The sequence below is a fragment of the Harpegnathos saltator genome, unplaced genomic scaffold (assembly GCF_003227715.2).
Source record: "Harpegnathos saltator strain DR-91 unplaced genomic scaffold, Hsal_v8.6 scaffold250, whole genome shotgun sequence".
Lineage (NCBI taxonomy): Eukaryota > Metazoa > Arthropoda > Insecta > Hymenoptera > Formicidae > Harpegnathos > Harpegnathos saltator.
The window spans coordinates 449,645-693,437 of NW_020230040.1; the positions used below are offsets into that span (position 1 = coordinate 449,645).

The 243,793-nt window shown below is 49.9% G+C and overlaps 6 protein-coding genes and 1 long non-coding RNA gene across 31 annotated transcripts; 3 read left to right on the plus strand and 4 right to left on the minus strand.

Moving 5' to 3' along the window:
* Window positions 1–1,595: 1,595 nt before the first annotated feature.
* On the minus strand, window positions 1,596–12,853 carry DopEcR (G-protein coupled receptor DopEcR). Of its 4 annotated transcripts, none has more exons than XM_011155096.3 (5): window positions 12,587–12,853; window positions 7,532–7,945; window positions 6,896–7,115; window positions 6,322–6,751; window positions 1,596–4,800 (listed from the first exon to the last, which is right to left on the minus strand). In XM_011155096.3, exons 2-5 carry the CDS (start codon window positions 7,641–7,643, stop codon window positions 4,621–4,623), a joined length of 942 nt encoding a protein of 313 aa, XP_011153398.1. In that variant the 5' UTR covers window positions 7,644–7,945; window positions 12,587–12,853; the 3' UTR covers window positions 1,596–4,620. The 4 variants fall into 4 exon arrangements, with proteins under 4 accessions (XP_011153398.1, XP_019700834.1, XP_025154803.1 ...); XM_019845275.2 differs by lacking the exon at window positions 12,587–12,853 and adding an exon at window positions 12,426–12,580; XM_025299018.1 differs by lacking the exon at window positions 12,587–12,853 and adding an exon at window positions 12,417–12,580.
* Window positions 12,854–15,702: 2,849 nt separating this feature from the next.
* Window positions 15,703–16,455, minus strand: LOC105191611 (uncharacterized). Its single transcript, XM_011155131.3, has one exon. It carries the CDS (start codon window positions 16,448–16,450, stop codon window positions 16,025–16,027), a length of 426 nt encoding a protein of 141 aa, XP_011153433.1. The 5' UTR covers window positions 16,451–16,455; the 3' UTR covers window positions 15,703–16,024.
* A 6,582-nt stretch (window positions 16,456–23,037) lies between these two features.
* slow (epidermal growth factor-like protein slowdown) lies at window positions 23,038–40,178 on the plus strand. The gene is made up of 9 exons (XM_011155095.3): window positions 23,038–23,904; window positions 36,892–36,954; window positions 37,203–37,294; window positions 37,407–37,502; window positions 38,638–38,763; window positions 38,839–38,934; window positions 39,031–39,104; window positions 39,177–39,284; window positions 39,356–40,178. Exons 1-9 carry the CDS (start codon window positions 23,423–23,425, stop codon window positions 39,518–39,520), a joined length of 1,302 nt encoding a protein of 433 aa, XP_011153397.1. The 5' UTR covers window positions 23,038–23,422; the 3' UTR covers window positions 39,521–40,178.
* A 75-nt stretch (window positions 40,179–40,253) lies between these two features.
* On the minus strand, window positions 40,254–41,209 carry LOC105191581 (protein LLP homolog). The gene is made up of 2 exons (XM_011155094.3): window positions 40,909–41,209; window positions 40,254–40,786 (listed from the first exon to the last, which is right to left on the minus strand). Exons 1-2 carry the CDS (start codon window positions 41,066–41,068, stop codon window positions 40,512–40,514), a joined length of 435 nt encoding a protein of 144 aa, XP_011153396.1. The 5' UTR covers window positions 41,069–41,209; the 3' UTR covers window positions 40,254–40,511.
* Window positions 41,210–41,825: 616 nt separating this feature from the next.
* Window positions 41,826–88,345, plus strand: LOC105191579 (uncharacterized). 4 transcript variants are annotated; one of them, XM_019845265.2, is made up of 10 exons: window positions 41,826–42,432; window positions 44,084–44,197; window positions 75,515–75,775; window positions 78,482–78,553; window positions 83,694–83,874; window positions 86,187–86,321; window positions 86,504–86,655; window positions 87,153–87,522; window positions 87,742–87,931; window positions 88,040–88,345. In XM_019845265.2, exons 1-10 carry the CDS (start codon window positions 42,398–42,400, stop codon window positions 88,198–88,200), a joined length of 1,671 nt encoding a protein of 556 aa, XP_019700824.1. In that variant the 5' UTR covers window positions 41,826–42,397; the 3' UTR covers window positions 88,201–88,345. The 4 variants fall into 4 exon arrangements, with proteins under 4 accessions (XP_019700824.1, XP_011153392.1, XP_025154828.1 ...); XM_011155090.3 differs by lacking the exon at window positions 78,482–78,553 and having other exon boundaries at window positions 41,830–42,432; XM_025299043.1 differs by lacking the exons at window positions 41,826–42,432; window positions 44,084–44,197 and adding an exon at window positions 46,071–46,218.
* A 5,756-nt stretch (window positions 88,346–94,101) lies between these two features.
* On the minus strand, window positions 94,102–229,462 carry SLO2 (slowpoke 2). Of its 19 annotated transcripts, XM_025299026.1 has the most exons (25): window positions 198,937–199,030; window positions 189,556–189,805; window positions 145,414–145,493; window positions 143,360–143,459; window positions 141,709–141,907; window positions 133,261–133,335; window positions 130,399–130,482; window positions 130,213–130,307; window positions 122,528–122,711; window positions 118,115–118,279; window positions 117,031–117,251; window positions 116,481–116,678; window positions 115,865–116,091; window positions 114,340–114,897; window positions 112,659–112,820; window positions 112,033–112,186; window positions 107,116–107,127; window positions 105,427–105,532; window positions 105,168–105,295; window positions 104,724–104,975; window positions 103,903–104,074; window positions 101,274–101,507; window positions 100,766–100,897; window positions 99,911–100,027; window positions 94,102–97,489 (listed from the first exon to the last, which is right to left on the minus strand). In XM_025299026.1, the coding sequence occupies exons 2-25, from the start codon at window positions 189,801–189,803 to the stop codon at window positions 96,593–96,595; spliced, it is 4,800 nt and encodes a 1,599-aa protein (XP_025154811.1). In that variant the 5' UTR covers window positions 189,804–189,805; window positions 198,937–199,030; the 3' UTR covers window positions 94,102–96,592. The 19 variants fall into 19 exon arrangements, with proteins under 19 accessions (XP_025154811.1, XP_025154814.1, XP_025154825.1 ...); XM_025299029.1 differs by lacking the exons at window positions 189,556–189,805; window positions 198,937–199,030 and adding an exon at window positions 225,454–229,462 and having other exon boundaries at window positions 133,261–133,317; XM_025299040.1 differs by lacking the exons at window positions 189,556–189,805; window positions 198,937–199,030 and adding an exon at window positions 225,454–229,461 and having other exon boundaries at window positions 114,577–114,897.
* Window positions 139,980–141,463, plus strand: LOC105191577 (uncharacterized). Its single transcript, XR_850462.3, has 3 exons — window positions 139,980–140,246; window positions 140,326–140,560; window positions 140,640–141,463. It is a non-coding gene; the product is annotated as an uncharacterized LOC105191577 (long non-coding RNA).
* Window positions 229,463–243,793: the final 14,331 nt, after the last annotated feature.

Genomic DNA, 243,793 nt, shown 5'->3' on the forward strand with positions numbered 1-243,793 from the left:
GTCCTGGCAGATCGGTTTGCCGCCCGAGTGCGAAAGGCCTCTCTCTCTCTCTCTCTCTCTCTCTCTCTCCTCCCCGGCCACCACACCACCTCTCGAATCCACCGCATCGTTGACTACATTGACTACGCGTTTCAAATCAATGACGTTTAAATTAGCCTCTGTGGCACGACACGGTTACCACACCGAGTATACAAGCGCGTGATTTCGCTGCCAGACGATCGCCGATCGCGACGCAGGCACGATCGTACGAGCGTGCAAACACGGATCGGGGCGATCCATCTTGCGAACAATCTGTTAAAACATGTAATAACAGCACGCCCATGGTGAGGTACGTTACAAAACTAGTACAAAACTAGCAGCTAGGTACAAAAATGTAATTAATAATGTCGTTAATAATGGAGGCCGCCCGGGAAACTGCCAGGGACCAACTCCGTTCGCCTGTTATCTCCCTCCTTCGCGCTTCCTTCTCATCTAATCTCCTCGTCGTCGTCATCGTCGTCGTCTCTCTTCGCGTTCTCTCTTGTCGTCTCGTCGACAAATTTTCGGTTTTCTCCACTACTCGTCCCTACGGACGAACGGTTCGACTCATTCGTTTTGGCCCTGTGTGTATCTTGCTTCCTCGCGCACGATCATTCCTTACTTATCCCTCTTAAGCGACTTTCACGTGTTTAGAATGTCGTAATTGCTGAAGAATTTAATACTGCTCGATTTTGGCGAGTTCGCGAGTGCGGAGTGGCGCGAGATTCGTCTCTTGCCGCGTATACGACAGACGTGAGACAGTCAAGCACGCGAGAAGAGGAACGCGAGCTGATAAGTACGATTTAATTTAATTATCAATTTCAATCGCAGATACTCTCCACTCCCTAAAGTCGTAACGTGGAATTATCGTGAGCTCTGGCTCCGAACAGAAGTCGTTGTTTGAAGAATCTTCACGAAGCGCAGCGTTTTGTCTTATGTGAAAGCGAATCTTTCATCTGTAACTTACAAATTATCTTCTTTCGAGCAGTCTGCCCGTTCAACAAAGAACACTTCTCGCGATTGTGGTTTGTCAGCGCAGAAACTCTGACGTCGTTGTCGCGAAAGACTCGTGAGAAGCACGAAAATCTAGCGTCGAGAAACCCGTGAAAATCCTTCGTCGTGACCTCAGGGTTAATTGCGAGTCGCAAAATAGAGAGGAGCCGAATACACGCTTCGTTAATACATCTCAACTACTGAGAAAGAGAAAGAAAGAAAGAAAGAAAGAAAGAAAGAAAGAAAGGAGAGTGGGGAGCAAGGGGAGAAAAGGGGAAACTCCTCGCGCGGTGTCCTCGCGCATAACTAGATCTCGAACCACTGCGCACCGACGACAATTAAATTACAGGGGTAAAGCTTACGATACTCGGATCTGGACGAGAGAACCGGATCACGATCAGCGATTCTATACGTACGAAGAGATATATTCGCAATAAAATCTGTGTGTGTTAACGCGTCGTAGCCGAGCCCGGCCAAAAAAGGTTCGTCGCAGTTCGAGAACACGCGTGTGATTCGCGTGAATGCGGCGTCCTTCTCTCTTGCAGGGAGACCGGATGCGTGTGCGTCAATAACACAAGTTATGCTTACTTTGATTTGTTTTTATTTTCATTATTCCCAGCGCAATAAGTAATGCCGTTGCGCGAAGCCGCGCGTGCCTTCGCCGTCGAGCTGACTCGAGGAACGATGGTGCGTCTTGTGGTCAACGCGATTACTGGTCGCCGTTACTCATTGTACTGACAATAACAACACGTGTAACAATTTCCGGTGATGTACGAAAAGAAGAACGTACGACGAAGTCGTAATGGCCTTTCTCTCGTCGGATCTCTCGCGAGATCCTCGAACATTCCCCCGAAATGTTCTCACTCAAATTGCGATCGAACCTGCGTTACGTTGCTTTTTTTAGCCGGGTTTGCGATTTACATAGCTAACGCTCGAACTAGGAGACAGTCGATAGTTTCTTTTTTTCTTTTGCTCTTGTTTGATTCCGTTGTGATAGGCAAGACATCGTAATACAGCGTCGTGATGGAGCGTCATCCGCGGGAGGAGCGGCTGCGCGCCCCTGCGGCCCCGCGTTGAAAAAATGCCGCGAATTAAACAGCGTCCAAGCGCTCCCATCGGGACAGTTTTCCTTAGAGTTGAAAAGTGTTACACCCTCGATTGAAACGTGTTACAGTGTCTAGAGTAAAAAATAGAAGCTGAGAGATTTTTCTTTTTTTTTTTTTCATGCTAGACATCGATTTCTCGCGTTACTGATTCTCGTTTCTGCGGAGTTAATAAGTCCGTCGTTGAAAAAAACACCGGGACGCGCCCACACATCCACGCGAGCACTACTCAGGAGCGTATAATAATAACGAGCAAACATTGGCAAACATCGCACTCTTCCCTTTTCATCTTGCCGGCGTTACGCGGCGGTCCAGCCAGCTTGACGCTTGACTCCAGCGTTCTAACTGTTGTTCGTAACAGGCTCCGCGAATCCTGATCACGTCCGCTAGTCGCCCGAACCCTTCGACACAGACGAGGAAGCTGTATTGCGCTCTGAAAACCACTATTCCGCTATTCCAAAAGTTTACCCAATTAATACCAATCGAGTTAATATTACATTAAACGTACACGCGCGTATGCCGCGTGTCGTCGCAATCTTCATTGCAGCAAGCTGCAATTTGACAAATCGCAAGAAGATCGGGATTTTTCACGTCAAAAGAGGCGAATTAGCAAGTCTGCGCCCTGCAACTGCATTTGTTGATTGCGCAACCGTCGTGAATCTAATTTCGGTCGAAGGGTCCGTTTTTCTTCGCGTATACAGACATCGCGCATTCTTCAAGATTATTTCGCCAAGCCACTTTACACCCATACCTCCGACACATATATTCTCTCTCTCTCTCTCTCTCTCTCTCTCTCTCTCTCGTCATCTTGCATCTTCCTCAAGTATTTCGACTCCGGTTCCAGCTGCGGCAAAATTTCCCGCCGCTCGAATACTATCCCAGTACGTAGCTCTCGTTCGAAATTGCGCCTCGAGTCGTCATAGTTCACGTAGACGTGCGAAAATTGGACGCAATAGTTTACGCTTTCATGCAAAAAAGTCGCAACTAGCCGATTTTTGTTTGTAGCGCTTTGTACAAGATTAGTAATAAAGCTTTTACAGCGGGCGCCGAGTCAGGATCGGCCCGCAAAACTCGCGTGATCTGGATTAAGAATTAGATTAAACGACGACATTTTGATTTGATCGTTGGGGGGAGGGGGAGAGGGGGGAGGTGGGAGGAGGAAGGATAGTTGATCCTATCGACCCAGCACGTCGAGGAAGCTAACGAGAGCCCAGCTAGATCTCGAAAAGAGGACACATACGCGCACACACGCGCCTTCTCTTTCCGGTCGAGCTGGCGAGTACCAGCCTTGAGTGAGAAAGAGAAGACGCGCGCAAGAAAGGGAGAGCCGGCCGCGTCACGGGTGTGAGAGAGGAAGAGCGTTAAAAAAAGGGCGTAAACACTGGCACGCTCTCGGCACTCGATTCTTGCATCTGTCCGAGGGCGTTCTACGGGCACGACGACACTTCGACGACGCAGACCTCGTCGCCGACGACGCGTCACATTCGTAGAGGCATCTCCGTTAATTGACTAGATTTCTCTCCCTGCACTGTAATTCCGGCGTAATGTCGTTTCATTCAATGGATATATATATATATATATATATCGGTTTGACGATTTTGTATCTGCGGCCCGCTCGCGCGACAATCGTTAGTAACTCTCGTTTGTTCCTACCTTCTCTTTCGTTTTGCTTTGCTTTTTGTTTTTTCTTCTTTCTTTTTTTTTCGCATAATACGCTACGACACTTATTGAGCGTGGTTCTTACGACGTAGACTAGGCGACGATTAGTTTCTCAAATACCGCGGAGCGACACACATCGTTTCTTCGTTTTGTCTCACGTGCGACGACGCAGAAATTCGTCCCGGCTTAAACGAGACTCTAATTAACGGACTCTAGCGTGTTTGAGCGAAGCGAGAATAAATTTTTTTTCTTTTTTTTTTGTTCTTTAAGAGAAATGGACGCGCATCGGCGGAGTCGCCGAGTTCCGCCAGCAACGCGTCTCGCAAAATTCTCGGGGAGCAGCTTGCCGCGCGTCTCCGTCCGCGCGTGTTCACTTCGCGCTGCGCGGCGCGTCGCGTCGCGCGATGCTGATATGTCTTCGTCACGGCGACCAGAGGCAACGAGAGGCCGACTGCTCAGACAGACTGCTTCGAACAATTCTCGTAGTCGTAGCAAGTGGACAAAATATTCGCGAGTTTGGAGCTTCGCCGGGAGAGAAACGCGCGAAATGCAAGACGACATCGCAGCGGTAGATCTCCTCGATCTCGTCGTCCGACGTATCTCTGCGTCTTTCCCCTCGAGTTCCTTCCATCTTCGAATCAGCGGATCGGAGGCCGACGTCGCGCTCGTGTGACCGCGAGCGCGAGGTCACGGAGGAAGGAGTCGCGCTGCGGGCTGCGCCGAGACGCGAGAACGATCCTTAAATAGAAGAGACAAAAGCGACGCTCTAAGGTAGGCGCCGCGGTAAAAGTAGTAGAACGTAAGGTGGAGAAGCGCTGCTGCTCGTATAGACGTAGTCGATGTTGCGTTAGTCGTCGTCGTCGAGGCCGAGGAGTTCCGGCGGAAGCCGCCTGTGCCGACAGAACAGGGTGAGGCAGAGCACTCGCGCGGCCAGCCGGAACTGGGGACTCAGAGTGCTGAGGACGACCGCCTTCCAGAAGCTATTCGCAACCCCCAGCCACACCACGGAGAAGTGTAGAAATCGGACCTGGGGGTGACACAAAAAAGCCGGGTTCCGGCTATAAGATCTCGACCGTCAGAGGATCGATCCTCCCCTGCAACCGCGCGCGCGCGCGCGCGCGCGGTCGGAGAGGTCCAAGTTATCGCGCGATATTTAGCGGCATCGCCGGCGCCGGCGAGATCAAGAAGGCACGCGAGAATTGAATTTTCAGCGACGGCGGAACAAAGTTCGTCTTGAATAAATCAGAGATCGTACGTTCTCTCTCGCGCACGCGTGGCGATGCGGCAGACGCCAGGGGGGGGGGGAGGGAGGGAGGATAAGAAATCTCAGCCCGGAGGGGGGAGGGGGCAGTTCCTCAGGCTGCACGTGCTGTACGCGTTCCCGCGTAAGCGAACTTCTTATACTTATATGCCGCATGTCGAGCATTCTCTATTAACCTGCTCCGCTTCGCAAACGAGTCGACCTACATTTTTAATCGCGTCATTTTCAATGCTTCCTTTCGCGAAGTTCCGAGCTATTTTTAGACCCGTGCCGTGCCGCTGTCATTGCAGTCGTCCTGACGCCGGCGCGTCTTCAGAAAATTGTCACTTTTTACGACACGCCGCGGCCGTCAGGGAGTAACGTTAACGTCATCGGTGTTATTCGCGTGTAAACAGTTAAACTGGCATTTGAGGCGCAATGTGTGTGTGTATGTGTGTGAGCGAACAGAATCGCGCACTAATGCCCGGTTTCTTCGCATCTCCCAATAGCTATCTTCCAGATAAAGATATCCGTCAGATAACTAAACATTTGTTCTCTTCACTGAAACCTCTGGTTACATATCTAACAGATAGTTATTCTTCACTACTACTAACTTTCGACATAAAATTTACTATAAATTACCGTATTCTACGAGCGACATATTCTTCTCCGGGCCAGTTCTACGACCAACTGGCCAACATATTCTTCTCAAGTGATGTTATATTTTGCGATAATAAATATTTTCGAGCCTATCTTCGGTTAACTTCGGTTTCGCAAAAGTGTCGAAACTATCCGATTCAATGGCAGAAGGCAGAAAGAGAAACAGATTTGACAAAAACTGAAATTGATTTGGTAATCGAGATTATTTGGGTATCGAGATTAAAATATAAATATATTATCGAAAATAAAAGAATGCAATGCAACAACATGAAAAGATAAAAACGAAGCTGGGGACAAAATTTGCAACGCTGCTTCGAGAAACTTTCCTCGTCTTCTTTCCACAAATTCATCATCACCATCAGATTCAAAAATATTAATATCCACGAGCAACGAATCCATTGTTATGTTTGTGTTTCCATAAAAACAGCAACGATTACGTATTCTTGTAACTTTTATGTTATGTCAGGGCACCGAAATCAACATCTGCCAGATATCCGCTGCTTCCGCTACGGAATAAATTTATCTGCCGGATACAAACTTTACACAGGTGAAGAAAACCGATTCTGGAAGATATCTCATGGATAAAAGTTACCGATTTATCTACAGCTTATCTAGAGATGAAGAAATTGGGCAGAAGGAGAAGCTCACCTCGGGAGGTCCGTTAAGGAGCCCGTATATCCTTACCCCGGCGTACGGCGCCCATGACACCCAGAAGGTCAGCACGAGGACAAAGGACATGATATGACTCGGGTTGCTGAGATTTTCCGACAGCGCGGTGGCATACTCCTTGTCGTGAATCAGTACGCCGGACCTTAATCGCCTCATCATGGAGAAGATGTAGGAGTACGTGTAGACGATGGTGATGACCGACGGTCCCAGCACGAGGATGGACAGCGTGATGGTGTACGCGGCCATGTTGCCCCAGTCGAGCATGCAGATGAAGGCCTCGCGATCGAAGATCGGCTTGTTGAAGCCGAGCAAGGGTGGGCAGCACATCATCGCCACGCTGATCCACGTGAAGACCATCCAACATTGGCATCGAGTTTTCGTCTGTACCGTCTCGTACCTCAGCGGTTTCCTGCAACGGAGGATCGCACCGGGCGACTCGTCACAAACGTATTCCTGTGGCTGCGATCGATCGATCGATCAACGTGCCCTGCGTTCATTTCTCTTTCTCTCACTCTCTCTCTCTCTCTCTCTCTCTCTCTCTCTAATAGCCCACCTGATAGCCAGATATCGATCCACGGAGATCCACATAAAGGTGTACACCGATACCGCCCAGAGCGTCACCTCCAGGTAACCGACCAGTCGACACACGATGTCTCCGTAGACCCATCTTCGCACCAATGCCGGATACACCGAGAGCGGTACCACCAACAGACCACAGAGAAGATCTGCAGAGGCGAGCGATAGCAAGTAGTAGTTTATCACCTCGGAGGGACCTGCGCAAACGAAACTTTCTTAGAGCGATGACTCTAGAGCCTTACCACGCATGATTCCGCCGACGGATGTGACGTTCAATTAATCGACTAAAGACTAAAGGGTTGTTCCGCTCGTAATCAAGTTACACACGGTTTTCATCATCGAAGAGAAAGAGAGAGAGAGAGAGAGGGAGGGAGAGAGAGAGAGAGAGAGAGAGAGAGAGAGAGAGAGAGAGAGAGAGAGAGAGGGAGAGAGAGAGAGAGGAAGGGAGTTTCGTTATAAACATGCTGTGCGCAAAGGAGGCGAATAAAAGGGACGGATGCACTCGAGCGGCAAGAGCACGCTCGGCTCGGTCGCGCGCCTAACACGGCTAAAGTCAACATTATAAACATAAAGTTAAAAACGCGCACCCAAAGAGAAAGGTCAGGAAGCTTACCGCGGAAGTTGAGGTAGGTGGCGATGATGAGGAGATTCGAGAGGATGATGGCGACGCCGACCACGAAGATAAGGCCCGCCTGCATGAGAGCCTCCAACGAGGGCTCCTCCATGCCGCCACCCTTTCGAGCTGCATCCCCTCACCCGCCCTTAGATGCTTTTACCCTTCACCTTCTTCGCGATCTTCTCGCTGCCAAGTACCGGGCCCTCCGCCAAGTTTTGCACCGGCCCCACTCCTGGTGGCGTCTCTGCGCGTCTCTCTGCCTTCTTCTCTTCGTTACGTGTCTCCTTCCTGAGGTCACTCCGCGCCCCCCGGAGAGGGATGTTACTTAGGGAGGGTCCTTAGGCTAATGAGTCCTCGATATCGAGGTCGTGTCTTCGAGGATCTTGGTATACGATCGATGTAATCGTGTCACTGCAAACGCCAGAGAATCAACGCTCGCGGTTTCTTATTAGCTCTCAGTGTTTCCCCCGTTCTCTTCGATATGAATGCATGAATACATGAATGAGAATGAACGCGGGTGACAATCGGCAGGGTTTGATTCTAATACCGAAACAAAACGAACAGCCGCTTATCGGGAATAATGAAAATTTCATCGAACGAAGAAGAGAGAAAGAGAGAGAGAGAGAGAGAGAGAGAGAAAGGGACGACCGCTGTGGGTCATCCTCGACTTTGGGGTCAGTGTGTCAGCGTAGCTCGCCCATGAGAGGGGCGACGCGGGGAAAATTGAATCCCGAGGGGTAGATGGGTCGGATAACACAGCGTGTAGCGACGGTATTGGACAAGTCTCTGGATCGTTCGTGTCGATAATACCACCTCACTCCACCGTCGTCGTCGTCGTCGTCGTCGTCGTCGTCGTCGTCGTCGTGTCGCACCGTCGTACTTTTTCTCCTTTTTTATTTTACCGCGAAAGCCACGTAGCTCTTCCCTTGTGGGAGCGTACCCGCGAACGACTCGCGCGACGCTTTCCCTAAGTATCGACCGCCATTCATAATTTAGCTGGGGTCGATCCCTGAATGGAGGGGCGTAGCATCGCGTAGCATCGTGTGCCGTCCGTCGCATTTCCCGAATTAAAGCGGAGCGGCCGCATTTTACGCGGCGCGGGCCCGATGACACGTCGACACGTGACACCGTCGACCACGCGAAACCGAGGGTGAAAAACGGGCGTGAATGTGAAGACAGAGTCTTGGAATCCTTGACATTGCACATAACTCACACACACACACACACACACATACACATCCGGCCGAGTGCATCGCACTTTTTGCACGCGATTATCCGCGACGGGCGCTTCTCTCGATGCGCGACGATTGCGCGTGATGGTAATTAATCATGAGACTCGGAGTGCGCACACACGAACACTCGGCGCCACACTTTGCACTCGCATGACGTGAAATGTTGCGCGTCGAGTTCGAGTAAAGAGACGAAGATAATTCTTCCGCTCGCTCCAGCGAGCATGACAGAAACGTGTAGATTACGCAATCGTCTCGCGCTCTCGCGCGCTCGCGACGATCTTCCGATGAGAGAGTTTTGCGGGCCAAGATTCAAGTTCCTCTCTCACAAAGGGAACGGCCTCGAAGATGCGATCCGCCAAGTTCGCGGAGATAAACCCGTTCGACGGGGATCGGAATCTTCGGCCGGACGCTTCCACGGGCATTCAGATCGCGTTTTCCATCGGACTGGCCTTTCAGCGAGTCCGCAACAATTCAAAAGCAGCTGCAGCGCTCTGACCGATGCGTGGGCGTTTGCCCGCATGAAAGCGACGTAATCGACTCGAAGATCGATACGTGTCGCAATTATCGTCCATAATGTCTGCTTAATTATAAGCAAAGCGTCGTAAGCGTCGACATGCGACACTCGAGACTTTGTTACATGAAAAGCAGCTTAATGAAGCCCCGTGTGTATTATACGGCTTAAGCAATTACGTTGCTACGCTCGCTGCTCTCTCGCCTCGCCGCCCACCGGTCGGTCGCTTCCACGGCGCGTGACTTTGCTACCGATTTTTCCTATTTTAGAGAACGTAGAAAGAGAGAGAGAGAGGGGAAGAGAGAGAGAGAGAGAGAGAGAGAGAGAGAGAGGGAGGGAGGGAGGGAGGGAGGGAGGAAGAGAAAGGGAGAGAAAAGAGAACGCATAGCACAGATGTCGATCGGCGAGATTACCGGAACACGAAATAACGGCAGGTAGCTTGTTTCTCCACCGCGGCGCGGTAACATTGATCGAAGAAAATGCGTCTGGCTTTACGAGAAAAATATTTTACTTTCCGAAGGAAAGAGCGACGGAGGAGAGACGATTTTATGTTCTCCCTTCGCGTCGTGCGCGCCGAGTGTCGGTATGATCGATTTTGAAACCTGAATAGAAATAAAAGAAATCGTAAGAACTCGTGATTTTCTCTTGAGTGGACACGGAGATACCGTTTGTGTGATAATTAACTCGAGTCAATCTCGTTGATGACTCGCCGACCTGAGTGACAATAGCCCGAAAAATTGTTGGATATCTCTCCCGCTATTCGCCGGTTAACTCGGGATTGATGTCTCCTCGGTAAAAATGTCGAGGTACCAAACAGTTCTCGATTATCGGAAAATACCTTAACGCTGATGAAAAGTTCGCCATCGGAAATGAGGGATTTCTCGCAAACTGAGTTTGACGAGAAGCGAGCGAGCTACGGAGCGTTATTTGTCAGTCAATTTCACGCGAACTTTATGTCAGCGGACGCACATTTTCGACTTCAAATTCAGTCACGGGGATGAGTAATTTTGCAAGCACAGACAGTCGCTGGATGAATATAACAGGCAGGAGAACAGCAGGATTTTCCTCGTTGAAGTAAGCTAAAATCAACTGTCCAGAATCAACTCCGACTTAATCGGAGAGTCTACAGGCGAAAATATATTCGGAGAATATATTCGGGAACATTCGATGCGCGGAAGAGCCGTTGCATATATTTGCTGCTGCGTGGCGTGACTTGAGAAACAAACTTATGCAAGATTCGTCTGTTTGTATGTAGGGAACCGTTGGAGAAATGTCAAACGACGTTTCGGACGATGTTCCGGCGTATCATGAGCATTATTTCACAGGATAATATCTCGTGTACGAGCGCGAGCAACTCCTATCGTGATATCACGCGGACACGAGCGAGCGAGTGATTTCGCGATGTAAATATAAAGCAAGCGACGCCCGCGGGGCGAGAATTCTCATGTCGTCTAATTTGCACGACAACATATCATTCTGTCAATTTGACTCTCACAGATGTACACACTGATCCGCAACGAGTCGGGTAGACGCGGATCACATTTTCGACTTTTCCGTCGCCCAAGACCGAGACACCGACGATCTAACTCGATTAAGCATGTCAGACTTAATCTTTAGAGTTTAATTCTTTAATCTAATTCACAGCTCCTAATATGTTGGCCGCACGCGCGCGACTACACTAGCGGGAATGAGAGAGTTGATCCGACGACGCGACCTCGCGGGTTCGAACCGTCGCTATTTTTATCCATTCTCATATCCGACGGCAATCAACGGCGCGGTCTCATTGCGGCTAACAAAAAAGAAAGCACGGAACGACGCTTTTCCTAGCGGGGCTCTTCAATTATCGCCGGAGCGAGAGCGTTCTCTCTCCTATCGAGATGTGCGACGACGACGACGACAACGACGACGACGACGACGACGACGACGACGACGACGACGACGACGAGGATGGCGACGACGACGATAACGACGACGACGACCGAAGCCGTGCCCGACTCAGCGACGGATGGCCGCTCTCTTTTGTTTAGTTAACCGAATATTTGCCCAGTCATGCGCATGTGTCGCGATAAGGGATGCGCCACGCGAGTGAGAGAAAGAGAGAGAGAGAGAGAGAGAGAGAGAGATGGACGCGCGCGCGAGTCAATGCACATCGCAAATTTCCCGAGCCGATACGTCCGCGTGGCTCCGTTCGGCTCGCGACGTGAAATTTCAACGGGGTTCGCCGTGTGTGCACTCATTAGCGGCTCTTTGTGGAGATTTTGTGCCAAGTCAAAAGGGCTAAAAAGTACGAAAAAGCGAATCCATCCGCGAACAAATGCTTTTCGATCGATATGGTTTGGAAGATCGCATCATCCCCGACCCGCTGCGTCACCGGGTTTGATAAATAGTCGGGGAAAGTCGTCGTTTTAGATCTGATTGGACAATGTTGATTAACCGACGTTCGTCACCGACGACACGATTAACGGACACGATTAACGACACGAGTAACAGATACCGATCGACCGAGCCTGAAATGGAGCATGAACCGATGGGAGAGACAGCGATCGGACACGAGGGATTCATTCTCCACGGGGTTGCCAAAACATCGAGCTGCCGCACGGCGCGATGTCACACGGGAGTGGGCAGAGAGGGCGGTCGGCGTGGCGTTACACATGAATACGCAATTTTATCATGGGTTCGTTAGAATCGTCAGTGAAGAATACATCGAGACACTTATACCCGCGGCGAGACGCGATGTTTGGAGGGTAGAACGGAAGAGGGGGGGTACAGCGCGAGCTGAAGCCAGCGGAGGAGGGTTGCAATGCCGTCGACAACGTCAACAACGAGACTGCGCTGGCTGCACGCGCGCCTGGACGGTCGGGTATCTTCGCGAGAGCAAGCGGATCCGCGTCCAGGATCGCGCAAGACTACCCTCCGCGATAGTGGCACTCGAAGGACCACTATCACTCGTCACGAGGAAACCCGAAGCGGACCGCACCGAGCGCCTTGCTTCCCGCTCCGTCTTCCCGCTCTTTCGCCTCTCGCTGCCCTCCGAGACGCTCTCACCTGCGTCGCGTCGCGTCGCGTCGCGTCGCGTCGCGTCGCGCGATCAGAGAAACGAAGCAGCAGAAACACAGATGTTGAACCGAGAAGGACGCACACGGACTACCTAGCGCGGCGGTGAAACATCCTGCGTGCGACTGAACGGCCGAACGACGTCGCGCGTCGCGGTCCATCCCGCAGCATCCGCAGCCTTCCGAAACATTCCGCGGCACCGCGTCCGCGGCTCACTGCCATCTTTGGCCACGTTGAAACGACAGCAGCACGTACCTCCTCGGTCGCATCCTGATCGCGTGTACACCAGCAGCTCAGCCGGTGCGCCTCTCACAGCCTCCTGCGACGCTCTTTCCCTCTCTCTCTCTCTCTTTCTCTCTCTCTCTCTCTCTCTCTCTCTCCTTCTTTCTTCGTGCACCCTCTCGCGCGCCACTTTTCCCTCCGCGTGAGATCCGGCTGAGTCAGCAGCGACGAGCGAGAGACGCTGATAAAACGCGTCGCGCTCGTCGTCCTCTTTCTCGTCGTCGTCGCAGTCGTCCGTATGGCGACGTCGTCGTTCCTCAGCGTCCCTGTTTCTCCCGCCGCCGCCACCGCCACCGTAGTCGCCGCCGCCGCCGCCGCCGCCACCGCCACCACCTCCGCCGCCGCCGCCGCTGCTGCTGCGAGGGAGACGCACTCGAGATGCACTCGCAGAAGCACACCGCTATGCACACACGCGCATACTTGCACTCTCGTTCGGTCCCGACCGGGACTTCTACCACTACTGGCGGCGAGAAGTCCGCTTTTCTCCCTCGGCCCGGGCTCGTCGAGGCGTCGATACGACACCGACGACGCTTGCGCGCCGCCCCCGATCCACCCTTTCCCATCCGGGCATTTTCGCGGCGCATTCGAGGCTGCGACCCTGCCGTCGCGAGCGACTGCCGCCGAGCACCCCGAGACTGCGCGCGTCGACCAGCAGCGTCGTCGTCACGGCTCGCGCAACGGCCCTCGCATTCCCTTCCCGCCGCGGCGAGGGAAGCTCGCTCTAGCTCGTCGGACTTGGCCACTGTCGGCCGCGTGAACGGCTAATAACGGCAGGGAATGATGAGAGCCTGTTGATAACGAGGCTTGAGAAATCACGTGGAAACGGCATCCCCGAGGTCGTCCTCGGTCGCCCGAGTAACTCGTGATGTTTTCTTATCGATCGTCGCGCTCCGTTCGATCAGTCCAGCCCTTCGGCGTTTTCGTTCTCCGCCGTTTCACCGTCGTGCTTCGCGGCTGCTCCTCGTGTCGGCGTTTCTCCTGCCCCCCCTTTGTTCCCCCCACGCTCGCTCCACGCCACGAGATCGTTCGCCGCGTGTAATTTCAGTAGCGCGTGTATATCTTCCTCGCGTCGGCCGAAACGCTGTTAATCTTCGCGTTAGTCGCTTCCTCATCGGAGCCGAGTTAGCTGGGGGGTTCCTCCGTCGCGTCGGCTGGCCGTAATCGCGCGTCAATCGAGTCGCCTCCCGCTAATTTATTCGCGCCTCCTTTGATTAAAGCCGGGGAATCGACTCGGCGCGCGAGCGTTCATGTACGATGTGTTAATTACACCAGACGGAAATTCAAATTAGGCCTTTAGACAGCTCATCAGGATTTTATTCGGTGTCTCGCGGCGGTAATTTAGAGCGCGCGCGCGCGAGAGAGAGAGAGAGAGAGAGAGAGAGAGAGAGAGAGACAGGGAAGTCGGGAACTGTCGCATATTAATGCTGCCGTCTTGGCGATAATTTTAGCTCAATCATTTCCCTCGCCGCCGAGACGGCGAGGTTCCAATTTGAATTGTTAATTCGCCCGACCGTAAACTATTTTTTGCGGAGCGCACTCGAGAGCTACGCTCGCGCGCGCGCGCGCGCGCGCGTGTGTGTGTGTGTGTGTATGTGTGTGTGTGTACGTCTATATGTGCTCGAGTTCTCGCGATTAAATCCCGAATGTGTAATGAGGATTTTCCTCTCTCGCGACCGTCACACGGACGGATTCTCGGATCTCGAACGGTCGCGTCCGTCTCTCTCTTGCTCTTTTCGCTCCTCTCGCGTCTGAGCTCCGGATTCTCCGAGATCGGCGAGAGCGTCGCGGCGCAATTCTAAAGCGAGCGGCACGCGCGCGTCGTGTCGCGCGTCCCGTCCCCTGAAATCCTGCGCGGATAACGCAGCGAGCGCGATCCTGATGTCACTGACGTGGCCGGGGTGCTGAATGATTAAATTTAGCACAGTTACCCACTATTCTGCTCTCGACGGCGCACATGTTCCATACGCTCGCTCATTCTGAAACCGCGGGCATTGTGCCGTCAAATTGGCACATCTCTGATACGAAAGTTCTGCGGCATTTCATTGTTACTTGGGCTGTGCCAACAAGCGCTTTCCCGCGATACACCGTTCGCGCGCGACAGCTTAGGGAAAGACGTTTTTAGACGTTCCGTCATTCCAATTGCGCGCGGGGAAGTCTCCCCTTCGTGGAAAAATCCAGATTCGAGGACGCGAGCCGAGCCGGAGATTGTTTCTCTTCTCGTCTCTTTTGTTTTCTTATTGATACACGAGCTGTGCGCGGTGCGCGAAAGTTTTCGCGAGGAGAGAGAGAGAGAGAGAGAGAGAGGGTGGGGGAGAGAGACGGATATGAACGAACGAAATGGCCGGAACGTTGATTCGCGAAGATTCTTTCAAATTTTCGGTCGCTCGCACTTTCGAAATATAGCTCGGACGCGGCTTCAGTCGAGGATGCATTAATTCTAATACAAAAATGCGCGGGCGAAAGACAGCGCGCTTCCGCAACAAGTTGCGGGAATATTCTGTATGAACGCACTAGACTTCCTAAACGCAGCTATTGATTTGTGGCTGGCCGGGAGGGAGATGAACGCAAAGCGAAAAGTCCGAAACGCTGGATGCCCTCTCCGGGGAGATCTTTAGCAAGCGCTTGAAAGTGCGCCGAGAACGAATGTGATTTGCGGTCTTTCTTACGGGAATACTCGTCGAACCTTCTTCGAGCGGGGAGAGATCGCTCTCGGGCGAGCGGAGATTGTAATATAATTGGCAGAAAATGTGCTTCTCGGGGAAGCGTAAGGTCGCTATCGACCGCGTCGGCTGCCAATTTTTTTGTTTAAACTTCCCTCGTAACGTTGCGCGCTAATTGGTTTTCGGAACACCAACGAAAACATCTCCGTTCCTCCGTGTATTTATTGACTCGTAAAAATATTCGACGGCCCGCACGTGTGGTGGTCGTAACGAGTTTTTATTAAATTTCTCTAACCGCGGCCACTTGTTCAATTAAGACATCATTATTGGATTTTACCGAGTATACGGCTGTGTTGAAAATCAGCGCGCAATGATTACGAATTCCGGTTGGATTTCCACCAGACCGTTCGGCCCTCGGGAGACGCGGGGAACCGTCACAAGTGCTTCTCTTTCTCGGGCTCAAGCTGAGATTTAAAAGAATTGGAACTCGAAGAGAGCAGCGCGCGCGCGGACGGAAATTTTACACCAAACGACAACACAAGAAAAAGACAGATTGTGCGTCACAGAGGAAGAGAGGTAGAAATGCAACGTGTATATTTACATTGTTTCAAGGGGCATGGAATTACGTCGACGACCACGACGATCACGTGGCACGCTCACTCACACACACACACACACACACACACACGTATACACATACAAGCACAGGGACAAGGACGGTGGTTGAGAGCTCGATAATCCTAATGCAGCGTCAATGGCTTTCTTGAATACCGCTTCCATTCCGGATGGCGACCTTGTTCGCATATTTCCCGTAGACCCTGCCGCTCCTGGTGACCCTGTAGTGAATCTGAGGTCCCGCTTGGATCATGGACACGGCGCTGGCCACGTGCGGGCCGTCACCGGTGCCCAGTCGCTTGACACGTCGTATATTGGCGGTCTTGTGCTTGTGCAGGTGCGCGGGGTTGTGCCGCTTGCGCTGCTTCAGAATCATCGTGGATGGTATCTTCCGATTGACCGGCGGATCGCTGGCTCGCCTCCTCAGCAATCTCAGCGGCGAGACCGCGAGGACCGCCCGGGCGATGCGACTTCGGCAACGCCACAGCACCACGGCCGTCGTCACCCAGGCTAACCACGGACTGGCTTTGAGATTCGACGTCCGCTCCCAGACGAAGAGCATCTGTGAGCGAGTAAGTGGACGCTTTGAAATGTTGTTACAAAGTTGCGCTTGCTCTACGAGAGAGAGAGAGAGAGAGAGAGAGAGAGAGAGAGAGAGGGAGAGAGAGAGTCGGCCGTCTCGTAGAGATAGCTTGAGAGCGAGGTTGATCGCGCGACAAGCAAACGGAGTCGGAGTCGGTGATTTTTCGTCGCGCCGAGAAGTCAAGAAGTCGACGACGGTGAGTAAGACTCCAGTGAGAGAGCGGAAGGTGACGGAGGTGGCGCGTCTGGCCGACGTGCGACGTCGTATCGTTTGAAATCGATGTCGGGCTTGGTCACTTGAAACGATAACGAAGCGACGGCGCGGTAAAGATCCCCGCCGTCGCGGGGGGATACGTCGGCAGGAAGCGGCGTGGGAGGAGAAGTTGTGCCGAGGATCGTTCGTGCGAGAACAAATCCTTGATAATGTAACGTCGCGCTGCTCCGAGTCGACAGGTGATACGTTCGGCCTCTCGCTGGCCCCGGTTTCAAGATCGCGCGAGAGACTATCGCGCGCAGCCGGGCGATCGATTTCATGGCCGTCGTAGCGTTTCAAGGCTGTGCACCTCGAGATCCACGTGTGGATCCCAGGTAATTCGCTTAGAGCCCGTACGTCTCGAACACGTTCGCGCGTGTCGGCCACGGCGACTTTTATGGCCGCGCGCGCGCGCGCGCGCGCGACATTTTCGTCGTCCTTGTCGTAGTCGTCGTAGTCGTCGTCGTAACCTTCGCCATCTCTTCTTCCCATCGGAGTGACCTATTTGGCAGGGACCTCGGGGCTGAATTTCGCATTGGCCGCACGTTTTTATCGTCAAGATTGACCTTATGGATTCACTTGCTGGCGCTTTGCCTGAAAGTGGGATATCGGTAGAAAGTGGAATATCCGTAACATAGAATGGCCGTGAACGCCTGGTGGAAAGAAAGATGCTGGATGGAATCTAGGATTGCAAGGCAAATCGATGCGAGAGGCAGAGCTCGGTACTTGGAGTGATTCCTGATCAACGAAAAAATTCGCCGTTCGCGAGTCACATCGTCGGGGCTATAATTTTGCTCTCCTTGTGTCACAGAGCACGCAATAATTTCCGTACAATGAACGTAAGTGAACGAAATCATGTAGTCATGGTACCCGTAATCGCGACACACGAGACACAGAGGCTCGTTTCACCGAAAGATAGAGAAAGGAAACATTAAGCTGATAATGCACAAATCAATATGAATCAATAATTCAACGTACAACCGCCTTGTCGACAGGGGCTAGCGGCGACTCAAGTATAATAGGTGCAAGACTAAGGATTCAGCTCTTGTCGATAAAGACATGATATACGAGTCGCCAGCAGGATGAGCGCACAGTCGCTTGACGATAGAACTAACAGCGCTCTGGAACGTTTCGTGTTACATTTCTGAGGAAGAGCACACAGAGCGGGATAAAGGAGAGGGAGAGGGAGGGGGAGAGAGAGAGAGAGAGAGAGAGAGAGACAGACAGATGGATAGGGTATTATTATATAGAAGACGGATAACCTTCCGTGTTGAGACAGACAAGGGCGACATCGCGAAAATTCACGATGCTCAACGGGCCATCTCATTCGGCGCATCGACGGACGGTAGAAAAGTGCGACACACTGGAGAGATATATTCCAGATATTCCGTATATTACGATGTGCAAGGCGACCGGGATAACGCGAGTTTCCGCGTGTCAGACGGAGAATAGCGTATTCCGGTTGTGCGAATGCACGACGACGTCGCACGCCGATCGCACGGCCGTCGTTGAAACACGCGGAGGTGGTTTTTTATGCGGAAGGGACGGGGAAACGCTTAGTGAACCGGAAGAACGCGTGCATCGAGATTCGCGTTTACGTCGTATACGAGTGGCGGTCGACCGTGTGGTTGTCCGCTCCTCGATGACGCCGAGCGTAATGAGCTGTACTCGACTTCGTTAGAACCGCGAGTTCCTTGTATTTGATTCGCGTACTTTTGAAGCGAAATTCAAGGCGTCGATCTTCCTCCCTCTCTCTCTCTCTCTCTCTCTGTCTCTGTCTCTGTCTCTGTCTCTGTCTCTCTTTTTCTCGGAAAAGCCAGAAGTCCGAGCAAACTTTTCGCAATGGCACAGGAGCGAGGCGTCGTCGTCGCCGGTTCTCAGGTCGGCTGCGGGTGCTCGAGCGGCGACGGGGCTAACCCAACCGAGAAAATGCCACTGACGTCGCTGACGTTGACGGCTCTCGGCGATGGCGACTTCTCTCCGCGATGATCTCTCATATCCTTCGGGCTGCGACTCGGCCGGGTCGTGTCTCTGTGTGGTCGCGACGGGATCGCGGCTGGATATTTCGCTCGCGTGGGGGAGAAAGATTCGAGATTCGAAAGTACGTGTAAAGAGGCTACAAAAAATTGTAAAATAACATACGAAGCGGTGCGGGAGAGCGCGAGAATTTAGACAAAGGATGACGTCGCCCCTAGGATGATCGTCTGACGTTGGCCGCTGGCGAGCGCGGCGATTAGTCGACCGTGACACGCTGCGGGTCTATAGAGGAACTTCGTTGGAATAGTTGAGTAGTGAGCGGCTTTACACACCGCGACGACGACGACGACGACGACGACGACGACGACGACGACGGCGGTAACGATGACGAGATACGTCTTCTCCGCTCGCTTCAGCAGCGGAGAATCGATTCGGCAGCGTGTCGTTTAAACGCGCGTGGCGCGCTCGTATTTTTACTTTCTGAATCATAGCCCGTCGCTGCTACGTGCCGAGGAAAACATCTCCTTCGTCGGGACAGGAGGAGGAGAGTGCCTCCCACCTAGTTCAGCCTTGCCACCCTTTCGCCGTCTCTACCGCTCTCCCGTGACGTCACGGGATCGTGTCAGTAGGTCAGAGCCTGGATACGTGACCTGAGTGCGGTGCATGTGTCCGTGCTTGCGTCATGCATCGGGTGTACGAGAATTAGAGAGCATCAGGGGTTGCGCACGGTTGGACACAACACACACACACACACACGTTGCATCGTGCGATATCGTGTGTACAGAGGAAGCGATCGATGTCGCTTTGGAAAAGTGGACAATGGCGGAACGATACTGATAGTATTTTATTCGTACACCCCGTCCGCGTGTACGCACGCGGAGCGTGCGTGGCGCGTGAGGAACGCGAAGCGCGCGCGAGATTGCGTTAATCGTCGCAACAGAGATGCCTCCTCTCTCGGTCTCCTTCGCGCTCGACACACGAGGTGTGTGCACGTTGCATCGCAGATTTGCTCGATAAAATGAGCGACGAGTCAGCGATACCGCGGCGGTCGAGAGCCGAGCGTCTCGTTCGCGCGCGCGCGCGCGCGCGCGAAAGAGCGAGACAGTTTCGTCGTCCCCCCCTCCCTCCCCTCCCTCCCCCCGAGGCCCGACGGAGCAATCTTCGATGAACTTCTCCCGAGGTTTGCTCCGGCTGACGGAAATCGCGTCTCGTTATTTACGACGTCATCTATCATTGATATTCGTGCCGCGCGCGAGACACGGAGATTACGATTCGCGAGATTGTTCCTCCATGAAATTTACATTCGCAGATCGCGCGATGCGGCCGGGCGTAATTAATGCAAATTAATTACGGGACAGCCGCGCGCGTGCCGGTGAGAGGGGAGCATGGAAAATAAATCCCGTCGACTGATCGGAATAATAAGCGTCCGCGGCGCACAATCCCGTGTGGACAATTCGGTCATTTATTTCGGCAACGAGCGGTCTCTCCGCGGGCTCCTCCCCCGCTGAATCCGCGCCTCGAAGCGCGTCGAGCCGCGTTTAGCGAAACGCCAGTTGCGAATTATTTTCGTCCGATTAGTTCTCGATTATGCGAGTTTTTAGGTGTTTTCTCTCTCGGCGAAAGGTCAAAGTTTATGGAGTCGTTACGACCTCAGCGACTTACCGCGGTCATTAATTTCTTCCGCAACATTACTTCCCTCCACTCAGTGGAATTCTCCGCACTTTGTGAGAGAGACACGCGCGCGCGCATGATTCTTTTCATCATACGCTCTCCTTACGGGCGCACCGTCTGCGAATCCGTCCGCGACGTTTCCGCGAACTGGAGGACGTTTCGCTCGAACACAAGCGGATTACAATGTATCGAGCGCTCCGCGAAGTCTTCAGCGCTCGTCTAATACACACGTGGCCGCGCGCGCGGACGACGCGGCCGTAACTCGGGGCACAGCCTAAAGCTAAATATGGGGATAACTAATCGTTAGGCAACGTCGTGATTGCTTACGCTGGCTCCGATGAGCCGGCAATTGATTGTGAGGACGAACCGGTCGGACTAGCGACAAATTATCGGCAGGATAAAGTGCGCGAGCGGTAATTAATGAGACGACATCTCCGCGCGATCGTCTCGATAACGAGACTTATCGCGCGCGCGCGCGCGCGCGGCGCAGGAAAAGAAGGACGAGGGCGCGGGCGAGGAGGGAGAGGAAAAAAAAGGACGAGAGAGAGAAAGAGAGAGAGAGAGAGAGCCGCGAGCTCGATTAACATTCCTACGCGGTGTCGACAGCATTAATCATAAGCGTTTCGTTCGACCGCACACCGGCACCGTCCGCATGAAACATTACTCCGGCTTCGTCGTGTCCTTCGCCTTTAAAGCAGCAGCGTATTTTTCCGTCTTCTAAGTAACAGCGGAAAAATTTCATGTCTCTCGCAGACGCTTCTATCTCGGCGCTTCGCGCGTCAACGAAATTGCGCGCGCGCTCGCGCGCGTACGAGAGAAAGAGAGATGGAAGGAGCGACGGCTCTTCGATCTTCGCTCTTCGTCACGTGTCGTCGGCATCGTCGGGCAGGTCGCGGGCGGACGGGATTGAAAGGAAGAAAAGAGAAGGGTGGGTAGATCGCGTTCTCTCGTGGGAATGGGACGTCGCGGTATGTTATCCCGTGCACATTGATTTATCTGCCGGCCCGGTCGCGGAGATGCGCTTCTGTGTTTTGCGCCCTGTGCCATCTAATGGGCAATAACGCGACGATGATCCGCGCAATTATTCCGCTCCTCTCTCCGTCCGTACGCCCTCGCCGTCCAACGCGCGGCGCGCAAAAGGCGAGCAAAAAGGCAAGCGGAGGCCTCGCCTCCGCAGCCGCTGCACCACTGACCTTGGTCTCTCGAGTAACGTCGTGGCCGAAGTGATTCAGGAATTGCGCTGAGACTTCCAGCGCACGTAACTCTCCACGGCACCGACGTTGCAAAATCGACCGACGGCTCTCGGTCTCACGTGCAATTCCCTCGGCGAGCGCTGCCGGCTCGATTCAGCGGAGCTGAATGTTTCAGCGTAACCTTATAAATATAAAAGTCCGCGTCCCGCGACGACTGGAGACGACGACGACGACGACGACGACGACGACGACGACGCGCGGAGGATAGGAAGTCGTCGTTGTCGAGAGAAGTCGGTGCTCCGCCGCGCTGTCTCATCCTCCGTGCTTGTTTCTTGCCCTTTGTTTCCGCATCGCTTTATGATCGCCGACGTTTATTAATTTCTCCTTGCTAAATAATAAGCACGAGGCTTTAGCGCGCGCGCGAATGGCACGCTGGCGGATTATGCGTGCGGCGGAGTCGATCGTTATGTCAGCGGCGTTGCGGTTCCTGCTTATGACAGCGATTATCGCAAGCGCTGCGTTTAATTAACCGGCGGCAAACCGCCGGGTGTGTGCCGCCGTCGCGGCTGTGTCATTAGGTATTTTTAACAATGATCCGGTGTATTTTCGCGCTCGTGCACGTCTACTTTACGACGATAAATGCCTCTGTCCGGTTCATTAGTCTCGGACTCGCCGGTATCGACGTCGTCTACTCTCTCGACTGGTCCCCCCCCCCCGTCTACGCGCTGTATTTATCCACTGTGAAACTGTCACCGTCAATTTTCTACCAAAAGCGAGGCTCTTATAAATACACCCGCGGAACTCCGACTACGTCTCTCCCTCCCCCTCCCTCTCTCTCTCTCTCTCTCTCTCTCTCTTTCCTCGTTTTCAAGGGATGCATTCTGCCATTGAAAGAGCCGCATTCACCCGCCCACGGCGCTCCACGGCTCCCTCCCTCCGCCGCTCCGTTAATCACCTGGAACTTTGTTCCGGTAACGCTGGAATTCGCGAGTGCACGGCGAATATGACTCACACACACACGACCCACATCCGTTTTTCGCGCCGTGACACCTTTGCAGCCGGCGGGGCAGGAGAGCTTTGTCCGGAATAGCGTTATCGCTCTCGTAAAGATAGTAGACCGCTACTATCTAGAGAGGAATTCCTTCTCTCCTCCCCCTCGCCCCGGTGCACGGTGCGAGAGCGCTGCGGAAGGATACGTAGGTGGTTACCGGAGGACCTGGTGGGGTATCAGGAGACCAGGCGGCGGCTGTAGCGCGAGAACGGCCAGGAGAAAGGGAGAAAGAGAGTCCAAGCGGATCACGGGCCAACGCGAGCGAACGCGAGCCGCGAGAGTAAATGCTGCGACGCGAGGGAGAAGAGGGAGAAGTGCGCGGTGTAAAGGAACACGCAGGCAGAAAGAACGAGACGGAGAAAGGGAGGAAGAGAGAAGAGGAAGACAGAGAGAGAGAGAGAGAGAGAGAGAGAGAGAGAGAGAGAGAGAGAGAGAGAGAGCGACTCATGGTGGGGTTGTTGGTACCAGCAGCAACAGCAGCTGAAGCACGTGGGACCAGCTTGGTGTGCCTCGCGTTCGGTAGTGCTCTCAGTAGTGCTCTCAGCTGCCCGTGGAGGATCTCGCATCTCCGGATGTCCGTCGTGTCCTACGTGGACTCAGCGCGTCCGTCGCGGCCGTCGAGAATGTGACCGGCTTCGTTCGTCGTCGCCGAGGACATTGCGCGAGGATCTGTCTGCCGAGTTGAGAGAAGCGTCTCAGCTCCGACTCAGAGGAGCCGGAGAGAAAAAAAAAGAAGAGAGAGAGAGAGAGAGAGAGAGAGAGGAAAAGAGAAAGAGAAAGAGAGAGAAAGGGACTGAGAGCCAAGCGATGGCCCTGAAGATACTGCTGGCGTGCTGGCTCATCGCGACCACAGCGAGCCCGGCTCTATCGTCGCCGGAGGATCATCATCGAGTACCGTCGCGCGGCGACCACAGGGTTGTGTGGCCGGCTTGGTACCGCGATAGACTGCTGCATGCCAAGCACGAGCGCGTCTCGGAGGACGGGCGCGTCGTGCCGGAGACGAGCACCGCGAGAAGCCCGTGGACGTCGAGACCGCAGGTGAGCACTGCGGCCAGGTCGCAGTCACCGCAGCAGCCGCAGAGCACTCGGCGTCATCACGTGGAGCAACGGACGCTGGAGCAGAATCTCAGCAGCGTCGGTGCCGTGGTGATGACGGAGCACGGCGGCACGAGGGCGATCGCGTACGCGGGTTATCACGGTAATCACCGGCATCAAGCGAGGGAGGCCGTCACGCAGAGTTATCAGCTGATCCCAACTACAGCGCCGACGTACACGAGACATCATCCGGGGTGAGTGGCGAGCTATCGCTGAAGCTTACCGCGAGCCCGGAGATTACCCGATTTCGGCCCGGCCGAAGATGTCGAATGGAACGATCGAGCGCACACGGATCTCTCTCGCAGGGACGATTAATCGATCGAGCGAGCGATCGATCGCGCTGAGATGACAAGCGAGTATAATGGCACGATCGGTCGGGAAAGTCTCTCTCGCGATAAGGAGCGAGTAATTGAGAAAGAGAGAGAGAGAGGCGCGCATGCTGCCGGACGCGATTACTCGCGGCAAGTCGCGCGAGGCACGTAAATGGAAGCGAATGAATCGACGCGTAAATATACGGGGGCTGCGCTAACGTGTCGCTGGATTACTATATTTACGGGCGATGAGCGACAGGCCGCGTCCGCGTTCGAAGATGTACGATCCCAGGGCGATAGTAGCGCGCGAATATAACGCGAGGCGCGAACACGTCCGGCCGTTCAAAGGCGAGCCGCGCGAGCGCGAGCCTTTCTCAATTAATCGACCGATTAATTATCTCGCGCGTAGCCGCGCGCCTCTCCGTCGCGTACAATTATCGGGATTGTCCGGCGCGCGCGCGCGCGCGCGCGCACGCGCGACGCAGCACCTTCGGTATCGCAGGTCCTCTGGCCTCACGCATACGCGGATTCAAAGCGGCCTGCATAATTGCGCTCTCTGCTACCGCAAGGTACCAATTAACTTGATTGGGCGCATGAGCGCATGTGAGAGACTCGGCTCCGAAATTCCGAGCGCGAATCTACGCACCGAGAACGCTCTTTCGCTCTCTCTCTCTCTCTCTCTCTCTCTCTCTCTCTCTCGCTCTCTCGCTCTCTCTCTCTCTCGCTCTTCTCGCCGAGATGCGTAGGCTACGTTTGCGCCTTGTGAGAGAAAGGGAGAGACAACAGCGGAAAAGTGGCGGCGGCGAGAAGTAAGTTGATCGCGCGGAGAATCCGCCGCGGCGGAGTTTCGAATTCTGCATACTCTCTCTCGCAATCCGACTGCAATCGAGCCACGAACTGTTATCGAGCCGCAGCGAGTCGGCGCGCAGCGAAAGATAGATGCTGCGAGTTTCCTCGCTGCGAGCTCCGCATCGGACCGCTTCTCTCCCCCGTTCTCACCTCGCATTCTCACCTCGCAGCTGGCCATTAAGAGGAAATCAGCATACCGCCGCGCGACTTTTATCACCTCCTGACAGCCGCGAGATCATTCCGCTGGCCGGCGTGATCCGATGATTGCCCGTCGGAAAGCCTCGCGGCCGTTCACGCAACGCACGGCGAAGCGCGCCCACGGCGCTGCGCTGCGCTGCGCGCTGTAAACACCGGCCGAGTACGGCGCGGTATCATTCGCACCGTGAGAGAGACTCCGACTCTTCTCTCTCTCTCTCTCTCTCTCTCTCTCTCTCTCACTCGTCGCGCGATCATTTCAATATTCATGTCGCGCTTCGAATTACCCCGCTCCCCCCGCTTCCCGCCGCGACAGCGCGTGATCGAAGCGGTTCGTGAAGCACGGAGGAGACACGCGTCAGTCTCTCTTGTCGGTATGATTATCGCGGACTCGTACGCGCGCGTGAGATCTCTCGTTACTTATTACTCACTATTTGGTCTGCGAGCGCAATAATTCGGTGCTCGTCCGCCTGAGCAGTCGCACGATCGGGTTACCCAGATGCGTGCCTCGGGCTAAAAAATCTTGTAAACCTGTCCGACGGTGCAGCGATGTGCGTGTGTGCGGCTCTCCCTCTCTCTCTCTCTCTCTCTCTCTCTCTCTCTCTCTCTCCCTCTCGCTCGTTCTCTCCTTCGCGCCGTATCATCACGCACACGCGGCGGTCGCCAACTCGCGCGCGCCTGCACCTCGCGCGTCGAGAATCTCTCGACTCGCGATGCGGCGATGCCGGTCGGATCGTATCATCGATTTCAGCCCATTGACGCGGCGATCATAACACTTAAAACGCGATTTGTCGACTTAAAGCCGCCCGGGCTGAGTCCGGAGGTGACGGGCGAAATGGTGTCGGCGTAACTTGGCGCGCTGATATTAACGCTAACGGCTCCTCCGTCGACGACGACGACGACGACGACGACGACGACGACGACGACGATGTAAAAGCGAAAGAAAGAAAAATTAGCCCGCAGTCGAAGCCAGCGCGCTTCGAGTTCGCAAATCGACGGCGGGAAGATTCGCGGCTGCGAGATGCGTCATCGCGGGAGAGGGACGTTTCTTGCGTTATCGATCTCCGCCGGCTGGGTCTCGCGCGATAACTCACAATTTAAAATCATTCGACGCGCTTACGAGAGTCGCGCCCGAGCATTAATTTATACACCCACCGCGTTTCCCCTCTTAATTAACCGCTATTGTTCCGCGCATTGTCTGAGCGGCAAGGCAGAGCGGCGGCGAGCGCGGCGTGCGTTCTCCTCGCGCACCGCCGCGGCGCGGCTGTGCGTTTTGTCTTGATTATTTATGTTGCTTCGTTTACGACACCGCATTCGAGTGATCGATGAGCAGCCGGCTGGAAGAGACGCGAATAATGAATATTCAAGCCGTTCCGAGTAGCCCAGATAACCATCCTGCGGTGTCACTTTCAGGCTCACGTTTCGCGGCCCAAGGAACGTTGCGTCGCTTATCGGCGCGGGGCTACAAACATCGATGGCTGATCGATGAACGACGAGGTCATCAAGGGACAGGTGTCATTCGTCGATATAATGCGTTCGCGGGAACTATAAACGCGCCTGCGCGTTCCATCATATCTCCGTGGGGGAACGTTAACGGTCATTCCGCGACGCCATGTGCCACGCCATGAGCTATCTCGTCTCGGTGCGTTCGGTTAGGCCAAATAAATAAACGTCAGGCGAGCTCGATACACACACACACACACACACACACACTCGCGTGCGCCCGCACCCATCACTTGCGACGTTTCCTCGCGCGCTCGCTACCCCGACACATCCTGCACCGCGCTCGGTTTATTCAGCCGGCTTATTTCGGACAGCACGAATCTACCGTGTATTATTCAATGTTTGAAGAGTCCTCCTGCGCCAGCGGGCCGCCTCTCGTGAAAAATGTGCTCACGTGAGCGAGGAGTCGAGTGCGCTCAAGAGCTCGTTAGACGGACGCGGGCTTGAATTTTCATCGCGCCGCGCCGCGCCGCGCTGCGCCGCCGGGAGGCGGACGGAAATAGGAGCGATTAATTAGTAAATATCCGAAACGCATTTGAACGGGCCAGGCAGACGCAGCGGTCGCTCGTTCTCTTTGAAACGCGATCGCGCCCCATTATTTCACCGGCGCGGCGGTGGAGAAGCGCGGCAACGCGCGAGCGGTCCTTCCTCCCCCCGCGCTCTCTCTCTCTCTCTCTCGACGCTCGTCGACGGAGTTCCTCCGGATCAGCGGAACGGAAAGGGAGCGAAGAAACGCGCGCGCGCGCGCGCGCGATGCACAGTGAAATTCCATGGCCGCAAATAGAGCACTTCTTTCGCACGTTCGCGTCTTACTCTGGCCTGTCTCGAGTCGCGGCCGAGCGGGGGTATCCCCGCGGGCTAAACGCATCGGGTTCGGCCGTTCAACTCTCCGAGGAGCCTCCGCGTGATGCGTATCGCGCGAGTCACGCGCCGAATTTCGAGCCGGTTCCCGCGGGACATTCGCGCCGGCGAAGGAGGCTTCGAACGGCGAAGGAGGATCGCGAGCCGATGAGGTGGCCTCGTGAAGCCTGTGATCCGCCTCCGGGCCTCCCCGGGAGCTCGCGAGATTCGATTCATCATGCCCACGATGAGCACGATGGGACAGTTCGCGAACTCTCTCATTAATTGGCTGTGGGAAATTTCCCAGTGCGAGACTCACCCCGAGGGGGGTCGCTTCGCGAGCTTCAGCTCGTTGCCGAAAGTTGCCCGGAACGGAAAACTCGCGGCAGCTCCTGCGAGGATGCGCGCGGGAGCGATATCGAGCTAGCACACCCGAGCGATGCATCGTGCATACGTGCGTGCGCTCCGACCCATGACCTTATAATGCCCTACACTTAGCGCGCTGAGCCGCGCGAAGGCCGCGGGAATCGATCGTCTACCGGATCGGCGGAAGACGTACAATTTCGGTGGACGTGCAGGCACTCGACATTGAATCGTATCGCTCCATCGGCTCGCCCGGCCGCCTGACAGTCCCCATCGCTTCGGGGAGCACCGCTGGACCCGCCAGGTAACGAAGCAGAAGAGCTGACGTCGAGACGCAGCGCGAAGGACAGCGAGAGCTGAAGGGAGACAGAGAGAGAGAGAGAGAGAGGGGGGAGGGGGAGAGAGAGGGAGAGAGCGATGAGATAATAAAAACGCGGAGGGATTATTCCGCCGTAACCGCGCGGGCATTTTCAGCGACGGATTTGACGGACGTTAAGACGGAATTCACGCTCGCTTCGGATAAATCGAGGGGAAACGTAGCGAATAGCGGCGATGGCGCAGCGAGCGCCATTAGATCGCGCCGCGGAGATACCGAGGGATGAACGATCGGAGTGGATGCGATGCTCGCGGCTCGATCTTGCCACGTTCGATGATAGCGGCCTCATGTAAATCCATTAGCGCGGACTTTTATCCGCAGGCCGCGCGGACGCGAGGGGTGAAGAGGTCAAAGCGAGAGAGGAAAGTGGGCGGATAAGGTGCGCGGGACGCAGGTACACGCGCGCGGACCGCTGTCGGGGTATATCTTGTGGTTAGCGGTCTTGACTTTTTTTCTCCGTTTCCTTCGAATATTCGATATACATATATGTATACGGTGGTCGAAAGTAGCGAGAAGGACGAAGGAGAGGAGCGAGAGGAGCGGCGGATCGGGTTCGCGTTCGCGATCGATTCGATCGGAGTCTCGCATTGCGGATTCGTTTCTTGCGAGAAAGTGCTCTCGCACGCGCGTGCACTTGTAGAGAGAGAGAGAGAGAGAGAGAGAGAGAGAGAGAGAAAGAGAATGAGAGAGAGAGAGAGAGAGAAAGAGAATGAGAGAGAGAGAGAGAGGAAGAGAGAGAGAGGGAGGGAGAGAGAGAGAGAGAAAGAGACACGCTTGCTACAATTAATGAATTATGGTCCACGGGTTTATGGACGTGCGCGCGACGGAAGGCGGACACGGCGCCCGGGAACGTAAGCTGTATCCAGCAAAGAAAACGAGCGAGCCGGGCGATTCCGCATATGGACATGCAAGAAAGTCGGGCTTGCCTTTTTTCCGTCGGCACGTAGCGTGCGAGAGAAGCGAGCAACGGCTCACATCGAGATAGGCGATCAACGAGAGGCGGCAATGAATTTACATGCCCTTCTTTTGAGAGACGCAGTGTCGCCGATCGCCGATATTTGCAATCGCGATTGTGAAGGCTTTTGCCAATTGTGAGAATTTGGGAAATCAGAGGGAGAGAGAGAGAGAGAGAGAGAGAGAGAGAGAGAGAGAGAGAGAGGCGTATCGTACGAGCGAAGACTGAGAGAAAGAGTAATTTTAGAGAAAGACGGATTTTACCAAGCAATTTTACCGCGATTAATTCGCGAGAAAGCAACGGCGGTAATATCGCCGTGGCGTCTCCTATCCCACGTTCGTTTTCGAGCTTCAAGCGACGAGACGAGCTGCAATGCGCGCGCGCGCGCGCGCGCGGCGAAGAACGCGCTGGAAAACGAAACGCAAGGAGGTAGTAATGAGAGACGCCGCGCATTTTATTGGCACCGCGTAGGCGCGTAATTACTTCACCTGAGCGGTAACCCGGCTAACCCGTCATCAAGCAATTTTGTAATTTGGAAGTTTTACGCCGCCTGCCCGCGGCTCCCGTTGCATCGTCCCGCGCATTCCGCTGAGGGCATGGCTTTCGACGCGCAAGATGCAATCTCTAAATGAACGAGCGCCGGCGATCCCGCCGCTTTCGCAAATATTGGGCCGCGTGCTTTTTGGACAGAGACCGCCCGAGACCGGCAATTTCTTTGTTTGTGGAAGCACCGTGGGCTAGGAGATCGCATGAGCCCACGAGGCGTCATCGGAATTCCTCCAGAGGGCCAAATCCGGGACGACGTCGACGACGACGACGCGTGTACTTTCCCGTGGTCGCTTCTCCTTCTTCCTCTTACACGTGTGTATTTCGTAATACTTGCTCTACGTGACGCGTACAACTCTCGTGTGAACTCCCGTGAGTTACGGGATTGCGATAGCGATAGCGCGCGTTTGCCGCGCGCGTTGCATCGCTCGCACGCTCGCGAGCAAGTTGCGTAAACCTCGCGCGCGCGCGCGCATCGAGCCTCGAGACGAGGCGAGACGAGGCGATCGTAATACGTGGCGAGCGACGAAGAAAGCAGGCGATAGGCGATCCTAAAAAGAGAGGCTCGTGTAAGCAATTCTTCAAAGAGTAGGTCTGAAATTAGCGGGCATGAATCACTGCGCTAGTCGTTCCTCCACGGCGAGATCTGAGAATCGACGACCGACGAACTCTCTCGTTAACGTATACACACATCGCGCAATTTGCAGCGCCGGATTGTTTGGACGTCGTCTGTCCGCACTCGATGAATATAGCCGGAATATGACCACGCGTGGCCGTTAACGATATGAAAGTGTCGACGCTCTGGGAGTTTCGCGACGGGGGGGGGGGGGATCGAGGAGGCCCCAGAGAGAGGTCCGAGAAATATTCCAAGATGCGTCGTTCCCTCCTGGCGCTCGAGGGAGAATCCTTCGCTCGAGGACGAGGACTCCGCGAAGAATAATTTGCGAAATATTCACAGGGAGAAAATTTCTCCGCCTCTCTCTCTCTCTCTCTCTGTCTCTCTACTAGAATACACAGCACCGTCCACGCTCGTTCGCCCACCTGACATTCCTAAATAAACGTCACGGGGAGAGATACAGATCGCATCGAGAAAAATATTCTCAGCGCGGCGCGCGGAGCTCCGATCCGGAGCCCCAAAAAAAAAATAACCCCGTTACTCCTCGCGATAAGCAGTACGTGGATGCGCAGCTGCGCGAGCGCGAACTTCCCGCCGAGAGGTGTTATCGCGACTCGTAATTGAAACACGCAATATGTAGGTGCGTTATGGCGTTCAGGCCTCGAATCTTGAAATAGGATACATCGTAATTTTCGAGTAGCTCTCGCGCGATCTCACTCGCGCCGATGCGTCCGGCATCTCGCCGTTGTGTGCGTCACGTTCGCGCGTTCTCGTGAAGTCCCCCCCTCGAAACCATGTTCGTAAGTCACCGGCTATCTGCCGTATCACGGGGAACACGGCAAGAGTATCGGTATGTGTACAAATGTGTACGAAAGATCGGAGGTAGAAATTAAACGGTACCGGCTTGGCGCGCAGCGACTATTTCTCCCTTCTGATTTCCATAGCTTTGCTCCGAAACACTCAACCACCGTGACAATTTTTCCCGTCGAGCTGCTTCAGCAGCGTTTCCAAGCACACACACACACAGAGAGAGAAAGAGAGAGAGAGAGAGAGAGAGAGAGAGAGAGAGAGAGAGAGAATGGAGTGTCACGAGTGTTCAGGACTGCGCTTGATCAATTCAGCTCCACTTGTGGGACGACGGCCGATGGTCGTGGTGATCGCCGGAAAACCTTAAAAACAAATTGCCGGCCGGGCACGAGTGGCACTCGAGCTCTTCGGTTTCTTTGTTCCGTCGCTCGTCGAGATTCCACGTGTTTTGCACGCGACCGCTTGTCAAACAAACGATCGTTATACCGCGGGCGATTACAATCGATAGCCTTGTCCGATCTCTTCATTGGTTCGACCAAATCGACGTACCGATCCGATTGCGCGAAATTTCGCCCGTCAGGCCGTCGCACAGTGGGGGGTTGGATGATATTCTTTGGTTGAAAATTCTCTAGAGATCTGAATTTCCAAGCGATCATCGACACCAACGGGTCAGGTTGATCCTGAATAAATTCCGAGGAGATCTGTCTCGCCAAAATTTGAAAAGAAATTTTCTTCTCGAATTACTAGCCCGAAAAGAGAGGAGAAATTATCGTTAAACGCGAGAAACTTCGACACTTATTTCTATCTAATAGCGGTGCACATTGGGTCGCGCTGATGTCGACGGCGATATTATTTTCTATCTCCGTATGATGGCTTATGAGCTGAGGTTTATAAGCTCATGGGGTCATGGACCATCAGGTTAGGGTTCAATGTTCTCCATGTTTTTACTTATTGGGTCCATATGGCTTGATTCTTTCTTAATGTGGCCTGAAATGATGAGCTTTGAAATTCTGAGCTTCTTCTAAAAGGTGATTATAAGTTCTGGGATCTCGCATTTAGTGTCCATAGACTCGAACCCATTGAGGTCGAACCCAAGACACTGCAAACGACACTTTAAACGATAAACTTTTAAGACAAAACCCATGAACCGATAATTTTGTCAAAATTTCGGCTGGACAGATTCCTTTGGAATTAATTCAGGATCAACCTCATCCGTTGGTGTCCGATGATCGGATGATTGGGAATTCGGGTCTCTAGGGAATTTTCAAGCAAAAAATGTCATCTGGCCCCACTGCGCGTCGCCCGGCGACCGCCGATTTATGTTGTTCGCGCTCACGTGCGACTCAATGTTAATATGACGCCGGTGTCGGGTGTGCGAAAGAATCCAGTCGCGATCGCCAACTCGATCTTCACGGACGCCTGTGTGTAATTTGGGAACGGGATCGTCGCACTTTGATCTCGTTAAAAACGCTCGGCTCACATCGCGAGATGCGCATACCATGCGTTTTCCGTCTGCCGCGGATGAGAGAAAGAACGGCGCGCCAACATTTACGCGATCGGGCAATAAAACGCCGGTGTTTATTGGCGAGAACCAGACTCGTATCGCGTATTTCCGCGGCAATCTGTATCCGCTCGTTCTCTTGACTCTCGGCAGGTCGGATTTATTATCGATCTCGCGGAAACAGCGTTCCCAGCGTGAAATCGTGTTCTCTCGCTCGCGGAGAAGCTGGCTGTCGTTGTGCATTAAACAGCGATCGATATCGACTCGTACGTATAATTTCGACACCGAGCGACGAATGTCACCGTCGAGAAAAATCGTCGTGCGCGCGCACGACAGGCGATAGAAAATTGACAAGTTTCACGCATCGTTTCGCGTGCGCGCCAACGAAATAGGACACTGCTTGCTCGGCTCGACAGGGAAATGTTTCTGCAACTTGCTCTCCCGCTGACGCATAGACACAAAATGTAAGCGCAACAATGTCGAGAGGAAGGCATGCGGCTCGTTAAGCATGCAGGGACGGCCGTGATGAAGGAAACCGTTGTCGTCGTTGTCGTTGTCCTCGCGGTCTTCGTGGTCGTGCTCGTTCCGCCGCCGGTTCGCGTCGGTGGAAATATCTACGCGAGCAACAGATGGACGTAAGAATGTAACAAACGGCCGCGATAATACGACGTCGCGTCAGGGGCTCTGCGCGCCGCCCGGCTAGGAATGGAAATCATCCGCTGAGATCGCCGCTGAGATTTCGGAAGCTCCTGAGAGAGTCGTAGACATGCGAGAGAGCATTCGATGCGGTAATTCATCCGGGATTTATCGCCCCGACAGGGACAGAACCGTGTAAACCGCGCATCACGCGACGGCGCCTTCGCCTCGCCTTCGTGCATCCGCTGGACGTTGCTGATTTTATTACGTCTCCTTGCGCACATTCCACTTTTTTTTCCCGCTCCAGCCTGTCATCCTCGACTGCTCGCAACGCGCGCGCGCGCGCGCGCCACACGTTCGAGACATTCGACGTGGCTCGTAACTGGCAGCGAGACCCGATAGCGACGGTGAGTTTTATTCTGCACGTGTGTATCGCGCGGATTCGGTACGCATTTATCTATGTGTAATTAATCAAGAGATTTTTCCCGGACGAGTTAATTCCCCATCCGCTAGCGCGCTCGCGGGCTCGCGCGATGTCGTCGGTGTTGTTCTCATTTGCATTTCCGTTATTAGCGCAGATACGCTACGTCTATAACGTTCAGCAATCACTTTCGACCTACAAAGTCTTAAATCGCCCCGCAACGTAACGAGCCCGGCTGTCCGCGGCCGAGCGCTAATTCCTCGCCGGTCGGGATAACGTTTTAAATCGATAGAGACATTGCAGTCACTCCGTACGGTGCAGTCGCCAATCACTCCGGCGGGTCTACTGACCCTTTAACCCACGCGGCATAAAACTGGTCCGGCGACTAGCCGGCCGCGAATGAATGCCGCGGCTCTCTCGCGAGATGAGGAGTTTCGCGTGCGGAAAGCCGCAGGCAGAGGTTTTGTCCCGGGGCCGTCGTAAATCATCGGCGCGCCGTGTAAATATCCGCGCCTCTCGCGACGATTTCGTTTCTACGTTTGTCAAAACGCGCCCGTCCAGCCCGTCGCGAGCGGGAGAAAGCGAGAGAGAGAGAGAGAGAGAGAGAGAGAGAGAGAGAGACAGGAAGGGACCCATCGACGACGGGTGTTGGAACGAAGTTTGAGCGACACAGCCGAACCAGTATTCCCACGCGAATGTCTCCCCGAACCTCCATCGCGCGCGCGCGCGACGCGTTTCACGGGATTTTTCGCGAGCCAAGAACACGGCTCGCACGCGGCCGCGATTTACGCGCCTGCCTGGGAGAAAGCTCGAGGAAATCACTGTGAATCAGCTCGCGGTGCCATATAGTTATCAGAGGCGCGGACGCGCTGCGAATCGTGTCCCGAGCAGAAATCTGGCAAATATGGCAATTTTCTTTTATGCCTGACATGGCATGACTAGGTAAGAAGCCGTAAGAAGGCATTTCGAGCCTTGGTCCCCTTATCCGGTCGGAATGTGGCAATTGTTTTGCAATATCTTTCGGTTTCAGATACCCTGATACCAGCGCTGACGTTATTATCTGGATGCCTGATTTGGTCCTGATGGACATTTCATCAGGTTTCCTCGATTTCAGGCAATTTTATCAGGGCATTATGCAGCAGTGCGTTTCAGCTTTCACTCCTTCTTACGTGTCGGATCCGATAAAGTTATCCGGGCCTTATTTGAAATGCGGAAACCGGACTGGGTTTTCATACGGCCGTGGGACGATGATACTAACTGATAAATGACGAGCAAGAAATTGTTAGGGCCATCCTCGTGAAGCACAAGGCCCCGATAAGGCTGGAAGTAGAATAAGCCCTAAAATGGGATGCTCTTTTATTGCCATATCAGGCTCCAGGATGGATCTTTCAGGGATACGAATGAGATTTTACGAAATCAGGCTTTGATAAGGAAAACTGATGAGGGCCTCAGAAGGATTTATTAGGGGTATCTTAGATTTAATTTAAATAAGGTTTTGATAGGGAAAGATGAGAAGGGTCTCTTAGAAGGATCTCTTAAGGTTACTTTAGGTATACAAAATCGAGACTTGTTTTAGAAAATTAATAAGATCTGAAGCGTGTAATGAAATTGTCATAGTTTAGCATTGTTTTAATAGATTTTAATAGGCTCTCTATCTGGTACTTTTAGAGATCTTTTAATTATACCGCAATTAAAAATAAATCCCATTAGTTTTATCAGTTGCCATATTTATTAGTCTCTTCCAAGGATTTTTCTTCGTATTGCCTTCGTTTTGAAATGCAGCAATCTTTAATAAAAACAGTAGCAGGATTTTTGTGTGTCAAAGAAGAATGCTATATTTCATTGTAAAGTATGCTATATTTTTAAAATAAAAAAATTCTCGTTGTATATACTAACAAGGTTACGAAGAAATAAAGAAATTACAGTTCTAAATTTCTTGAAATGAAAAGAACGAATATTTTTATTCAAACAATAAAAATAAAACAATAAAAATATTCCCTTATAAGGCTTATATCAACATTGCCTTATAAGGCTCTCATAATATTGCTTTATAAGGGGATCCGTTAAACCATTCGTTATGCCCTTGTCTTTCTATCCCTACTAGGGCCCGATTAATTTTCCTACTCGGGAAATGACGAGAGAGACGCTCTCCCCTCGGCGCAGCGCGGCGCTCGCGATTGTGCCGAGGGTTTTGCCGCACGCGGAATCTCAATGAGCCGAATGCGCGGTTTGATTGCATTGAGCGGTCGCGGTTACATCGCGGTTACAGGCGGAACGGCCAATGAAACGGGAATGTATTCCGAGAGCGAGAGAGATGCGCGCTCGGCGACTCGAATTCTCGGACGATTGCGGAATCGACGCGGGCCTGAGAATGCTCGCGTCGCGGGCGAAGCGCAGATGCTTCGCGTTGCTTTGTCGCACTCTTTCGGACTCTATCGGTCGCAATCAGGAATGCAAACTTTCATAGCGACTCTCGTCGTGTAAGCTTAATTCCGAAGCCGGCTCACGCGGCCATGGTATAAGCTGTGATATCGTCGCCAACGCAAATACTTATTTCGACCACCGCCTGTTCGATATCGACCTTCGTATTTCACGGTTTAACCGGCCTTCTGCGCACTTTACGATTCAAATGACTGCGCTTTAGCGATCAGTTCGGCCGGAACGATGGGATATAACGCAGGGGCGCATCGTCGACGATGACTATCGGAACAACCGCCGATTTAATTTCCCCGCCGCGTAAGCTGCGATAACGAAATGCAAAGCTGAAATCGAAAGAGAGAGAGAGAGAGAGAGAGAGAGAGGGGGAGTGAGTGAGAAACGAGAGAGAGAGAGAGAGAGAGAGAGAGAGAGAGAGAGAGAGAGAGAGAGAGAGAGAGAGAGAGAGAGAGAGGGAGCGAGTGAGAAACGAGAGAGAGAGAGAGAGAGAGAGAGAGAGAGAGAGCCCGAAGAGAGGATTAGTCGGGGGTTTCGCGGAGGTTTCTTACCGCGATAATGCCTCCGCAATGACGTCTTTTATGCGGCTGATTTACATTCGGATACGGCGATAATTGATTAGAGAGAGATACCACGCATAATACGATACTACTACACGCCGTTTAATCTTGATCTTCTTTCGTGAAGTAGTACTACACGCAAGACGAGCGCGCAGATTTCTCCCACACAGAGCCTGATTCTGTGCTCCAGAGACTGTGCACCGGACAATTGATTTGCGCGGAATAAGCTGTCTTCCCGGCTGGATTGTAAATTAACGTTTGCTTTCCAGGAGGCGAGTGTGCACCAGGCAAGCGCCAGCGACTTCTCATCATCATCGAGGAAGACAAATTAGGTACGTCTCGCGTATCGCGAGCGCGAGAACCTTCGTCGAGATTAATAGATAGTTGAGTCCGTTCTGTCTCGAGATAAATCATCCGGGGATGATTACATGTGTGTGTTTGTAGATTTATGAATACTCAAGAGCAGGCTCTTTCCGTGCAACATACACACACACACACACACACCACCATGCACTCATACACTCGGCCGATATATTCCGTACATTTTATCAATTTCGTAGAAAAGATACGTATTCCTCAGATTAATCCTCGGCTACACCGAGCTGACCCCAGGCTTCTTCTGCTGCCCGGGATGGTCGCAAATCACCCATCTGAGTTTCGGTTGTAACAAACGTGAGTAAAGCAAACGACAGCTTCTCGAATTAATCTGGCAAAATTATTCGGCCGTTACTCGCCATTGTGACGCGCACGAGTCGATTAATCCGCACGTGCAATTGTTCTTCAGCCACGTGTCTGGTGCCGTGCCTGAACGGCGGAATTTGCACGTCGCCCGGCAAGTGCACGTGTCCCAAGGGATACGTTGGCAACCAGTGCCAAACAGGTAATTTTCATTTCCATTAGAAATCAGTATTTGAACGTGTCCGAATGACACGCGCGCTGATATTAGTATCGATACTGACGAGAGAAAATTATTAGCGTCGCGCTTCATTATGTTCTTGTTCCGCGACACAATTATCAGATTAATCGATTAATTTAATAACGACCCAGTTAACGCATTTAGTTATTGTTATGTAACTTGAAAGTGACAAATTATATGACGAATACGTTGTAACATTTATATTACAGTTTTGTAACTTTACTGTCCTTTTGAACATAACCGCTCAGTCATGTTCAGTTCGGTTACTGCTGTATAACTTGGATATGTAAAAAAGTTATACAACAAATGTTACATAATTTTACAATATATACACCTTTACAATATTGATGAAAAGAATATAAAGTCATATATTTAACATATATATATATTACGTTACTTGTATCTTTACGTTAAAAGGGTGAAATTTTTATGTAACAGCGACATAAAAATTACTCTCACGCTATATAACAAGTGATGAAGAAAAACATAGATGTTGTGTTATCGACTACATTATAACGTCGAGTGGGGAAGTTTAAGCGATTTTCAATGAATCTAGAAATACGCGGTGTGCTAATCGAGGGCAACGAAAGATCGATCGAAACATCGTGTGCTTTTTTCTCTTTTTTTTTTTTCATTTCGAGCGAGCGTGGGATTTTTCATTAAAGTCGCGAGACCATGTAATACTCATCGCGTATGCGCGCACGAAGAGCAGCGATTTTAACGTCCACGGCGGAATCGCTCGTAAATCTATCGGGAACGCGCGCGGTCTGATTGCAGCCCGCTGATGCAGGACATGCAGGACACCGCAATACGGATTGCGCTGCAGTTAGCCCGACGTTCGCGTAATGCTATCGAGAAGCGTATCGCGCCGCATCGATTTAATTACGTTTGACGATACCAGGCACGAGAAGGCACTCGTGGCCGAGGAATCGATCGGATGTTCTTCTTCGCGCTTTAACGCGCGACGAAGAACGTGTCCCGTTGCTTAGAATCCTTCAAAAATCCTTCATCGACAAACAATGCAATTATCCTCGAATGCAATTATCCTCGGCTGAAGTGAGCTAAAAATTAACGATTTGTTCCTTCATCTCTCTCGCAGACGTGGACGAATGCGCGACGGAAAAACCGTGCGGTCAACTTTGCACGAATCTACCTGGCAGCTATCGATGTCACTGCAGGGTTGGCTTTCAACTTCAGCAGGACGGCCAGTCGTGTCGAAGGAATGGTGAGTTTGCAAAACTCACCGGATGGTTTATTTCTTTCTTTTTATTTTTCTTCCTTCTTGTTCTCTACTTCACAGACACGACAGACGAGAACGCGTTTGAGGCGCGCGACTTGGAGAGTGATTTTCACGACAACGAGTCGACAACGAGAGGCCCGACGACTTCTTCTCATGGTACGTACGAGGAGAAACATATTTTGTGGGATCTATTTGAAAATGAAATTTCAACTGTTTGAGATGTAGTTCGCGTGCACTGTTGTTAAATCGCAGATACAGAAAACGAAGTGGGCGACGATGTTCAAGACTACGAGATCATCTTGAAAAGACTGACAAAATTGGAAAAGGTAGGTGTGTGGGTTGCGGCTTGTCAATTTGTTGTCTGATCCTGTGAGGGAAAACATGTCTTACTTCCGCAGCAAGTGGCCAGGAGTAGGAAGAGAGACACGGAGACTTCGGAGATGAACACCAAAGTCACACTAGCCGTCGAGAGCGTCAACGAGATGAGGAGAACCGTCGAGAACGTGGTACTTGGACAAAACATTGAGTAAAACGTGCACTCGTATCGTTCGTGGATTACGATCGCGATTTGTTTCAGCAACTGATGCAACAGGAGGTGTACGACATGAGAAGCAAGATGAAGCAGTACGAGGCGGAAATGAGGAAGATACAGCACCTGATGAACCGCGTCGCGGAACTCGAGAGTCGGCTGAGAATACGCTGCAGATCGACGATGCCAATTAGCGGGCCGTTAAATTTTTAGTACCACGCGTCTAGTAACTACGGTCGATCTTTGATACTGATAGCGGGTAGGGATAATATTACCCGCTACCTTGCTCTGTACCGTGGTAGTAGATCGTCGGTGTGTTACTACTACTACTACTACTACTACTACTACTACTCTTCCATCTAGTATTAATAGTAGATAACGATAGTATTATTTTTACGTTATTATTTTACGAGTGTTACGCGTGAATAACGACAGTCTTGAAGTCCGCGTCTTAAACTCGGGATAATCAACGTCGCACTTAGAGATGTGCAAATAAAAAGATGTGTACATTCGTGGAACGTGGAACATTCGTCCGGGTATTTTCGACCTACGGATGATCTTAATCTCACGGTGCTGACGTAATTCTAGCCATAAGATTCACGAGGAGGTATCCTCTCGTGAAACAACAACATCACTGCCATCACTTAGCGTTTGTTATATTTCAGGCTCGTAATATTGCGGTAGTTTAATATAATTGTCGAGTGCTAGGAGGACTCGGCACGAGAATACAAATTATAAGTGCGATTATGTCGCAAAACAAGAGGCACGCGATCGTGCCTCTTGGCACTCAAACAGTTACAGTTAATACTATACGTGACTATTTGTACTCAGCTTTGTAATAAAAAGATACGGAATCTGCATTTCTCAATCATGTCCTCGTAAGATTTGTTTAGGTTCCATAGAAGGTAATACATGGCACAACATTAGAATAAACACACAACAAAGATCATCGTTACTTATCTATTAAAACAGAATAGCTTTCGTTATATTTAACAGTGTTGATAAGTAAAATATAAGCTAATTCTACAATTTGTGGAAAAGATTTTATGATCTTAGATCTGCTCTTTTCGGCTTGACCTGAGTGCCGTTCTTGAATGTTTTGGGATATCCTGAACATTGCGGAATGTCCTGTTTGTTTCTCTTTCCTTTGGCACCAGGTTGCACATCTGTTTTATCTTAAAGATTGTCATCTAGTTTAGTTTATCTAGTCCTTTTCCGCTTTCCTGTCCTTTATCGCTCTCTTTTGACGTCTAGTGATTCTTTTGTTTACTTTCGTGTTAGCCTTTTGTGTTTTTGCCCTGCCTTTTTTGTGCTTGTTTATCTTCCTGAGGTTCATCCATACGGGATAATTGCCGTACTGATCGCGCAATGTCTTCTTATTATACACTCTGACATTTTCTACTTCCATGTAATTCCCATCAGTGGTTGTAGCGCTCTGCTTAACCTCGATATCTTTTCTTACTTGCTTTGCATCCACAACTATTGGTTTCCGGAAATGAAGCAATATAGTGCATTATTTTGTTATATTACAATATATATGATGTGTAATATTTATAAAAACAAATTTTGCGTCTTTGCGATACGACAGTGCGAAATCTTACCTGTGGCAATCTCCTCGAGGTTAGCCATTTCCACATCTTTAGGGGCTTTGTCGTCGATGCCGAGAGTTTTTTTCAATCTATCCAATTCCTTCGCCGCGTAACGTTCTCTCTTCACTGCTCGGCATTTCCTTTTCCATTTGCTTCGCAACGATTTTGCCATTTTTTCAAAACGTACGTCCTATGCACGTGCAACCACCAAAGATTATTAGGTTAAAAAGGTTAGGTTAGGTTAGGTTAGGCTTGAAACAGCTCTGTTTCAACTCGCATAACGGTCGGTCGGTCAGCCTGACTGCTGGCTCCATCTCTGCGTGAGGTACCTGAATCAGAACCTCGTTTGAATTAGTCGCTACGCTTCAGCGTTTCCGAAAGTCACGAAAAGAGAAACTCGCGGGAACGAGGCAAAAACAAGGTGAGAAACTTAATTTTGAGCTATCAGTAAAGAAATATTCCGCTTCAATCTCCTTCGCGCGACTTCGTGAATATCCTCCGCTCGGATTTCTCGCGTATATGTATTCATATAATATATATTTTTTTATTACGCCACCGTGGGAGAGACGTGCTTCCGATTCTGCCGATGTATAACCTCCATTTTAACGCGTCGCGAAATATTTCACGAAATTGCCCGACTGTACGTTCGACTGGAACGAGGATTGTTTCTTCCACTTAAAAGGTCAATTGGCCCATGCTTAGCGCAAAAAGAGACCTTCGCGTTTCATTTCATTGAACGCTGAGTAAGCTGCAACGCGAATATCCGCACGAGCGTCTGCGTGCGATACAAAGTTCAATACGACGTGAAACTTCGACGGCGTTCCGTTATCGTTATCGCGGCGCATTAGAAATCGGCAGATCGGCGATACTCGTTTCGTCGATAAGAGGAATACATATTTACGGCCGCGTGGGGAACGACGCGAGTGTTTCCAGCAGGCAGGCAGGCAGGCAGGCAGGCTGGCTGATAAATTCGCGCTCGAGGATCGTAAAACGAAGTAGCCGTCTATTTCTCGATTAACGCTTTCCAAGCTGCCGCAAAGGCAGTGCCGGTTATTTAAACGGCGTGCTCTACATTTCACTTCCTTCGTAACATATTTAAAGTGCACCTAGTTTGCCACGCATGCATAATTCCGCATCCTTACCCTTAATTCCCTCGCTTCGACCGCTCGATACCGATGACCGCTAAGCATGCGCGCGTGTGTGCGTGTGTATGTGTGTTTATGTGTACATTCGACGGAAACGTGTGTGTATGTCTAATATCTCTCACTTAAATGAGAAATAGTACGAAGCCTGCCTGATCCGAGACGTCTCATCGGTTCGTGTGAGTACTATGCAAACATAGAAGAAGTAAACGTGGAAGAAGAGTACTATGCCACGAAGAAATGTAGAAGAAGCTCTATCAAAGTGCTAATGGTCGGTAGTGACAGTGTGGTGCTCCTAGTGCGTGGGGAGGGTCAACTTACGTTTCACGCATTGCCAGTGATGCCGTTTGTGCTGACGAATGTCAACGATGTCGTCTCCCGGAGATAACGAGGTGTAAGTAAGGCTCTCTCACGCGGCGACTCGCGCGAAATCCTACTAACTGTCTGACGTCTCGTGTGTGATTCCACAAATCGAATGCACAACGCATCCGTGACTAGCATTTTTGCACATCGAAGCGGTGACCTCGGGGCTTGATCGCGATGTAATTTTCATCGTGCAAGTTGAGATCGCGTTGACTCGCCGTTGTCTCGCGATTTATTCGCACGCAGTGTGAGGCATATTTCTCAAACGAGAGGAAGGAAAACAACATATTTCTGTCTCCATCCTCGCAATCGGAATATATTTTTCATTCGTTTGTCTGCGAACTCGACCGCCGCTCGATCTCCAAGGCGAGCGGAATTTTCGTCGAGTCGAGCCGCAATGACAATCAGTGGATCTCATTGCTCACAACAGGTACGGTGTTGTGCTTCGGTTAGACGCGCGTACTCGGCGTTGTCTCGAAATAGCCGGCCAACGGAGAACATCAATACATCGCAGTGATTATCGCTGTTAGACACACGACCGACGCGGTCACTTATAGGCTTAGTGCGCCGTCGAGACGGACTCGATAAACTATAAGGCACTTCGGTTAATTGCGGAAGACGGGAGTGGTTCGTATCTGTGCCGGAGAGAAACCGCGGGGTTGCGTTTTATCGGCTGGTCTGGCGATCACTGATCGGCGATATTGCGCCGTATTGCAGTCCTATCGTTGCCCTTAATCGACGCTGCTCGCGTACGAGAGACATCTCACACATTCTCGCTCGTGTATTTTTACGTGAAAGAAAAGAAAAGAAAGACAAGAAAATAAAAGCAAAGAAAAACCGGCCGATTCGCGAAGAAAGAGTCGACGGTGAACTACACTTTTCTTTCCGTTAACTCTATTCGCGTTTAAATTAACTCTAACTAAACAGCGTGCTGGAAGTAGGTCGTTGTATCGCTGCGGCCTTGTCCATAAGCTGTTCCGCGCGGTTCCGTTTAAAAAGTATACACATTGACGCACAACGTAGCGCTTTTCGCAATTCGCAGTTTGTCCGCTCGATGTACGATAATTCATATTAATTCCGTACACTCGTAAATTTGCATTTCGTGCTGCGAGAGAGAGAGAGAGAGAGAGAGAGAGAGAGAGAGGGGGGGAGAGAGAGAGAGAGAGAGACGCGACCGGATACTTTGCGCGAATAATCGTCGCGAATGGAAAATGCCACGTCCATTTGATAGCCCTCTCACGAGTTCGTTCTCGCTGAGGACCAACGCGAACGCCAATTAAACTCATTCGAGCACTGGATGCGTGTGTTATGTAAGAGCTAAAGTTAGCGAAGGGTGGACGCGCGCGCGCGCGCGCGGCTATGGCGTTTCTTGTGAATTGTTCCACGGTCTGATGAGCGTTGGCGTTATTTCATTAAAGGAACAAGCGGCACCGCAAGAACCTCCGGAATGAGCGAATGAATAGGCACCGAGAGTCATTAGAAACGGATTTTTGTGTTCGACTCCACTTCTCGCTCGTGCCTTAAATCGCACCGCGAGCGCCCGCGCTCGGTCTCGGTTTGCCCACGGAATAATGTATAATTGTTCGTCGGTTGAGTGTAACGATCATTATACTCAATTTTGTTGTCGCCGGCTAAATGGCAATTTCCTCGACGTCGTCGCTGATGGCACCTAATCTTCCTAGTTTCAGAAGCGATGCGAGGATATTGCACTCACCATCAGTCTCTTTCATCAGCCGGTCATGCGACAGCTTGTCTAGCATTTCCGAGGAACTCGACGAGGATCCAACGGCGATCGAGTGAGTACTTGATGACTAATTTATCGCCCGAGGGACAATAATTTTCTTCTGCCGCGCGTGATTCGCGCAAACCGCGACAGTCCCGCTCTCGCGCTCTCGTAAAAATCGCGAGGACGCGTGCGATAATCGCGATAAGATACCGTCGTGGCCCCATCACCTTGTGAAGAGGATTTATCTCGGAGATATCACGGCGAGATTACGCGGAGCCGAAACCGATATGTGTCACGCGATGAGCCCTTCGTTTCGAATTGCTCGCAATTCAAACGTCGTTATCGGCTCTGTTTCGCCATTTCGCTCCTCTCGAGAGGAAAAGCCATCCTCCAACTCGGACGATTTCAGACGGGCGTAGATCGCACGCGCCGATTTCGCGTAGTTTTTACATCCGAACGAAAGGCGAAAGGCTCCGTTAAAAATTTCGTGCGCTGACTAGAGAGCGAAATGAGTGTTTTCTTGGCGTGGCTCGCGCTGCACGCCGACCGAGCGGTGTACTTCCGAAAGCAAAATTACGAGCGGCAGAAATGGAAAGCCGTCGGGTTGCTTCTCCAACATCGAAAGGACTCGCGCGCCGTACCATTTACATGCACGTCTGCAACGAACGACTTTCACTGATAACGAGAACGCGCTGCCGGAAGTGCCCGCGCTTCCGAACTTTTAGGCGTGCGGGAACGAATCCTCCGCATGTCAGTACCTTCGCATCGGTATCGTCTGACGGACTCCTCGCGTCCGGCTCGCGCCCGACTTTCAGCCCGAGATCTCGGTAATTTCGACGACGACGAGCCAACGCGTGAGCGGAGTCGCGAGCGCAAGTGTGACGGTATCATCGATCATAATCCATCGGCCGCTGGGAGAGTCGTTTGAAACGCGAGTTTTCTATATCGAGTGGCGAGCTCGGAAATTGTCTCCTCGTAATCTCCTCGCGAGGAGTCAGGCGTATCGGAGAGATTCAATCGCGTGAGCTCAATCGTACCGTTCTCGCGCCTCGATCTCCCGTTATCTAAACCGATCGATTAGCGGCTCGCGAATACGCATAATGCGCACGTCGCTGTGCGCGATATAAAGTGCAACGAGCTGTTATGCCCCGGCTGACCCGGTTGGGGTGTCATCGGTGTCATCGTCAGCCGACAACTAGGCCACACGCTGATCTACGCGCAGCCTCGAAGCGGTGCTCTCGAGAGCTCCGTCGGTTCTGTCATTGTCGTCCTCTGCCTAAAATTGCCCCCCTCCCTCCCCTCCCCCCCTCCGGCTCCGCGGCGCCGTGAACAGTTACTTGAACTCACTCTCGTTCCGGAATAGTCACGTAGCCGCGGCGTAGCCACGGGACACATTCTCTCGGCTCGCGATTGTTTTATTTCCCACGTTGAGTCGAGTCGAGTCGAGTCGAGTCGAGTCGAGTCCGGAGGTCCGGGTAATTATTCGGAATGGGACCTCCGTTGTGTCTCGTCCTTAATCCTGAAGCGAGGAAGCGGGCCTCGTCGAGTTGTACGACGCGTTGTTAGGACGCATAATGCGAGACGCAGGCGCGGCGGTACGCGGGGAACTTTCAATTGCGAAGTTCGCGTGCAACGCGCGTTGTTTCGTTACATTGAAAAGCCCCGGTGAATATTTTTTCCCGAGCCTCCAATAACCGAGGATATCCTGAGCGTTTGCGTTACCTCGCCGTGTATTTATAAGTGTAATTTTCCTGTTTCGTAATCGCCTACGTGAGTAATCGTCGCGCGCGCGCGTGCGCGCGATAAGAAATTGCCGCGCGTTGTAAAAAACTGCCGCGCGCGTCGTAAACGCGCGCTAATAAAAAGATCGTGCGAAATATTCGCTGACTGCGCGAGAAGCGAGAAACGCGCTGAGCATTGGGAGAAACCGGCAGAAGCCGCGCGTTGCGAAATATCGGCGCTCTCGCGGATTCGCCCCGGCGTGGGAATGCGTGGTAAAGGAGGGAACCAGGAGGGAATCGACGACCTGTCGTCCTCGCGATTGCCTCGTGGCAATCGCGAGGAACAATTGTGGAAAAACGCAGCAGACGCGTGAGTAGCCATTTTTCTTCACTTCAAACGCGAGAAGATACGATCTCAATGAGTTGACAAAATGAGGAATGATACGAGGCTACAATACAAATAATAATACAAACATGAAGAGACGAAGATATCGCGGATCTCTCGCGGTTTTTCCATTTGAGATATTATCTTGAGGAGGCATGTGTATGTGTATATGCGTGTGTGTGTGTGTGTGTGTGTGTACGCGGCCATTCGTAGACTAAACAATCGTTTGTGGTACAAACATTACGCCGTCCGATATCCTTGCGCTTTTTTCCCCGGACAGCCGTACGTGTGAACAACTCGAGCGGCAGGAAACCGGTTCCTGGCTTCGTTAGATTCCGGAGGAAAGCAAGAGCGCCGAAAGATTTTCCCGTAATTCCTCTCTCGAAACCGGCTGCGTTTTTACGGAGAGTGAAACCGAGTCGCGAGCGGAGACGCGGGCTCGCCCGTCCCGTCGATTTCACCCTCGCGAGAACTCGTCCTCGATTGGAAAATGCAAATGTTTACGTTGATTATTATTTGAATGTATACGTACAATCGGCTACTCCGCACGAGCACATCTCACTCGAATAGAGTCGCATCGGCGGTGAATAATTCAATGAGCAGTGCTACGAGCTACGCGCGAGCCATATCTCGTCGTCGCGTCGATATCGACGCGATATCTATCGAGCGTCTTCCGGTCGCCGTCCACGGCGAGCCGTCATCCACGGTATTGACACCGATTCCCCCGCTATCGCGGGTTAACCGGGTCATTGTCTTCACCGCCGTGAATATCAATGGCCGCGCGCGTTCGCGTTCGCGGCCGCGCGTGGTTTATCCGCCTACGTGAAACTTAGTTGTGCCGGTCGTGCAACAATGCCGGTTCATAAATCGCGGCGCAGCGAAACGCGGCGCGGGGAAACGGAATTGAGACTTCTTCTTCTTCTTCTTCTTCTTCTCACCTGCACGAAGCGGCGCGGCGCGGGAGCGACCGGTCGACGAGTCGATTTCCGCGCCGTATACCTGCGGAGGATTTTCTCTCTTTGGGGTCAGGTTTCCAAGGTCACGTGAAAGCGGACCCGTCTCGCGGACGTTCACGTGACCGCGCGTCGATCGCGATCGGAGCGATATGGAGCGGTCGACGCGGGAAAATCGTATCTCGTTACAATTATCATTTCGAAAGCCAGCGAGACCGCGACGTATTTTATACGGATCGGACAGTCGCGGACAGTGTTCGGCGCGTGACACACTTCGCAGACGGAGATATGTATATGCATATCTCTCTCTCTCTCTCTTTCTTTTTGTTTAGCTATTTTCTGCATTTGATCACGCGGTGTCAACGCAAATTACGACGACCGGTCCGGCTGGCGTAATCTCCAATGATCTCACTCCTTTCCCGCGTCGGGTAGCGGGACGCGAGACGACCGTGAAATTAAGTACGCGCGCCGGGGAAAACCACAAAGTAGTCGACGTATTTAACGACATCGTGCCGCGAGCTTGCTAATTACATTTCACCCAGGCATGGAATCGCCTCGAGGATTATTGCTACTTAACGTAGCGAACATCCGTAACCTTGCACAGCCGGCCTGCCGGCGGCGAAGGGATTCGATGTGGAAAGCGGAAGTTCCTGGCTAACCCTAACGGACGTAAAAATCCCGTTGAAAATCTGGTATCTCTGCCGGCGGCGTCGCGTTCGCGAGATGAGAAGTCGCACGCGAGAAACTTCGAGCTGCCGAACGGGAGTGGGAAATCGCCAACCGAACTCGTCGATCGAACGTTTCCGCGGAATCGCGGCGCGCCTGGAGTCGCCGCGGGATTCAGGTGGCGGCTTCCGATCGTGATCCGATCGCGATCGGGATCGCGTACGCGGTAAAACACGAAACGCGACCCGGGTATCCCGATAAGTATCTTCCGTCCTCGTGGCCGCCTCGATCGCGCGTAATTAGAGAACGGATCCTCGACGCGGTCCTACGGCGCAAGACAACGCATCAGCGGATCGCGAAGATCGCCTCGCTGACGAAGATAAATCTCGCATGACGATATCGAGAGAGGCCGTCGAGACGTGCCTCGGTGGACGAAGAATCGCGAGGTATGGAAACGCGAACGTGAGTCGGATAATTCACACGACGCCTCGGCGGTGTAGTTTTCTGCGCGCGCGAGCGAGCGAGAGAGAAAGAGGGCGAGATAAAGAGACGCTCATCTCAGCTCGTCCGCGATCGCGACTCGTAATTCTCGCGGGAAATTCGCGCGGCATTTGAAGAAATCCTCGTTACACGTTTGTACGAGATGTCCTCCTCTGTACGCTGTTAATCTCTCGAGGCCAGCTGCCGGGACTTTCTCTCCCGGTCTCACTGTCAAGGATCTCTCTCGTGAACGAGATAAAGGAGAGGAAAGGAAAAATGTCCGTACTCTTTCTCTCTCTCTCTCTCTCTCTCTCTCTCTCTCTCTCTCTCTATCTGTCTATTTGACCCTCTCTCCGTTTGTTCTTGTTGGCGCTTCACGTGGCCACAGAATAGAGCGGATCTCTCCTCTCGCTGACCGACCGGCGGAATCGAGTATCGACGCCGGCGGATTTATGAAGCAACCGTGAGATAATATTTTAAAAGTTACCGCGCCGCGACCGGGCGCGCGCTACGCGCTGACTTAACCGGCGCCGTCGGCGCGCGCGCGCGCGCTCCGCTTTCCGCTTGTCTGCTTATTAAGTTCGCGAGATCTGGTCGGAAACGAGAGAGCCCGTCTTAGAGTCTGCGCTCCCTTGTGGGAGAATGAAATCCCCGGGAGTGTTTTAATTAATACGCCGGCGTAAATCTTCCTCGCCGTATGCGCTGGATATTCAGCCAAGTATGCGGCAGCCTCGAGCAGGCGGCGCACATCGACGGTCGTTAAGTGAATCCCGTGTAATCTTGTGAGCGTCAGGAGGAGGCCGTCCGCGTAATTCCGACATTTTCGTGCGGCGAAAATTTCGTGCAGCGCTCCGCCCGCGACGCGCGACGGCTCCAATTTGGCGGGCAACAAAGCGACGCTAATGCCGATCTTTCGAGAGGTCTCCTCTCTGTAATTTGTCCGTTTAATTCGCTTTTAATTCGTCCGACCCATTCACGTCCGTAAAATTCGCTTTTTTTAACGCCTTCTCTCATTACCGCACTCGCGTCGAGCTCATGCTTACTGCCGTTTGAAGGCAGGAGAAATTTGTCGGTCCGATTCTAAGCATGCTCCGTATGGCGTCTCTCAGAAAAACGCCATTGAAGTATCGTAAACACTGGTGCCTTGGGTAACGTCGGCGAAATCTTTCTCTCTCGACAGACAGACAGACAGACAGACAGACAGACAGACAGAGAGAGAGAGAGAGAGAGAGAGAGACCTTCGTCCGCGCTCATTCCCGTTTTCTGGGCTGGAAAGTTACACCATCGGCATCGCAGATCTCCTCGATGTCGCAATGGATCTTACAGACGGGATTAGAATTCGTTCCGCGGTAACACGAGCCGTTTTATCTCGATGACCGATTGTTACCGGAGGTGTTCGCAAAGTCGTAGGACAATCATTCTGTATTCCAATCCAGCGTCGCGACGTTTCGTAACAAGTCGGTGGAAAAAGAAGAGGAGAAAAAAATGAAACCCGATTGTAATGATACCGCGAGAGAGCCGATCGGGAAGAACGGCCGGCGCGGCGCGGGCGGTTTGCGTCGCGCCGCTATATTCGTTTCCCGAGAGTTTTATCGTGGACACGTGGCGAGCGCGCTGACTGTGCTTTCCCAGTTCAAAGTTTTCCCATTGTTTTATACAAATGTCAGGTATAACAAAATTACTGCAGCTTGGGAATTAGAAAGGCGTATTTAGCGTTCGCTATCCGCTCGGAATATCGCGACTACTCCGACTCGAGATCTTGTCGAACGTTGGAGATACAATCGACCGACTCACGTTTTTCCCGTCAACTCCGACGGATTCGCGATAGAAGCTTCCCGTGGTCTTCGCCGTATCGCTTCGTACAGGTGATATAGTCGTATATATAGCTCGTACAGATCATAAATAATTGAAAGCTTAGCCGCCGCGGCCGGCCAAGCAACAAAAGCGGCAGGTTACATTCGCATGCTGATCGGCCTGACTCGTAAGGTCTCGCCATTCATGCAAAATTCATGTTGAAGTATTCAGCGTTCTCCAAAGATACATTTATTCCGAAAGCCGAAGCGGTTTCGAAGAAAAAACAAGATAAGGAAAATTCAGAGAAACTCGGACGGTCGGGCGATAAAACTTGAAAAAATACTGCACTCCAAGAGGAGTTTGAGGAATTATGGTTCGTCTTGTTGTTAGAACCCAGCTGTTAGGAACGCAAGTATTAGAGAGAGTGAGAGAGAGAGAGAGAGAGAGAGAGAGAGAGAGAGAGAGAGAGAGAGAGAGAGAGAAGACACCGCATTTTTTCTCTCTTTTCCATCTTGCGTTCTTGGGAATTTCTCAATTTCCCGTGGATTCACTGTGAAAGGTCGAGCAACCGCGGAGGATTGGGAAAGCGGAGAGGACAAGAGCGATGAAAGTAACTCGGAACCTTGGCACTCGAACGTGACACGCATGTTACGTTAAAGACTCTATAAAGAACCGGAAGCCTCTTTCCTTGCACTGGCGTAACGCAATTATCACTGGGACCGCAGGATCCCAGTGATAATTGCGTTGAATGAAAAACCCAAATTCGCGGGTACCCAGCATGACTAGCGATCGATCTCGGTAGACCCCTGACGAATCCGACCCTGACGAATCATGGCAGATGGCCAGAGAAAATGGGGAAAATTGACGATTTGTTGGGGAAGAAGAACCTTCGTCGAACGAGAGTAGCCACTTGTCCATTTGTCCATTCTTCTTCCCGTCGGTGACACGCGCGCCCATGGGATACGGGGAGGGAGATGGGAGCGGGAGGAGGGGGGGGGGGCGAGCGCTGCTCTCGGGGACGCGGCAGCTGCGGCTAATCCCATGGATTACAATTACCGGCCGCCCACGTGTTCGCCGGGTCGCGTTCAATTAACCTCCGATGCGTGCGAGCGATGCACGCTCTTCCGATTGTTATTTGGTCCGCCGTGCGTGACGGCCGCGGAGACTGGGCTTTGCTTTCGTCACTCGCGACGACGGCGATGTACACGCGTATACGTAAGAGGGAAGACCGCGATTACTGCTGATTGTCGTAACCGGCGATCAATCTTCGTCTCGTCGCATGCCAAATTTATGTAATTAACAGTCGTCAGGCTTGCTTTGTCGCAGCTGGCTGTTGGAGGTTGCAGCGCGCGGTCTACGCGAGGTCTCACGTTCGCGTTCGCGATTGAGCAATCGATTTCGATCGATGCCGGCTCGGCAGATCTTGCAGTTTGATCCGAGGGATCCGTGGCGTTCGCGTCGTTGTATTAATTATTCAATCACTCGATCTCGCAAACGTGTTGGTTTTGGCCTTTTTCCCTTCTGCTATCTTACGGGCGATCTTCGGGATCAATCATCATTGGTTGCTGGCGTTTCGCGCGTCCGTCGAAAAGAATACTCTTTTGTTGCACAGATGCGCCGTGCCGTGATAAAAGGCGAAAGGCGGCTCTCACCCGGTTAACCTTATTGCAAGCGAAAAAGCCGAGCTATCCGACTGACCACACCTTCTACGTTGCAACGAATTGATGAAGAGATGAGAGACTCGCGCGCGCGCGCGCGCGCGATATGTTCGTCCTTTCGCGGAACAATGCAAACGCGAAAGCCCGCTCACCTTTCCAGGATCCGCGATGGAAACCTTTCGTTGTCTTCGCCGTATCGCGTCGTACAAGCGAACATAAATAATTGAGAGCCGCCAGCTAAACAAGCTCGATAGGTCATACGTTTGCACGTTAACCGGCCTGTCCCGGCTCTCCATTCGCGCGAAATTTACACTGCAATTTCGCAACTTCCAAAGATACGTTCATTTCAAGAGTCAAATCGACTTTGGAGAAAGTGACAACAAAGTTCACAAACACTCGAAACGTGTCGTCGCGGAGTAACATCTCGAAAAATCTTGTGTTCCAAGAGGATTTTCGGCAAAGCCACTTCACGCAACATTATGGTTAATCCATTGTGCTTAAATGTTAAAGCGTAACTCGAGTTAGGTAGAAAAGACCGCGCTTATTTTTTCTATATTCTCTTTACTTTGTATTCTTCGAAATTCTTCGCTTCCTTTGAGTTTACGATGAACGTACGATGGACGACCGCGAACAATTGCTAAGCCGGGAAATGAAAAGAGAGAAAAGATAAGATGACTCGGGAGTCCTTGACTTCGACATGCGTGATCTTGTTACCTTAAAAGAATGATAGAAAACGAAAGTCTCTTTCCTTCTTGAATGACATAACGCCGCATTATTACCGAGGTTTTGGGAGCATACAGTCGCAAACTTCACAGGTACTCAGTCAACAACAAGGGGCCACACAAGGGGGAGATCAGAGCTAAGTAAGTAACCCTCGTCCTTTCGGGAAAGCCCACTGCACGCGAGCATCCCTACAGGCCCTTCCCCTGACGAATCAAAATTCGAAACCTCCCTGCTTGACCAATAAAGTTTCTAAATTCAAAATTCAGGTTGTCGGGAAGGGCTTGGTAGAGTAGTAGGTTACTCTAAAGCACACCACGAGAGACTGCCCTTCCCAATGCCCGAGGCGGTTCTTGTGGGATCCGTGGAATCAGTTGAACGGTGAACATTTTCAGCAAGTAAGCCGTGTAAGGTATCTCAGTCAGCCTTCTCTGGATATCCGGAGTATTCGGCTTTCACGTGGCTCTCGCGTAGTTTCGTACTCAGGTTATCATTATTTCGAGTGAGCGAGCAAGCGCGCAAGCGCCCACGGAATATGAGTCTTCCAAAGTAATGAGCAAAACAGACCAAGCCAAGCCAAGAAGTAAGTCAGCCTTTACTTTATCTCAGCTATTTTTTATGACGCGATCGACTTTTCTTCGTCCCTCCGCACGGTTCCGGTTTAGAGAGGAAGAGAGAGAGTGTTCCGGAGTTGCCGCAAAATTATTGTTATTATTCTCACGTACTTTCTTCAATGACGCTGCACGATTCGTACAGACTGAAACAGACGGATCTATCGCGACACGGACCGAATAAATCCGAGATCAATGGGCTCATGCACCGTTAACCCTGCGGCCTCCGCTCGATCGGGGCTCCGATCTACCTATCGTGCTAAGACACTGGCTTCACGCCTGAATGATCGCGCGGATCGATAGTGCCTCTTCTTTGCCTATCGCTTCCTTCAGAAATCTCCCGGCTCTTCGAGCGAATGGGAATTACGACTTCGACTGACGATCCAACGCCGCGCGAAACGTCCGAAGTTCGTAGCTCGCGAAGGCCGCGCGCGAGGACTCGAATCGCGAGCGACGTTATTTTCGTCCAGACCGCGAGTCGAATTCGAGTAGCTGGACCGCGAGAAAATATGTGGCGTTTCCCGAGGTGATGGATCTCTAGGATCGAGCGATCGATCGAGGCATGAGGCGAGGCGTCGCGTCGCGTTGAGTTGAAGAAGACACGAGCGCGCGCCGGCGATCTCGAGTGCGGCCCTTTAGGTGGTGGAAACCCCGACGGATCGCCGGCGGAAGCGACGATTTTAAGTGCGGACTGAAAGACATATTTCGGGACGCGTTCTATATTTACACGAGCGTGTGCGCACCTATGCGCACGAGAGAGGGCCGAGCGATTTACGCGTCTGCGACTCTCCCGGCATTCCAGCCGACTTTCTTTGTGGTTCCCCGGGGGGGAGCGGGAGAGCGCGTGTACGCGGCCGCCGCCGCCGCCGCCGCCGCCGCCGCCGCTCTGGAATCCCGCTTACGGTATGCGCGAAACCTCGAGTCGAGCGCGACTTCATCTTTGACCACCGACCGGCCGACAATGTCCGTGGATTTATGTGGCGCCTAAATTACGCCGTTGTCGTCCGGCATGAATTTTCCGGCGCGACGTTGATCGCGATGTTATCTCAGACGCGTGTCGGTCGCCGAAATCGAGGCGCATTTATTCGCGCGATTCGCGAGCGAAGGAAAAGCGACGAGCCCCGACGAGCGAGACGAGACGATCGAAGATCGTGGGGTGTCGTTTCCGCGAACGTCAACCGCGTTCAATCGCCGCAACGGCGCGGAAAGTGAAAAGCGCGCACGGCGAGCCTCTCTCTCTCTCTCTCTCTCGGAGCGGCCAAAGTCAATAAGAACGTACTTCGCTCATGCGTATCGGTCACATGGGGACCGATCGATAGACGCGCTGCGAAGAGCGAGCGCGGCGTGAGATTTGCTACATCACGAAGACGAAGACCACGACGAATTATATCGTCGACGACGATTCGATTCCTGGTGCGCGCGCGCGCGCGCGAAGGGCGCGGTTCGGGAGAACGCGCGCGACTTGGAGCACATCCGCGCGTAACACGACAGAGACACGGCAGCGCGGTTCTAACTTTGAATACACGTGTTCAAATCCAATTGGTCTTGCAAGCGCGGAGAGAAACGACCGGCGGAGGTAGACCCGCGGCCATAATTCAAGGAAGCATCCGCCTCGACGATCTGCGGCACAACATTCCGCATAGTCCCGGGCTGCCGTGTGGTGCTGTTTTCAGCCTAGCACCATTACGCGTAATTTATAATGATCACACACAGCGGGCGCGCGGCTCGCTTCGCGGCCAATCGAGGGAACTTATCGCCGTCGCATTTCAACGGACCTGACGTGTGAATGTCCCGAGTCTCAACATAGTCTTCACAGCGCGCGCTCTCGCACCCTCTCGCTTTTGCCCGTCTCTCGCGAGAGACGCCCCGGAAGACGCGCTTACCGCGCTTACCTCCTTCAGCTTCACTCGATTTCGCACGTCGGCGATGGCTAACGTCGTAATACCGGCCGCGAAGCTGACGTGTTCCCGCAACGATGTAACCGCGAAGCGAATGGAATTCCGTGTCGCGAGACGACACCGCGCGCGCGGCTCGTACTCGAGTGGACTTTGCCGCTTTTGCGTTTCCCCGCGCGTTTCTCGTCGCGTTCCCGTCTGCTTTTTTTTTTCTTCTTCCTTCCCGAGCGAGAACGTCCACAGGGTGACTCGCTCTCTCGCGAGGAGTCGAGGAGAAGCGACGACCGCGCTGTGCGAGTGTTATCTTTCGGTGCAATTTGTATGTGCCATCGCCCAACCTTCCCCGGCGGCTCGCGCATATCGCGAATTCTCGGGCGCGGCGCGTCCCGTCCCCTCCGGCTGGAATAGCTCTCTCGACGATGCGCTAGTTAGGGAGGGAGGGAGGGAGAGAGAGAGAGAGAGAGAGAGAGAGAGAGAGAGAGAGAGAGAGAGAGAGAGAGAGACCCCCTCGGGTCAGAAATTCATCGCGACATTCCGCGTAATCTCGCGTCGGTCGCGTTTGTTTTCGGCGACACGCGCGCGCGTCCGAGTGCCGCGCGCGATTTAGAATACTCCGCGCGCGAAATCGCCGCGGCGTTACGCGCGGCGTCTGCCTTCCTTTTGCGTTTCCGCTCCCGCGCCCGCGGTATTGTCAGGATTGTTATACTCCACCATGCGCATCGCAGCGGAAACATTCGCTCTTCCGCGGATTTTAGCGCGGCCGCGCGCGCGCGCGCGATGTCACGGCAAAAGCGCTCGGCGTGTAAATTTATGCGGGTTATAACTCACGCGCGTCCGACCGCGACTTCTCACCCGCTCGAGGACGAAGAGTCCTCGAGCCCGCGGTATCGCGAACGAGATTTAAGGACCCGGATGTCGCGTCGAGAGAATGCGGCATGGAGGGGGGAGATGCCGGGCAAAAGTGCTCTCGCATCGTTTAATCCCTCGGCCGTCGGATGGAGACGGCGAAAAATGTCGCTGAAGGACCCGGCGAAGAGTACTCTCTTCACGCGGGATCGGACAGGCGCAACGAGGAGCATCGGAGTCCTTCGGCGAGAAGTGACGAGATCACGAGGCAACCCCGGCCGCGATCGATCCTCTCTCGCCGCGCTCCGTGCCGCGAGTTATGTGGCGGACAGCCAGATTCCAGACTTCTGCTGGTCATGGCGCGTGGTTATAAACGCGGCATTCATTTAGCGCGGTCTCTCTCGCCACCTAATCACAATGAGCGGCTCGCGTATCTCGTCATCGCCGGCCTCGCCGTCGCGCGTCTCGCGTTAAATAACGCCCCCGCCGCGTCTTGACGGCGCGCGACCGCGCGCGCGGCGTGATTGTTATTGCGCGCGCGCGGACGCGTTAATTGTCCCTCATCGATGTGACTCGGAGCGTCGTCGCTGGTAATTAGCGGCCGTTAGAGCGTCGCCGCGCGCGGCCACGCGGGGGTGCAGATCTCGGGACGGAAATCGATCGAGATGGCGGGATCGGTCTCTGGCGCGATACCGTCCTTAAGGGGCCTTAAGGGGACTGGAGAGTCAGATTGCTGAAAAATTGTGTTCGTTTTTGATAATATTTTGTGACGGACTGACGGAATAAATGTGCAAGGATGAAAATTTTAGGCATATTTATATGACAACGTATGAAGAGTAGAAAAATTTTGTTTATTAACAAATACTCGTATAAATGTACGATATATATGGTTGAAATATACTCTCCTTTTTGTTTGGAAGTTGTCGTTTTTGCAGTAATACCTCGGCTCTCGGTGGTCCGATCAGAGCGAATTTTAGTCAGGAATCTTGAGGAGGCTTATCATTATCCGGTGAACCGTTACAAAAAGAAGATCGAACAAAATTAACAAAATGACGGCTATTATTAGGAGAAAATCCAAATTTTTCAGTCTTCTTACGATAAAAAAATTAATATCTCGAAATGAAATATTTTGATGTAATTGTCCATGGTTCATCTGAGAGCCAGATGAACAAATATTATTGCTTTAAAATTTCAAATCGATACGAAGCTCAATTTCGGAGAAATCATTGCGAAAAGTTGAACAATAAAATTTCGAGAGAGACAGCGTTTAAAATTTAAGTGGACGTATATTTACATGAGTATTTGTTAGTAAACAAAATTTCTCTACTCTTCATATGTTATAAATATAAAATTTATCTAAAATTTTCATTCTTGCACATTTGTTCAGTTCGTCACGAAATATTATGAAAAGTAAGCACGATTTTTCAGTAATCTGACCCTCCAGTCTCCTTAATGCGGCCAATGCGGTCCGTAATTGGCCGGCCGTCGACGAGCTGCGGATTCGACGCGGTAACGTCGCGTCTGCCTGCGTCTCGGCGCACGCGTCGACAATGAGTGAAGGATAAACGTGCGAATTGCGCGGATAATCCTGTCGATTCCTTCAGTCACCTCGACGTTGCTAGCCTCTCTCGTTAAGACTGTCCGTAATTGTAATTATTTCAGACTTTCGCAACCTCTTCCCCTCGTTCCTTTTACTTTCATACTTCACTCAAATTTGATTCAAGCAAAGGGGTGGTTTCTCTCGTCTGCGGTAAAAGGACATGAAAAAGTGTCCGTCAAATGTTTTACAGCTTCTTTTCCTCTTTCGCTGTTTCTTCGTAGTCAGGTACGAATGTGCCGATCGCTAGACTTATTCGAACTGTGTGGCAGAGAGAGAGAGAGAGAGAGAGAGAGAGAGAGAGAGAGAGAGGGAGAAAGGGGGAGAGGAGGGAGATATTCTGTTGCATTTCTCCGAGTGTACTTTTGATGGAATTTCCCGTTCTGGGAGAGAATACTCTGCGCATTTGTTAGTCGATCAAGGAGCGAGGGAGAATTTAATTATGACTTCGTTGATTAACACACGGAAACGGTATCCAGCGGCGAACGTCGGCGACGAGAGGTGACATTTACGAGCGTCTAATTCGGCGCCACCTGCGCTTCATAGTAGTGCCGCTCGCGAGCGAGCCTGCGCGCGCTCCCGAGCACTTATGAAACCTGCGCGGCACGCGGCTCGGCGGCCAGTCCGATTCCTCGTCGCAGTGCGATACGGTCGATAGGAGTAAAACGTGGTGTAACCGCGGGTAGTTGCAGCGTATTGCAGCAACGCGACTGGCAGCGCGACGGCGACGGCGGCGGCGACGCGCCGGCACGCGAGAATCACCCCCCGGCGCCACGAGAGAGCCACTTTACGCGCCTCACTCGGCCCGACCTCGGCACCGTCTCTCGTTCACCATTCCGCTCGTGGATGCCGGAGAGGTCGCGACCACCACGTGAACGAGAAGCCGTCGTGAACGTGAACGTCGGCAGTATCGTCGGAGTGTTCGTCGGGGTTAAACCCGGCGTGAAACCCCGCCGAAGCGGTCGAAGCGTGTGTTGGTGCGCGGCGTCGTGTTCACACACACACACACACACACACACATATAGGTTACGTTCTCGCATGTCGCGTAAACGCATGCGATGACATTGATCGTTCCACACACCCACACACACACACACACACACACACACACACACACGCGCGCGCAAAGACGTAACGTAAACAGCTGTTTGCGGGCAAGTTTGTTCCTGCAATAATTCAATCGCTCGTCGCCAAGCGCTTCTTTTCTCAACGGATCGTCGTTTTGCCGTCGACTTTGGGTGTACTGCGGTCTCGCGAGCGGTCTCTAAGAATTGCTTATCCGTGAATCTCCGGAACAAAAGCTCTCGCAAAAGCGGTCCGCAAAGAATCCTTAACGAATCCGTGGAGATCGTCGGAGAAATCGGAAACGACTCGCGATTCGCGACGGTCACGTGAATTCTTTTTGCTACCGCGAGTCGACAGTCGCGAGAGAGGGTTCGCTGTGCGCATCGATCTCTTCGGGATTCCCCGACGTGGAACCGCGCGAGGCGAGACGACGCCGCGACACGATACGTCGCGTCGCGTCGCGACACGACCGAGTTCACCGAGCTCCTCCTCTACGGCAAGGAGAAGAAGGTGAAAGAGCCATCGAAAAAGCACGAGGAAGAAGGGGGAAGTACACAAACAAGCACGCTTCGATGAACCTCGCTCGACCATAAATGCCCGTGCAAACAGAAACGATCACGTCACCATCGCCGTGACATTGGATTCTGTCGTGCGAACTGTTCGCGTATCAAGCCTACGTCGGGCCGAGATAGCGAATTTAGCGAATTCGCGTCACGAGTTCCCGAATCGTGACGCGAGGAACCGGCGGCCTTGAGGAGAGACACCTGCCCCTCCCTTTCACCCACCCTCGCTCTCAGTTCGCGATCGTCGAACCTGCTCGTCGAGACGCACTCTTGTCAGTCGCGTTCACATCCGTTCCGGGACAATGTCGGCTACCCTGAGGCTCCCAAATTCGAGTTTCGTCAGGTGTCGCTTGGACACCTTCGAGTCGGCGTGAGGGGACCACGAAGGCGCGACCGACGAGGAAGTGGCAGAGAACTATCGATCGACCTGTATCTTGAAGAGGATGCACTCTTCGGTCGAGTAAGAGCAAAGTTCACGTCCTGATCACGTGCCACGAGGAGAACGCGTCGCGGACGGGCGCGGTGGAGCGAGGGACGAGGCGAGCAGGGGCAGCCGGACCAGGAGGAAGGGAGGAAGGAAGGCGACCTCCAGCGAACGACGTCGCACGTTGTCATGGAAAATCGATTCGCCACCACCGACCATCACCCCGCCGCAACGACCACCCGCCGCAGTGCAATGACCTCCAAACCGGGAAGATCCTGCAGCGTGAGGTAAGCGGCTTCGCGGTAGGGACCGCGAGGGTCGCGGGGCGGCAGGGAGGGTGGAAGAAGTGAGAGGAGAGGAGGCGGAGGTGGAGGGTGAGAAGGCGACGGAGTGAAGAAAGAGGCTGGTCCCCTTCGAAGAAAATAGCCGAGGCTTTACAGGGTGTCCCGACGTCTACGACTTCCAACACGTTTTTCTCTATTTCACTTCCGGCCGCGGCTTTCCGAGCCGCGGTTTTGAAACTACAAGCGCTGCATCTCTCTCTCTCTCTCTCTCTCTCTCTCTCGCTCTTGCTCCTCTTCCCGCGGCGAAAGTGAAACGCGACTACGCGCGTGCTACGAGGTCTCGTTAGGACAAGTGCAATTTGTCGTATGGACATTTCGTTATATCGCAGTATTTCAGGACCGCGGCGAGAATGCGCGCGCGTCGCCGCGTATTTATAGCGTGTGCTCTGTCCCTCCCTCCCCCCCACCCTCTCTCTCTCTCTCTCTCTCTCTCCGCTTAATCGTCAGCGGTTCATTCTGTTACATTTCTTAAGGAACTTTGATGCGAGGCGCTTTTGACGTCTTCCTCTTTTTCTCGTCGAAAACGGGGCGGCGAAATTGCGTTGGTCGCGTTTCTCAATGCCCGGCGGCCGTTTTCCGTCAAGTGACGCGAGCGAAATAATTGAAGATGAAAGGGCTCTCTTGTGACGCTCACGTTCGCGCGCGTCACGTGCGCGTCGCGCGTCCCCAAGGTCGGCTTTCAAACCGAACGTTCCCAAGCTTTAAAAGCGAGGTCACGTCGACACCGCGACGACGCGCACGCAGCCGCGATTCCGCAAAAATGCACCGTGCGCCATGCCGAGCGCGATATCTATAATTCGTGCGTGCGTGCGTGCGTAAACACGGCCGTCGCGCGGCGGGGACGTTAGCGTCGCCGCGCGGCGTTGATTCTGCATTTAGAGCGGGAATAAAGGAGACCGTATTCTCATCCCGCGCACTCTGTCTCGCCGCTAAATGCAGCTGTTTGATTTCTCTGCTTTGTGCGCATCCCCCGAGCGTACGGCGCGGCGCGGCGCGGCGCCGTCTGCCTGGATTAAATTCGAAACTGCACATTCAGCGCATTCAGCGTTGAATGCGCGATCGCGGCGGCGAGAACAGCGGCGACCTTTTTCGAAAGCCCGTCGCGCGTGCGTGCTGAAGCGCGCCATTCGGTTGTAAATTCTATCTGCCCGGTATCGAGAATCGTTCTCGGTATCGTATCAACGTGACACGCGAGCCGTACGGTTACTAAACGTCAAGTATGCACTGTGTGTGTGTGTGTGTGTGTGTGTGTGTGTGTGTGCAAAGCAAGGTGTACGTGCTCGTAGAGGCGAGGCGCGCTCTCTGATCTCGCTTGGTCGCAGCGTTCCAGAAGAGTCCGCCCGCGGACGAGTTGCGAGTTGCGAGTTGCGACTGACGGGCGTAGTTATTATTTCGAACTCAGAGACTCCTTTGTGCAGGAGCCCGCGCGTCAGCCTTTGGATTCTCTTGGGAATTGAGATTGCGGTCCTTCCCCAGAGATCTCTCTCTCTCTCTCTCTCTCTCTCTCTCTCTCTCTCTCTCTCTTTCTCTCTCTCTCTCTCCCCTTCTTTCTCTCTCTCTCTCTCCCCCCCTCTCTCTCTCTCTCTCTCTCTCTCTCTCTCTCTCTCTCTCTCTCTCTCTTTGTTTCTATCCGGACGTGAACGAAAAAGGGCGCCTCGCGCATCGGCAAATTGTACGCAACGTGTACGAAAGGTTGCATTAAAACAGTCTGCGATCACTCGCGCGTGAGAAAGAGATAAAACGTTCGCCCTCCGCTTCGGCAGATCAAATAATTACAGCGTCGGAGCGTTGGCAGCGCGAGAGAGCAATCGAGGTAGCACACAGCGTGGCCCGCGGAAAAATAATTCTAATTAGACAGTATGATTAATACGTCCGATTACACGGTTTTGATGAAAGGCTCGAAGAAAGGAGGGAGAAAAACGATTACCGATCGAAGAAGTTAACGGGTTAGCGGACCGTCGGTGATTCTCCCTGATGATTGATTAATTTTTCTCTCCTGACCGCGATGTGACTCTGCGGTTTCCCGCTTCCCGCGTTCTTGCATGACCTCGACGATTGAGGGAATATCGCGAATATCGCCGTTGGAACGCCGCGTTACGCATAAACGAACCGGAAAGTGACGATTGATAGGCCAGCACGCCGACCGGTGATCGCGTACGAGCCGAAGACTGCACGGCGCCGTAAGAAAGACCGTTCCTCATTAGTAGAGCGTTGCGCGATTTTTAGGGTCGACTGACTTACCACGACGACGTCTTGATTTACTCTCGATTTACCTGCGCGATCGTGTCCGTCGCGGATCGAAGCGTGTTGAGTCGCTTACTTTCGAGACCTTCGGGCCGATCCGGCTGGATCTCATTGTAACATTGTAATGGTAACGACGGGTTTCCGTCGTTTGTTCGTCGCGTACGCGATGTGCGACCATGTGGTTTTTTTCCTTTTCCTTCCTTCAACGAGGTGAATCTTATGTAAGCGAGCGAATGGATCGAGCTCGAAGACGCGAGGCGTGCAGAAGCGAGCACGAAAGCGAAAAGAGGCGTTGGATTTGACAATGAGCGAAATGTCGAGGTGTATCTCGTACATTTCGCACTGAAGACGGGAAGAGGTGAAACGCCATTCTCGAAGGCTCTCGCATTCTGCAAAAATATCCTGAACGAAATATTCGGCTCGTCTGACTGAATTGCTGCTGTCTGACGAGACAAAAATTGCAGAAGCACAAAGACATTCCTCTAGGAGATTTTTACTCACCAGGAAAGGTAGGGAAGCCGGGAATTAAAAACAAATTTTGAAACTTTGTGTGGAAGTGAAGTAGTTCATCCGTAATGCAAAACTGTTTTTTATTCGTGCGGAATTTGAAGGGGGTGAAATCACCCTTCGGAAAAGAAACCATTTTCACTTATTATACTAGCGTATATACCTCTCAAAATACGAGGCGTATGCAAACATGGCTTGTATGAAAGTTGTAGTGTATTTCATTACTATTTGCAACTGTGTATCCAGATTTTGCAAAAATGGCGGAGGGCGGAGGGGATTTCAAAAATTTTCCAATTTACTTCCACACCATAACTTTCGTAACTTTTTGAACTTCCGAGTTTCCTATGTTTCCTTGTCGGTTGACTCTCGGTTAGGTCTCAATGAAATTTCGAAGCAGTCGGACATGGTTCGACCGAGAGATACCGCTTTCGAGTCACCGATTTTCCGTCCGATCCTCTGTCCAGCCACGAGAACTGCGCCGCGACCTTCTCCTGTGCGTAGTTTTCGTTTGCGCACGGAGGAAACAAGTCCGTTAGTGCAGCTGGATGGTACCGCTACCTGCGGGCCAGACGAAAACTCGGCTGCAGGGATAGAAAGACTTCCGCTCGCTGCAGTCAACCGTCCTCGGTTATCTCTTAATTGAGTTTTAACGCAGCTGAGCGCGCAGACGAATGTTTACGCCAGCTCCGCGGGCTGGACAGAGATATCACTTCTCGCCGCCGAGTTTTCGTTCGCACAAAGTGACGACTGTTTTCCCCATGCGCGCGTATTTTCGTGCAGTTCGCGAGGAAATACATCGTACGGGTCTGATTGAGAGCAGCAGCGAGATCGATCGGCGAACGGTACGCTTTTATCGAGCGTCGCGAAGATTGTTTTCATTATTATCGCGCATTACCGCGCGTTACGATTCGCCGCCAATCGGCCGCGGAGAAAGGCGCGGCGTGGCAAAAACCGCAGCTAGAGTTTCCAATCCCGGGATCCCGGCCAAATTTTTGGTCCCGAAAATATAATACTTGGGATTCAACATCACAAATCCCGGGATTTCGGGATTTCAAAATTTAAGCGCTTAGTGTCTATATAATACTTACGTTTTACAAAAGTTTTACTTTAATAATTATTATTATTTATTACTGATTATTTCAGAGCATTTGCTAGAGAAATGTGTATTTATATTTTAAATTTAATTCCATGTATTACATTTGTTTTAAATATTGAGAGAGTTTTCTATTTTAAATTTCGCGGATAAACCGGCGCAGCATAAAATTTATGTCTTGTTATTTTTAAAGTCGCTTTTCCGTGAAATGTGAAAGAGAAGAAATAATTATTTTTACTTTTACTACGAAAACTTTAATTTTCAATTATAACGATTTTTATGCAATCATTAATGTAAGTTGCTTTCATCTTTACTGAAATTTCATTTTTGTTTGTCATAATGTTCATAAAAGCCTATATATGAACGTTCTATAAATAAAATAATTCTATTATTTGTAAATATTCCTTGTTTCTTTATTTACATATATATAATCCCGGGACTAGTTCCGGGATCCTGGGATGGAGTCTAAAAAGTCCCGAAATCCCGGGATCCTAAATTGTATCCGGGATTGGAAACTCTACCCGCAGCTTGACCGTCTCGTATATTCCGCGCCTTTGTGTCTTTGACTCTGCGCTGCTCTTACGCCTTGCTCCTCATTATCGTTCGCGACTCACCGCCGGCACGCTGCTCCGCTTGTTATCCGCGCAATCGAGAGTTGATCTTTTGATTGGAGATTTCCCGATAAGAATGGTCGAGTTAATAGACGCGCATGACGCAGCTTTCGACCAGAATCTGCGCCCGGAAAATCGTCCGGAGCCTCGTTGTTCTCGTGCAAATTGACGTGCGGGCTGGTCGATATGCAATTCCCGAAAAAGTCCCGCGACGGCAGGACCTTGCGTTGGATCCTCCTCCGCGGGGATTTTGCTCTTCCGATCGCGTTATTCTCAGAAGTAGCGGCTGCGGAAGAGCGTTATAATCCCCGCATGGCGTGCGCGCTCGAAAAGAGCACGAGTTATCAGTGTAATAGCCTGTGCCACGCCCTTCCGCCGTTATCGCGATAAGTCTGACTCACAGGATGGATGAGAAGAAAGAAGCAATCGCCAAAGTAAACCGAGTTGTCGGTGAACCCCATCTGTGCCGGCCGCAGGAGAGTCGCGAGAAGCCGCGATGGCGCCTCGCCATCGGAAGAAATGTATCCCGAGGTTTCATCGATTGGGAAATTATTCATTCCTCGTCTCGACATTTCGCGTCTCGCGGCACTGTCGCGATGAAATCACGCGGGAAAGTGTTAATCTCGCTTGTGAATTCCGCGGTCGAGCGATTCGTAAGGACGTACGGGATACCGCGGAATGCAATTTGCACAAAGGTCAGCGCGATCGCGCCGGGCAGGAGACGAGAAAAATAATTAAGCGGATAATAATAATTAAATGAAAACCCAGCGTCTCGAGACATTACGAGCGAGTTGTCGCGAAAAAATGGGTGCCGGCTTTCGCCGGCGATTAGAGGGAACATTTGCCGCTTACGAGCAATCAGCGCTCGCGGTCGCGAGGCAGAGAGACGCGGCTCGAGTGTGAAATGAGCGAACGAATCGGCGACGCAAGAATCGGAGAGAGACAGAGAGAGAGAGAGAGAGAGAGAGAGGGAGAGAAGGAGGGAGGGAAGGAGGGGGAGAGAGAGAGAGAGAGAGATTTACAGGGCTCTTATCTTATCCAAACGTTGATCAGGTGTGTATTCGCGCTCGCGACGTGTCAAGGTGACAAAAGGTTATAATTGTCACCGAGTCTTCGGCGCAATCGACGTCGCGTTGCGTAAATTACACGTCCATCCGCGCGACGAGGTCGCTCGCGATAAATTATACCTCCGGCATTTGTCCGGGTTTTTCATTTCTCCGCGCAAAAGAGACGAACGTCGCGCGAGTCCGTGACGCGTCGCAGGCTCGCGACGTTTTTCACGCTCCCCGGATGTCTCTCAAAATTTGCCGGATGCATCCTCGCCCCCTCCACCCCCCCGACGCCGGTGAAACGCGACGCGCGAGCGGCTGTGCGTGAGCGCGCAATTTTGGCGCACCGGAGGAGTTCGCGGAACGAATCTTCGACCGTTCACCGGAATATATTAGCCGACAATGGCCGTTGCGCAAACTGCCGACTAATTATCGGCCATTATGTCGGGCGCTGATGGCGCGTTCCTGATTGCGTCAGTAGTCGGTATTTGCACGCTCGAGAGTCAGAGTCAGCCGAGTCGGATCAAAGAGAAATTTCATTCGTCGGGACACGGCGGGTCGCGTGAGCTCGCGTGAAATTCGAGGTTCGAGGTCGCGCGCAGAAAATGCCCGCCGTCGCTGATAAAACACTCGCGTTCTCGCGGACTCGCGCTAAGTGTTTCGCTAATGTTACACGACGAAGAGGCGGCGTCGCGAGCTCACTCTCGTGAAAATAAGACAGCGACTCCCATTCCGCCGGGATTATTGCGTAACCCGCCGAGTCTCCGTCGGTCGGACGAACGCGCCGCTTTCGTTACGTGACGACACCGTCGATGTCGCGCGGATTTTTCGCGCCGGTCACACCTTCCGTAGTCGCCGGCGACCTCGCGGATCGAATTACCGCGCGCGGCGGTCGTAATGATCGCCGCGGCGGAAGCTGACCGCGATGATCTTGATCGTGTCGTCCTCGTGCGTGCGATGCATGCGCGTATCGCGGCGTGACGGAGTGTGTTCCGCTGCGGAGGAGACACTTTCTTATCCACACGGGAATATTCATTCGCCTTCGGATAGTCCGCGCCGCGCTCGTTGGCGCATCGTTTCCGCGTCTCCGCGTTCTGCGTTTAGTCGATCGCGCTGTGATCGTTGGCTTTTATTACGCAGACTTTACTTGAACTTGATTGCGATTTCGCGGAGCTTCGTTCACGCGAGCTTCGAGCCGCGCGGCAAGCCCGACGAACCACGCTGGGAGTTACGCGGCGCCCCATTAGAAACTTTTGGATGCCGAATCTCGATGCAACGATCTCGCGCGGCGCGCGCGGCAATTAGGGGAGAGATTCCCGGAGCGATTCCGCGAAGCGACGTGGCGGCGGCACTCCTGTTCGCCGCCTTTTGCGCTCCGCGGATTTGGTTACGCCGATAACACGCGCCGCGTGCAGACCGGTTTTTCCTTTTGCGAAGTGTCTTTCGCGCGGCGCGATTTTACGTAATCGCGCTTGATTACCCGCCGCGGGCACCAATGAGGCGGTTATTATACAATTTCGTTCGTGTTCCGCGTTTCGACTGACAACCGACGACGACGACGACGACGACGACGGCGACATTGTGATGCAGATCGCAGTGTGCCGTGTACGGCTCGCGAGTAGCATGATCTATCGGCCTTGGCCGACCGATACCTCGTTCTCGTGCGAAACGTCGCGGATAAATTATGCGACGCTCGCTCTTTATCGGACCCTCTTTATCGAACGCACCAGCGGCGAGGATTACGTCACGCTCGCTCGCTCGCTCGCGAATTCGCAACTCGAACGAAAAGCGAGCCGTCGCGAACTACTCGATTGCGACTCGACGGCGACGGGACGGAAGAAGAGGCGACTCGGGCCGCGGAATTTGCTCGTACGACGGAACGAAAGACGGAGGAACCGAAACTCTCGAGGTGGCTTCTTCTCAACTGCGTCAGCTCGTATCACTCTGATTCCCCGGACCGCCGCGACCCGACTCTCTTCGCCGTCCTAGATGCATCCCATTCGCTGAAAACGTCTGCGAACGTACGCGCGGGCACGCGATGTACGCGCGCGCGCGCCTATTTGTTTTCGTGAAATCGGAAAAGCGCGGCAGCATCTCTCGTTGCCGTTCTCGCGCTAATTGTGCAGGACTGACATTAACCCACATAAAAATGAAGCGGTTGCCGGCGCCGCGCCGCGCCGCATATCTGGCTTTCTAACGGGGGATCGCGGGCGTCGGACAGAATTTCGCGGACGTCTTCTTTCTCGCCGACGACGCGAGACTCGCGTCCGAAGAGACGGCGGCGTCGATTCTCGCGAAGCTCGCCGGAAAATTAACCGCGTCCTTGGCGGCGTAACAGGCGATTCGATCGAAGGTCGCGATGATGTAACCGGAGATAAGTCCGCCCGGCGATCGCATCATTGCGACTTCATCGACGGCGTCGTGATCGAGATTGACGCGACGGTTTCTTCTCCGTCGTTGTTCTTCGCCGACCACCTCGTCGAGCAAGAAGAAAAAAGAGGAGAAGAAGGAGAAGGAGAAGTGACCGTTTCTTCGAGTGCGAAAGTAGCGTGCGAACCAGGAGAGTCTCTCTCTCTCTCTCTCTCTCTCTCTCTTCTCGAGCGGAAACGCGACTCGTCCCTGCGCGTTTCATAAGGCTTCCTGTTGTCCTCTCGCTAATTGGTCGGTCCGATAATCACGCACGTTCGAGCGTTCCGCCTGTTATGCGAACGCGGCCGCGTGCCGGCGCGTGCCGTTGCTGTAAATTAACTTCGCCGATAAATCGTCCCGATAACGACAGTTGCAGCGGAGAATGCGATTGCTATAATTTTCGTGCGTGAAAGTCGCGCGGCGGCTTGAAAGAAAGAAGGAAAAGAGGGAAAAACGGTATCGTCGCAAGCAGGATCGCGGGTCGTTGGAGGGAAAAGCACGACGCGTCGCTTGCGCGTGAAATGCGCGCGCGCGCGCACGACGCTTTCGTGTCGGATTTCCATCACGCAGCTCAACCTGCAACATTTTTCCAGTCCGCGCGCGTAACGTCACACACGAGAGACGCTCCGTGGCGGGAATCGACCACGAACGCAACTGCGGAAAACTCGATTATGTTGCACGGATTTCAGAGATTGGGCAACGATCAGTGGCGTAAATAAAATTTTGGAGGCCCGTGTCGCCGGATGGCCGAAGGCCCGCCATGCCTCGGGTTTTTCGCGGTATTACAAGTGAAAAAAAAATTAGGTAAATCGTATTTATTTTGCCATTTTGTTTGTGTACAATAAATAATAAATAAAATTTAACTATTCAATAAAATAATTAATAATAATAATAAAAACTTTTTTATTTCCTTTTGAAATATGTAAAAATGTACAAGTACATATATGCAAAGAAAGAACATTTTATACACACAAATAATGTGTATAAATTTATATTTATAATATTTAGAAAAAAGAAAAAAAATTGGTCTTGGTCCTTGAAGGCCCCCCCCCCTCCCCCCGTATTCTTGGAGGCCCCGAGGCCCGTGTATTCCAACACCCTAACACCCTCTATTTACGCCACTGGTAACGATAGCCTCGCGCGAATACGCGTGAATCCGCGTGTGTATGCAAGCGCGATTTCAGCCAACGAGTCCGAAACCGCGGATTTCGCTGCCGCTCCTCAGCGCGCACGCACACACGTACACTCCTCGACCGAGAGATCAATGCGCTTCCACTCTCGAGCGCCGAGCGCGAGAGACGATACCGTGCTGTTCCAGAGCAGTGATTCCGGTCAGCCGGAATAGCGGTACACGCACGGCCGTACGTCTTCGTTCTCGAATTATTATGTTGCTACTTTCCGCGAGGTGCACAGTAGCACGCTTTGTCGCGAAAGCGGAAGAAACTTGCGCGCGCGCGCGCGCGCGCAGGTGCAATTTTTCTCTCTTCGTCTTATCGCGATATTATTCTCCGCGCGATATCCGTGATATCGTCGATCAGCGTGAGAGGTCAATTCACTCGTCTCGGACGCATCGTCCGAACGATGGAGCTCGGCTCGCCGCTCCGAAAACGGTACCGAGCCGTCCGAGCCTCGACGGAGCGCTCGCCGCTCGAAAGCGGCTTCGCGCTCGAGCTGCTCTCGCGATTGCGTTCAAGCGTTAGCAGCGTAAGGATCGCCTCCCGGCCGCGCGGCGGGCGCTGTCTCAGCGGATTTTCGTCACGGAGTGTAGCCGAACGGTTTGCGGCTCGTGGCTCGCTCGCTCGCGGTTCGCGCCGAGGGAGACCCGCGAGAGAGTCTCGTGCGCGCTTATGAACGCGGCTCCGCCGGAACGAGCGGCCAGTGCAGCGCGGCGCAGCGACGCGGTGCAGCACGCGGTGCAGCTGCAGCTGTGTCGGATAGTTGGTCGAGGCATGTGCGCCGAGTAACGGCTAATTGGCCACCTTTCCTCTCCGGGAGAGGAGTCGTCTCTCTCTCTCTCTCTCCCCCTCTCTCTCTCTCTCTCTCTCTCTCTCTCTCTCTCTCTCTCTCTGTCTCTTTATCTCTCCCCCTCATTCTCTCGCTCTCGCTCTCTTTCCCTCTATTGTGGCGGACTCGTGCCAGTTTTGTTCGTTCTGTCGTGCGGTTTATACCGAGCGCGGCTGGAGCCTCCGACGCTACGGCAGGATTATGGTGTCTTGGTGCCGGGGATTTTCTTGAAAACGCCGCTGTCTCTCTCCGCTGGCCGAGCCGTTCGAAGTCTCCGTAAGTCTCTGTAAGTCTCTGTCATCGTCGTGATCATCTTGCTCGTTATCGCGCTCATTGTTTCTCGACGGACACATGGGAGATATGGTACGGTTACCGGTGCTCGTTGAAGCCGACGTTCTCGGGTACTCGTGTTCGCGGCCAAAGTCGACGTAGCGGTGAAGTGCCCGTTGGAGATGTTCGGCGGAGTGCGCGACCTGCGTCGCGCACTGATCGTCGCGGCCGCGGGGGAATCGCGAGAGGTAAAATCTCCGCGTCTCCGTTGACGCGCTTAGTTATGAAGTCGCGCGCGCGCGCGCGCGCCAAGAGCGTGCCTCCGCTCCGAATTGACCGCGCGAGTGATCGTCGTGAAAGTGTATCGAACAAGAAGCCTAATTGTGCGCGCCGGGCTTTTATTAGCGTAATGCGCCGGCCCGTTATTCGTCGGAAGTCATCGACTTTCTTCGCGGGAAAAAGTTCGACCGCGATCTACAGCCTCGAATGACGCGTTCGGCAAGTTGGCCTCGGGATATGTCTCGTCGGCGCTGCCGCTGTTTTTCGCGTTTCTCGTGAAAAGGATTCGTCTCGCGGGAACTCGTCCTCGGAAGAGGTCTCTCTCTCTCTCTCTCTCTCTCTCTCTCTCTCTCTCTTCGTCTCCGAAAGGATGAATTCCATTTTCCGCTCAGTCGCTGCCTTCGTTCGAGACGAAATTTCATTCGCGCGCGACGGAGCGTACCTTCAGCAAGTATCAATAGCTAAGCAACCGACGCCGATATCAAATACGCAGCGATAAAGATCGCAAGTTTATACGCTCCTGCGGGGTGCACGCGGGATGCGAATTCCACCGTGACGTCATATAATAATAACGCAAAGTGCGCGCGACGTGTTCGCGCGGCGCAGGCCGCGGTTTCGTCGTACTTTCGTCCGCCGCGCTATATTTCCCAGTTTCCCCATTCTGTTCCGTGAACCCTCGTTAAAATAACTGCAAATAACTCCCTTTATAGAAGCATTTCCCCGCCTCGTCGATTTTTCGCCGCAGTCGCGCTCGGGCTCGCGACGCCCGTCGAGACGTTACGAGCGACTCCGCCTGGGAGCGAATTACGCTTCCGATGGCGCGGGAAGTAACGTCGCGCCGCGGATGCAGCTGTGTTTTATCGTTTCAAATGTCGACCCGACAGAGCGGCAGAGTCCGGCTGTTCTCTCGAAATTCGCGTACAAACGCGCACCTTCGTACACACATACCTACAGGGTGGTGTAACATCATCACATATAGGTCAGTATGACGGGTTGCCTGTCCCTATTCAGACGATAATGCAGAGCTTGCCGAAAAAGTCACTCGTTGACATTGTTGATAATGATACTTGCGGTGTTCACAATTATGACGAGTGCAACTGACTTTGCACCGTGATCGTTATGATAGTTTATCCGACCGTTTATAAAAGCACTCATTGGATTAAAAGAGATGTTTAAAAAAGTGAAACTGAGAAATGAATATTACGGATTTGAGCAGAGCGAAGTAAGAATAACAGTTAAGGAGATAAATACACACAATATATTTTTTCTTGTTTCACTTCTAATTTCTTAATTTCTTTCTTGCGCTGAAAGGCTCGATAGGGGTTGCAGATTAGAAAGAGCGGTATAGAAATATTTAGAAGTGTATCTTATGTACTATATTCCATCCATGTTTGTACAGAAGATCGCTTCCGATCGATGACAACTATCAAGCCCTATTTTCTGATAAAAGAGGCGTTGAGATACGAGACTATGATGTGCCGAAAATATGTCTCTTGGTAGTTATCGTCGATTAAGTTGCAATCAATATTTATACTGCGTTTCCGGTTGATTCATACTTCTGCAGAAGCGATCTTGAGGCTCGACTCCTGTTCGTAAATGGTCGATAAACTGTCATCAACGATCACGGTGCAAAGTTAGTTGCACTCGTCATAACCGGGAGCACTGCAAACATCATTATTAACAAAATCAACGAGTGACTTTCTCGGCAACCTCTGCATTATCGTTCGAATAGGGACAAGCAACTGCCCCATCATATCGAGCTGTATGTTGATGTTACACCCTGCACATCTTCAAAAGAATAAGGGCCGGTTGTCCCAACTTCTTGGTAAGTTAACTGACGACTAAATCATGCATCTATCTTTGTCTCTAATTGTAAGTGGGAGGAAGAACAAAGACAAACATATGATTTAACTATTAGTTAACTTACCGAGAAGATGGAGCAACCGGCCCTAAGAGTAAGAAATCGGTAGACATCCGTTGGCCGAGCGTGTCGCGAACGCACATTCCTGGTTATTTCCTGAAGAGGCTCGCGCATAGGTATGCTGGTTTTAAGTCGATTTAATCGAAGATCGATTAGTCGGAGCCTAAAAGATCTATTTCAAATCGATCTTCTGGAAGTGAATCGATTCAAGGATCGATCTGTAAATTCTGAAAATCGCCGACACGATTTTTTCAGTCTCTACTAGTGATATAGTTTTTTTTTTTTTTTAATTCTTTTTAGTTGTAATATTTGAACTCACTTAATGGCTGTACGATGCACATTACGTTGCCTTTGGGCCGATGTCTCATGGGCGAAAATTTTCAGCGGAACGGAACGCGCGAACCAATCACAGCCACTCCATGTAATAGCATATATTATATGTACATATGTATATGCATGTAATATGCATATAGTAATGCATATAGCAAACGTGATTTCTTATTTAATAACGTTTAAAAATCCTTGATTGATGTTCAATCAAACTAATTAAATTCTTAGCATAAAGATTTAAAGATCTTGTTCTATCTTGTTATGGCCACACACAACACAACCAAAAGAGTAACGTCTGTTTAATTTCTTTAATTCATATTAAACTTTATATGAATTTATATGAATTACTTCAATTCATATTAAACTTTATATGAATTTATATGGATTACTTTAATTCATATTAAACTTTATATGAATTTATACGAATTACACGAGGTCTACTTTGAGTGTAGAAATTCGACAGATAGTATACTTTAATGAGTGGTGGTTCACTTTACATGCATACCGATTCAAATCGATTCTTCACAAACCGATCTTTTAAAGATCGACTTTTTTCTTCGTGATTCAAATCGATTTCTAACCCTTTAACTGCTGAGATATTAAATGACCAGAGTATGACCCTCTTTGCTGAGTTATTTTTACAATTATAAAACATTTTACAATTTGCTGATGATCCAGATTTTCACAAATTCACATTTTTAAATTAAAAAAAAAAAGTACCACACGCATTGAAAGTCCAAATCGAGTGAACTCGATCGCAGCAAGGCCGCCATTTCTTTCCACACTCGAGTTATCTCGACCGTTAGCAGTTAAAGGGTTAAATCGATGTGTTTGAAAAAAATTTCGGCGTCCCAACTCGCGCATTCAATGTTACGCGCAGTCAGTCGGCTCGCAGACCGCGTGTTCCCAGGCGGAAGGGGAGGGGGCTGCGCTTTGTCATTAACATAACGGTTCGATTACCCCGCCGCGAGGCAAGCTCATTCGCGATGTTGCACAAGGTTAAGAGCGGGTTAACGAGGGGACGCTTTAGACGTAAATGAGGGAGATCTGCCTTTAGCCAGCGCCGTGGCGCGCTGGTCTGCCTGTGGCGTGCGCGTTGTGCCGCTTAATCGCCCGGCTAATTCCGAGTTTCGCACGCGAGCGAGGATTTACGTCGAAAGGGAATTACGATCCAGTTATGCCGTGCCAGTTACGCCCGGCGAGGCTCGGACGTGCCGTGTTACACGCGCTGCTCCGAAATCTGCTCGTCCGGCATTTTCGCAAAAGCCGTCCGGCCGCCGAACGATACACGCTGTGACGACAGCGTGTCGCCGGTCGGCGAAAAAGCCTTCTGCTCTTCCGCAAAGTGTCCGTCGCGCGCGCGCGCGCGACGAGACGCGCCGTTTACACGCGTAAGAAAGCCCAGAAGCGTCCGTGGCTAATAATTAAAGTAACACCGGTGACCGGTGTTAATCGCACGTATCGGGAACCGGTTCGTAAAGAGCGCGCGCGCGCGCTTCATGACGACTGATCGCGAAGAGGAAACGGGACAGTGTGAAGGATAGATTTATCGGTCCCTCTGCTTTAGCGAGATGATGCACGTCTTCTTTTTTTTCTTCTTCTTCTTCTTCTTCTTCTTCTTCTTCTTCTCCTCCCTGTTTGTCTGGCTTCTCTGCGGATGATGAAAACCAGCTCTGAGCCCATCTTTTGGACAGTCGTCCTCTGGGTCGTCCGTTTTTACAAATTAGAGCTGGTTCATTTTCTTCCATTCGACTCACGTGCTCGTTCCATTGCTTCTTTCTCGTCTTGGACCATTTAACTGCATCCTGCTTAACTTTGCATTTCTTCCTTATATTCTGGCTGGTTTGTCTATCTCTTAGTGATATTCCCGCTATCGACCTTAACCCTTTTTTCACTACTGAATTAACTTCCCTTGAAAAAATTACTAAACTATTTAGTAGTCCTACGTTTTTTGGCTCGCTGATTACGAATCTAAAGTCAGATTCGCAAAATTCAAAATGGCGGACTCAGTATGGCGATCATGATGTGCAAAATTAATAAAAATTCCAATTATTGTTGATGGTGTATGGGTTTTTCAGGTCGCTGATTATCTGAATCTGAAGTCAGATTTGCAAAATTCAAAATGACGGATTCAATATGACGACCATAATGTACGAGAAATTGATAAAAGTTCCGATTATTATTGATGATATATGGGTTTTTCGAATCGCTGATTACGAATCTTTTGAGTAAAATAATATTGATAGTATGGATAAGTTGGAGATACAGAATGAAAAAACTGGGAAAATAGAGCTAAAAAGTGCAAAAAAATCAAATTTCGCCCATTTCTGTAGAAATATTTGTTTATAAAAAAAAAAAAAAAATCTAATCTGCAAACAAATACTGAAGAAAATATATGTTTTTGTACAACATCAGAAAAATATTTGGCGAAAATTTTAGACCTCTACATTCAATACTCTCCGAGGAATCGATTTTTCCCTATGAAAAGCATTTTTTTTATTTCACCACACCCAGATAGTTGAATGACACGTTTGTCCTATGATTGTCCTCCCCCCCCCTTAATTCTAATTTGTTTCTTATCAGGTCTATTAGCTATCACCATACTTTTGTTTTGTTGGTTGATATTTCCATATTGTAGGACTAATCGCAGTGATATTGAATTGATGTAGCTGCCATGTGTGCTCCGAAGAGCGTCAGGCGACGTTGCGTGCGCGACGCGGTCGACGGTGATTGAACCTCGCCGATTGAAGAAGAAGGAGCAGCAGCGTGTAGCAGCTTGGTCATGTAGGGGAGATTGAAGTTGCGGAAGTCCCAAGAGAGTCCAAGAGACGTCGATCGCGCTAATGCGCGATTAACGTTCAGTGCAGCGAGCCGCAGAATACTTTCCAGCCGTGTCTCGCGCAGACTTAATCGCGCCCGTTAATCGACCGTATTAACTTGTGCCGCAGGTCTCCGCGAGTCGGCGGTCCTCTCTCGCAGTCGTTAGCTATGATCCCGCCGACCATGCACGGCCACGAGTTCAATCAGCCGCTGTCGAGGGTGGTGATGGTCCGTAAGACGGACCAGAGGACCTTCAGCAAAGGAAGGCGAGGCGGCGAGCCTCTTCTGGAGACTGTCACCAGGGAAACTGTCGAGCTGTTCAACGGCGGCCGAGCCGAGAGGAAGTACACCTCCGAGACGAGGGACATCGTTACACCGAAATCCAACAGGTAAGCTGAAGCTCGTGATCTGATCGGTATTCATAGCGGGTGTCAAGAATGCCGCTCGAATATACGATGCGCGATTCTCTCGCCGACTCGAGCGCGCCGGATTTCAATGACGCAACGAACAATGTTGAGATGAACGCGTAACCGGTGAGATTAAGATGTGTTTCGTGACGATCAGAGTCTGAAATTACAGCAGTCGGCGTAGTCGACAAGTAGTGATTTCGACGATAATGAATAGCCGCTTCTCGGCCGCAATTATCCCGATCGCTGTTTTATACCTGCTGCTATACCCGCTCGTCTCTCTCTGATAAGAAGTACATTCGTGCGGCGAAGTGAATTAGCGCGATCGCGCTGTCAAGCAGCGTGTCGGAGCGCGAGCCTTGATCTATATTTCAGTCGACAAAGACGATTCTCGGACTTACGATAGCGTACGATACCGCTGGTGGAGAAACGAAACGTAAGATCCTGCGAATTGAAGCGCGATGATTTTCGCGAATTGCGAGCAGCAAATCGTAAATCGCAGTGTGTCTCGCGCTGGATGCGCGCGATCGGTCATTCTCACGTCGCGCTGTGGGATATTTGAAAAGCTGGCCAAAAGTCAATTCTCTTAAAATTATTCCTGCTCTACATGAGTGACTATCCTAGACGGTTGAATATCTGCGGAATAATGGGCCGCTGTGCTTTTGTTCATCCGCGATAACACGAAGTGGCTTGGTTAGCCGGAGTTTGGTTATTCGTCATTCGTATTGCACGCGTTAATTCTCAGCGCTTTATAACGTACGATCTTCGATCAGAATCTTAAGGTTCTTAGCAGTGGTAGCGCGAAATTTTTCGTTACGGATTGTTTCGAGGAAGGTATGAAGAAACGTGTTAGACTATATTTATTACAATTGAATTGTTATTCACGTAGATGTACGATTTTGAAGATAACATTCAATAATGTATCTTTTTGCGTTCTCGATGTCAAACTCGAAGAATTTAGTTATACTTGAGGGTGTATCCCTGTTACGTTTCTTGGATGAAATGAAAGAGTAATCTCTCCGGATAAAATATCAGAAAGAATTAGCCGTGGTAAACCGCGGATGATAGATTTAGCAATTACTTTTGTTTCCTCAAACATAAATTGAGTTTTGTCCAAAGTTATTTAGATAGGAAGTTTCCTTTTGTTTCCTTTTGCAATATGAACATAATCAACAGATTTTTACTAAATCCTGACCCGTTACTAACAAATACGAGACCCGTACCAAGAGAGAAATCTAAACCATTTTTAAAGGAAACATTGGATATGTTTCTTCTCACTGATCGCACGCCAAGAAGAGGAGATATTTCGATAGATAAAAATGATGTTGATTCTGGGGATGGAATACACTCATTGGATGAAGAAATTTGGAGTTGAGTCTAGTTGAGTACTTATCGATGCGCAATATTATGTTTTCTTAATTATTAAAATATTCTTACATACATATTTGCGCTTTATTTCATGAAAAACTTATACGAAGTTTATAATGATCATACGTATATATACAGTCCGTAAAGTAAGAGCGTGTACAGGTTAATGTGTAGAAAAATTTATTTTTAATGATTTTTAAGCACATGGATTTGTTGTACTCCATGAGAAGAAAAACGCTATACCATTAATAATGAGTCCAGTCACCACCGGCATTGATAATTGCCTGGCATCTCCGAGGCTACTTTCCACTACAGTCTGTAAAGTAAGAGTGTGGTTAATGTGTAGAAAAATTTATTTTTAATGATTTTTAAGTACACGGATTTGTTGTACTCCATGAGAAGAAAAACGCTATACCATTAATAATGAGTCCAGTCACCACCGGCATTGATAATTGCCTGGCATCTCTCAGGCATACTTTCCACTAAGTCGACTGCGTATTCGTTCGGTAAAGACCTCCGAATGAGACGAATTTGTCGTGTCAGCTGCTTCAAAGTGCACACTCTTTTTCCTCGAAGCTTGTGTTTGAGATATGCCTCACATATAAAAAACTAACGGCTAAAAAAAAACTAGGACGATATTTGAAGCCAACTGCCATTTATGCCGTACACGCTCTTACTTTACAGACTGTAATTCGTAGCAAGTTTTCCACGGAAATTCGTCAAAAAATAATTTTGGCCAACTTTTTCGTACAAACGTCTCACTGCGCGCGCGCGCGCGGATTCCACCAGGAGCGTAGTTCCGCCTCGGCGCAGAGGCGCAGAGGAGGCTCCGGAAAACCACCGAGATGGATGATGAATGCACGTGTTGCGGTGTTTAGAACAAATTGATATCGCAACCGTAGCGTACTGTTATGTGCCCCTCTACCTCAGCGAAGTGCTCCTTCGGCGCACGTGGTCGGAGGTGCGTTTCCTCCTTGCACGATTCCGTGTACCGGAAACTTGTTACACAGTTCGAGAAGTAGACAAAACTTTATCCGCCGTACGAGTCAGCTGTCTCGTGTTTCACTCCCTTTCTCTCGACCGGTACGCGCAGGCACACACGCGGTGCTTGCTTCTTTTTCAATAGAACGTCAAACATTTCCCTTTTCTTCTTTCTTCGGTCGTCCCGTCGCGTCTTATCGCCATTATTGCCCGCACTGAAGTCTCCGTTTCGAAGCACGCGCTCTCCGGGTATTATCTCGCTTTCGCGACATATAGCGGACTTTCTGACAGGAGAACGCAATTAAAATTGTTCTTTTGTGTGAATCGTTGCTCTTGTAGTATGCCGTCGCTCAACGTGCACGGAACGAAAAAGAAGGTGGTCGGTTTTGTCGATCAGGTGTCGCCGGACAGGTATACAATCGCCTATGTGACGCTGACTAGTCTCGCAACCTAGTCCGAATTCCGATTCCAGTGAAGGAAAGTAAGCATACGACGGAAAGAAAAAAAAGAAACACGAAAGAGAGAGAGAGAGAGAGAGAGAAAGACAAGCTTGTCGACAGACTTATCGCCGCCGACGGCACTGATAATACAATACTTTAGCCGGTGTTGTCTCTTAGATGCTTTCCGAAACTTCACTAGGATCGGTAAGTGGTCCTAGTTTCATTTAGTGTGTATACGTGGGACGTTAAAAAAGTTCCGGGAAAGTAGTTATTATTCGTAAACAGAATGCTACATTTATAATAAACTTGCCGAGACTTGTTTTGTCGGGTATTCCCGACAGCGATACTTACGCGTGTCAGTTTAAAATTACCGTTGCATCTGCGAATATGGATTCGATTAAATTTGAAATTTGCGCACTGAGAAAAATGATTTTATAATCATAGCGAAAATTATCTATTCTACAAGAAATTGGCTGAAATGGCTAAACGACTAGCAAGCACTACGATATTGCATATGTTTTGTGTCTAACCAGTATAAATGACAGAGGCAGACTGTTCATGACTGACTATTTGTCAAATTTAGCAAGAAGATCTCCTTGTGGCACCTAGTCAAATTATTATTATTATTATTATTATTATTATTTTCATTCAACACAGTGATTCATATTTAGCTACGGGACCTAGATTTTCCCACAGAAATTGCTGAGTGTTGTTGTAAATTCTGTGTACCACAGACAATTTTCTAGCAGATACAAAAATGAGCGAAAAATCTTAGCTCTAACGTTTAGAATTCTAGCTGGACCGACGAAACATTTTCTCGAATGCGCACTAACTGATTAAACTCTTGGTTAAATTGGGTTGGAAGAAACCTGATATTATCAGGTCTGTCACAGATGTTCGCAGAGACAGTGCATCAAAGAAAAGCGTTCTTTATGACTGGATTAATCGTTTTAATGAGGGTCGAGAGAACGCCAAAGGCGAGTGGGAGGCCGGCTTCTGAAGAAAATATCCGTGCTGTGGAAACTGTAGCGAGAAGTGATAACCGAATAACAAGATGCAAAAGACAGCTCAGACTTTAACATAGATCCGTGGGATCAGGAAACCTGAGAGATCAAGCGCTCAATTCAACCTGCCTGTCTTTTTATCGAAATTCTCCCGGAACTTTTTCAACGTCCTACGTGCAGTCGCAAAAACAGCACGTGATGGCACGTAGAAAGCCGAGTGACAGCTGAAAGTTGGCGCGCTTACGTCGAGGCGAATTGCCGAGGGGATTCCATAAGAAGTAAATTGCCGGCTTTCACGTAACAGGGCGATAATGTCCGCTCGCGCCGGAAATGAGGTTCGTGCCGTCGCCGGGATGAATTGAAATTACGGGATTCCGAGAGGCTGCAAAGATACGCGCGCGCGCGCGTTTCCTCCGCGATTACCGTGATCGGCGGCGCGCCGCGCTCCTTTCTCATCCGCGCACGCGCCGCGCGTCTCGCGTCTCGATTTTCCGAGGCGCGCGCGATTTTATCTGCGCGATCTCACGCGTACGTTACGTTCAACACACTTGGTCTTACGCAAGCCGCTTTTACGCGCCGGCGGGATCGGTTAACCGGCAGATTAATCGCCGCGAGGTCCGTTTTGTCGGGATTAAATTCTTATCGGCAGCGAGCAGCACGTCGTCCGCTCGACGTCGAGCGATGTATGCGATTCCGCCCACGCGGGCGCCGCCGCCGCCGAGAAAAACTCTCCCGGTACGACTCGTCTGAATGCGCGCAAGGGCCAAGGCAGAAAAAAAAAACGAAAAAATAAAGCAAGATGCAAGGAGGCAATATGAAATAAGGTACAGCGTGTCCCAAGAAAGTTCGGCCGCGTATCGTTTCGCTTTGGAGCTGCTCGAGGATGTGGTCGAAGATGTCCTCGACGTGTAACGCATCTCAGCACACATACCCTCCTTCATCGTAGTCAGGCCTTATATTTCAGGCCTCCTTTAGATCTATCTTTAGACGCTGCACGGATTATTTTATTGGCTACAGGCCATCTGAAGATACAGTCTTCTATCTGTTCTTAATTTCAGACATCAAAATCTATTCATTATGAATTGATATGTCACAGGTAGCGTGCAACTTTGTATCTTATTTTTATATTCATTTAATTTTTCTCCTTCCTCTCGTCGGTTTGCTTGACTTCGGTTACGACTTTGCTCGACGTTGATCGCGAAGAATCATATAAAGTCCGCGAAATTCGAGCACGTCGCTCAATCAGGCGAGAACGCCTCGTTGAGTTCCCGTTTCGTCGAGATTTGGGACGCCTTGTATCGTTATCGTCGCAGTCGCCCTTACGGCAGGCATATCGGAGACTCCGCTCGGCTCGGCGCGACATAACAAAGAAAACGACAGCCTTTCTCCCACAACACGGCACGGCACGACCGTGGCCGTGGACACGTCACGAAGGCTCGTAGGAAGGAGGAAGTACGCGGCGCGTCGTGCTCGTGAAGGTAGATGCGACGGCGCGTACGTGGACGCGCGCAGGACGAAGTCGCGTGACCTTTAACGGGGCCCGCTGAGACCCTTGAAAAGCCGTCCTCAGCCGTCCCTCGACTCACTCTGATGTCATCACGTCTTTGGGCTGAATACTAAGCTCGCGCGGGTCCGCTCGTTGTTTCGTCTCCGAACAGACTGGCTTTCTTCTCATCCCGTGCGCGCAGATATTCCGATTCGTACGAGCGCAGGGGGCTGCAAAAATTCCGCGGGTTCTCTCAAGCCCTAAGCACAATGCCAGGTCGACTATTACAAAAATAATCTATTGTGATTGGTCTATTTTTATTCTTATTGCCTGTTGCCTGGCATTGTGTTTAGGGCTTAAAGGAACGTGTCTCGTCCGAAACACGTTAATAAACGGGCACTCGCGACTCGCCAAAACGGCCTGCGGAATATTCGCGGAACCCCCTGCCCCCGCTCCGCCCCGAGCGCGTCTGCTTTAAAAACGCGCGGTGATGAATAAACGTGTTGGCGGGCGATCCGATGGTACACGAGCTTCTGAAAACGTATCCGTCTTTGGGTCAACATTCATATTCGCGTGGGGAAATTATCGCGGCGCGCGAGTCGTTTGCCGCCGGACAGCGGTATTTGCATCTTGATGCCAAGTTAACAGCGCGGCCCGGCGAGAGATTGCTATTCATTAGTCAACACGTGCAATCTTATGCGCTCGGAACTTTGCGCGCGGATTTGCATTATGAGCGTATAATGATCGGATATCTGCGGCATGAATTGTTTACACGAACAAGCCGGTATTCAGCCCGTCGTGAAACACACCCTAGGAATAGATTGGGGACACACCGTTGCGATTACATTACAGTGCTATTAGATGCTCTCACGTTCGATCGCTTCGATCTATTGCGCATGCCATAATGATCGCCCGGACGGTCCTCGACGATCGCGATCGTCGCGCACGTTGCAATTTCGTATTGGCTTTCCAGCTTACTCACGTCTCATCGAGATGCACGGAATATCAGGGCACCATTTAGAGAACGTCATGTTGACGCTGAGACGGAAAGAATCGGTTAAGTAGAGCTTGGTCTCAGGGAACTAAACGACTCGGGGCTAAGTGGGATCAATGCGACTGGTGATGCGATTTGATTTTCGATCGCTTAATTGTGCTTAATTCGGTCGGTTTTATATTATTTCGATCTTTCACTCCGAAAAAGTTCTAATTTCAGAACAAGCGGAATCATTTAAATTTTAGAGGATTTTATTCTTATATATGGCCTCGAGAGGATTCCTCTGGGATTAAGAGGAAAATATTATAAACACATTAATCTGAAAGTTAGAGGGATTATATGTTACATGTATAATGCAAATCTTATTGATTTTAATATAAATTTCCTCTTGTACACGGATTATTGAATCTTTTTTTAAGAGGATTATTATTTATTCTCACTGTACTTTATTCTTATCGGTTATATTAGTCAATTTGAAAAAATTATAATGTATAGCGAAAAGTAACATATATATATATATATATAGATGTACTTCTGGCTTGCTCAACAGTTCTGCAATAAGTAGGCACGAATAAAATAAGATCAAATTTCCAATCAATTTTGTTATGGACTTTATGGTTACAATATTTATAGCTACTAGCTAGGACTTTATAGCTACTTTATAGCTACAAAGATGTCCATCATAACCAATTGTGCGAAACATAGTTAAAAGAAAGAATATTCAATTTCTTGCAACAGATTATAAACTGTATTTGATCAAATATGGGTAAATTATCTTCGTTGTATGTTGCAGCAATACATATATCTTTTTTAGAAAAAGTTCCAAATATTCTGACCCATGAACACACGGTTATTTTTCCGTTTATGTCTGGAGGTAGAGCATGACTGAACAAAAGAAGCGGATATTCAAATCAACATTTTCCTGTTTATACAAAAGAAAAATTAATTCATATAAAAAGAAGCCCTCTTGAAGTTTGAAGAGGAGAACCGTTGGAATAATATCTAATAAATTTTAGATGAATGGCCCACTTTAATCGTTTTATCGAAAGAAGAATCCTTTTTCTGTAAAAGGCTTCGCTTGGAATATGAGACTATGGGAAAAATCATTTTACAAATAGAATACCTCTTTTCGGGTTTTACCAGTACAAACGAGAAAGAGAGAGAGAGAGAGATTGCGATAATACGTCGAGATTTTGCTGGAGAAATCCAGCGATGTTGGTTCGCTGAGACTCAGTTCATTTGACTCGATTCGAGTTGTTTCGACCGGTCATTTTTCCCAATGCGTACATACATCCACATGTGTCATTTCACCATCCGCGTGCGATACCGCCTTAACGAGAATTCCTCCTTGACTAATGCCGGGCCAGCTTTACCGCGGGTCAATTTTACAACAGTTTTCCTCGCGACTTTCGCGCAGAGCCGGCCGAATCTCGCGAGGAACTCTCGTCAAGACAAAAAGTTCACTTCACCGCCGATTACGTTGTTACGTGATCGCTTCTGTGTGCAGAAAAGTTTCAGCAAGCACGAGCCGCTTGTGTTCACCGCGCCTGGTGGTCGCTGTGCTGAGTCCGCGACTGAAAGGAGCGCTGTATTTCTCCGTATACCGTGATAATTGATCTACTTTCAGGTCGAGGACAGAATCGGTAAGATCGAAGTCCCCGTTGACAGCGTCACCGGCCTCGCCAGGCCCGCTGTCGAATTCTCTGCACGGCAGTTTTCACGGCAGCTTAGGCAGCGATGGCATGTCCTGCAGCAGCGCCAGGTCCTCTTCAGCGTCTCCCGACTCCGCGAGGTATTCATCGTCACAGGTAAGAATATCCACGAGCCTCTCTTCTTCCCCGAGCCGGTCGTCTCTCCTATCGGCCGGCCGATCTCCTCGTTACCCCGAGGTAGCCTTCCGGTTTCAACCTACTTGGCAAATTAGCCGAGCTCGGTGGGAAAGCGCAGTTTTTTCACGGGCAGTCTCGGTGCGCAGCGTGCACACGAGCGTGCACGCTGCGAGAGGATCCTCCTTGAGAGTGGAGGGAGGGGAGGGCCAGTGGGAGGGCTCCTCTCCTTGCCGGAGAGGATGCGTCGCGCGCGAGTTGCGACCGCGCGCGATGACTCAGGATCAGCGCTCCTTTTCTCCGGGAGTCGCGCGAGTCTGACCGCGGATGACCGGTGGATCTCTCATTGCGCCATAATCTTGGGCCGGCTGGCGCGATGACTAATCTCAAGCTAGAAGAAGCCCGGGCCGTGCGCTCTCGCGTGCTCGTGGAATCGATTTTTCCGCTCCATTTTCCGCGGTGCGCGTGTTGTCTCGTTCTCATTCGCTCAAGCCGCTCTTCGTGAGCGCGAGCGCGAGGTTTTTCGCGCGCGCGCGCAGGTTAACGGCCTTGTCCGTAAAACGGCCGATTTGTACGTGATTTGTAGCGGGGACACGCGGACGGATCGCGTGTTTATTAATCTGCCAGCACGGCCGCGGCGCGGCGTCTCGATATCCTCGGCGTCGGATTTTCAGCGAGCCGCAACTTACGTCATCTCTGTCAAGTTGCACCGCTAATGTCTCGAGAACCTCGAGATGGATTAAATACAATGGATTAAATGTTAATCAGGCGCTCATTAAGTGCTGCATCATCAATGCATTTTAGTGTTCGAGCAGTTCTTTGAGCAAGAGTCTCCGGCGGAAAATTTAAAGATCTCTGTATTTTCTCAGTTTCCTTGTTTTCACGCTTTGATATCGGGAGAATACAATGAGCAAAGAGGTGTCAGGAATCTCCGGCGGGAATTTTAAAAATTCCCAAATTTTCTCAATTTCCTATTTTTGCATTTCGATATCGGGAGAATATAGTGAACGAAGAGATATTTCTATTAAAGATTTATATATAAATTCTTTTAGTTTCCCATTCGTCTACCTTATGTCAATGTCACGCTTCGACATTTTAAAACATGATTAAATCATTGCGTATTGTACTGTATAATATATTTTATTACATTATATATTACACATATTGCATTATATATTACATTGTATTGTATTAAAATATAAAAAAGAATACAAATGAGTATGAATATTTTTTAAACAAGTCTTTTTGTTTCTCGCACCTCTTTTCAGATTATGTATCCCCCCCCTACTACTTGAAATACCAGAATATCCAAAAATACTCATTTCCCATCGGACCCATTTCGTACTACCTCTTCACTTTTTATATTCTTCTTATTCTTACCAAAATACAAAAATTCAGGAAACTCAGGAAATTTGCAGATTTTTGTAATTTGTCGCTCGAATTTTGTGCTACCTCTTCGCTCATTATATTTATTTTTCTGTTACTCAAATGTAAAAATTAGAAAATTAAAAAGATTTACATATAACTCTTGGATAGAAATAGTTACGTCGTGTAAATGGCAGGCGATGAAATTGACAATCGTCGTCGAAAAGTCTTGAAGTTATCGTCGTTTCGAGTTTCTCGAAAATCATCGGCTGTCCATCGTCCCGGCTGCAATCGCGCGTTAGATCGCGGCTTTGCGTTTAATTATTGGAGAAGCCTTGTCCTGACAAGTTCCTTGTGTCGTGATTGTTATTCATACCTCGCTGATTTGCCATCACGCTCGGTAAATTTTCTCTACGAGTGGGAGAAATTTAACGAACGGTCGCGAGAATAAAAGCGTCGCGAGCAAATTTTATGGACTGACCTGTAAATCATGCGACAGATAATCGTGTTTGGATAGAGCGATGGGTAATCGTTGCTGCCAGTCAGTACAATTCTTATATATAGCTTTACGATATTTTCTATGCATTGTCCGCTTTATTATCTGTTTTCATTATATAGTGTTTGTAAATTAGCATTAAATGTATCTTTCTGATTCGAAGTTTCGTTTTCTTCTTATATATGTACGCTACGTAGAATGTTGTTTCCATTTAATAATCGGAAAGACATATTTTTTAGCGTTCTAGAATATATGATGTGCTCTCAAGACCATTCGATGCTTTCGACGCACGCGAACGCATCGGCGTTATATTTTCCGATACGGTGAAATAAAGTCCATGAGACGTGGCGCATCTCTAATGAGAATCCGCGAATTTGTCATATCATGTGCAATCTTGATACGCCATATGGCATTTTCTCTTTATGTGTTGTAGACAACAAAGACTGACACGCGTAAACCGTCTGTGCGCAGATTGGGGCCCCCGAAGGAATTCATCAACGTCTGCCTCGACACGCACAATTTCTACCGATCGCGACATGGTGCACCGCCGTTGCGACTCAGCAAGCAGGTGACTCTCGATCTTGCTTACGGATCTATCGCCTCCTGTAACTTCCGAGAAGAGAGGAAGCTTGATTTTTTAAGCTCGCCTTGCCTCCGCCACCCCCCCCCCTCGTTCTCGGAAGCGTGTCTGTTGCTGACGTTTTTATCGGAAACGATAAATAACGACGTGTGTGTCTGCTCATCTTTCAGCTATGCAAGACGAGTCAAGACTGGGCCAATATACTGGCGGCTAGAGGTAGACTAGAACACAGGGCGAACATTGACTACGGAGAGAATCTCTACTGTATGTGGAGCTCCAATCCGAAGACCGTCGTCGGTGGCGAAGAGCCAGTGAACGAATGGTAGGATAATCGACTTGCGTATTATCAGAATCACGTCAAGCCACCAAGATCCACGCGATACATCGAATAGCATGCGGATGAAATGGGGGTTTTTAAAAAGGATAAAAAAAAGAAGTGTCGAGAAAGAAGAAAGATATTAGAGAAAGGTACCGGGGGAAAGTCTTTTCGTTTTTCCGTGTTCTTTACTTGGTTCAAATGCTGCCATTTTCCAGGAATAAGTTCGATCTTAATGAAAGTTGGTAACACGCAATAGAAGAATGTTGTTGACTAACCTGAAATATGAAATAAATTCTGGATTAAAATTAAGAACCCGCACTATAGCCGTATTATATAACGTTCTACAAGGAAATTGAAAGCTTTAACATACGAAAAGACTTCCCGGTACCCCTAATATGTTGGCTTTCTCTGCACTAACCGAAATATTTATCATTGTACGAATCTGCTGATCTGTTAAACGCAACTTCTTGCTGACTTGTCGAAATTCTTGCTGATGACAGGTACGCCGAAGAGGCTCAGCATCAGTACGGAAAGGAACCCACGACGCTGAAGACTGGTCACTTCACGCAGGTGATCTGGAGGGACAGCACCGAATTGGGGGTGGGAATGGCCAGGAACCGGAACGGGGAGGTGTACGTCGTATGCAATTACAACCCCGCCGGGAATTTCTTGGGCAGTTTCACGGAGAACGTTTTGCCGCCCGCGGAAGCTAGCCCTACAAAGCGAATCAACTTCAGTGACATGAAGCAGCAAGGCATGATAGACGAGCAGACCTGGCAGCAGGAGGCATTGCTGGTTCACAACGAGTACCGCAGGAAGCATCGCGTGCCAGACTTGAGGCTGAGTCCGGAATTGACGGCCGCTGCGAAGGTAACCTCGTCGCGCGTGAGACTATCGTGAGTCCGTCGTTGTGTCGTACGTGCGATTAATATGCAGCTTCATCGCTCGCAGCTTCTTCGTGTTCGCGGGCAATTTTAGACCTCTAAATGTACGATCGGCTGCGGGCCGTAAAAAATAACATAAAAATCACGCGTCACCCGTCGTGTAAACTGGTCGTTGTTTATTGACTATACGTTGAACTGTCCGCAGGCCTGGGCGAACACCTTACTGAACACAAACAAACTGATACCTCAGTCGTCGTCTCCGTACGGCGAAAATATCTATTCGATGCAGTGCTCCGATCCCAAATTGATCGTCCCCGCGCGGGAGGTCGTCTCCAAATGGTATTCCGAGAAGAAGGAGCACAAGTACGGCGTCGAGCCGAAAGTTCTCAACACGTGTAAGCATGAGTGATAAATTACGACTTTCGTGTGACATTAAGAAATCATCTGAACGCGATATCTCATTCGAACAAGATAAGCAGACCTCTCGTCCTTTCCACTTGCAGGTCACTTTACGCAGATTGTCTGGAAGAAGACGACCGAAATGGGAATCGCGATGGCCAAGCGGGACGGTACCTGCGTCATAGTAGCCTGTTACCATCCGAGGGGTAACATAGTCGGACAGTTCACCGAGAACGTGCTGAAGCCCGTGAAGAGCGCTTGTTAGCTCACGTTCGTTCCTGTCGATAATGTATCTAAACTCTGTATTTATATGTCGGGCAGATATAGGCGATGTCACACGCGTAATATATGTACATACGACACTTGTGCATACACGTAGAATAAACATTCCACGTACACATATTTACGAATATCAACCTTTTTTTTTTTTTTCCCGGTCATTCTCTCCGTCGTACTTGCTAAAGAGGTGGTCGTTTTACGACATTGAAATATTGAGCGGTCTCTTTCTCTGCTTTTCTTCATTGCTTTATAATAATTTATTTATAATAAATTTACATGCACATCGCACGCATCGCGTTACAACGTCGCACATATATATATATATATATATATATTTCTTTATATAGATACATTCTCTTTTTCTCTCTCTCTCTCTCTCTCTCTCTCTCTCTCTCTTTCTGTTTTTCTGCTTTTATTATTTTACATTACGTACAGCCGTTTACAGTTGTATTTGTGGTCGAGGAATGCTTAATTACATAAATCCTATCGTAAGAACCTGCTGGACGCTTCAATAAGACTCGCGTCGTTCGAAGAGAGCTCGTTCGAGGTGCGCCAAGCTCTTGCTTAAACTTTCGAAGGAACTTGTGTGATGTTCAGTGCGTACGCGAGGAAATACACGTGTGCGCCTCTCTTCGAAGTGGAAAACGAATTTGCCCTCCCAAACACGTTCACCATTAATTGGCAAATCGGTGTAATTATGGAAAAATTATTGCAACTGGAGAAGGATAACGCGCGTAGCGTGTATATGCGTGCGAATGTTATTAAAAAATCGACTAAAATATTAATAGAGGGAAAATATTAATAGAGAAATGTCTATGAAAATCAAACGCACGTCCTTATGAGCCTGCGAGTATTTTGTGCGTGAGAAAAGAAGAAGAATTATCTATATCTAATGCTAAATGCAGCTACCTGCGCGTGGGAGTACGTATGTGTGCCTTTATGTGGGGTTCTGGTCTTACGTTTACGTTAAAGATAATCGTAATATATTAAACGAGCATAAATTCTCCAAATCAGACAAACGCGAGACACTAAAGACACGAGGGGGAGAATGAGCGCGTAGTCGTGAGGGATACATTACACGCGAATCGTCTCGGAAAAGGAAGCTCGGCTTCCGAGGACGAAGACGCTGTTTCGCGGGGGATGAAATTAACCTTACACGGAGACCTTCGGAAAATTCGCGGACACTCGGCTGGCGTACTCTCGCGTGACAAAGGCACGAGAACTTTGAGACGAGCGATCCTGTGGACGTGTTGGCGTCGTGACGAACTTGCGCTCCCCGAGTTTTACGAATCACGAACGCGGAGAGTGACTTGTACGCCGTCGAAACGACGAGTCGAGTTCCAAAGCGCGAGCAAGATCGACGTAGCGAGACGTCGTCGGCTGACCACGCCGGACAGTACAGACTTGGAGAAGACGTCCTACGTATCTCGCTGAGACGTCTTTGAGAAATTCGCGCTGTCTGGGAAGTAAGCGTCGACTTCGTCTCTTCCGTCTCTTCTAGGCTTGCCAGATGCCCGAGATTCCCGGGAATGTCCCGGAAAATCAGAATTTCAACAAAATCATAATAACACTCACGTTTCTAACTGGTACCAGAGAGAAAGAGAGAGAGAAAGAGAGAGAGAGAGAGAGAGAGAGAGAGAGAGAGAGAGCGGTCACCGCGACTTATAGGATCGAATTTTTCGACGTGCCACCTAAGAAAATTGATGTCAACTAAGCCACTCACGTGCTAAAAAATACAATCGCACTGTTCATGCCCAAACTTCTCTCTGCTGGTATCTAATTCACGCATTTGTTTGTTGCGAGTGCACAGCGGCATCTCTTAGCCGTCTTACCCCTCTGTCTCTCAAATTTAACTAAAATTCTCTGACAACCTGTTTCTCAACCGTCGCCTGAAAAATGTCCCGGAGGAAATTAGTCATTTCGCATCTGGCAATCCTACTTCCGTCGTTGATCCGCGCTCTGGAATCTCGCACTGGAATTTAACCGCGCAGGCCGCGTCGCGCGCGCGAAAGAAAGAGCGCGCGATATGACGACCGCCTCAAGGAACGAAAGTCGGCTTTCTGCTTTTCGAAATTCGGCTTTCTGCTTTTCGAAGAGTCGAACGCACGTCGCACACACGATGACTCGTCGCGCTCCTCCGCGCGTCGTGCGAGAACCGCGGTTGCCTGCACGTCGCGCGAAGGGCTCCCACGCAAAGGGCTCCGCAGAATCGAGCGCGCCCTCGTTCGAGACGAATAATTCGTGCGATCTTCCCCGAGAACATCTTCGCGAGAGATCGCCGTGACTTCGCCGCGTTTCACTTGTTTTACGTGGTATATACTCTAGAACAGATTATTCATTTGAATTCAGCTATGAAGAGTCAGGTCACATCATATTGGGCTCTGATCCTATGATTAATCGTAAGTTATATACACGCCCCGAGCAAACCGCTTCCGCTCGCTCTCGCGACCTCGCGGGGACACGCGGACGCCCCCGGTGCGACCTCAGCACCGCACGCACCCCCGTGACCTCTTCCCGATATCGGCCGAGATTCCGAACTCCACGGCGCGTTGCCCTACGACCGGTGAGCTTCCGGATCTAACGGGAATTCTTGCCTCGAGAGGAAATCAAACAGGGGAGGAAGGAGAAGAGAACGGGAGGCAGGAAGACGAGCCACGTGCACCGCCTTTTGTTACACAGGGTGGTCCATAACTTTAAAAATATTTGTCAAATCAAAAAATTGGTTCATAAGGAAGTTTCGTGTATTCGATAGTTATAAGCGTTCAAACCCTTAGCGATTTCACTCATGATTCAGCTCCACTGACACAAAGTTGCGCTCGCGATACAACAAAAACAAAACAGACTTTACAGTACATACTTCAAATTATTTATGTTTCTCTTGGCTAACATCAAGTACGTACTGTAAAGTCTGTTTTGTTTTTGTCGTATCGCGAACGCAACTTCGTGCCAATGGAGTTCAAACATGAATGAAATCGCTAAAGGTTTAAATGCTTATAACTTTTGACAGAAGCATCTTCCAAACAAATGTCTCAGATAAAATTTACTTGTTTCTTCCCGTAGAATCCAAATATGCAACATTCTATAGAAGATTCCGTTTAAAATTATAAAATTACCCCCGCCCCCCCCTTAAAGGGGAAGCGGGGCGACTTTACGTTTATGTGGTTAGAAAGGCCTTTCGAATACATGAGACTTCCTGATGAACAATTTTTTTATTCGATAAATATTTTTAAAGTCATGGATTTGTAACACTTTACGCGGGGCCACCCTGTATACGCGCGATGGGACTCTGGATTTTTCGCGCGAGAAGCCGTTTGAAGGGAAAGACGCGCTTCCTCGCTCGTGCGATCTTCCCCGTTTCCGCTCTCGCGCGGATTTCACCTCGGCTGGAGGTGACGCGACTCGATAATAATCCGACTGCGTCGGATGTAAAAGAGCCGGTCGCGGTGAAACTATATAAAACTGCCGAGCTCCTCTCTCCCTCTCTCTCTCTCTCTCTCTCTCTTTCCCTTTCTAAGGCGATTACTGTTTGGGACGAGCCCGCGAAGATCGTGTTGGCCCTCGGAATGCGAGGAGCTACATTTGTCGCGTTCCAATTACGACATAGAAAATCCTTCGTCGTCGTCTTACACCGTAAAAGTCCCGACTCGCGCTCACGTGTATGCTAATCTACGTATAAAAGTCCTACGATTCTCGTCGCCAGCGAGGATGACACACGGTCGGTCTCCTCCTCGACTGCTAATCAGAGAGAAGGAAGAAAGACGGGGCTAACAGAGTGAGAGAGAGAGAAAGAGAGAGACAAGAGTGGAGAAAGCACAGTTCGATCGAGGATCAAAAAGCACGCTTTCGTCGTTAGAAGCAGAAATCCCGCGGATGTTTCTTATTCAGTCGATTCTTTTAGGTTATCCCGATATTATAATTTTCAAGCAGCCGAGTATACATTACACACGATTCAGATTAGGGTTGCCAAAATTGGAGAGAGAGGTGCAGTTTGTAAAAATACATTTTTCGAAGAATATATCGTTAGATGGAAGTGTTCAACAATCCACTCGTTTTTAATATCAAGTGGAGAGTTATATGTGCAGCATGCCGTTTTTTCAGAGCTATTCTTACAAATTTTTTTAACAGAAACGGTAGGATCAATGGACTTGAAATTTTCACAGTGTATTCATCAATATGTTCATTCAAAGTATAAAATAAATTTCTTGCTATCTATATGGAAAGTATACGTAAAGCTTTAAACGCGTTTATCTTAAGAAACACCATTTTCTTAAACGGTCGACATGATTACGCAGAAACTACTGAATAACTTGAAATTTTTACACAATATACGGTAGACGTGTAGTTTTCGCTCCTACCTCGAACATAGTTATATTTTATTTTACTCATTTTTTTAAACATGATTACAAGTCGAAAAAAGTTTCATTTTCGATACTTTCTTCTCGTACAGTCATTATTTTTCCAAACTCGGCTCCACCGCCTTCATTTTGGTACGGGCTATATAATGGCGACTGTATATTTTAAAAATCTTTCTTACTTATTTTGGTTTCAGAGTAACAAGAGGCCCGGAATTGTGTCGACAGCAAACACAGAGCTCGCAAACGGATGACTGCATTTTTATCTATAATTACAAATTGGATCGGGGTTCTTGTGATTCAATAAAATTTATTTTATACTTTGAACATTAATGAATACACAGTGAAAATTTCAAGTCCGTTGATCTTACCGTTTCCGTTGAAAAGATTCCTAAAAATAGCCTTGGAAACGGCCTGTTGCGCATGCAATTCCCCCCTTAACTGAACAGCCTGCGGGCATCGGCAAAGTCTGGCAACCTGCCCGAACAAAATCTGGCAACCCTAATTTAGACAACTTCGAGACATCGCCAAGAGATCCTTCCTCGTTACCGACTTTTCGCCCGGTTGTTGTTCAGTGCACACGAATTGACATCCGTTTTCCGCGCGGAAGGAGCGCGAAGCGAGAGAAGAATCGCGCGAGCGTGAAGGCCTCGCGCGAGGGAGACGACACGCGTCTGCTTATCTTACATTTTGATTTTGTGGCCAACGAATCCAAGACCCGCCTTTCCTCTCGCGTCTCATCTCCCTCGGGCATGGCGCCCGACGAATTGTCCTATTCGTTCGATCTGCCGCCGTCGGCGAGGATCCGGCTGATCTCCGCGAAGCAACTTTCCCAGCTCGCCGCGTTTCTCACGCTCGTGGTCGCTCGCGCAAACGCGCATTTGGACTCGCTCTCGCGACTGCTTGTTGTCCGGCTTTATATAGTTTAATCCCTGATCATCGGCGGACGCCGCGCGCGGCTAAAGCTACTTAAAACGAGGCAAAGCTGCTTCGCGGGAGATTTGCGTCTGGTCGCGCGTCCAACGGGGGGCCGAGCTGGTTAGGTCTCTACGTATAGTGAAAGCAATATCGAAGCAGGTACTGGATAACACGACTCGTTTGGTCGAAGAAACGTGTAAATTGGTCAACGAACGATTGCATTTGGCAATGCGCGAGCGCCGCTCGAGTGCGCGGCGCGTCGCGTGGAAAATTAGATTTCTACCATGCCGCCGATGTCGCGCTAATCCGGCTGCTACAATGTATTATTTTGTTTCGTCGGCCCGGCCGCGACGTACAGTTCATCCCGAGTCGCGGGGGGGGGGAGGGGGGGGACCTTCGTGTTCTCGACTGACCGATTGAACAGATTGTCGGAATCAAGGGGGAACAATCGTGCTCACGCGCTAACAACTGATTCTTGGGACGTTTCGCGCCCCAGGAGAGACCCGGAGAGATCGAGACTGAAACTGATAAACAAGAGGGAACGGAGCAGAAGAAGAAGTGGTAGAACGAGAAGAAGAAGAAGAAGAAGAAGAAGAAGAAGAAGAAGAAGAAGAAGAAGAAGAAGAAGAAGAAGTGGTAGATTAGTCGTAGTAGTAGTAATGGTAGTAATAGTGCTAATAGTAGTAGTAGTAGTAATAGTAGTAGTAGTAGTTTTCATATGGTTCATTCGCGATCGGAGCTCGTTTCTAATTCTTCTCGCGGCTTCGTTTTCGCGCTCGTGATGCGCCGATGCGGCGTGCCGCCGCGCCAATCTCGGCTCCGTCACGAGGAATCACGCGTGTGGTCGGCGATCGTCCTGCGACGCGACCGACTGATTCACCGTGGACAATCTTATCAGTCACGCGCTTAAAAGTCACGATACGCGCGCGCATAGTCCTAAGCACTTAAGTCTCGTCTCTAAAATACTCTCTTCCGACTATTTTTATTTACTAGGGCATATAACGGGGTGACTTCTCCGCGAGCGGCACTCTCGCGTGATATGATTAAAATGGTCATACATTTCGTACCAGTAATATGTATAATAGACCTTCTCCCTTCCTCCCACTTTCTCTCTATCTTTGTCGTTGCACTTCACACAAGTCTCCCTAATATTATAAAATTATTCGCGCTCGACATCGCTGGAGCGCGACGCTGAGTAGGAATCGAGGTGTGCCTGATAGGACGTCTCCGGTTGTGCCCTCGTTTTCGTTTTTGCGTGTTTCGAAGGTGTTTTCGAGGGTGAGGTGGGCGACGGACGAGCGCTCATACAACGAGTATACAACGAGTCGGTCTCGGTCTGAAAGTTGACAAGCGCCAGTGACGCGACGGGAGAACAGAAGCGATTCGTCGGCGACTCGCTCGATTAGGTACAAAGCCTTATCTACGATATGCTCTTCGCTCTCTCTTTCTTCCTCCTTATCTCTTTTTCACTCGAATCTCACATCGCGAGCTAGCAAAAGATAAAAAGTAAGGAAACGGCGAGCAGAGAGCGCATTGTAGACCAGGCTTGAGACGTTAGTCATGGATCGCTCAGCGACTCAGAGGAAAGCTCGAGCTTCTTTGGCATCGATCAGACCGTTGAGACGATGAGAGCAGGATGAGAGAGAGACGGTGCTTCGACGAATGCTCCGCGATTCTGCAATTTTGAAACGTGCCACGCTCTCGAGGAGAGCGGGAAGAGGAGAGAAGATCCCCCAGAGCTTCCGTTCCCGGCGGACGCTTCGACGTCTCGTGACTTTATTCAAACGCAGCGAGTGCCGTTTCGCGTCACGTCATTGAAATATTTCTCTCGTCTTCGGCGTGTATCGACCAAAGTCAAACAACAGACAGACGTCGCGGTCTCGTAGCGTGTGACGAGCACGTGGTACGCTCGGAGGAAATTTCAGTGCGTAGAAAATCGGTCGAATGTCGGAGCGAGTCGCGGTATCTGGTCGCTCGTCGGTCGCCGCTTTCGTTTCCCTGCCGGTCGAGTGCTTCGTGACCGGCATGACAGCGCGTGACGTCGCGTCGTCGATGAAATCGTACGCGCGCGCGCGCGCGCGCGCAGAAGGAGAGACGTCGAGACGCGCTAGAGGCGACCTAGCGAGAGCCAAGTGTGTTTCTTTTGTTTTCTCTTCTTCCCTCAAGAACGCAGCCCGCTACAGGTACGAGTTACAAAAGTAAGGTACACCGAACCGAAGCTCGCGACGATACTTTACAACTCGCCCCCTCCGGCAACCGAGGACCGCGCGTTAGCCCTCCGGCTGACGACTCTTCGCGACACGACGGCGCGATTCATGGGGTAGCGTTTGGGGAAACTCCGACGATCCGAGGATCCACCGCGGCCGCCACGCTGGGCAACTGCCTCGCGCGCGTTCCGCGCGCGCGGAGAAGGTCAGCGGGTGCGACGTATCACAGTTACGATTCGATATACTTACCCTGGGCTTAGGTCCACGAATTGTTGCACGTCGCGCCGCCGCGAACAAAGCGAAAGAAACGGCCGGCGCCACCGGTGTGAGTCGCGATGGGTCGCGGTTGGACGCCCTACGGAAAGCCTCGCTGGCTTTTCTCCTTCCCGTCGTTTCTGCCGAACGCTACTGTTCGCGACGCGATTGCATTTTTGGTTTAATGGCGTGAGGTGTCGCGGTTCCCCCGGCTGTGCGCCGCTAGTCTCGCTCGAGCGGATCGAAATAATCTCCGCTGAGAGGAGTGGCGGTCTCGGCCCGACATAGCCGAGGAAGCCGAGACGCAGGGTGAATCCCCGACACTTCGTACAGTCGCCGAAGCCGTCGCGACGTCGTATTTTTGTACGTGCTTACACAGCGGGGCAACCTTGCTCCCCCGGCCGCCTCACTGTGTCAGCCAGCCTGGATGGTCAGTCCCACACGAGACATTGTACCATTTTGGTCCTGTGCTCTCTCTCTCTCTCTCTCTCTCTCTCTCTCTCTACGCTCTCTCTCTCTCTCTCTCTCTCTATGACTCGCTACGATCTCGCCGTTCTCGCCGCTCGGCCCTAAACGCCATGTGGGAACGCTACAGCCACTTGTTACGCGCCACGCCGGAGAGCCTGCGTCCCCACATTAGGTTATATCATACTATCGTCCCCTGTATGTGCTGTGGATCCTGCGCGGCGCCTTGCATCTGCAGCGACTGGCAGGGCGAGCCCATTGGGCACTGCAGAGACGGTGGGTCGTACAGCCCACCCAAGGAACCACCGAGGCCTGCGCCGAGGCTGGGTCCCAAAGCCGCGTTCAGTTCCGGCATGGAGGGTAAGCCGACGTCGAGGATGCCCGTGTTGGTGGCACCGCCAGCTTGGGAGCCTTCCTCCGGCGGCGTCACCTCCAGGCCGATCGAGCCGTTCAACGCGATCTTGATCGGGTTGTGGTTGGTGTGATGCGAGAGCGCGCCCAGCCCGATGTCCTCCAGGCTGCTCTTTCGTCTGGTCGTGAGACCTTGCCTGAGGGAGTTGCTGCGTCGCAGCAGGATGTCGTCGACGACCCTCAGCGAGTTGGAGCGCCCGCGGAGAGTGCCGGCCACAGTCGGGCTGTCCGGCAACGACAAGGAGTTCGATTTGGTTGTGCTCAACGGTGGCGCTCTCGCTAGTCCTATGCCGGAGCCACGACGGCTACCCGGAGCACCGGCTTGCAGACTGGCAGCCGCGACCGCCGCGCTCATCTGCGATACCAGCTGCGCCGAGCAGAAGCTGATGTTGCTCTTGCGCCGGGAATTGTGCCGCTCGAAGGTCTTCTGCGCGGAGAACGGGCTGGGCCGCACCAGGTAGACGATGTCACCCTCCTCGAGCTTCAGGTCGCAGCTCGGATTGATGATCACGTAGGAGAGGCTGTTGCGCTTCTCCGACACGTCGTCGTAGTCGGCGATCGGCAGGTTCAGCGACTCCATCCGTGACCGCACCAGATTCGCGATCTCCGCTCGCTCGATCTGCTGCGCGTGGTTGTCGCGCGCCTCGTCGCCGAGGCTCACCGAGTACTGGCGGGTATATGAAAAAGAAGACGAGATATATCAGAGCGGGGCTGTGCCGTCGCGCGCGCGCGCGCGCGCGCGCGGATAAGCGGTTCAGTGCGACGACAGCTGATAGCGACGAGGTGGCACGCGCGTCTCTCTCTCTCTCTCTCTCTCTCTCTCGCACATCGATCATTACTTTCATTCGCTTGTTATCTCGCCTCCGCACGAGCGTCCTTATATCAGGGATGATCAGCTCTGCGATATCGGTCCCGCCTTCGAAATCACGCGCGTGTCATTTAGGAAAGGATGATTGATCGAGCGGGGATTCCCTCGCGAAATCTCTCCAACTCTGGTCTCGCATGCGAAACTTCGTGCTTTATGCGACACGCATTTCGCGTGCTTTTTATGTCACACTCGAACGCCCAAATATAACCAACTGTTCTTGAATCTATACGCAACTTTACGTATACGCACGTTGCGAGAAATGCGCATACGTTTTCTGACACGGTATTCTTGAACTTAATTGCGTAGTATTCGCAGCTAGAAACGTATACGCTTTCCGTTGCGTTTAAATTACGTTTGACAGCATTGGAAAGCATATGTACTTTCTGCAAATATCGATTCCGAAAATACGATACGACGAACTTTAATTGGCTGCGTTCAGCAGAACAAAGTGGAAAATATGGGACTAATGTGGAACTAATATGGAAACATCTTGTTGGTTCCTCCATTATTTCGGCATGTTCTAACGCATTTATAACTGGTATGTTTACGATTATATCTAAATCCATTATTGTTACACAATTTTACTCTATAATTAAAATGCAGTGAAATTTATGTGCTATTTTCTCTTAAATTTCGTATTTATTATTTCTCTTACGGATATGTAAAGTCAGCTATTATTTTCCACTCTTTTAGCCGCCTTGGCGTTGAATTATTCTTCTTCTTAATAACAGTGCGCTTCTACTAAATATGTGTACTCTTGCACTCCACTTTCTGTACTTTGCACAACGCATCGCATACGTTTCGAGAGAAACGAATGGTATCAGCCGTTCGTTGCATCGCGAATGATAATTTGCGTATACGTTTCACTTGCGACTGTCAAGAATACGGTTTCTAGGGATTTTCCACTGCGATTAGTCGAAACCCTTGCCACTTACGTATACGCAAGTACTTCAAGAATAGGGCCCCTGGCATCCTTTCACGCGAGCAATACATCGTGTGTAAACACGCGTCGTAATTATACACGCGAGCACTTGTCATGACAAGATGATCACACGTGATGATTACAAAGGTACGCTACGCGAAGAGCCGCTACGAGAAGAATGGCGTTTGTTTCACGTCAATTTTCTACTGAGATATGAGCGTTCGAAAGTTTTCTGGTTTCTACGAGAGGCGAGCGCCGCTCCTCCTCTGTTGCCGCCGTGACGGTACATTGTTGCCAATTGGCGCGCCGCACTTGACACCGTCTCTCTGAGAAGGAGCGGCGCAACATTGTAGCCAAACCACGATCGCCGACAAAGGATTCGCCGCTCGTCGATATCTCCGTGTAGGACGGTCGTAGCGGCGTGAAACAAAATGCGTTCGAAAGCTGAGACTGTCCCGTTTCCGCCGAGACGGCGATCGGGCCGTCTAAATCACAGGCCAATTACGCGGTCTTGAACTCGAGAATAAACCGACGATTAATCGCGCGAGTTCAATCTCCGTTCGATATCATCATCGGTCGTGTTTTCAGCTAACGAGATCATCCCTGTATCGGAGGTCAATTTACTGCCAATCAGATAACTGCACGCTCGATAGTCGTAAGTTTTCCGAAACATTCGGTCAGCTATCGTTCACTGAACATCGTCGTGTGCAACAAGATCAAAATTGGACGAATACACACACGCGTGCGCGCACACATACATACACATTTATCACCATCATGCGTCAAGTGCAACAAGTGGTTTAACAAACGCGGCTGCTGCGACGTATTGCAGCATCCACCACCACCACCACCACCACCACCACCACCGTCGCAGCCACCTTCTATCGGTATCGGTCGGGGGTGTTGCATTCGATTGTGTCCTTAAATCTACGCGATACATAAGAATACGGCTTCGAGCTCGGCGAGAGCGATCGAAGATTCCTGATAAGAACGTGGTCGATCGAGGATGCAACGTCACGGTGTTTCGCATGCGCTGCTGTGCTGTGGCAGATGAGTCTGGATGTCCATCGGATAGAACGTGAGTGAGAGGGAAGAAAGAGGGAGAAAGAGGAGAAACAGAGAGAGAGAGAGAGAGAGAGAGAGAAAGGAGTGAGCAGAGCGGATTGCAAGAGAGCAGAGAGCAGAGAGCAGAGAGCAGAGAGAAAGAGAGGCGGTGATAGAATCTGACAGGCGAAGTGACACAAAACGGCCGTAGGAGAGAAGAAAAAGACAAGCCACCACGTCGACATTTTACTCACAGCAGATGCACCCTTGTCGCGGGTGGCGCAATTCGCAAGACACGATGCTGCCGCCGAATGACGCACCTTGTACGTCACACCGACGCCGGCGTCGCTTTCCGCGTCTGAGTCGCCCTGCTAAAACGACAAGCAATTTCTACCCTTACTAATGATAGCGCATCGCCGATGCCGAGGAGCGAGTTTCGGTCGGCACGGGCGTGTCGCGCCGTGTCTCTCGCGCGTGTCACCCCCGAGCGCAGCGCGCGCATTTAGGGACTTAGATGAAGGTGGGCACGGTATAATTGCAGCGGTGGACTCTATCCGGTCGGTCCGAGTATAATTCGATCGATTATATAGGCCGCCGATGATGAAAGTGTCGCCGAACGGGTCAAGCGTGTCGCGAGCACACACTAAAAGAGTCTAACACGATGCAGAATTTCAAGATACGTACAGAGACGGCCGGTAGGAGTAAGGGATGAGAGAAAGAAAGACAGAGAGAGAGAGAGAGAGAGAGAGAGAGATAACGTGCTATGACAGTCGGTTCGTTACGTCACAAGATGCAAGAGACGCTCGCCCCGGCCCCGCGTATATTAGAAAACAAACTTACGAGCGCGGCGAGGATTGGGCCAAGGAGTGACACACGAGAAAAAAGAGAGATAAAGAGGGAGGGAAGGAGAGAAGAAGAGAGAGATACGGGCTGGTTGGGCGAGAAACTACGAAAGAAAGAGAGCGAGAGCACAAACATGCGCGCTACTCACAGCCGCCATTCAAAGATCTTGTCCTGTTCTTATAAGAGAATATAGACAAGTAAATGAACAAACTACTTCGGCTAGCTCACTCGCACTCGCTGCCGACCAGCTGGGAAATCGTGCTTACATGCGAGGAGTCGGCCACGGTGGTGTCCTGCGTCCTGTAGATTCCGATCGGGATCTCGCAGGTGGTCGAGCAGAGTTTCTGGTACAACCTGCCGTACGTCCTGATCCACATGTCGTCCTTCGTTATGCGCATCTGCAATCACCGTCGTCGATGGTGATCGTCGTCTCATTCGTCTCCTCATCATAATTAACCCTTTATATCCCGACGGCACTCAAAAATACCGCTTTATACAAACGATCATATGTTTTTCAGCTTTTCTGTCTTATCCTACATTCCTCTCGATATTTATGAGTACCGGCCCAAAATTTTAATCATTAAATCGTTAGAAAATTTATTTTCCCATTCCTTATGTCTGTATAGCATGTTAAGAGTGACGACAATTTTTTGTGTAATTAAGTTTCTTTTTTTTCTTTTTAATTTAATAGGGTCTTAGATAAATTAATTCAGGATATGAAGGATCAAGGAGTTGCCGATCGTTAGCGAGATCGATCTCCCGGTCACTACTCACCGACGTGAGAAAGCCGGACCCCGGCGCTTGGTCCACTCCTAGCAACAGCCTGACAAACGTTATCACGTAGTCCTTGACGAAGGCTTGGTAGAGCAGAGTGTCCAACATCGAGGCGCTAAAGACGCTGCCGGCAGCGAACGGCAGTCGAAACATGTACGATATATGGGAGCCCCTTTCCTTCTCCCTCTGCGAATAGCACACACGTCGGCCCGTTAATGCGCCTAAATCGTCGTGCTGCGCAAATATCAGCCGACGAGAGTGATATTTAACGAGTAACAAGAGAGAGACTTAGGTCGATGTCTCTCCCTTTCTCTCTCTCTCTCTGTGGCTTACAGCCGAAGCAGCCAATGGCTGTTTCGCGCGCACTTCGCGGGATAATCGATCGTCTGCACGCGCATTGTCGCACGCACATCGATCGACGACGACCGATTTACGTTATTTCGTTCGACTCCGCCGCGCCGGGACGGCACGGAGGATCACATCGGCGACGCGGTCAGCATCCGTTGTTCTCGACTTTAAGCCACATGTCTGATTACATTATGCACGATCAACAATTCGTTCATACACCTAATTATCATTACGTTACGTGAGAGATAGACAGGTAGATATAGAGACAGAGATAGAGGGGGGGGGGGGAGAGAAAGAGGCAAATAGATATCTATGAACGATCGTCATGTACAGTGCAATTTTCAAACGAGCACATCCGTCACACGTAGCATAGCACTCAAAGATTGTGTTTCGAAGGTCGTAGGTGAGACGAAAGAGAGAGACAGAGACAGAGACAGAGACAGAGACAGAGACAGAGAGAGAGACAGAGACAGAGAGAGAGACAGAGAGACAGAGAGACAGAGAGACAGAGAGACAGAGAGACAGAGAGACAGAGAGACAGAGAGACAGAGAGACAGAGAGACAGAGAGACAGAGAGACAGAGAGACAGAGAGACAGAGAGACAGAGAGACAGAGAGACAGAGAGACAGAGAGACAGAGAGACAGAGAGACAGAGAGACAGAGAGACAGAGAGACAGAGACAGAGACAGAGACAGAGAGAGAGACAGAGAGACAGAGAGACAGAGAGAGGGGGGGGGGGGAGAGAGAGAGAGAGAGAGAGAGAGAGAGAGAGAGAGAGAGTAGCAGAGATACTGACATACGTGTCATGCTGCAGGTACGATGCACGAAAAGAAATTGTACTTGGCTTGCAGGTGGCAAAGTAAAGTGAAAGTGACACTCCACACGGGAGGATTCTAATCTACGTAAGCGGTGTCGATTTCAAGGCATGAGTCACCGTGCTGCTAGTCGCACGCGCGCGTGCTCTGCAATCAGGCAATCAGTGTCCGAAGAGAGGAGACAATTGTCGCGCAATTGTGCCGTCGCCGTATCGTGCAGTGCGTCGAGACGGTGAGCGGAAGTATACAATGGACGTTGTGCGTGAGTGTCCAGGAAAGCACAGAATCGTCGTGACCCATGCATCGAGATTAACTTGAAGTGACTGCTATCTCTACTAGATAGTTTTTAGAGTCATCAGTGTTATCCACGTTGTCGTCGCTCTCGCGGGACGTACGCAAGCTCGCGGTCGGTCAATTCGCGCTCCGTCGCGACGATTGGCGTGAAAGCCGGCGGCTTCTCTAATCCGACCCCGTGGATAGAAGTGAGGAGGTTCATCTCGTCGGCTGATACGCAGCAGGCCGAGCCCTGCGCGTCGAGGCAATCGACAAGAGCATAATGAGACGAACTCGCCGGCTCGCGTAATGCAATTACGCGCCACGGGGGAGGGGGAGGTTCTCGGGGGTTTCTATTAGAAAGAATTCGTCTCGATTTTCTCGCCGCGTCGATGGGGACAAAGTGATGCTGCGGAGGTGTCGGCCAAGCAAACTCAAACGCGATGAGATCGACGGCGGAGACAGCAGCAGCAGCAGCAGCAGCAGCAGCAGCAGCAGCACTAGCGACGGCAACACGAGGAAAGCAACACTTAGAGCAAAGTGCTTTCCGCGCGCGCGGAGCGACTTTGCTCTCGTAATTTCTTTCCGCTTACTTCCAACGACGACGGCGCGAACGCCGTGACTTTACGAGGTCGGCAATCGTGGAACGCGTCTCTCCCGAGTCTCTCCCGTAACCGCAAGCGTATATCCGCCGAAATTAGATTTGTATAAAAGCTACGTAGGTGAATGTACATATATATATATATATATATATACGTGTATATATACACATAAACACACAAGTATATCGCGGTTAGAACGAAATGCGAAGTGGGGCGTGAATGCGACGGAGACGGCGATATTCCCGCGAGCTCGCGCCGCGGCGGTAAAAGCTTCGTCCTCTCTCCCATTACCGGCGATTGTTGTTTACCGATCGCGAATCTAATAATATTCACCCATACGGCGCAGCGGGAGAGGGATGGAAGAGGAGGAGGAGGAGGAGGAGGAGGAGGAGGAAGGGGTGCCGATCCCGTGATTGATGAGACGTATTTTTGAGTCGTCGAGTGGCTCGACGAGAGAAGCGGCCGAGCGCGCGACGCGGCACGAGAGAGCGACGACAACGTCGGAGATGTTTGGTAGTCAATCGATCAATCAATTCAACAATCAGTCAATCCATTATCAATCAGAGAGGTCAGAGAGTGATATCGTGTTACCGGGGAGCCCATCGGAGGCTCATCGGAGTAGTTGTCATCGGTAGTAGCACTGAGGAGTACCTTTTCCATTTTGCTGAGATGCAGTGCATACTTGTCGTGCGCCCGGAACTGCATGAAGCGCATGTTGCTCGACTGGGACAGCTCCGTTATGCTCTTTATGCTCGGGAAGAATCTGTTCCAGGAAGAATGAGTTTTACAGGTGTTCGGACTTGGACGGACCTCGGCGGCGAGCGCGAGGTTCGCGCGGACACCGACGTGTCTTTCTTTCCCCGAAGCCGAAGAGACGCGAGCTGGTCGCGTCGTGGTATTACACGCGACGAGCTTCTCCTCAGGCCCTAGATCAGTGTTTCTCAACCTTTTTCATCTCACTCGGCGCACTTGGACCTTGACAGTTAATCTTCCGCGGCACACATAAATTATGATGATCACGAGAAGAATATATCTTCTTTGATTTGTTTATCAACGCAAACCAAATGCACCATCACGGACAAGGAATGAAACAAAACAATTTATTATAATAATTGTAATGAAAAGATGACAATTAAAATTCTTAAAAATTTTCGCGGCATATCTTAGATCCTCTCACGGCGGGCGCACCATTGTGCCGCGGCATACCGGTTGAAAATCTCTGGACTAAGCTGAGCCAAGGATCAGGATCTCACGCGCGCGTTCGCGGCTGAAAACGCGCACTTGGCAGCGCGTTTCGGCGAAAGTGTCAACCGTGAACGCGGGAGCGAGAGACATCGCTCGAGAAAGCTTCGGCCGGCGGGTGACTTGATATGCCGGATGAGCGGTAGTAAAAGTAAGGTAGACACACTCACTTGAACATAGTCTGCACCGCGACGATCGTGTTGCAATCAGCCAGTGTGTCCTCCTCGGCGGAATTGTTGAGTTCCTTGTTTACGACCACGACGTTCTCGGCCAGAGTAATGCCGGCGCGTAGGAGGTCGTCCAGGCAGTCGATGGAGCCTCGCATCCAGTAGACCAGTGGAAAGTAGGACACCGCGTCGAGAAACGCGATTTCCGGCTTCCTCTCCAGCAAGAGGATGATCGGATTCAGCGACGTTTTCGACCTGGCAAACGACCGCGCTCGTTAATTACCCGCCAGCTCCGCTCGCGCGTTCGTCTCGTATCAAGCAACGGCTAGCCTTCTTCTTAACCCTCAGCGCGGCACGCATATCGTGGATATAAAATGTTTGCGCGCGCGCGCGCGCGTTTAAGGATCGCGCATTTAAAGAGCATCAAGGATCAAATGTGACAGCTACCTAAAGTGCGCCCGCAACGGTATTATAAAGTTGTAAATCCCGTTGCTAGCATAATCCGCCGCCAATATGATGGTCTTGTTCTGCCAATTGTACTCCTTGGCGTTCCTATAGGTGCAATGCTGGCATACCTGGTGGAGAAAACGACCGAGACAGAATCGTGAGTGTTAAGAAGGATCTGATTGTCGGAGATGTGTGCTTTTGTCTTAGCTCTTTTATCCCGTTCTTTTTCTCGTCGCCGGCGATCGCCTGCCGAATATACCTGAGCCAGTTGAAGGCAACAGAGCGGCTTTTTTTCCTTCAGGAGGTAGCACAAGGTCGGCGAGACTCCGATGAAGGGCGAGACCGGCGGGAATCCCTTGACGATCCTGCAACATCGTCGAAATTCTATTACGCGCCGCGACGTCTCTGCCGTGACGATACTTAAACTCCGCCGACGTTGTTTCTTATTAATGAACGGCGCTCAGGAGAAGGGGGGCGGAGGCCGCTCCAGGAGGTGAAGGCTACACCCGGCAGCGCGTGTCTCTCCCGCCGCCATCCGCTTGAAATCACGGGACGATCACGTCTAGGGTTGCCAGATTTTCCGGAGGGCCGGGATTTTCGGGAATGTCCCGGAATTCTCAAGCTTGTCCCGGGATTTGTGTAGGAATTTAAGTCTTCTGTCCCGGAAAATCAAAATTTCAACAGAATCATAATCGTAACATTCATGTTTCTAATTGATACCAGAGAGGAGCTTGAGATCGCGGCCACCGCGATTTGTAGGATCGAATTCTTCGACCTGCCACCTGAGAAACTTGATGTCAACTAGATCGTTATCGTGGCAAAAAATACGGTTTATGTCCGAACTTCTCCCTGCTGGCGCCTAATTCACGCATTTGTTTGTTGCAGCGAGTGCAGCTCCGTCTTACTCCTCCATCTTACAAATTTAACTAACAAATTCTCTAACAACCTACTTTTCGCCTAACCGTCGCCTAAAAAATGTCCCGGGAACGGAGTCATTTCGCATTCTGGCAACCCTAATCATGTCGCGCTTTGCATTAGTCGCGGTCGCACGCGCGCTGATTCTTCCGAGACTCGCGACATGACGGCTCAATTTCGGCTGTCCCGGACGTTATTCGCCGATCTCCCCGGGAACCCCCGGGAGCCGAAGACGGCGGACGAAAAGACAGGCGGGTGGCTTCACACCGCCTCGCGAGGTCCCGCGAGTCTCGTTACGTCACGCGATTCGAGGCCACGCGATGCGTGGGAATAGTGGCCGATATCGCGATAGTCTCGTGTCCGACCGGAAAACATTTATAACATTCGCCATGTCGCGCCGCTGTCGCCCGTAATTTATATCTACGATTAATTGCGCCGGAGCGCTCGGAAGCAACGCGGGACGGAATTGATGACATTCGACATACGTGTAGTCTCGAGCCTCCCTCCCTCTCTCTCTCTCTCTCTCTCTCTCTCTCTCTCTCTCTCTTGCTCGTGAAATTGCGACACTCATTCTCAGTCATTATTAATCTCCCTTTAATGAAATCCCTTTTGGACTAGCCGGCGCGTCGTCGAGAGACCGCACGATATCGGCGATTCGCATTGCGAGTATTACTAGCGCGAGATTACCGGGAGGGACGCCGCCATTTTCGACGTTATTACATAAACACGTCGCATTATACGAGTTATTACCATGTTGTTACATAAATACCATCTCTACCGAGCGCGACTTCCCTCGGTTCGGCTCTATAGCCTACACATACCGTTACGTACGTGAGAACTATCGTAATACCGCAGTAATCGAGTATAAAGCTAAGATCAAGATACGTGTGTGTGTGTGTGTGTGTGTGTGTGTATGTGTGTGTGTGTGTGTGTGTACAAACTATGTAGAGATATATCCTGAGAAAAAAAATGGACAAGCGAGCCAAATTCACCGAGATGTGGTAAAAGCGTAAAAAAATGAGAGAGGACTCACCCTTTGAAGCTGCTGGACGGAGATCGTGCGGCAAGACGGCAGTGTACAAGGACGATGCAGGAAGGAAGACATCGAAAACATCCATGGAGGACATATAGGGTGTCAGGCAGGACAGCATCGAGCAGCGATTCAACGGCACCGTCCGGTGCCGTTAGTGAAACAGGCATCGAGAGACATTGAGACAGGACACATCAAACCATTGACTTGCACGATTATACTTAAACGGTTCGGAAACTGATAAAGCAGACCCGGTCTGCGCCTGCACGAGACGTTTCTCCGCAGCCGCGAGCGGAACGGCCGCGTCCGGCGTGCAGCGGGACGACTCTCGCCACGTGAACGGACAGAAGTGAATGCGCGATACGGTGAAGATAAAAAAAGATAAAAAGAAAGGAAAAGAAGAGGGTCTCTGCAAAGATAGCCGGTCAGTCTATCCCCGAGCTAAGCGGACTCCTACTTCGGCGCTATGTCGCTAAGCTTCCTCATCTATGTACTCCTGAAATTTCTCCGAGCCAAATTTCACTCGAGAACCGGAGCGACAGCCGAGACCGAGCGACCTTTCGCTCCGTGTGAATTCTTCCACTCGGAGTCGACGGGCGAATATTTCTCTTCGGCACTGGAGGAGTGAATCCCCGCCGTCTGGGACTCGCTCTAGTCGATTGAAACGTCCACTCGAACGGATCATAAGAATCCACTCCAAGTTTGAGCTCGACACATAGATGAAGAATTCACTTGGACATTCAGCGAAACAATCACCCTTGCGACTCCGAGTGGCCGTTGTATCTCTACCGTCATAAATTGGCAGCTCCGTTTTGAGTCGCTATAAATGTCGTTCAGACACTGAAGTCGGGGGATTGGCAGTAGATTGGCGGCAAATTAACCCTTTGAGGCACGTATTTTTCAGAAAATCCGGATCACATGAAAATTTACATACGGAAGTTTCTGGGGTCGCTGATGACGAATCCGTTGTCAGATTTTCGAAATTCAAGACGGCGGATCGAAGATGGCGGACGCAAAAATGAAAAATCGCGATAATTTCGGTGACAATGGGTATTGTGGGGTTTTTGGAGTCGCTGATTACGAATCCGTTGTCAGATTTTCAAAATTCAAGATGGCAGATTCAAGATGGCAGATTCAAGATGGCGGCCACGAATATGAGAAATGGCGATAATCTGGAAAGGCCGCCATCTTGGACAAGTAATTTTGGAATTTGGACCTCGTGATCAGCGTAATCATAATCAGATTCGTAATCAGCGACCTGAAAAACTAATCAGAGTACAATTTTTGCTAATTTAATAAAAATTCTACGATCCGCCATCTTGGAAAATTAATTTTGGAATTTGGACCTCAGATTTGTAATCAGCGACCTCAAAAACTAACCAGTGTACAATTTTAGCTAATTTAATAAAAATTCTATGATCCGCCATCTTGGAAAATTAATTTTGGAATTTGGACGTCAGATTCGTAATCAGCGACCCAAAAAATCCCTAAATCTTGATTTTGAGCAAAAAATTCACTCATAGTTCGTGGGAAATTATTTTTTCTGTAAAAATGTGTATTTTTCACACTTTGTTTATTTATAATAAATGGACAACTTATGCAAAACACTTTTCAACCTTTCATGTATGTTATATATATTTCATGAAAATGTGAGAATAAATAGGTGGTACAGTCTGTAAAGTAAGAGCGTGTACGGCATAAATGGTAGTTGGCTTCAAACATCGTTCTAGTTTTTCTGTGAGCCGATAGATGAAATCTTTCTCGTGAATGCTTTGTCACAAAAGATTCGGTTGGCGTCGAACTCTAACCCGAGAAACACGTTAAACCGCCATGAGTGCCGCATACGCATCGCGCTACAAAGCTGTGTTCCTTTGTTCCCACCCCAAAGGACCAAAAATGTCATATGCAGTGGCTGCTAAATACATGGGAAAGTCAAAATCGTTCGTCGCTAAGTGGGTTCAGCAATATAAGAAGATCAAAAATGTCGATGACTTGCCAGAACGTGGCGCTCGATAGGCAAGGTGACGCCGAATATGGAAAAAAAATTGTGAATTTGTCTAAGCGGAACCCGACCTTAATGTTTAAAATTTATGAGAAGTGTTTGCTGCCGACTGCTGAACGATGCTTCATAAAAAAAAAACGAGGACTGGATCTTACAGGGAGACAACGACCCAAAACACCGGAGCAAGCTTTGCACCGAGTGGAAAGAGCAGTCCTGGCATCGTCACACACTTGATTGGCCATCGCAGTCGCCAGATGCAAGTCCCATTGAAAATGTGTGAGCGTATCTCAAGCGCAAGCTTCGAGGAAAAAGAGTGTGCACTTCGAAGCAGCTGACACGACAAATTTGTCTCATTTGGAGGTCTTTACCGAACGAATACGCAGTCAACTTAGTGGAAAGTATGCCTCGGAGATGCCAGGCAATTATCAATGCCGGTGGTGACTGGACTCATTATTAATGGTGTAGCGTGTTTCTTCTCATGGAGTACAACAAATGCGTGTACTTGAAAATCATTAAAAATAAATTTTTCTACACATTAACCCGTGCACGCTCTTGCTTCACAGACTGTAAATATACTTAGCACTGTGCCTCAAACGATCAACGCGCCAGTTTAACGGACTCGCGAGTTCGCCCGCTCATTTCCGGTCAGATTCTGCTCGAAGCAATTTCAGGGGAGTAAAGATACCTCAGACAGAATATATACTGCGTTGCTAAACTATACACGAGCATTACACTAGAGAGAGCCCTAGCCGAATCTAGTCGAGTGAAACGCATCGAGAAAGGACGCGACGAAGTCGCGCGTTCCCCACTTGTCGCACGTCGTTCTGATATCCGCGACAACTCCGCGAGCGAGAGATCCGCAAACAGACGAGGACTCATTAACGTCGTCGCGGTAATTGCGCGTGGAACGAGTCGCGCGCGTATTTCGTTGTCACGTACGACCGGCGCGACGTGCGCGCGGCGCCGGAAGGTTCTTAGATACGACTAATTCGCTGTCCTACCGACGAGACAATGACGGCATCGAGAGCATCTAAGATTAAGATAAGAATGCATCGAGGAGCGTGCACGGTGCATACTCGCGTAACTCACGGCGCGGAGGTACCCGCGTAATCGTCCTCTCTCTCTCTCTCTCTCTCTCTCTCTCTCTCTCTCCCCCCCCTCCCCTCACCCTCTCTCCACTCTGGTGGTTAGCGGATGGACGATACGATCGTGGTGGCCTCTTGACGCGTCCGCGTTTTAGTACTAACGAGGTCATTAAATTAAAAGCGCGCGCGTCGAGCCGGTACGACCGTACCCCATCTTTCTCCTCAGGAGGACACGGGTAACCCCGCGCCCAACTCGAGCCCGTGGGAGGCTCTTTCAGCGAGATTTTACGGTAAGGTAAGACAGAATTCAGCGCTGACAGATGCAACTTGAAGAATGGGAAGAGAAAAGAGGTCTGCATCGTGCCGTTACTTTTCGAGGCGCATCTCGCGCGAAGCACACGCGCACGTAAATCGCGCGGCAAAAGTGCGTGGGATGTGTGCGAGGGGGATAGCACGCAAAGAGCCGTATAGTTAATCGAGTAAGAGGATCGCGGGGAATGGCGGCCCGCTGAAAACGGTGAAAAGGTCGCTTTGAATTCTTTCATTGTCAGATAGGCGAGGCGTGACGGTCTACCGAGAAGTACGAAATTTCAGACTTTGCCAAATTCTCCGTCTTGCTCGTCAAGTTCGTAGACGAGATGTATAATATCGTGCCGGTACAATATGACGCGTATGCAAATGAGAAAGAAAACGGACGAGATTGAAAGTGCCGCGTCAACATCAGGATCCTCTTTTACTAGTCTTCCTCGAATATCTCGTAATCTCGTTGTGCAAATATATAAAAAATATATATGTATAAAATACATTCAGTATGCATAGAGATATAAAGTATATAGATATAGATATATATATATATATATATATATATATATATGTAATGCACATTAACAATTCGATGCACAAGACCGCGTCATGCAGGTGCACGAGATAAGAGTGCGAGATTGTTTTCTCTTCGGAGGATCTTACGATCGTGCTGTAAAATTTGTATACAGGGTGTCTGGGATCTTTTGGAAAAAGATGAAAAATTGTGAAGATTAATCAGACCAAACTGAAAAGTCAAGTAAATATCAGTTTGCAAAAATCGCGATAGTTGTTAAGTTATTAAGTTATCAAGTTATTAAGTTATTAATCACTGAAAATGACCGCTATCTAGAGGCTCTTTTAATTGATAACTTGAAAATTTGCGTACTTATTTGCAAAATTTGCAACAGAATTTTTTCTGTTCGGAATGAAAACATATTATGCAGGATGACCTAATCTGCGATTAAATGACGGTTGTGATTAGCGATAGATATTTGAATGTATTGAACTTTGAACGCTGAATCTTGAACTTGTCGCAATAGCCGTCATATAATCGTAGACTAGATGATTCTGAACAAAAAGGTCCTTTACCACTTTGCACATAAGTAGATAAATTTTTAATTTATCAATTAAAAGAGCTTTTAGATGTGGTCATCCTCAGTTATTAATAATTTAACAGCTGTTGCAATTTTTGCGAAATGGTACTTGACTTTTCTTCTCAGTCTGATCTGATTAATCCTCACAATTTTTCGCTTCCAAAAGATCCCGGACACCCTCCTGTATATGTATGTAAATTCATAACAGAGATATTAAACAAATCGGAAGAAGAGAAAGGAGGAGGCAGATTCCCGCTAATAAATAATTTTCTCTACTCGACTGAGACGGACTTTCTAATAAATGTCAAACGACCTTTCTCCTTCGTGCTGCTATAATCGTCAAGGATACGTCCACTCGGATCCTCGGACGTGATGCGCCACGTCGATGAGTGGCGAGGAAAAGAAAGGAGAAGAAGAAATGACAAAACATACTTACGCGATCTTCTCGCTCGGCGATCGCCAGGGAACGTCGTCGTCCATCTCGTCTTCCGACTCGTCGCCCTCGTGGTCCAAGGACTCTTGACCGGGCAGGTGCAAGGTCGAGCTGGTTAGCATGTCCGGTACCGGCAGAATACTCGGTCTTCTGCTCCCTGAAACATTGCGAGCGAAACTAGTTATCAGAAGAAGGAGGAGAAGAAGTGCTTCGAACTACTTTACACACGCAGCGAAAGTGTGTCAACTGCACGAGGACGGCACTTTCAGCGGAATTATGTCGCGGAGATGGTGTCCTTTAAACTCCGCGCGCGGTGACCTTTAAACAGATTCCAGTCTCGTCGTTAACTTAAATCTGTTAGCTGGTAAGCTCGCGCTTAAGCTTAATATACGACTTATCTCTTGCGGAGAGAACTCGAACGGTTCTTCTTTTTTTCTGCCCGCTTCTAACGAGGCGCTACGAGCACCGAGCAGTAGCCCGCGCCTTGTTATTTAACGGAGTTGAAGGCAGCCGTTTCATATCTTTACTTTCACGACCACGAAGGAAACCGGGAGAAATATCGTCGCGGCGTATTCGTATCGGAAATGGATTCGGCCGGCGGCGGGGCTGCTATCGATATAACGACTGACCTCTCCTTTGAGTGAGAATTTCCGGGCTAAGCAGATTGGGATTCGGGTCGAGAGACCGTGGCACATCGAGGTGATTTCCGGTGATTGGCGTTTGCGGCGTCGATCCTCCCTCTTTTAGACACTGCCTCGAGTCCCCGAATCCTCCAGGATCGAGATAAGTCGCTGCAACATGTAAAGCCGAGCGCGATCAGCGACTCTGATATCAAGCCGCGCGATGTTCAACGGCTTTGCAAAATCGCCAATCGCCGATCGAAAGAACCCGTCCGGTCCGGTACGACTGACAAACGACGAAGAGCCAGAAGCGCGCGGAGCAAAGATGACGCAGGCCGTCGCGGAAAATTCGTCCTCATTGAGAAAGCAGAAAAACACGATTTATCGACCTTGCTAAGAAAGGACGAGTCTCGCGCCGGCGGCAAGAGAAAATGTGATACGTAGTGCGCGACTTTGAAAACATCTCGCTGTGTATGTCTCTCGCTCTCCTTCTCCTCGGCTCTCCTCCGGACTTTGCAGCCGCGACCATCCAACCTGGATGGCATTCGAGCTTGTCGTTCAATCCGGATCAGTTCGCGCTTCGCGAGAGCTGCCGCATGGCGGGTTAGTTCAAATGCCAAGCATGGATTCGTAATGGAGCGAGCGAGGGACAATATTTTACGGCACAATCCCGCGGTTTCCTATTCAAAAGTCGCGCTTATCGAGAGAGTCGTTGATGGCGAGCGCTGAATAGCGGGCGAACAGCGGCGCGTACACGCGCGGATTACACGTAAAGCGAACGTGCAAGCGTAAACCGCACATACACACACACACACACACACACACATGCGCGCACGCGCACGCGCGTGCACACAGGAATACCGTCGGAAAAGACACGCGAGTGAAAAGGAAGGAACGGCCGGACGTTTCGGGCGCTTTATCGTCAGTCAACACTGCCTGTGGATTTAATCGCGCGTACGATTCGACACGCGCTATTGTCCTCGGTCTTCTGCGTAACTTCATTTTATAGTGGAACGGTACATCGTACGGGCGAGTCTGAGTCACGACTACGACTACGACTGCGATGACGACGACGACGACGACGACGACGACGACGACGACGACGGCGACGGCGACGACGACGAGGCGGTAAGTCGCCTGAACTGAAAGGGACGAAAGCGACGAATTATGAAATCGGTATGAGTATCTCGCGTCCAGAAATCACGGTCGTTCCTTCCATTCTCGGAAGCGACGTTCATTGTCTCATCAATTATATCGCCTCGGCTCTACATTCACAGCACGAAAGCGAGCGTGTCTCGTGTGAGTGTACGTGTGTCTGCCTGCGATGAGATTCGAGCTTCTAACGGAGCGCCAAAAGAAGACTTTCCAGGCTACATTTCACTACGCTATACTATGAAGCCTACCAACGTCGTATAACCAAGTGTACCAAAACAATATAAATCTAATAGGAAAAAAGAAATCAAAAGCGCGCATGGAATTACGGAAGAGCTCGCGGTCGAGCGCGATCATACACTCGTCTCGAGTCACTAATCCTTCGTACCTGGTTTCTGGTTAGGCAAAATCGAAGAAGATGAAGAAGTAGTAATAATAGAAGAAGAAGAGAAACAAAGAAAACCAAAAGAAAAAGAAGAAGTAGAAGAAGAAGAAGAAGAAGAAGAAGAAGAAGCAGCAATGCGCATGCGACACTCACGGTGGACATCGGATGCGAGTAAGTTGTGGTGTTGGATTGGTGTGGGCGTGCTAGGGAGGACCTGCAAAATAACCTGCGGCGGCAACGGGGCCCTGTGACCTTGGGGACCGTTTTGCGAGCGGTCCTGCGCACGGGGCCCCGTGCAGGTCTCCTGCCTGCGGAGTGTTTCGCTCAGCGCAACGTTACAACTGTTGGAAAATCGCTGGTGCGCGTCGGCACCGTTGCTGATTGCTGTACCGTTCCCGTCGCCGCCACCGCCGCCGACGATGCAGCTGGTCGATATCGTGGTGGTGGTGGTGGTGGTGGTAGTGGTGGTGGTGGAGGTCGTCGTGGTCGTCCCCGTGGAGTTCATGGTCGCCGTGGTGGTGCTGGTGGTCGTCGCGCACGTCGTCGGGCCGCCGCTCGTACACGTCGCGTCCGTCTTGGTCTCGATGATCACCTGCATCCCCTCGCCGACGACGCCGCTCTGGTTATTCGCCACCACGAACGCGGAGTTCTCCTCTTTGGTGATGCTCATGTAGTAACACGTATCGGTCTTCTTCATTATGTGCCGCGGTCCTGCGTGAAACGAGAAGAATTTCACGCGCCCGATTCGGCGGGGGAAGGGGGGGGGGTCGAAAGGGAAGAGGTGCTGTTGCGTCGATAGAATCGGCCGACAGCGCCGTACTTGATTCAACGGCGATGCAATCAGGCGCATGCAAAAGTTCTTCTTCTCTTAGTTTCGTTTTTAGCTCTCTCTCTCTCTCTCTCTCTCTCTCTCTCTCTCTGATGTAATTACTAAATTGAAATATTCTCCCGCCGTTGTGTCTCTGTAAGGTTGACATTGAATTTCTTAAAACTCTATCCATCATTCATTGGTGCACACAATTAAAAATAACGTTTGATATAAAAAATGACAACAAATTTTACACTCGACACTGCATTTGTTCGGACAAGATTTCGATTCAAAATAATAAAAATTAGATTATAGGTGCAAAAATAATTGCGGTTTTTACGTATCAAATGCAAAGTACACATATATCAGTTAAAATTATATTTGGTAATCAAAATAAAGACCATCGGCCTGCACACATCTCTCCCAGCGGGAAACAAGTTTGTTTATTCCTACAAGATAGAATCCTGGAAAAGATAGACTAGAAAAGTCAGCGCCAAGCATAAAGTGATAAAAATCGCAATTATTTTTGCACCAACCTAATACTCTAATAAAATTAGAGAGCCGAAAAGAACTAAAACCTTTTTTTGCACACACCTAATAGAATTGGGACTGATGCATCTTATATTGTCTCGAGCATCGAGCATTTCAACAACAACATTGCCGTCGGATCGAGAGGACTCAACGCGCCTCGATTACGACGCTGCTGGTGAATTCTGATGATCCGACAGCATCTTCTCCGTGCAAATTTCGGCGCTGGGAGAGAAGATGTCCCTGTCCAACATTTTCCTCCCCCTCGCTGTTTATAAAGGCGAGCGAAAAATCGCGCTCGCGCGGCAAAATGTCAAGTGCGCGCTGGCGCTGCGAGATTACCGGGATTCAACAGTATGGTGTCCTCGTAAAATTCCGGAAGCTCCGCCGGCCTGACTGCGACGAGCGCGACCCCATATTTCCGATGACTGTGGAAGGACGCGTAGGTGAAGGATTTTCCCTCGTACTCCCCGAAAAAGCGGGAGTCGCCGAGAATAATGTGATAAATCTCGTTACCGGAACATTTACCGTACAGCCGGTGCCACTCTTCCTGCGACTGCTGACCTTCTCTGTGGAGAAGAGAAATATCCGAGCCCTCTTACACTTCCCCTCCGATTTCACGCTCGCTCGTGGCAGCGCGGCGTGTCTCCCGTCACGTCGCCCGTATTTGCGCGTGAACTTTGAAATTTGCGCGGCACGAACCTATCCTCGTGAGGAATACTCGATAGCCGAACATGCGGCTGAATAATTACTCACTCGGCGGACGCGCATGAAGTATCCGCACGCGCGATGCGAAGTGCGCGCTCTCGTCGTCACTTGCTTCGCATTAAGATTTACACTCTCGCTCGACCGAAAAAAAAAAGAGACGAGCAACGCCCACCGGCTGAACAACGCAGGCGGCTCTCTCGCCTGACTAAATAGCGATTGTCCCGCGGAGGCGCTCTCGGACGGAACTTACTGTCCTCTGGACGTGTGCAGCAGCAGAGTGACCAACGTGGACGCGCCGGGACACGTACAGTTGTTAGCCAAAAGGGCGTACTTGAACTCGTCCTCGCACACCACGTGCTCCGCGAACTTCACGTGGAGCTTGTTCTCCGGACGGAAGATTTGAACGTACTGAGGAACGTTGGGCGCGAAGTCTTTCACCGCCCAGGATCTGCGGCGAAACACAAGATCATGCGGTCCTCATGAGAAATTCCGACACGTTCCCTCTTCCTTGGATGTAAGTAACACAGCTGAGAATTTCGCGGGGCAGTCGGTCGAAAGATCGACGGCCTGTTCCGGATATCGCGAGTACCGCGCCGCGAAGTGTTCCAAGCTGCGCCTTAGAATTCAAGCGGGAGAAGCGCGAGAAGTTTAGCGATTAAGATCGACGGGGCAACTTTGGCTTCGGTGCGAACTCCGAAAGGGTAGAACTTAAATGAAAAGAAGTCCGCGCGATTCTCGCAGCGAGAACGGAAATTTACCGCGGAAGCGCACGCGATCGTTTTCCCGCCGATCTCACTGACCTGAGTATCGTGTGCTCGTCAGCGGCGGTTTTGTCGGCGTAATTCCTCGCCGCCAACACGAAGCAGGCCTCCGCCTCGTTCATCCGGGCCCTCGCGAGGTCACCGTCCTTCAGGCACGAGCCCTGTATGTAGATGACCCTTTGAGCCCAGATCGGCACTTGCAGGATCATCCGCATCGTCGTGTCGAGCTCCATCGGCGACAGCAACACCACATAATAATCCTGCTCGCAGTCGGCTCGATTATTAGCGGCAGCAAAATGGTGAGGTCAACGAGCGTGTAAGCGTAGTGTGCACAGCGCGAGTGCGAGAACTCGCGAGCCCCTCACTTCGGAGGACCCGAGAGAGGACCTCCGAGTGATTCGATGCGAATTCTGTCCTCGGCGGAAACGCCTCAGCATCATCGGCAGACGCCGAGACACGAGTGGACCTCGGAAGAACGCGAAAGTTTCTCGTGAATTAGATCGAGTTTAGAATTTTACTTCGAGTTCGAATTTTAGCCCCTTGCGCTACGCGAAGATACGTCGTGCTGAGGATGAAGAAAGGTCGCTGTAGATAATAATTGAGACATCCTCGCCGAAGAGGAATGATCTCGAAATCGCTGGGAGAATCTCTCGGCGAAATTGAGGTCGCGAGTTCTGAAGGTTATCCTTTCCACCACGGAACCACTAATTAGCACGATATCATATTTCTGCGTTCGTACACGTATTCTTTCGAGTTCTTTCAATGTCATGTATAGACGCTGCTGAGAGAGGAAGAGAGCGCGCGCGCGCGCGCGCGACGAGTGTGCACTCTAGTTTATTATATTTTACAGGCGCAGCCCGTGTCGACTTGGTCGGACCTCTCCGGGCGAGCTTCGCTCCGATTTCATCTCGCGACATTAAATTCGAGCCCGACGACATGAGCCCCAAATTAAACGCACCATCTACTTTAACTACCACGGAATAGAGCCGGAAGCCCGACGAGCAGTTCTTTTACGAAGACTCGTCGGGGGGGAGGGGGGGAGAGGGGGGAGGGAGGTGCAAAGTCGCAGGTGCGAGGCAAGCGAAATATTCAGCAGAACGTGAATTCGTTCATGTAGCCTAACCTGCAGCAGAGGGTGGGCGTAAAACTCATTTAGAAAGTCCATGATGGTGTCGGCCTGCAGCGTCGTGCTGCAAACCACCACGTGCTTCTCGCTCTGCGCTCTGTGCGACGAGTACGAGCCGCCCAGCTTCTGCCGTTCCATCCACGTGAAAGCTAATTGTTCGAACTGCAACCGATATGAGATAACGATTATGCAATCGGCTAATGCACCTACCTGCCTGCCTGCCTGCCTGCCTGCCTGCCTGCCTGCCTGCCTGCTGTATAAGCCGTAACGAAACCAATCGGGAGGAGGGAGGTCGGCTGCGAGATATAGTTCCGTTCTGTTTCGTCGGATTAACGGACGGCGAAAATGTCCGCGCAAAAGCGCGAGAGAAAAAGCCCGGCCTGGGGGAAGCACCTCGTAAAAAAGAGTTGTAAAACGACTGTTTCTTCGGGAGGTTATCGAATATTCGTGGGAAACTCGATTTTTCCAACGCTCGCTCGATCGTCCGTGCGCGACGCGACGCGGCAGGATTCGAGGATGTTTCGAATTTCGCGATACCATTGAGAGGAAGGAGACTACTCGCGCGTATTTGACTCCGCGCTTTTAATTGTCGTCAGTTTCCCAGGGAGATCTGTTATTTCACACAAGGGTAGAGAGAGAGAGAGAGAGAGAGAGATGTGCGAATCAAGAATTTTTATGCCGAACCGAATCGAGTCGAATCTCATTTTTTTCGAATTCGAATTCGAGTCGAATCGAATCGATGAAATCTCACTGGAACTCGAATCGCATCGAACGAAATCGAATCGAATCGTTAAAAAATTTAACATGGCTATTAAACATGCCAATAATGATGGAAGATTTTAATGATGAGAGGGAATATTGATATTGCCTTAAATATCATCTTAAAGTAAAATATATATTTAAATATTTAAAGTAATTTGTAATTAAACTATTAATTATAAGTTAAGTTAGTTACGAGTTAAGGGTTCAAACGTACACAGACTCAGATGGCCCGTTTTGCAGCTGATGCACGCAAACGATAATGTATTTGACTCCGATTCGAATTCGAATATTCACACATCTCTACACAAGGGCTTATTATTCGATACTTTTAATGGGGTCTGTCGACATTCTACGTCAGCTCAGTGCACGTCGCGTGTCTACGTGCTGTCGACTAAAATTCTACGCGTCCCCATTCGCAAGTTTCCGATCGTCCTTGTCAAACTTCGTCACTCCAGCACTGATAGACCGGAATAACCGAAGCCCCTTTCCTTTTTTCCTCCCTCCCTCTCTCTCCCTCTCTCTCTCTTCCTCAAAAGTATAAGCTTTCACGTTGAATTATTTTGAAACGCATCCGCGTCATCTCGCCGGCCATCGACGATCCTGTGCCCTCGAAAGCGCCGAATTTAATCAAACGCAGAAACGCAGGGACGCGGGACGCGGTGTGGAAAGGGGGATCGACACATCGTGTTGACCCGCGCAAGTTGGCATGTATATCAGTGTGTGCGATTGGCAGGCAATTTGACAGACAAATTACAGCGAGTGACGAGGCTTTACGCTGTTGAGCGCCGTTACGCAATCAGTCGACGCGGACGGATGAGTAGACGCGAATCGTACTTTTGTGTAATTAATAATATTCTTTAGCTAATCGAGTCCTCTCTCCTGCTGAGCGCTAAACCAATTCGACGATTAATCGTCGGCTCGACGGCGTGTATATTTGACTGATCGTTCTCTCGCGATTGTTTTGTGCTCATCATGCGCTCTCGTTGCTCGATTCTTTCCGGGGAAACTTTACGTCGCGCTTTTGTCGTAACACGCATAGAGAGAATTAGAGGGAGAGAGAGAGAGAGAGAGAGAGAGAGAGAGAGAGAGAGAGAGAGGAAGGGAAAGAGAGAGAGAGAGAGAGAAAAAAGGGTAAGAGAGAGAGAGAGAGAGAGAGTGGAGCAGAGCTCGTAACGATAAAATTTTTTAATAAAATGAAAGCTCTCCCAATGATAGATTGGACATGTGTATATATGTGTGTGTGTGTGTGTGTGTGCTATATGTATATATGTATATATATATATATAAAGTTACGCGGAGAGTATCCCCGTGTGTCGCGTTTCAGGGCGAATAACGCGATATGAAGCGAGGTAATTCTCGAATAACATCGTTAACGAGACTTCGACGCGTGGCAACGCGACGGAAGGGGCGGGAAGGAGGGAGGGGCCGGTATAGAGCGGAAAGTTTTCTCAGTTGCGAGCGGCGATCAATCGCGGAAGAAAAGTTGCCTGCAACGGTAGCGCGTATCTCGGGGAGCACACAAATCTTCGTTAGCAAATCTTCGTTAACCTCTTCCTGCAAGCTCCGCCGCACTTTTTTCTTTCTCTCTCTCTCTCTCTCTCTCTCTCTCTCTCTCTCTCTCTCTCTCTCTCTCTCTCTCTCTCTCTCTTGAAAATAACAGACTATACGTAGGCGCAAATATGTATCTACGTTGCATCCCGTTACGGGTTCTTCCGGCACGAGAAACTAAAGTGGTCAGCGGCTGAGCAAACAAACGTCGTTTTCGCTAGCGAGAGACAGAGAGAGGGAGAAAGGGAGAGGGAGAGAGGAGGAGGAACGGCCGAGATGAGAGATGCAAAACAACTCGGTAATTAAGTGCGCTCGATATTCTCGATAAGAAGAGGCGGAAAGATAAAATCGCCTCTTCCCGTCGAATATTCCTAACGTGAGAGCAATTCTCATTTTTTCGCGATCGCGTACAGCACATTACTTGCGACTTCCCCTAAAAGCACATTTTCTCCGTCTGTTACGCAAGAAATAAGAGCATTATATATATGCTCTACCGCCGGAATAATAAATATCCGTAATAGCGGCGGTCACCGTGCCGTGCGATATGGACGAGCCCCGGTTACATTTGCGAGCTTCCCCACGCACGCGGCGTGACTTGAAAGTAACGTCTATAAAAAAAAAAAAAAACAGTCGCGCATGCTGGAACGTAGAATGCGAGTCGCGTCGAGCGAAATGAATACGCTTGAGCGCGAGTTTAATGCGGCCGTTTCGCGCACCATAGTGCGAATTTTCGCGCGTCAAATCGCGTCGCTGTTTGCGCGTCGGACGCGATTCAAAAGAATTTCCTGAAATTGTGCTTTCCCAAATTCTGTATATATATATATATATATATATATATATATATACATATATACACGCCTGTATATGTGCCTGTACAGACACACAGACGAGTGTGTACAGGGTGTAACAGCAACATACAGGTCAGTATGACGGGTTGCTTGCCCCTATTCGGATGATAATGCAGAGGTTGCCGAAAAAGTCACTCGTTGACTTTGTTGATAATAATATTTGCAGTGTTCCCAGTTATGATGCAACTAACTTAAAGCACCGTGATCGTTGTGACAGTTTATCGACCGTCTACGGACAGGAATCGAGCCTCATTGAATTAAAAAAGATGTTTAAAAAATGGAACTGAGAAATAAATATTAATTTATTATTTATTAATATTAAATTATTTATAAATATTAATTTATTATTATAATATTAAATAACGGAATTAAGCAGAATAAATAAGAGTAATATTTATAGAGATAAATAATACAACATATTTCCTGGTTTCACATAATTTCTTAATTGCTTTCTTATGTTGAAAAGTTCGGTAGCAATTGGAGATTAGAAAGAACGATATGAAATATTTAAAAGTCTTACATACTATATGTCATCCATGTTTCTACAAAAGATCGCTTCTGTAAAAGTACGAATGTGAACTAGAAACGCGGTATAACTATCAAGCGACATATTTTCGGTATATTATAATCTTGTGTACCTTGGCATCTCTTATCAAAAATAGGGCCTGTTTTTTGAAATCTTTTGGAGCTTGTTAGTTGCGGTCGATTAAGTTGCAACCAATATGTATACTGCGTTTGTAGTCTATTCGTACTTTTGCAGAAGCGATTTGTTGTAGGAACATGGATGAAATACAGTATATAAGACTTTTAAATATTTCCGTATCGTTCTTTCCAATCTCCAATTTCTATCGAACTATCTAACGTGAGAAAACAATTAAGAAATTATGCAAAACCAGGAAATATGTTGTATTATTTAAATCTCTTTAAATATTACTCTTATTTATTCTGCTTTATTCCGTAATATTTATCTCTCAGTTTCATCTTTTTAACAACTTTTTAATTCAATGAGACTCGACTCCTGTCGGTAAACGGTCGATAAACTGTCATCAACGATCACGGTGCAAAGTTAGTTGCATCTGCCACAACTGGGAACACTGCAAGTATCATCATCAACAATGTCAACGAGTGACTTTTTCGGCAACCTCTGCATTATCATCCGCATAGGGGCAAGCAGCCCGTCATACGGTCGGTATATATATGTCGCTGTTACACCCTGTACGTGCGTGCGCATGCACGCGCGGCGAGTACGCACCTGCGTTGGTAGCACTATGAGCGCCACGCAGATCATGATGACCATGTAGAGCTGCGAGGGCCAAATGTCCGGCACGATATCCCCGTAGCCCACCGTGGAGAACGTCACCACGACGTAGTACGTGCTTTGAAAGAGGTTCAGGTGTCTGTGCCCCGCTCTCTGGAAGTGCTGGATCCCGCATACGCTGAAACGGAAAATCCGTCGGATCGTCGGACGATCGATCGGAGGATGGCCACGAGGACGGACGGCGGAGGCACGTGATTGCAGTCACTTTACATGCGTCCGGCGTAAATCCACGTCGCCTATAACGGCGGCATACGCCACGGGCTGCGGCTAACGTAAATTCGCGACTTCTATAGTCGCCACTGCAGGCGATACCGTTCCGCGTTAAATCGTCGCAAGCCGCCGAGGATCGACGGAGTTCCATTGTCGTTTCCCCGAGAGAAAGAGAGACGGACAGATAAATAAATAGATAGATGGATAGAGAGAGAGAGAGAGAGAGAGAGAGAGAGAGAGAGAGAGATGGGGGAGAAGATTCGCGTACGCGTATACGTACGCTTCCTTTAATGGCCTCGGAGACGATCACTCCTAGGAATTCTACGAGGACGCCAGTATATCGTTATATCACTCGAATACGCCGCCTCGCGATTCCCGTGGATTACGTTTTACCGCTGTTTTACGTCGCTCGGTCGCGATACGTTCCTGCCGTTCGACACTTTTCTTCCCTCGTCGGATCGATCAGCGCGTCGGCGGAGGAGATCAATCGCAATTAGCACGGGCGAGCTTTTACTCCGACTTAATCAGCCCGACGTGTAGTCTCGCGTAGATCTCGAGCGGACGAATTCGCCAAGTCGCTCCGAAAAGGAGAGCGCGCGCGCGCGCTCTCTCTCTCTCTCTCTCTCTCTCTCTCTCTCTCTTTTTCTTTCTCTCTTTCTCCTCAGTCTCTCCTATCTCTCTTTCTCTGTCTCACTCACTCGCTCGCGCCTTTCCCTGTCTCTCGTCGTAATTCTTCATTCGGACGCCTCCCTGGCCCGCAACGAAACGAATGCACAATTAGCCCGGCCGCTCGAAGCACGGCAAGATAAAGCGGCGCCCTCGGCCGTACCTCGGCCGCGACGGAATTGATGTAACGGCGCAAGAAAGGGAAAAGATTGAACCCCGCGTTCAGACGAAACCACCGGCTGAATATAACGGCCGGCGTTTATAAACCGCCGGCACATTCATTATGCATGCGGCACGGCCCCGTTTCTATATCTATATCGACGTGTATATTTGTGCACCTTGTTCATTTTTCCTCTCCTCCCCTCCCCCCTTCCCATCCATGCTTGGTCCGCGCGCCATCGCATCATCGTGCTTCCGCGCGACGTGTCGTGACAGTCGAGCGTGCCCCATCGCGTGTTAATTAACAATATAGGCGGATCGATCGCGTTTAATTTATTCAAATCGATAAGTCCCTCCTCCTCCCTCCCCCCCCCTCTCTCTCTCTCTCTCTTTTTCTTCTTTCTCCCGTTTCCTCGAATGTAAAAACTGCACGTTATCAACGCGACGTCGACGTGAACGTTTTGTAATCGTGTAACCGGCGATAGGAAATATTCGCTTCGAGAGAAAGCATTGCGAGAACGTCGACGTGCGATTGCTGGAATAATTATGAAATATGCGCTTTCGAAATTCGCATTATGTGACGCGTTCGCCTGCAGGGAAATGAAAAACAAGAGAGAGAGAGAGAGAGAGAGAGAGCATTACATCGAAACGACTGGCAACCACAGTCGCGCTTTATCCTCTCAAAGTCCGCTCGTCAGCATCCGTCGCGTTTTCGCGAGAGCTAACGGCGAATAATATATAGTTACGCATTTTCGCGAAAATTTTCATTGTTCTGTACGAGCGCGGTCGTTTGTTAAGTCCGTTTCGCTAACGAATCTCGTCGTGCGCGCGCGTGTGACGGTGTCGATTCAATTGAACATTATTATTTCCTCGGCAACAGCCGAGGCGGTCGAAATACGAGAAGAACGAGAGAAAGTGGAAGGGAGAGAGAAGATAAGGGCCGTTCGAAATATTCGAGCACCTACGAAAACTCCGTGTCCGTGTCCGTTGGAAACGCTGCGGCGAATAAAAGGAAACCATTGTGTGTCGGGGCTTAATTCGGAAATGTCTCGGAATTACTCTCCTCAACAAGAAGCAACAAGTGTATCGTGAAGATACGGGAGGAAAAGAAACCGACGATTTGCGTGATAAGAATCCAAAGCCGAATCATTCCGCCGAATTAAACGGCGGAGTAGCAGAGAGCGCAATACCCGGCTAACTTATTATCGCGAGGCGATAGGTGTTGCAGTTGTACAAACGCCAAAACGGCAAAGAGTACAACTTGCTTATCATTAATGATAACGGAATGTAAATATACAAAGATAACACAGAGTTCTCGCGCGGGCATTACTAACGCAAAATATTCATCTCTGTAACTGTTGGCACACTTGTAACGACCTTTAACGTGTGCGTAAACTCACACACGGCACGCGTACGAGCAAACTTCCCCGCGAAGCGAGATAAAATCTCATTCAACAACGCGCCCGTTATTCATCGCGAAAGCTGAGAAATAAATGCAACGAGAGAACCTCTCAATTACAGACAGCTTAAATCTCTCTCCTTTTCCTTTCTCTCTCTCTCTCTCTCTCTCTCTCTCTCTCTGTGTGTGTGTGTGTGTGTGTGTCGGATATAACAAATTTATGTCCGCGGAGTAAATTCTCCGCGGCTCCTTTTGGCTCGTCCATCATTTTGCAGCGACGTCGTTTGGAACGGGTCCCGCCAAGCGCGGCAGACGCATAATTTACGAAAATGCGGCCTCCGCAAAAGTTAGACGTACGAAAGTGGCCGGCTGCCTGTACACCGTCGCCGGCTGGCCGGCCGGTCGGCCGGCGGTGGTTCGGACTGCAGACGCGATAGCGCATAGCGTGCGACCGAGACTGCAACGCTTATCGTGCATACCGCGTTTTCGCAGCACGAAAGTCAAGCGACCCGCTTGCCGACGCGGCCAGTAATTAAGCATCTCTAGGAGCGAAGAGGATCGCGTGAATAACCGGCTCGCACACGAGCCGCGCGGAAACGGCGATGTTCGGTCGGCAAGGAAAGGAAGAGACAGAAAGAGCCGAAGACGGGAGGAAAAATGTGACGCTTCTTTCCGGATCGGTGAAATTTCTCTTGCGAGAGAAGGAGAGATAAACGACTGGTACTACGAGCGCCGCAAAATCCCACAAGAGAAAGCGGAATCTCTCGCATGTCTGACTGTGTGACGAGTGTCGCATGAATGCACTTCAAGATCGAGTCGTCTCCCCCGATTTGGATAAATTCGTTCCCGAACAAGTTACACGTCGCGGCGATCTTTCATCTTCTTTCGGGCGGCGACGCCGCGATCGGCCGATTTCGTCGCGACGCACCACGCTCTACCCCCTCGTCCTTGTCGCGGGTAACACATCCGTGACAAGGGCGAGCGAGCAAGTGCGCCGCTCTAGAATCACACCGTAAATAATAAAGCGCCGCGATCGATGGTGATACCAATCCATCTGCACACAAGCCGGCGTGCGATTATTTATTAAAAGCTGTCCCACATATCGCGATCTGGGTCGATCAGACGTGTGTTCCGTCATTTCCCCGCGGCAACACAGCGTGGGAAAGACACGGAGGCCGCTTGCGGCTTGATCCGCGGTGTGAACTTCCGCGGAGCGAGATCGTCGAACTTGCTTGTACTTCCGGTAAAGCGCGTCGTCGGAAACGGGCGCGTCCGCGCGCTTTTATCGCGAAGGTCCACTCGGGGTGAGGCGGGGCGGCCGATAATACGCCGCGGCGCTATTAAAGTACGGAGTCTGTAATACCGCTCATTACTGTCGTTGCAGTAAGTCGAGTGACGCAAAGAAGCCCCGGATTATCTTGGCCTACTATCACGACCGGTGACGTCAGCGATGTCGTAGCGTGCTACGCCGCGGCGAGACGCGAACGCCGACAGAGAGAGAGAGAGAAAGAGAGAGAGAGAGAGACGGCAGGCCGCTAATCGCGGCTCAAATTTGTCTAGACACTCTTCGTCGGCGCATTTGCGCGTTATATAGTTTTTATAGCATACGTGACATAACTGTAGATAAATGTGCGCATATGCGTGAAACGGAACGCACCCAGTAAATACGGCAAAGCCCGCGACGTTGTCATTGTTGCGAGGCGCGCGCCGCCTGCGACGTGACGACGTGAACAGTTTTTCCGCAGCAGCAGCTGCCGCTGCTGCGTCAGTCGTCCACTCTTCCAAAGTTTGCGTATAGATGATTTTTCGGCAGAATTATCTCTCTCTCTCACGCACACACGCACGCACCGTAGAACGACGCGGCTGCAAATAAATCGCGCCGCCGCGCCGCCATGTCTGCGGCAATACGCGGTTGACGTTGCGACTCGTGCCGTCTGCGTATGACGGCTGATTGCTTTTTCGCGTCTGCATGATCGATCGATTGTTGGCAAGTCCGAGAGAATTTTCCAGCGAATCACGCTTCTCGGGCCGATTTACAGCGCTCGGGACTGCCCGAGCGTAGACTCGAGCGAGCGAGCTGTCTATCGATGTCTGCCGTGTGTCTTTGTAATTTTTGTACCATTAGACGAGAGTGGTCTGTAAAATAATGGAGCCGCGACGGCGTGAGCGGCTGATGGCGTAATATTCGAAATTGGTTGGCGCGCGCGCGCGCGCGCTCGAGGACGACCCGTTCTCCACTTCCACGAGGCAGGCCGCCTATGTCGGGACGTTTAGCGCGAGATACGCGCCGGCTTTATTAGAAGATTAAACAAGACGAACTGCAGTCACCCGCGGCCTGGATTCGTAAATAGGAACTCCATCACCAGCAACCTCTCCTGGCCACGGGAAACTTTTCTCGTTATTCGGATAATACAATAAGACCCGCATACCGGCAAATGAAATGCGTCCGTCGTGTAAACTTGAAGAACGCGCGGTCGCGCACGAATGCGGACGGCAACTTCGTCAGGACGGCAGCGACGGCGCGGCGCAGCGCTCGCGAATGTCAAGTCGCGATCTTCACGGATCGCGGATCCTCGGCTCGGAACCCTCAGCCGAGCATCGATCCCGATCCTGAGCGACGCGATCAGCGCGGATGCTCGCTCGCGCGAGTGCGTCGGTCCGCGAGATGCGAGAATTAAGGCTGATTTACACGATGCTGCTTTTACTCGCTTTGAGTAAGCTTCTTAAGTCGCCAGCGAATTCGCTGGTGAAAACTTCTCCTAGACGCTCGATTTTTATTCGCTAGCGTCAAAAATTTGGAAGACGCAGCGCAGTCGCTGCGGCAAAGTTGAACATGTCCAACTTTTACGGCTCGTGCGTCAAGCGACATTAAACTGTCTTTTTTCTGTACAAGCGGATGCACCTTTTTCAAAAGTTCTTCAAATTTCTCGCACGTTAATCGCGCATACTTTACGGTATGCGGTTGGATCCTCCAGTGCCAATTCTTTGAAAAGATTATTTGATTCTCCATGACTTAATCTTCTACCTATCCACTTACGTACCCACATTCCTTCTTTCTTTTTTTTATTTTGTTTCTGAGCCACGAATTTCTGCTTGAAGAGCACAAAACACGACAGCAGCTTGAACCATGTCATTCCTTGACGCCGTGATCCTTTTAACTGACCGTTTCCGCGAAATTCTCCCTAAAACGCTTAAAACGACTAAACGCTATTTATCAGCATCGTGTAAATGCTCCAACGCTAGCGACTTTGTCAGCCAGAAATTCGCTCTAGGAAAGCGAGAAGCTGGCGACAAAAGAAGCCAGCGTCAAAAGAAGCATCGTGTAAATCAGGCCCTTTAACGAGGGCCTCTCCCGAGAGGTAAAAGAGAAATTATCGCGTCGCGCGCGAGATCGCGCTGATCCGCGCGTGAAATTAACGCGCAGATCGTCGGTCCTCTGTATCACGCGATAAACTGCTCGCCGCGGGCAAGGCGGCCGTTTTGTTTTCGCATTTCCGCATTCGGTGATGTGAATGATTTCGCGCGTTTTAATTATTCAGCCCGGAATTTGCAGCGGGAAGACGCGACGCGACACGGACTGGGGCTCGCGTGCGGAGCGCACACGTAAACGCAAATCAAACGAACGGGGGCGATATGAAGAGGGTGGGAAGCGGGGGAGGCAGAGAGAAATGGTCGTCCACGCGCGACAATTGCCGTAATTCGTCCGCTCTAATAACGAGGCGGACGGCGCCGGTCGTCTCCGCACTTTATTATCGATCAAATGCGGAAACGCAAAATTGATATTTGCGTCGCTACAACGCATGTCGATTTAATATCACCGCCTCGATTGGATTTGCGGCCGGTTAAAATGCAATATTTGTTTCGCGACATTGGTGTCTCTCTAATCGACAACGCGCGTTTCGTCGTGCTTTTTATACGTCCAGTCCTCACACTCCGCGCGGCACGATCAAACGGCCAATAACAATGTGTCGCTTGATAAATCGGCGCAAATCTACGCTCGCTCTGTATGCGTGCACGCGAGATCGAAAGAGTCATTCCTACCGGATTGAAAAATCGCACGTGGCGATCCTCGAGCTTGCGGCAACGACGCGTTCGTCGTTGCCGCAAGCTCGAGAACGTTGGAGCACCCTTCGGTTTTTGTTCCTCCGAGAAACGACAACTCACACTTCCGCTTTGCAAACTTACGCCCGCCCACCCGCCAGTCGAATGTATCTTTGATGAGCGCGGTAAGTAGGACAAAGAGCGAGCAGTGCGGTCTTACTTGCGCGAGACTATTCGCGCAATTATCACCGTTAATTATATAGCGCTCGCGTAACCTCGCGACATTTCGCGCCGTTTCGAAAAATGGCTCACAGCTGGAGATTAGCCGAGACAGACAGAGAGACAGAGAGAGAGAGAGAGAGAGAGAGAGAGAGAGAGAGAGAGAGAGAGAGAGAGAAGGTTGAAGTAATTAAGAAAAATTCATATCCGCGTGCATAATTCGTCAAAGAGCAAAATTCCGCGGCCACTCGCAGCTCGTTCCACTCACGGTTTTCCTTACGATAACGAGCGAAGTGCAACTACTCGCGCAAAGGGATTAAAAAGAATTACCCGTGATTAAAATCCGCGACATTACAAGGTCGATAAAGTTAGCAATTGTCGTCCCTTTGCCAACCGTAGGGCCGATTAACGCGGGATATTTCGCTACCAGCGCGGCTTCGTCGCATGCGACGCCGATACACACGTTTGCCGGCGCAATAAAGCCTTCAGTAATTAGATGTCTGCGGTACGGCAAACATTTACTCCGGCTTAACCGAACTTTAGGCCACGACAATACCGTCCGCGAAACTTAGCCATAACTGCCGAACACGGGGAAATGTTGGCTACGATTCGGCAAACAATCTGCGATGCGCGGCACGGGAGAACACAAGCGAGCGAACAATGTCTCAGGGCGCGTAGCCGCGCACTCTTAGTCGTTAATTTAATGCCGTCGCCCTTAAGGGCCGTCGACGCGCGCGTTTCCTCTCGGAGCTGCTTACGCGAAAGCGGCGCGGACGGAGCGGAAGGAAACGTTCTCGGCTTCAACGCCGTTTCGATCGACGCCTCCGCGTCTTCCGCGACTCTCCCCCTTCACCCCGCCCGCCCCCCCTCTCGTCGCGGGGAGACCGCGAAGAGTGCAGCGCGCGTTCCGATTGATTTCACTCACCTAGTAAAGACAAGGCACAGTAACGTAGCGCTAAGGATCATCAGCTGCTGACTCAACGCCGACTGGGACTTCTGCATCGCTCTATGCAGGTCGTTCTGGAACGAGACACGTTCACCGATCACCGATCGACCGCGCTGGTCCGATCTAGTCGCGAATTCTCGGTTTCGGAGCGAGCGAGTTACTTACGAACATATTCTCCAAGGAGTGCTTCGCCAGCCAGCAGTTCAGGAACACCGGGATGAACAGATTCCTCATCGGTGGGTATAATAACTGCAAGTTCAACATCAACATCTTCGGTTAGGAGAAAAAATTTAGTATCTCTGACAAAACTGTTTAGTCGAGGCATTATTTAACAGCAACCAAATATCTTGTTTTATATAACAAAATATTTGGTTGTCTCAACTAAATATATTTTTCTGCTTTGTTCTCTGGACCAAATGATTTTGTTCTTAGACTTCATATATAAGAATTAAGCACTTTAGTTATTTGATCCATAAAAATTATAAACATAATAACGAAATATTATTTTACATAAACTAAAATAATGCCCAATGGATACTATTTTGTCTTTCTGTGCACTAAAATTTAGATTTTATATATTGAGAAAGAATTATAGTATTTTTAACAAAATTCATATAGTTAAAGCTTTTTGGTTGCTATAACAAAAGTATTACGCTATACGAACAAACCGTGATCAAACAGGATATTTGTTTACAGGAACCAAACAGTTTTGTTGGGCATATTTTAACCAAATTATTTTGTTGTTGTTACAACAAAATTTTGCTTCACGCAACAATACATTTTTCCTCGTGTACGAACACGAAGGAAGCAGGTTTTCTGCTTTCCGTTGGCCAGGCGCAGATCGGCATTAAGAATATGTACGCGTCATCACATGAGACCGCGCATAATAAAAACAAGTCCGCGCGTGTCATCGCCGCGAGCGAATTTAGCGGAACGAATTTTTAGTTCCTTCTTTCCGATTGTAAGCGCCGGTTGACTCCTGAAAGTGGACTGCAAATGGACATCGATAATTTAATTCCAGCAATACTTGTCAGACCTCCCATTTGGGATAAAAGAAATAAAAATCATAGTAATTAAAAGTTTCCAGAGTCATCCTTGTGTACTGGACAAATTTTTGTTCGTCTCTCTTGAGATCATCGAATAAATTATGGTATTCACTGTTATTTCTTCTGCTTTTATTTATTTCGTGCACCAAATCTCTTTCTTTCTATTTTTGGTACAATATTATCCAGTAAAAAAAAATCTTCATCGGATGAAGACATCTTTACTGCAAGACAGCGACTCAGAAAGTGGCAAGTTTCCTGCTTTAACACGCGTCTAGTGTGTCCTTCTCAAGTGTCAATAGTCCGCGCCTATTGCCATTGGTTATCGGAAAGCAGAAAACCTGCTTCCTTTGTGTTCGCACCCTTAGGCAGACGCGTGTCGATCTCTCTGCGGTGTTACGAGCCGCGATCGTGATTTCGCGTGTTTCGATTTTTTTACAAGAAAAAGATATACGAAACAAAAGAGAGAGAGAGAGAGAGAGAGAGAGAGAGAGAGAGAGAGAGAAAGAGTGCCGAAAAGAGGACCTGGCACTCTGATTCACTCACGCGCTTTTGGTCGAGGAAGAGATTTTGTTTTTTTTTTTATTAATTAAGAGGGTGTCAAGCTTGATAATTTTGCTACGCGCTCCGTCGATTAAATAAGCGAGAAAGAAAAGGAATCTTCACAACCGAGCACAATCGACAAATATTTGATCGGATGAAAAGGAGTGAAAAACGGAATTGCCTTGCGGCGCGAGCCGTAATGAAACGTGCTGCGCACGCCGATATCGATTGTCTTTCAGACAATTCCGGATTACACCGTCTCTGCTCGCGAGCATTTTTTCCCGTCGGTCGGCCGCGATTCACCTTGGATCTCAATAATTGACTTATTAGATGAATAAGCGCCCGTTTTAGCATTTGCAAAGCTCGCGCGCGCGCGCGCGCGCGCGCACAGCGGCGACAAACGCAGCATCTGTTATCAGCCAGTCGCCAGATATTTACGGTGCAAATACGAGCGCGGCTGCTCGATCCGAATCCCGAGTTTGTTCATTGTTGCCTGCCTCAAAGACCGACGCGACGGAGGACGCGGGTCAGATTTGCGCATTGAATTTCGTACGTCGGGCTTCTCGCGAAAGCAAAAGTTCCGAGTCCGAAGAAAAAAGAACGCCCGACGATGCGACACGCGCTATATCTCCCCCCCCCCCTCTCCCCCCCCCCAAGCCTGGGACGCTCGCCGTCCCACGCGCGCGGATCAATCCCTTTGATTCGAAGGGCGTCTTCTCGGGCCTTTAATGAACGCGTCTTTCACTCGCGCGGTGTCAACTATAAAGGAAGACACGCGCGTATGTAAAACCGGCCGACGTCTCGCATAGCCGATTTATATACGCCATACAAACCCCCCGCCGCATAATCCAAAACTAATGAGGTTAAGCTAATTAAATTCCAAAGCGCAATACCGAGTGCACGTAATGTCGTTACGTACCGTCGCCGGTGAGAAACAAAGGTTATTCCCTATGGGGGTGCGCGAAGATCGATACGTCATAGCCGGACTTGCATAGCCGGACTTGTCGCGAGGCTGCTTCGTATAGTTTAACGCGCGAGCGTTCCGTTCTTCATCCCTCTCAATGGCCCAGACCCCCCCCCGTTTACACCGTCCCTTCGGTACTCCGGGACTCCGCGTCCAATCGGCGGCCAATTGCGCACACACGTCACGTGTTCTACGCGACACATTTAATTCTCGTGCGGCGAATTAAAAAAAAAAAAAAGAGCAGCGGGACGCATGCGACGATTTTGCCTCCTCGTGCGCGACATCTTTCAACGAAACGCCGCGTGAGAGAGCCGGAGGTGTCGCGTCGCGCGCACGCAAACGAGAGGAACTAGCTGGCGCTGAAACACGCGCGTCAGCTGTTGTTCCGCGTTGCGAAATTAAAAGGCGCGAGGCGCCAACGAAGCGCAAGGGCGCGACTAAAGATGAAAAAACAGAATAATCCTCTTTAGGACTTACCGTGATTGTGAACGGGATCGTGTTGACAAGCTCCAGGATGAAGTGGAAGGATAGAAGCTGCTGCCAGACGTTTCCCTGCGAACATCACGAGGATAGCTCAACACACCCAGCGACAATTTTACCAGCGTAGGACTACTTGCGAAAGTGTAAACCCGCGCTTCGCCGTCCTGCATTTCCCTCGCGAATGTAACGAAGACAAACGCGCGCTAATGAAATTGAGATACATAGCGAGAGGTGAGAGGGAAAGGGCGGGCAGGAGGGACACTCGCGACCTGTTTCTCCCCAAACGATCTCCCCTCGCATTCGCCATCTCGCGCGGCGGACTGCGACGTCGAGCTGCGAATTATGCGCAATCGCGCCGCGTGCGCGTCGCTACGAGAGAAAAAGTTAAGCCGACGGAAGTCCGTCGCGCATCGGCGCTAACGGTAATTAGCTCCGGTCGCGGGGCGCGACGGAAGAGAGCGAATACGAGAGTAATCAGATAAAGAACTTGTTCGCCCCGTCGTCGCCGCTGGGATTGCTCGCGCTGGGATGAGCGCGCGGACTCTCTCGCACTTCACCAGCGAAAGAACGTGACGCGCGTATTACAGCGAGACCGCGCAACCTTTCATCGCGTTACGCGTCTCTCTTTGACGTTCATGGCTGACTCTTTGTCAGCCGCCGGTGAGAGTTTTGCGCTCGCTCGTAGCAGCCAGTTAATTAGAACGAGAGAGGCATCCTGTAGGCGTCAGCACGAAGACGCTCGCATGGCGCGGCGTTCCCTTTGTGTTTCCCTACGACGAGTCGCGCTTGTCGCCGAAGCAATATGTTCAACGGCGAGAATGGGGCAGCTTTCCGAAGAAGCGCGATTCTTCCCGGTCGAACCGAGCGGCGACCGCCGCGAGTACTCGCCGTCCACGCGGAATCGTGAAATCCCTTCGAGCTGTCCGCCGCGCGAAGGAAATTAAGTCGAGTCCTCGAACTCTGTCGTCGGCCAGCTCGAACGGCGAATCCCGCGAAAGCCCATCCGAGCGACGCGCACTTCACGGATGCAATCAGGCCAACGACGCTGCACTAGGCACTTGCCAACTGCTCGGTTTTGCGCCCGGACCGTCAGGTTTTCAGAAGTCTTGTCTCCAGTGTCCGGTTGATAAGTCAAACTGGATTCCAATCAATGGAACGAGCGTTCAGCGTTTTGAGCAACGTTTCTCCGTTTCAAGCGCCTACGAATGATCGAGCGCCACGAAAAGTCATCTAGCAGATGATCTGCCGATCCATCATTCCATATATATTGAAAGAACAGTAATAGTTTATTATTTTATTCAATCAAATCTTGTTTATAAAATTGTTTGGAAATTAATATCGTGAATAAATTCTGGTCGTATTTTGTATTTAACGTAACGTCATGATTATTATTTCCGTCCGGTTTAGTACGCTTTGGGTTTGTCACACACGGAGAAAAATATCCGAAATATCCGATAATGTTAATTTTGTTATCCGATCAAATGTCCGATTAAACACACCGGATATTTGATCGGATAACGAAATTAACAATCGGATACTTCGAATATTTTTCTCAGTGCATCGCAGAAGAAATGTCCGGTAATTTTAACTTCTGGATTTGGCAACTCTACGCTGCACACGCGCTGAGCGATCATCGATCGCTCCTTCTATTCTGACGGCCTCTCTCTCTCTCTCTCTCTCTCTCTCTCTCTCTCTCTCTCTCTCTCTCTCTCTGTCGTGTCTGACGCGACAAAAATTCGCAACGGAAAATCTCGGCGCGAGGTACACGGAGCCTCGATCGGATTACAGGTTCGGAGAGCTCCGGCGTAGCTCCGTCGCTGTAAATCCTTCACCTTGGCTTCAAAGCGAGTTGAAATTCTTTCGGGAAAAGCATGTTCTCGACTACAGCCGGGGCGGTTACCGTATACGTGTCGCGCTTGCACCCTCGCTTGCTCCTGCGCGACTTCGGCGAGCCCACATAAACGATTACGACGGCGGATCGCGGGAACCCGCCGGTGTATCCGGGCCGAGGGATTCCTTCGAATCCGCGCGGCGCGGCGCGGCGCGACGCGGCCATCAGCTAAACTTTCATTTATATGCGGCTCTCTCATACATAACCGCTTTTCTCCCCGCGGCGACAGACTCGACCCGATTGCGCCCTCGCGCCGGGAGGACACGTTCCAGGATATAATGTCGCGCGATTATTAATTTCGCGAGCGCTACGAGCCCGGACGAGCAGCTTCCGGGCGCCTCGGACGCTCCGCGAAAGCATGAAACATGCGAAACGCGGGGTTGTCTCGTTTGCGCTTTAAATCTCTTGTAGCGCGGCGTAATTTTCTTCTCATATTGATTGCGGGATACGTCAACTTCCGGACGCAATCACCGTCGCCGTCCACGTCGTAGACAAGACACATGGACGAGGCTTGCCGGCCGCCTCGAGGCGAAGGCGCACATATCTCGGTCTCCGCGCCGGTCTCGTATCCGCCGGTGATTTTCTCCCGACGTGTTCGCCTTTAATGCTACAAGGGCCACTAAATTTGTGTACATGCATACACGTAGGGGGCGCAGGCCTGTCTCTCTCAGAGATCTCGGGATCTTCGGCCCTCTCTTCCCTCCGTCGAAGAGAATTCTAAGTGAGCGCCGCTCACGATCAGGAGCGAGGAATCCGCGTCCGACTTTACTCTACTGTGACGTTGCGACTCTATTATTACTCCCCGGGCCTTTCAATTGCAGACAAGATGCCTATGGATCCGTCCGGTTCTGCCCCTCCCTCCCTCCCTCCCTCCCTCCCGCCCGTGGCCTTATTTTCCACCGAAAAATTATGACTGCTGACGGAAGGGAATTGCTGCGACGCGATTCTACTCGCGCTCGCGACGCATCCGCGCGGAAACGTCGAGAGCGAGATGCACCGGAGATGCATCTCTTAATGGAGAGTCTCTGCGGGGAGAGAGAGCGAGAGAGAGAGAGAGAGAGAGAGAGAGAGGGGGGGGAGGGGGAGAGAGAAAGCGCGCATGAGGCGGGGAGGAGAAATTGCTCCGCTTTTTTTTCTCCGCATTCATCGAGAGAACGAGAAAGCACAAAGCTCCGCGGGGACTGCGCCCGGACGATAACCGGATAAGCTTTTTCGAGAGCTCCGCGGCGATTAATATCCGCTTCCGAGATTTATAGACCAGTTGTGCCGACGAGCGCAATTCGAGGAGTCGTACGACCGAAGAAACGACCGGCCGCTGTGTCGATATTTGTCCGGTCTAGCTTGGGCAGAGCTTGCTGAGAGATCCACGGGGAGGTCCTCGGCGAGACGGACTCGTCTTGCAAATCTGCTCTCGGTGGCTCACTGTAATCGTCCGAGCTGTCACGAAGCGCGAGATATTCCCCCCTGCGCGACCATGCAGCTAACGACGTTCTCTTTAGGTTCCATTCGCGTCACTGCCGTTCCTCACGGCGTCCCCTGACGGAGGGAGACAGAGAAAGAGAGGGGGGAGAGGGGGTGAAGGGGAGTGAGAGAGAGAAGAGAGAGAGAGAGAGAGAGAGCGCTCTGGAACTCACAAATTGCGAATAACACGACTACACTAGAAAAAAAAATTTAGTATCTCTGACAAAACTGTTTAGTTGTGGCATTTTTTAATAGCAACCAACATCTTGTTTTATATGTAACAAAATATTTAGTTGTTTCAACTAAATATATATTTCTGCTTTGTTCTCTGGACCAAATGATTTTGTTCTTAGACTTCGTATATAAGAATTAAGCATTTTAGTTATTTTATCCGTAAAAATTACATAATAACGAAATATTATTTTACATAAACTAAAATAATGCCCAGTGGATACTATTTTGTCTTTCTGTGCACTGAAATTGAGATTTTATATGTCGAGAAAAAATTATAGTATCTTTAACAAAATTCACACAGTTAAAGCTTTTCGGTTGCTACAAACAAAAGTATTGCGTTATACGAACAAACCGTGATCAAACAAGATATTTGTTTACAGGAACTAAACAGTTTTGTTGGGCATATTTTAACCAAATTATTTTGTTGTTGCAACAAAATTTTGATTCACGCAACAATACATTTTTCCTAGTGTAGAGGCGCCGTAGTGTAGAGGTCGACGAGAGACTGCAGAAGGGGATGGAGGCTCGATGGGGGAGGAGACACGCGTTAATCCGTACAAGGGCGATGCGCTGCACGACCGATAGTAATGAGTCTGATTACAATGGCTCGCTCTCGCAGGGAACGACGGAGCTGTGTAATTTTGTGCGATGCGGTTCCGGCCGATTCCGGAGCGCGTAGCTCGCCCATCAGCATGGCGCGTCCGACCATCCGTCCGTTAAATCCGGCGGATTTTGTAAGTAGCTTCGACGTCGAAGCACTACGCGCGCTACTCGAGACTAAATCCAGCAGCGGCCGAGTCTGATGAAATTTTGCGCGACGCGCTGCTGCAGCCGACTCGAGGCGGTTCCGCCGCAACCGCGGCACCGGCGACCGCAGCAACCGCGCGCTCGTCGAGCTCCCGCACTATATAGATAGAAAAATATAGTTGAATCAACTATAATCTCACTATATTTTATAGTTAATTTTGGCGTCAACCATATTTTTACACTTCGCGGAATCTGCAGAATACAGTAGAATAAACACAAATACATAGTCAACGATTGTCTGAAATAATTGTTCAGTTACCTTTACCACATATATCGTAATTTCTCATTCACAAATATAGTGAGTGATTGAATATTCACATAGCTACATCTGTCATCGTTTAGCAAATATTCTGCTAATATTGACTATGTAAAAGAGTTACTTTACCTACCATTTTATATTTGTATCCATACAATAATTTTACTTTGACTTACTATAATTCTTAGTAAAAATATTATATGGTAGTTGGTTATACTATGCCGTATATATCGTAATTATTACCGATATTATGGTAATACTTACTATAAATATGATATTTCGGACTATAATTTAGTTACTATAACCGTTATAGTTCCAAATATCGTATACTTTTCTCTCAGTGCGGGGCTGTTTTTAATGGGACACGGATATTTTCGTTTCTTTCCAAATCACCCCCTCGCAGCAGCTATCGCCGTATATTGCCGGAAAGGGTGGGATGCCTCGTTAAGATACTTCCTTTTTCGTTACATCTCGATGCCTGAGTTGTACCGACGGAGCGCATCGGGTAATATAATTCGCGTTTCACGTCGGACTGAAGATGAAAACGTCGGCGACGTGTATGACGAAACGTCATCACGCCAACAGCGCACGGGGATTTCAACATCGATCGTCGCGCCTGTCGGAGACCTCGACGATCGGGACATCTCCGGGAGCTAACGATGTAACAGCTCGCCCGAGAGGAAGATTTCGTTCTCGCGACGAGAAGGGAATCACAACCAGATCGTTTTCCATAACAGGCTCTTCCCGATTATCCTCGCGTCGTGTACAAAAATCTCGGAACTCTCGGGATCTCGCCGGCAAGTCGAAACGTTTGATCATCGCGATTTCTCCCCGTGCAAATCTCGTCGTATCGTCTCTCCGCCGAAGAGCGACGGTGGCGAATATCAAACAAACGCAGAAGTCCCATCGGGCAAGTTTTCAGCAGTCGTTCGCGCTCGGCTGTCGTCAAATTTTCGGATCTCAGAGCGAGAGGAAAATTAAAGGCGCGCAGGTCCGACAAGGTTCAACCGATCAAAGACGTCGCGACGTTTTTTCCCGATTAATTTTCTTTGAAGCCCCGAGCGCGGAACTGCCTGTGTAATTCGAAGCGAGTTGACGGAACTTTCCTTTCCGAGCGAATAAATCACGAAAGCAAATAGCTCGCGAGGGAGGGGGGGAGGGGGAGGAGGCAAGAGGACGGGAAGCATCGCGCGTCAGCCTCGCGATACGACATATTCGATCGACTCAAAACACGAATCATTGACCCGTAAACCGTGGCAGGCTGGACGAGCGCAGCTTACACGTTGTTAACGTTCGACCTTCGAGTCGCTCCCGCTGGGGCGCATGCTTCTCAAGTTGATCGCTCGAAAAATAGCAGGGCGACGAAGAAGGTGTGCGCGGCGGCGGGTCTGGCGAAGCGAGCGTCACTGCGCTCATTGCACATGCAGGAACATGCAGCGGATGCTGTATCTCGTGAGAGCGATACTTTACGCAAAGGTGTGACGGTGCGTTTGAGCGAGGTAGACTCGCAAGAATAGCACGATCCCGTACGTTATAATGAGGAAGAGATACATTTGGGCTTTCTTTGCTGAAGCGTCTCGTGTTACACACGAGGAATAAAGACGAAGAAACATCTAGAGCGGTCGTCGACCGCTGCTGAGCGACGATGAGCGAGCCGATAACGCGTGTATCTCGACTCAGTAATCGAAAGGAACGAACAATCGAGCAGTAAAAAAAGTCGCTAATTATGCATATTAAGGGACACCTTGCCGACGACCTTGAACTTCACATCTGTTATCAAGGACATGTCCAGTCTGAGTAACTTACAAAAAGTTTCAGTCAGCGGTTATTGTTTATTAAAAAGTTGGTAAAACTCCTGTTTAGGGGGACTCGCCTCCGATGATATTGTCTGTTAGATATATTATCAAGGAGATGTCTCCTCCTGAGTCACAATCAAAAGGTTTTAGCCGTCGCTCATTGTTTATTAAAAAGTTGTTGACAGAGAAAGTTGTACGAATGTAACGTAATTTTTCGAAACAGTTCAGTAAGAAGGAGATAATTCTCCATTATCAGATATACATTGCCTGAAGGAGCATGTAATATATACATACGTGTTATATACGTAGTGTGATGTTTTGATTTCTTATATTCCTTTGTTGAAGGCATTCTTAATCTTCGTAAATTGACTACAATTTTAGTCAGTGTGTCACAGCTCCGCTATGTGGTAAAATCGTTCTCGCTTTTGCTTTCGAAACAAAATAATTTATACAGTTAATATGCATTTGCACGAGTTTCTAAATATAACACACGATTTCAATGCTCTGTGGAATTATTTGTGTGAAAAGGAAGTAGTCCGTAAGCAAATAACGTGTCCAAAGTGTCAAAATATATTAATATTAAGAAATGTTTCTGAAAATTATTTATTTCATTGCAGAAACAACTATTACAAAGTTATAAAAGGACGAAAACGACGAAGAGTAAAGTGTAATTTCAAACTCAGTGCTCTTCACTTTGGAACTTGGTTTGCACGAATACATGTGGATTTATCAAAAATTCGTCGTTTTATTGCATATTTTTTGCTGTAACAGTCGCCGAAATATAAATTCCTAAAAAATGAATTGGAATTGAACGACAGCGCTGCAGTCGATTGGACGAATTTTTGTCGAGAAGTAAGCAATATATCTTATACTGTATTAATTTATATAATCCTTCAAATAAGTCTGTTATTCTTCATTAAATTTGCTCTAGTTGCTTCAACAATGGGTTTTATCTAAGCAAGAATCCAATTGGTTGGAACAAACAAGATGGTAGAAATAGACGAAGCAAAAATAGGCAAACGAAAATATAATACTGGACGCATAATACGAGGACAAAGTGGGTTTTTCGAGGTATTGAACATAATACGAAGAAAGTTTTCATTCTACCTGTACCGGATAGAAGTGCTGAGACCTTATTGTCAATTATACGAAAATACGTCGCTCCTGGCTCTATTGTTTATTCGGATAAATGACGTGCCTACGATGCCCTATCCAACGACAAAAACTACACACATGAAACCGTAAATCATTCAGTTAATTTTGCGAATCCAGAAACAGGTGTTCACACACAAGATATAGAAAGATTATGGAGAGATATGAGAGCAAATATTCCTCGCTAGGGCACGCGCGATTATCACTTCGCACATTATTCGGCAGAATTTTTATTTAAAAGAGTACACAATTTTGATATACGCGTTGATACTTTCTTTAAAATAATGAGTTTAATGTATCCCTTAAATGATCCAAGTGATGAATAAATTTTTTTGCGCATACATCCACTATGTGTCTTACTGCATCTTTATATATTATTGGGCGTTGTTGAAAAGATTAAAACCGTTAAAACCGTTAGTACGTACGTTAAGTGCAGAAACTCGTGAGGTAACATCTTAAGCACGTCAAAGAGAAGCCTCTTCTCTCATATGTGTAAAGTTTATCCAAGTACACCTAAATGTACACTGCGTCGGAAAAGTCTACGTTCTACTAATGAAACCTCTTTTGTTAACAACTTTTTAATAAACGATGACCGCCGACTAAAACTTTTGGCAAGTTACTCTCAGAGAAATGTCCTCGATAACATGTATAAAGTTCAAGATCATCATGGCGAGGTGTCCCTTCCCACAGAAATATTCAAAATATATCACACACAGGGGTATTCTGAAGATATTGTGATATTCTTAGAATATCCCTGTGATGTGTTTCGAGCATTCCTGCTGTGTGGGTTAATATGCACAGTCGCCAAAAAGTCAGGTACTAATATCAATAAGGAAAGAGTAACGTACCTTGTAACCGAGATACGCGAGCAGCAAGGCCTCGGTTAGCGACACCATCGCCAAGATCACCTGGACCACCCACAGCTCCAGAGGTCTCCTGACCCAGAGGATGGCTTCCCAGTTGATGGTCGGGTGCTCCTGGAACTCCTCCTCCGTCAAGTTCTGCGACGCAAGGAACTCGGTCTTGTTGCCGGGCGTGCAACCGTAACTGGAGAGAGAAAGAGAGACAGAAAGAAAGTAGGAAGGAAGAAAGGAAGGCAGACAGAAGAGAGACGGGCGAGCTCGCGAGTGACAGATGAGTGCGTTGACAGGGAAGGACGGATTGTCACGCGAGTCTCGATAGCTTTTCGATATCGAGAGCGTGTCGTTCGTTCGGCTCGGCTCGGTTCCGTGTGCGACACCCTCGTCCTCGTGGGATACATCGCTCGAAGTCGGGGAGAATAAGGACGGCGGCCCCCCCCCCCTCCCCCCCACCGACCACGTCGGAGCTCCCGCGGAAAGTTCGCGTAATCGTATCGGTCGGGAACGCGCGTCCTCTATCCGGGACTTTGCCACATCGGCCACGTGGAAGTCGTACTCCGTCGAAAATCTACCACTCCGGCCGGGGTCACCGGCGGTGACCCCGTCGTTCACGGTTTCTCGTCAAGGAACTCGGAACTTCCTCCTTAACGAGTCCGAGAGCCTCGATCGGAAACTTGATAATGGAGTTACATCGGGTATTAAAGGATCTCGGCGAATTTAGCGCGAGTATCGTATCGACGTAGCGCTGCACGGGGGCTCTTTTTATCGCGGGGCAGATTTCGAGGTTGTCGCGCACGCTTTGACGAGGAGACGCGTGTGTGCACGGGTCCAGCGGAATTTAATTATCGGTGTATCGAGCGACGAATATTTACGGACGCGGAAATCGGCGGCGACGGGGAGGCGACGCAACGAGCAGCGCCGTAACGGTCGGAGAAAAATTTGCAATAAGCACCGCGAGGAACCTGCGTGGGAGAAATCGAGGATTCCCACACGCTGAATACTATCTCTCTCCCCCTCTCTCCCTTCCTCTCCCTCTCCCGCTCACATGAGCGAGCAACGACACTGCATCCACTGTATTCCTCGCGCGCGGCCTTATCCCCGCGTCTTATTCTCCTCGGCCGTGAGCGTTACATAATATCGTAATCGCGCATGAATATTGCACTGCTCGCGCGTTAGAATGACTTTCTTTTCCCCGGAGATAAAACTTTTCCGGAAAATCGTCCCGCCGCCGCCGACGACGAAGACGACGAAACGAAATGGAAGCAAATGAATTCTTGCATTTCCAACGTCGCCGGAGGTTCTCCGCCGCGATGCCGAAATACCCGGTATATCCCCGGGATTACCGGGGAGATTCGCCTTTATTTCGGGAATTTTTACCTCTCTCGAGCGCGCGCGGTGCGGATTCGACGCTCTTTTCGACGCGGGATCTGTTTATACTACGAGAACGAGACGGGAATGTGAGAGTGATCGAGGAATGTCGGGCGGGGAACGTCACTCCGCGATATCTGAGTTTCCACTCGAGAGACCGATGTTGAAGAGCGCGACGAACGCTCGCAACGGAAGCTCGACGCGAAACTCACCGTATCCGGTCTCTCGTCAATATTTAAAAGAACTCACCCGGGCATTTAACGTGACTTACCATGCTGCGAACGTCGGATCGTTGTCGGTAACAACCCTGAATATGTACAGGAAACATGTCAGCAGCTTGAAGAAGAGATTGGCGAGTCGTATCCTCAAGCCTGAAACACAAACGCATAACCGACGTGTGACGTAACGACGCGCTCTCGCGGGCTGCCGATTGGCCTTGGTTTCATCATCTTCCATCATCGACATGGTCTCGCTTGTGGAATCTGGTTCTCTCAGGGGAATCGATAATGCAAAGTAACGTCGTGAAGGATAAAAGGAAATTTTTGTTACAGCGGTATCGATGAAACAAAGATGATGAGTCACACAGAGACACGGGCATAAAGACAGACAGAGATAACGAGAGCCATGTCACAATCTGCTATATTAACCCCCTTTCACTGCTGAATTAACTTGCCTTGAGAAAATTATTAAGATATTTGGTAATCCTACGTTTTTCGGGCTCGAAATCATTACGAATCTAAAGTAGGATTTGCAAAATTCCAAATGGCGGACTCAATACGGCGATCATGATGTACAAAATTAATGAAAATTCCAATTATTATTGACGGTGTATGGGTTTTTCGGGTCGCTGATTACGAATCTGAAATCAGCTTTGCAAAATTCAAAATGGCGGATTCAGTATGGCGACCATAATGTACGAAATTGATAAAAATTCCGATTATTATTGATGATGTATATTGAGTAGAATAATATTGATAGTATGGATATAAGATGGAGATATAGAATAAAAAACTAGGATGCTAAAAAGTGCAAAAAAGTCAAACTTCGGCCGTTTCTGTAGAATATATCTGTTTATAAAAAAGAAATCTAACCTAACAAAAAAAAATACTGAAAAAAAATCTATGCTCTTGTGCAACATCAGAGAAATATTTGGTGAAAATTTCAGACCTCTACCTATTCAATACTCACCGAGGAATCGATTTATCTGGAAAACTCAAATCCCCGATTAGTTTTTGTCAAAATTATGCGATTTACCACGCAAAATTGAATCAAGAAAAGGTATAGGAAGTATACCTCCCGCTAACAGTGAAAAGGTTAAGCCCGCCGGAAGTTACGTAATACGCTAAGGATTCACTGAGACTCGGATCGAAGGCCGGCTTACGGCTATCGATCGTACGGCAGACTTTAACGCAATACTTTAACCATTTGCCCGCGACAAACTCCACAAAGGGCAACAAAGCGTTGACCCGTTGGGTTCACGACGTCCTAATGCACAGGTCAGGTGCAAAGGTCAAAGCCAGAGCGAGAGGAATCGGTAGTGGCACAATATCTATTATCGGCTCCGTCATCTGAGCGGAGAACGCGATTGTGCGCCGCGAGATATCCGCGAGGACGACGCCGCGACGATCCCCTCGAAATTGCCTTTGGAACGGCGCTCCGTTATCCCGAAAAGAAGCAATCGCGCGACCGCTTTGCGACACGCCGGAAGAACGACGACGACGATCCGACTGTTTCCGGAGTGGGGACGGCAGTTCAACGGAAATGTAACAACGCCACGGCGACACGGTTAAGCCGTCTCGGATTTGTCTCGGCAGATGCGCCGCGATTTTTCTCGGGAATATTCGGAATTTTTTCGACGTCGCTCCTCAACGCGGCGGATTCATTCTCCGACGATAAAGAAGGAGACAGGCTGTGCCTGTCGAATTTCGCTGTCAATTTCCGCTGCGCGAGAGAGAGAGAGAGAGAGAGAGAGAGAGAGAGAGAAAAAAGGCTAGAATGGTATTCTTCGACGTGATTTTCGACGCGATAAATATTTCATCGCGGTCGCATCTCGCGCGCATCAGCCTGCATATTTTAACCAGTCTGAAAAGTCTGAAAAGCCTTCCAGCCGCTTCGACCGAAAATTCTCGAGCTATAAATATTGCAAATTCGTCGTGCGAAGAGCGCAAGGTGGAAAAGAGAAAAGGACAGACAGACAGACAGAAGAAGATGGATAGAGATGAATAGATAAAAAGAGAACGGGGCATAGAGGGGGGGGAGAGAGAGAGAGAGAGAGAGAGAGAGAGAGAGAGAGAGAGAGAGACAGAGTGAAGAGTCTTTACTCACTCGAGCGTTGATTCTTGATGAAGTACAGCTGTAGCCGCTCCTTGAATGTGTTCTCGTTCACATAGTACTCGACGCGAACTCTGAAAGCAGACACACGACGATGCTGTTGTTAACTGTTCCCGCAAAGTCCCACTACGTGTTACAATACTGCGCTACAATGCGAGCCAACTTCGCAATTGTGTCCAGCGGTCGCATTCGATAACACCGCCGCCAACTTGCACGTATCTTTTCGCGGCGAGTGAGCGAGCGAGCGATCTCTCTCCGTCCGTATCGAACACAGGCGCTATCGCCGTAACTTTTGGCGCGCGACAAGCGACAAGCGCGATAATCTTTCATACTGGCGTCGAGTGGCGAGCATTTCGCGCTGATACGGCGTGTAACGACCGTGAAGCCGCGGTCGAGCACACACGTCGTCGGACGTCTACGCCTACGTAGATGGGAGAACGCTCGCCGCGTCCGGAGCGGAGCTATTTAGAGATTAAAGAATCGAGCGGCAATCAACGCCGTAGTATTATTAGACATCGCGCGTTCGCACGACTAATCGAAATCGCGCGGGCCGCTTAGTTTCTCATTATCGTCTCACTCGCCGCCCGATCTTGCACGGATCCGACGACGGTCCTACGAGGTCCTTCGATCAAAGAGTAACGAGAATTTGTAATTTTCTCGGAAAGTATTTATTTAATCTCCAATGTGTATCCCATCTCCTTCGAAGTAGTCCCCCTGTGATATTATACACTTATGCCAATGTAGTTTACAGTTTGAGAAACACTGGTGGAACGCCTCGCTTTAGGTATCGTCTTGAGCTGGATCTGCGATTTCGCCTTTATCTCATCTATCGTTGAGAAACTTGTCGACCTTTGAGCGTCCTTTTGAGTTTGGGAAAATAGGAAAATGTCACAGAGGAAGCCATGTCTGGAGAATAGGGGTGGTCGCGGCATCACAACGGTGTTGCGTTTCGCCTGAGCTGAGAACTGTTGGATAAGCGAAGCGGTACGCTCTCTGATCCGACTGATTTCGCCGCACAAAAGATCGCCAAACACACTGAAGCACGTATTGCTCATTCGCACGCCAGGTACAAACTAAGCGTCGCAGCTGTCTGAAAATTTACACGTACGTACACTGGTAGTGCTACCAGCACACAAAAAAAGAATCAACTGAACAGACGAGATACAGCGCGCGCATTTCGAAATTCTCGTTACTTTCCGATCAAACCTCGTATTTCCGAGCGTGTTGGGGCAACATCTTCGAGCTCTCGTGGCTCGTTACGGATGTGGCGTGAAATCGTTACTCCGTTACATATCGTTACATAGCGCGTCGGCTGCAGTTCGAGAGAGAAAGAGAGGCAGAGAGAGAGAGAGAGAGAGAGAGAGAGAGAGAGAGAGAGAGAGACCGCGGCGCGACGACGAGGAGCAATGCGTCTAGAGGACTATCGCTTCAAAATACTTCAAAATACCGTCCAATATAATTATATCTTCGTTAGTCACGTCACGTTCGCATCGCGCTCACGCGCGCGTGCGAATGAGAAAGAGAGATTTCGTTTGCGTATTTATTCGCCGGGCGCGAGTCAGACGCGCGACAAACAACGCGACAAACGTACGTCGCGCGTGCAACGAAACGTACGTTTCGCGGGATATCTCCAAGAGCGCGCGAAGTAGTAACTTTATATTCCCTGCAATATTTCACGGTACATATATCGCGAAACATGGCGCGCGCGCGCGCGCGCACGCGAGCGGTATCTATCTACCCTCGTGGACGTATCGTTCTCGTCGATCGCGCGCGCGCGCTGCACAACACACCATCCCCCCTCGAAGATCGCTCGCATCGTCGCGCGCGTTCGTGCGCGCCCCTATTCTCCGGTGTCGATGGGAGAAGGGGGGAGGGAGGTAGCAGCCCACGGGTCAGGGAACGGAGTCGAAAGCGTGCAACGACCGTTGTTGCTGTTATTGTTATTACTGCAGCGCAGCGTCGACGAGAGTCGGGCCGCGATCTCTCATTGGCCAGGCCGGCATTTCGCCCGCGCTCGCTCGCTCGTGCACCGCCGTCGCCGTCGCCGCCGCCGCCGCCGCAGTCCCTATTTTTAGCCGCGGTAAATGCGTTGGCGTTGCCGAGAATAGCGTCGCGTGACGTCACCGGGCCGGCGTCGACAGGCGGTCTGTCGTACGCGATCGTTCTCAGTTGTTGAACTGGTTCTTTGACCCACATAACGTCACGAATGCCTGACCTAGGCTGCTGCTCGTCCTCCGCGAATGCGGAAAGCGAGGGAGGACGCGACGGTAGGGGGGATCGCGGCGGCGATCGGGAGGGTGTTTCAGTCTCTCTCTCTCTCTCTCCCTCTCTCTCTCTCTCTCTCTCTCTCTCTCTCTCTCTCTCGCTGAGCGCTAACGCTCACGAGAGGATGCCGACCGAACGGATGCAATTTCATGAGCGTGCTGGCGTGAGTCTCTCTCTCTCTTTCTCTCCTTTTCTTTCTCTTCTTTTCCTTTCCCTCTTAGACATAGCCGTAGTCGACGAGACTTGTTAGCAAGCCGATCTTGATAGCAACGACTCGCGCGTACATTTTTATCTAGCACGGAGGAAAAGCCAACGGCGCGATGAAAAGTGAACCGAGGCATTACGCGATCGCGAAGGGCAGATCCGAGTTGGCTGAATTTTTCCAAGTGAGAATATGCAAATGCGCGCTGCTGCTTCCGATAAGCGTACGCTACGAGATAGCAAATTCGTCCGGTGTATAATTAGCGTGTCGGTCATACCGTACCGCGACATACCGCGGGAGGTGAGAATTAAGCGTCAGAGATGAATGATACGGCTAATTATAGAGAGGAAAACCTCGATAATGTTGGATTCGTCACACACGTGGGCGTGGCTCGCCTATTGTTCCACATACAGTTGCGTTAACGTTATCGCGAAAAGTCGCGAAATTATACGCACGCGTCACCAGCGACTCGATAATAGAACGCGGCCTTTGCCGCGACTCCGCCGACGGGCCGACTAACGGCGAGCTCCTCGCGCTAAATCATTTCACCGCGCGCTAAAACTCGAAAACTGGTGAAACCTGCGCCGCCGGCGCGCTGCGGCGGGCAAATTTCGAAAGGCCCCGAAGGCTGCGAACACGCTCGCGAAATTGGGGGATTTCCGCGCACGCTAATGTACGCGAACTCGAGAACGCGGACGTGCGACGGAAGGCTGCCGCGTGCAACTAGTGATGGGCAAATATCGATCGATGAGAAACAAGCATCGATTCTCATTTTCTTGAAAAATCGATCATCAGACCGATTATTCCCTAGATCGATCGTTTCTTTTCCGATCGATTATATTACTAGATCTGTTACTAAATTTTTGTCACTAGGGAATTTGTTTACTACTATTAAGGCCCGTCCACAATAGCTGCAAAAATAAGACTGCAGCTTTATTTTTGCAGCTATTGTAAACGGGTCTTAATAGTAGTAAACAAATTCCCTAGTGATAAGAATTTAGTAACAGATCTAGTAATATAATCGACGAGAGAAATGATTGGCCCCAAAAATATCGGTAGCAGTAAACAGTAAAAAACACACCGTCGACAACAGTCGACTGTCATAAGAACAACCGACTCTAACTGATTTATTTCTTCTAGCTTACGCTTACAGCCTTATTCTTATATATAAGCTTATGCTTGCAGCCATTGTAAAAGAGCTCTTTAAGGTTTCAATAACATATTAATTCATTGTTGCAACATATAACTCCTCACATTAATTTAAAATAAATTAGGAAAACACAGATTGTCGATTATCGATATTGTTAAGAGAATATCGATTATGCAAAAACGATTTTGTTGATCGATTAAATCGAAGACAATGCTTTTTTTTGACGAAGTCTATTCCTACCGGGTGCAACTATCGCGTCGTTTCGAACTCATCGAGCTCGAAACATCTGGCGGAAGTGCGACGACGGGCGTATCGGCAGTATTCCGCGCCGGGGACGATGCGCGAAAACGTACGCGCTGCAAAATCGCCGAGTTCGAAGGTATTTCCCTTCGAGCGCGACAAAAGCGGCCGTCACCGCGCGCGCGCGACGGGCGATACAAAGCAAATTGCATCGATATCGCTTGGATTCTAGCGCGCGAATATCGTCGCGCGCGATCCGCCCGCGACGCGCGCGGTAAATTTAACGCGATCGGCCGTGCAGGCGAGGGTCGCGTTTAGCGGGCCGTGAATAATGTCACTGACGAAATACGTAGGCCGGCGGCATGCAGACCGATGCTTCCGATATGCTTCGAGGACGCCCCGAGCCGAAAGAAGCACGTCGACACTGCTACGGTAATTGCCTCTTTAGATTTCAGAATCTCGACGTTGCTCTCTTCGTGTGAGCTCAGAGAGAGAGAGAGAGAGAGAGAGAGAGAGACGCGAATCGATCGACGAGTCTCCGCAGCAATTTGGAAACATCGCGCGATCGTTTGTTTCGAGCAGCCTTCCGCGTAAGATTTAACTGCGATGACTGATTTGTGTGATTTAACTGACAAATTAATTAATTGAGCAACCAATAGATCTTTCGACGATAAAAAATCCTATCCCGCAGTAGACGTAGAATAATGCCGAGTGAAGTTTTGTTTCTAAGTTAAGGACATTTCTCATCTAAAGTAGCGGTCTTTAAGTACGGTAAAAGCATTAGGGATTTGCTCATTGTTTAAAGAACGATTATTCAGCGGAGCGCGCAAACTTCGGTGTTAACGACCATCGATCATTCGTCGCCGGTGAGTCGGGATTGTTTCAGAGCGGCGACAAATCGGGAACGGAAATGCGACGCGCTGCATCGTCGCGGGATAATTGACAGCTTCATTACAACGCCGTTTCTAATTACATCGCGTGGGAACGCGGCTCGCGGAGATTTCCAATTGAAATCGCGTCCAGGGAATCACGAGGTGACGTTCGCGAGGACGCATCGGCTTTTCCACCGAATGCACGACGAAATCGACGCGTCTCGTCCGATCAAGATGATCGATTGCGATTGCAAAAATTAAAACAGTCCTCTTGCATCAGCCAAGACAATGTGACACACAATGGTATAACGCGTGCAACACGTCAATTGCAATTATACGCAATTATACTTCCTTCACGAAGATCTCCGGGACGCCAAGTTTGTGCGAAATTTCACATTTTGTATTTTTGAGAGTTTACAGATATTTTTTTGTTTATTTTCGTCGGTAAGACGAGTTGCTCGCCCTTATTCGGGCGATAATGCAGAGGTTGTCGAAAAAATCACTCCCTGACTTTATTGACAATGATATTCGCAGTGCTCCCAGTTATGACGAGTGCAACTAACTTTGCACCGTGATCGTTATGACAGTTTGCGACAGGAGTCGAGCCTCATTGAATTGAAAAATATGTTTAAAAAAGCGAAACTGAGAAATAAACATTACGGATTTAAGCAGAGTAAGTAAGAATAACGGTTAAGGAAATAAATAATATATTTAACATATTTTCTTGTTTCACTTCTAATTTCTTAATCTCTTTACCTGCGTCGAAAAGTTCGATAGGAATTGGAAATTGGAGAAAAACGGCATAGAAATATTCAGAGAAGTCCTCTATATATGATATTCCGTTCATGTTTCTCAAAGTCAAAAGATCGCTTCTGCAAAAATCTGCAAAACCATGAATCGACCAGGAACGCAGTATAAATAAATTGGAAGCAGCTTACGAGCGACAAGTACCAAGCGACATACTTTCGGTACATCACAGTTTTGTATCCTGACCCCTCTTCTATCGAAATACATATTGATGTTACACCCTGTACACGCAAACACGTGTCATGACAAGAGCATACGTGTGTGCCCATCGCGAAGGTTTCGCTACGCGAAAAGCCGAGAACAATGGCGTTTGTTGGACGTTTCTACGTCAATTTTTGCCCGAGATAGAGGCATTCGAAGAGTCTCGCGAGTTTTCGGCGTGCGGTCTCTGTTGTCGCCGCGACGACACGCGGCGTTTGTTTACGTCCGCGCGTTGCACTTGAGACACCCCGACGCCAAGGCGGCGGCACGCTCGATTACGGAGGGCGAGCAACATTGTAGTCGGGCCCCGACAAAGGATTCGCCGCTCGCCGATTTATCCACGTAGAAGAGTCGTAGCGACGTGGGACAAAGTGCATTCGAAAGCTAAGACTGCTGCCCTTCCGGTGAGACAGCGACCGTCAGCCTAAGGCTCGATCCACACTATCGGTTCGTATCCGCTCACGATCCAATCGTATTCCTAAAATGTTCACACTATGTTGAATCACTCATCGATCCGCTCTCGGTTCTCGATCCCAGACGATCAGTGTAGTTTCTGTCTAAACATTAATTTCCCTTGAACATCGGCGTCAGCTCTTATTTGCTCTCTTTTGTAAGAAATATTAATATTTTATCATGTTTCCCTGTATATGTATTCATAATTAATTTCTAATTACAACACGATATACATATATACGTACCTTTTTCAAATGACCACAATTTTTCTTTATTCATATTTTCTTATTCTTATTATTATTATTATTATTTATACTGCTTGCTGATACTGCTTGAGAGTCACGAGACTGCGAGAACTGCGAGTCTGCGAAAACTGACGGTGGATTGATCGAAAGTCTGTTTACATTATCGGTACGACTCCGGACAACTTCGATCACGCTCCGGCGTGAAAAATTTGTTCCTTCGAAGGATCGTTACTGGAGCGAGATCGGACCGAAACTTGAGCGTTACCGATGATATGAATACGTACGTTATTATAAACAGTGGAAAAATATTTGATCGGAGCGTGAGCGGATCGATAGTGCGGATCGAGCCTAAATGGTCGATCAATTTCGCGATTTTGAACCGAGGTAGGTCGACAGTTACAAGCGCGATTTCGATTTCGACTGGAACGAACTGGAGGGAAACGAAGGGGATCGCATTGTAGAGAATATATGCGTTTGTACACGAGAATAAATGGCTATTTAATTTTAATAAGCTCTCTCTCACGATTTGCGTTCCCATCGCGTGTCTTGATTGTGGGATTATACGTATATAAATTTATAATGGTTTACTTCAACATTTTCGCGAAACGAGTGAGAGCGAGATTACGTGATTGCCGCGTCAAGAGCGAAACGTTGAAAATTCCGGTAACGGGATTGGTCATCGCGTGTTTCACTCCCGACGGACGAAGAGCAATGGTAAAACCACTGAAACTCCGTGGTTCTCCATTCAGCCTCGATATTTCACCGAAAGTTCTTGAAATAATGTTAGCTTGTAAATTATCCCGATACACATTTCGCCGCTTCATCTCCGCCATTTGTTGTTCGAAGCCGCACAACAATGCGACTGCAATCAGCGCGACGTTACTTTCGGCCGCGTTTGTTTTTCTTCCGCGAATATATCTAATTACTAAGCTCGATTACAAATTATACCCGGCTATTTGTAAACTGAGCTAAAACCGTCGCGCCAAATGTCACATATCTAGCGGGAATAAATTGCACGTTTAATTCGGATTATATTAATCGGACGTGCGATTTGTGCAAATTATCGGTAAATTTCCCGTATAGGCCCGTAGATGCCCGATTATAATATACGGCAATGGAGAAAACGCTCAAGCGAGCAATTGGACGGAGCTAAATTAAATCTATAATTATTTGTCCGCTGAGTCGCGAATTAACGTGAACACACACACACACACACACACACACACACACGTGTCGCAGCGGCAGCAAAGCGATTCGCGATCAAAGCGAAAAATCACTGAAGCCTAAACGGGAGCGGGACACTTTCGTTTTAATAAAACGAACGCCGCGTATATACCGCGTCCGGAATGGTTGACAACCGACAAGAGGTCAATTCGCGCTAATGAGTTTCAGAAAGTGTCGTCTCGACTTTTATGAACCTGCCGCGCGTCCCGCAAAATATGTACTCGGCTCTTCTACCGCTACGTGTAGCGGCGGGCATGAATTTATTATTAACGCTTTTAGCGCGGATGACGATGTCTGATTTCAATAATTTAATGGCTGAAGAACAGGCGCAAGGAGACCAGCCCAGCCTCGAATTATTACGTAACGGGAATAAGCTACTGACGGATAAAATAAACGAATTAACAAACAGTTGGAATGGATGTAAAACGCGGCCAGGTCAGCCAGGTCTCGCCAGGTTTCAACGAGCTTCGTTAAATTAAAAAACACACTCTCGTATTTCACGAACAAGTGTACTATTCGTTTCATTCAACAATCATTAGGTAATTCCACATCAGACGTCGCGTATTGCTCGCGAAAAGAAAGCAGCAATTCCCGTGAAAAGCTCTCGGCCATTTAATCACGCCACTTATCTGTGATCCTTGTGACTATTATTAGCCTTTTTCCGTAAGCACCGGCAAAGTATGAAGGTATTTGATGCGAAATAAGCTTGCGATTGCCGGTTAATTAAACTCCCGACGAGAAACAAGGAGAGCTCACTCACACACACACACACACACAGTCCTTCGACTCCGGTCCTTCCGCCTTTCAATCGTGGCGGGGGGGGGGGGAGGGGAGGACAGGGGACTCGATCGATCGGGGGAGAGCGAACCGCCGTTTCACGCTGAGATCATTAAAAGTCTTTCTTTGCCCGGACTTTGTCGTGGCCAGCACGCTTGTCAAACTACACCACGCGATCCGTGGTTAATGTTACGTCCGACGCCGCGCTTACAAGGTGAAATTACGCGTTTCGTCGGAATCGGACACTGGCCGAAGAGAAACCCGAGAGCTAGGCCAACCACAGTCGGATGCGCGGCGCGGTTTTGTTTCGGCATTTCGACTCTTGATTCGCCTGCGTGATTGAGCAAAGTACGTGAAATCGCGGAAATACCCGCAACGACGTCCGAGACTCGGCCGCATGGACATTTAAGTGAAACGGCGCCTCACAACGGCGCCTCGCTCCTCAAAATTCCCTTGTGTGTATCTTCTGCTTCCTCTTCTCGCCTCAAGACTCCAACTCGATATTGCGCGCCCTATTTCACGGGACGGTTCCTGCTCCCCTTCCCAGATTTGAATGGTAACGTTGTTACATCATTACACAGGCGCGCGCGCGCACACACATACACACACACACACACACACAGACTCGCCGTTATCGCATGATTGCGCGTTATAAACTAGTCCGAGCTACTTCTCTCGGCGATTCCGTCTCGTTTCTTTCGCGGAATTCTCACTAAATCACAGGAGGGAACATTTCCTCCGGCTCTCCGGAGAGACGCCTCCTCGTCATTTATTTTAGGCAGTCGGCTGTTCCACGACGTCCCATCAAGCGCGCCCACGTCCGTTTAAAGCAACAGCACGGAAACTCGGGCTGGAGGTTCGCCTCGCTCGTGGAAATGAATATCATAACTCTAATTGAAGATATCGCCTCGGGCAATTTATGAAGCCAGCCGAGATCGTTTCTCATCGTCCCCCCAACCGCCGCGCCGCCGCGTCCGAGTCTCTTTTGGACGCGGACGTGCTGCATAATATCGACGTGCTGGCCCGCTGATAAACCACGAGAACTCCACGGGTTCTACCCAGCGACGTAAACAGCCTCGCCGGGCTCCCGAATTTCGGCTTCCTCGACACAATATTGTCACGGTATAAGAAGGAACAGTAGGTTCACTCAGCACAAAAAAGTGCGAACGGTCGTTTGTCGCGCATGACCGAACTGCACAACCAACAATATGGCGGCCAATAGCTGTCAAAATGTATAAGTGTAAGCAACGATTAACCGTATGACCGAATTTTTGATATGTAATATTGTTGTTTTATTAAAATCAGTAAAATGAACGAAAGAGGTGGGTATAAATGTTGTATAATAAACTGCGAAAGCGAACTGCAAATTTTTATTTGCAAAGTGTTAAATTTTGTTTCAATCAAAATGTGTCCCCCTTCGGAACAATACAATATCAAGAAAAGGCGGACCTCAATATCATTTAGTTTTCGAGATTTTTTACTCGTTACGTTTGAAATTTAGCAACCTGTATATGCATATATATATATATACATATTTTTATATTATAATTAGTAATATGCTATATATTATTAATTATAATATTATTAATATATTATATTACTAATAGTTTATACTTTTATATTATTTTATAGATTTTATAGATTTTATATTATAGATTTGACAGTAAATATCGAAAACAGCAATAAATCTGTCTTAGCTACTATTTATTGTCATTCAAATTATAACCCGCGCGCAATCAATAACATGGCGGTCTTGTAGCACCTGAGATCAAAAGCACCGCCACCAAGTGAACTTACTGTTCTTTCTTATACTGTGACATTGTCGACTCACTTATCCGCGGACTCGTCGCCATTACTTGCGACGATCGCTCGTAAGGCATACATACACACACACACATGTTAATGTTAACAGTCTTTCTTGAGTTATCAAATGACACGTAAAGGATCGGCCCCTGCGCGACAGGCCGATCCTTTACGACGCGCGAGAAGTCAATCTTCCAAGAGCTACTCCGTCGGCGAGTCCTCGACGAGAGCGCGCTATCTCATTTTTTACCGCGCACAATAAACGAGTTAGCAGTGGATCAGGCGGTTGGGGACGGTCGGGACTGGTTGAACCCCCCCCCTGTGTGTGTGTGTGTGTGTGTGTGGGGTGCTACGCCGCGGAGTTATCGAGCGATCGTTTATGCGAGATCCGGCGGCGGCGGATGGCCGCGATACATTACGCCGATCCGGTATTTACGAGCCACCTGATGACCGTAAACGCTTTTATATCGGCGGGAAATTCGGCCGGCCGTCTCTATCTGCTTCCTCCCTCTCGCTACTGTGCTTATCCGCCGATGAATTATGCATCTCGCAGCCGACACATTCTCCTGCCGTCGCGCCGTTTACTCGCGGTGTCGATCGCTTCCACTTCCGCGATAGATCGCGCGGAAACGAGCTCGGCTGCGATCGAGCGCGAATTCGCAGGTTTGTTTGCTCCCGCGCTCCGTCGAAATCTCGCGCTCGGCTTCGAATCGTCGAACACGAGGCTATTTATCTCGCTCGCGCCAATGTAGGTATGTACTCCACGCGAGACGCGTGTCTGTCCGCGGCGAGTGTTGGCGCGTGTGTCGAGTAGCGAGTCGCTCGCTAGAGAAATTCCTCGGTGCAATTTCTCGCTACATAACATTTTTCATCTAAATAAATTAACAGTCGAGCGGCCGCGCGCGGGCGCGGCCGTAATGGAGAAGTCGTGTCGGCCGCCGCATCGGACACGCGAAATCTACGGCCAACGGACGGAGCGGACTCGCGCTGCGGCCAAGTGCTGTGCTCGACCGCGAGTATTCGGCGGAACGTGTTTTCCGTCACGCGACAGACGATTCTCTCTCGCCGGCTAATCAAACGCGATAATCCGACAAAGGCGGACGAGACGCGGCTATCCACCGAAACCGATCCCGTCGGCTGCACGCGCGCGGCACGGACAGGTACCTTCCACCGCGATAATTGCCGTTCGATGCCACCGCCGCTCCCCCCTCCTCCCCGCTCCCCGATAAAACGTGCGCTTCCGTCGCGATTTGTCCGACAAGGGGTAAGAGGGCGGAAGAGCGCGTCGTTTTTCTCCCCCCCTTCCCCCTCCCCTGCCCCGTCTCTATCTCGCTCTTCACCCAGCTGCCGCCTTTCGTTTTCACAATTTGCACAGCGAACACGTCATGTCGGACTGCGGAGGCAAATCGGTCGAAGCGGGCGAACCGATATACCGCGAGCGTAACATATGCGACACCACCGAGTATTCCGAGAGTGCGGTCGGGAATAATTCACGGGCCGAGCGTAAGAAGCGGGGCGAGCCCGAGTCGAAAACACTCGATCGGGAGTGTTAATCTTTCAACGTCGCGAATACGGTTCATACGGTGGGTATATCGCCCGCTATCTATCTATAACCGAGATGTATTACCGTTCTGCACATACGTATCGTTCGGCTATAATTACATACCGACCTGCCTTCGCGCGCCGCGAATAGAACCACGTCGCCGGTCGCCGTATAAAAATACTCATCGGCAACCTTGCACTCCATTGACCGCTTTATTACCATAATACACACACGTATGTCGTAACGCGCGGCGTCCCTCTGTCTGCGTGCGTCTGCGTACGCGAGCGCAGTCTTAACGTTTGTGTGTGTGTGCGTGTGTGTATCTTTCGAAACTGGAAACTAGATGAAACAACACCCGGTAGATGCGTGCTGATTCTCAGGTCGCCCGACAGCGTGCGCGGGCTGCGAGCTAGGGGTAAAGAGAGCGGGCGAGCAAGAGAGAGAGAGAGAGAGAGAGAGAGAGGGAGAGAGAGAGAGAGAGAGAAAGAGAGAAATTTCAGAGGCCGCATTGTACACAGGTACATCGCGCGCTCCACGTCGCTCTCGCAGATTGAAAAATCCTTTCGTCCGATTGCGCGTCCAAAGTTCTCGATATGCTTTGCGCCCGATTGCGGGAAGCGGAAGAAACGGCAACAGAGCGAGCGATTGTGGACATAGAAAGGAGCAGACGCGAGTGTCACTCGTACGACGAGGTAAATCTCGCGAAGAAATAATCGCAGCCGGGATTTAAATCCTCTAAGGAAGTGCGCGGATCGCACGCGAGAGAGAGAGAGAGAGAGAGAGAGAGAGAGAGAGAGGGAGAGAGAGAGAGAGAGAGAGAGAGGAGAACTTCCCTCCCTCTTTTCTTCTTTCTCCCTTTCGTCGTTTTGATAACGGACATGCGTGCGAATCCCGCGGATCGCGAGATAGCGAAACGGTGCCATCGGATACGCGAGCGACTCTCGTCCTCGCGAAAACATACGTTCCGCGGCTGCGACGCGGGCTGGCAGCGGGAAATAAGCACCATCGTTCTCTCGAGATAACACCGCGTGTGTTCTGCGATATTCATTCCGAGACATGCGGTCTGGTCACGGTAATTCCGCGTTATCGCGTTATCGCGTCTGAAAACTAGCGCGCGAAAACAAAATTCCGTCGTTCCTCCTCTCGCTCCGAATCGATAACGAAACACGTCCATTGTACGTGTCGGAGGCAACGAGGGCAGCAGGGGGCGGAGGGAGGGGGAGGAACAAGTCGCGAGGCTCACAGTCGATACGCGTCTCGTTTCTAATTAACCGCGCTTATAATTAATCACTCGTCGGGAGAACGGTAATTAAGTAATGGGCCGAGTGCACTTACTTATAGGCACGACGCCGCCGCGGAGTCTCGCGAGCGAACGGATCTCGGGCTAATTTCCACGGGCTCGCTTCGACGTAACTAATTATCAGTGCCTTCCAGACGAACAAATCGCTGAGCAACCGCGAAAAAATCAATCCCACGCGGGAGACGCGTGGGCCGCGCTCGCTCGCGAAATTCCCGACCGCTGGTCGAAAAGCACCTTGGTCTAACGCCGAGTCTAATTAATTTGCCTGCGCGTCGCCGCACTGAGGATATATCTTTTACAGGGAAATGAGAGAGAGAGAGAGAGAGAGAGAGAGAGAGAGAGAGAGAGAGGAAAAAATGAGAAAAAGATCCTCTCGCGCTCAACGGTATCCAACGCGACGGTAGCCGAGTAAACGGGTGTCCGCTGCCGGAGGGACGCCGAAGCGGGTCACGCCGTGTCCTCCGTTCTGGGGCGTTCATCTTCCCCCCCGTGGTGTTCGCGACGATTGCAGGCTGATGAAGAAAGGTCGTTGAGGTAACACTCGCGCTCGCACACTCGCATCTCGGGAGCATTCACCGTGCGCGTAACGCGCGCACAGAATTGCGTGTCGCAGCGGTATCTCCCGATGGCTCGCGCGCTCTCTCGCGCGTGTATAAATAATTTCGTGGGACCGGGAGGACAGCTCTCCCCCGCGTAAACGCCATGACGACGCATGGCGCAGTAATTAAGATAATACGGTTTGCATTACGGTTACCTGCCCGTCGAGGGAGTGTCCTTGCCGCGACACGAGACCGGCATGACACACGAATGTTAAATTAGCCCCGAGCTAATAGTGTGTATTCAGAGCGCGAATTCAACGTTGATGACGACAGCGACGATGGCGGCGATGGCGGCGGCGGCGGCGGCGGAAAGTATCGCGGCAGTTTTTATAGCCGCGGAAGGCTTCGGAGGTTCGGTCGATCGCGACCGCTTTCCGGCGAATTTCGATCCGGCCATGCGTTTGCGACATCGTAGGCTCTATAGGTGCTCGGTGTCTCGGTATTCCGTCGGAATTCCAAGGCGTTAATCGGATCGATATCGCAACCGCGCAAATTTCAAATTTCAAATCTGCCGGGGATTCGGGCCGGAGCGTCAGGCGCGCGAATCGAAGAAAGCCAACGTGTGGCTGACCGAGAGAGAGAGAGAGAGAGAGAGAGAGAGAGAGAGAGAGAGAGAGAGAGAGAGAGAGATTCTTTGGAGATGATGACGCTCGCGGCCGTTCGAGTCCGTCAGCGCGTTCCGAACTCTCGAAACTCGGAAACGTGTGGAACACTCCAGAGTCCCGGAGTCCTCGTAATTCCTCTCTTCCCGCAACTGCGAGTCGCCTAAGAGACGAGACAAAAGGATTAATTAAGGTAGAATTGAAATCAACGCGCGCCTACAAAGCCGACCCTCGTCGTCGTCGACGTATTAACCGGCAATTTTCTCTCGCACCTCGCCCCCGAAACATCCGGCTATCCGCGGTGACAACACGCCTTATCGTGGTCCGTCGCACCGAGACGCCGTCATTTCCCAAGTTCCCATCTGCCGGCGCGGATAGATGGCTCCGGGAATTTCGGTTTACGACGCCCTAGAGAAACGCTCATAAAACATTCGCACCCGCGCCGCGACGCGGCGCGCTTAGGTGCCGCGACGACGAGCAGGAAGTTCACTCTTTTGTTCGGCGGAAGGGAAGAACACACGCTGTGTGTATCGCGCGCGTCACGATACTGCGACGCGGTGATGGATCAATTTTTACGACAGCTGACTATCATCCCGCGGCGAGAGCAAGTCGCGATTTATCTAGGTCGATGAAAAGTCGCAGAGCCGCGGGTGAAGCGGGGCGAGGAGAGCAGCCAGCGACGGTCGCTCGAATCGACGCGACACGCGGCCCCTCACTCCGCGACGACGCACTTGACCACACTGATAGAAAAATATAGTTGAATTAACTATAATCTCACTATATTTTATAGTTCATTTCGCCGTCAAGCATATTTTTATAGTTCGTGGAACCTGCAAAATATAGTAGAATAAACACAAATACACAGTCAATGATTGTCTGAAATAATTGCGTTTAGTTACTTTTACCACATATATGGTAATTTCTCATTCACAAATATAGTGAGTGATTTAATATTCATATAGTTACATCTATCATCATTTAGCAAATATTCTGGTGATATCGACTATATAAAAGAGTTACTTTATCTACCATTTTATATTTGTATCCATACAATAATTTTACTTTGACTTACTATAATTCTTAGTAAAAATATTATATGGTTGGTTATACTATTTGCCTATTTGCGTAATTATTACCGATATTATGGTAATACTATAAATATGATATTTCGGACTATAATTTAGTTACTATATCGTTATAGTTCCAAATATCATATACTTTTCTGTCAGTGCAGGTATAGGCCGGGGTTTAATAAAAAAGTGACGAGAATTTTTAATTTTCTCGGAAAGAGAATTTATTTATTTAATCTTCAATTTATTTATCCCATCTCCTTCAGAGTAGTCCCCCTGTGATATTATACGATTACACGATATTACACGTATATACTTATGCCAACGTAGGGATGCCGATTTCTTTTCAAAGAAATCGGCAAAAAGATCGATTCAAAGATCGATTCGAATCACGAAGAAGAAAACCGATCTTTAAAAAGTCAGTTTGTGAAGAGTCGAGTTCAGAAAATCGATTTGAATCGGTATGCATGTGAAGTGAGCCACTCATTAAAGTATATACTATCTGTCAAATTTCTACACTCTAAAGTGTAGAACCTCGTGTAATTCACATAAAGTTCACCATGAATTAAAGGAATTAAACAGATGGTACTCTTTCGGTTGTGTTGTGTGTGACCACAACAAGATAAACAGAAAAAGATCTTTAAGTCTTTATGCTAAGGATTTAATTAGTTTGATTGAACATCAATCAAGGGTTTTTAAACGTTATTAAATAAGAAATCACATCTACTGTTATATGCATATACATATGTATATAATATATACTATTATATGAAGTGACTGTGATTGATTCGCGCGTTCCGTTCCGCTGAAAATTTTCGCCCCCATGGGCCGCCATCAGCCTAAAGGCAGTGTAACGTGCATCGTGCAGCCATTGAGTGAATTCAAATATTACAACTAAAAAGAATTAAAAAAGAAAACTATATTACTAGTAGAAACTAGAAGAAATCGTGTTGGCGATTTTCAGAATTTACAGATCGATCCTGGAATCGATTCAATTCCAGAAAATCGATTTGAAATCCATCTTTAGGCTCCGATTAATCAATCTTCTATTAAATCGATTTAAAATCGGCATCCCTATGCCAACGTAGTTTCCAGTTTGAGAAAACAGTTTGGTGGAACGCCTCGCTTTAGGTATCGTCTTGAGCTGGATTTCGCCTTTATCTCATCCATCGTTGAAAAACTTGTTGTCCTTTTGAGTTTGGGAAATAGAAAAATGTCACAGAGGGAGCCATGTCTGGAGAATAAGGTGGTCGCGGCGTCACAACGGTGTTGCGTTTCGCCAAGAACCGCTGGATAAGCAAAGCGGTACGCTCTCTGTTCCGACTGACTTCGCCACACAAACAATCGCCAGACACACTGAATGAAGTGTGTCTTGCTCATTCGCTCTCGCCAAACGCAGACTAAGCGTCGCAGCTGAAAATCAACTGAATAGACCAGATACAGCGCGCGCAATTTCAAAATTCTCGTTACTCTTTGACGAAACCTCGTAAAACGGACGAGACTCGCGGCAAGAGCCGTTCCATTCTCCTCTCGGAATCGACGGAAACGCCGAGTCAACTCGCTCTGGGCGTGTAGACGCGCGGCTCTTCGAGACGGAAGCCCGCGGCTGCCGGTCGTATCAAGTTGTAAAGTTGTAAACGCGGTCAGATCGCAACGGACAACCGCGTGGCACAGCGTGACGCGACAATGCCTTTCTCGAGGTCGACGATATCGATTCGTAAACTAGCGACGTTGTTGCGCTACGCCCCGGACTCTCCGGAGCGGATACGGCGCGGACGCATCGATAAATATGACCCGCGGCACATCTCACTTCCTCCGCCGTAATTCCTGCGCGATCCGTTTCAGCGCGGCCGTTACGCGCCCCTTGTAGTCCATCGCGGACGAGTTACGACACCGACGAGGGCCGATGCGACGAGGACAAGTTCGAGGTTGAGAAATATTTTCGACGGAGAAGAACTTGCTCGCTCAAGTCTCACGACGAGATGTCACAATTAGAGGCGACCATGGCTGAATGGCTTCGCTCCGTGCGAATTTTTCTCTTCTTATTAAAAAACGCTTAAATAAAAAGACCTCGTCTTATTAAGAAACCACACTGATAATGATAATGCTAAACTCGCAGGTATTTATTCACACTTATCAGTAATGATGAAAGATCAGATGAAATCTCGCATGCTCTTTGCTACAAGCAACAATACGGAAAATTAGCTTGAGTGGTGATATTTGATGGTAGAGCTTTTAGGGGGTTGATCGCAAGAATCCTCGGATCACGCGCCTTGGACCGAGTTCAGCGACATTCATGGCTCCGTGGCTCCGCTCTCTTATCCGGCGAACAGGAGCCAGCCTGTAATCGCCCGTAATCTCGCGCACACTCGTGCGCCACCGCTCTCCGGCAACTTTTGACAAATCGACTTTCATGGCGTAACTCGCTCGCTCGCTCACTCGCACGGCCAGGACCCCGGGACGTGGGAAAAAGGGGCGAGCCGAGGTGGTCCCGGTAATTGAGCGGCAGGATTTAGACGTCATACGTCACTCGCACGCGCCTAGGACGTATGAAAGAAGAAACTTTCGTGCCCGTGAACGCGGCGAAAGGTCGCGCGCTCCAACGCGCTCCACGGAGACGTCCTCTCGCCCTTTCTCTCTCTCTTGCTCTGCCGTCAACCGACTGACGAATAACGCGCATACCTCTCGCCAAATCGAGTTTCAATAATTAACATAGTTAGACGCGAGACCCGACGACACCGCTTGATCCAGAGGGATTCTTGCTAAAAGTGGAACTGCAAAAGCGCGCCGCTACCGCCATTTTAGAAAAGATCTGAGCGCGAGCGAGTAAAAGAGAGGAAGAGGGCGAGAGAGAGAGAGAGAGAGAGGAGAGAGTCATGAGGCGAGAGAACCTCTCCACACCGCGTCGATAGTTGGCGATAGTCGCAGTAGTAAGAAGACTCTTCGATCAGACAGCCGCGCCTCGGCGTATGATCCGCCAAAACCTATTTCCCACGGGCGCTATGATTCGATTCGATACCGCCGCCGCGAGAGTTACCACCGCTTCTCTCTCCGGCGACTCCTTTTTTTTCGTCTTCGCCGTGCGTCAGCTCTTCCTTCTTTTCTCTTACCTCCGAGCATCGTCGTCAAGTCCTATAACCCTCTCGAGAGATCCGTTCGGGAAAGAAACCGAGAGGGAGAGGGAGAGGGAGAGAGAGAGAGAGAGAGAGAGAGAGAGAGAGAGAGAGAAAGCGAGAGAGTGGAAATGACAGACGGAAAGCGGGGTATAAGCGCGGAACTAGGAGAGAACACCAGGGGAGAACACAAAAGTTTTCGATTAGCCCCTCGCGCAGCAGCAGCTCGAGACGGCAGTCGCGCGCAACGAGAAAACTGTATAATAAGCACTCGCCAAGTGCCCACCCTCGGTTCTCTTTCCACGACCTTGTTCTTTCTTTCTTTATTACGCGGGGCGCGACAAACACGTCGTGTTCGGGGAATTGCGGAGAATCTCGCCGGATGGGATTTTCGTCTCCGAGCCTTCCTTTCGTGTCTTGAGGCCAGAAACGCACCCCGCCGCGCATCTCGCGCCTCGAGCGCGCAGTATTTCGCGCGGAGACGCTCGCACGTGTCGAGGGATACGCGAAGAATGTTACACGAGGTGAAGCACCTGGTAAAGGAGAAAGGAGGTGCCGCCTTTCAGCCAGCATTTGTCGCAGCCAGCGTCGCCGAGAAATCGACGAGAAAGTAATCGACGCTGTAATCAGCGAAGTGAGCCTCGGCGGGCAGAGTTGCGACCTCCGGTTCCGAATGTGTATGTGAAGATTATTCTCTCGCGGTAAGCGCGATGAAGAAAAAGACCACCACGGGGCGGATTCACACCTCCTGTCGCGTTCGTTTGTCTGACGAGCGCCGTCGGCGATGAGAGGAGCGGGAACGAAAGAGCGTCGAATTTCATCGAGCTTACCAAAGCGCCGTCGGCGCTTTGCTCCGCCGGCGTTCTAACAAGTTTTCGAAGGGAACGATGTTTTCCTGCGAGGTCGCTCACTTTAAGGCGCCGTAAAGCAGAAAATAGTTCACGTCAGGCCGCAACATCGCGATATTGTGCCGCGGTAAGTAATATGTGGAACGCAAAATCTTGTCAAGGTGAATTTGCAGTAATACTTCGCTCGGCAAAGTAAACGCGGCGCGTAGCCTTGTCCCGGCTGTAACGCTGTGCAAATTTTCTTCAGCGGCAAAGCGGCTCGCGCGCCTCAGCCATTATGACAGTTACGATCGCAATAACGGCACTTTGATCAGTCTCGAACGCCTAATGGGAAACGTACCTCGGCGGAATTCGCAGAACAGTGTGTGTGTGTGTATGCGCGCGCGTGCGATATAATAATTATTCTTCATCGCAGACCTCCCTTCCTCCCCGCGCACCTTTTGAGACTTTTATGATTTTTAGAGAGAAAGAGAAAGAAGAAATTAATTTCGCTGCTCGCAAGAGCGTCGTCATTGTCAGTCGTCTGTGCTATAAATATTCAAACATTAAAATTCTGACCTCCCCAGCCGGTGGGTTCAATTATATATTAATTAATTCAACTGCAGCGCAAGCTTGGAAGATTTTTGTAGAGTCTGTCGTATAAATATTGCTAACAGAGTAGTACCCATAAAGAGAAGAGGGAGGCATAGAAAGAGAGAGAGAGAGAGAGAGAGAGAGAGAGAGAGAGAGAGGGAGAGAGAGAGAGAGCGTTTCTCTTTCCCGTCTCTGATGTTGAATGCTGTTTCATCTCGACTAAGGAGGCACATATTTATGGACGCGAGACGCGAAAGAATTTTTCCGTCAACGCGGAAATTTATTCCATTGCGAGAAAGTCTTTGCCGCTGCGTGCGTCACGAATTCCTTCGCTTCGACGGCAAGGAAAGGAAAGCTCGAGCAATGACTTTAGAAATAATCTCATTCGAGTGTCAATGATGCCCTTCGGCAACAGGTGACATATTCGAACTATTTGAGATGCAGATCGTTCGGGTACTCAGGTTTCTCTGCTTCGTCGGAAATTCGTCGAAGAATCTGTCCCCCCCCCCCACCCACCCTCCCCCGCCCGTAACTTCTTAACAGCCATAACATCCGTTACACGTTACACGAATTCATATACGGCGCTTCATACGTCAAATCGCGTAGAAGAGCAATGATACGTAGGCGGTCTGAAAAGTTCTCGACCTGACACATACATGGCATTAGAAAGTGTCAAACTATAATTGCATTGGAAAGTGGCATCCCTGATATAAACTCATGTAAAATTTTATTCGATCTGTCAAGTCATCCGAGTAGTAGCACCAGTTGAAAAAGCTTTGTGCAAGATGGGTGTGCCGCATTTGCTAACAACTGACCAAAAATTCACGCATTCGAATGCGTGTATTTCTCAAGCGTGTCTGGCACATTTTTATCGTTTTAAGCAAAATAAAATGGATTTCAAGCGTCGTTTCATAACTGTTGATGAAACTTGAGTCCACCACTATACACCAGAGCGAAAAGAACCTTCCGGAATCGCACTTTAATGATGGTATTGAATTATTGGAAAGACGTTGGGATAAATGTATTGAAGTTTCAGGAGATTATATTGAAAAATAAAACATATTCCACGGCAAAAGAAATTTCTTTCCTTGTTAGGCCGAGTACTTTCTTCAGACTGCCCTCGTAGTAATCAATTAACTCCAAATCCGTGCGGGGAGGAGCGAAGGGAGGAGGGGGGACGATCACTTTTGTGTTACACAGTCACGGCTTTGCCAAGAAGGCAATCGGCCAATCGCGCAGTGGTCGATACGTCTAATCCGGAGCGGCGATAGCGGGAATAAATCGAGGTGATCGAGGCGTTTTTTCCTCAGGATCATCCAAGAGGGAACCAGCCAAAATGAAGTGTTTTTTATCGCGCCCGGGGCCAAACGCCGAGCAAATTGCGTTAGGATCGCCTCCGGGACAGCTCTCCGGAGAGCTCGTTATCGATGTATTAATGATATAACAAGCTGATATTAAACTCAATCTTAATTAATCTTAATATAATCACGCGTTTTGATGCAGCGCCAAGATTCGCTGACCGTCGAGGTCGGAATGGCCGTCTGCTGCCGGATCGCGGCGCTCCCGTAGCGGATTGGATCGGCGAAAGTTTAATGAAAATTCGCCGTCGGCCGCCGCGAAAATACGTTTCATTTCATTTACACGCAATTCACTTTTTCGCGGCGCGCGCTAGACGCGGTAATGAGTAATGACAATTGCAGCGCGTTTTAATATGTCCCGCACAGCGGCGACGCGGGCGGACTCGGCTTGTAGTACTCGCGAAGTGGAACTTGCAGCTACGAAAACGAGAAAACTCTGACGAAAGCAAGAACATTCGTCGTGACGTGTCGCGAGCGCGCCCACCCGCTGTCTTTTTTGTTCCCTTTTCCGCGAAGGACACGTGCGCGGATCGGCCACATTAATGAAGTGATTACTACCTCCTCCGCTTGACCTTTTGATGTCCAATTACTTTTATATGCCTGCTGAGAGACGGCCTCGCGTATACATGACCGAATTCTCCGAGAGAAAGGAAGGAAGAGAGAGAGAGAGAGAGAGAGAGAGAGAGAGAGAGAGAGGGGGGGGGAGAGAGTGCGCGAATGGTACATGGTTCGAAAATACGGCCGTACGGAGGACGCAATCAGAAGTCCCACTCGTGTTGTTCTCCGCGAATTTCATTAAAAATATTCTTTTTGCGGCACCGGTGGCGGTGATATATATCCGGCTGTCCGCGCCGCAATCGACGCAATGTACGGCGATGTGATAATGATGACGATGACGATGACGAGAGGATGATGATCGACGCGCGGTCGGTTGATCTAATTCGCCGTTGCGCAAAAATACATGTATTGTTCAGCGGTGAAATCCGCCGCGCGGACACGATGATGGATACGCGCGCGTGCTCGTCGCTCAATCCGTCACATCATGCGCGTTGCGAGTTACAAAGCGCGATTAATTTCGCGACCGACGAGCAGTCCGACGCATTCGCGTCCGCTCTGCTTCGCACTCGAACCGCGGAACGACGCTCCCCGCGTAATTCACAATTCGCGAGGAGCAGTAAAAACTCCTCTCGCCGGTCATAAATTCGATCGGAGCCAAACTAATCGGACACCTGCTCTCCGTGGAGATCGATTAATAAATATCGATTCATAAACATTATTAACCACCGCGAATCAGCGAGATGCGGATATAATTTTTACTCGGCGATGTAATTTTGCCACGCGCCGCTCGAGCCATGCCGAACATCTCTCTCTCGTTCGCGGCGCTCTGTACGGCTGTCGTTATCCTTGGACGCGAACTAAATGGCGAACAAGTGAGAGCGTAATCATTTTACCGGGATACGCTGTTTTTATCCGCTCCCTGCCGCCTGCGGGCAATTAATATTCCGCGGGAAGGGGAGCGCGTGACATTTCTGGGACAGGCAAGGTCTCGAAGGGAATAGGACTAAGATCGACTACTCGCATGAAGGAACGGAGAGGGAGGGAGTGAAAGAAAGAGAGAGAGAGAGAGAGAGAGGCAGAGAAAGAGACCCTTGTGTGTTCGCGACGTGTATCCGCGGCAGGAATTAATTGCCAACTCGTCGCCCGAGAGAGTGAGAGAGGTGTCTCGTCGGCTTTTACGATCAATTTGGTAGCGCTCAGGCTGACAGCAACTGCCACTCGGCCGTGTTTCATTAACAGGACAAGAAGCGAGGTCCTGACGGGACGTCGGATTTCTGGCGAGGTGACGGCGAGGCAACGGCTGCTCGCGGGAACAAGGCATTTCGATTACCGAACGGTCCTCCCGCGCCAACTATAAGGACCTTCTGTCAACTGTGCGTCAGATCGAAATTCGTATGTCTGCGGCTGGATATCGCGCCGAGTGACGCAAGGACCGGGCAAGGTCCTTGCGTCATGCGGGAAATGCGGGCTTGCTCCTCGGCGAAAGGAAGCTGCAGGACTCGACATCTTGCGCGCGCGAGTTACGCGACTCGCGGTTTACGACGAGCGCGTCGTCCTGGGCTGGTCCTTCAGTTCTTGCCTCGATATCGTCGCTCGGTCGAGTGATCCTCGGCTCGTTTAAGTTTTCCTCCTGTTTTACTGCATGACGCGCGCGCTCAGGAAGAAAGACGCCAATGGGGGGCGAGTTCGGGGAGAAACGGACGCGACGTCGAAAAATCCCACGCGCGATCAGTGAAAGAGGACGCGATGCGCGAGTCCACGTCCCTCGTTCTCTAAGCTCGTCACGATAATTAAAGCTCTCGAGATCGCAGCTCCAAGCACAGCAATTAAAAACTGACGGAACATGCAAATGAACTCCGCGCCCGTCACTCCGCTCACGTTCTCGTGTTGTGCTCTAAGCTTCCGGATGACAAAATACGGGTAAAAATACTTTGGACGAGCAGCGCCGCCGGCGATTATTGGGGAGTGAAAGACGGCGCGTATAGCATCGACGAAGACACGACTTCTCTTTGACTCTTCTGGACTTTCTCTTCTCCTTCTTATTAATATTTTCCTTCTTGTTATTAGTGAAGTATTCTCGTGAGCGCAAATACGCGCGTCTCAGCACATATTCGCGCAGAGATTCGAATCTCTGTGAGCGCACGACGAAACTTCGTGACGGCACTTCGTCAGGACTAAGTATGCGACTAGCGCGCGCGAAAGTCTAAACAAACTCAATATAAATACGCGTACGTAGCAGCGCGCACGGTTGCACTTAGCACACTCGGCCGCCGCATGAATATAATTTCCCGAGAAGTCCTTCCTCCCCGAAAACTCGCCGGGCCGTAAAATTCCTCAGCGTCCGGCGCGACGCGCAGGATTATTTAACACGTCGCATCAGCAAAGTGCGGTGAGATCTCGACCGCCGATACGAAACTCGACACGATCCGTCCGTCAGTTTCGCAGCGTTCCGCAAGCGTCCCGGGGAGAACTGCAATCGCAAGTACAAACGCTTCGACGTGGCGACGGAAGTTTATGGTCCGCCGGAGAACGTGTTCGTGGAGTTCGCGGAGAGCTATTATTTCGACGGTATTTGTCGTACGGCCCTCGAATATTCCTCTCGAGCGCTTCATTATTCAGCGCGTTTTTTCTACCGTCGCAATGTCCATGTGGGTCGCCTTTGAGAAATTGCGCTTCGCCCCCCCGAAGTTCGAGTCACGGTGGAAGAAGAAATCAGAATAGTAGCGCTTCGCCGGAAGAAATTTCGCGTCGAATGAAACCTGTCACGCGAACGGCGGCCACGCGAATAAAAAGCGACGGGTCGCGGGCCCCCCTAAAGTGCCACGCGCGCGCGAGCTCCTCGTTTTGGAGAAGCGACTCTGACGTAGGAATCCTTTATTAATTCCGAGAGCTTCATGCCTCCCCGACCCTGTCGCATTTACATAGTGTGCAGCAGAAGTCGAAGGAAAATAAATCGGCACGGCACTCGCGCTGTTTCGGGAGGAATTCCGCGTATATAATATCGCGCACGCAAACCTTGGCGTGAGCGCAAGGCGCAGCGTTGGCGATTTAAGGAAATAGTCACGATACAGCGGCGCATAGTTCCCAATTAGGGGGCACATTTTCAAGTTGAATAATTTCAAGAAAAGGAGGCTCGTAAGGGAGGAGAGGGAGAGAAAAAGACTAATTCGTCATTCCCAGTCTCCTCAAGAAGTCTGCTCGTAAAAATCTATTTTCTACACAATCGCCGAAAACTCGTAGACGAAAGCAAAATGCAATACGAAAAAGTCGGCCGATTGTAGAATTTGCACGATTAATGAGGATTCAAAATTTCGACTCGAAAAAGTTACGGAAGATGAGTCGGAGGATACATAGTTACGATTGTTCGCTTCACCGTCAGAACGAAGTCGAAGAGTATGCATCTCATAGCCTGCGAATGAAAGAGAGAGCGAGAGAGAGAGAGAGAGAGAGAGAGAGAGAGGATTTATCCAGCCAGTTTATTTCTCCCCCGTAAATCCGGTTATGAATGGCTCGCGAAACTTCAATTAGCCGGCAATTTTGCCGGCGACGAATTAACCTTCTCGTCGAATGAAACGGCTATTGCGTGTCTGAGAGAAAGAGAGTGAGAGAGAGGGGGGGAGAGGGGGGAGAGAGAGGAAAAGGTACATCGCGTGATAATGAAAAAAATTCTCTGGCTAAAATAAGAATTTGTCGATGACGTTCGCAGAGAAGTGTTATTATCTCCACATTCATACGCATTTACGCACATACAGGTTGCGTGAAAAGTTCGCGGAGCGGCATCTACAAGTAAACGGTATAATTATAAATTGTAATCGGTTATATAGAATCACTCTTCGCACGAACCTAGATTAGGTTTCATTTCCATCTGTCCATTCTTTCTGTGTTTACAAGCCAATTGAAGTTGACGTGTCAGCATATTTGTTTGCAACGGAAAATTTGAAACAGCGTGCAGTGATTGAGTTCTTTGTTAAAAAAGGTTTAAAGACAATGGAAATTCACTCCGAGACGGTAAATGTGTTAGGGGAATTTGCTCCTTCATAAACAATGGTCTGTAAATGGGCACTTGAGTTTCAACGTGGTCGTACAAGCATTGAAGATGATCCACGCAGTGGACGTCCGAAAAGCGCATCAACATCAGAAATCATTGAGCAAATACATGTTATTGTTTCTGAAGATCCAAGCGTGACCACGCGTGAAATTGCTCATACCATAGGCATTGCAGATGAACGGGTACGGCATATTTTGCGTAAAGAATTACAAATGAAAAAATGAAAAGGTGTTTGGAAAAGTGGTGCATACGCATACGTTAACGATTCGACAAAAACTCGCTCGGAAGCAAATTTCTCAGCGTCATTTGGATCGTTTTAAGAAGAATAAAATCGATTTTGTGCGTCGTTTTAGAACTATGGATGAGACTTGGATCTATCACCGTGATCCTAAATTGAAACAGGAACGTTTACAGTGGACTGAAGCTGGATGTTCAGCTCCAAAGCAAACAAAGCATGAAAGATCGGCAAACAAGGTTTTGGCATCAGTTTTCTGGGATGCTAAAGGGATTTTGTTGATTGACCATCTGGAAAAAGGTAAAACAATTAACTCTGAATATTATTGTGAACCCTTTGGATCAATTGGACGCAAAAATTCGTGAGAAAAGACCTGGTTTGCAGCACAAACGAATCATTTTTCACCAAGACAACGCACCTGCTCACACAAGTGTGAGTTTTGTCAATGTCTAAATTCAATGAATTGAGGTACAAATTGCTTGATCATCCACCGTGTTCGCCAGATTTGACACCCAGCGACTTCTATCTGTTCCGAAATCTGAAACAATTCCTCCGTGGAAAGCATTCTTTGTCGAATGAAGAAGCTACCGCAGCCGCAGAGGCATATTTCGCAGACCTTCCAGAAACCCACTTCCGCGATGGAATAAAATTACTGGAGAGCCATTGGGCCAAGTGTATTGAAGTTGATGGAGGCTATATTGAAGAATAAAATCATTTGTAGAATTACGTATTCTTTATTTCAGTTTCGCTCCGCGAACTTTTCACGCAACCTGTATACGCGCGTACACGATAAAACTCGTCACTTCTTCACTTCTCTGTCTTTCAGTTAGAATAATTTCGCAGAAACCGCGGAATGATCGAGTCGCGCGCTAAAGCCTCGGCCGGAGTCGCGTTCGCCGCGCTGCAAGAAAATTACATTCAGCCCGGTGCTCAGCACAGCCTATATACGAGCAACATGCCTATACGACACGCGATATCTCTCGAGCATCGGCATTCAAGCACGCCGGTAAAACTCGTTCGCGCCGGAAGAGCGCTGCATCGTCTTCCATTATTGATACTCGCGATCACGCTCGCGACGAGATAACCGGCGCTAAATACGGCGTGAAACGCGCGTACGAGCAGTCGCCGTTTGTCGTGCTTTAACGAGCGGCGAAGTCGTCCGCCACCGAAGACGGCCCGTTATTCCTACAGCTCGCAGATTGAAAATAAACGGCGAGCTACGGCCGTGTCGTTTGTTCATGTCGCGTATTGCGCGGATCCTCGAGTCTCGAAGTATCGTCCGTCATCGTTGGCCGCCATAGCTCACGCTTCGGTCGCGCCAAACGTTGGGAAGCGAAGAGTCACGCGAGAACGCCCGAGAGCAACAAATCCAAATGACGATAAATAAAAACGGTGTTTCCGTGCGGCGCAGTTGGCCGGGGAGAGGCTGTCGTTGAGAAAATAACGGCGGCGCGACCGTCGATATGTAATTTCCCTTCCCTCGCCCCTCCTCTCGACAAATTTGTTGGAAAACATTTTTCCACTTTGGCACACGCGACACGCTCGACTCCTCTCATTGTCGCCTCCCCCTTTTGCCTTTTCGCCGTTTGCAGTTATCTCTGTCGCACTTGGCGCCGTTTTCCATTCGATTCTCCAAACACGCCCGAACGGCGCTCGTCGCGCGCGCGCGCGCGCGCGCGAGTCCTTAGTTAGGCGAATCCACACGTAGTCAGGATCGGGATTGCGGCGTAAATATTTACCCCGTCGTTTGTCCCGGCATCGCTAGCCAGTCGCGGGGGCGTGCTGTGGCGCCGCGACCTTTTGTCGCTTCGTGCGCGACAAAAATTCGTCGCGTGAATTAATAAATTGCGAGCGACACGAATTGCGAAAAAAATAAAGCGGCAGATATGCGGAAAATGGTGATGAAGAGAGCGCGGGGGAGGGGGGGGGGATACAGTCACACGACAACCACGAGAACAATGAGGGACGCGTCGATGCGCCTCCTCCCCCGCCGTCCTCTCCTCCCGTTCCTCCCTGCCCCCTGCTCCTCCGCCGCCACCCTAACGCTAAACCTGTAATCGAACGGAACCGACCGGTCGGAAAGAGATTGCGATCCGCTAATTAAAGCTATTGTTGCTGCAATGATTATTCGCGGAAGTAAAGGACGGGCGGCGCGCCGCGGCAAGGATGCGTTTGCGTGGGTAAGGGACGACGCGAGCAAATTGCAAATTAGTTTAATTACGTTATGCAATTAATAACAAGCGCGCGGGGCTTTGTAACGGGCTGCGCGTTACGATCATCTCCACGTCTGGAAAATCATTATCTGATTTACTGAAGCCGCCTACGTCGCCGCTCGCTCGGCGAGATGGATCAATTTGCGAGGACCGCAGTGCGATCGTGAAACGAATCTAAAACGAAGCGGCCAATCTAGAACGAAAGCGCTGTTCCGCTCGCGAAACGAAACGGTCGCGTCAATCGGCGAGAGGTCGCGCGCGGAGCCTGAGCGCTGAGACACGGATATACCTGGGGATCCGATCGTAGCTATCCCAACTGGTGAGGCAGTTGTAGCTGCTGTATCTGCTGGAAGTCGTCATTGTTAGCGTCTTTCTCGCTGAGGCATTTCGGACCCGGCCAGTCGCGTTACTCCACAGTGCCACGACGAACGTCCTCCATCTTTTCACTATATCGAAGCTGGCGCTCATATAGTCGGGAGTTCGGTCGCGCTAATAACGATCTCACGTCGCTCTTCCGTAACTTGATCCTTCTCTTCGAGATGGCCCTCTTCGGTGTGTGCCAGTCCGCCGTTCTCTCGTCCGCCACGACGACGGCTTTTTACAGCAAAAGTCGCAAAAGCTGCCCGATGACGGCGGGGAACCACCCCCGTCCGGCGACGACGTCGAAACGTCGAAAGCGCGCTCGAGCGTTCCTGATCCCCGCGCGGTCGCGAGAGACGCGGTAAGTACCGTGTTTCTCTCGGCGGCGCGACGCTGCAGTTACAGTCTCGTAACACGCACGATCGTGAGGGTTAACGAACTATAAGGAAACTTCTGGAACACGGGGCGCGCCTGAACCGCGCTCGGTACCCCCGGCACGATAGACGCGCGCGCGCATACACACACACACACACACCCTCTCACAGACACACCGTAGGAGAACGCTTCGAGCCACCCTTTCCCCGACAGTCAACACTTTCTCGTCGCCGGCGCGATCCGAAGATGCGTATGTATATATGTATATACGCTCGTAAAAAATACACCACGGCGTAATCGGCGTCGCGATGGAGTCGAAGAGTCCCGCTCGGTGAGAGAGAGAGAGAGTCACCAGGAAAGGACAGTGAGTGCGCGCCAGACTAAGCCACTAAAACTTTGGACCACGTAACTTGGTCTACTTCTTCGCTGTCTACTTGGACCGCTGTGTTGCCAACCCTTCTGTCTAAACGTTAAATATCGATTACATCCTAGTGCTGTACTTAATTATCCAGCGCCTTGGACGACGAAGACGACGACGACGACGACGACGACGACGGCGACGGCGACGACGACGACGATGACGACGATGACAGACAGTGACGATGGCGACGACGATGCTGACGCTTACGACGCCGCGCGTGTGTGGCTACGCGTACTCACACGTTACGCGTATGCACGTACGTGTGTATGTGCGCGTGTATGCGTACATCATGCGTGCGCGAGTGCCGCGTGCTGCGCGTACCTGCCATGTGCCGTGCCGTGCCCTGCCGTACCCTGCCGTGCGTGCGTGTATGCGTGCGTGCGTGCGTGCGTGCGTGCGTGCGTGCGTGCGTACGTACGTACGTACGTGCGTGCGCGTATTAAAAATACTCTACGTTTTTTGGACCCGCCAACCAGCGTGCTCGTTAAGTATCTCGTAATTAGAAGGAAGGTGCGCCCGCTTGTTTACTCGACGTACAACGTCGGGCGCCACATTTCCTCCACGTGTTCTCCCTCCTCTCTATCCTCTTCTCTCTTTTTTTCTTATCTCTTTTCCTCACTCTCTCTCTCTCTCTCTCTCTCTCTCTCTCTCTCTCTTTCTTCTTTATCGTCGTTCGCCGATATTGCTGCCTTAATCGAATACACTTATGCAAACTCCCTCGCGTCGACGTCGCAATTGTAATCTACTTGTCCCTCGTTGCCGCAATACTAATTTTGCCCTCCTTGGAAAGAATCCTTCTTATTCTTCCCGAGAGGAGGGATTTTTCTCGTTACTTCGAGCGAAGAGAGTCTTTCTTTTCGCGAAGACCTCCACGGACAGTTGCACCTGCGCCCTCGGCGGGCGGAATGAAGTCCGGGGGAGGGGAAAAAATCAGGTGGAGAAAGGACACTCTATAGCGGGTCGAAAGGAGAAAAACTTTTCCACCGCGCGTCCGCTCCCACGAACAGCGGGACGATTAGCGCGAAGGTGTCGAAAGAAGAAGTTCATTAGCTCTTGGCTGCGAAGCAAGACGACAATGAAGAAGACGACGACGACGACGACGACGAGGACGACGATGACGACGACGACGACGGGGCTGATGTAGTCTACGACGATGAGGACGACGATGATAATGGCCGATCAGATCGATCCCGCAAATTTATCCGATAACAATTCGTCGTCGGAGACTTCTATGGGGTCACGGTTGATCGACGTTGATATAATCGCTCTCTACAGCCATACGCTACAGTTACTCGGTAAGACCGGGCGGAGGGGGGATGAGCGGTTTTTCAATGGAGCCGATCGCGTCGTCAGCTCGAAGACGTTGAAACTCCTCATTGAAATCTCCTCGCAGGCTCGCTCCGAGGGAAACATCGGAAATCTCTTCGCGAAAGATCTTCTTCGTTCGTTTCCCTCTCGATTCCCTCCGCTCATCTCGCTCACATCGCGCGTTGCCGGAGGGCATCCTCGAGGACTACCCGGTGGCCGCTTCGTGAGCCGAGGTCCAGCATAACGACCTTGTCTTTGTGGACGATCGAACAAATTGGCGCTACGTCGTCGGGAGAACGTTGGTCCTGCTTGTTACCCAAGTTGTGCACTTCCGAAGACTCTTCGGCTACGTGTGTGCGTGTGTTGGTCCTTTTTCCGCGAGTTTCCCCTCTGCCGAGGCTTCGTCGCTGGGATAACTTACGTCGAGCTTCTACTTTGGAGTTTGCGTTTGCCGAAGCTCCTCAGGGGAGCGATACGACGGAGTGCTGCTGCTGCTTGGTCCTGCCGCTTCAGGGATCGCCGGTGACTCTGGCGGTGACGGGCTCTCGCGATCTCTCCTGCGCGACCTTCGTCACGGACGTACGACGCGGTCTCTCACGACGAGGCAGCGCGACTTCCTCTTCAAGTACCGCATCTTCCGGTAGCTGTTCCGCCGCCACCGCCGCCGCCGCCGTCGCCGCCGTCGCCGTTGTCGCTCGCGTCCGACGCGGGCCGTCGTTTTTTAGCACTGGAGAACGTCGCGCTGCTTCGGTACCATTCACGCCCGTCTCATTCGCGCGCGCGCTCACCGAGGAGATGCCGGCGGCCGATGTGGCCGATATCCTGGCTCGTGAGAGCTTCGCAAGCACGGCGCGCTTCGCGTGGCCTGGCCCAGCGCCGACTAGCGGAATCACTCTCAAACTCACCCCCGCGACGCGACGCGACGCGACGCGCACCCCCAACGACCGCGCAAGCTCCGCTCTCTTGGGTCGCCCCTCTCTCCCGGCTCTCTCTCTCTCTCTCTTTCTCTCTCTCTCTCTTTCTCTCTCTCTCTCTCTCTCTCTCTCCTCGCGCTCGGCTCTCCCACGAGCCAACCGCCCAGTCGCCTTCCTCCGACAGCGAACTAATAAACAAGAGGGGGCTCGCTCGGAAAATAATAATTCGCGGCTGTAGAGCGTCGACGCGCCGCGCCGCGTCGCGCCGCGCGGTACGGTAAGGTCGTGCCCTTCGTTCTCCTTTGACGTCCACTGTCTCCCGCTACCTGAGATGTGGAGCGAACACAGCCGGCTGGACAAAAGGGCTGTTTTGCGTTCCGCAAATCTCCTCTCTGCCGTTTATTTCATTTTAGCAGACGCTCGTCGTGCAATTTCAGGCTTCTTCTCCGCTTCAGTTCGTCGAGAGCGATGAAATATTGCCCATTGCTCCTTCATTCCAGGCGTTATCGCATCGCGAGAGCTACTTTTGTTCTCCTCCGGTGAGATTATAATGAGACGCACCGCGCCGCGATAAAAGTACCGGAAATGGATCGTATGTTTGCATCGAGACGGTTCGCGGACGAGATAGCGAGGGAAAGTTGCGGCGGAAGGACGAAATGAAAAATAACTCGCGCGTCGCGCTCGCCGACTCCCGTTCTCGGGTGTCGTCCGCCTCGCGGTAACTGCTAGCGTGGATCTGCAGGGTGTAACAGACGTTACATCGGCTGTCTCGGGGATTTCCGAATGGGAAGACGGAGTGGCGCGCTCGCAGAATCGCTTCCGTGATATTTTCGCGTCGTCATCGCGAATGATGACGCACGGAGATTATTATTTGGCTCGTGTATGTGATCGAGCATGGCTTTCCATTGCGTATTAACTACTATAGGATGTGTATACACAGAAACACACACACACACATACACACAATATATATATATATATATATATATATATAAATGAATATTCAATTCGAGTCGCGATTGATAGCTCAATTATACGCGGATTATACATCGACGCGACATTTTGGCGTGAAATACGCGCGCCCTGAACTTTTTAAATAGTCTTCTGCGCGCGCGCGCGCACACACGTGCGATCGCGTATCATGAAAAAGTGTCGCCGATACACGCGGGAACGACGCGCGTAAATCAGCAGATAACGCACAAAAGAATCCGCGAGCATCGAGTTTTCGTTGGGAATTCGTTTCTCCCCCCGGCTGAACGCGCTCGACGGACGAGCCGTAAATCACAAATTAACCTGATAACAGAACGCGCGTAAAACTCGACTAATTACCGTCCCCACCTCTCTCGCGGCGTACGCGAGCGTGCAAACAATTCGCGATCATTAAACTGCACTTTCGGAAGGTCCTCTTTTAATCCGTGTTCACGCTCAAAGGACATCCCCGTCCGCCGATCGGCTATTTTAACCGACCGCTTTTTCTGCCGACTCACTGCTCCAATTAAAATACAATGCTTCTACCGCAGAACTGGCAGATACCCGGGCCTCCTTATTCGACAGCAGTGAAAAGGAATCGAACTTCCACAGGACCAGCGTCATGCAGGATTAATCTCCTCGTCCCTCGGACGCCTACGCTCAGTCGTTACGTCAGTAAAGCGGCGTCGTATAACATTCGCGACGGGCGTCATGTGTACGCATGTGAACATTCGAAATTCGGAGCCAATAAGGAAGCCCCCAGCCGTCTGCGGAGCCGAAATATCCCGCGGTGAATTTACGAGTGAAGCCGGGCCGTCCGTAAAATACCGACTCGGTCGATCGTAAAGCACCACGAGAGGCGCGGCGCGAAAGGAGTGCTGCGGCGGGAAAGGGACCGCTCGGCCGACATGAAGGCAGCCTCCGAGGTTACTCGGCCACGAGGTATGCATAAGAAATTTTCTCCCGCGGAGTCTCGCACGGAATTTTCAATATCAACCGCGGGGCCAAGCCTCCGGCAAGGCCGACAGCGCCGATCGGCTCCGCGGATTTATATTGTCGTGGCTTTTCGCAGATTGGCGCCCGCGCGCAATCGATCGAAACCGGTGTCCTAAGCGAAGCCTAAACTGCTCCCTATTTTGCGGTTTAACGGCCGGAAACTGCGGACTCGTCGCGCGTGAGACATCGCGCGCGCGATTCCGGCGCGCAATTTCGACCTCGGCGATGACCGCCGCGCGAGCGAATTCCCGTGAAAGACAAAGACGCGCTTCGCGCGAGGCAGTTCGCTCGGACGCGAAGAACGAGAGGAACGTGCAGAAGAAGAGGGGGGATCTTTTAGGCCTGCGGAACAATCTGTCCGGTTTTCACGGCGGCTCTTCCGTCGAACTGTCTCCCCTTGTCTCTCTCTCTCTCTCTCTCTCTCTCTCTTCTCTTCCGGTTAATGGCGAGTAAAGTTACAGTCGCGGTACACCGTTTCATACTCGGCTAATCGAAAATCGATAGGGATCGGTCTGATTACCTGGAAGGCAGCACTCGACGGCGGTCGCCGACGCTCGAGACGCTCGGGACGCGGAGCCGAGCGTGGGCGGGGAAGTGAGGATTTCTTGCGACCGCGAATTACAAGTTTTACGGCGCACGAAAGTGGAATTTCCGAGGCGATGGCTCTTGCGCGGGCGCTCTTCGTTCCCGATCAAATTGATCTCTAATGTCGGACATACATAACAACGTTGTGCAACACGCAACGTTACATTCCCGGGGGAGCAGAAGTGACGGTGATTGATACGGCCGATAGGTGTGTATGTGTGAGTGTATGTGCGTGTAGAGCCAAGCGCTCCATGTCCGGCACCGAAAACGCAGAGCTGACGCGCGCTGTGGAAGGTTCACGTAGCCAGGGTGAAAGATTCAACGACGAACCGTCGCGGTGCATCCTCGCACTCTTGAATCCTGCGCGCACTCCTCGCTTTCGCGTGTCAACCGGCGAAGAGACGCCGGGAAGCTTCTTTCGTCGGCGCTATCAATCATGGGAGTCGCGACAGCCTCGGTTGCACCGGTAAAAAGCGTCGCGACCACCACCGAATTATAATGCCCCGGTTGCTCGTGTAACCGCTGCGGAATAAAACATAAATATTTCTACACGACGGGGAACTTTTGAAGAATTTCTCTCTGTCTCTCTCTCTCTCTCCTGCTCTGCCTGCAACTTCCAACCGAACTTTTCCCGGAAACTCCAAGGCATTAGTCGTGCGTGAGGAACTCGTCGGGGCAGATTCGAGATGATACCCGGCGACTTTGGACATTCTAATGATTGAAGCCCCGCCGCAGGATTCCAATGACTCCCACGAGGCTCTTTGACCCGGTCGCGCTCGTCGTTGCGAGTCAAATGGCCGCGCGGAAGATGGGTCGTCGCGCCTCCTGCGGCGGAAACGCAGGACGCGCAGGGCCAGCTCGCTTTTTGCAAAGGCGAGAATCCTTCCCGAAATTACACGAAACTACGTGCGGAGCGAGGGCGTGATGCGATTAAGGCTAATCTCATTGAGAGTCCACTTCCGCTGTATTAAGCAGTCCCGCAGCAACGGCGCAGGAGAGTAGGAGGTGAGAAGGGGCGTCCGGAAATACCGAGAGACAGAGACTCGCGGCTGCGAGGGACTCTGAGTGCGAGAGCTGACGAGTGGCTAAAAGCGCACGTCTATACACGTACGTGCGCGCGCGCGCGTGCATATGTGGATGTGTACGCGCGTGGCCTTTGAAATTTCTTAACTCTTTCGCGGCGTCTCGTTAAAACCCCCCTTCCCCCTCCCCGAGCGGCGCGGGCGGTATGAAACTGGCGCGTGCAGCGGGCCACTAATAAACTGCGATACAAAGCAGAAACGAGATAATGGAAATGCACACGATCATATATATGCAAATAGTTCGCGGAGGAAGGCAATTCCGCCCTCGAGTGTTCCTCCCAAAGAGGGCGGGAGCTGTAAAATCGGGCGTCGGATTAATTTGACGATTCGGCAATTTCGCAACCGGCTCGTGCGCGCGCCTGGCTGTAAAAGTCGAAGGAAATTCGCCGCTCGCTCCCTGCGAGAGAGAGAGAGAGAGAGAGAGAGAGAGTCCAAACGTCCGTCACGTTTCAACCTCGCTATCAGGCGCAATCATCCCTTCATAATTTCTCGCTCAGCGTTACCGAGGAACCACCGCGGTAGCGAACGGTTCGAACGAGTCGCGGCGACCTTTGAAAAATTGCACCTTCGACGCGCCTTCCCCGGCAAGAAGAAAGATATGCAAATAGCGGCGGGCTCTCGGCGACGTACGACTTGCCCTGCTCTGGCCCTGCCGACGACGGACGCCGATGGATTATCATTTCTTCTTTCATCTCCGAGCTTTTTCTTGCCGCTGCTGCAACGACATTACGACGAGCTTCAGAGTGAGCCGAGACCTCGCGGTTAGGTTGCGTTCGACGTGGCACATTCGAGCGACAACGACGACGACGGGGGTGGGCTATGGTTATCGCAAGCTCGACGCTTAGTTCGTAAGACGCCCGTCACGGCGTCGCGGCGGCAGCACCCGACGCTTTCCCCGCGACTGTTGCGAGGTGCCCTCTGAGCAACGTCCGACGTAGACGCTTAGCGCGCGAGAGAGAGAGAGAGAGAGAGAGAGAGAGAGAGAGAGAGAGAGAGAGAGGGAGAGAGAGAGCGCTTCGAGAACGTCGTCGGACTCCGTCGTTTTCCTCTTCTTCGTGTCGAGCGCATTTATTTTAGAGTTTACTCCGGAGACGTTTGAGACTTGAGAGTTCCTCGAAACACGAGTTCTGCCCCGCGCGGCACAAGAACGCTGATTTAACGCTGCATCGCGTAATCGCGTAAATTTACACGCGTCCGGATCGCCGCTGCGCGCGTTTCGCTCTTCAAATCCAAATAACACGAAGCGCGAACGATCGCGAGTCGCTGCTTGGAATAATTCGAGCGCAGGTCAATCGCAGGAGAGGAGCTTTTCCACGCTGAGTGGACGCGTTTCGAGCGATGGGCGCGAGGAGGGCCCATTTCGCGTTTTTTTTCTTTTTTGTTGGAGTATTTTTTGTCGACGGCTCTCGATGATAGGATTTACGTTTAGCGATGCAACACAAACGCGAGTTACCGCGCGTAACTTTAATCCTCTTCGCTTTCAAATATTGTTCGCCCGCGATCGCTGCATCCGCGAGAGGGATTCGAGACGCAATCGAGACTAATTGAGAAGCGCAACGGGAAATTAGGCCGCAATTAAAGCGAACGCGCGAGATCGCGGCAACGCGGACGTGACGAGAAAACGATGAGGCTGCTGGCTGAACGTTGTTGGCTGAACGTGAAAGATCTTCCGGAGTCGCGATGCCACGTCGAATAATAAGACCGTACGTCGACCGGCCAGTGTCCGTCTGACGAGATCGATAACGAGGAAGCGACGGTTAGAGACGTCGATTTCTCTCTCGATCAAGCCCAGTCTGAACGATTGATTGGATAGTCGCGTACGGCGCTACGTACGAGCCCGCTGAAAATCCGACCCCGAGCGGGCGATCGCGATTAGCGTGAAAGGATACGCGACATCTACGAAAGGATACGCTCCGAAACATTCGGCACGTCCGCGTCGCAACAGCGCGCCGCGCGCTGACAACACGAGATATGTGATCGAGCTTTCGCTAACGCGCCGTTGTTATCATTTATTCTTGAGCTTTATCGCCGCTTCGTTACGAGTGTCTGTCAATGCGGCGCGCAGTAAATTGACTTTACGAGCTTCCTGCTGGAAGCGAGAACATTTATTCCGATATCGGACGGAAATATACGGCCCGCTTGCCTGTCCGCACCTTAACGAAACGATCTGGCCGTTTCCGCTATTTCTTCTCGAAGCTGCAGCGCGCTCAACGATCCGCGACGGCCAAGTGGATCACGCCCTCGTGTCTATCCGCGAATTAAAGTTCCGTCGAGGAAGAGAGAGAGGTGGGGGGAGAGAGGGAGCGCATTTTCGAAGCCGCTGCGGCTGCAAGGAAGATTAATGCAATCACGTCGGTCTCCAACCTTGAAAGTTAATTCCCTACCGAGTTTTCTACTGCGCTCCCCTTTTTCTTCACTTATTATCCCGTACAAGCGCGAGGCGATGTTACTTTTTTCTCGCGCTGCCGCGTCCGACACGAGATCGCGCGCGCGCGCGCAATCTTTTCTCCGGCGGTAACAAGACACTTACGAGGCGCAGTTACCACCTTCCGCGGCGAGACAAATTTAGGAGGAACATTCGCTATCCCTCGTGCGACAACGCCGCAGCAACGTACGTGTCTGCGGGAGAGACGACGACTCGAATTATGTTTATACGCACGCCCGTGACCCACCGAGAGTCCCTTTCTTATCTCCGGTTGTGGCTTTGTTACGCGGACAGAAGCGCCCAGGACAAAAGCGTCCCTCTCGTCGTGGAGAACGAGAAGCACTCGAGAGGTCCCCGAAAACCCCGGTCTCTCGCAAGAAGAGGCTACATATATACACCACGGAGGCGCAAGAGCAAGAGCGACGCGTTCTCCTCCAGAATTCCGGACGCACGTGGCCTCGATTATTCATGATTATTCTTGATTACGGTAAACACACAACCCCGCCTTCACCGCCTCAGCTAAGCCAACGGAAACGCACTCTCTTCTTTTTGCGCTCCGCTGCTCTGTCTTTTTTTCTTCCCGCCCTCCCCCCCCTCTCTCTCTCTCTCTCTCTCTCTCTCTCTCTCTCTGTTCCTCTTTCTGAAATACATTATTCTCCGTTGCCGCGAATGTTTGTTTCGCGCGCGAGAAATTTCCCCTCCGTCGTTTGCGCGCGTCGATGAGGAAACGTTCACGCTTCGATCTCGTGCTTTGCTTTTTTTATTATCTCTCTCCCCCGCTGCCTAACGATATTCAGTAAAATTTATCGCGCAAATCCCGTCCCATTTTGCATAATGACGTGCAGGTTACTCGATACCCTTTCGGGATAAGTTAAACTTATTTCGCGTAACGGGTCAACAGCGCGACGCGCAAAAGTTGGCGAATTGCATTCGCTGGGCGTTTGTGGGCGAACAAGGTTTCTCATAAATATTTAAAACAGGCGGCAGCGGAGAGAAGCGGTTCAATCAGTAAGTGTTGTAGCGCGTGACATATTAAATAAGCGCGACAAGACTGCCGGTGAATGTGTGCCTCCGCACACAACGTGGAACTCACGATGTAATCAATAGATCAAAATTTCGACAAAGCACTGGAAAAATTAATCGTTCATGCACGCGACACTTGGATTTAACGTCGATCGTTCGATTGGAGGCTCGATCGATCGATTATTAAACAGGGTGTGTTAAAAATACCGGAACCCGTTTTGCCCCGATTTTTGTTAATTCGATGATTTTGTAATTTCCAAAAGTCAGTAAGTTAGCAAAAGTCAGGGCGCTATTGTAACAATATATTCTTGAGACTAAATAAAGCAAGAAAGTCTAGTATCACTTTTTCTTCCGACAAGAGTAGCTAGCGAGATATCGTAAGTTAAATATTGAAAAAGTTATCAAGTTTTTCTCAAATATCTAAAAAAATATTAGGCAAATAAAGAAATGTTTTAGACAAAAGTTATTCAAATTAATTGGTAGGAAGAAACAGTGTAATAAAAAATAAGGGTTCTCGTTTAAAAAACGCAAGTTGACCTCCAAATGACCTTGAAGATCATGGTCAAGGTCAAATTCAAGGTCACCATCAAGTCCGTTACTCGATTTTCTACAACTTTTGTATCTAAAGTTTTTCATGAAAACTTGATCCTGCAAAGTTATCCGGAGGTTCCGGTATTTTTTAAGACACCCTGTATGCGCCCCTTTGTCAAATGAATACTGTTTCATTATCTACGAGAGAAATTTTCGTAGCGCAGCTCATCGAACGAAACGACGAGCAGAAATGCGACATTCGCCGTTGTCAGTTTGTGCGCGCACGCGTTCATATCAAAAACGCATGTGAAATATGGAAAAAAACGTTGAAAGAAGCAAGAGAGAGAGAGAGAGAGAGAGAGAGAGAGAGGAAAGGACAGGATTATAAAGGAGTTTCGGTCGATGTTATGTGATACCTGCTTTCGAGCGCAATTATAAACAAGCCGGCATCTTTATTTCATTTTGCGAACGTCGTCGCTCATTAAACGCGGAAAGACTGACGCAAATTTGCTGTTGTTGCGATTGACGAGCGAGCTTCGACAAAGGAGTGTGTTTGTGATTGGGACTCATGAGCGTGCCGGCCATAGAGATTAACCATTATTTATATTTCGCCTCTCCGGACTCAGGCAACTCTAGTGTCGCCTCGTTACATCTGAATTCCCGCGGCATCATCGGACGTTTCTGCGCGGCGCCACGTCGCGTCGCGAATCCCGCGTGAGCCGCTCGTCGAAGAGCGTAATTGGACTTGAAATCTGACGAAGGGGCGATCCCGACGCGGAAGAGCAATGGTGAAGGCACGTGTAGGCGTGCATGTTAATTAGGAGAAATTTAAATTCGCGTGATCCACCCTCGAAATGGGGAGGCTTTCGCGGAAGAATAAGGCGGAAATTCCCGCTCTTCATGCCTCTTCTCAATTTTTACTGACGTCCCGGGTCAAAGCCCTCGCCCGGGAGGGATTCGGCGAAAGTAACTGCGACATTACGACGTATACAAAAGCCAACGTCTGAAACGTCGCTTTCGATTCACGTGGCGCGCGCGACGTCGCGATCGAAATCTTCAGCTCGCTCTGAAACGACGGCCGCGTCGTAGTTCGTCAGCGTATCCGAGCGTAATCCAATTCCCTCCACCATCATTTTCCATCTCCTCGTTTTCCAGACAGTCGACCGCGAGCTCCTCCCCCCTCTCTCTCTCTCTCTCTCTCTCTCTCTCTCACTCCCTCCCCCGACTCGGTTCGCCTCCAGAAATTCCGTCAATTAGACGAGTTCTTTCGTCCGCTGGAAACAAGGAAGCGCGGTTAATTCTGCGAGCATCCTCCGCAGCGTCTCCTAGAAGCCGAACGCAATTAAACGACTTAAAAGTTCGACCGACACGCGAAGAGCGCGAATCTCCGCGAGGGAGTAACACCGTCCCTGTCACCGTGCGTCCCATTCATTCCCGTTGGATGGGGCGGAATGAACCGAGTCTCGATAGCTTCGCGATCCGCGGCGCGGATTTATCGCGATTTTACTTGCCGCCGCGAATAATTCTCCGCTTGCGCAACTGTTACCTCGATAGAAATTATCGCGCGAGTAGAGATCCATGTACATCGCGCAGAGGCGTGGAATAAAGATTGACTGAAAGTCGGCTGTCGAGTGAAGTACAACCTTGACGAGGATAAACTGCGAAATATTTAGAAGACAAGTTTCGCCTTTTCGCTCCTTTCAATTCGCCGCGCTAGTTTAATTTTATCTTACTGAATCATCAATCTCATCCTGGTATCTCTCTTTCGAAACGTTCAAATATTTTACATCTTTCATATCTTATACCTTCCGCTCTCTCTCTCTCTCTCTCTCTCTCTCTCTCTCTCTCTCTCTCTCTGAAAATAGTCTTGAAGATTCGTCGCTAACAAGATCGCTTCTTACGCTTCGTACGCCTACGCGGACCCGTTCGCGAGTTACGGGCTGGTAAAGTTCCGGGGCGTTCAGCGCCTAACAACGACAGCCCCAACGCTGCTCGCCGCCGCACTCGATCAACTCGCACAAACGATCACGTGTTCGACCACGCGGCCATACGCGCAAGCGAGACGGAGAACACGTGCTCGGCCGTCGGGAGAATGACCGCGCGTGAATGGGCCAGCTGACGTCGCGTAGTAGTGGGTGGTAGGTCCAGGCCGCTTAGCGTGAGCGTGCTGCGTGTTGTCGCGCGGTCTCGCTCGCGCTTACACGCAGAGCGAGCGAGTAGCTGCCGTGAATGCGCGTGTTTTCGAGTAGCGGCGAGCGATCTAGAAAGCGCGGCCGCCGATATCGTTTCTTCCAGGAGGCGCAGCGATGCCGACTGGGACTCGTTGAGAAGCGAATTTTCTCGCGCTTCTCGCAGACGTGTAGTTATTTTCACCTCGCGCATCAAGGATCGATGAATGGCGTTAAATTATCGCGACGGAGATTGCGAGATTTTTCAGGTCGAAGGGTCGAATTAATCTATGCTGGATGCAAAATAATCTCGGCTTGTTAATACCGCAGTTTCCTGCTGGATATATTGTATAATTAAAAAGGGAATAATAATAACGTTTATTTTCCCGACTTTGGTGTTTCTGTAAATTAATCCCGTTGATTTCGTAAAATTGCACAGTGAGAGAGAGAGAGAGAGAGAGAGAGAGAGAGAGAAGGCGATGTTTAAATATTGCAAATATATACATGTACAAATATATACATGTATGCATATCGAAGCTCAAGTTATGGATACTAAATTCGTTGAGATCAGGCGGTTCGCGCTCTTGAATATTCCGCGGTATACATAATCGCAGAAAGAACCTGGTCTGCAGAATAAACAGCTGAATATTGCGCAAATAATTATATCGAAACATATTTCTGATTCAGAGACACTGCGCGTACAAGTTTAACATTTTTATCTAACCAACCCCGCCTCTCGGCTCTTTGACCCTTCTGCAAGAAGTAGGACATCTCCCCGTGGTCTCAATGGCGTCTTATGACTTTCATCTTACGCAATCACGGAAATCAGAATGAGGATGACATTCAGGCCGCGCAGAGCAAAACTATGCAAGTCTTTTTTAGCCGCCGCTAGAAAATTGTACGAATCGTTTTATCGTGCTGATGTTTAAAGCCGCAAGATGACGCAGCCGCGTCGAACGAGCGAAATGCAAAATGCCGCGGATAAGCTTTTATAACGAATCTACTAAGCGTCGTAGAACTTTATGGGCCACATTTAGACGCCAACAGACTGCGTGGAGTAAAAGAGTTTATGGCTCGCTGCGCCCAACATAATTCGCTTCGAGGGGATTTATTACTCGGACGTGAGTTCTTCGCGCGCGAGTTAAAGTGCTGAAAAAGCCCCAACACGTTGCGAGAAACATCGAAAGAACACACGAATTGGACTGGACCGTGCGAAGATTTGCGTTGCTCTCAAGTCCACTTGCAATATTAAACTGCATTTCCCGAGGGCGACGTGCGCGAGCGAAATCCAGGGCAAACGAAAGAACGATGATGAGAGCGATAATCGCGAACCACGAGCGAATAATTAGGAGAGACCTACCGAGGAATAACGTCAACGTCAAAGTAAAAGGAAAAAGAAAGAAAGAAAGAAAACGAGGAGAACGCCCGAGAGCCCGAGACGAAGGAGGAATTCGCGATGGTGGCGTACAGGGTGTAACAGCAACCATACAGGTCAGTATGACGGGTTGCTTGTCCTTATTCGGACGATAATGCAGAGGTTGCCGAAAAAGTCACTCGTTGACTTTGTTGATAATGATATTTGCACTGTTCCCAGTTATGACAATTGCAACTAACTTTGCGCCGTGATCGTTGATGACAGTTTATCGACCGTTTACCGACAGGTGTCGTGCCTCATTGCCATTAAAAAAGATGTTTAAAAAATGAGACTGAGAAATAAATATTACGCAGAATTAAGCAGAATAAATAAGAGTGATACTTAAAGAGATAAATAATGCAACATATCTCCTGGTTTCACATAATTTCTTCATTGCTTTCTTATGTTGAAAAGTTCGATAGCAATTGGAGATTAGAAAGAACGGTACAGAAATATTTAAAAGTCTTATATATTGTATTTCATGTATTTCCATGTTTCTGCAAAAGTATGAGTGGACTAGAAACGCAAATATTGGTTGCAACTTCATTGACCGCAACTATCAAGCTGCAAAAAATTTCGAAAAACAGGTTCTATTTTCGATTAAAGAGGCGTCAAGATACAAGACTGTAATTTACCGAAAATATGTCGCTTGATAGGTTGCGGTCGATTAAGTTGCAACCAATATTTATACTTCTAGTCCATTCGTACTTTTGCAGAAGCGATCTTTTGTAGAAACATGGATGAAATACAGTATATAAGACTTTTAAATATTTCTATGTCGTTTTTTCTAGTCTCTAATTTTTATAAAACTTTCAACGTAAGAAAGCAATTAAGAAACCAGGAAATATGTTGTATTATTTATCACTTTAGGTGTTACTCTTATTTATTCTGCTTAATTCCGTAATATTTATTTCTCAGTTTCATTTTTTAAACATCTTTCTTAATTCAATGAGGCTCGATTCCTCCGTCGGTAAACGGTCGATAAACTGTCACAACGATCACGGTGCAAAGTTATAGTTGCATTTGTCATAACTGGGAACACTGCAAATATCATTATCAACAATGTCAACGAGTGACTTTTTCGGCAATCTCTGCATTATCGTCCGAATAGGGGCAAGCAACCCGTCGTACTAACCTGTATGTTGCTGTTACACTCTGTACAATGAGAGAAAGAGAGAGAGAGAGAGAGAGAGAGAGAGAGAGGGAGAGAGAAAGAGAGAAAGAGAGAAAGAGAGGAAGAGAGAGAGAGAGAGAGAAAGAGTTTACCTCGGAATTTGGAAGGCGATTTCGTCGAGCGAGTCGCTGGGCTGCAGAGGGGCCCGCTCGAAGAGCCTGCTCGGGCCCCGATGTACCCGGTTGCAGCACTGCATGGATCCAGCCGTCGGTTGAGGCTGGTCCGTGTGATTGGTCCCAAGTTGGCTGGCCTTGCTGCCTTTGCCGCGCCTCTGCTGCTTCATGCGTTCCTCCTCCGCCTGCCGGCGCAGGTTGCGCAGCCGGAAGAAGTACATCGACATGTCTGCGCTCGGGCACGCGAGTACTCGCGGTCAAAAGACTGGCTCGGTTCGTTCGGCTTCGCGAAGCGTTTCAAGCGAGCAAACAACCGGCGGCCCCGCCCGTCGATGCTTGGGCCGCGTCGAAACGTGTCGTAATTATGAGAGAGACGTGTAACAAGCAAAGTGTCATATTCATTCGTTAGCGGCGCGCTTCTTCCGCGTCTGGAGGGAAGGTTGCGCGATGGAGTGCGCCGAGGAAAGAAAATTCACGCCCGAATGATTTGTTTTTCTTTTTTCCTTTTTTTTTTTTCATCGTCGTGGCGGAACTCGCGCGGAAACGCAAGTTCTCTTGCGTGCGACAAAGCGCGAGATGTCAAAGCGCGCGTCGGTGAAAATAAGAAAAAAAAAGAAACAGGGCGAAGGGACACGTAACATTAATTAGGCAACACGCGCACTACTCATGCAAGACATGTACGCGGACTAATTAGTCACTCGGGAATAGGTTTTACATTTTAACCGCGTATAAATGAATGCACACGAGTCCAGGCATACGAGTCGTCGCTCGTCATATTTCGACTAGGAGAAAACTTCATTCGTATTAATATCCAGTTCAATCTCGACCCGCGCGATTAATAGATTGTTTTTATCCGTCGTTCGTTTGCACGAAGGTGTACACGTGTGTTGACCACAATTGGAGGTAAAGCGTGTTCGGCACGGTGCGACGTCATGCAGTGTAAATAATATGGTTTTCATGCGCATTCGATATTGCAGCCGCGCGCGCGGATCGTCAAAATTCCGTAAATACATTCGATATTCGCCCCGTTGATACTTCGCCTCCCTCCCTTTTTTCCTTTTTCTTACTGTGAAACCGATAAAGTTTGGCCGACTCGTAAATCGGCGTGAGATGAACCGACTATAATACCCGAGTAAACACGATGTAATACGCAACATTAGCCGTTGGTCGTAATTTCCTACTCAACAATGAATTTCTCAAGGAGTGAAAAATGAAGCACGAATAACAGTTGTTGAGCGAGAAATGACGATTAATAGGTACGTTACATTGTGTTTGCGCCGGGATCTCTTTTGTGACAATACCCCTCCCCCCTCCCCCCCGATAATCAAGCCATGCCACGTAGAAGATACGATCAGGCGGCATTTGTCGCAAATCGAGATGAGAGTAAGTAGATCCCGGATTTTTCGAGAAACCCGAGACATTTTCTCGTCGCGTCTTCGGACGCCGCCGGGATGTCGCTCTGTGCCTCGTCTCGCGTTCCACGAGCGAAATTCGACCGATTAGTCATACTCCGCTTGCAACTCCATTTGCGAAGGTTAACACACCGTTGTCGTGTAACACTGACAAACACACCGAACAACAACTGCGATTTAAACAACCGCGTGGCAATCGAGCATAAGGCGGCAAGACCGACAGATACGGCACATGGTTTATTCCCGCAGCAGGAGACAACACGTGCAAGTATAATAATAAGCCTCTTACAAAGTTCCAGCCGAGCTTGGGCCGGGACCTACTTCGGCAATGACGCAGAAAGAAGTTGATCTAACGATCTCGGGGAGAGGGTTCCTACTACCTGCTCTCGAGGGTCACGCCGTTAGCATCGCGAAGTCGCAGGACCGGTCACAGTCCAATCAGGACGAGCAAATTCAATTAGGCGACATTTTCGTCCAAGAGGGAAGAGATCTCGCCGATGGATTGTTGCCGGGATCTCTATCGGTCAGACACCGCAGTCAACATCGGGAGGACTTTCGATCCTCTCGTTGTCTTTTCGTGGCCGTTGGGAAATATAAATGGATTGTCGCTGACAACGGTTTGCTTTTCAGTTACGAGAGAGAGAGAGAGAGAGAGAGAGAGAGAGAGAGAGAGCTACACGGGCGATTCGTGGATCCGAGGTCGACTGTACCCCGACGAGAAACAAAGTTTAATAAAGATATTACTATCGATGCCATTAATCAACCTTCGAGAAGGTAATTAATGAGATCTCAGGATCCTCCACGTAAGACTCTCCCGGTAATCTGCGGCTTCGGACTTTCGAGAGGACTCGGGAGTTTCGCCTCGCGAGCTCGTCGTTATTTCTATCGGAAATTCATGCAACGTATCGATAACGAGGAATTATCGTCCGCGTTGCGCATTAATCGCGTATTGCGCGCACGCGCATTCGTTACATTCCGGCGCGTAAATAACCGCTCCTGAGAACCGCTCGATCGCGCCGCGGCGTAATAAAACGTAACGGAGCGGCGGAGTGGCTTTGCGAAAAATAGTAGATAGGAGTCCGTCCGAGGCTGCGTTCATCATGCCGCGAGCTGAGAGAACAACGAGCTAACCCTACCGGCCAGTAGTATCGTAAATTCACGTCCGGCAGAGAGGGGCGGGGGGGGGGAGAGAGGTATCCTCGTCGTCCTGAGGACGCGCGCGAGGGTGAGGACGAGCCGCGTTGAGCCCGGTTCTTCGTCTTCGCGGCAAACAGCTGCTTTACGAGCGCCGGCCTTTCACGCCTTTCACGCCTTTCACGAAGAAGATGGTACCGCGCCATTTAAGCCGGAGCTGTGTAAAGTTAAAATTGCAATCGCAAATCACGCCACCGCGATAAATAAACCGGCGAGCTATCACCACCCGGGTTCTCTCTCTCTCTTCCCTCCCCTCGCCCCTCTTTCTCTCTTTCTCGCTCACACTGGCGCGAAAGACGTTACTGTTGGAAAAGCGACGACGCGATTAGGCTCGGGTGTGATATCGCCGAAAATGCAAGCTCATTGGCCCTAATAGACCCGCGGCTCTCTTAAACGGCAATGGGAGAAGAGCTCGCGATCCAGGTCAACGGAAGAATATAATGGTTACGGATATCCCGTGGATATCCTTGCTTGTGTTCGTAAGAAGTCGTACTGTGCTGAGATTTGTACACGGGTGCTCCGAAGAATGGCGAACGTCGCGAACGTTCCCACCGAGTGCGTCTTTTCTGTAGCAAATTCTGTAGCACGTTTTGCCGGCGTCGAATTGTCAATATTTTTGAGGATATTCCAGCACTTTTGCTTTGAACTTAAAACTGAGCTTAAAACTGAGGGTTTCAAACTTCAGGGACTGAATTGTCCAGAAAATAACAGTGCTGTCTTCGCTGTTTGTCAATATTCACCGTTGTTCCTTACAGAGCTCAGAGCGATAATACGAGGTTTGAAAGGGATTTCGTGCGGACCGGACCCGAAGCTCTAATGTAAAGGTCATTTAGAGGTCAAAAATGACGTTTTCGAAAAAAATTTTCAAACCAAAATTACGTTTTTTTTACGCGTAGAATTGGAATCCGCAATAAAAATATGCATGTTCCATTTCAAAAAACGATCTTCCGGTCTGGATGACCCACTTCCGGTCGGAGCCGGAAGTTGATAATATCACCGATCAAAAGAGCGTACCCGACATAGCTATAAAAAATTTTCAGATCCCCAAAAAGATTAATTTTCTAGATTTTAGAAGGGGTGAACGGGTGGTTTATACAGGACACCCTGTATACCGCTGTCAACTGACGGCTCTTCGCCGTCCGATCGATACTCCCAATTGTAGACGTAGGCGCAAAAAATGATCGTCGATCTCTGAAGCGACGAAGCGACCGTTTTTTTCACGCGACACAAGTGTCTCTGTGATCGTGGGAGTATCTATCCTTCCGGCAGGTCGGCAGACCTAAATTGATAAGAGGAGCAGAAGGTCCGGGAAACTAACTAATGAGCCAATAAGGATGCGATTTGTCGGCCATCTATATGCGCGACTCCAACGGCGAAGGCCGGCGAAGCGCAAATTCCCGATTGGATTAAGCGATTTATGTTTGCACAAATATCCTTCGCCGTGTACACGTGACCTGGATCTCGGGAGAGAGAGAGAGAGAGAGAGAGAGAATTAAAGAGTGGGAGAGGGCGATCTTAAAATATTACACGACGGAGCTATCGATAGTCTTGGATCTGCTTACGCTTAAAGGTGGCGGCTTGATCGTTCCCATCGTCCTCTTTCTCGCGATTTTACATATTTACTGTAAGCCTCCTCTTCCTCCTCCTCCTCCGAGCTCTTGCGAGGTGCTCTCCGCCTCGAACGAGCGGAAGACGCGCTTGCAGAAGCGGCCGAAGAAGATGTGGATGTTGGCCGGTGCTCAAGGCAGGGAGAGAACGCGGGGGCAATACGTAAACAGCGAAACGCCCGGACCGGTGTACTTTGCAGGCCGATCAGAAGAAATATATTTCACTTAAGGTGTAAATATTTAAACGGCAACCTGCTGTGCGCGGCGGCGTTGCGCATCGGGACAAATAAATGGTGTTCTCCCGCCGGTGCGGCGGCGCGGCGTTCGGACGATCATGCGGATAAACGCGATAGCAAGAACGGACGAGCTGGATCAGAGGATGAGTCAAAGGATCAGGCCAGCGAGAAGAAGCGACGCGACATCACGCGCGAGCGCGGAGCGTGAGTGCGCACAAGCGCGAGTTTTCCGCCGGTCGCGAAACGGCCAAGTAAACGGCCAAGTAAATTAAAGTAAATGAAACTGTGTCACCGAGCCCTTAATTAAAGATCCCTTTCATCCGCTGTGTGTATGTATAAATGTGCACGTTGCGGGTTGCGGTACGAAGTGCCGCGGACGCGCCGCCAACTTGTTCCTCGCGACGGTTCTTTCGATCAGAGTTTGTCGATTTTATCAGCGTGGAACAGCGCGTTCTTTCTCTCTTTCTCTCTCTCCCTCCCCCCGCGATTTCCTAACATCAATTTCTAACATCAATCGAATATCTCCAACAGCGTATTTATTAAATTAAAATCGTTTCACGAAGTTCACGCGCGAGTTCACGCGAAGTCGGATACCAACGTGTCTGATATTCCGCGTCTGAGTCACTTTACGCGCGGCGAAGTGTAACAGTTAGCAGACTAAATAGTCGGCGGTACGAACGTGCTTCTTGAAAGAAGGAGGAAAAAACACGCCTCGAGTGCGCGTTAAAACGGAAGAGGCAGATGTCTATTTTCCCGCGAAATTCCGCGCGTGCACGTTCCAGTTCCCGGCCCGCGAGAACGGACGAGCGAATAATTAATTAGCGCGCAAAATTCACAAAGGCATCTCGAAGGCAATCAACGGCACGTATGCGCGATACATTATCTTCGCGGGAAACAGATGATTAATTAAATGCGATGTAAACGAATCGAAATTTAAATTTAGCGCTACCACTACATAGACGACGATTGAGTTACGTTTATCCCAAAAGCCGGGCGAGCTCATATATTCACGTGAGAACAAAAAGAGGAAACGAACGGGACAGGAAGCCGTAAAATTACAGGCGGAAAATTCCGCGAAACGCGTACACTGTCTGGCCTGCTCGACCGAGCGATAACAAAGATAAGAGGCGAGTCCGAGTGCGCGACGGATCGCGCGCTCGGCTTTATGCCGGCTGAGAAATCCGACGTTATTCGAGTTCCTGAAATTCCAGGCTTTCGTCCGGAGGCACGGAGAGAGAAAGGAGATTGAATTCAAAAACAGGTGAGAACAGCGCGCGCGGGCGCGTCTCCAAGACGAAAGATTCACCTCTGGCTGTGCTTAACCGAGGCGCGACAAGAAGGCACCGGACGGTAAACTTTCCCTCGAAGGCGCCAAAGCCTGCCGTCGGCAATCAGCGCGCGCGCAGTCCTCTTGATATTATGCAAGTTTAATTAAATCGCCTTCGGACATCGGTCATTCCCTCGGCCGGGGGGAACGCGGCCGGGGGAGGGGGAGGAGCGAGCGAGCGGGCGAGCGGGCTCTCCTCCCACGGGGCGCGTCATAAAACGTGTACAGCAGCAGCGAATTAATATTTATTTCGATTAAACAATTCTCCGGGCTCGTTTGCCTTCTTCCTTTCCGCTTGCGGGCCCGGGCGAGCTTTAATCATGCCGGCTGTTAAATTTTGATTCTACGGACGGACGCGCGCGCGCAAAACGATCCTCGGCGTTTTGAAGAGCGGATTACGCGCTAACGTTCCGTGTCGCACAGTTCACCGTAACGGGGCGTACAACTCGAGTGACCTGCGCGGGAATTTCGCGATGGGAACTCGGCAAGCTGACGTTAGTCCACCCCTCGTCCGGCTAGGTCTATTCCAGGATTTATCGGACGCAACGACGCGGCGGTCTCCGGAGAGCACTGACCAAAATACGACGCGGCCTGGTGTCAAGAGACCTCTCTCCGACATTCCTGATCCGCGACGCTCTTGTAAATAGCCCGGCTCGCGTCAAGTTGCACGTCATAAACCGCGCTATTTCTGGGGCTGCTTAAAACGGAATAAATGTCAACGACATCGTTCCGAACTTTTGTGCCTGCAGTAACGACGCGGCGCAGGGATTATCGCCCTGCGGGGAGGATGCGCAACTAGGCGAAAGAGAGAGAGAGAGAGAGAGAGAGAGGGGGGGGAGAGAGAGAGAGAGAGGGAGGGAGGGAGAGAGAGACGGACGCGAGGTTATACGAGACAAATGCACGCAGATCAAAGAGTGTGTCTCGGCGACGCGACGGAAGAATGAGACTCTTTCGACGGATACGTAATATACCGCTCGCATCCCGGGTGCCGTCGCCAGGACGAAAATGTAATAAACGCAAAAGTGCATTTCGCGAAAGCCACTGAGCGAGTCTGTGCGTCCCTTTCATCGGGCTCTCCACGGAAAACTTGTCGACAATCTTTTTGCACGACAACTTGCACGACAATCTTTTCAAACCTTGCATTTGCACTCGCGCGATATACTTTCAGAAGCTCCGAGGCGGGTCTCGAAAAATAAACCGAAGACGCCCGAGTACAATGTCAAATTCCATAACTGAGACTGACTGAGAGTAGGGAATAATGAAGGCGGAGGAAAGAAAACACACGTACACGCGAAGTCCTGCGGTGCTTTTCGTACGCGTCGCCGACGATTGATGTCCGAGTAAAAAGAGATAAAATTGTACGAACATATTTTCGGAGGTATGAACACGCGATAGTCCGCGCGATATTCTGTCGATTGAAAGTGCAAAAGGAAAGACTAGGCAGTGTTTCATATTTCGGGCAAAATTCCAGCCTCCCTTCCTCTGTCTCTCTCTCTCTCTCTCTCTCTCTCTCTCTCTCTCTCTCTCGCTTGAATGCAGACTTTTCAGTCCAGTTATCGACCTCGCTATTGCGTATACCGTTTGCAGAAACCGCGAACTTTGCCCTTTCATATCATTTCCCCGGTTACAATTCTCTGGCCTCGGAAATGCACGCTTTACGACGTTGCGACTTCATTTACGAGAGATGCGAAAGACGTAGGAAAAAGAATGAGAGGGAGGAAAGACAGAGAGCATATGGAAGGGAAGGAGAGAGCGATGAGGGAGGGGGAGGGGGAGAGAGAGAACCAAGTGTGAGTGCAGTGTCTACGTGTCCGAATGGTTCCTGTTTTGCGCGCATGCATTGAATGCATCACGATAATGGAACGCTCTCAAGGCACGTCGATACGCGGATATGTCATCTCCATCGGACCTAACCGGTCAGACCTCGGGGAATTCAGCCGTGATCTACCACGACTAAATGTCGTGTCTTAATTACAGCCACTAATTAATATTGACGCGTGCAATGTGACGTTAGCGACGACACGCAAGCGGTCACTATTAAATTTCATTTCGGAAACGGTTGCAATCAAACGCAGCGCGGAGAGATTAAAAAGCTGAGAAAAATTTGGTTCTGCAATGTTCTTCTCCCTTTTTACTTCCCTCCTCCCCCCCCTCTCTCCCCCTCTCTCTCTCTCTCTCTCTCTCTCTCGATGTGTATACATATGTATATATATATACACACTGTCCGGGATTTTTTGGAAACGAAAAATTGTGAAAATTAGTCAGATGAAACTGAAAAGAAAAGTCAAGTACCATTTTGCAAAATAATCGCAATAGTTATTAAGTTATTACTGATTGAAAATGACTACATCTAGAGGCTCTTTTAATTAATAACTCGAAAATTTGCGTACTTATTTGCAAAACGGAAAGGGATTTTTTCTTCAGAATGTCCTAATTTACAATTATATGACGGCTATTGTGTCCAGCGACAGGTTCAAGACTCAGGGTTCAGAGTTCAATATACTCATATCTATTGCCAGACACAATAGCCGTCATATAATTGTAGATTAGGTCATTCTGAACAAAAATGTCCTTTACCATTTTGTAAATAAGTAGGCAAATTTTCAAGTTGTTAATTAAAAGAGCCTCTAGATGTAGTTATTTTCAATCATTAATGACCTGATAATTACTGCGATTTTTGCAAAATGGTGCATGGCTCTTCTTCTCAGTTTCACCCGATTAATCTTCACAATTTTTCGTTCCCAAGACACTTTTCCGATCCCGGACACTCTATCTATATATATATATATATATATATACATGTATACATCGGCGGGAAACCGGGTCGTGACTTTGTTGAAAAGTTTCGCACATACTGTTCTTCCCGTGCCGCAATGCAGGAGAGTGTAAGCCGCTAATAGCGTTCACTGCGGAAGCGGGACTATCCGCACGCAACGCCGCGAAAAGTACACGTTAGACCGTCGGCCGTGCTTGTATTTTCAGACTCGGAGATTTTTCTCGTACCGTAGGTGCCACCCAAATCCGAGGTTTATCCCGCGATTATCCCGCGATCAAACCGCTCGCCGATTTTCGGCGAGCGCATGCGCGCGGAAGAGCGCTCCGGCGGCACCCCGCGCCTTAAGAGCGCCTATCAGCTAAGTCGAAGGATCGTCCAGTTGGATCTTCGCTCGATCTTCGTTTCATTCGGTTCACGAACACACAGACAGACAGACAGACAGACACAGAGACATACGCGACTAGCCCTTCGCGGATCGATACACGATGGACTTTGCCGTCAAACAATGTACGCATTCCACACAGCATGCACGGGCAAATACGATGCGCAAATCCGATAACAATGATAATGATAATGATGATGATGATGATGATGATGATGATGATGATGATGGTGACGATGATGGCAATGAGCCGTCGGCGGGTCTCGCCGCGCGGCTAATTGACAATCGATCAACGTGCTCGGTAGCATGCCAACCGGTGAAGACCGCGAGAGATCGACATCGACATCGAATACACTTACACTCAAGACATTTCGTGCAACAAGTACAACACACTTTCTCTGCTGTAGAGGTGGCTGTGCACAGTACCTGGCGATCGGTTCGCGCTTAACACTTGGAATCGCTCTAACTGGCCGGGCCTCTATCGGGCCGAGCTCTCGCCCGGCGAGAGGAGAGGTCACCTCGGTGTTCGCGCGTGCTGGCGTGTAACCGCAGCGACTGTTGCACACGTCGCTGTTCTCTCGCTCGTATGCCGGATAAAAATACGTACGTCGGGGAAGCGAGCGCGAGTTCGCCGCTGGGTAATGATACCGGTGGGGTGCTTGTAAATGTCTAGAAAATATCTCGGCTCCCTCCGCGCGCTCCCTCTCCGCAGCCTGCCCCTGGCCCTCCCTGCCTGGCCTGTCCTCCTCCTCCTCCTCCTCCCCGTCCGGGTAATTGACTAGTTTTATTTCTTCTACGGTTGTGGCCCCAAGGATAGATAAGCGCGAGGATAGGTAAGCTCCGAACCCGGCACGGTCCAATGTACGAATTGGCCGAGCCGATGGTCCACCCTTGTGTCTCTTCGTCAAAAAATATCCTCCTCCTCCTTCCTCGCTTTTGGTCTCCTCCTCTTCCCTTTGGTCCACTCGTGACTCCACCAGCGACAAGGCCAATCGAACGACGCGAGTCCTTTGTGCGCCGGACACGCGCGCGTCTCTCGTCTCTCGTGGATTGTACAAACGGTTCTAGAGCGACTCCGAGCGCGAGACGACTGCAACGGAGAGAACAAGCGGCGTAATTCATCTGTGATGAAGCGCATCCGGGAAACTCGTCGTTCCCGTCGTTGACCGTCGCGAGTCGTCCCGGCTCGGGGTCGCAGCGGCTCCGTCGGATTTACAATTTGCGGCGAGCGACGGCGCGACGGCGCGATGAATGTCCGTCTCGACGGCGATCGCTCGGAATCACCGGCGAGGCACGTCTCGTCCCTTTTTTCCGCGTCCTCTTTCCTCCCCTTCGACTCGAGTCAATCTCGGACGAAGCGGAGCGCCGCGTAAGGGGGAGGAATGCGTTTAATTAAAAATGTTACCGTCGCAGTTAGTCGAGAGCGCGTCACGCTCAAGCGGAAACGACGATCGCCGCCGATATACACAGCGGCTTTGCCGTTGGTGGTCCCTACGATGCACTTATGCGCGAGTGGCTGCGTCAAAGGGCAGATTGCTCGAATGCAGTTAGGGGATGATGTGGCGCGAGTTAAGCGTGTACACGAAGAGGACGCGGAAGGTCGCGTTTATCATAGCACGCTTGATTCGATAAGAAGAAGGCCGTGTGCATTACCGATTCTAATGCAATTCTAATGCGCGCACTGCGCACTGGAACGAAGTGCTGCGTTGCACATTCGTGGCGGGGCACGAGCGAGACCGCGAGCAAATGTCGCGCGGAGTGTTCGGAGGCAGCTTCTTCTCTCGCGAAAGCAGCGGGAGCAGGAGTTTTCAACCGTGACGTTACTTATTGGCGCAACGAGTGATCGAGTTTACCGATTGCATCACCGCATCATCATCGACGATCATCGCGCGGAATTCCCGCCGCGCCTGAATAATTTCAGGCGAAATCGCGTTTACAGAATTTTCGCCGTCGTCCGGTAATTTGTTTGGAAATTTGGAAATTGCATGATCAATCGATCGGCCGACCGGCCAGGCCCGCGTTTCCGCGGGCACCTCGCGTTACGTCGTTAAATTTTGTTTGAGAAACAATTAGACCGCGTCCCAGCGTGAAAATTATGCCGCGAGCGCGCGTATCGAGCTACGGCAGATAACGCGCGCCCGTACTTCGTCAAGCATGGGCGATGCGATATTTCGTAGATATTCATTTCGCCGTTCTCGCGCACCTCATCGAGAGAGAGAGAGAGAGAGAGAGAGAGAGAGAGAGAGAGAGAGACCGTCTCTTCGTTACAAAATCTTATTCCCGGGGACGAGATCGTCGGAGAAACTAATTCGTTCGAGGAAATTGCAGCCGTGTGACACGTCGATCGAGAGAGCGGCAGGGAGAGCGAGAGAGAGAGAGCGAGAGAGAGAGAGAGAGAGAGAGAGGGAGGGAGGGAGAGAGAAGGAGAGAGAGAGATATCTAGAAGAGTTCCTCAAAAAAAAAGAAGAAAAAGAGGAAACTCTTGATAACCACCGCCGTATACGCGAGAATCAACTCGATAACGGAGCGGTTAGAATAGAGTTAGAACGTCAGAAAATTCACCGTGGTCCTTGATATCGGTGTTGCCGCCATCGGCGATTCAAGTCAAGAAAACGAATTCATACGTCTCGGTCTGCGGCGATATTCCGAAGAATAGCTCACGACGAGAGGAATATCGCGCGGATATTGTGCGCGAACTTGAAATTTGTGTTCGCTAAGAATTTCCACGGGTGCTCTCTCTCTCTCTCTCTCTCTCTCTCTCCTTTCTCAGCGTAGCCTTTATCCGGAGATCCTAATTTTAGACTACGGGCGTAAGATTCTATTTGCGTCGGCCGACTGAGCTTTGTTAATATCGTGACCGAGTAGCGGTAAGTTCGACTGGTATTTTGCATTGTGTCGCAGGAGTTGCAGGCAGCCAGCGCGAACGCTCGTGCGCTTGAGAGTTGGAGGTCGAGAGAGGAAGGAGAGAGGGAGAGAGCGAGAGAGAGAGAGAGAGAGAGAGAGAGAGAGAGAGAGAGAGAAACGGCAGCACTCGGCGTGCATATTAAGAGAACCTTCAGCTTCTGGTACGTCTGTAGTTCGGCTGAGTAAGCGAATCTCGAAGCAAAGACGAAAACTCGCCAGTCGATTGAGCCGCCAACTTTTTCGCCTCGTACCACATTCCTCATTCAGCGTTCTATGAAGCGTCGAATGCCGCGCGCGCAGTCGCCCATATATCGTCCATAATATCGCGGCTATATCGCGCGGGGCTCGTCTACTCTCTCGGCGGACTCGTCGTCGGTCGATATATTCGGAATAACGCAGACGCGGCCGTGCGGTATATCGATATTTCACGCGAATCTGACGTCTCGTTTCACCAACATGACCGATACGTTCCATCCGAGCCAACAAATCTTCCGACGGAGTACGCAGACGACGACGACGACGACGACGACGACGACGACGTTGTCGCCCGCATTTACATGTTTATCGCGTGAAAGCGCATTACGCCGCGGAAAAGGTGTGATCCTCGTCGGCGGCGACCGTGTGCGGCCAACTGGCGGAACTTTACAACCGAATAAGCTCAATTTGTAAAGCAAAGACCCGGACAAAGATAACTTAAAAGCCGTAACTTAACTGTCTCTCCCGCGCAGGTGTACGTAACAATATTATTACATCATTGATACATGCTGAGCGAACAGCGGCAGTTACCCAAGTCCGATCGATAAACGTTTGCTTTTGCTCACTGTGTTCGCGTAATTTGCGTCAAATTACTCCGCATGTAACGACGCAAATAGTAATTTCACGCAGGGAAGATGCAGAGTCCTTGTATACGCATAAATGAAACGTGAGATAGCGAGAGAGATTAAGGCACTTTATTCAGCCACGCACATGTGTCGACGAACCGAGTCGATAATTTTGCACGTGAAAGTTCCACGCCGCGAGATAACCGCGCTTTACTCCCACGTTACGCAAATTTCCAAAGGACCAATAGTCTCTCGCGGCGCAACTTTCGTCGCAGCTTCTGCTCGACGAGTCGCTCGCCAAATTACACCGCACACTTGCGATCGGTCGATCGCTCGCTCCAGAGGGAGAGGGGAGAAGAGAAAAAACTTGATTATCACTCTAAATCCTCCAGGTAAGATGAAAAGCTGAGGGCCGCGAAGCACAGACGCGAAGCGATACGAATGACGATAGTAATTCCGAGAGGCGACGTCGTGTAATCAACTTTCCCCGTCGCCGGCCGTCGAGAGGCAGGCAGGCCACGACGGCGAGCGGGCGGCCGGGCGGACCGGGTGAATTGCTGGGAAAATTAGCCCAGGTCATCAGTTTCCTGCCGCATTTTCGACAGGGCGCACTCGATTATTCTCGCGAGCCGCGCCGGATCAGTCAGATATCGTACGACGAGTCAAGAGCGGCCGTTTCAGAGCTTACACGAGGGATGAGATTAGCGTTCCGTCACGACGCATGCGCACATCACCGAGTCGTACACTGAGAGAAAAGTATATGATATTTGGAACTATAACGATATAGTAACTAAATTATACTCCGAAGTATCATATTTACAGTAAGTATTACCATAATATCGGTAATAATTGCGATATAGGCATAGTATAACTAGCATAGTGTAACTAAATATAATATGTTTACTAAGAATTATAGTAAGTTAAACTTAAATTATTGTATGGATACAAATATAAAATGGTAGGTAAAAGTAACTCTTTTGTACAGTCAATATTTGCTAAATGATGACAGATGTAACTATATGAATATTAAATCTCACTATATTTGTGAATGAGAAATTACCATACATGTGATAAAAGTAACTAAACAGTTATTTCAGACAATCATTGACTATATATTTTTGTTTATTCTACTATATTTTGCAGGTTCCACGAACTATAAAAATATGCTTGACGGCGAAATGAACTATAAAATATAGTGAGATTATAGTTAATTCAATTATATTTTTCTCAGTGTACGTGCTGAATAAGGCTTGCTTGTGTATCCGATGATGGAAGCCGAGTACACGGGAGGGTTGCAAAACGCGGCGGAAAAGTTCCTTCTTTTCGATCTCTCGTCATCTCTCGCTGATTTCTCTCGTTCGGCCAGTCATCGCGTAAACGCCATTGCTGCGAGGAATCCATTATAGCCGAGACTACTTATATTCCATTAGCTTGGCCCGTATGTTATCCCGCCGCCTAAACTCGCGATTGAAAGCGCCACTAAGTCTGTAAATGGTGTTCTCATCAGCGTGAACACGAGCGTGAGATCGAATCGGATTCTGTCGGAGGAAGCGCTTCGTTGTCGAACGATGCGCGATCATCCCGATCGTTGCCTATAATTACTCCGTCTAATGGCTGTCTACTAATTTAACGGCGGCGAGATCGCCGGGGACGCGGAGAATATTCGATTAATTGCGAAGCTTTTCATCCGATCCCGTGGTTGTCGCAGAGAAAGTATTCCGCCACAACGTCGTCGTCGTCGTCGTCGTCGTCGTGGTCGAAGCAGGCGACGGCGACGCGGCGCTTGAGTGCGGCTCAAGAAGTCGTGGATAAAATTAAAGCTCGAAATCCCGCCGCGCGTTGCGACGACGGCGGCCGCGATCTTTAATGAAGCGATATTGCGCGCGTCGAGCGAGCAGAGAGCTTTTTCTCGCCTTCGCGCGATTGGCACGCCGAACGATATTCCTGCTTCGCAGTGTTGCCTACGCGACGCGTTCTGTGTGCCGAGATTCTCCTCGTCTGCGGGGAAGCGGCACTTATTGCCCGTAATCTCGGTCGTGATGAAAAGCGAGTGACACGTCTCATAGTCTCCGTTCCGTCGCGATTACCGCCGGCGGACGCGACGTGCAAATGCAGAGAGAGAGAGAGAGAGAGAGAGGAGAAAAAGAGCGGTGACCTTAGTAATGGAAAAAGTTTCCGTCACGATTGCGGATTACAAAATCGATATCGTGAGGAATTGTCCATTTGCTCGCGTGATTATACTCGCGCGACGATTCGACGCCGATGCGAACCATCATTGACGAGAAACGACAGCGCGAATGGAGGAACGACAAGAGAAGTGCATGCACTGACAAGGACTCGGCGAAGGATTTTGTGATTAAATTCGCCGATCGGGTGACGTCGCTCGGGTAACCTTAAGACCGTATCACACTAGCGACTCGCGGCTGCGACTGCGACTGCGATTGCGATTGCGATTTTTTGTTTTCCAATCACACTTGCGATTGGCGATCGCGGCTGCGGCTAAATACTGTTAACATACTGTCACACGTACAATCTCAGAGAAGGGGTTTACATTCTACGAGATCTACTAAATAATAATCTATCTCCTTATTAAATTGTTTTGACATTTAAAAAAAAAATATGTAACACATAAAACAACACTAGATATAACCTTATTCTAATGATCGCCGACTTCTACATACTATTAAATAAATGTGATTATGACGAGCGGGTCACGTGATTATACGGAGTTCTGTGATTGATCGCGACTGCGGCTGCGACTCGAAAAATGGACAGCCGTCCAAACGATAGTCGCTTCCTGATTGGTCGAGGAAGAGTCGCAATCGCAATCGCAGCCGCAGCCGCAGTCGCGAGTCGCTAGTGTGATACGGCTATTAGACGAATCGACGAACAGCGGCAACGGCTTCCATTTTCTCGCTCGGACAAATCTGTTTATGTTACAGGCGGGGAGCGAGTTTATTTAATTCTACCTCTCCGACAAATTCCGAGAACGATCGAAACGAGATACTCGTGGCGTCTGATTGATTCTGCCTCTCCCCTCCTCCTCCTCCTCCTCCTTCTCCTCCTCCTCCTCTCTCTCTCTCTCTCGCGAACACTCCGCAGACGGGAGTAGAAATTATGCTCGTGTAACAAGCTCCACCACTTTTCCAGCCAGAGTTTCCTATCGATACTGCTTTACAAATACTGGTAACATATCGATCTTACGTGTCTCGGCGCTCTCAAGTAAAATAACGGATCGCGAAAAAATGAAACCCCCTTACACTGCAAACCCGAGTGTGTTATTTTGACGCGTATAAGCTGAAGCTTCCTTTGCGCGTATCTTGTCGTCTTAAACGACAACACGTTTAACACGTTTAAACGCGTTAAGTGATATCGAAATGCATCAAATGACGTGATTTCAGACGACGAAAAACGCGTGAAGAAAGCTTCGGTTTATACGTGTCAAAATAACACACTCGGGTTTGCAGCGTAGTCCCCACCCTTTACGGATGATTTCGCGCGGGAATCCTCGCGAGCGAGCGAGAGAGCACCGAGACTTATAGCGGGCCATATGTCTGCAATAATTGCCGGCGCATTTCGCAAACCTCGAAATCTTATTAAAGGTCATTACGCGAACGCCGCGCCGGCAGATGCATCCACGAAAGGCACATTCTACCGTCGTGATCTCCGCGTAAATGTAGGTCGACGAGTAACATGCAAATCGCCCGGACGTACACGGTAATCCGGCAATAACGTCCGCGAATTACGAAAGCCGCTACAATCTCGGCGCCACGTGCGGAATTAAGCGGGAACTCAATAATCATGGTGATGTAATGATGTTACAATGTCCCGATCGCAAACAACATCTTCTTGTCGTTTCGGCGTCGCTTCGTCACGATGGATGATCCCTGATCGGACATCGGAGGCGATCAGCCGAAACCGGCCGGTCGTTCCTCGACGAATCGCGATCCTCGGAGGGATATTTGCCGAGGAATAAAGAAGTGTCCGCGAGAACGAGCCGACAGCTTCCTCCCGCCTAATGACCAGCTAGCTGTGCCTGTTTGCGCGAGAACGAGAGACGGAAATCGGACAGTTATGTCGAAGAAGACAAATCTACTTGAAGTAGCGTAACAGTCTCGAGCATATTTTTCGACCGACGAAGACGACGACGAACAAACAAGACAACGAGAGAACGTCGTCAGACTGATAGAATTAAGCACCGCCCGTGAAAAGGTTGCGCGGCGGCGGCTCGACGGGAGATACTCTCCCGTTGCCAGAGCGAGAAATAACTTCGTTCGGGGCTCATTAAAGTCGAATTAATAGAAACCGCTGTTTCACCGGTAATTAATTACGCTCGTGCAGTTAAATCGCCAATTGCGATTTTCGCTAAAACTGCTTGCAATCGCTGCGAGGAGAAACTTGCGGCGAACGAGTGTACGCACGCCTACGGATAATCGATATCCCGCTCGCGAGTGCCATCAGCTACTGGACTCGCTGTAAGACCGGTCGGATGTAAATTTCCATAAATCTCGTGCCCCGCCTCCCAAATTGAAACGCAAACGTGAGCGGACTTAAGCATAACAAACCGGTATAAACGCATATTCGCAAAGTCAATTATCCCGCCGGATGCTGTGTTTCCCCGCAAATTTCGCGCGATTCCGCATGTAACATGCAAATGGCGATCTATATTTAGCGCACAAATTGCGAAGAGTTCGGCGCACGCGGGACATTTATGCCGTTTGCGGGAATCGGATTTCACGCGGTCATCGCGTCGCGCCGTTAAAAGTGTCCCGCACGTACGATGTTTCCGAGTCTCAAGCGCGCAATTTTCGATTACGAAAATTGAGGCAGAAAAAGAATAAAATAAAATAAAACGTCTCGAGGAAGAGGAAAATTTCATGACGACGTCCAGCCATATACATATGTATATTTTTTTTAATAAAAATATCGACGCCATGCAGCGTCCTCTGCCGAAATTTACGCTCGAAATGTCGACGAATATTAAAAAACCATTTCAAACTTTTCACCGAGCGTTATTCCACTTCCTTCCTCTCTCTCTCTCTCTCTCTCTCTCTCTCTCTTTTTTCCTTTCTCTTTTTTTGGCGCTCGTTAGCCACCGGTGGTTTCGTCCCCCGAGTGTAAACGTTCATTCACCGAATACGATTGTCCGCTTCGGGGTTTCCCAGGCGGGCTCGCAGGGTAAATTCGGCTCTCAACTGGATTTCCGGAGGAATAACGAATGTAGCCATACCGGTGCGAAGAATAAGACGGCGGAGGAAAGCGGAATTGGACTCGAAGTCGATCGTGAGCGTAATAAGCCCGCGCGAATCAGCCGCATGGCCACGATCGAACGGGCACGACAGGGTCTGAAGGAAGGGTCGCTAGGCGCGAGGGAGGAGGGGAAATAACGAAAGAGCGCCCCCGAGGCGAAGAACGGTGCACTTGGGAGTGCGCGCCTTCATTGCGAAAGTGCCAATTAGCGAAAGTGTATCGTCTCGCGAAAAGGATTTCGACGACCTCGTTCTGTCCCGTCCGCTGCAGCGAGATTGAATCGCTTATAACGTCGGCGACTTGCGACATGCGAGACTCGATTGAGTGTCTCCGTATGTTCGCAAGAGAGAGAGAGAGAGAGAGAGAGAGAGAGAGAGAGAGAGAGAAAGGTGGATGAATGAGAGGAGGGGGCGGGAGAGTGGAGAGGATGAGAAAATTTCACTCGGCGCAAGGATCGATTCGCCACATCAAACATCGTTCTAACTGGAGATGATGGCGCGCTGTCGTGCATAGTTTCACGTCTGCAAATTCGTCACCGCCACATCTGCGGCCACGTAGCCGATATAGATTTTCACACCGAGGCACCCTCCCCCGAGACACACGCGAGAGAGAGAGAGAGAGAGAGAGAGAGAGAGAGTGTGAGAGAGAGAAAGAGTGTGAGAGAGAGAGAGAGAGAGAGAGAGAGAGAGAGAGAGAGAGAGAGAGAGAGAGAGAGTGACTCAATCTTCTTTTTCGGCGGAGCGCATTTGAATTTTGCCCGCGGCCGTCCCGGCGGATAATCGTCGGCGGATCGTGCGAATCTGCCTCGCATATGGGAATCTGCGCACGAATATCACTTAATAGCCGCGTAATTATCATTGGCCAGCCTACTTATCGCGCCACGAGCAACCGCGGGATATCAATCAAATACGCGCGAGCGGACACGTGAGCGGGTCGTGAATTTGTACGATTTGCACGCGACGTACAGACATGCGTACAGACATGACGCAAGTATGCGTCTTCCGCACAAGCGGCCGTAATTTTAAAAGTGCGCGAATGCAAGTACAGAGAATCTCTATTAACAAGCATTACAGCGCCAAAGAGCACCGCGCGACGCTCGAATGAAATTACACTCGCAGGATCGGGCCCTCTCTCTCTCTCTCTCTCTCTCTCTCTCTCTCTCTCTCTCTCTCTCTTTCCCTCCCTCCCTCCCTCACTCTCACTCTCTCTCTCATTATCTCTCATATTCGCAATTTTAACCACTCGACAGATTTCATTTCGGAACTTCCCGAGCCGGAATCACTTCTGGCACACATGAAGATGAAAATATTTCTGGTCTATAAGATAATATTGTTAACAGTACTGCGCTTCGTTGAAATATCAATAAGATTCCGCTGTTCATTTGCCGCGATATGTTGTCTTATTATTTTATTAGACTTTCTGAACGCGCGGTAGGGCAATCAAGCGGGACAGGGCTGAGAGAAATCTTGTCCTCCTCTCTCTCTCTCTCTCTCTCTCTCTCTCGCGGGAAAAGATAGTACATATATTTCCCCGTAGAGATATATCTTTCTATTTCACGGACATGTTTCACGCCACCGTCGACCGTGGTGTCGGGCGTCAGAAATTAAAAGCCACGGTGACAATGGAAGAAAGACGAAAAATTAGCATAAACATTTCGCGGAAAGGAAGAAAAGAGCGTTAAAAATGCGTCGAATGGTGAATTGAGTTCAGCCGCGAGTGACAGTGAGTGCTTAATCTTTAATGGAATATTTTATATACGTCGCAGGTTAATTACACTTTTAGTGGCGGTAGATGCATGCGCGATGCAATTATCCATATAACGGAGGAGCAAAAAGGAAGGGCACTCCTTGCTTTACATATCTCTCTTTCGTCGCGCGTGAGTCCTGTGTAACTCGCGCGCGCGCACGTGTTCATTTTTAAATTAGAAATTCAACCGAGCGCTCGTCCACGCGTTCGCGAGACGCGAGGTTATTTCGACTCAGTTTCCAACGCATTTCGTTACGGACGCCAAGTCGAACGTCAGCGAAGTCAACGTTCTCCCGCATATCCCGTCCGAAAATCACGCAACACAACCTCGTAAACTAGAAGACATGCATGTTCCACGGCCGTTTATTTGCACAGATGTGCGCTTGAACGTGTGTTTCGCGGATTATGTCAAATATACACCAATCATCGCTTCCGATTCTATCTAAATTTCAAAAACAAACCGGCTGATGGATATCGATTTGCAGAGTACACACCCGTTTCACGATGCCGCGAACAGGATATGAATATGTGAGTTACGTATTATAACTCGAGAGAGACAAACGAGAGAGAGAGAGAGAGAGAGAGAGAGAGAGAGAGAGAGAGAGAGAGAGAGAGAGAGAGGGAGAGAGAGAGAGAGGGAGAGAGAGATGTACTACATGTACGGTAACGATATCTGTACTCGTCTTTCACTTTCGTACCCAATATGTGCCGAGCTATATGGGCCCGGATAGGACTGCATGTCTCTTCAATAATTCAAGAGACGAGACGAATTTCTAGCATGTACTCCGTTCGAAAGCACCGTCAACGGGGAATGAAACTTTGCGAAAATTCTCACGTTAGATTGCTCGCCGAGCGAAACGTTCGCGCCGGTAAAATCTCGCTGTATATTCGCCCGTTGACGGAAATCGTTGTAGATTCGATCTCAACGTACGTTTGTGCCGATTTAATTAACATTCGCGAGTCGACGAACCAAGTCGGCGTGCAAGAAATCGGCAACGACGTCGCATGACGACGCGACGATGACGAGAGCGTTTAAAAAGAACGACGACTCGTCGTCGAGCGAATTCGGGATTAAGAGTCACGATCGCGCAATAATCTGGCGAGCCGCACTCGCGACTATTCTCCGGTTTTTTCATCGTCTGCCATTCAACCGTCTCATATTTGCAATGGCCCCGTTACTACGAACAATGGGCACGCAGCCACTCAGATTGAAGCTGGATTAATTACGGAATCAATCTGAGACCTCTCCGTCGTCAGTCCTCGACGACGCTTTCCAATTTGTTACCTCCTCGTCGTTTGTCCGTCTCATTATCCGCCCGCCGGCAATGCCGCTTTTTTACGACGCTGCACCTTACTTCGCAACCTGATCACTGTCGCCGTTTGTTCGCGCGCGCGCGCGCAAGGCACTGATATTACTTTTGATCAAAGACTCCGCGCATATTGCATGAGAAGCGGTTCCTTACGCGAGATATACACGGGAAGTCGTATATTTTTTCCATTGCCTTATTTTTCACCGCACGTCCTCGACTTTTTCCTGGACTTGGTTTTTACGCTTTTCATTCGATCTTTCTGGTTTTATGTGAAAGTTCCGCTTTGATTACGCCTAAAAAATGTAACGTTTATGTGGATAAAATTTCTCGATCGAACCGTGGGGTTTTATAACCGACGAATTCTGCCTTCATCTATTATTCTTCCGTTTTATATGTGTTATTTAAAATATAGGAAATTAAAGTTATTGTATTTTTTTTAACAAGATAAATTCTTCTGTCCCTGCACTATTACAAGATATATTCGTGAAATTGTAAAGAAATGAGAAAAAACTACAATATTCTCTCCGCGTATTCACCGTTCCGACAATAAATTGACGATTTTATCTCTTTAATATAACAATGTGTAAAATTGCTCGAGGTACGTTCATGGAATTTACTAAGTTATAGAAGCGACGGAAATATGGTAATTCTTGGAATCAAATCTCGCTACGAATTTGCTATTCAAAAACGTCCCGACCGAAGGGGCGTGTCTTGACTCGGAGGAAACGTCATTCAAATTTGTCGGACGACGGAATCTTATCGAGTCGATTTCGATGAGGGACGTAGAACATGGCGACCGCGCCGGAATTGTACGCGGAGGTTGAACAACGGACCTTAATAAGATCGTGGCGGTTGTGACAAGATTAATTACAGCCACCATGAAATTGTATGTTCATTAAAACACGATATGAAGATAGGGCGAGTCAGCGCCGTTAATTAATGAAACACCTGCATTCCGAAGCCAAGCGTGCCGCGAGCGGAAGATTTTCGCACGGTGCGACTAACACGTCGCGCAGTGTTTGAAATTATACAATACAATTACCCGGCGCATATGTCGCCGGGTAATTGTATGAACGCGAATTGGATCTCCGGGCCGACGAAGTTCAGGAAATATTTGTCTCGTCGAATTGAACAGAATTATCTGCGCCGGATTATTTACACAGGAAAAGATACTAGCGAAAACTGAATCAATTATCCACCCATGCGATATCTCCGATAAAATGCTCGTTGTTCGTTACCGAAATCGATCGCGACCATTTTTTATCCTCTTTTCAATCATGAATGTTACGTCGACAACGTTCGTGATGGGGGTGTCGTGTTTACGAAACACAGGTATCTAAAAAAAACCCAAGCGATTGTGTCCATCGAAAGGGGAAAAAACGTACAATGGAATTTTGTTTAATTGCGAGAATCGCCATTTCAGATCGATATACGCCGGAATCATTTGGAAAATCACTTGGAAAACATTTCGGGCAGTCTGCGCGAAGGTTCGCGTAATCCTCTCGATTAAAGGGCGCGCGTGTTGGGTAACTTCGGCAAGATTGAATTAATTTTGGTTGCACCAATCGGCCTGCGCGAAAGTCGCGCTGCGCTCATTAATTATGCACAGTGCGGCAAACTTGTCGCCATACGCTCGTCCGTGTTACATCGTCTTCACCGATAATATGTGCTCCGCTTCACGAAAGCTCCGAGGATTCGGGGGTGGCGATGGTTTACGAATCACCGTTCTCTCTGGTATTTGTTCCAATTATTTTATTGGGTGCCTCTCTCTCTCTCTCTCTCTCTCTCTCTCGCACGCGCGCGTGTGACGCGCATTGAAGTCTCTTCCGCACGAGCCCCAGTCTCTCGCAATGCGATATTTCATATCTAAATAAATTTATATTCGCACATTCGAATATAAGCGAACTGTAATGTTCACTCGCGCCTCGCTCGATTTAAAGCATAAGTCTGCCGCCGAGGAGACGCAGACTCGAACGATTGAATTTCAGACCGAAGGGGCGGCCAATGCGGACGCTGAAAGCGTAAGCAATACGTCAAGATTTGCCAGTGCGCCAAAAAAGGAGTCGATAGTGATTGAACGCGCGGAATTGCTTCTTTAGACTGATTAAAGAATGTCCCGCGAGTAAACGAGACGAACTTTTTTCTATTGTTTTCGTCCGCGTGTAAATACCACTTAAAAGAGATGCTGGGAATAGAAGGTCAGGGCGGTAAGTGGTTATCATTTTGCAAAATGATGCTGTCAATGTCACGGGGAAGGGGGGTAGGGGCGTTTCCAATATGGCCCGACGCCGATCACTATATTGGAAAGTTACATACGCGCTCGAACGCGTGCACATTGTAAATGCACGGCGTTTAACCGTCCCTCATCCTCCTGCCCCGCTAAATAATCATACTTTTCGATCGCGCATTATTATTAAGCGGCCGTGTTATTAACCTCGATGAAACATTTAATAAATATTCGCAACGTACGCCCGCGACGAAATGAAATGACGATTAATCGAGACAGAGTAAATGAGTTTGGCAGGCAACGAGAGAGGGATTCCGCGCGATCTTGTTTTGCGCAAATTTTTGCGAGCTAAACGAAAGCGGCAGTTTTACTTGTGCTCGCGGACCTGAAAATATTTTTTACATTTCCACCTCGCAAATATTTATGCCGCCAATTTATGTGCGCCAAGGGAGTCGAGTGTTTTTTTATCTCTCGTGGGATTTGTGGAAATGTGTGCGAGATGTGAACAAACAATCAATCAACGTTTCACAGGTTTCTCCCGAAAGCGACTCTTCTCTTATCGCCCACGGGGTCTAATCAGTTAATTGTTTTCTCTCTTTCTCCTTCGTGAGTTGCTGCTCACCGCCTCATCTTTATGACCTTCTCGCGAGCTCGAGCTCCTTTTATAATTGCCAATGTCACGGGATTAAGTCGTCATAATATGGCAATCGTGATTGGGCCGTCGTCGAGGGACGAGTCATTGTATCCTTCTCATCGGAAGGAATCTAATCATTACGTTCATCGGGCTAATTGATTTCGACCGGTCGAGCCCTTCTAATCTCCTTCCGCGTTTCATTATAGTCGCGCTGCCATAAGCATCTTCGAACACGATCGATTTATTGGCCCCGTCCTAACAGGTGGATGGACTTTTATTCTGATCTAGGATAACGTTAAGCTGATAGCACGGGCTGATAATACGATCCGTATGTTATAGGGACCCCGCCGTAATAACGAGCGGAAGCGCAAAAAACCACTTGGGACTAGGAGAAGAGCGACGGAGAAGAGAAGTTGAGCTGAAATGTTGAGCCAGCATTCTGTGAGTCAGCGATTACGAGCTGAATTAAGACAGACGGAGTATACACACCGCAATCATGGCGCGCGAAGTCGCGTAGACACTTTCAGTCAAAAATATTAGCTCGGAGATATCAGCCACTTGTTGTGATGGATGAGGGTAGCCGCCGAAACAAATACTGCGAGAGCTTCCCAGCTTATTCTCGACTCCGCCATTAATCGTCGTAATCTGCGTATTCGTAGCGAGCAACCTCCTCCCCCTCCGCGTAAAACGCGAGGTAACCGCGCGCGGGTTAATCGTCTCGGAAATTACTCGGCGAAGATCTCGAAAGAGCTCCGGAACGGAACGGTTGCGCGATTTAATCGACGTTAATTGCGATAAGCGAATTACCGGCAGCCCGCTATCATGTCTGACACCGAGCCGACGCACGAGACAGAGAGAGAGAGAGAGACAGAGAGAGAGAGAGAGAGAGAGAGAGAGAGAGAGAGAGAGAGAGAGAGAGAGAGAGAGAGAGACGCGTGCACGCGACCATGGGTGCACCTACGAGGTAACATGGGTTAATAAAAATACATGGGAATGCGCCAACACAATCGGATACACTCGCACGCGTCTCAAGATGGCGTCCGCGCGCGCACGTGCGACGAATTTGAACCGGGTGTCTCGCACACCCAGCCGTTATCCCGCCGAGTGAGCCCCGAGGAACGAGATACCGGCGAGCCATCCAATTGATGAGCGAATTGATAGAAAGGACGTCACGTTATCTCTTAATCGAGAGACATTCCTAGCCCGACTCCGACGAAGGCGAAATACGCGGAGGAAAACAAAATGATCTCAGACTCTCCCCCATAGGATCTCGTCTCGCCGATCGAGTCTTAATCTCCAACCGCTACACCAAACGACACGGTATAAATGGCACGAGGGTGTATGTGTGTGTGTGTGTGTATGTATACGCGGGTTTACGTGCGTCAATGTGTAACGGAATCATAAATGTTGCTGTAATAAAGACGAGTTATGTCTAGCAGAAGACTATAGAACCGCAGAAAAAGAAGAAAGAAAAAGAAAGAGAGAGAGAGAGAGAGAGAGAGAGAGAGAGAGAGAGAGAGAGAGAGAGAGGAGTTAAAGTTGGAGCTGGCGTTCCGCGCGCGAGCAGTGCGTAAAGGACAAAAGAACAGGAGCGTCTTTTCCGCGAGCGGTAAGAAAGACGCGGGGGAAGAGCCGCGAGAATCGATAAGCGGATGGCCGGCACAGGATCGCACAGGACCGGGACCGGGGACGGCGATCGTATCGCGGTGACCGCGCCTCGATGCGTCAAACATTCAGCGAGCAGCCGTCCGAATATACCTCGAGACCGGTTCTCCTCCGCGGAGTACCTCCTGGACACCGGGAGCGCTCGCTCGCAGGAGTCGGGCGCCATAATCTCGCGAGATCCTCCGGACGTGCTGCGACGGCGGTGGCGACGGCTGATTAGCGAGCGACGACGAGTCGCGACACCGAGGTGACCCTATCTCTCTTTCCCCGCGGCGATATCGCCGCGATCACGCACGCTCCTCCGCCGCGATCGCGATCGCGACCGCGACCGCGTCCGCGTCCGCGCGATCCTTCCGCCCGGCAGCCACTGAGAGGCGAGGCTGAGGAGGGGCGCTCACGTGCGCGCCGCTGCTTCTTCTTCTTCTTCTTCTTCCGCTTCCTCTTCCTCGTCCGGTTCACGCGGGCGAGTCGCGTGCGCGCAGCGGATCGCGAGCGTCCGCGTGCCGGTGTCGACCGACGCTCGCGGGGATGGCGTGAATCGAGTCTGAACAAGGTGCAGCAGCAGCACGAGGTCGGGCGCCGGTGGTGCTCGCGAAACGCGAGGGCTCGCTCGCATCTCAACCGCGCGGCGGCTCGGAGGCGACTGGCATCCCGAGGGCTTCTGCGCCTCCTCCTGGTCGGTCGGTCGCTCGGTCGCTTGGATGGCTGGCTGGTTGCATGACAACCCGCTTGCTCTGGTCCTGACTCTCTCGCACTACCATGGGGCGCAGACGCCCCAAAACAATTGTCCGCAGTGTTGTGTATGGTTCATCCCCTTCTCTCTCTTTCTCTTTTTCTCTTTCTCTCTCCTTCCCCCCCTCTCACTCTCTCTCTCTCTCTCTCTCTCTCTCTCGCCATCCTTTTCTGTTTCTTCAGTCCTTTCGGAATCAATCGACACATTATCGGCAGTTCGCGATTACGATCGGTTACGAGTCCCTGAGTGTCGTTGAACGCCGCGCGGTTTCATCGTTGCATCGTTGGATATTGCGGATATTGTCGGGCAGTAAAAGGGGAGTTTTTCGCTGCCGGCGGGGGATGCGGTTTTCGAAGGGATAAAGTGTACGGCAAGGCCACGCGGGGCTGTACGCGAACGGAGCGATAAGAGTATTGATCGGATATCTCATCAAGATATCTCGGGGTGCTTAAGAAGTGTTTAACGGCGAATGACGGGGAATGACAGAAAATTTACGCGGGCGTAATGTTACCGCGCGAGATATAACGTAAAAAGAGTGCGGCGTCGTGTTATGTACACCGAGGCGTGTGTACTCGTCTATAGTGCGCGATAACGAGAAAATTTATAAAAAGGCCAACAACCACCACCATCGCTAGCGACATTTCGACATCTTCCTGCGCTCTCTCCATCAGCAAACGAACGCTTTTAATCCGATGGTGTGTAATCGATGCGTCTCCTCAGCCTTCCGCGCGATTTCGTCTTGCGATAATTCGTCGCAGTTGCGGCAAGGATTGCGGACGGCATTAGGGAAATCGAATTTTCCTTATAATGCGTAAACTTGAAGAACGAGATGACTTGTTCACGTTGGATGAAAGTATGTTTGCTCCGCGAAGCCGCTTATGCTTGTAATAAAGATTTCCCGACACACCGTCGTTTGCCGAGCAAAATTGCGAATGCACGACACGTCGTCCTCTGTCGCGTGTCGTTCTCGGCAAGTCTTTTGACAGGCACATTGCGCTCTCTCGAGCGCGACACTGCTCGTGCTTCGTATTCGGGCTCTCCCAGTCCTCGCACAGCATCCCCGCGGTATCCGCGAGCTCATCTCCCGCGAAAGCGCGATTTTTCTCAAGCGTAATGAACCTCGACCTCTTTTGTGCGTTCAGTCCGAGGATAATAGCCTCCCAAATGACTCAACTCGACGAAAGAAGTGCAGAAACGACCACCGAAATGGTGATTGTCTTTAGGCGAATCGCGGTAAATGTCAACTACTCGCGAGCAGATACGAGAAGAAAGTTCATCGCAAGGCGATTTATCTCACGTCTCCGTGGTTTTCGTTCGAGTAATTCGAGCGACTCGGCGGATTCTCCGAGTCAAAGCGAGCGATTAAAGAAGCTATCTCCGCGGCACAAACGGTAGGTCGAGAGCAGGTTCCCGTTTGAATTCCTCGCCGTTTCATTTCGAATTCAGCGGGCAGCGTCGCTTTCTTTCGGCACCGAACTGCTCGACGATAATCGATATGCGGGGCGCGACGCGCGGCATGTGGCAGGAAATCGCGGCGCGATCGCCGAAATCTCGGACCGCCTCTCGACCGGAGTCGATCGCTCGGACTTATCTCCGAGTATAAACGTACACAGCCCTCCAACCTTTGTCCTTCTTAGCACGCGTCCCTTAAGCTCGTGTCCGAAACCGAAGAGTTCCATGTTTCTATTTGTCTTTAGCTCAAGAAAAGAGCCCGCGTTTTCCACCGCGCTTCCTCCCCCCGCGTGCTCTGCCCCCGCCTGTCGCAACCCTCGCAAGTTCTTTTCGAACTTTTCGTCCTAATCCCCCCCGGATCCCATCGGATCCCGCTGACCCTTTGTCACGCTCCATGATACGAGGGTAGTCCCAGAAGTACCTGACCTGACGTATAGATAGCGGTTGTTGTTTGAAAAGAATGACTATGGTAGAAAGTACCAACCTTGTAAAGCTTGAGTTTGAAGCTTGACGACGCTACGTTGTTTAGTATTTGTTTGGCAGCCGTCAATAGTGAACGCTCTCAGTGAATTTGTAAACATGGAAAAAATTGGTCATCCTTGTGTGATACAATACTTTCATTTGAAAGGCTTCAGTCCAATCAATATGAAAGCGGAGCTAGATTCTACTCTGGAGGAGTCTGCTCCTTCGTTTACAGTAAAACAGTAAAATATTGGATGGCAGAGTTTAAACGAGACCGTACGAGCTGCCAAGACGAACATCGTAGTGGTTTGACCACGCCAGAAATGGTGAAGAAAATCCACAGAATGGTATTGGATGACCGTCGACTGAAAGTGCGCGAGTTAACAGACATGTAAGGCGTTTCAAAAAGTGCCGTGCATCGCGTATTGACTGAAAATTTGGACATGAGAAAGCTGTGCGCAAGATGGGTGCCGCGATTGGAAGAAAAACAGCGTCGTGAGGACGATTTCAATCGAGTGTTTGGCGAAGTTTCGCAGCAATAAAGCCGATTCATAACCATGGATAAAACATGGGTCCATCACTTCACACCTGAGACGAAGGAACAGTCAAGACAACGGACCAAGGTGGCTTGATGGCTATTTTGAGGAGCTCGACGATTCCCACCCTATAAACAGGGTATCGAAGCTATTGAACATCGCTGGGAAAAGTGTTATTGAGACTAAAAGGAGACTATATAGAGAAATAAAGATATTTTTTCCCAAATTTTTTGTATTTTCTTTGTTAGGTCAGGTACTTCTGGAACTACCCTCGTACCGCGCGATCGAGGGCCGCTATCAATCAATTGCTAAACGTAAAGACAAACGGCAAGAAAAATCGCCCCGAATGTTACGAAGATACTTGTGGTCTTGTGTACACTTGGGGGTGTGAGGGGCGTAGAGGGGAGGGGGGAGAAAAGTATAGAGGGATTTTATTTGTCCCCAAGGATTTGTCCCCAAGCTGGCGGAAGACGCGCGATTATCAACCCCGGCGGCGCGAGACGAGGAGGACATCTATACATATTCATGCTGCTTAAGGTGCGTCACGATCCGACAAAGAGATGCGACGCCCCCGTTGACCTTTCGCCATATTTAATGCACGGCGAGAAGCGCGATCTCTCGCGCATTGATCGCGGTAGATAAGCAAGAGGAGTTAAATATCGGAGGGAACGCGACCTCTGGCCGATATCGCCGCGGCCACGTCGACGACAACCGTCGCGCTGTCGCATGACGCCGACGGCGCGAGAGGCGAGATTATTGCTTCTCTCTTTCTCGCAGCGCAAAGGGTTCTCGAAAGATTTCGATTAACTCGCGCTCACCAAAGTGTAGCTTAACGTCCGGTTAATGCACATTCTAACGCTGTACGCTTGACGTGACTTTTAAAGTTCAGAGTATCGCGTCGAGAGGCTCCACGCCGAACTTCTCACGGTGTGACGGCTTCATTAGCCTCGTAAAATTTCCGGATGAAATTCAGCGTAATTCCAGAATCGAAGGGAAGAGCACGCGGGGAAATTAAAGGGAAGGTACGGGCACGGTCGGTAGTTTCCGGCTGGCAGCCCGAGGAAGTAAACTAGAGGTCGCGCGTCGGATTTAGCGCTAAATGTGCGATTAGATTGCAAAAGCCTGAGTCCGCTAAATAGAGCTTTCGTAGTTGGGTTTGCGGTTACATCGGGACGAATCTCGGCGTGAACTTTCCGCTAATAGTTCAAGCAAGCCCTTAATCTCCCCTTGACTGAACACTGCACTTTCCGTTCTTCCGCTATTCGCGGCGATAGATCGACTTATGGAGATTTTTACGAGGATCGCCGTCTCGCTCTTCTCATCTCCGGCAGATATACTCGCTCCTTTCGCGCTGTGTCGCATCGAGAGACGTTGGCGGTGTCATCAGCTTAAGGCATAACTCAATAAACGGCACAATTTCTGCTTCAAACTTGTCGCGACCGGAGACTCCCGGTGCACTTCAACCCTCCCGACAACAAAAGTGATTTAAATCTGTCCCCGTACGCCCTCGGGAATTGCCGCGTACGAAGACCGAGATAGCCAATCGCGCGGACACGACGAGTCTATGGTGTATTCAAACAGCCTGGTATGCGACGCCCTGCGTCGTTCGCTCGTAATTCGAGTGAATTTTTTAATACCGGTTAGCGTACCTCGCACGAGTTTTCAGCTGGGGTTATCGTTACCGCGCGGTGTTCGCGTGTCGCCGTATCAATTTCTCGTTAAAGTTCGTTAATGTTTCGTTAATGTGCCGTCGCATTATATCCTCGTTAACCGTTGAGCTTCCAGTTTAGAGAACGTGCGATTCTGCTCGGGCTTGCCCCGACATGCATTATTCGACGACGTGGTTATGATAAGCGAACGTAATTTGTTTTTCATTCCTTTGGCGATGCATAAATGGGACTGAGACCTCTTGTCAACATTGTTGTTGTTGCAGTATATTGTAACGACGTAACGAAAATAACAACGTCGGGGAATCTCGACAATTCTCGACAATTTACATCGACAATGCGTTCGCAAAGTGCAGTTCGCAACGTGCAGAATGTTCGTCGGGCGCTTTGAACCAGTCAAGGCGAAAATGAAAGTCGAATAACGGAATAACGACGATGACTTTTTGCTGGACTATTCAATTTTTACGGGAGCTTCATGACGCGACGGCCAAACGAATCGTCCGAGGTTATTCTTGCGTTGTTACCGGTTGATAACAACGCAAATGAGAATTGGCATTGCAGTATCAGCGGTTTTAATAAACGCATCTCGATAATAGCCAGAATCATTTTAATGAGTGTGCCCGCGCGAAGCGCGGACACTTCATTAAATTCTTAGAACGGCAGAAATACAATTACGGTCGCGCGCGGCATTTTTTAAACGGAGGGAGGGGGAGCGGGGTACACGTAATATGAATCGGGGAATATGTGTGATTTCAGTTCCTGTTATAACATAATAACCGAATCCGATTTTGCGCAGTCGTTTAAAATCGCGAACGAGAATTCGACGGGAATCGATAATTAATTTGTCGAGGGCGACTCGATCAATTTGTGAGATGATCCTTTGATGGATATCCACTTTTAATACCGATACGTACTATTTAAATAGTTAACGATTTTTTAATCCCTAACAGAAGAGGTCTTCGTAATCGATACCAAATTCAGCTGCGTCACTCGTATTTTTCCTTTCTTCGTATTTCCTCGATTTTTCGGGCGTAGCGTTATCTAGGCGGAAGAAGTACGTGTAAATGTTGTTAAATAAGAGCAACTTAGGCGATCCCTGCGGACTTGATCTTTAAGTCTATGATACAACTCCGCGCGAGATTTCTCAAAAGCTCGCCGAGCTTTCGCCATACGGTCGATAAGGTAGGAAAGAAAGCTCTGATCATGATACGGAACTCATATCATGAGGAAAAAGCTCATGAGGCAACTACCTTACCAACTGAGGCAAGCATTCTCACACGTGCGAGGAGTGTATCGTTCCAAAAATTGACGAAACTTTTCCATAACAGTCCACGCACTTTCAGCCGATGATAAACGACGAATTATCATCGTGCGCGAAGATACGATGGTTATCACAATCATACGAACAAGTTTGACGAAAAATTCGGGCTGTAAAGTCGGCTATTTCTAACCTATTTGAAACCTCGCTATTTTTTCGAAGATAGATTTCGACAAAGTGACAGGTCAGACTTCAACGGAAGATTTTCTGTAGGACGCGTTTCTCAATGAATATACCTATAGCGTATAGAGAAGCGATCGATATTGGTAGTCTATTTTTTTTATCAATGACTTTATCGCAAGCGCATCTTTGCTTTGTGTTACTTACGTGTGTATTCCACGCACCTGGAAATGCCTCATAGGGCACGCATAGGAAGTTGAATGTAAGCTAAATATAAAATTGATACGTGTTAGCGGCTGATATTTAAAAAAAGAACGGTCAAAGGTAGATCTGGAGAGTGATGGAGAGGGGGAGGGGAGAGGCGGCAATAAAATAAATAAAATTTTTTTATTAAAACAGAAACTCCCGTTTCTGTATCTACCGCGCGTCAAACTCGATTTCCCAGGTTGGAAGTTTACGGTATTAGGCTCGGGCGATACAGTGAAAAATAATTCGGCTTACGAGCGTGGAGGCTTCCACTTCCCTCCTGTAATACCTTTGTGTATCTAATATTGTGAAAGATACATGATCAAGCGGCTTTATATGGCGCACATTATATAAGAAGGTAGCGCGCTCAATTTTATACAGTTTATCATCCGCGGCGTAATCGACAAGGCACCTAATCGGGAGGTAGCGCGCGTAAATAATGTTACTGAGCGAAGCGTCGGATTTAGAAATGGTATAGGGGGAACTTACTCGACAGGCTGAACACACGACGCACGACAGGGAAGGAGATACTGACTGTTGTCGACAGCGACGGTGATAATTATTATTAATTATGGAACTCTTCCTTCTTTAATTATTAACTTTTTCCTTTCTTCCTGCCTCTCTCTCTCTCTCTCTCTCTCTCTCTCTCTCTTTCCGTGCTAAACCTTCAATCGCGTCGTTTCCGATGAATTGGATGCTGTCGGATATAATCCGCTTGATTTATATATTTAAATGTAAAAATAGGTCACCCGTGGCGCGTATCGCGAGCTCGTCCTCGTCGAGAGTTTTTGCCGAAACTGCAGTTTACGGCGCCCTGTTCTCTCTATTTGGTCACACTCTAATCTGTTTACGTAGCGTATTATTCGCGCGCCAAACGCGCATCGAAACGTATACCGCGCTACATCTTTAATGCAATTGTCTTGTCATCGGATTGACCCCGATATCGCGAAAGGCATGACTACGAATTTATCGGGACGTACTACGCTGAATTCAATTCGTCGGTTTCAAAAGCCTAAATCAAAACTGGGTGACAATCTGCGTTAATGATGCGCGGCGCGGAATAAAAGAGCAGACTTGAAAATGGGGTAGCATTCAGTCGCGAACTTCTGGTATTTCTGTTCGTCGAAATAACGAGAAATTGAAGGCTGCTTGAGCGCGTTGTTTGCGCTCTCGGATATCTACCTCCTTGCCCCGCCCCGGCACTTCAACTGGGTTTTTAATACGGACCGCTCAGTGTTTCGAGCGGAGAAGACTCGGGTCTGCTTGCGAACGCTAAATCGGGTTTCCGTTCTGTTCGCTAGCGTTCCCTTCGCATCTTAGATTCTTGGATATTCCTCTTCACGGGGAAAGAACGCGATTAATCACGCCGCAAGAATAATTGCTCGCGTCCACGGTGTTTACGTCGCGGAGCGGAGCAGTATTTATATCCCGATTTCTTTAGATAATCTTCCTCTACGGCGTGGATATCTTGTCTACTAAACTATTCGCTTGTTTTTCTTACAATCTAGCCGGGAAAATCGGTGATCATTGGTGATGTTGATTTGATTACTTACGTGTAGTGCAGAATTAAAGTGACAGAAGTACAAAAGGCGCACCACTTACCTGAAACAAGAAAATTACAAAATATCTTGAAAAGACTGCTCATCATCGCCGCGAGAGATAACGGTGACGGAAATCAACTCCTAAATGGACTTTGTGAATTATTGATTTAAAAGTTGACTTCATTTTCGCAGACCTCTTTCTCGCGAAATGAGCTCGCCCGAGATTTCGCACGAGGGAACGCGGCAGCCTGAAAAACATGCGCAGCGCGCGAGTAGAAAGACCCCCTTCCGGGCTCCAGAGAAGGATTTTAGGGTAATCGCGATCCGATCCATTTTCAATTCCGCCGATATAGCGGCCGCGTCGCGAGCTGAATGCATAAGTGATTTTTGCATCGAGTTAATGAGCCGCCTCGAATTCCATTTCGCGATTATTTCGCGGACGGCTCGACGATCTCGACTAAGCTATTTTGGGGTGGGGGGGGGGGGCGGATTGCCGGCTGGATACGTATTAGCATAATCGTTGGACCATAGGAATGAAGAGGAAGCCGTAGAGACTGCCGCAGAATATCCAGCCGCGCGAGAGAGAAAAAAAGATTTCGCCCCGACTTAACAACGAAGGTACTCCAAAGTTTCCCAGACTTCGGCGCTGTCTGAAAGCGCAACGTAATGTGATATCCGCGCGGTCAGAAGGCAACTCCCTTCCCTATTCTCCCTTCCCGGTAAAACGCTCTTTGGAATACTCCTCGGGGATACTCCTTTACAGTACCCTCCGGACGATAACTCAAGATTTCCCCCCGAAGACAGTCGAGATTACATCGCGGGAGATAAAATGGCGACACCCGCACTTTCGTGTCTGAATAAATACGACGTGCGCGCGATTTAAAATCACTTGCACCGGCATATTCAAATTGTGCCGCCGACGGGGAGATTTGCAGAAACGCGCAGCGCAACGTGTAGCCGCAACTAATGCAAAGATATGAGAGCGCGTGTCTGCTTTAATAACGCGCGCGCGGTAATGACGAGGTCGCCGCTACTTTCTCTCGGAAAATGGACGGCGTTCGCATTTCGGCCGCAATATCGCCGTAAATTCGCGTGTAATAGCCGGCAGACGGCAATCAAGCTCGCCGGCGACGCGAAATTTACGACGTCGCGCGCAAGAGTCGCTTCTTCTCGCATTGCGCAAGCGAGAGAAGCTGCAGGAGGGATCCGTCAGCCGTGTTTTGCGGATTAACATCGCGCCACCTTGTTTACCGCGCAGTTTTGGCAGCCTCGAGTCGAGCGAATAACACGGCCGGCAATCAATAGCGAAAGTCCGCGGCGGGTATTTATATTAAATCCTCCCTGTCTCGTCGCGCAGAGCGCGCGAACAGCGCACAAAGTGTCGACGCCTTTGCTTTTCCGACACGTCCTAACGATCGCTATCGGTTTTCGATGAAATGGCTAGGTGCGCTCGTTCCCGACAACGCCGGTCGATACATAATCGAATCGCTCGTTCTTTGTAAAGTCATTCACGATGCACTCGCGACGGGACAAAGCGCCTGCCGCGCGATATGCGATGAAAAAAGCCGCTAATGATATTATTAATCCACCGTGACTTCTTTTGTTGACGTGGTTTTCTTTAGGAGCGCCACTCGCGGGCCACTCGCTCGTTTTATCCACGCGACGAAACGCGGATACGCGCGTCCGGAGGAAAGCTCAAGCTGAATCGTCCCAGCCGCGCGCGCGACGTTCCGTTGCATGGGGCGTGCTTTCTAGTTAGCGTCATCCAAGGCGACTTCTAGCATCACTTCTGCTTTCCATTTACTCCGCCTCGCTGTGCGTGTCGGCGACTTTGTCGCCGACGAGTCGACTTTGGCCGACTCCGCTTTTAGAGAAAGCCGGGCTTTTGGAGAATGTAGCCGGGCGTTTTCCATTTACACGATCCGTCTCAGCACAGCTGATGTAGAAACAAAGCGACCGCAGCATCGCGTTCCTTCGCCAGTTTTAGACCCGAATTTTTACCCCCCCCCCCGTGAGGGAAAATCCAAATCGTCGCGAGGCTATGAATACAATCGCGGAGAGAGAGAGAGAGAGAGAGAGAGAGAGAGAGAGAGAGAGAGAGAGAGAGAGACTACGGAGTCCTACCGGGACCTCGGCCAACTCTCCAACGCTATTACTTCCGAGATAAATGACTGATTCGAGACAGCAGTAGACAGCAGATCGCGTTCCCCCCGGAGGAGGATATTTTACGGCCAAGCCGACTACCTCGAGTGACGACGAGCGCGGACGAACCCGGAATCGAGTCCGCAGCTGTGATGGAAAGCAAACGAACCTTTCGTCCAACCTGAAAGACGATCTGGACAGGTCGCTCCAGGCGCTCATGCTCCGACTGCGCCTCCTGCAGGACTGCTGCGGCGCCAGCAGTTTGCTGCTGCTCCTTCGCCTGGTGGACGCCAGATTCTCCGCTTGAAAGTACACTCTGGGCGTCTTCTGCTGCGATGCGTTCGGTGGCGTCGAGGTCGGCGTGACCGCCGTCGAGGTGTGCAGTTCCGGCAGGGCCTCGTAGTCCCATGCTCTGGCGCCCATATCGAGCAGGGGCACCGACGAGGCTGCGCTGGAGCCACGGAGCGGGTCCCGAGGCTTGCGGTGATGAAACAGGGCGAGGAGCTGACGGCACGCCGACTTGTTGTTGTCCTTCCTCCTCCGCGCCGTCGGCAGCTTCACCTTGAAGCGGTCGCGGCACCTCGGCAGGACCGCCGCGACGTCCGGCCGCGTCCCTTCCTCGACCACATCGCCGCCTCCAAAGTCCTCCGATCAATCGGTGAGACGGTCGCGATCGAGCGAGCGTCGGCAAGCGCGCCGTACGAGTCCGGAGAAACGCGTGATCGCGCGGTGACCGCGACGACGAAGAGTCGACGAGTCCGTGGCAAACATGTCGGGGGAGGATATAATTCAGGTACCTGTTGCCGCGTCAGCGATGATCGATTCGCTTGCTTAGGAAGGACCTGTCTGCCGGTTTGCTTACTCCTGGCCGGTTTCCCACACGGTTTCTCGCTGCTTCTTCCTTCTCCCCGCTTTGTCTCTCGTGCTCCCGCGCGATTGCCGCTTATTTGGATCCTTGTAGCTCTTTAATGTCCCGACGAATGATTCACCGATCCTCTCGAGCAACGTGCCGATGGAGCACGATTAATTTCACCGTGAATATTTCAAAGATTTATCCTGTTCATTCGAGTCGTCGAAGTTAAGCTTCAAGAAGCTTCACATAGGCTCGAATTGTTCACAGAAGCGGTCCAACTGTCCAACCGTTCGGATTACTCTTCTCTTGAAGAAGGTCTTCCAGAAGACAACTGACGAGAACGTCAAACTGTTTGCAGGCCCAGGTACATCATGGAAGATTGCGTGTGCTCTCGCTGTTCTCAAGAGAGCCGATTACAATCTGATTAAAAAGTTTCGCTGCGTTGTCGAGAAAGCGACGGGGCGACGCTTCGGTCGCCGTAACGGGGCGAAAGTAATTTGGCAAAGGACCCGCGAAAGTAATTTCGTTCCGCTCGCACGCGGAAGGAGCTCTCAGGCGGTGTCTGAATAATTCCGAGCTTTGTCTCGAGATCCGGCGAGTAAATTCCGCATCCGGCAGGAATATGCGAATGCTCTTCCGAGCCTAAGTGCTTCGCCGTTTCCCTCGTCCTCTCTCAGAGAACGATACGGTGGATACGGTGGAGCGGTGCGCTTGCAGACCCGCTGATGGATCTCTTTGATGGAGGTACTTTCGCTCTCGGCTCTCCAAAGCGCTTTCTCGTCCTTCCTCGAGGAAACTGAAAAGTATCGAGGCTCGCCTGCGGCTGTCGTGCGTGCGTGACCTCCCTGCGTGCGTACACACACACACACACACACACACACGCGTGGCTCCCCACAACGTCAACAAATATTCATCAAAAACTCCTCCGTCAGCCTGTCACGTGAATTTCTCACGGCGCTAATTAATTGACCAGACGCTTTTTGAAAAGCGTCTTCTGCAAAAAGTTGCAAGTTCCAACAAGTATCAACAAGTCTCTTAGAGACTAACAACGTCTCGAACGGTAACAAACGGGGTGAGCTGCGTATCGGTCATGCGTATACTCGTCTCTCTCCCACACAGTTAAGCTGCTTAAGGTATAACTTTCAGCAGAACCTTCCGCGTGTCGGTCGGCTCTGATCGCCGAAAATGCATCGAAAAGCGCGGTTTAAACGGTAACAACGATCGAGCGCGTACGTGTTAACAGAAAACCTCGTCCCCTGGCCGAACGTGCCTGAAGCTTCGAAGCTGAGAACGAGAAGCCTCATGAGCGATCGCTCTCAACACACCAGGCGATGCACTCGCGTTCGCTGCCTCGATGATCGCTAATAACAGTAACAATCGATCGTAAACAACAGAGGGGAGCGCGTGCGAAGCATTAACGCAGCTTGCGCAACCACGAAGGGAAAGCGTATTCGACGACGATCCCCTCGGAATCGTCGTTTCTATTGATTCGCTGGCGGAGCGTTTCGCACAAATCCGACGGAGCTCTCTTGTACCTCGTGATCTTCGATTGTCAAAAGTCTATATTCGATCGAGTATTCGCAGCCTTCACGCAGCAGGCTGCTCTTAAGCAACGTGTGCTGAGCGTTTATTGTTTCGCGTGTTATCACGCGCAACATATGTCATCAGTCACTTTCATTCGGATCGCCAAAATGAGTATCCATATGTAGAACGCGAAGAATGACACGGGAGAGGGCTCGAAGCCCGATCCATTCGTGATAGTCTTCAGGGCCCAGCGATGTCTCACGTCGCGTCGCGAGCACGCGCGCGATTCGCTCGAGATGACGGTCTCCTCCTCAAGGGTTCCGGAGGGAGGAAGGTCCTGCGTATGTACGACGCTGCGATTGATCGTCGCTACCGCCGCCAATAGCAGTCACAAAAGCGGGTCTCGCGACACCTCGTTCGCACGACACGTTTCCGTGTGACCCGGCCGACGTCACATGGTGGTCGAAGGTCACGCGGTCGGCGGATTCCTACGGCGACGAGGACGCGTTCCTTTCTTTCCGCGAGACCCGCGAGATCGAACCTCGACGTTTCGCCATGACGGCACACACGCGAATGTTACATCAGCTTGCTCCTCGCTCCTCACCGTGCACCTGCAAATCCCGCTCTCGCGTATATCTCGCGCTAATCGCGAGTTTCATGGAAACTTCACTGATCCGAGATACACTCCGAGCTTCGTCCAACAATGAGCGGTTTGAGTACAAAAAAGCGAGATTCGTTTTTCGTGTCTCGCACGCAACTTTGCCGAACGATGAGTAAATCTGTCCTTAAAACGGTCCTTGGGGTGAGAACTCGTTTGTCGTCGGTGATGAAAACATGCGCGATCACTCAAGTCCCTCGAGCACCAAGCAGCACTCGTTTCGCGCCGAAAGCATGTCTCCTCGCACAAATCCCACTTCGGGCAACGGCCAGATCGGTTGATCGGCCTTCGGCTGAGAACGTCCAATTGTGGGCGTAGCGAGAGAGAGTATCTCCCGAAATTCCTCAACGACAAGGGTCTGTGGACTCGAAGTTCTCGTTCAGACAGCAACAAGCCGCGGTGACAGTGGACGCAGATGGCAGCGTCTCATGAGGACAACGTTCCGCTGTCGCTTCTAGAAGCAGTCGAAGGAGGATCGTTATCCACCTCGTCGTCTTCCGACTCGCCGCACTCGAGAACAGGCGCCTGCATTGTCGATGCCCCCGCCGATATTTAGGTACAAAGGCAAGCGACACGCTTCGCGACTTAACGATGAGGCTTTTGCCCGATGAGGGTTTTCTCCCCCTTGTCCTCTCTTCGACGTATCGCGAGCCTCACACACTCGCGATGTCTCCCAACCGTCGGGCCTCCCTCCAACGAGCCCGGTCCGTCGTGAGATCTAACGGGTGTCGCGTCCAACTGGAACGGTAAAATGCCGCATCGTCCTTGACATTCGACGAACGCGTTCGTCGTGTTCCACGGCTTCCACGAGGAGACGACTGAGATCGTGAGAGAGATTTCGAAGAGGAACCTATGCCGAGAAGAGAGAGAGAGAGAGAGAGTGGTCTCGACAACGGTCACCGTTCAATTCAACAAGCGACGGCTATCGCGGTCGCACACGTCGCGAAACGCACCAGGCACGAAACACCAGAGCACCAAACGTCCTCGTGAACAGTCCGTCTCGTGAAGGGTGGAATGGCGGAAAGCGCGCAAGCCTCGAACGCTCGTGTTCTCCGAGCCGATGGCAGCTTTTTCGCGACGTTAGAGAGGAGGCCAGCTCGTAGCTCACTATCCCGTACTGCGGTACACGCTAGCGGTTTTCTCTCGCACGCCACCCCCTCTTGCTGCCGACCTTCCAACCCCCGTTCCACCCTTTCTCACTAGCTAGCACCATCAAACGTTCTCTCTCTCTCTCTCTCTCTCTCTCTCTCTCTCTCTCTCTCTCTCTCTCTGTCTCACTCTTTTCCTCCCTCTCTCGTCTCATGCTCTCGTTGCCTCTCCGTCTCTACCATCCCCACGCAGAACACAATCGTCGTTCATCTTGTTCTCTCCGGTCGACATCGTTCTTCTCTGTTTCACCTTCGTCGTTGCCGTCATCGTCGTCGTCGTCGTCGGCGTCGTCGTCGTCGTCGTCGTCGTCGTCGTCGTCGTTATCGTCGTCGACGTCGCCGTCGTCATGAAAGGGCGCGCATACACGCACGTGGCGCCGCCGTTGTCAAGGCGACTGCGCCACTTCGGGCTACATCTGGGATCTACTCTACCTCCTGTGTCATCCCTTGGTGATCTGTCATTTCTTCTTCCAGTTTGTTTTTGTTGATGATGAATAATCGCGCGGCATTTAGACAAATGGCGGTGACATGCTCGATTCATCTACTTCCCGACGGAGATCCCGCTTTCCCGTTTCGTTATCATATTCTCCCCCGTGATCGAGCGGCACGAGTGGAGGGAAAAAGCACGAGCTTTTGTAAGCCCGCTTGTTTTAAAAACTACGCGGTGCGCCGAGGAGAAAACTGCGCGGTGCGCGCTGACGGAATTACGAGTATATTTTTCTTGCCGGGGTGAAGGTGAAGACCGACGTTTCAATATTTTAACAATTGAACCGAATACGGTCTTACCGAGGCGTAGCGTTGCTCTCTCATTTTCCGACGTGTATTTTAATATTGTTTAATCTGCTCGTCTGTCTAACCAATCGCTTCCTGCTCGATGAATTTTATGAATGAGTTTCCCTGCTCGAGATAATAGTTCAGAGTGGGTTTGCGCACTTTTGGGGCGGTGGATTATTTCGGAGTAACGTGACAGGGGATGAATGGACGGCGCTCGGGACGAGACAGCATCGATTTGCACCGGGCAGCAAGCTAAACTTGCGTGTCGAGCTTGCGCCGTGGCGCGGGCGGAAAGCTTGAATTCCAAGTGAACCACGTGGGTTTGCCATTGTGCGTGCCGAGCTTGCGTAGCGAGGGCCGCGGCGCGTGACCGACGCTTTTAATGAGACTTTCTTCATGCTCTTTACAATCTCGCGATCGTTGCTCTGATGAATGTCCCCCGGTTCGTAACGCGATGAAGCTTTTTATAAGCGGGATGCTTGAAATCGGCGCGTAAGCCGAGCGTTTATGTCACCGAAAGGAGAAAGTAATCAAGCGACGCTTGTCTCGAAATTTGCATTCGCGAAGATGCAAGGAGCATTTCCAGACGTGATTTCCGGTGAACTTGTGAATTTGTCGTTAATGCGGACGAACAACGTGCCGACGAGGCGTTCGGAAAATGAGCTTCTGCATAAGCAAACGCTACGTGAGCGCTTTATACGCGTAAAAACGTGGAAGTAATCGCGGATAACAAACGAGCGAAATATACGCAGTTCCGCTTAAAAAATGTATCGCTCCCCCGCCGTGCATTCGCTTTTCTTTTCTTTTCTTCTGGATAAATTACACCAATTGCGTCAATGGAGTGGAAACGTTAGGCTTGCACATCGGAGGGGGAGAGGGTACGGTTCGAATGATGCGAGGTGAATCTTGTAAAATAATTGGAACTTAATAGCCATTTCCTCGTCACAGCATATCGGTGGTTGACTTTGTTTGACTTCGCTGTGGTCATACCAGAAATAACGTTTATCTTTACAGTTATCACGCTACGTATTGAGAGAAAAGAAATCATTCCGCTATATGTACGCGTTGATATTTTTTTATGTGTCGCAGGTGTCTTCTTGCATTTGTGCCGATACGCGAATAAAACATCATGTTGTTCACTCACGCGTTGTAATCTACATAAATCAACGTATGGATCTATAATTTCGCGGCTCTTTATTGCTAATCCCGCCGATGCTATTGTGGATTTAATTACACCGGCCGAGCGGGAGCGATTTAATGCATAATTAATGCAGTTCTAAGCGCTGCGTTGTTTCTGCCGCACACACAGAGAAGCCAGCTCCGAATGCGTACGCAAATTTCATTAATAACATTTCGTATCGATGTAATCGAAAGTTCATCCAGTCGATCCATGATTAGTGATATTCGCAAGAGAAACTCGGACGGGGCGCACGTCCGTAGAGTAGCCGCAAAGTGAGACGCACGAAACCGGCGAGTGAATGTCGCGACTGATGAAAGTTAATTATTTAATCACGAGTTAACGGCTAATCCCTGACAATTGACCGACGGTATTTTCGTTCGTCATGAAGGACGGCCTACATAAATATGTGAGACGTGTATAAAGAGCGCGAGCCCGGAGTCAAGCTTGCTGCTCATAAACCATTTATGACGTACGGCTCGTTGAAATTCGTCATGAATTTCTCATCATCTCCTGTGAGCGCCCGCGCTAGTTAGACGGCACGATCCATTTTTTGACAAATCCCCCTGAAAGCCGTGAGGGTACCGAGGGAGAATGAGACGTTCCATGAATAACAAGATAGATCTTGCGGGATCTGACTAAAGCGTCGGAGGAAAGCTCGAGCCTTTTACCGGAGGAGCGAGCCTTTTCGCTGAATGCGGTGTCGTCGGTGACGTGTTTTTTCTTTTCCTCTCTTCTTTTTTTTTTTCCATATGACACCGCAGTATCTCCTAATGTATCCCGAGCTAACAGATTCGATAGGATACGATGAATCTTAAACGCACGACGCAGGATAATTTTCTTTTTATTTTTTTTTTCAAATAAATCCAAAGAGAAATTTTTCCCTCGGATTTTACCTTTTATTTCATTTGCCTACGTATAACACTAGCGGTGTGCTTCATTTAAAAAAAGAAAGATGCCGTGCGTATATTCGGTCTATCTAATGTACGTAATGCAGCCTATTATCGAAACTTGAGCTTTCGTGGACGCGCGAAGAGAGCGCGATCTAGGAATCGCCGGCAGCATCCGCGACAGTACGAGAGAAGAGCTAAAAAGCTCGCAAGCTTCGGAGGATGCTGAGCAGTCGATAAAGCAGACGCACGTCGCATCTGCTTTCCGGTCGATCGGGACGACAATATACCCGTCGTTGACCCACAAAATGTGTATCTCTTCGCGCGACAATTTCAACGAGTGGCGGAGCACGCGAGAGGGCGACCCGAATATGTGTTAAGCACGCTTCATTTTCGGAAGAATGCTGAGCGCAAATAGACCAGCTAAGCACCGAAAAGAGAGCACTCGGTCTCGGGATAGTACCGCAAGCTCTCGAATAATTTTAGGAATTCCTGCTTTAGTGGGAAGTGCTCTACTTTACCAACATCGGAAATTGCACGGTAGAAACGAAAAAAAGGAAAGAACAAGCCCCGACTAAACTCCAGAACGCAAGTTTTCGTAGAAAAATAGGGGTGCGTGTTTTATCGTTTAACAAACAAAATTTCCCAACGGTTGTTTTTACAGGTTTGATTCTAATTGCGCCGTTCGGTGCGGAGATGATATCGCACGGAAATTCGACGGGATCAATCAAATTACTACTGTGATCAAAAAATAAGGTGAATTTGTTTGTAAAATGGAAAACCTTTATTTATTCTTCCAAATCAATTTCATCGCCTTCAAAGTACTCCCCGTCCGACACGATGCACTTATGCCAAGGTTTTTCCAATCCCCGAAACAGTCAGAGAAGTCTTTTTCCGGGATGGCCTTTAATACTTTCTTCGATTCGGCTTTTATCTCCTCAATCGAGTCGAAACGGTGTCCCCGGAGCGGTCTTTTGAGTTTGTTGAACAGCCAGAAGTCGCACGGTGCTAAATCAGGCGAATACGGTGGTTGTGGAACAATATGGGTCGAATTTTTGGCGAAATGTTCTCGAAGAATCAATGTAGTGTGGGACGGTGCATTATCGTGGTGCAAAAACCAAGAATTGTCTGCCCATAATTCTGGCCTCTTGAGGCGAATAGCTTCACGCAAACGACGCATAACACTCAAATAATATTCCTTGTTAACAGTTTGATTTCCTTGACGTGGCTTTCATCGGTAGATGTCGATGGTCGTCCGGGGCGCTGTTCGTCTTGAACTCGTTCTCGGCCTTCTTTGAAGTCTTTGTACCACTTGTAAACATTTTTCTGCGACATAGCCTTATCACCAGAGGCCTCCTGCAACATCCTCAACGTTTCCGCGGCAGAATATTCATTCCGCAAACCAAATTTAATGCAAATTCTTTGCTCAACGAAATCAGACATAGTAAAAATCGAAAAATTCACTTTTGTATGTTTGCAAAAACACGTATAGCTCTGCAGCAATTGAATATATTGACATGAAACTCTGCATAGATGTCAAAGACAGTGCTACCAACCCACCAAAAAATAATTTCATGATTTTACAGTACCCGCGAAGTTTAAATGAAAAATTCATCTTATTTTGTGATCACAGTAGTATATTCGTACACGCGGCTGATGCAATTATTTCATCTAACGCGCCGTTCGCCGTGATACTTCGCGTTTGATCAATCCGTTCTCTAATCAACCTCAAATTCCTACGTCAAATAAACGTGCGAAAATATGCGAACGATTGAATTAATCTGACCGAACGATCATCCGAATTATCGCACGCGAGCACGCGAAGCTCCGTGATTGCCGCATTACAATTTTGCATATTTTGCATAAACGCGTTTGTCTAGCCGCCGGACAACTACCAGCATCTGTTTTATTATTCCATTATTCATGCTTACTCGGAGTCGGCGAGATAAGGTTATTGTCAATAGAGGGACGCTCTGCAACGGGGTGGGCGAGGCGGAAGTTCGATAGCGACGAGGATTGCGCAAAACGACGAAGCGCGATCGATTCTTCGCCGCTGCCGGTATCGAAATTGATCAAAGTCGCGTTGTAAATCTACAAACAGACCGGTAATTTATGCGGTATCCAATAATCAATTAATACGCCATTAAAAAACTCATTTCTCAAGCGAATTGAATTCTAGGCAGAATTCTAACAGAACCTATTATTTTCCGCTTTCCTGTTGTCTTTTCTTTTCCTTCACGCAGATTGGCACGACGGAGATTGTACGAAGCTCGCGAGCTCCCGCCGCGCCGGAGAAAAGGGCGAACTTTGACGCACCGTTTTCCTCCACATGACTTCTATACGGGAATTATATGGGACAGCACGTTCGGTATTACCGTATTACAGTATATATCGAGTCGTATTCGCTATGTTCGCGACGGATGAACGACGTTGTAAATAATTGATGAAGAGTATCGAAAGCAATCAACTCCCGTTATATAACATCCCGTGCGGCAACGTTGATATTCGAGAAAGATCGCGAAATATCACGGTGTTTCACGGTTATAATAAGATAACGATGTGATAAGAAGCATTTCTACATCGCGCTGAAAAAGGAGTCTCTCTCTCTCTCTCTCTCTTTCTCTCTGAGGGAGTGGAACAAGATGAGTCGGTTGTGTTGCGGCAAACGTGGATTGTTCCCTAACCGAATAAATTCTTAATTCCATAACCCACATTCCTGAATTGTCTGGCCGCATCTCTCGATGAGGAGGTCGCTAAATTAATTGATGCATTAGTGATGTACTCCACGAAGCATGTTGCGGCTGAGAACGTGGCCGGCAAACGTATTCTAGAGCACGTTCCCAAGAATATCAATACTTTAGTTTGCCGCAAGTATAACAATCCCGTTTGTTCCGCCGACGGTATACATCCCGTGGACTCTTATCGCTCACGATATCTCTCGTATAAGCCGCTTCCCTAAACAGAATCTCACTAAACAGAAGAATAAACGTTCTGCCCGTTCCTATGTGGAGGTTCCACAACGGAGGAACTTGCATATCTATCATGCCGGGTATAAGACTATTCAGGGTGTCAAGCATTCCTCTCTCCCAAATGTAACCCATCAGTCCCACGTATTTCCGATTCGCCCATTAATCACGTGCGTTGATGTGCAATCATCGATTTGCCTGCTGCACGCCCAGCAATAAATTACGCAAGAATAGTACGCAAATTATTGCTCAATAACACCATATCCTCGTATTCGAGATATCCGGGAAAAATACTAGGAAGCGCAAATTTTAGCCTCGGTCGACCAAAGTTCGTTAGTGCTTCTTCACGACGACGGCTAATTATGAGAGTTGTGTGTGATATTTTATTCTCCTTTTACGTCCATTTATGCGATTCACTTGGTTTCTTTTATTAATAATACGCGTAATAACGCCGTGCTAAGACGACATAATGAAAGTCGTCTGATGTGAGCGTAGCGCGAAACGTGCGTCGAAAAATGTAACATGAAGAAATTGCCGGCGTTATAAAGTGAAAAAAGAACGCCATTTGAAATTGGAAAAGGTGCCATTTTCCAACCTTCGAGAGTGCATATTACATCGGACTATTTGCGAACGAACGGAATACGGAAACTGAAACAAAGCACCTGTTCGATCAAAATACATATTAACGACGATATTATTGTCCGATAACAATGCGTTTCAGCGCTTTACCGTACTCGTAAGCGATAATTAGCGGCCCCGTTGGTCATGATCGGCTGAAGGTGCTCGCTTCGACCGGCATCGACTGAAAATTACGATCGTGTGGAAACGAGGAAGCTACTGAGGAAGGGACCATCGAAGAAAATAAAGGGTCGCGCGATATCGACATCCGAGTCGCGAGCACGTTCGCTTCGTCCGATACTTGGAGCGATTTTAATCCAATGAATGTCGTACGACGTCGTTATAACGCCCAACGATGCAATCGAACGAGCAACGGGATATTATTGCGACGAGATTGCGACGACATAATACACGCGGAAAAAGAGAGAGAAAGAAAGAGAGAGAGAGAGAGAGAGAGGGAGAGAGGCATTCCTAAGACTGAGGGCAATCTTAACGAAAAGCCTCTCGACAAACGCCGACGAAGCCGAGCAGCGCCGTGTCAACTACAAAAGGGGAAACAACAATGCCGAAAGTTCCGTGCTCGCGCGAGAGATGAGAGAGGAGAGAGTGAGATAGGGATAGAGAGAGAGAGAGAGAGAGAGAGAGAGAGAGAGAGAGAGAGAGAGGCTAGCCCGCGGGACATAGCAAAAATAGAAACGTCGGTCGATATTAATCGTGTCAAGTGAGTGTCCTTCCCCTCCTCGGCTCCGAACGCAAGCACGAAGACGCTTGCAAACGTCTCCGTCTTTCTTAAAAACTGTGGAGGAGACCAAGTGCACTCTGTCATTTAATTCCGTACGTTTACTATTAATCGCAATCTTTCGCGAGGACTCATAGTCTCTCGGCTGATCCGCCTCCCTCTCTATAATATTCGAGAGTTCAAGAGAGAGTCCCTCGTAGATTTAATTCTGTCCATTACAATGTATTGTTAACTTTATATTCGACCGTTTATTCAATTTATATCTTGTCCTAAAGATGTAGAACTGTTGTTTTTTTAACAAAACAAAATAATTTGTCAGTCACATAATGATGATAATAATATGCGCAATCTAAACAGAATTCATTTTGGAAGCGCAAACACCGCTGCTAGACATTGAATTGAATCGTTCCAAATATATTCATACGAGGGTAGTCCCAGAAGTATCTGACCTGACGTATAGATAGCGGTTGTTGTTTTAAAAGAATGACTATGGTAGAAAGTACTATCCTTGTAAAGCTAAAGTTTGAAGTTTGACGACGTTACGTTGTTTAGTATTTGTTTGGCAGCCATCAATAGTGAACGTTCAATAGTGAATTTGTAAACATGGAAAAAATTGGTCATCGTTATGTGATACAATACTCTCATTTGAAAGGCCTCAGTCCAACCAATATGAAAGCGGAGCTAGATTCTACTCTGGGGGAGTCTGCTCCTTCGTTTACAGTAAAACAGTAAAATATTGGATGGCAGAGTTTAAACGAGACCGTACGAGCTGCCAAGACGAACATCGTAGTGGTTTGACCACGCCAGAAATGGTGAAGAAAATCCACAAAATGGTATTGGATGACCGTCGACTGAAAGTGCGCGAGTTAACAGACATGTAAGGCGTTTCAAAAAGTGCCGTACATCGCGTATTGACTGAAAATTTGGACATGAGAAAGCTGTGCGCAAGATGGGTGCCGCGATTGGAAGAAAAATAGCGTCGTGAGGACGATTTCAATCGAGTGTTTGGCGAAGTTTCGCAGCAATAAAGCCGATTTATAACCATGGATAAAACATGGGTCCATCACTTCACACCTGAGACGAAGGAACAGTCAAGACAATGGACCAAGGTGGCTTGATGGCTATTTTGAGGAGCTCGACGATTCCCACCCTATAAACAGGGTATCGAAGCTATTGAACATCGCTGAGAAAAGTGTTATTGAGCTAAAAGGAGACTATGAGAGAGAAATAAAGATATTTTTTCCCAAATTTTGTGTGTTTTCTTTGTTAAGGTACTTCTGGGACTACCCTCGTATCTGCTTAGAAGGGCTTACGTTCACGGCGAAACCTATTCTGAGATGCGAGAAAAGATTTAACAGCGAATTCGGTCGCTTGCACTAGTGCACACTAAATGCGACCAATGCGATCTCTTCATAATCGACTTTTATACTTAAGATCGTATTTGAGATTGTTATAAAAACATCTTCAGTAACATTTTAGCTAATAAAACGATCCGTACAGATGCTGTACAGATAATTTTACTAGCTAAAAGTATTTGAAGATATATTTAAGACGATTTTGTAAATATCAGAACGGACTATAGACAGGTCTTGGTAGCACTCAGTGTGCACTAGTGCAAGCGACCGAATTCGCTAGAACATTCAGTATTTGTCTACGTGTGTCGACGAGAGACGAGAAGATCGTATATTTACATCGATCAGTCTTTGATCGCATTACCGACGAGTGGGTGGTTAGTCGAGCGTCGAAACAAGATTTCGATGTAAAGCACGAAAATCACTTTCTCGGTAGTGCCTGAAACACGCGACACTGCAACACAATCCTCGATGGCGGAATTACGCGATTTAGGAAGCCGAGCACGCGGTAACGCAACACGAAATACACATTGCCGGCTCCTCTTTTTTCGATTTCGCCCCGCAAACGAAACAAACATTTTAACGCGCAAGCGGACAGATGCGGGAAATGTAAAACAAACATAAAATCCCACGTATCTCTCGGGCCGAAATTTCAGAGCAACATAAACATTAAAACCGAGAGGTTTAATGCACCGCTCCATCGAATTTTTCGACACAAACGCGAATTATCAACAGGCGTTTGCCGGATCTGCGGCTCACGCTTCATCGGAAAATAATGTTACGTTTGCAAATTTTTTCACAAGAGATTCCGCAGCTTCACACCGAGCGACCCAGCCCTTTAAATTAAACGAAGCCTTCCAGCACGCGAGGGGAGGCAAACGCATCCCCCCGTTGAGATACATCGCCATACCCGACGGGTAATTTACCGTCTGTGGAATCGTCTCACATAAAACCGCGGCGAACTAGTGCCTCGCGATGTCGGATATTGCGAACGGCTCATCCTAATCGCGAGGGTCGCGTAAAGCTTCTGGAGCCGCATGAAATGAGTGAGCTGTTCCTCTGCCGTGTGGTGCATGTGTTGTATCGCGTTTCCAGTGGGAGAAGATACCATCTCCCGGGAACAGTTGGAATCACCTCTGATCTCGTCCGGAATTTCCGCTCGGCAGCAAGCCTAGGGAATAAAAGTATCTCGCGCGAAAGAGAAGAAAAAGGGGAAAACAATTGACGCGTAGAACATTCGAGCCATTTGCACACGACTAACTCTGCAGCACGACGTGGTGATATGCAGAGAGGGAGGGGGAGGGGGAGGGGAGGGGGAGGGGGAGGGGGAGGGGAGAAAGATACGACGCTTGTATACACACACACACACATATACGCACATACGTATACACATACATTCGCATTGGAACATTTTGTTGTTGTCGCACTTCCAACTTGATTTCAGTTTCACGAGGTGTAGGCGAGGAGCGATGAAAAATTCACGTTTGCGAAAAGCCACCCGTTGTAACGCGCGATTTTTCCGCTATGTATGGCCACGTGTCTTCGTGCGTCGTCCATTACACGAGCGTCTCGCGAGACGGATGCGTGTACGTGTCAGTTAACGCCGGCCGCGCACGTGTATAACCATATGATGGGAGAGAACTACCCTCTCTACGGGAGTGTGGTATTGATTCTTCCGGCAAACGAATGTGTTCTTTACTCTTTCAGTTCCGCCGTCAGCACGCGCGTTCGACGGGTTTAAAAATATCAATCTACTTTGACGCTGCAACGACGGTGCACCGAACCCGCGGAGAATGCGACGGGAATATAACGCGCGACATATGCCTCGTAACAAACTCGATTGATACTTGTGCGGGAAATTAATCGAACTTAATTAGATTACAAAAGATCCCGCAATGTGTCCCGTCGCGAACCGATGTAGCGCGAATACAAAAATAACCGCGTCGCTCGCTACGACTGAGGCTGACGTCGATCGACTGTTGTAGTTTTGGCTGTCAAAGCGGCGAGAGAAGAAGTTCCTCCCGAGCTATGACCGTCGCGTTAATTCGACTCGAGTCTCGAGTGTGGGTCGTGCTGCTCCTGCATCGAGTCCTCGAAACTTCGTGTAATAATTTGAAAAATGGCAAACTCGCACGAGAGCGAAAACGACTTCTCCAACTTCCTCTCCAAACTTTCATCCCACAGAGTTGGTTTAATTACGGATTTATCGGAGAACCCGATTCCACCGAAAGCTGGCATGCGCGCGCGTAAAACTTCCGGAGCATATGTTCGTACATATTATATCAACCGCAACATCGAGAAGCTTTTAGCAACGTGCTATGCGCAATATATTATGACAAAATTACGCATCGCATTCGTCCGGAGAGATGCGTCCGCTCGAGATCGCTCGCGAGGTCGGCCGAAGAAGCGCATGTTAGCCACGTCGCGTATTTTTTCCCTATCGATTTCCTTTGTGTTTGCTTGTCTTGTCATAAGAGAACCGTTAACCGCCTGCAATTATCCCATCGAGTCGTTGTCTCGATGGAAAAGAGATAAATGACATGTTAATTGGCGAGTGATTAAAGCGCATACGCGGAAGCCACGCGATATATTATATTTCGAAATATATCGAGGGATACCCGTTCGCTGTTTAAACGATGTTATTTAAATAACCGGCCTCTCTCTCTCTCTCTCTCTCTCTCTCTCTCTTTTTCGGTGCTCTCTGTTCGGTGCTTCGTCGAAACTACAGAAGTGCAACAGCTTTATATTTCAACGTGAAATATGTGGAATCGAAAGTGTAAAAACAATTCTGTTGAAAGGAAATGTTCGTTCTTGGAAATTGTCATATAGCGCACTTTTTCATCGGATATTTTTTATAATGCGTTTAAACGGAGTTACACGGAATTCATGTAAAAATATGTGAAATAGCCGGAGACACGTTGATCGATAAGCCACATTCACCGACAGTTTTACGAAGAGCGTTTCATAGACGTCAAAAGTGCGCAAGTCACTTTTATTTTTTTATATTGCCGCCGCACCTGCCAAGTTTTGAACCAAACAACAAGTCGAGTTTTACGAGTTCGTTTCCATTTAAAGCTCTAGAATTCGTCGCGCTCTAATTTATAATGTACGCCGTCGGTTGGATAGAGAAGTTCTTTTAATTGCTTTTCTGTCATCAAGCACGAATGTTGGACCGCCCATGTTTCGCTTAGCTGTTTTAAATCAACCAAAAAAAAAAAAATTCAATCCACGCATTCAATTCGCGAGACGACGTTGAGTTACCTCAGAATTAATTTCACTCTGCATAATATCTCGTTAACTTAAAGAAAAGCTCGATAATGATGAAAATCGCGTGTTTCCAAGCGGATAGTACTCCGCGCAAATTTATTATCCGTGAGTTTTCTGCGCGAACGAATTATGAAACCAAACAGCAAAATCAAACGGACGAGCAAGTGGGGATGAACGCGCGTCGCTCTCTGCTATATTTGTATTCAGTGAAATAATTCGTATATTATTAAGTACTGTTAAAAAAAGCGTCGCGTTCCATCCCGACTGCACGAGAGAAAGATATTCATCTCGCTGTCACAGCGAGATGTTAAGCCCCTCTTTAATTCGTTAAAATAATCCGTTGATTATTTGGCTCTACTTGAGCTGAGAGAATGCTGCTTCCCTTAATATTCAACGACACGAAATTCAATTACACGCGAATCTGAAAGCGAAAGCTAATCAGGCGGAAAGGAAATCTTAACGACGGAATTATTCAACATTCGTCGGTTCAATATATTATGACACGTCAGGATTGACGGCACGACCTGACGGAAACGAGTGTCGAGAGTTTAGCGTTCGCCAAAGTACATCTCGGAAGAGAGAAAATCTCTTCAAACATGCAAATTCAAGAAATAAATTTCCCCACGAGTTCATTATGAAGCATGAGGACGGGAAAAAATTGACTCACCGTTCTCCGTCATCGTTGAAGGCGTAATCACCCAAGATGAGGTCGCGGAGACGGTATCTCGGCGGCAGGATGAGAGGCAGGCAAGGATCTGGCTCGTTCATTTCGCGGATATCTTTTGACAATTCCACCGTGCACGATTTTGCGTAACTCTTTGCTCCCCCGACGGGAACTTCAAGAGAGGACACTCGAGTACACAACACTACAAAGCGCGCGTCAAAATCTCCCTTGAGCGTTTATTAATTATCACCGCTAAAGTTCGTGAGAGATAATTTTCGTCAAGGTCCACTGCTCATTGAGACGCTTCGCATGTTTACTTCGCGCAAAAATTCAGATTCGAGGTTGTATATTTAGACTGTACCAAAGAACCGCGGAATACATCACGTTATTTGCCGACAGACGTAAATCAAATGTGTGTTAACAAGATCGAATCCGCGCGATTAAGTGGTATTTTCGCAGATATTCCAAAAGGTAAACATACAATTTGCACGGATCGAGTTCTCATCGCGTGCGATTAAAGCGCGATAAATTTCATCGTCGATACACGATTTCATCTCAATTACGTAGTCAATCGTTACAACGCGACGAAAAGTCTCGACGAGAGGAGAGAAAACGGCGCGGATTTTCTCGCTACGCTTTCCAAAGAAGCATCCAAAGAAGCGACGCCACGCCTTGATGATGACTCGCGTCGCGCTAACGAGCACCCGCGAATAGCGGCAAGTAGTACCGAACTATGAAAAACCACACAGTCGACAGTCGACCTTTGTGGTAGAAAATACGCGGCGATTAAACTCGTTCAAATTCAAACCTGTGCGTGCGCGCGCGCGCGCACGTGTGTGTGCATAATCGAGGTATATTACAGATCTGCTTTCAGATCTGCTTAATGGCGAGTGAATTAATTGGATCGGCGTAATTCAACGTTTCGTTCGCGGTTCAGATATATTCAGCGGTATTTTCTCAAAAAAAAAAAACAGCCGCACACCGTGAGCGTAATCAGGCCCGTGTGAATATTAATTTTCGCAGGAAGCCTCCGCGAGGACGATGAAATTCGCAAATGAGCTCTATCGTGTTCCTCGGACTGTTATTTACCGCGAGAACGTTACCGCGACACTGATACTTAACGGCTCTAAATGCACCTGGAGAAACAACGATTAGCCGCGGAATTATACTAATGACTCTGCAATTTAATTTAAATTAATCCAATTCAATTTAATTTAATTCGTTAACGAGTGACGAACACGACAATTGCGCGGGGTTGGGTTCGTCTGAGGTTCGTCATTTTGCGATCGAGGGTCAGATACGGCCAACGACGACCAACCACTCGCGCCGGCGGTAACGACCGGAGCGAATGCGATGCGCCCGCTTAGACTCTTGACCCATTGATCTCAGGAAAGCCGGGAAATTTGAAGAAAGTTACGCGGGCAACGTGACGTGATTTGTATTCGCTTGCGCGTCGCTGCTTCCACCGCTGGAGGCGCGATGAAAATCCCGAGGAAACTTTTCTCATTCTGCGCGGGAATTCCCAGCGCACGCGGCAGAAAGGGGCATTCAACATCTTGAGATTTATCTCTTGCTCGCGCGAGTCTGCTACCGATCAAGCAGGGATCTTGTTTACGTCCTTCACCGTGTGTGTTTACATTCTTCTTATACTATTACGAAACGGATTTTTTACGATGAGAAAAGGAGACTGCCCGTTCCATAACGCGCGCTCTTATCTTGTCGCTGCGCCGAAAATTCTTCCTTCTTTTTCGGCCGTATCGCACGTCGATGTCGTACGACCTTGCTTTCGTCAGGCCTAATCTTACTCAACATCGGCGCTATACCGTAACCTCTTCTCGTACGTATATGATCCTCGAAATGTCCTCGCTTCTGTCCCAAT

Bases quoted from the DNA above. Each gene is read 5' to 3' on its own strand.
- DopEcR (XM_011155096.3), bottom strand. From the start codon at position 7,643: ATGGAGGAGCCCTCGTTGGAGGCTCTCATGCAGGCGGGCCTTATCTTC. The intron at 7,116-7,531 runs GTAAGCTTCCTG...TCGTTTGCGCAG, and splicing joins CACCTACCTCAACTTCCGCG to GTCCCTCCGAGGTGATAAAC. The intron at 4,801-6,321 runs GTGAGCTTCTCC...TGTCACCCCCAG, and splicing joins TCCTTAACGGACCTCCCGAG to GTCCGATTTCTACACTTCTC.
- LOC105191611 (XM_011155131.3), bottom strand. From the start codon at position 16,450: ATGCTCTTCGTCTGGGAGCGGACGTCGAATCTCAAAGCCAGTCCGTGG.
- slow (XM_011155095.3), top strand. From the start codon at position 23,423: ATGGCCCTGAAGATACTGCTGGCGTGCTGGCTCATCGCGACCACAGCG. The intron at 36,955-37,202 runs GTACGTCTCGCG...CGTATTCCTCAG, and splicing joins CATCGAGGAAGACAAATTAG to ATTAATCCTCGGCTACACCG. The intron at 38,935-39,030 runs GTACGTACGAGG...GTTAAATCGCAG, and splicing joins CCCGACGACTTCTTCTCATG to ATACAGAAAACGAAGTGGGC.
- LOC105191581 (XM_011155094.3), bottom strand. From the start codon at position 41,068: ATGGCAAAATCGTTGCGAAGCAAATGGAAAAGGAAATGCCGAGCAGTG. The intron at 40,787-40,908 runs GTAAGATTTCGC...GGAAACCAATAG, and splicing joins CCTCGAGGAGATTGCCACAG to TTGTGGATGCAAAGCAAGTA.
- LOC105191579 (XM_019845265.2), top strand. From the start codon at position 42,398: ATGTCAACGATGTCGTCTCCCGGAGATAACGAGGT. The intron at 75,776-78,481 runs GTAAGCTGAAGC...TTGCTCTTGTAG, and splicing joins GTTACACCGAAATCCAACAG to TATGCCGTCGCTCAACGTGC. The intron at 87,523-87,741 runs GTAACCTCGTCG...AACTGTCCGCAG, and splicing joins AATTGACGGCCGCTGCGAAG to GCCTGGGCGAACACCTTACT.
- SLO2 (XM_025299023.1), bottom strand. From the start codon at position 225,707: ATGGGCGCCAGAGCATGGGACTACGAGGCCCTGCCGGAACTGCACACC. The intron at 141,908-143,359 runs GTAAGTCACGTT...TTCTCTCTCCAG, and splicing joins GATCCGACGTTCGCAGCATG to TTACGGTTGCACGCCCGGCA. The intron at 133,336-141,708 runs GTACGTTACTCT...TGATGTTCGCAG, and splicing joins TCGCGTATCTCGGTTACAAG to GGAAACGTCTGGCAGCAGCT.